Source organism: Tachypleus tridentatus, chromosome 12, assembly GCF_004210375.1.
Source record: "Tachypleus tridentatus isolate NWPU-2018 chromosome 12, ASM421037v1, whole genome shotgun sequence".
Taxonomy (NCBI): domain Eukaryota; kingdom Metazoa; phylum Arthropoda; class Merostomata; order Xiphosura; family Limulidae; genus Tachypleus; species Tachypleus tridentatus.
The window spans coordinates 37,218,121-37,459,344 of record NC_134836.1 but is presented as its reverse complement, the minus strand read 5'-3'; the positions used below and the strand labels follow the sequence as shown (position 1 = coordinate 37,459,344).

At 33.3% G+C, this 241,224-nt stretch overlaps 1 protein-coding gene across 1 annotated transcript; it reads left to right on the top strand.

Annotated features, from left to right (window-relative positions):
- Positions 1 to 43,490: 43,490 nt before the first annotated feature.
- On the top strand, positions 43,491 to 228,872 carry LOC143235863 (cell adhesion molecule Dscam1-like). Its single transcript, XM_076474104.1, is given in 36 exon segments — positions 43,491 to 43,808; positions 87,066 to 87,386; positions 90,209 to 90,370; positions 100,407 to 100,556; positions 116,293 to 116,410; positions 119,749 to 119,924; positions 123,263 to 123,526; positions 124,030 to 124,437; positions 124,990 to 125,151; positions 129,281 to 129,565; positions 130,599 to 130,718; positions 131,175 to 131,348; positions 137,841 to 137,988; positions 138,446 to 138,594; positions 139,366 to 139,497; positions 139,967 to 140,134; positions 155,066 to 155,136; positions 156,771 to 157,008; positions 158,164 to 158,310; positions 159,020 to 159,175; positions 159,642 to 159,781; positions 161,189 to 161,342; positions 164,465 to 164,579; positions 165,075 to 165,229; positions 166,927 to 166,995; positions 166,998 to 167,024; positions 167,350 to 167,532; positions 177,052 to 177,351; positions 196,018 to 196,185; positions 196,823 to 196,972; positions 203,670 to 203,764; positions 204,154 to 204,217; positions 214,884 to 214,985; positions 216,442 to 216,576; positions 218,134 to 218,280; positions 228,749 to 228,872. Coding segments are annotated over 35 exon segments (5,592 nt in total). The 5' UTR covers positions 43,491 to 43,729; the 3' UTR covers positions 218,241 to 218,280; positions 228,749 to 228,872.
- The last annotated feature ends 12,352 nt before the right edge of the window (positions 228,873 to 241,224 follow it).

Below are 241,224 nucleotides of genomic sequence, written 5' to 3'. Positions count from 1 at the left end.
AATTGGCCTCGGCTTATTCGGCGATTCGGCTTATTAACCGGAAAATACGGTAGATCAAATAAGGTTACTTCATCTTGTTAAACTATTATAATACAGGCAGTTTATTAAAAAAAAAGGAGACTAAACTTAAGTAGATTTCTGAACTTTATATCTTCAACTTATAGTGACAGGGACAGCTAGAAAATCTAGAAGTAGAGAGTTATGTAGGAAATAAAACAGTGTACAACATTTTCGCGTTACGCAATTGCAAAGGGCAAAACGATCACGTTATTCTCTGAATTTGTATAGCATCGTTATTGATCATCATTGTGTTTGTTTGTTTGTTTGTTTGTTTTGAATTTCGCTCAAAGCTACTCGAAGGCTATCTGTGCTAGTCGTCCCTAATTTAGCAGTGTAAGACTAGAGGGAAGGCAGCTAGTCATCACCACCCACCGCCAACTCTTGGGCTATTCTTTTACCAACGAATAGTGGAATTGACCGTCACATTATAACGCTCCAACATATGAAAGGGCGAGAATGTTTGGCGCGACGGGGATGGGAACGCGCGACCCTAAGATTACGAGCCGCATGCCTTAACACGCTTGGCCATACCGGGCGGACTCATCATTGTGAAACGTGGTCATTATTATTGTCATGAGTCAAATGACGCGTTATCCTTGTGAAGCGTGGTTATCATTATTGTCATGAGTCAAATGACGCGTTATCCTTGTGAAGCGTGGTTATCATTATTGTCATGAGTCAAATGACGCGTTATCCTTGTGAAGCGTGGTTATCATTATTGTCATGAGTCAAATGACGCGTTATCCTTGTGAAGCGTGGTTATAATTATTGTCATGAGTCAAATTATATGTTTTCCTTGTGAAGCGTGATTAATGAGTGGTTATCATTATGACAATGAACTAAACAGCGTATTGTCATTCTTGACCATCTTCACGTATAATTATTTTTCTTTTTTCGTGCGCGTGCAAGAGTAATGTAATATCGTCTTATTGCTTTCTATAAAGCAGCTAATGAAAACACGTAATTAGCATATTATCTGGTGCTAACTCTTGGGCTACTCTTTTACCAACGAATAGTGGGATTGACTATCACATTATAACGCCCTCACGGCGGAAAGGGCGAGCATATTTGGTGTGACGGGGATTCGAACCCGCGACCCTCGGATTACGAGTCGAGTGCCTCAACCACCTTCACATGCGGGGCCAAAAATAGAATATAACTGCTCGAAAATATACATGAGAATCACAATAGATCCACTGTCAACGATTATATATATAGTTTAGCCAATATAGTTTATATTCACTCACATTTGCTTGTTTTTTTTATTAATATCTGTGTTACTAATTAAATTCCATTATAATGCCACGAAACCACGTGCTTATCTTCAGCTTTTCAACAAAAGAAACTTATCCATATTGATCATAGATAAAAAGGAAACACAGTGCTTAACGTTACTAATTTAATATAATGTTGTTGTTTTGTGTTAAGCACAAAGCTACACAATGGGTTGTCTGTGCTCTGCCCACCACGGATATCGAAACCCGGTTTTTAGTGTTGTAAGTTCGCAGACATACCTCTGAGCAACTGGGGGGCTTAATATAATGTATGCTTCCAACAATCTCAAAACTCACTTAGCAGTTACGTTATCACCACACTTGAAGTAAAGCAAATCACTGACGTCCTCAAAAAACTACATTTACACTTTACCCAATTTTATTGGCTTTTGACATTCGATCATCACTTCATAAAATAATTATATGAAGCATTCCTGTTTAGAAGGTCACAAACTTACGCTTCATGTTAATGAGAAATGAATGTTTCCTGCTTTAATTTAATGCGTAAGCAAAGTATGTCTTTAGCTAAACAATTTATAAAGAAATGTTTAGAAAGTGAAGGTCTGAGCATTAACACACACTTGTTGGTGAGGTATTTGTAAGCCCTGTTTATTGAGCAAAATAATTACCACTATTCTCTGACTTCTTTCATTTTGGTACGTAGACTAGAAGATGGTCGTACGTATAGATATATTACACTTTCATTAGTTAATTTCAAAGTGAATCCGATTCTCAGGAAGAGTATTGGTCCACTAATGAGAGTTTCGTATTCACAGAAAAAGATGAAATGAACTAGAAAATATTGGGAACAAATGTGGGATGGATGGTGATAATACGGAGATGTACCACAGCTTGTGTTTAAAATATGAAATACAAATAATTATTTCATAATTGATGAAAGTTTGTAGAATGGACGGCAACTGCCTATTGTGGAGACATAAGTGTAAAGAATGACATTTCGAAAGTCGTCCGCCTTGAAAACTTGAAAACGAAAGATGGAAGACTTTCAAAACGTCGTTCTCTGCACTTGTGTCCCCACAACAGGCACTTGCCATCCATTCTTCGATGTTTCATTATGAATACTCTGCCGAAACAATCTATCAAAGAATATTTTGTAATTATTTATGTTTGAAACACAGTTAAAACATCAAAACAGCACAGTTCTTCTACAGTCACAGAAATGCTAGAAGATATGAATTATAGGTATAGACAATCGCGCTTTTTGAATTACTGATAGTCTTATATCGTCAAATAAATGTCACGCAATAATGAAAATTACAATATCTCCAATACTTTGAACATTCCATAAAAATTATAATTAGTTTAAAAGTCAACAAGAATTTTCATTTAACAAGAATACCTAAGTGTTTGCTTGTTCTGACAACATTATTATTTTAATATTACTTACTACGCTTTAAAATTAAATTAATTATATGGTTGGTGTGTTATCGTGCTTAAACTGCTAGCCCAAGGATCCGAAGTTCGAAGCCCTTTTAGCAGAAACTTATTTCAAACTTTGGAACTGTAGCTGCATTATACCAGTGATTGTCAAATTGAACTGTGGGTACGCTACACCAATGACTGTCAAATGCCATTATTTTGGCAGATACAAGCAGCTCATAAGATTGTCAAAGTTGTTTTTGACTATTTACCTTCCTTCTGCATCACTTCAAATTTAGAGATGACTGTGCACTCATATTTATAACAGTTTCTCTTTACATAAGCCTCCATAATTATTTCATACAAAATTAAATAGTTACTCACACTACGTTGAAAATAAACCTAAGTAGGTAAGCTACAGGTATGATAAATATAAACTCTGTAAATTCGCATATTTAATTACATATTCACTGAAAGTGGTGTAACATTTGCAAGGTACTTCTATATCTGTTTAAGTATTATTTTTTTACTAATTACTAGTAATCTAGGCAGAAATTATTTATGAGTTAATACTTTCCGACATTTTATTGGCTAAACTTTTAAACGTTTGTTATTATGTTATACATATATACTTACACTTATTAGTCAATTTCTTAGAGAGTGTCTGCACTCGGTCCACTTCGAGGAATCGAGAATCCCTGACATTTGCATTATAAATCTGTTAATTTACCGCTTATCCACTGGAGAACCTTCACTTAGTAAACAAAAATTTTACTACTGTTATGTATTTTCAAAGTAGAGGGAAATATTCTCTTGAATTTTAGCTGATTATTGTAGAGCAAAGTTACATCGAGTTGTCTGCTGTGAGCACCACGTGAATCGAGCCCTAGATTTCCAGTGTTGTAAATTCATAAACGTATCGCTGTTCCACCATCGATACTTCTACTGAATGAAAACAACTACCTTAATTTATTTTTGTTTCACATCGTCATTAGAACAAATATACGTGAAACTAGAAACTGGGAAGTCCGAAAACGAACTCCTATGTTTAAGAGCCTTCAAGGTAAAATCTTCAAACAAGTACCATAAGAATAAAGTGTATAAACAACGTGAACAAGAACACCACTTTATAATTAAAAAGATGTAAACATAAACTCACTTAATTGAAAACTTAATGAAAACAGCAATTAATAATTGAAAAACTGAATAAAAAGTTTTAAAATCATGTAAATGAAGAAAAAACAAATTATGTCACTTAATCAACATTCCTGGTTTGACACTTTCTTAAAGAAACTTTTATTATCTTAAAATACCAATGAGACCCTAATTAATAAGAAAAAAATATATACGGATGGCTCTACTTAATGAATTCATATAAATTAATATTCATCACTAAATAGATACCATAAAGGGGTGGGTAAGTATGTGAAAACAAACCCCGTAGTGACACCCCCCCATGGTAGGTTTGTTTGCGCTAACTTATAAATAAATATATAAACAAAATTTCAAAAATGACAGACTAGGATCTTAAAAGAATAAGAAACATTAACTTGAATGCTATATTCGGATTCAAGTGATGCCGAGAACCTAGTCCTGAATCCTATTATGCCTGGGTGACTCATTTTAACCCTTTTGGGTATGGGAGGAGGACATTATTTATAAGGACACGCCATGGCTTCACTTCCTTTTTTGCTCTTTTTTTAACTTGTATCGAATAGTTTGGTTAGAGTTTCGTGTAAAGCAACCCGAAGAATATCTTACTAGTCGTTACTAATTTATCACTGATAAACTAGAGGAAAAGCAGCTAATTAACCCCACCCACTCTTCTTCCCATTTTATCAACTAATAGTTGGATTGGCCGTAAAGTTATAATACGTCCCATGGCTAAAAGAACGAGTACGTTTAGTGACGGAGATTCGAACCTGCGAGTGAAGTACCCTAACCACAAAATTATGTCAGGCCTCAACTTGTATTGAAACTTGTAAAATAACTGAATAAAATCAAAACAATACTAATGGCTTGCAACCATGAAAAAATAAATCGCATGATTCTAATTATTTTTGTTCAAACATAAATTTTAAGTTTAATAATAGAAATAAGTTGTAAGATGTTCTTATCTTCTGAAGTCGCTTAAGATAAAATTTACTAGAAGTGTTTATGAACCACCATCTTCATTAACCTTAATCTACAAACCTTCGGTATTTTTTTATTTGAAATTGTAACTTAATTCACATTTTTAGAAATAAATTAAGGCTACACTTAAATATTTCGTCTTTATAATTTTAAAATCAGATCTAACCTTATTTCCTTTTTGACAGGCTCTACTATGGCCTAGTTGTAATTTTGAGGGCTTATATCTTTGAAAATTGACTGTTGACATCTGCAGTTGGCAGAGCACAAGTATCCAGTTGCGCACCTTTTATATGAATACAAAACAAACCATTCAAAACGAGTTTCTTTTTGGGAATATCGTAGTAAATACTTTTAATTATACCCAACTACTTTGGTCGAATACTAAAAAAAAGAGAATCAAAATATCTGTTGATTAAAAGGAATAAAGAGATTCATCAACAGTTTTATGATTAAAGGAATAAGGAGATTTATTAAAAGTTTTATGGTTGTGTCTTCGTTTAATTTTGAATGATTCTGGACATTTCTATCAACATATGTTTGTTTTGAATTTCGCGCAAAGCTACTCGAGGGTTATCTGTGCTAGCCGTCCCTAATTTAGCAGTGTAAGACTAGAGGGAAGCAGCTAGTCATCACCACCCACCACCAACTCTTGGGCTACTCTTTTACCAACGAATAGTGGGATTGACCGTCACATTATAACGCCCATACTGCTGAAAGGGCAAGCATGTTTGGTGCGACCGGGATTCGAACTCGCGACCCTCGGATTACGAGTCAAACGCCTTAACACACTTGGCCATACCGGACCCCTCTTGCTTTGATAATCGTGGTTTTGCAGAAATAATCACCGCTAGCTTTGTTTATATATAAAAAACAACTATTCTATATCTATATTTATAACTGTGAGCCTCGGAAACATATTTCGTAGAACAGTCACATAATGGTTACAGACTAAAAAAAATTATGCCTTTCGTATAAAAAAAGCCAATAAATAATACAGATTATTTAAAAAATATATTTTAATACTCTTAAAATACAATAATTAATAAATGTATAGAATGTTATTTGGTTTTGGACACCAGTGTAATAGCTAGAATATTTCACCATCTAATAACCTATAAGCATCAGATTTTATAAATATAAATATTATAAAACCTAACATACAATATTTTTAAAAATTCATATATAATGATTATAATGTTTTCGATTTTTTGTATTCAAAGTTTATTTTGAAATATTTTATCCATAAATGAAAAATGTTTATATGGTAGTATTTATACAAAGATTAATTACATAATCGCTTCCACCGCTTATGCAACATAGATTTTAAAAATGATAAACTAATCTACTTCTCATAATTCTTGTAAATCAACTTTTTTCCTAACTCTAATGAACATGGCTATATAACATTCCAAACAACAAGCATATATTCTGCATGTTCATACAATTTTCTCGACTTGTAATCCGAGGGTCGTGTGTTCGCATCCCGGTTACACCAAACATGTTCGCCCTGTCTGCCGTTGGTGCGTTATAATGTTACTATCAATCCCACTATTCGTTGGTAAAAGAGTAGCCCAAGAGTTGGCGGTGGGTGGTAATGACTAACTGCTTTCTCTCTAGTCTTAAACTGCTAAATTAGGAATGGCTAGCGCAGATAGTCCTCGTGTGGCTTTGCACGAAATTCAAAATAAACAAACAAACAAATTAGTTAAATCTTTTTCACAGAAACAAAACTTATTTTTTATTTTATTAATAATATCTCATACTTATTAAACTATGTGATATTGGAATAACAATCGTTGCTTCTCTTGAGTAGATTTATAAAAGTATGGAATATTTATTACGTTAAATTCACATGGTCAGTCCCAGAAATGAGTTATTGGATTATGGTTAGAAATTAATTGAAAAATCGAAAACATTCGTTGCACAAGAAAACCTCATGAGACGTTTACCGCGCCATCTCGTGTCTTTATTAAAATCTACGTATCAGGCTCCTATTCATTTACATCATAATTATATGTTTTATTCTTTATAAAATGCTCCAGTTAAAAACACGTCTGTCTTCAAAACTTTTCCGAGCTTACTAGAAACCACAGTTCCGACATAGCTATTGTTTAATTACGTTTGTCGTAGTATATGTTACAGCAGCACAGTATAATGCAACAGGAGATAAAATAAAACAAAAGATCTGTAAGTCACTTATATTAATTCACTCATATCTTTTTTACTCCTTAAAACACAGCGAAGCAAACTGCTATTAATTTTAATTTTTAACCAAAGCTGGTTTGTGTTCACCTTCTCTTTTAATTAGATGTCCCCAAACTTGTAAACCGTATTGTCTGTGCACCTTGTAAAGTGCACAACGCAATTTTTGATGAAAGAATTATCGTACATCCACGTGCCAAATAACTGGTTTGAAAGTGTGTGTGGAACACTTGTCGTATAAAACACAACTTTCATTTACACATTCATGTAATTGAACGTTAAAACATGATCCTGCTTATAAACAGAATCTGTTGTTGTTCTACTTTACATAACGAGCAAAAGCAAAACAAAAACAAAAAGATTATTCCTAGTTTGTCAATGTTCTAGGTTTTCACGAAAGTGTGAAATTTTAAATTTAAATTTTGTTTTCTTTATTATGTAAAGAATAAATGAATGACAAACCTCTTTAACCTTTTTTATGCATATATTTAACCGTAAATATTGTGTTTCAAAAATCAGTTTATTCCTGTTTTTTTTCTGAAGAAAACATATCCAGTCTGTTAAAATAAGATATATATTACCTTTCATTTGGGCATGTTTTCGTTACCTATATTTTCTGTCCCACAGAAACGTTTGACTATTTATCCCATATCTGTATGTGTTACACTAGTACTCGCCAACAGTAACATGAATGACCATCATCCAGGTTACAGTAAGTAAAATTACCAAAACAATAAAAGACAAACATTCGGTTTCATTTGAATTTCGTGGGAAACTACACGAGGGCTATCTGCGCTAGCCGTTCCTAATTTACCAGTGTAAGACTAGAGGGAAGGCACTTTCTCATCACTGACCACGGCCAACTCTCGCGTTACTCTTTTACCAACGAATAGTGGGACTAACTGTCGAATTATAATTCCCCACAACTGAAACTGCGAGCATATTTGGTTTGTGAGAGGGGGGGGGTGTTGATCCCATGACCCTCAGATTACGAGTCGAGTGCCTTAACCATCTAACCATCCTAACATTCAGCTTATTAAACATACCAGACGGAATACCCGTTCCTTGGACGAAAATTTGTTGTTAATGAAGTTTGTTTGATTATAGTCAAGTACAAAGCTTCACAATTGGCTATTTGTGCTCTGTCTACCACGCGTATCGAAACCTGGTTTCTAGTGGCGTGAGTCCGCAGATATACCGCTTTGCAACTAAGGGGTATTATAAATAAAAGGTTATTTTAGGATATAAAAAAATTACTTTCCTATCTCCCCGTGGAGCCATGTTTAGGGAAGATCCATCAACAAAGGGCTAAGTAGTACTACAAAATGTAAAAACGCGAAATAGAAAACCGAATTTTTTTACGTATCTCTGAATAGATGTAGTGAATCACCGTACCAATTTTATTGAAGATCCATTAATACTCTAAAACATAGTTACATGAGCATACAACAACAGTACTATTATATATCTATATGGATTTTTCGGAAATGGTTTTGTTAACTCATGCTTAAAATTCGAAACTCTCTTTGTTTGTCATTTTAGATTCATTTTGTTTAACATGTTTATTCAAAAATGGGCTTGTTAACAACTGCGCAACGCTGGTGTCATTTTGGCTGAATTTATAATTCTTAAACGGAGTGTTCGTTGGCACTTTAGAAAAAAATTGTTATTGTGATTCTTTAGTATCATGTGATGAGAGGAAGTTTTGAGAATATTTAGGCAAGAAAATTCAAGTAACATTGCCAATAATAAATTAGCACCTAAAGATGAAAGCGTAACAACTGTAGAAGATAAAATCGAAGAACGTAAGACAGGGTAAGAGATTTTGTAATGTTCATAGTTATGAACATTTCTTCTTCACAAAACAATAAAGAAATTATTTCACCAAAATGTTTATATGTAATAGAGCATAGTAGAATAAAGCAAGTGTAATGTTTCTCTTTCTAAAATAAGTTTTGTTTTTCATTATAAAGATTTATTACAAGTTAGCTGTAAGATTGTTTTGTGTTTTGAATTTTCGCGCAAAGCTACTCGAGGGTTATCTGTGCTAGCCGTCCCTAATTTAGCAGTGTAAGATTAGAGGGAAGGCAACTAGTCATCACCACCCACCGCCAACTCTTGGCTACTCTTTTACCAACGAATAGTGGGATTAACCGTCACATTATAAAGTCCTTACGGCTGAAAGGGCGAGCATGTTTGGTGCGACCGAGATTCGAACCCGCGATCCTCAGATTACGAGTAGAACGCCTTAACCCACCTGGCCATGCCGGGCTATACAATGACAATAACGTAGCTAATGTTTCGGTTTTATTAAAATACTAAACAATAAGAGTTGTTAAAATTATGTATCCATAACAAGTTGTTGGAATGTATTTAATATACAATTTAAGAAATAACAAGTTTCACAAAAATGTATTATAAGCAAAACGAAAGCAAAACTTTATATAAATAGAAACATTGTTTATCAACTATTGATATTAGCCGTTCTTACATTTAATCCTTTCTTGAAAGTTTTTCTTTACTTGTTTGCTTGTTTGTCTTTCAAATCCAATATTTTAACTGACAAAGAAAGTTGTATTTATAACGAAGTTCTAAATGCAGTGTACTCCAAACAATAACGTTTATTGTTTCTCTATTATTAGCTGGTAATTCCTGTTTCATCTTTTACTTAAGCTTTTCAAAGGAGCACCAAATTTCTAAACTAAAGAAATAAGGATGACATTGTTTACAATATAATTGAGATTTTTATTGAGCCACTGATAACTATTAGTAATACTTATAAAAACGGATACTCCGTTTAAAACTATGTCATCTCAGTACCATTGTTTTAAGTATTGTATTATCATGTAACAACAAAGAAGTAAAAGAAAGAAGGACAAGAAATTCAAACTTTTATGGTATGATATTTAAAAACATTGCCAGAACTTGTGACTCAGTCATTACATAGATATTGTTATAAAAGGAAACAGTACACAGTATTGTAAAGTTCTGATGACCTATTGAACAGATATTTGAAATACCATTTCGTGGAACAATCAGAATCATCCATACATAGACAGTGACAATACCTGTCTGATACAAGCTCCAAACATAATTATTCATAAATCCAACGAGAAGTCATTGCCTAATTAAAAAATAGTCTTGACTACTTTAACTTTCTTATCATAAAGTAAAAAAAATCATTTTACTGTTTTCTAGTATTGTGTTTACAATTAAAGTATTATATTGTAATATGTATGCTCGGTATGCTAGTGAAACTTTGATATGAATATCAATATGTTTCTGTTTTGTCTTGAGTTTGAATGCGTGAAATCTATCATATATCGTTCTTTTTCACGAAGTTATTTACTTTGTCAACGCTAGATGGAGACAGCTGACACATACTACGAACGCGGAGAATATTATAATATTGATTCTTTGTGTAGAATTTCGCGCAAAGCTACATAAAGGCTATCTGTGTTAATCATTCTTAGTTTATAAACTATATATTGGAGGGAAGGCTGCTAGTCCACACAACCCATTGCTAGTTCATGATCTGCTCTCTATATTAACGCAATCCCACAGCTAAAAGTGCTATCATGTTTGATAATTATAATAGTTAGTGAAGAAATTAACGTAATAATTGTGGGATTAAATCAACTGTTCCGTTAGTTTCACTATATATGAAACTTACCTTTCCCTGTTTTAGATATGTAATATAAACAAATCATAGAAATCACAACTTGTTACTTGTAATACAATTTTTAGAATGCCTTTTAAATATAGCAACGACAATGCATGAAACTACTGAATGTTGTCATTTTTAGTGACGGGATGTTAAATGTAAATCCTTCAAAAACTGTTATCATTGACTGTAGATTCGTACAAAATCTAGTTTTAAAGAAATTAATCTGAAAAACACATTACAACATTGATATAAAATATCAAAATAATAATATATGCATATTTTTTTTTAAATTATCTGATTAATTACACCTGGACACAAAATATCTTCTTAGTGTAAGCTATTCAAAGCAACAATATTAATAAAATGAAAGTATTCGCCAGCGACGTCCTCCGTCAGAAACTGTGATATTTCATTCAATTATTTTTTAATTCGGTCCAGAAAGTTCACAATTTTCAAATTTCATTTTACAAACTACTTATCTTGGCTTAATAAATATCAGTAAGCACTCTCAAATAACTATATCTCAGTGTAAACTATTCACACTCGATCTGATCAAATCATTAAAAAGACTTCAGTATCTTTCTTCTCCGGGTCCGACATAGTCAAACGTGTTAAGGCGTTCGACTCGTAATCCGAGGGTTGCGGGTTCGAATCCCAGTCGCACCAAACATGCTCGCCCTTTCAGCGAGGGGGCGTTAAATGTGACAGTCAATCCCACTATTGGTTGGTAAAAGAGTAGCCCAAGAGTTGGCGGTGGGTGATGATGACCAGTTGCCTTCCCTCTAGTCTCACACTGCGAAATTAGAGACGGCTAGCGCAGATAGCTCTCGTGTAGCTTTGCGCGAAATTCAAAACAAGCTCAAACTATGTAAAAATGGGCAAATTTTCATCTACATAAGGTCTGAATAAAACAACATATGAATCAAGATTTACATGTATTTATACTAAAGTTATACAAAAATAAACAAAAATGTTTAGAAGTGAGTAATTTTTCGAGACTTGTGACTGTAATGTAAGTCTCTTTCACGTATCAGACCCCAAATATAGTCTCCCCTCATGTTTTTGTTATACGTTTCTTGGTAACAGCGTTCAAAGTCCAGTATATCTTGGTGGAAACGCTCGCCTTGCTCCTCTGATTATGCTTCCATGTTCTCCTTGAATTTATCAAGATGAGCGTCAAGAATATGGACTTTCAGGGATATACTGCAGCCCATTTTGCCGTACTTCTTCACCAGAATCTCAACCAGTTCCACATAATTTTCTGCCTTGTGATTACCCAAGAAGCACCGAACCCCTGTGACAAAGCTGCCTTAAGTTTTTTTCCATCCTACTCAGCTTCTTGGGAAATTCTGTACACTCCTGGATCTTCTTCTATTTGTGGTCTAACGAATACCCCAGCTTTGATCTTTGCCTCAGACAGCTTAGGGAAGAAGTCTCGAAGGTACTTAAAGGCTGCAGACTCTTTATCAAGAGTTGTGACAAATTGTTTCATAAGACTTAATTTTATGTGCAATGGTGGGAACAACACCTTCTGAAGGTCCACTAGTGGCTCACACTTGTCATTGTGCCTCCCCCCAACAGAGAACTCGGTCCGTTGTGACCAGTGCTTCCTGTTGTAGTGCGGTGCGGTGTCCCTGCTGTCTTAAAGACAAAGATAACAGAGAAACTTGGTAAAGCCTCCTTGGAGACCCATCAGGAATGCCACCATTTTGAAGTCTCCAATAACCTCCCAGCTATACTCATCATACTTCAAGGCTTCTAGCAAGGTTTGACGTTGTTGTATTCCTCTTTGAGGTGCACCGAATGAGCCAGGGGAAGAGACGGATACTTATTCTCTTTATGGAGCAGCACAACATTCTAGAAAATTCGTAAGTAAAAGTTCTTGTAAGTTTTACAACATTCTAGAAAGTTCTTGAAAATTCTTGTAAGTTCGAGAAAATTCTTTATCAGCTACTCAGCACTAAATCTACCTGGAATGTTCTGGAAAATGAATAAATTTGTAAATTTCATTACTCAGGTCACAAAAGCAAAGTTTGAAGAGAAAAATAAGTCTTTTCCATTTACTTTAGTCATAAGCAATTGGGAAATAACACTTTCCGCCCAGGAACAACAAAAAATAATTTTTTTTAATAGTGTAATCTTTCAAAATCTGATATTACTTATTTTCTTTGGGTAATAGTCACACTGCTCTGGCTGAAAAGTGTTAAACCAATGGATTTAGAAGTCAACCCATCTCCCTCAGGGTTTGGTAGAACTTAATAAACACCTGTAAGAGTATAAGAGTAAGAGATTAAGTTACTGGTTGATATAAAAGAAGCAAAAATACCTTCAGATCTTACTACATACAAAACCCTGCAACTGAAGCCACTACTCTGGCCATCGGATAACAACTTTATTCTACCAAGTGGCAATATCCTCAACATAAGTGGGGTAGTAAATGAGATATGGATAACAAACTGTGTCTAGGAAATGTCAATCCTACAATGAAGTCATTTCTATGCGCAGGTCTTGCGCTGGCATTCTTAGGGTGGATTTGCTGCAGAAATTCGCTGTCAGTTTTACGTATATAAATGTGAACTGATGATATACAGAATAATTATTCAGTGTTCGTCAGATCAAGTCCAAGAACAGTAGATTACATAGATTAAACGCAGCAGAGGGAATAACAGCACATATTATAATTATGTACCATGGTTAACTAGGAATCAAGTACAATATATCGATATTCAATTACATGGTCATAAACGCCATCCATGAAATGAAGCGTCTCCTATCCAGAAAGCAGATAGAATTAGCTCAGAAAGTTGTCTGTATAAGTAGAGATGAAGTTCTTGTGTTTTTGCAATTATGAATAGTTCGCAATTCAACTTCATGTTCGAATAGTTATATTTGCGGTTAGTAAATTGGAAATAATTCGTGATTGAGATGATGCTATGTTAAATCCTCACACTCTGTCCAAAAACAAGTACATGGTTATAAACACATTAGATCATCGTTTTATGATCGTAAAAACAGTTTACACCAAACACCACAAAAGAAACACAGTGAATCGCTGTTTGAGTATGTCAATGTATTTACGAGGGCAAATGACTGATTAGATTTATCAAAAGTGATTCACCACAACATATATGTAGATAACACAGTCCAGCAAACCAACTCTTATATTGACTTTCTTGTAGCATTAAGAGGATAGTTAGCGTTGAAATTCACTGAGTGTTGAAGGATAATGTGTTGCACTCTTTAAAGAGCACTTGATCATTTCCATTATTGATTATCAGGGTTGAAGAATGTACAACAAGCCAAGACTGTGAGATGATTCTAACTGAATATACAAGGTAACTTATGTTAGCCCCTTTGTTTTACTACAAACAGAAATATGTTCGAATGTTTTGAAAGCTTCCTGTTGATTAGACATTTCAGATCTGTCATTCGCATACTGAAAAGTCAAGCTAAACGACATTAACTGCTCTAAGATTGCATTTAACATTAAAGATGAGTTTTATGAGTTCGATGTCATTAGGTCTGTATGACATGATCTCCTACTTTGAGAAGTTAATAAGTCTTACTCTGAAGGGAATAAGTATCCAGTCGATACTGACAATGTTTTGATGTTTGGTTACTACCTGAAAATGGTAGTCCAGCAGAAAAATATAATAGGATTATAAATGAAACTAGGAAAAAGTGTGGAAAGCGTTTTTCAGTCATATTGGTAAGGAACTGGCCACAACCTGATATTGGTAAGAAACTGGCTGCAACCTGAGATTGGTAAGAAACTGGCCGCAACCTGAGATTGGATAAAATATTTGCATTTTTTTGGTTTTACATCACATTTCTGATGATTTATACCCAAACTTTAAGTGAGTTATAAAATTTTCTATTTTTGCTAAAGCTTAAGGTGCACTTTAGGTGTAGGGAGAAATTTGACCATGCATTCTGTGCCCCAAATCTGGCTTTTCTGACAAATCTCCGACAAGTAAGCAACTTTCTACTGGATAAAGATAAATAAATTTAGTCAGTGCTATTTCTTTTACAATATGGAGTAGAACGTGTAATTGAAATGTTTGTTGTACACTCATAACTGCTGAAAGCGGATAATTCAAGCCAAAGAAAGAACTTCTTGCAATTAAAGTCCAGGTAAAACATTATCACCATTACTTTTATGGTAAAAGTCTCACAATAAGGGTCAGTCACGCTTTGATGAAGGGGTTTAATGAACTTTAAAATATTCAGAAGGGATGATAACATCTTAGATAATAATGTTACAAGAATATTACAGTGCATCACAACGTGAAAGTGAGATGAACTATCTTGTAGCATGGTGAGATCCTGTCTATTCATAGAATGTTCTAATTCTGGACACTGTATGGGAGATGGAATTTCAAGCCGGCAGAATTAGATGGCCTGGCACGGCTAGGTAGTTTGAGTTTTTTACTTACAACCTGAGAGCCGTAATTTCGAATCCACTTCCCACCAAACGTGAGAGTGTTATAATGTCGTTACCACTAAATTCGTTGGTAAAAGAGCAGCACAAGAGTTGACTGTAGGTGGTGGCGACTAGCTGCTAAATTAAGGACGGTTAACGCAGATAGTCTAGTTTAGCATTGCGCGAAATTCAAAAAGAAACAATGGTAGATTTTACTAGTAAATGAATATCACAGTTAACGCTTTGGGAGCTCCAGAAACAGAAACTTAATGACCAAAATCTAGTAAAGGTGTTCCTTCCAGTGCAGAGAGGTAAAACTCAGCACAAACAAAGGAACACGCCATGAGCGAGAACAGCCTGTGATATTCGTTTGGCAAGATTAAAGAGCAGTAAGGTGTGGTGACCTTCACTATAAACCACCAAACTGTGGTTTTTGGATTGCTCCACCTAGTGACTTCACACTGCATATTACGTTCAAGAAGTATGTAATAGAGAGAACAACAGTATGTCTATATTCACAAGTTGTGTTCAGTAGATTGCCACAGATCGTATCTAGTGCATCCGTATCATGTAACATCGTTAATATAAGTCGTACACGAAATGAACTATGTCTAGAAAGCAGGTAGTATTAGCTCAAACAGTTTAGCCTGAAAATACCACACATGTGTAATTATTAAAATATGTTTAGTCATTTATTTTGTATCTTTCCTATTCGCGATATTTTTGCTATTTAATTAGTTTAAAAGATTTAACTTAGTCCTTAATTCACGTTAGGTAACAAAACTGCAATTTTAGCTTAGTTCTTAATCCACGTTAGGTAACAAAACTGCTATTTTAGTTCACTACGTTTTAAGTTTTAGAATAAATGTTGAAAGAAAGTTACATGGCAGATATTTAGAGATTAAATATACACTTGGCTATAATACAACATTGGCAATTACTTATTAACACATTTCATGTGCGGGTGTGTATGTATATATAGAGACATATCTTAACATGTAATCCATAAACATGAAAGTAAGACATTTCGATAGAAAATGTGAAAACATATAGTTCACTAGCATTCAAATGGCATTCAAGATAGTATATATACTGCTCAAAATATTAAAGGAACAAGTACATATTTCACTGATGTCGAGAACCTTCGTGAACCTGACGATGACCGAAGAAGGTCGAAATGTTGTTCGCTCCTTTACGTAAAAAAAAATTCTCAACCCAAACGAGCCATTTTTACATATATATTTAAGTACATATTTCAGTATATTTTTATCATAACTAAATTTATGTATGAAAAACATATCCGTTCGTTTACAAGTGTATTTTCTAAGCTTGCGAGTGAAGTTTGAAACAATTCAAACGATACTCACCTCACTCAAAGAGAATACAACTCAAGGTACACTATATAAGGCTGTCACGTGAAACTATGCATTTCTCATTAAATCTCGAAGCAAACACCAACATGGATCTTTTACGGCTCGTTTTGTCAGTGTGTACCTTCATCTTGTGTACCCAAGCAGTCAAGTGCCATCTGACAGAGAATGAAGTGGCCAGGACGGTCCAGATGCTGGAGGATGGCCAGACCCAAAGAGGATGACACAGCGCGTCGAAGTGTCACCAAGCGACATCAATCGACTTTCGTGACGCTACCAGAAGACCAGGTTAAGGCTGTAATTGCTGCACAACAGCCAGAGAGGGCTGCTACATTGTAACTACCTCTCTGCGGGACAGGTTAGCTACGGCTCGGTCACTGAGAAATGACCTTCAACATTCCACTGGAGCCCGTGTGTCGACCCATACAGTTCGCAATCGACTGCGATAAGGGCGTCTTAGGGCCAGACGGCCTGCAAAAGGCGTTATTCTGACATTGCGACACCATGCAGTCAGGTTGGAGTTTGCTCTTCAGCACCTGGACTGAGAACTTCGTCAATGGGCCACCGTGCTGTAAACAGACGAGAGCAGGTTCACTGTGTCTCGTGATGATGGATGTGCGAGAAAGTAGAGACGTCGAGGAGAACGATTTTCATTCTGTAACATTGTGCAAGTCGACGCTTATGAAGGAGGTTTTATAATGGTCTACTCATACTCGACAGGGGTGCTCTGAACGCGCGACGATATAGAGACAAAATTCTGGAACCAATTGTGAGGCTTTTTGCCAGTGCTATAGGCGATGGGTTAATTTGTGTACTCCACTAGGACCTACATCATGTGAAAAAATTAGGACACCCTATGAAAGCCTGTGTATTTTTGTCACATTTTAATCTCAATTTCAACAATACTGAGAGATTATAGGAATATAACTAAACAATTAAAACTGAAGAAAAGACTTTTCAAAATCTTCTGTAAATGTAATTCTAAAAAATGCAGATAAGTCTGAGATAGTACTCTTCTAAGGAGAACTCAAATCTTAACTAGCTTAACTTTTGCAGTGATAAAAATCAAGTTACCTATAATTTAGAATTTAAAGTCATATCGAAAGTGTATTTAGATCATGGTGAAGACAAAGAATATATCTACAGTTACTGGTAGGAGAAATGTACGTAGAAAAAATAGTGAAGCCAAACATTCTGTGTGAGATTTGTAACCATTCTAGTTAATTAAAACTTTAGCTAAGGAAAGGAAACATCTGCTTCAGTGTTGGTGAGAGTAAAAGGTTTGTAGCAGTGGGCATGGTTGATTGGAAGTGAGAGGCTTGTAGTAGTGGGCATGGTTGGTTGTGAGTAGGAGTCTTGTAGCACTGAGTACGGATTATTGGAAATGGAAGTATTGTAGCACGGGCCATGGATGACTAACAATGGAAGTCTTGTAACACTGATCATGAATGACTAACAATGGAAAGCTTGTAGCACTAGCCATGGATGACTGACAATGGAAGTATTGTAGCACTGGCCATGGATGACTGACGATGGAAGTCTTGTAGCACTGGCCATGAACGACTAACAATGGGAAGCTTGTAGTACTGGCCATGGATTACTGACAATGGAAGTCTTGTTGAACTGGCCACAGGTGATTGACAATGGGAAGCTTGTAGCATTGGCCATGAACGACTAACAATGAGAGGCTTGTAGCACCGAGCATAAGTGGTTGGGAGTGGAAAGCTTGTAGCATTAAGAATGGATGTTACCTTTTCCAATAAGTTATTGTGAAGAACTAAAACTTGTGATAAAGTTTATTGTTTGTTTAGCCAATCTTTGAGCTTGTTGTATGAAACTAAAACAAATATCTGATTTCATACTGAGAAAAATAGACGAAAATCTGGTTTGTTTGAAAAACTTGAGGTTTCATATATTTGTTTCAAACTGTAGAAGTTCTAAATCCTTTTTAGTATTTGCCAATAAAGTCTACAAGAACCTCGACTAGTTTCAAGTAGTATTTAGGGTAACTTTTAATATACAAACCTTTTGATTTCATGACAAAGTTCTGTCATAAATTTAAGTATGGTTAATTTCCTGTTTTGAGTGGTAAGTTTCTTAATAAAAGAACTGGGATAATTATCGTTAATGAGCTTTCATTATTAAAAAACACAAACACATTGCTTTAATATTTTCAAAATTAATTCATCAAATGAAATGTGTAAGTTTCTAATAAACTGAAAGCTATTAATCTGTTTTACTTTACTTTGTTATTTATAGAGTGATACAAGATTATGCCTTTTGTTTTTACCACATTAAATCTGAAATAAAGAAAACAACAAGGTACAAACGGATATTGGTATCAAGGCTTATGGCTGGATAATCACTGATTCATTAGATTTTTTTTGTGAAATGAGTCTGCCTTTGTTATGTTTTTTTAATTGTAAGAACTGGTCAACGTCAACTGAAATGTGTATTTGGATACACATTGATCACCAAAATACAGAAGAAGAAAAAGAAAACAACTGATCATAGACTTTACGATGCTTTGACCCAAGCCATGGTTCTCAAACCTGAAGTTTATTATGCTTTCACCAGATAAGGACCTTTAAACCCATCCACGGTTAATCTAGAGTTAAAATCGGTGTTTGATGTGATATACGTTTTACAATAAGAAGAATATATAATAGGATTTCAGCTGCAAAGCTTATGTGACGCACACCTTTGCCAACGAGATCTTTCATTGAGTTCCAGAACTTATCGGCTAGGCATGCAATAAACAAAATTTTTACTGAAACGCGATATATATATATATCCATATGTTATATATATCGGGCAGGCAGTAGCACTGTCTATCTAGGGATGGCTCAGATTATTTATTGGAAATGGTATCTTGAATATTTTTTTCAACAGGTCATACAAAATTTAAAATACTATATTGTGTTTACTTTTATAACAATATCTTGTGATGGCTCAGTCGTAAGTTCTGAAAACGTCCGTAAGTATCATAAAAAAATTTTATGATTTGTTTGTTTTTCTTTCTTCTGGTTCTTTGTTATTGCACGACAACTCAAAAATCTAAACAAAGGTAGCAACCAGTTTCACTTAGATGGCATAGTTTGAACAGTGTATCTGCTTCTATAAATATTATTAATTTGCAGTAACTTAGAAAATGACAAATCTGGTGTAAAAGACGTGCTCATTGCCCTTTGAAGTAAGCTATCTTACAGAAATGTGGTGTTTCTTTAAAAAGATTAAATACAGTGTAAAACACGAATTTTCAGCCGATAATAATAAAAAAAATAAAATAAATGCTAGCTTGAGCACCAGTCTCCCATGCGGAAGTTATGTAATTCATGATTAATGAAAGGTTATCTTCGGACATGAAAAATTACTTCCCTTATATGTAATTGTAATAAAACGCAAAAACGGTCATAGAAAACTGTAAACCACAATATCTGAAACCGCAAGTTTTCAATTGTTAACCTGCTTATACACCATTAAAAATGGTTCCAATATCCCGTTTTCTTCAAATAAATTATACGATGTTACTAAAGCTAGGTAGTAATGTTCAAACTTGTTATTACGTACACTGATAAATATAAGTGCTTATTAATTCTAACAATATGAATTTACAATTTCACTTTAGTACTTAGCCAGATACAACTGAATAACTGTATTTGTCTGTAAATCTTATAGCACAACCAAAACCCCAAAATGTAAAATGCATTTTTGAAACAATTTGCATAAAATAGTCCACTTCCTCATGGAAACAGACAAAGAGAACAAACAGTCTACTATTTGTTGGTATACTCATCAGCAGACAAGAGAGAAAAATCCCCACAACTGTATACAGAAAACTTATCTACACGAACAGATACCTACACTTTCATTCCTATCATCCTAACCAGATGAAACTTGGTATAAACAAATATCTAAATAAGAGAGCAGAAAACATTTGCGATAAGATAACCAGCAAAACAAAACATCTAAAGATCTTAAAATACTTTAAACAGAATGGTAACAATCTCTCTTTCATCAAAAACTCTCTGGAGAAGACCACAACAGAAAGAAAAGATAAGAAAAATGCTATCACTACTACCATTTGCTTCCCCTATCTACAAAATGTCATTGAAAAACTCATACGCATAGTCAAGTCATTCAGCATAGATGTCCAATGGAAATCTTACAAACTATTATGATTCATTCTGGTGAAAAACAAACAAAAACCTATTAAACGTCATTTATGAAATTACTCGTTTCTCTAACAAAACATACTTCAGCGAAACGGGAAGAGGACACACGACATAAATAAGATAACATGAAGACAGTACATGAAACCACAAGTTTCAGACGTTACAGAACACATCACATCAACTGGAAACAAAATAAACTGAAGAAACACGAGAATCGTCGACACAGACAAAACCCTTGGAAGGCAAGAAAAATTAAAGTATCATTTTACATTAACACAATAAAACCCTCACTAAATAGACATTCCTGAATAGAAGAGGTGAGTAAACTGTGATTGTTATTGGTTAAATGTACAGAAAATCTCTCCACCAATCAGAAACCGGGATAAGTCAATCAAACGTGACACGCTCTCTATAATCCACCAGAATACTATAAAAACCAACAATGTTGTACACACACACACTCAACATAAACCAAAGACACATTTGTTTTGCCCAGAAACGCCATCTGGCGGTTTTCAAGTGCTTTGTTGCTTTTCGATGTCTCTTTTTTATTTTATTTTTTAAAAATAAGTATATCATCACCGTATCCAAAAACATTCACTGTGTAGTTAGTATCATCAGCTAGTCGAGCAATCCTAAGATCTTTATCGGGACGAAAATAAATATACCTTTCTGAACACCCCCGATTACATTTGGTTTTAAGCTATTTTTGAAGTTAAAGTCAAATGGTTTAAAATTCAAACGGTTGCCAGGTGTAGCATAGTACAACATACTTACCTGGAGACCGAAGGCGGGAGACTTTCAAAACGCCTATAAGACTACAATATTGAACATATTGGATTTTGTACGCTAAGAAACTTATGAAAATGTATAGGTGATGTCCATTATATGTTTAGAATACTGCAGTGTTCAAAAACTAAAATATTTATCCTTGAGTGATGTTTCTGGAACAGGCAATATTAAAAACTTAGGTATGACAAAAGAACTTCAAAAATTCTGATAACACTATTATTTGATTTTGTTTTGAATTTTGAACAAAGCTACAAGTTCATAGTTTAGCAGTGTAAGAGTAGAAAAAAGGTTTAACTTTTGAAACACTGTTAAAAAAAGTCACATGAAAAGTGTGACTAAACACTTCAGCATATGAACTAAACATATGCCTTAGTTAGTTTGCAGTTTAGCACAAAGTTACATTGTGGGTTATCCTTGTAGTTCCAACCACACGTATTGAAATTCTATTTCTAGCATAATAAGTATGTAGACTTACCGCTATGTCACCGGATGGGTGTCATATCTTAGTAAATAAAATAGCATAAATCAAATTTTCTTCCTTGAAACCTTATCTGGCGTAACATAGTAGTTAACCCTTCCGAAATAAAAATCAGATGATTCATGGTTACCGTCAACTTGCTTATAAGAAACGTTCAGCACTTTGGGCCTTGAGTACGCTGTAAAAGAGACGTTCGAATCTCTTCATTGGATCGACTTGGTCCAATAGTTGGCGATGGGTTTTGTTGAATAGCTGCCTTTCTTCTCATCCAGAATTCGTTGTTCGCGGAGCATCACATTTTCTACTTTTTATCTCTGAAACCATATTGAGCCTATACACTTCGTTTCATTTACAGTGGAACATTTTCAGATATGACCTGAAGAGTTCCAAGGACCACAGACTTTGAATCATTATTCTAATCTATAAGTTCAGAAACAGGAATAGCTACGTACAAATAATCCGTATAATATATAGTTTTGAACGAAATTTTGAAACACATTATTTTGAAGATTTATATTTGAATTCTTTGGACACAAGCAGCATGATGTTGGAAATGTTATTATAAATATACAGCTGCAAAATATATGTGTACATAAGTATATTATATATGTACTTAATCATATATAACAAAGTCGTCATTTATCAGTTTACGACTTTTCATTTAATTCAACGTGAGTGAACCTTAGAAATTACTTTACTACAGTTTAGAGCTTTTACAGTAAATAAGATTCATTCTCACAACATATACAACGTCTTGAACACTGATGCGAACGCACCAGTGAACGAAACGTCACACCTGTTCTGAACGCAAATCTTACTCACTATAACATCTATTGATTGTAATAATAAAATATATTTAATCAGTACGTAAACTTTAAACGAAACTTATAAATTACTGTAGTATAACGGTATTTATATAACAAAAATAACTGTCATGTAAACACGTGATATATATCCTTCAAACTTTGTACAAGGCAGCTTTTCCCAAACTATGGGTTTCGGACCCCTTATGGGAAGGGAGGGTATAAAATTCTGAATATTTTAAAACTCTTACAATAAATATGGGTTCGATTCCTCTCGGTGGACTCAGTAGATAGCCCGATGATGCTCTGCTATAAAAAAACGCACGCACACACATATACACTTACATCTTCATCGCTGTTTTTATACTTCAGCATCTTGTGTGATAAGTAATAGCATATAAATTTATTAAAGATATTTTCGGTGATAACTCCAGTAATATCTCACTTTCATGTGGTTTGGTCAGATTAAGAAAAATAATTTAATTCTAAATCCATAAATTAAGCCAACAATGAAAAGCAGCCTTCACAGCCGTAAAAACAAAGAGGCCAGTAAAAAGAAGAGTGTAACAAATCAAACTTTAGAAAACAACTCTGTATCAACAATAACAGATTTATTATATATGTTAGTGTACTCTACTGAATTTAATGTATAGCACTTCCTGAAAGGTGCATTCGGTCAATTTTTAGTGAAATAAATAGCATTAAAATATTTTAAAAAATATTTTTGAATATAATTTTCTATCATTACCATTTTCTGTTAAAATAGTGTTCACTATTATTACCACTTACAATTAGAATAACGTTAAATGAAGTAGAGACGTTGAACTTATCACGTTAATCATATAGACTGTACACGTATTTTTACTTTTTAACTACGACTAATCGAGAAACAACGAAGAATGTTTTCGGTATTTTAAATAACAGTCAAATATTGTAAATAAAAAAAAAAAACTTAAATGTTTTTATAACAAATGAAAAATTGTCTTCCATTCTAAGTATTTTGAAAAACATTTATATCAGATATTACCTTTTCGTGGTTTTTCGTGTTGTTCTAGAATGATTAATATATATTTTCAAAACATTGGTTTTGACAAGAGGTTAAACCGCTCCTATACCTAAGGGAAATCGCTGACTATATGCCAGTTGGAATGTATATTTTACTTATATGTCTATATTTCGTTTTATCTAATCTCTTATTTCGAAATGTTTATTATTTTCTTCTTTTCTCCACCTGGAATAAAGTTAAGAACGATAAAAATAAGAAAAAATAAATAAATTAAAACTAGGGACCAACCATTCAAGACCAAAATATAAAAATAAATTAATTAAAACTAGGGACCAGCCATTCAAAGACAAAAATAAAAAATTAATTAATTAAAACTAGGGACCAGCCATTCAAAGACTACTTACTTCGGTGTCCTACGCCACCATCCTTTGTGGGGCTGGTCCCAAGTTTAATAAATTTAATTTTGTAATTATTTTAACATTGTACACTTTTTAATTGTATATATATCCGTACAAGTATCGTTTTTATTTATCTATTTAAGTTACTTTATTATTAAACATTTTTAATTCACTGGTACCTTAAAACAGGTAACTGATTTTAATAAGTCCAATTTATAATTTTCGCTATGGCTTTTATGTGTGAGTTTAATATTTGTAGCCAGAACATAATGTTTCAAATATGTCATTTCGAAAGTCTTTGAAATTCTAAAAAAAATGTTAGTAAAACACGAAATGATCTTATTAATCATTTAACGATTTTAAGCTAAAATCATTTGGTAAAATAGGGAAATGTGTATCGCATAGCAAGTACACGCTCAATGACAGATATTAACTTGTCATGATTCTAGGTTACGTCTAAATACATACGTGTGTATAATTATTTGTGTAAGATATAAAATTTGTTAAAAACAATATAGTATAAAGATGGCGGGCTAAACTAATAGCAGAAGGTTTGATGTGGTATAGTAGTTCCTTAATATCTTGGTATTTCTGGTATTTAGAATGGTTAATTTAAGGACTATTGTACTGTCTTTCTCAATTATGTGTAGTGCTCTAATTATTAACTTTCTTGTTATTTTTATGGTTGTTTTGTTAGCGAACACCTTTCCACTTCTGACAGTTAAAAGTGATAAAAATGTGGGACGTTGTGGGCTCATACACTTTTCCTTTGTCAAGCATCTGAGGCCCTTATAAACCAGGACACATTATATTACAACCACTCTATTATTGTTTAATATTTGTATTTATTTTGTGGTTCAGGTTTTATTTTTAAACTAATTTAAGTATTTGCACATTTATTTATTTTTACTACGAAAAATATTCAAAGAAATACTTAAATTATAACCTCGTATTTCATTATTACATTTCTTTAATATATTAACTGTTATTCGTTTAACTAATATCACAATGCGTAACTCATTTGGTTAACTGTGTTTAGTTAATATAATATTCAATGCGCTATTAGCACTTAGAAGCATGAATAATTATAGGGTATTTTCCACATAACTAAACATTTTAAGATATTTTACGAGGGTGGGTGTACTTAGTCTGCAGGATTTGGTTACGGAAGGACCAACTTGAAGCTTCGACATGTAGCTCAACAAACGTCTCGGGGTATACAAATAGAAACAGTAGAAATTCAATTAGGAGTTGCTATGTAAACGGTGGGCGCCGTAGATTAGTTGCCTTCGTCCTACTCAGCAATTCAAAATTGAAGATGGTCATGCGTGAGCATTGTGGTCATCGATATCCAGTTTAGCCCTTGTGTCTTATAAAGCTGAAAATGCCAAATCTTCTACAAATTGATAAGTTCTCTATATGTAATCCAACACACTGAATTCGTAAAGTTTAAAGATTTAGACCATATAAGAAGCTAAACATGGAAATTAAAGGTAGTACTGGGCTAGATACTTTTCTCAAAACATTTAATATTTGAATCGATTTACAAGACAGTTTGTCCTAACGTTATCGTAACCCCCATCCGAATGGTACAGAGTTATGTCTGTAGAAACCCGTGGTGGGCAAAGCATATATAGCTCTCTGTGCCAATTTATACTTAACTAAAAACAAACCAAACTTAACTAATAATATAAAAACGTACGTTTTTCCTCGATCTGTTAGACATTATTCCCGTAAACAATAATGTAGACCAAAGACTTACAGTAGTACAGCTGTTTAAGTTCGTGTTGACGAGAAACCCACATGAAGTTAAAATGAATTCTCAAGACGGTTGGTATGGGTACTACAAGTTCGTGTTGACGAGAAACCCACATGAAGTTAAAATGTATTCTCAAGACGGTTGGTATGGGTACTACAACTTTAATTAAAATACAAACAACTTGAAGTTAAAATGTATTCTCAAGACGGTTGGTATGGGACTACAAGTTCGTGTTGACGAGAAACCCACATGAAGTTAAAATGTATTCTCAAGACGGTTGGTATTACCCGTACCAGTTCGTGTTTGAGAAACCCATCTGAAGTTAAAATGTATTCTCAAGACGGTTGGTATGGGTTCATATTAATTAAAGTGCTTTTACCCATACCAGTTGTTTTGAGAATACATCTGTTTTAAGCAGTTTACGCGATGTCAGAGTTTCTAACGTTTCATAAAACTTCCTTTATTCAATTATTCTTAAATCTTTTTTTTAAACTTATTTGTTAAATGTAATTATTTTAATTATTATTCTACATAGCTGTTTACTACATGGAGTTATAATTAACTTCGGTCTTCTTAGCTAGTCACGCTCCATGAGATATCATTGATTTTACAGCTGACAATACTCATAGCAACGTGAAGGCCAACTGAGAGATCAGTGAGTTCTGGCCATTATTAAGTTGGCCATGACGTCGAATCTGAAAATTCATTGTTCATGTCCCGTTGTCACAAAATCTTGCTCCACAATTTGGGTCGGTGAATGCGCTATAAGAGAAGCAGTTAAATCCTGCTACTGAAATATAAACAGCAGTAAAAGAGTTGTGATGGATGCTGTTAACTTGTCAGTTGTCATCCTCCGAGTTGTCATATCAGTTGGAAGTTACGAATGGCTATGTGCATCTATGCTCAAAATTCCGAGCTAACAAGCTACATTATTTATTGAGTTAATTTTTAGTTCCAACTTATGTGTGCAGCTTGCTCTGTTGAGAAGGCGTTAATAATAAAAAACAAATTGCCATCTGACTCCTTATTTAACGATGGAATTTTTGCATGTGAAAACACCCCAAATCGTAATCTACCCCCAAATTATTTTATTGTTTCGTTCTATATTTTCCTATTGCAATTAAAGTGAGTGTTCAAGAGTACGTACATCAGAACATTCAACGTGTTTTAGAGCTAATGTAACACTCGCTAATGTACACATTATAACTATCAAAGACCAAAATGAAATTTTATTTCCGTGTTTGTGTAAATTATTTTAATCGAAACATAAAATATCAAATAAGGAAATAACTAAAGGGAAGAATATGACGACTGAAAAGTCTTTGTGTAAAATAATTGAAACAAACTATGAAAACTAAAGTACGAACAGGAAAAGAACGAAACACGAAATAACGTTTTATTTCGGTTTATGCTATTACTAACACACCCAGATTAGGAATTCAGATTTTTTTAAAGAAACTGAATTCTAAGTTTGAACGTAGCATATATACACACACACGTATCTTGTTAGAAATTGGATTTCTCACCTAGAATCACCAGAATCAAGACACCAATTCTTCTTCGATATTGTCAAACACCTTTATATACATCTAAATATAAGAAAGCTTATTTATATATATTTATATATGTGTATATACATAGATATATAAGGTATTTGAATGAGCAAGAACTTGTATCATTAAATTAGAAGGCGTAGGTTTTCCTTGCATTTACTGGCTGGCTTAGCTTGAGGAATAATTAGAAACCGTTCAGACCGATCGATTAACACTTGAGAAGAACGGAACGTTTGCGACGTAATCTCTCGACACACATGCATATATGTGCAATATCTGTCGACTCTTCAGAGACTGTGCGTTGCTGAAAAGAACTGAGCAAGCATCCTTTTTCTTGATCTCTAAACATGAAACAGGCATTACCTTACTGTGCTTCATTTCACGGTTCGCTGGGTGTCCATCGACGTTGCGTTGTTTGACTGCCTCTCGCTCATGACGTCAATTCACGCTCAGAAGAAGCGGGTAAAAGCGTTTCTTAACACAGGAAAAGAAAATTACATACATTTTCACTCTTCTAGCGTTTAGTGAAAGATAGGTCAGTGGATTGAAGATAATCTATAGTAAATACTGACTCTGAATATTAATGTTTTTTTAAGTATTGAACTATAAAAGAAATGTTTCGTATAACCAGTCACCTTTCTCAGTTAACCTTAGGCCCGGCATGGCCAGGTGGGTTAAGGAGTTCGACTCGTAATTTGAGGGTCGCATCAATCACGCTTGCACTTTTTGAGAGCCGTGAGGGCGTTATAACGTGACGGTCAATCCCACTATTCGTTGGTAAAAGTGTAGCCCAAAAGTTGACGGTGAGTGGTGATGACTAGCTGCATTCCCTCTAGTCTTACACTGCTAAATTAGGAACGGTTAGCACAGATAGCCCTCGAGTAGCTCTGCGCGAAATTAAAAAAAAACCAACAAAAAACAGTTAACCTAACTATCACTTTTAGGGCAATCTCGTAATGGTTGTTTTTAACCGCCGCATCCCTACCCCTGAAAATTAATTGAAAATACGTGCAAAATGTTACATACGACAACAAAATGATTACATATATTTAAAGTTTCGAAACTTTCACTATTTGATAAATATAGAGGAAAGCGTAGAAAGGTAACATCATTCAAACTTTTTATGATAATTATATATTTATTATAATTTAAACATTATATACAATGTCATATACAATAGAACTATATTGCAGGGAAAGTAGCTAAGTATACGTTTATTTTACCATGAAAGAATTAGTTTTAACTGCACATACTGAACATACATGCTGAACATAAATGACGGAAACTATCACACACTTGCATTTATTTATGCACCAAACGAAAATATTATGTAATTGTATTGTTTGTTTGTTTTGTTGGAATTCATATAAAGTTACACGAGGTCTATGTAAAATAATCGTTTTAACTGCGAAGAGAAACCCCAGGAAAGTTTACTAGTCAAAGAAATGGCCGGCTCTTGTAAGGCCAAATAGTAGGATTTTACTGCCATTCGTATAACGCACTCATGGCCCGAAAGTGCGGAGGGCAGTTTTATGTGTGCGTGTGTGTGAGGTAACAGACCACGAACCACATAATCTCAGTCCAACAATCCGCCATGCTAAGCAAGTGATTATAAATGAAAAGAAATAGCCTTTATCAACAACCACAGTCGAAGCTAAATAGAGAATAACAATATTTCTTCCCTTCTTCAGTCAATTGGCAGTTTCATGTGTACTAATTTCTTTCACTTTCTTTTTAGGTTTATCTGTATTTTCATTGTGTTCGTAATGGAAAATAGAATAAATTTATTTTGATTTTTTTAACTCTTTTAATTGGTTTGTTTTGAATTTCGCGCAAAGCTTTACAAGGGCTATTTGCGTTAGCCGTCTCTAATTTAGCAATGTAAGGGTAGACGAAAGGCAGCTAATCATCACCTCCCACCGCTAACTGTTAGGCTACCCTTTTATTAACAAATAGTGGGATTGACCGTCACGTTATAACGGCCACACGGCTGAAAGGGCGAGCATTTTGATGTGACGGAGGTTCGAACCCGCAACCCTCGGATTACAAGTCAAGTACTTTAACCAACTGGCCATGCAGGCCAGACCCTTTTGAATAGATCTTTTATTATACTGTAATACTGTAAGTGAAAAATAATAGATTTAGCTGAGATTAGTTGTACTACTGTACTAATTTTTTATATTTAATTAACGTTATCAGAAACAATAATTACTATGTGAATCACTTTTTAATGATTCTGTCACACCATGATGCATGATTCTAAACGTTTTATTGCATCATGATGCGTGATTCTACATGTTTCATTACACCATGATGCATGATTCTACATGATTTATTACACCATGATGCATGATTCTACATGTTTTATTACACCATGATGCATGATTCTACATGTTTTGTTACACCATGATGCATTATTCTACATGTTTTATTACACCGTGATGCATTATTCTACATGTATTATTACGCCATGATGCACGATTCTACATGGTTTATTACACCATGATGCATGATTCTACATGTTTTATTACACCATGATGCATGATTCTACATGGTTTATTACACCATGATACATGATTCTACATGTTTTGTTACACCATGATGCATTATTCTACATGTTTTATTACACCGTGACGCATTATTCTACATGTATTATTACGCCATGATGCACGATTCTACATGGTTTATTACACCATGATGCATGATTCTACATGTTTTATTACACCATGATGCACGATTCTACATGGTTTATTACACCAGGATGCATGATTCTACATGTTTTATTACACCATGATGCATGATTCTACATGGTTTATTACACCATGATGCGTGATTCTACATGGTTTATTACACCATGATGCATGATTCTACATGTTTTATTACACCATGATATTCTACATGTTTTATTATGATATACCATAATGCATGATTCTACATGGTTTATTACACCAGGATGCATGATTCTACATGTTTTATTACATCATGATGCATGATTCTACATGGTTTATTACACCATGATGCATGATTCTACATGGTTTATTACACCATGATGCATGATTTCATGGTTTATTACATGGATTTATTACACCATGATGCATGATTCTACATGTTTTATTACACCATGATGCATGATTCTACATGTTTTGTTACACCATGATGCATTATTCTACATGTTTTATTACACCGTGATGCATTATTCTACATGTATTATTGCCATGATGCATGATTCTACATGTTTTATTACACCATGATGCATGATTCTACATGTTTTATTACACCATGATGCATGATTCTACATGGTTTATTACACCATGATGCATGATTCTACATGTTTTGTTACACCATGATGCATTATTCTACATGTTTTATTACACCGTGATGCATTATTCTACATGTATTATTACGCCATGATGCACGATTCTACATGGTTTATTACACCATGATGCATGATTCTACATGTTTTATTACACCATGATGCATGATTCTACATGGTTTATTACACCATGATGCATGATTCTACATGTTTTATTACACCATGATGCATGATTCTACATGGTTTATTACACCATGATGCATGATTCTACATGGATTCTACATGGTTTATTACACCATGATGCATGATTCTACATGTTTTATTACACCATACATGTATTATGCATGATTCTACATGGTTTATTACACCAGGATGCATGATTCTACATGTTTTATTACATCATGATGCATGATTCTACATGGTTTATTACACCATGATGCATGATTCTACATGGTTTATTACACCATGATGCATGATTCTACATGGTTTATTACACCATGATGCATGATTCTACATGGTTTATTACACCATGATGCATGATTCTACATGTTTTATTACATCATGATGCATGATTCTACATGTTTTGTTACACCATGATGCATTATTCTACATGTTTTATTACACCGTAATGCATTATTCTACATGTTTTATTACGCCTTGATGCATCACGCTACATACGGATTACTCTTTGATTACAGAGAGACAATTTAGTCCCTTCATTTATCAGGCCTGTTCAGATACCTATCTGTGCAAAGTTATATCTCATGCTTGATTTTTTAAGCCCAAAGTTGCAGAATGGGCTATAAGAGCTCTGTACACCACAAGGATCAAAAGTACTCAACCTTACTTTTCAGCCAGCAGAGTTTATGTTGTGTAACAAACGGTTATTGAAAAAATATAATCAAAATAAACTTTCTTGGATAGTAAATAGTACATTAGTGTCCAGTTTTTAATGTTTTCTTTCAAAGTGAGTGGTTTTGTTATTCAACTTACTTTTATTGTACAACATATAAAAACATTTGAACATATGTAAAATTGTGCTTGAATTATGATTAACTTATTTTGGCTTCTCAACATCCCCCTACGTCTATTTTTTGTCAGAAACCACTTAACAAGAACAGTTAAATCATCATTTCACAAATATATACTTGAATTTTTCTCTTTTACTCTTACAGATTTCATAAACTAACATTATTAAGTAACCTTTCGCTTGCAACGAAATTCCAATTTTGGAATATCCATTTGTTTGCATGTTGTATGATAATGACATCAGTGTAAAACCAACTTTACTAATAAATTATATGTTTGTATACGTTTGGTTATATCTCTCTTCGAAACATTTTACCAACATTTCTTTGTTTTAAATCATGATTACGTAAACCTGTCGACCATAACAACTAATTTCCATTTCCTTACAACCAAGTGAGTGTAACAAAATTATTTCGTATATAAAACCACAAAATCTACGTAAATAAAAGTCATTATGTATCTGTTCCTTATATATGTTCACATTTCTTGATCAATCAGCACCAGCTTGACACAGTGGTACAGGATGACATGAAAAAGGCCATGAATGGAAGTAGGGTCCTAATATTATTTTCATATTAATAGAACTATTGAAAACAGTATGTTTTGTTTTCCAGTATTGGTACTTTTATGTATGTTTATTGCAATTTTAGTGTTTATGATGTTAAAACAAAAAGTAGAAGTAGAATTTCCTCTCGTTTGTTACAAATAAATTGTTATTTTACTCGTCCATGATGCATGATTCTACATGTTTTATTACACCGTGATGTATGATTCCACATGTTTTATTACACCGTGATGTATGATTCCACATGTTTTATTACACCGTGATGCATGATTCTACATGTCTTATTACACCGTGATACATGATTCTTCATGTTTTATTACACCGTGATGCATGATTCCACATGTTTTATTACACCATGATGCATGATTCTACATGTCTTATTACACCATGATGCATGATTCTTCATGCTTTATTACACCGTGATGCATGATTCCACATGTTTTATTACACCATGATGCATGATTCTACATGTTTTATTACACCGTGATGCATGATTCTACAAAAATTGAAATTTAGCTGTTTGAAGACGTAAACAAATTAAAGTACTTCAGTTTTTCTTACGTTCATTAAGTGTAGGGTGTTTTTAGTTGTCACATTTATTTCAATATTCGATTTATGTTTGTTAAACTCTAAAATTTATAAATTATTGAAAAAATATTAATTCGAACAACAACCGTGAAGACCTACTAAGACTAGGTAATGACGTGTAACTATGTATAACTTATTCATTGACATAACTTACCAATGACAAATGGAGTAATATTCTCTCACAGATGAGTTTTGCTTCGCACTGCATCCAAATAAAAGACGACTATTTATACGAAGAAAACCTAGAAATGGATAAAAGCAAATTTTCATGGAGGAACATGACACATATAGTTGTTGTGGAAAGCATATAGTGAGCAGGAATGCATGTCAATGAATGAATGACCTTTATACCCTAAGGAAAGATACCATTAGTGTAGTACATTATAGAGTAAGAGCTACATCCTGGAACATAATTTGCTCTGACATATGCTTTCACAAATGGGCCTAAATTTAACTAAAAGGATAATAAAGTGGTCCCTCACCATGCAAAACTAGACAAATCAGTCTTTAAACAATAGCAGAATGATCAGTTTCATTGGTGTAAATGCTCACTGGATCATAAATGTAATGCTCGTGAGAAACAACTCACATCCTGCTAAGTGATTCCAGTTACTAAGATACCATGGGAACAGCTCTTTGAAAGGAAAAGTCGATAGCACCTGAAAACCTTATCAATACTTCGTTTTTAAAGCGTACAATATCACTTACAGACAAAGCCGTTCTTGCTGGTGTTATTATTCCATACTGTAATGAAATGTAATAAATTGTAATGATATAAAACCTACCTCTATGAAATGTTCATTTATCATCATGATCCTTTACAGACTGAGAGATGGAAATGTTTTAAAAATTCCTTAACGCTTTTCTTTGTCAGAGAAGAAATGTGTAAATAAATTGAATATTTATTAATACGAACTTATTAAATAGTATAAACCTTCAGATTAAAAATGTATAATTTGATTTATAGTATCAAGTATTTTTAACGTTGTGAAAATGTTAATACACATTACTTTGAACATATATGTATTAAAATTACCTTTATGTGTGTTTTCTTAGACGAAAGATGCATGGTGTTATCTACTGTATCCAACGAGAGGAACTGAACCTCTGATTTTAGTGTAATAAATCCGAAGACTTACCTTACCGCTACCTCTATCCAACTGGAGCACTAAATATGCCTTTTTCATTTTGTCTTGCTAATAATGTACAAGTTAACTTCAGAAACGTATACATATTTTATGATTCGGAATACTACAACTTATAATATATAGCAATATGGAAGTAATGAAAATTCCTTGATGCACATCAAACACATTAATGTGTGTGTATATGTGTACTAGATAGAGACCCATCTACTGGACGAATGGAATAAACACTGGTTTCTAACAAAGAATAAAAGATAGTAAATTGTGTTTCTAGATTTTTTCTTTATATAAAAAACATTAAAATTGCAATAAGAACACGTAAAGGTACCAAATTTGAAAATAAAGGCCAGTATTTTCAAGCATTCTAACAACAGTGGTTATATAAATGATTTCGATGCTGATGGATATACAACATTTGTTATTTTTTTCAGAAATTAGGTATGCAACTAGACGTTTCTCGTGTCAACTCGTGTCTCACTGTGTTAAGTTTGGTGCTGATTGATCAAAAAATGTGGAAATGTAAAAGGAACAGATAGACAAATGTATATTAAGTGTCCTAAACACACAAACTGAATGGTTTATGAATAGTTCAAGTTTTTTATAACTAAGAACTTCAATAAGATATATTTACTTAATATATTATAAACCTACAACAGTCTGTTTGTTTTTAAATTTCGCGCAAAGCTACTCGAGGGCTATCTGCGCTAGCCGTCCTTAATTTAGCAGTCTATGACTAGAGGGAAGGCAGCTAGTCATCACCTCCCACCACAAACTCTTGGGCTACTCTTTTACCAACGAATAGTGGGATTGACCGTAGCTTTATAACGCCCACACGGCTAAAAAGGTGATCGTGTTTGGTGCGGCGGGGATGCGACCCTCAGATTACAAGTCGCACGCCTTAACCCACCTGGCCATGCCGGGCCTCCTACAACAGTCACCGGTTTTTCTAGTGAAGATCCTGCTATTAATATTATGATAAAAATGATAATGAAGAATATTTAATATCAATTCTATATTTTTTTCTGAGAAAGGTCTTACCTCTATATTGCATGAATAAAACTATTTTCCTTTAAAATAAAAACTGTTTATGTGTTTTAAAAAATGGATCAGGAACAAGTAGGAAAATTTTTAGTTGTTATGTCCACATGCCACAGATATAGTTAAGAAAAAAGAAGAATTTTTTGATACCATCAGAGCGCAGCTATTCATAATATACGTAATTAATTCTGTAACCTAAGATGATATTTAAAAAGAAAAACAACAACAATAAAACACAAACTTTTACCTTGTAAGTAAATATCGAACTACTTTCAGCTTCTGATTCACTACAGTCACAATCTTCCTGTGTCTAACAAATGCCGATTCACTACAGTCACAATCTTCCTGTGTCTAACAAATGCTGATTCACTACAGTCACAATCTTCCTGTGTCTAACAAATGCTGATCCACCACAGTCACAATCTTCCTGTGTCTAAGAAATGCCGATTCACTACAGTCACAATCTTCCTGTGTCTAATAAATGCTGATCCTCCACAGTCACAATCTTCCTGTGTCTAACAAATGCTGATCCTCCACAGTCACAATCTTCCTGCGTCTAACAAATGCTGATCCTCCAAAGTCACAATCTGCCTGTGTCGATGATACCTGGACATGTCAGTATTCTAAAGAAGCACAGTGAAACCACAGCCAAGTCCGTCTGCTCCGGTGTTGTCACAGCTGTGCTTATACCGTATATGGACTATGGACCTGTGATCAAGGCCTCGCTTTGCCCTCGTTGCCAGACGATTTTGGTCAGAAGCTTCATAAGAAAATGTTAGAAATCAAACATACTGCTGTCGTTTGGCCGTCTGGTTTATGTAAGGATGGAATGAACGAAGTTGTATTGTCTAGGCCACGCATTGTTCACAGTTTTCTTATTCGTCGTTTCCTTTTAGTTGTGTTTGATCCACCAGTAGTTGGCCTTCTTGATACTCGAGTCACAATTCCCCATGTTTTACTTTCGTGCTGTCATTACGATAGTCAGCGGCGGCACCATTTTGGGTTTGTGTTTTTTTTCTCGTGGTTTACTCCTGATGTTGGACAGTGTAAGTGGTGATGATGGCAATTGTCCAAATTGATCGTGTTTTTAGCTTTTTACGGTAAATTGGGTTTTATCTTATTTAACTGTTTACCTAATTTTGGGTTTTGTTTTGCCTTTACCTTATTTTTATTACCTTCTCTAGTATTTTCACTTGATGTTTGGCGCAGATTGTCTAGTTGCTTTGCGCCAAAAACAACAAATAGCAATTTTACACAATTAATAAAAACTACCAAAACGAACCACTCAGTGGATTATGTATTTTGCTTCCTGAGATTTTTACAGACAAAACAATTGAATTTGATTTAAAAAAACACAACAGAGCCCAGTAACGTAAGTGACATTTTGTCATGTGTTTTACTTTTGTCTGAAATTTACGAAATAAGTATATCATACAATCATACATAACTAAAGTTACATGTATCTTACTGAGTTATGAATTAAAATTGACGTAATAATCAACGTGACGGTTTTTAATCGTGTATATATTTCCAATAATGTCAACTGAACATGCTCAAAGGGAATTATTTCTCTAAACTTTTCTTACAACTAAAAATTCCATTATATATGTATGTGTATGTTAGGCCTCTTTAACAATATATTGCAAACTACTACCTAACTTACACCAATGTATCCAATTATTCTCTTCAAAACAAATCTTTGACACTTTGTCAAGGTACTTAGAAATATAATATATATTACTGATGGAACATTTCTAATACCATTTATATAATTAATAAGCTTAGCTATACAATACAGCTTCTCATTTTTTTGTTCGTTAAAGGCAAAGGGATATCTCGATACAGTATCAAGGAGAATTGAGCTCCTGATTTTAGTGTTACAGCTTTTTAAGCTTATAATATTTCACAAGTGTAAAATATAATTAATATAAAAATGCTTATATTAAACTATTTAAGTTTCACAACAACGAACTCACCACCAGAAGTAAAAACTAGACACATATAATTTTTAATTTACAACCCAATGTACACCTTATGTAAGATGTGTATTTCAGTTCACAATTCATTCTGTGGTTCAATGAAAACTACTGAAAGTCTGTGCAGAGTAAAAAGAAAGAAGTTCGATAAATCCCCACCAGAGTCATTCTATACATAGTTTTTAATCATTTTAGTACAGTTTTGCTCAAAACGTTTGGATACTTTTTAACAAGTAAGATCATTATTACTAAGATGGAATGCAAAAACACTTAGTATTGTCAAACTGAGAAATGCTTCTTATGTTAAAATTCTACGTATGTAATTTGTATAATTAAATGGGTTTTGTAGCTTTATACCAGTTCATATTAAACGTTCAGTACTTTATTGGTCCTCCTCGTAATCTAATAACCTCTACAAGGTAACATGTATGCTGTCAATGAGGTTATAGATGTGATATACAGTAATTTCATCCGCTAATTTCTGCTCAATGTGATTACAAACTAGAAACTTTTTGGTCATGGCAGTCTTGCAATGTCTTTCTGGTCGACATAATCTGACTGTGTGCAGTGCCATTGTGATCCTGGAAACAAAATTATTGCCAAACCTTACTCTATAGTATATCACACATATATTTTATGCCTGTAGGCGGCACCACTGACGATGTTTACCTGGAGAATATAAAGATCAGTTTTTCCACCATGACGAATACCTGTCCTAACATGTACTCATCAACTCCTTCTGGGAAAAACAGTCTTCTCTCATCAATTCCCCAGTGAAACGACGAATAAAAATTATCTAACCGTTTGACAAGACAACTGAAAAGATGACACGTGGCCAATGTTCTAACTGTAAGCTGACATGATATCTTGTACAAGTAACTCGATGACATTACAAATTAATATTAATATCAGTTTGCAATAGTCCCTTTGCAAAACAACCTTGTTCGTTTAGTCTTTTATTCACTGGTTTTATGGATACCCTGGAATAAATGTATTCATATCGTTCCTGTTGTAAGATGTTGAAAGATTTACTTCGACCTTGACCTGTTATTCTGATCAAAACTTTCTCATTTTGGGCAGCTGTTTTTGAGTATCTACCAAGAAACTTACCCAGAACAATGTTTTCCATATTCCCATGAAGTGTCAGGATTTTTGATACAATGCACTGGTGGTACCATACTGTTATGCTAACGGCGGTTTGTTTCATACCATTTTTTGACAGTCGAACAAGTTGACGCCCTATAAGTACTGGCACGCAGCGAGGCTTGACTCCACACCAACTACAGAGAAATTATCTGAACAACGCTTTGATCTGTTTCTAAAAAAGATTATACCAAATTCTCCCTCTTTTATGCAAAACTGGTGTGTATGTGTGTTTTGACGAACAAACTCCTAAAATAATTCATAGAGATAAGAATAACACCTTGTACATGTTTTTCCGATCATAATCTACCTTCTCTTTTACTACTAAATAACTACTCCATGAATTTAGACAATAACATCAATATAGAACAGTATGTTAACATTTTGGCCAAGACTATATATCTTGTTATTAGAAAAATACGAAATCGAATCTCTGCGCACAAACACAACTTACTTAATATAAAATTGTAAAATGTTTATGATATCACTGTTTAAGGTAACTCTGTACTTTGTGGTGGTTTTATGTAGGTTAACTATGCATTTTGTGGCGGTTTTATATCGCAGGTGAGAAACTGTGTATATGATCATATTTTGCATTGTTGGCAGCAATTACACATTACTTTTCCTGCACTGTAAACTGTTCTTAGAAGAATTAAAATTATTTAGCAGAATTTACAGCATTTACGATTAGCAGACCACTGGAGAAGTTGACAGACAGAAAGATAGACATATAGGTAGAAAACGCCTGACTTACAATTTTGTAATACATCGATGTGAGTTCCACGTTTCACGCGGGAGAAGAACTTTCCTACAAATGCTTCGTGAGGCGTAAGAAAGTTTATAACCAGCTCAGTTGTTCTGGAGGACAAGTATACGGCCATGTGTCTGTTTTACTTGATTTCATGAATGTCTGTGTAAGAACACGCTCCAACTGTTGCTATAGTCGATAATGCCTCATTTCCCTGACACGAATTACTTTCAGCTAGTTAGCTACCTACATTAACATTGCTTGTTACGCAAGTGTTCTACCTAAACTATTGATGAAATAGTTTATGAATCTTTTTCTATATGTAACGAAACGTAAAAATAACTCAGCTGTATCAGCCGTTTAAGTGGTTCAAGTTTCAAAATATTTTCAATGTTAAGCCTTCTTGTTATTAATAATCTTACGCAGGAAAAGTAGTTTCCACAGTACAATAGTTACAATAAGTATACTAAATTGAAGAATGGGAGTTGAAAACAAAGAACCGTACTTTGTTAGTTTTTATTTAAAACATCTTACACCCAAGATGTTTTTTCTTTGTATTTATGTTATTTTCTCACAATAGTACAACAGACTACATTGGGCGCTTTCGTTGAAATCGTGTCTATAAACAAATGGTTTCTCAACCGACGTTATTGTTGTTACTTATAAAACACATTTGTCGCACATATTTATGTAATTTATTAATATTTTTTATTAAATTGATTCCTTCCAAGATTACCAAAGTTACTGAATACGTGTTGCTTAAAGTTTCTTTGATTTAAGTAACACAATTTTTTTTATAGTTAGCATCTTGTGTGTTTTTCTTATAGCAAAAGACCATCGGGCTATCTGCTGACCCCACCAAAGGGAATCGATCCGCTGATTTTAACATTGTAAGTCCGTAGACTTACCACTGTACAAGCAAGTTGGTAAAAACAACTAAATCTAATGTTGTACGAAATGATATAAACTATCATGGTGAAACCTCATTACTATAGAACGATATGGTAGAATATGCAGGATTTGAAAGTTATTTCTATCAGAACAAAGTTTAGTAAGTAGTGAGACAATTGAGCCCGATTAGTGCCTCAATTAACAATTTATTTTATCAGTAAATAAAATATCCCTAGAGTCTTATAATTGGGTTTCCAAAGAATTTTCGTCCTAGACTAAAACTGCAATGATTTCGTGAGGGAGGTGCGGGTAATTAAAACATGAAGCTACAACAAAAAATGGAAAGTGTGTTGCTACGCAACCATACCTCGAGATCTTTTGCCCTATAAGTTTTCTTCCTGTCTTCTAGGCTGTAAACAAAAACAAGATAATCAATAGCATATTTTATCAGATAATTAATCTTTGTGCAAAACTTTATGTGTGTAAAAAAAGAAAGTATTTTTTGACATTATAGTTAACTCTGTTCTTTAGAACAGAAAACGTTATCTATAATACTTCACAACATTTTCACACTGAATAAAAACAATATCCATTTTCCAATAATCTTTAATCTTTATCATTTTATATCAATGTTCAGAAACTCATGAAAAGAAATTAAGTTAAAAACTACTTATGAATTATTAAGGATGCTGGTATCTTGTATTACATTGTCTGATGAAACACAGGTACATCCCCCCTTTCCCAGTAGTAGCTACGTTATTCCAAAAGTTAAGATTTGTCAGCAATGTTTTTAATCCAAGAATTACACATTTAGTTAAATATATCAAAATTATAGTTTCCTACCTTTTACTTTTTGAGGGCTCGGCATAGCCAGGTGTGTTAAGGCGTTCGACTCACGACCCTCAGATGATCGCGGGTTCGAATCCCGATCGCACCGAACATGCTCGTCCTTTCAGCCGTGGGGGCGTTATAATGTGACGGTCAATCCCACTATTCGTTGGTAAAAGAGTAGTCCAAGAGTTGGCGGTGAGTGGTGATGACTAGCTGCCTTACCTCTAGTCTTACACTGCTAAATTAGAGACGGCTAGCGCAGGTAGCCCTCGTGTAGCTTTGCGCGAAATTCAAAAAACAAACAAAAAATACTTTACGGAAATGTGTTTATAACGTAACTTATTGCTTCATTTTGGTTTTCTTAGTTTCAAAGACTCAATAGAATTAGACATGTTCTGATGTGCTATTTTTGAATGTTTCGTTTTGCTTTGAATATATTTGTATTTTGTTGTTTGAAGAAATCATAAAACTCTTTTCTAATAAAATCACATTCTTTCTTTGATGAAATCAGCAGTGCGCCAGACATTATAAACATTCTTTTTCTGGTTAGTCTGTTTTTGGGACTAAACTTCCGTCTTATATTTTAAAACTTTCTATACTTTTCAAAAAATGCGTCTTGTTCAATGTAATTAAAGTTCCAAGTTTTTTTGGTTATAGACACTCGTAAAACAAACACAAATCGGAAGATAAAAGCTGTATATCCTTAGACACATAATCTCGTAGGTTTGATAAGAATCTGTAACGGAGTTAATATCCATGTTCAAAAAATATGTTATATATGTCTTTGTTTATCTGTCCGTTTGTTAGCAGGTTAAACATCACCGACAAGTATGTTTAAGCAGAATAGATTAGGAACTGTAAATCTCCAGTAATATGTATTGGTAATTTTGTCAGTTTGTTTTGTTATATACAAAGCTACATAAAAGGCTATCTGTGCTCTGCCCATCATGGGTATCGAAACGTGGTTTCTAGCTGTATAAGTCCACAGACATATCACTGAGAGGCTTTTAAGTAATATCTTGTTTTTTTCTTAGTGAAGTTATTAATGAATGACGTTTCTCATATTTCTTGCCAAAACAGATAATGTATTTACAACTATTCTAAATTGAAACATGAAATTCATATCAGATAATTTCATGAACAGAACCTCCTATCAGCCCTTAAATAAAAATATTGTTTCGTGCATCAGTGTAAGTACAATGCAGATGTCTTCTTGAATGTACAGACGAAAACGTAGGATCGTGCACGACATATTCATCTGATAACTACTAGTAGAGAATGTTTTCAAGGGAGCAGAATAGAGTTTTAGCTCCAGAAGAATTCGAAACTTGACGAACATAACTCCAAATATTCATACATATGAACTGACTATAACTGCAATTCCTTGTCAGGCTAGGAAGGTTAAATGCAAGGAATACCACTCACCAAACTTAATACGGTTTTGATGATTTTTTTTTTTCATAGACTTATCTGTATGGGCGTCACTGTGAAAGAGAGTCATGCTCTGAAACATGTTGTTATATCTTCATCTATCCTTCATGTCTCTGTGATTTTGTTTTTCTAGGGTAAGGTTTAGAAGTTAAAACTGAGTGAGTCGTTTCAAAGATGCCTTAAAGACGGATAAAAATGAGTGGCTTTTAAAATCTAACTAGAAAAATGACTATTTTCGTAATTGTTAAGAATAGTGGCATGCTGGAAGCTACGAAAATAATATATAGTAGATTTTACTTTTTTTCTTGAGATAGATTATCGCTTGACAAGACTAAATATTTTTTTTTCAAATCGATGTGCCTAAAAAAGCAATATTGTGAGCCAGAGGTTTAGTCTGAGAGTCAAATTAAAGGTTTCTCAAATCAAAGTATACTGGGCCTTTTCGGAAATTCGATAGGTCGAACCGTAATTTTTCAGTTAATGTAATAACTTCGTTTTCACTGGGCTTTTCGGTTATAGGTTATTGGTTGAAGTCCGGAAAAAAATCCACAAGTAATGTCTCCTCTAAAACATCAAACAGTATCACAAGTTATGTCTCACTAACGTAAACAGTAAAGTTTTACACCTTAAAAAAATCTTCTCTAGTGGGTTAGCCGTAAGTTTAAGAAGTTACAAAGCTAAAGTCCTAGGTTCGATTCCACGATGTGGACAGGGTTCAGATGGTCATTTATTTGTTGAACTAAATGAAATCGCACATATATACAAACAGTTTAACATATTTTTATAATAAAAGAGCCAAAATCCAGAACAGCATTGAGGTAACCACCGTTAAGGGTTCACTAACTTAAAAGTTTTGAATTATTTTACAATTTACCATATATTTGAACTTCAAACCAGATATTTAAGACAATTTAATACATTTTCGCAGCTCACTGCTCATAAGCTACTTGAATTATATTGTAAGCTCTTTCTGATGCACGTTAAATGTCCGATAATAATAATTTTGGCAGAATTTGATGTACTTATTACCCAAATAAACTGCTTGTATAAATAAACTAGGCTGTGAAATATTAAACGCAAGTGCAAAGGACTATAATGATAAAATGATAATTAAATACTAGGTATATTGCTTTCTTGCTTAGGCTAAAGAAATAAAGAACCACTTCTATTACAAAGTTGTTCAATGCTTCCAGTGTTATCGTCTGTGGCTTTACATGAATCCCGCCAATTGCGCTGATGAGAAAAAAAAACGCACCAATTTCTTGTGGCTCAGATCAATGCGACCGTATTTAGTTGCTGCGTTAGACGTGTACACTGTAGCTTATTCAGACACAGCATGAGTGTTGGTGAGTACAGAAGCAAGCATCCAAATACTCCGTATTTCAACCGTTCCAGAACAGATAAAGCTTAAAAGGCAAAAGCTGTGTTAATATAGAGACCAACTGATTTACGTATTACAGCTCTGATTTTTCCTATATCGAAAGAGGAAACTTAAAAGCATTTCTTACTTTTTACAAAATCTTAATAAATGTAATAAAGGTTAAAATCCTTTCTAATTATGAATCTTGCTCAGAAAAGAAAACCAAGTAGATTGCCAGCTGTTGTGCTCATAATTGTTTTAATGTCTGCAGAAGAAGGTAAGTGACGTTAATAATTACTCCTTTTTAACTCTTTACTTATATGGTTGTAAAATATACTTATACTAGATAACAGTTAGCAGTTATATACAGAAGAATTAGCATGTTATCAGCTAAGATACCATGAAGAAAAACTAGTGTAAAATTTTACCGATAAAGCTGTCTATCTGTTAGTACCATCTGCTGAAACATATATATCTTAAGCTCACCTAATTTTTATCGTTTCCTTCTACGTCAGTTAAAAAGCTCACAAAATGTCAGTTTTAAAGACAAAGTTACATTTCATTCAACAAAGATTGAAATTGTTAACTTCAGTCTACAGTGTATGTTCTATAAATTTTGAGAGTAGCTGCTCTTAGCTTTATTACATTTCGGTGTACTGTCATAGTGTTTTCAGAAAACGAAGGGAAAAGAACAGAAGGTTGTGGATTAATGTTTTATTTGTGCTCCGTTTTTAATTACATTTGTGGTTACTCTTTATATTCGTTCGAAAATTGCTTTTTTATAACTTTATTATTGCACTTTATTATTATAACCTGATTATTGCACTTTCTTTTATTTTGTTAGGATTTCTAGATGTTCTTTGTTCTTGCACCCCGTTATACCTATTTTTGTTGAAATACAATTGGTCCTTGCACCATGTTATGGGTATATCTTGTAGAGTTTTAGAGATGCACTTTGTCCTTGTATTACATTATAGGTATATTTTTTTAGTGTTTTAGTGAAGCACTTTGTCCTTGTATTATATTTTAGGTATATTAAGTCGCGTTTTAGAGATGCACTTTGTCCTTGTATTACATTATAGGTATATTTTGTAGTGTTTTAGAGATGCACTTTGTACTTGTATTACATTATAAGTGTATTAAGTTGTGTTTTAGAAATGCACTTTGTCCTTGTACCAATTATAGGTATATTTTGTAGTTTTTTAGAGATGCACTTTGTCCTTGTACCACATTATACTTATAGTTTATCGTGTTATTGATATGCAACGTGCATTGTACGAAATTATTAATATATTTCATTATGTTTTAAAGATGCATTTTGTCCTTGTGTCACATTAAAGTTATATTTTATTGTGTTATGAAATACAAAATATAATTATAATGTGTTACAAGGATAAAATTTGACCTGGTATCAAATTATAGGTATATTTTTGTTGTATTTTAGAAATATACTTTGTATTTTTACCACATTATACTTATATATTGCTGTGTTTTATAGCTGCACATTGTCCTTGTACCACATTATTACTATATTTTGTTTTCGGTTAAAATTTTGTACTTGTACTGTGTATTGTACTTTTACCTTTATTGAGCTGCTCTGATCTACTTGATAGTGATACTATTGTGTCTCAGGTCTCTGGCGCACAACATTTATTTTAAAGCTGTATTTTTATGAAGTGGATTAGCTATAATATGCCCTAATACTTTACGTGTATGAGTACTGTAAATTGTATGCCAAACTATCGGTGTATCATATTTACATGCCTCAGGTCTCTGGCGCATAACATTTATTTTAAAGCTGTATTTTTATGAAGTGGATTAGCTATAATATGCCCTAATACTTTACGTGTATGAGTACTGTAAATTGTATGCCAAACAGTATGTATCATATTTACATGCCTCAGGTCTCTGGCGCACAACATTTATTTTAAAGCTGTATTTTTATGAAGTGGATTAGCTATAATATGCCCTAATACTTTACGTGTATGAGTACTGTAAATTGTATGCCAAATTATCGGTGTATCATATTTACAGGTTTAAACTTTATACGTTGAACTTGTGCTTCACTGTAATGAAGTCTGTGAGTCGTTTATTATACTTTTGCTTGAACTGCAGTCTTCATTTTGAGCTTGAGGTGTACTGACTTTCTGAATGACAATTGGATGTGTTGTATTTATTAGCACGTGTTTCCGGGTTGTACTTTGTACTTACTGGTATTGATGAGTTTGTAGACTATAGTTGATATGTGTTATGTATTTTTATAAGGATTTAGTGTGCTCTGTGTACCTTCTTTGTATTTATAGCACACTGTAATGGAACTCTTGCTTATATGATACTGGAAAAAAAAACGTTTTATTACACGATATGCAACCTCCAACTTCGCGAAATGTTTATTCTTTGTGCATATAGATTTGTAATAGGAATCTCATGATTTTTCCGTTGCGTATCTGTTTCCTGTTACAAAGAAATTTACTTTTCTCCATTCTTCAAGATCATGAATACGTCACATGCGTATCTTATGCACTGGCGTTATCCTTAAACATATAACAGTGTTGTCTGTTGAATGTCCATGTATTCTTCATTAGGTCCATAGAGAAATACACAGAAATTTTCAATTTTTGGTTTGCTTTTACACCTACTTCGCCTCTTCTAATGTATTTTCACCTAATTTGGCATGAAGGTTTATTGGATCCATGAAGAGATACATGCAAATGTCTGGTTTCATATTTTGTGTTTTGTTGTTTTTATGGGCGTTTTAGAGTTCTCTAAAAGTATATATAAAGGAAACAAATTTTCATGTTTTAAGAAAACCTTTTATTAATCATGAATTTGCGCAACTTCCGTCCAGGGTTTGGTTACACCAGCTAGTTTGTAATAATTTACTCCTATTGAGATACTGTCAGTACGATCATAATGTATGCTATGGGGAGTTTTGGTTGGTCGTTTTATTACTGGTGTATATATGTGATTTGCTAGGTACACTTTAAAAATATGATATTATTCATTAGATTAATGGTTATCGCTTTTTGGTTTTGTTGTTTATGAATTATGTTTCGCCATGTGTTCTTAGGTTTTATCTTGTTTGTGGTATGAGGTTTGAATTTGAAGGTTGTACTTTGTGCTTGTGATGTTTATTTGTCAAATTGCTTGGTTATATGCTAGAGAGGATGACTTTATAAACTTTTGAACTTTCAGTTTGCAATATTGTAAACATTTTGCATTTATGAGCTTAAATTGGTAAGTATTTTTTGTTTAATTTGCACTTTGAACTTTGTAACTGTATTACACTTCATGCAGAAACAAATTTATGATTCCTTAGAAGGCTAATTTCATTTATATGGCTTTATTTGAATTTATAAGAATTAATGCAGGGTTACAGTTTTTAAGCCATATAGCTATGAGGTTTGCGTGCTATTCTCTTTGCTTATGTTATAGTTTAGAAGGTTTTGCTGAGATAACGTACAATCAAGCAGGGCTGGAATGACCTGTTGATTAGGAGCTCTACTCACAATGTGCAGTTTGTGAGATTGAATGCGCGACACTGAATATACTCGTCTTTTTAGCCGTGGGTGTGTTATAAAGTAACGGTCAATCCAATTATTCATTAATAAAAAAGCAGCCCACGATCTTGTGGTGGGTAGTGTTGATTAGTTGTCTATCACTGCTAACTTAGAAACAACTAGTGCAGATGGCCCTCGTGAGCTCTGCGCGAATTTCAAAACAAACCACATGTCTGTGAATTTCAACAAATACCGATTATTCTAGCTTACTATATAAGATTAACTAAATAGTTAATGCCACTGTTAAAAATAAAATGAAATATAGTGAATTCTCTAACAATTTATGGTATTTATTACGTAGATTAACCTATGTACTTAAACAATATTTTCATCTATATATTTTCTCTTCAATAGATTTTTTATAATTAAAAATACGTATATTTTATTTTTACGTTATTTCTTGTGATTTTCAACCGATTACTAATATAATAGCTAATTCTTTAAGTCTGTTATTTATTTAAGAAAAAGTCGATTTTGAAATAATCCATTGCATAGCCTTGCTTGTTTTTTGTTTTAATTTTGATATAACCCTATTTTCACGACAGAAAAATCACGTGCCTACTTCTTAAAATTCATGAGTCCACTACAAAACTGTATTAAAGAATTATTTCTATGTTGATGAGTCCTTTAGCTAAAAAGAGGGACAACTCTCTGTGCAAGAGTTAATCCTTTTAACACAGGAAATAGATTCCTTTTGAGACCATAAGATAATTCTTTGATCCCATGAGACTTGGATGAACCTTCTGTAAAAAGAAACAACTCTTTGAACGCAGAATAGAATCCTCTGAGTCTAAAAACAATGGTAAGTAACAGATTTTATAATCTCTTCAAGATAATACTTACATTTTACATGGGATAGTAAGTAACTTTTCAATAAATATATATTATTATCATAACTAAGAGATTCAAATTGAATTTTAAAGTAACACTATACCAATCACTACTTGATGAAACCACAACTTGAATATGCATACCGAGAGTAATATTGATAAAACTGAGTTGTATTGATTCCAAAATACAGTTAATATGCAAATAAAAACGTGACAAAAATTCTGCATTCGAAAGGTTGTCTCCAGGATTTCATGGTTATTTTTGGTCTTAAAGAATAATTTCTTGGCTCAAAGAGTTATGTGTTGAGCTTATTGAGTTAACTGGATTCAGTGGGACAGCACTTTACTTCAAAAAGTTATTCCTTTTGCTCAAGATGTTATCTTCAAAACTTAACGGTGGCTTTCAATCTCAAATGCGTGGTTTCACTTGTATTCTAGATTAAAATATTTTCTAGTCACAATGAGTTAGCTCTTTCATTCAGGAGATTATTTTCAATTTCAAAGAGCAGTTTATGGACTCAAAGTTTCTTTGAACTTTATAAGAATATTTCTTCATCACAAAAGTTGTTCTAAACTCCAGACACTGTCTCTAGGTCTTGTATATTTATTTGAACTTGAAAGTACACTTAGTCTGTGGTGTGGGGGATTTTCTGTTCTTAAAGGACTACTTTTTGGTCCCAAAAATTACCTGATATTAAAGAATTGTCTTTTGAGTTCAAGAATTGTTTCTGGAGTTCAAAGAGGTTAGCCATATACAGTTTCTGTCTCTTGGTCTCAAAGCATGTTTTCTGATTTTTTTCGCTAAAAAAGACTAGTATTTCTTGCGATCAAAAACGTACTGCCTTATTTCAAATGGTTATCTAGTCTTAAGAGGTTATCTCATAAGCTCAGATTAATTATTCATAAATTGAAAACATTAACTCATCTTAAAGAATTTATTTTGTTTTAAAATGTTAACTATATTTCCTGATTTCAAAGGATTATCTCGTGGATTCAAACGGTTAAATCTTAGGTTCAAATGGGTACGTTACTTCCAAAGATTATCTTGAAGGTAAAAGAGTTCTCTCCTCGATTTAAAGTATTCATTGATGCATAAATATTATTTATTAATCTAATTTCTGCTCGACCTCAAAGGTTTGTATTTGAGTTAAAATGACTTTTCCACCCTTTCTTGAAACAAAGCTTACCTACTAATCTCAAAAAAATTGTTTCTGGTGTTAATATATATTATCTCTAGGTTTCTAAGGGATAGCTGATCTATTAGAGTCAAATATCAAATGTATTCATATGACTGCTCTGGCCTCAAAGGATTATTTTTGGGCTAAAAGAGATACTATTAGATTTAGAGTATTCTCTTTTGGTCTCCAAATGTTAGCTGCTTTCAAAAGGATCACTGGTCTTAAAGGGATATTTTTAGTCACTAATGGTTGGTTAGTGTAAAATAGTTATCTTTGAGCTCGAATGTTAGCCATGTTATCTGGAACAAATTGGTTATTTCCAACGGCTGTTTCTGACCTGAAATATTCTATGGTCTCATGGCGTTACGTTCTGGTTTCTCCGGATTTGTTAGGTTCAAAGAAATAGTTATGTTTTGGGCTTAAGAAATTTTTCTGGGTTGACAGCCATAGGCGTCTGCAGAATTTTTTATCAATAGAGAGAAGTACAGTAAAAAATTAAAAATTAAACTGTGAACTGAATAAAAAAATATATTTTATGTTGTAAGAATAAAGATGTTTCTCATATTTCAGAGAAACAAATGCTTATCTTGTGTCCCCTCCTGCGAACGCTCACGTTGACAGAGCTTTCTCACAGGTTAAAATGTTAGTCTCACCCCCGTCCAAGAAGTACTATCAACTAAAAACCACACAGGATACTATTTATTTGTGTGATTTGTGTTAACAAAGTATAACTTTTATGTTATTAAAAAAAATCTCTTAGTTCAAGTTTTAGATTCATTCGGTCTAAACAACGAATAAAAATATTTAATCTATTGATGAAAGTAACATGGGACAAGGCAAGTTTATTTTTTGTAATGGCTCGCCATTATGGACGGCTAACGCAGATAGCTCTCGTGTAGCTTTGCCCAAAATCCAAAACAAACAAACAAACAAACAAAAAATAAACAATTTGTAAGCTGCCCATTACTTGGTTAGAGATAAGATGATTTATGAAAATTCTGCGTTTTTATATCGTGTGTACGTCATCTGACTTGTTAAAAACATCAACCAGCTAATTGATAGAATTTTCTTATAACAACAGATTTTGCCATGTCGTAGCTAAAGTATTATTAAATACAATTAACTATTAATTATTTTCGGCAGTGTGATTTAACAACATGTGAAACAATTCTGTTTAATACGCATAATCTTGACATCAAATCTGACATTCTGTTATTCTTGGTTTGTATTTAAGTCAAAAATCGGAAGCCTATTTCATTATTTCAAACCATTATTTTTGGAGTATAAAACATATCTAACTGCAAGCCAGTTTGATTTGTGTTCTCATTGGCTTCTTTTGTCTTGACGATTGTAAAGGTGAAGTTTTGAAGGCACTGGTTTGATATTTGCATAGGAAACCACAGCTTTTATCGATTTTACTAAATCCTTCTGTGTAAAAAGTCTATTTAGATCTTTAGCATGCTGTTTGGAATTCAGCACGAAACTACAAAATAGGTTATCTTAACTTTGCCCACCACAGGTATCAAAACCTGATTTTTAGTGCTGTGAGTCCACAGACATACAGTTGTGCCACTAACGGGAAGGAATTTAGATTAATATTATAGTGTTTTTATCATATAACATGCTTTTCCTATTAATTATCAGATTTGTAATAATTATAACATTTTAAGATAACAAAACTAATAAATAGAAATTAGAATTTTGGTGTTGAAAAGGTTTTTTTGCTGCCCAAAGAGGAAAAATATTTTCTCAAAAATCAATAGTTGTATCCTAAAATACTGAAGTCATTTTTAGATTTGTTTACATCATTAAAAAAAAAGGTTTGGTTTGTTTTTGAATTTCTCGCAAAGCTACACCAGGGTTATATGCGCTGGCCGTCCCTAATTTAGCAATGTAAGACTAGAGGGAAGGCAGCCAGTCATCACCACCTAACACCGACTCTTGGGCTACTCTTTTACCAACGAATAGTGCAAATGACCATCACATTATAACGTCCCCACGTTTGAAAGGGCAAGCATGTTTGGTGCGACCGAGATTTGAACCCGCGACCCTCAGATTACGAGTCGAACGCCTTAACCCACCTGGCCATTCCGGGTCCTATCCGGTGTAACTTTTTCAGGAAGAAAAATGGAATTTATTCAAAAGTTTGGACTTGACTCGCAATATACCGTTCTCAGGATCGAATCCCGACACTGAATATACTCACTCTTTCAACCGTGAGCAGTCGTAACTGTTTACTGATAAAAGAATAGCCCAAGATCTGGCGGCGGGTAGTGCCGAACAGCTTTTATTACTGCTAAATTAGAGACGGCTAACATAAACAAACCGTGAGAACTTAGCAAGAAATTCAAAACAAAACAGAAATCTGGGATTTTTTTTAGATTCCTTTAGTGTTTATTCCTACCGTGTATATAAATCTGTTATGCTCTTCTTTTTTCCAAGCGTGTATATAAGTCTTGTCATGTTGTTCTGCTATTCCAAGAGCGTAAATCTATACCTAAAGTTTATAGAGCTTCAGTATTATATATTCTATCAATATAATAAGGATCTTCAGTTCACGTAACTTGGTAGATGGTGTGTCATAGAACACAAAATATTCTTCACGTGTTTCAAGTTCTTTATCTTTTATTCCTCCTTGTTACTGCTTCAACATAACAAATCTACCATGAACTTTGAGGGAAGCTTTTATTACTCGTTTCCATCAGTTTTAGAGATAGATTACAGTTGATTATTGTAGAATAGAACTCACTGCAGTATCTTCTCAGAACCTGATTTCGATTTTCTAATTATAGAAAGCCTGTGGTATAATGAATTCAAACTTTCTGCTCTACAATTGACTGGCACCTCCAATTTTTGTTACTTTAGCAAAGCAATACTTAGAAAGCTTTCGCACGTGACCTTCACTCTAATTTTTTGTCACTCCTGATAAAGAAATTGAAATAGTATTCAAATACATTTGAAGGAGTTCCATAAGGAAATAGAACTTATTTATACCATAGAATAAAAATGCTTTTAATCTAGGATTTCTCTGGGCAAACTGTAATGATTTTTTTTTACTTTTAATTTTAGAGAAGGGGCTCCGTATAGAATGCCCTACTACTTAATCGTTTTCTTTAAAGGCAATAAACACCTGCATTCATTTTTATGGAAAATCGACGGCTTTCAATTTAGTGTTTAGAATGGTAGTTAATATACTACTTTCAGGAAAACTGTCGAAAACAAAACAAACAGAACGCCTTCGAAACAAAACCCTGGCTATATGCAATTGCAAGCACACGTATTTAAATAAATCAATACGGTGAGCTCTGATTTTCATTTTGAAATGCTTATTTGAATTTCTTCTTCGGCTTTAGGAAATACTCTCTAATTGTTGGTTGTATCTATCTTTGAAGCAATAAAGACAGATAAATAGATAGACAGGAGATTAATCAAGCAAATGTTAAGATAAATATCAGTAATAATAGTAATAATACACAAATTATAAATATTTCATGATTCGAAATACTGCCACATACAATATACGGCAATGTGGAACAAATTGAAATTTCTTGTTGACGCATATCATAATTTTAACGTGTATAAACTTGTATATCTATGTGTAAAGGACTAGATAAACGTTAATACACATTCTTTGATTGATAAAAAGCACATCTAAAGCCATACTTATAACAGTTACTGTATACAACTATATATCTGTTTCACATACATTTCAACCAAGTATTATGTCAAACATTCTAAGGGTAATGTCATGTGCAGGACAAGTCGTATTTCTAAGAAATATATTGTGGTAGATTTATCCTCCCCGGCATGGCGAGGTGTGTTGAGGCGTTCCACTCGTAATCTGAGGGTCGCGAGTTCGAATCCACGTCGCACCAAACATGTTCGCTCTTTCAGCCGTGAGGACCTTATAATATAACGGTAAATCCCACTATTCGTTGGTAAAAAAGTAGCCCAAGAGTTGGCGGTGGGTGGTGATGACTAGCTGCCTTCCCACTCGTCTTACAATACTAAATTAAAAACGGCTAGCGCAGATAGCCCTCGAGTAGCCTTGCGCAAAGTTTCTAAAGGAAAAGGAAGGATTTGTCCTATTATTTATCCTAAACAATACTTTTTAAACTTTACCGATATACTTTTATTATAATCGATTAAAATGCTCTCGTTTCTGTCGAAACCATAGTTCCTATTATCATGTGCACACATGCATGAGTAATATTGTAGGTGCACGTTTTTCTTCGTATTTTTTCTCACTTGGCTAAAGTAAGGGATACACTAATAAATAATAGATATCCTACAGAAACCAGAAATAATGTAAATAAAATCACAATAATTTAGTTTTGTTTACAACTGTTTTTGCTTTCCATCTTTTGTTCATTTTGATACATATAATATATTTCTTTTTTTAACAAATGTGCATGAATCCATTATACATAGGGAGTAACAAGACGTTCTTTTCATTCAATAGAATACGAAGAAATACATGCTAGGGATAGTTTGTTTGTTTGTTTTCCGCACAAAGCCACTCGAGGTCTATCTGCGCTAGCCGTCCCTAATTCAGCAGTGTAAGACTAGAGGGAAGGCAGCTAGTCATCACCACCCACCGCCAGCTCTTGGGCTACTCTTTTACCAATGAATAGTGGGATTGACCGTCACATTATAATGTTCCCACGGCTGGGCGGGCGAACATGTTTGGTGCGACCGGGATTCGAACACGTGATCCTCAGATTACGAGTCGAACGCCTTAACCCAACTGGCCATGTCGGGCCGCTATGGATAGAATTAGTAACTTTAAGAAAGTATTAGATGAATAAATAATTAGAACAGTGTTTAAACTTTTTGAATTTCTTTTGCTCAAAAAGTCTGTAGTATAGTAATTAATAACCAAAAAATCATTGAAATTAGATCAATATGAGAAGTAAGATATTGAGAATGTATTAAGAATTACTTTAAAATTTAATTTCTTTATTTTGATACAATTATTTAAAAAATATGAATTTTAAAATATGTACAGATAATTTCATTAATTACTAAAGGTCATTTACGTTGAACCGAGAAAGAAAGAAATTCAAACTCGATGGGGAATAACTGGCCTGCCAAGAGAGAAACCAGATGCAAATCAAATATATTATAAAAAACAAAACACTAAGAGCCATACAACTTCTAGGTTTAAATAGAATAAGCTAATCTAACGTTATAACAAGCAAATGCTGAATATTTAATTCACTCCCTTATCATGTGCTAAACGAAAATAGTCTTCACTTCAAAACGTGTTATACAATTTTGTTAGTAACATTAGTGTTCACAAAATTGAACGTTTTTCCTGAACAGTTCATAGTCAAAATATGAAAGAAAAAAAAAAGCATGTAAATAAGTAACACACTACTGTTAGGAGTGAACGAAATGTCATAGGTTAGGAGAATAACTGAGTGTTCCTTTTTCGTGTTAATTCGCAACTTGGGCAGAAACGGAGAAGGTTCGGTCATGAATAACATGTTTTTAAAATAAACATGAATACGAAAATAAAAGCTAACAGTAAAATAAAGAAAAACGTTTGTCCACAGATATTCACACAGTTGTCGACAAATTTTAACACGTTTGTCCACAGATATTTACATATTGTGAATTGTGAGGTGATATTTACAAACATTTCGATGAATGATCCGTGCTATCTCTGCGTCGTCAGTGCTACCATCAGCCTCGTTTCTAAATAGTATGATAAATCGTCTCTGTTTTTGTTTATGTATCAGCCTCGTTTCTAAATTCTATGATAAATCATCTCTGTTTTTGTTTATGTTTTCTGTTTTTGCCCTTTAACAAACACTTTCAGTGTCTTTAAAGAAAAGTCAAATAATTCGTGTCTAGGTCGAGTGTGTTTAAGTATTGAGGTTTCTTTAACTTCATCGAAGATAAAACACTATATTCCCTTTTTATCGAAATTCATTGTAGGTTTTTAATGATTGTTTTTTGCAAATAAATCAGAATACTGAATCACTTCATTTTTGTAACATATTCTGTCATTTTAAGCGTTTGCATATATGCTTGCGTTTCAATATTTTTTTTATATTTGATGATAAGTCACACCTGTGAATCTAACAGATGCGTATTATTTTTCTATTAAGCTAAATTATGAATTTCAAAAATGAATAAAAGTAATGACACGTAAACTAGTTGTGCATTGCATGTTTATTATTTTCCGTAACGGTGAAGAAAAACGTAAAAATATTCATTCATGAATTGGCCTGACTATAAACTTCAACATGGTTGACAATATACATTAAACATATATAATTTTGTTGTAGACAATGTACTTGGAATTTAACTGAACCTGGTTTGAAACTGCAACGAGATTGTTAAAGTGTTAAAGATATTTCATTCTGCTGTAAACAATGTACTTAAAACTTTATCGTACTAAAATTGAAAGTCTAACGTGTATGATAAAATACATTAGAGATGTTTCTTCTTACAATAAACTATATACTCTAAACTTATTCATACCTTATTTAAAACTACAACATGGCTGACAACATATGTCAAGTATGCTTATGTGGTTATAGGATTATAAGGGTATCTATTTCAGTTTTATCAAGACTTCTTGGACCTACATTTTTTTAGCACAACATGAATATGTTAAATATATTTCATCTTGCTCTAAGTTGTACACTCTGAACTAAATCGTACCTGATTTAAAACTCTTAGTATGGTTGATAAAATACGATAAAAAATGTTCATTTTGCTGTAAACAATAACACAAAATATTTAATCACAACACCTTAATTTCTATAAATATAGAGTTTCTTTGCGTTTTATCTTCTTGAAATGTAATGTTAAAAAGTATTCCAAACATGGTATTTTAAGAACTCGTATCCCTCAAGCGTACAAAGAGTTGTCTTGAATCATGTTCCTGAATTTAACATTAAAATTTTTAAACGTGTAGTTAATTCATTTCCATGCTTAATAAGTAAGAAATAGCTGTTCTTTTTTCTGTTTTTTTTTAAGATTTTCAAGTAGGAAGTATCTAGAGAAAAAAGTGATTATAGCTGGTTTCAATTAAGAATTATGTACTTCCAGTAAATAACATAATACACAATGTTGCTTTTTAGGTGGCATCAACAAATGAACCAGTATGTAACATGATTGTTTTACATACGAAATAAGTATATATGAGATTATACTCTATGTGGCTGTATTAGGTATAATAATTTCGTGAAACAATACGGTAAGCAGTTATATTAGATAGTATCAGTAGGTAAAACAATAAGCTAAGTGGTTGTATTAGGTAGCAACACTTGGTGAAACAACACGTTAAGTAGTTGTATTGGATATTGTCTGTTTTTTTTGTTTTTTTTTGAATTTCGTACAAAGCTACTCGAGGGCTATCTGTGCTAGCCGTCCCTAATTTAGCAGTGTAAGACTAGAGGGAAGGCAGCTACGCATCACCACCCACCGCCAACTCTCGGGCTACTCTTTTACCAACGAATAGTGGGATTGATTTATAACGCCCCACGGCTGAAAGGGCGAGCATGTTTGGTGCGACCAGGATTCGAACCCACAACCCTCAGATTACGAGTCGAACGCCTTAACCCACTTGGCCATGCCGGGCCTGGATAGTGTCATTCAGAGTCACTGGAAAGTATGGGTTTATAATAAACTATTGACTATAACACAAAGTTGAACGAAATACTTTGGTATTATACATGTTCCTACTTGAAAATTACTCACAGTATTGAACTGCAAATTTTTCTCAATATCCACAACTATGGATTTTAAATTTAGAAACAACTCCTTAAACAGAAAATAACTATTAAGTATTTCTTATTTCTTTTTAAATATTTTTAACAAAAAAAGGTTTACAATTTAGTTACGCTTATATCTCTTGTTTTTCTAAGCACTTGTTCATGTTATATGACAACGTGCTTTAGAAAAAGACATAAAGTAACTTTTTACTTAAATTTCTCAAGTTTCTTCCACTTTTCTTATTTTTCTGCAAACGTCAGGAATCTTAACTTCTCACAAAACGTTCTTAAATTGTGGCCTAATTATAAGTGAAAACAACATTTAGTATCATTATCTCAAACTTGTCACCGAATTTGGTATTCATGGAAATATGTAGGAAATATTTCACGTTAGTTTAATTCTTTTTTTTAAGTAAAACTACAAAATTACTGTCCAAAATATTCGTAGTTTCCATATAAAAGAATATTGATATATATATACAATTCTTTCGTAAAGTATATATATTAACATTATATGAAACGTATCTCAATAGACCGTAAGTTCTATAGCAGAAAGTTTGGTTGTATGCATATTTGTTTCGAAAATTCCTGAGAAACACCACAGGAGCTGCTGAGTTAGCCGTTCCTAATTGTGAACATCAGTGAAGGTGAAATCTTTCTATGGACTTCCTTCTTTCTAAGGCCCGGCACGGCCAGGTGGTTAAGACACTCGACTTGTAACCTGAGGATCAGGGGTTCACCATCCTAGCCCTGTGGTCATTATAATGTGACGGTCAATCTCGCTATTCGTTGGTGAAAGAGTAGCCCAAGAGTTCGTGGTGGGTGTAATAACTAGCTGCCTTCTCTATAGTCATACACTGTTAGAGCAGAGAGTTCTCTTGTAACTTTGTAACGAAATACAAAAACAACAAATCTATAGTCATAGTTGCACCTTTCATTAAGAAAGCGCCCCACAGTTTTCGCACACGGGATGAATGTAAAGGTAGCTAATCCAAAGCACCCACTGCCAAGTCTTAGGCTACTCTAATCAGATAGTGATTTCATCGGCACTCGTACAATGTACCCCAAAGTGTAGGGCGCGAACAATGAACTCTCGAATTCAGAGTCTGGTAGGCTGAGAATTGGGTAATTCCCTACAAGCACAGCAGAAATATATACATATATTTAATTTTAGTGCGATTAAAATGCTAAATCCCTATGATATGTGTCTGTTGTAAATTATCAGAAAGAAAGGATCGATATATGATGCTACATTAATATGTGAGCTGAAGTCCTAGAAACTTATTTGCTGATAAATTGCAGAGTTTTCTCTTTATATCTTTAATACGTCAGATTACTTAAATCTTCAATTATTTGCTAATAAATTGTAAGGTTCTTTCATTATACCTTTAAAGGCGAGATTACTTATATCATCAATTATTTGCTAATAAATTGTAAGATTCTGTGTGTTTGTGTTTGTGTTTTTCGTATAGCAAAGCCACAAAGGGCTATCTACTCAGCCCACCGAGGGGAACGTGTAAGATTCTCTCATTATACTTTCAATATCCAAGACTTATTTAAATCCTCAGAAGACAAGAAATCAAAAAGATTTAAACATCAACCTCCCAGTGGCTCAGCGGAATGTCTGCGGACTTACAACGCTAAAAACCGGGTTTCGTTACCCGTGGTGGGCAGAGCACGGATAGCCCATTGTGTAGCTTTCTGCTTAATTCAAAAAACAAACAAACATTTAAATATTTGCATTATGGTATTTCTTGCAAATACTTCATTATTCTTATACAATATAACAAGAATGTTCTTGTGAAAAAAAATGTTTAACTGATTATGATGTATTTTTATTTTGGAGAACATAAATATTTGTCTGTTATTGTTAAAAGAAATTATATAATTCAAATATATAAAAATGTAAAATAAAAATAATATAAATGTTGCTGCTAAAAATTTATATTATTCAAGTATATAAAAGTATAAAATACAAATAATATAAATGTCTGTTGCTGTTAAAAAAGCACTTATATAGGACTATTTCTTATATAATAATAATATTTTAAAAACTGATGTCAAGTAATGTCAAAAATAAAATGGTATTGATTCAGCCATCTATATATTGTGTATTACCGTATGATAAATGCTGCCTTTGGTAAGAGAGGTCAGTTTCAATGTTTACTCTGAAAAAGATTTTGCGTAGGATATAAAAATAAACGTTTGTGGTTAATATGTTGGCATTTACCTAAACATTGTGTTAGAAAAACCTACAGACACACATTATAATTAATGAATTTTAATGAAGATTTCTCACAAAATTAACACAAGTACAATTAACAACAGTCTAATTTGAAATCATTTACATGTGATGTATAGTTTTCGAAGGCACTTTTGGTTTTGATACCTGTAGTAGGTAGAGGACATAATGCCTATTGTGTTGCTTCGGTTTGTGCTTAATAGCAAACAATCAAACGAAACCTTTTAAAAAACTACAGTGCATGAGAAAATAATTACAGGTAGTGAGATTTTGAGTACCTTGTGTTATGTGTTCTTAGTCCCTGAACCAAAATGATAACTTTTATGGACTTAAAACCCAATCACTCTTCAAGAACACGTTTATTTGGTTGTACAAACTTCAAACTAAGAAATGAATTACTGTGGTTCTTAACTATGTGTTCTTCCAAGATTTCATGCACATTCAATAGATTCATATGTTATCCAAATCTTATTTCATCAAGTTAGCGCATATTTACTAAAGAAGAAGAAAAATATTCAATTATATGAATAATAGCTTCTAATTTTTGTTGTTCTTGCTTTTTTGCAAATTAATATTCAGATAAAGAAATATATAATAAAATTATTGTATTTCATTTTACCTTTTCAGTCACTTTTTTGCGATACATTAACTCTCAGATTACTGACTTGCTTTTATGCTGTTCAGTATCGCTGGTGTCTATATTACACAGCATACTGAGCAATTTTATGTTTTTCCCTGTCAAACACCACTCTAAAAAAACTAGCCAAACAAATTACACATACGTAAATTTAGAGGTCTCCACTATTGACTAATAGGGTTAATTGTAATATTTATTATTATTATAACTACTACTATCTCTTCCTTTATATGACTCTGTCTTCTTCTTTTATCATCATATGGTGTCGTTTAGTAAGAAGAATTATCGCCAAAGATTCCCAGTTATGAAAAATTGTGACTTATTTCGTCAAAACAAATTCAAATAACAATACAAAATTTGGCGAAGTTATAAATCTCTCAGCTTTATTAGATCGGTTGGAATGTTTACAATATTGTGTTTTATTGAATCAGTTGGGATGTTTACATTATTTTTTTAGTGAATCATTTGGAATATTTAACATATTGTTTTAATGAATCAGTTGGAATGTTCACAATATTGTTTTATTGAGTCAGTTGGAATGTTCACAATATTATTTTATTGAAACAGTTGAAATGTTCACAATATTGTTTTATTGGATCAGTTGAAACTTCTACCATACTACATTTTATTCCTGACCGTTTGTTTTTTGTTGTATTTGTTTTAACACAAAGCTTCTATCAACACAAAGTGTTCACCACGGGATTCAACCTGAATTTTATAGCTGTATGCCTTGAAGCTTACCGCTGAGCCACCAAGATGGCTGCCACAATGGTGTTTTTTTTTGTTATAAAAGTTGATGTTTGGTTTGTTTTGAAATTCGCACAAAGATATACGAGGGCTATCTACGCTAGCCCACCCTAATTTAGCAGTGTAAGACTAGACGAAAGGCAGCTACTCATCACCACCCATCGCCAACTCTTGAGCTACTCTTTTACCAACGAATAGTGGGATTGACCGTAACATTATATCGCTCTCACGGCTGAAAGGGCGAGCATATTTGGTGTGACAGGGATTTGAACCCGCGACCCTCGGATTACGAGTCAAGTTCTTTAACCACCTGGTCATGCCAAAAATTAATGCAATGGATAAAAATGAAACAAAATGTTACTTACGGTTGTACAAAATTTTGAGAAAGGTATTGAGTGAAATGTTTCGTATTAGAGCAAAACTGCAATATGTTAAATATATTTATTTATTTACAGCAATTATTCACATTGTTGTTTAAATACTCATTACTGGGTGTTTCAAACCTTATTTTTTCTCTAGGCAACGCAGATGAATTAACCATAATTTACAATAATAAATAGCTGAATAAACGCCATCTGAAGAACTCACTATACGTACAGGATTTTTTAAAATTTTAAATAACATTTCAGGCAGGAACACCCTTCTTCGAATGATCATAGATTAAAATTATTATAGATTTACGTTTACAAAATAGTTCATAGTTTGTTTTTTAAACGATATAGCAAGTGATTTTTCTAAGCATCTTTGCACTGTAGGATCACAAGATAATATCTAATTCTGGGCGGAAATTTAATTCATTTTGTTTATCATTAAATTAATCGCTTTGCAGAATTTTTAAAATAATGTGCAGTAGCAAGAAATTTTCAATATAAGTCGTAAACAAGTGCAACTTATTCTGCAGGTTTAAGACCTTATTGTGTTATATTTAATTATCATATAAGAGTAATTTCAAGCTTAAATAATTAATTATAAAATCATATCTTCACATTCTAGTAGTTTTTAAATGTATGTAAAGCCATTATAAGATTGGGTGTGTTTCTTTTTTCCTTTTCTTATAGCAAAGTTACATCAGGCTATTTGCAGAGTCCACCGAGGGAATATAAAAGTGGAGTCATTTTTCATATAAATTATTTGTTGATAAATCATAACAAGAACTAAGTTGTTATGTTTATTACTCACCGCACCTTGACTCATAAACAATAAGAGACTACGTTATGTAGAAAATTAAATAGCGTTTGCTTGCTATTAAGCATGGAAAAGAACAAAAGAACATTTTCATATATTTTGTAGAGAGTGAAGATAGCGATCTTTCTTACTGGTTTCTTTTCACTCAAGAGCTACCTGCAACAGCCCTCCACAATTATAATCTCATCGTTTCTTTATCTGTAGTAAAAGCACAAAGCTAAACAATGCTGTGCCCGCCACGAATACCGAAACCTGGTTTCGTTATAAGCTTGATCTGCTAGAAGAAAACTACAACAGAACCCACCATTGATCTATCACGCTGCTCTTCTCTCACCAGTTAATAGGATTTAAATATCACCATTATATCGTACTTATGATTACTATGGTAGCGGAATGCAAATGAAGAGCCACAGATACATGTTCCAGTACGATGAGTAAAGCTCGGCCATACAGGTTTGTAAAACTGCGTTTAGATTAATAAGATCTATGAAACAAATTGGTAAACTTATGTTGAAAAATATCAACAAACTATTTTCAGTAAGCTGTTACAGAAGATAACAAAAATTCTGGTTTTACAGAAATTACACGAGCTAGCACTTAATATTTGAGAGGCCCGGCCCAGCACGGCCATTTGGTTCTCGACTAGTACTCCGAGTATAGCGGGTTTGAATCCCTGTCATACCAAACATGCTCGCTCTTTCAGCCATGGGAGCGTTATAATGTGACGGTCAAACCCACTATTCGTTGGTAAAAGAGTAGCCAAAGAATTGGCATTGGGTGGTGATGACTAGCTGCCTTTCCTCTAGTCTTGCACTGCTAAATTAGGGACGGTTAAGGTAGATACCTCTTGTGTAGCTTTGCACGAAATTGAAAAAAACAAACAATATTTGAGATAGGGAACAAGCATAAATTTCCTTATAAACTGAAAAGTTATTGAAGATGTACTCGTAATTTGCATAATTTGAATTACAAATATTGTAGAAGTCTATTATTTTCATCATGAAATAAGATTATGTTGTTTTTTTCAGTAAAGATGTACAATTTCCACATACCAGCAAATACTTCCAATTTAGATAACACAAATAACAAAACTTTTAATATTACAAAATATCTATGATTTGAATTTAAAACACGTATTGTTTTTCATATTTTTCATATTTTACAGTAATCTGAGGGTCGCGGGTTCGCATCCCCGTCGCGCCAAACATGCTTGCCCTTTCAGCCGTGGGGGCGTTATAATGTGACTGTCAATCTCACTATTCGTGGTAAAAGAGTAGCCCAAGAGTTGGCGTTGGGTGTTGATGACTAGCTGCCTTCCCTCTAGTCTTACACTGATAAATTAGGGACGGCTAGCACAGATAGCCCTCGAGTAGCTTTGTGCGAAATTCAAAAACAAACAAACATATTTTACAGCCCCCCAGTGACTCAGCGGTATGTCTGCGGACTTACAACGCTAAAAACCGGGTTTCGATACCCGTGGTGGGAAGATCATAGATAGCCCATTGTGTAGTTTCGTGTTTAATTCAAAAACAACAACATCATATTTTACATATGTATTTTCGTTTAATTTCAATTGTCAAAAAAATTGGTTTGCACCCTTAACTCTTGGCAATATAGAGGTCGACCTTCGGAATTAATCCCTTTATGTACCTCTGAAGACCCCATATATTTGAACTGGTACGTCAACTAGTTTCCTTTCAACTTAACAGTAATAACAATGTTTGTATATTTATCAAACTGGCAATTAATATTATTTTCTTCATGCTATGCAAAACGTAGCATCGTGTAGTTAATGAAGTTCATCATAAAAACAATTAGATTTCCATGTATTTCCTGATTTTGTTTCCAGTTACCCAATGCTTTTCTTCAGTATTCTTGAAGAGCAGATTTCGGATTTCACAGAAGCAAATCTTGCATGAATAACATCAGCAAATATACCACACGTTACAAAAACTTTTATCAATACTGTAGGCTATATATTTATTTTCAATACATCACTTCCTTACCAAGTAGGTATTTTATTGCCGTTCTGCTTGCAACTGGAAAAAGTCATCTGTATTAGACCATTTCTATGTTATGTTCTACAACAACTACAGTTACTCATTGCATTTATTGCATTTTGTTTCACAGAAGTACTTATGACATTCACGCCTACCAAGCGACATGACAAGTAGTTTTATTTTATTACGCGCCATCATTCGTGAAATTGAACCTGCTGTTCGACAGTACTAGTCACATAAAAGAAATGCAGCCTTGTGTAACTACACCGTGTATTTTCTTGCTTCTGTGTGAGATATGCCATAAAATCATGAAAACACATATATTTACACCCTTTTGTAATATATGTTCCGTACTGTAACATAGATAAACGTGTACAGATGGCGAAACTGATGTCTAAACTAAGGAATAGAGTATATCGTTTTTTGTAATCTGAAAGACTGTTCTCTGTATCGTACTTTAGATGCAGTTTTACTTTGGATAGTGTTAACTTTAGATCCAGTTTTACTTTGGATAGTGTTAACTTCTATAATTCAAGAGCGTATTAAGAGGCTGGAAAATAAAATAGTTTCTGCAATTTTTCCTTTTTCCTCTAAATGATGAAAGAATACTTGAATAAACACAATCAATATTAGTAGGACGACTTCAGAAATTTACTGCAACCAGTGAGCTCTAGAAGAGTTCTCTATTTACTATACAAAGGACCGCATTGAACCAGTTGTTACTATTATAACGACATAAGCCTTCGTTCGGTACTACCTTTCTTCTTCCGCCTTGTATAGAGGTGATATTAAACTTCCGTAAGCTATGTATAACAAAGTGCAACCGCTGAAGAGAGAATAGCTAATACCTTGCTCACAAAAAGGAACTTCAATTTAAGCTCAAAAGAACAAAACTTGAAAAGAAACAGCGATACTGTTCGCCATACCCTTCGAATAAAGTAAAAAATATCGCTAGAGAATATTTCTTATTGAATCATATCGTTTAGTAATAATATAACATTAGCAAGTAGTTTATGTACCATCGGATATCTTGCCTTTAATATTATGTTATTAGGACGTTTTTGAATACTGAGTGTGGTTTGTTCTGAAGTGGAAAAAATATATCTTCATTTTCACACTGTTCTGAGTTCAATTAACCGACAACAGTGATGTGAAACGCTTGGAAAAATTTAAGTCAAATTATCAAGTACTGCTGTGAAATGTTATTGCATATTAATTAGTAAAACAACAATAAATGTTACTGTACTACTTACGCAATGCTGAAAGTAACATTTTTAAAATAATAATATAATGTGTTGAAAGAATTACTTCTTCGTATATAGAGTTGTAGTTATAGAAACACTTGTATTTATGAAATTATTACTATCATATATCGGCAAATGGTTGCTAGTCAACATCACACACTCTTGGACTATTATAATTAGATAGTGAATTTTATTGTCACTCTTATAAAGCTTCCATAGCTTGAAAGCGTAATTTCGATAGCCTTCAATTTGACAAGCTAGTGACAAATTATAAGTTATGTTAAGTTCACAAAAACAGAGCGATTTTGATGGCTTTTAGTAATCAGCTAGTCATCACCACCCACCGCCAACTCTTGGGCTACTTTTTTACCAACGAATAATGGGATTGACCGCAACATTATAATGCCCTCACGGCTGAAAGGGTGAACATGTTTGGTACGACCGGGATTCGAACACGCGACCCTCAGATTACGAGTCGAACGCCTTAACCCACCCGGCCGTGCCGTGCCCATAGTATTATCAAATTTATAATATTAGCCAACAAGATTGATACACATTGTTTTTCTTAACACAAATATATTTTAATATACAAATAACAATATAATTTATAAAAACGGTTATTACAAATAATGGTTTATATATAAGTCTTGGGCCCGGCATGGCCTAGCGCGTTAAGGAGTGCACTTTGTAATCTGAGGGTCGCGGGTTCGCGCCTGAGTCCCGCCAAACATGCTCGCCCTCCCAGCCGTGGGGGCGTTATAATGTGACTGTCAATCCCACTATTCGTTGGTAAAAGAGTAGCCCAAGAGTTAGCGGTGGGTGGTGATGACTAGCTGCCTTCCCTCTAGTCTTACACTACTAAATTAGGGACGGCTAGCACAGATAGCCCTCGAGTAGCTTTGTGCGAAATTCCAAAACAAACAAACAAATATAAGTCTTTTACAAGCTTACAAATAATACTCGGTCTTTTATCTGGTCTGGGACTGAATCTTTCATCGACACCTCACGGAGAGATAATTAATTCTATATTGATACACATGTACATTTTTGTTTAGGGAAAAGCTAGCTAGTTATATTATTAGCTGGCCTAATGTGTTTTATTAGCTCACTTTTTACCGAGGAAGATATTTAATGTCCTCGTAGAAATACTAACATTCGGAATTAATTCTTTGAAGTTGAACGATTTATAATGTTCGAAATTTATAAGCGTTCCTTGTTAAATATCCGTAGTTTTCCTATTAATAAGAGTTTATTACTGTTACAACTTCTCAGGCTTATAGATAACTGACTGTAGCGGACAAACAATATTCTGTCTCCTCTCTTGTTTTGGTGTTTACCTTTTATACTTATTAGGCAAGATTCGCGAAAATTCAGCTTACAATAATACAGACAATCACTAGTATTTTACACACACACAGACACACACATTGTACATTGTTGATTCTTACTCTCTAGAATTTTCTTCAAATTTAGAGAATGGCGGGATATTTGCAATACGCATTTAACAGTATACGTTAATTGTATTTCTAAATGCATATTAAACTGAACGAAACATAGATATTAAAATAAATGTATAACAGCAAATGTGTTACGTGGAACATAGATGTATACAGTTTTTATACGTACTTGTGGCATTCACACTTACCAAGTGGCATGACATGTAATTTTATTTTATTACGCGCAATCATTCGTGAAACTGAACTCACTCTTCGACAATACTATTAACATAAACGAAACGATTAAGCATAACTTATATTGTGTATTTTCTTCCCTCAGTGTGGAATATTTGGTGAATAATGATGGTTTGTATATTTGCATACAGGTGTCTGAGTTTTGAATAGTTTAGATTTAAAACGATTTCGGTTATGAAACAAGAAGTTGTTTCACAACCGTCGTGGTGGAACAGAATGAAACAGACGTTTGACATTTCTTGGCATTGCGTTTGTTGTGTAATGCCACCGAAAACTAATCATTTTCTGGAAGGGTATGTAGCAGCTCTTTCTGTTATAAAATATTCATACACTCAAATCATAAAATTGTTTTCAGATGGGAGATTTAGAATTTCTGAAACAGGGATATCCCTTGTACCTGATGGCTTTAGGAAATAAAGAAATAAGCATTAAAGAACCAAAACCATCCAGAAAGAGATGTGTAACAAGTCGTACCTCAGCCATGCCAAGTTTTCAAAAGAATATTCGGAGCGCTTTAAGATCATTGATCATTGTAACCAACTATCTCACCATCATGTAATTGTTTGTAATTTGGTTTCGACGTTTACAAGTGAGCTTAATTCTAAATATTAAGTGAGGAGAAGCACATAAAGAAGAAATTACAAAAAAATAAGTTCTCAAAGCAGGACTTGTATTAACGGTGGTTTAAAGTGGCCATGATGTTATTAGTATTTACAATTTTATCTTTACATATTTACAATGTACACACCACCCAGTGTCTCAACTGTAACTCTGAAAGATTACAACATTAAAAACTGTGGTTGGTACAGCACAAACAGTTCAATGTATAGTTTTCTGAATAACAGCAAACAAAAACACAACCAATAATGTATATAACACACAATATAAAAATAATAATTTTATTATTGCTTACAGTAGTCCTTTTATATGTATGTAACTTACATCAAAAGGTAATTATTAACAACTTAAACTTTATAACACCGACTTGCGCATCAAGCTCATGAATGAAGCTGTTTATCCAGCATACTTCTAAAAATAGTAAAAAAGTTCCATTATTAATAAACTTCTTTGCTCTCAATTATAGATGTCTCTTGTTGTATATGGCAAGAACAATTGGTTTTAGTAGTTACTTGCCTTGTCTTTGCTTCAAAAAAACCTATGAAGAATAGTAATATAAATATCCAAGGTTTTAAATGGAAATAGCATTCTTAACTAAATAAGCAATCACTCGATTTTACAATTTCAGTTTTAGTAACTGATAACTGAACTGCATTGACTGTTTATGTAATTTGTCATATATTTCATCAGTAGCTTCTCTATACGTGAATTCCCTTGATATAATTAAAAGAACTCATCAGTTTGCACGTAACATTATCTATATGATATTAAGATAAAATATTTAATATTTAAAAACAAGGTTAACTGCCAGAGATTTTCGCCAAAACTTTCTCAAGATAAGAATCTTTTATATATATATTTATATACAAAAGGCTGTGTTAGCATCTTGTCCAACTAATGTCCTTAATTTTCAGAAGTCTTAATAATGACCGTGTTGACTGTAAAATAAATATAACAAAAATACCAATAGCGTAGGATAACATGAATGTGATAATTTTAGGTTGTATACGGAAGACGGAAGGTCTGATGTGTATAAATTTGCAACTGACGCTCATAGTGATGGGGGGGGGAAGCGACTGTGGTAAAGAATTTTATTTAACACTTAACATTCAATAGTTAGTTTGAAAAGCAATAGGTTTACCAACGTTTCGGTGTTTACACAATCCCTTATTACCATAGGAACAAGAAATGCTCTTTCCGCATCACAAATCTAATTTTAAAGTATAAGTGTTAGCATTATTAGTATTCTTCCGATTTAAATTTTCGTTGTGGCTAGGCCTTATTTGTTAACAAATTCGTGTTTATGTACAGAAACTTACATCTGTCTTTTTTCTTGTTTTTTTTTTGATAAAAATTCATGTTCACTAATGATTAATTAGATGGACAACAGCCACTCAACCATAAGACTTTTTGTGGATAAAGAGTTTTAGATATGAGGTGAGTTTTGGTGAAACTGATATCGTAAGACTACAATATAATTGCATCAGACATAGAAATGTTTGAAAAGTTGAAATCATTTTAAAAACTAGACGTACATACACAGGAAGTAAGCGCCTATCTCCGCCACGCAGCGTTGGTCATATTTGGGCCTCAAAATATATCCATATGTCCATCGTTATCAAAGGATACGGATAATATTAGACAGAACAATGAGAAATAATATTTTACATTGGTCTTCCAAGTTTCATCAAACTCATATCATATTTATATGAGTTATAGAACAAAACTAGAAAAAAAAACAGTCACCATTTTGATACATAGATATATTTTTTTTAATTTTTGTGGACTTGATTTGACATTTAAGTTTGATTTTGATTTCTAGAAATCAATAACTTATACGGTTTGTTATAGTCAAACGGTATCCCAACTTTCCTCTAAATATATTTTGCCATTTTCGAGAAATTTTGCTGAAAAAAACACAAACACACAAGAAGGGACGAAAACATAACCTCCACACCCTGTTGACTACTAGTGGACAATAATCACCAAACTTCACTGATTTGTCCCTCTACAAAAGTATTCCATGACCTCTACTCCACGTGGACAACCATATTAATAAGTTAAGAACCATTCGAACAACTGCATTACCTGAGTTGTGGTCTATATTTCTGATGACTGTATTATGTGAGTTACTTGATATATTGTTTAGGCAGAGTATTCACGATGAAATTTTGTAGAATGGACGACAATTGCCTGTTGTAAAGACACAAGTGTAGAGGACGAAGTTTCGAAAGTCTTACGCCTTTCGTCTTCAAGTGAGTCAGTGTATGTGAAGGTGTTGTCGATCTTTTATATTGTCATGGTGGATTGTGGAGAGCGTGTTATGATTGGCTGGATTATCATAATTTTAGATTAGAGGAGAGATTTCCTGTATATTCAACCAATGACAGCCACAGGCTACTCACCTCTAATCCCGGATCTCTGTTTAGTGAAGGTTTAATAGTGTTAATATAAAATGATTCTTTTATATTTCTTGTCTTCAAAATTTGTCTGTTTCGATTATTTTAGTTTTATCCCAATTTATTTTGTGTCCAGTTTGACGTGGCCTGCTCTACAATGGCTGAATTTTGTGTTTTTATGAGTCTTTGTGTTCTTTTATTCTTGTCGCGAGTTTTCTTTTCATTTCTCCAATGCACGTATCGTTGCAGGAACACGAAATTAAATAGATGGTGTTTTTGAGATTCTCTTTGGTTGGCCACTATTTGTTTTTTACCATAATGGACCTTAAGGTATCTTAGGATTTCCACTGGACTTTTATGTTGAATTTTTTGGCTATGTGTTTGAGTTTTTTCACTAAAATATTGTAGGTATGGTAGGTAAATGGTGGTACTGGTGATGACTTTCTGATCTCTTCTTTTTGTCGTGGTCTTCTTCTAGGAGTTTTTGATGAAGGAAGAGGTCTAACCATTCTGTTTAAAACTCTCTACGATCTTTTGGCGTTTTGCTTCGAAGGATGTACTGTCGCAAATGTTTTCAGCTCTCTTGTTTAGGCATTGGATTGTACCATGTTTTATCGAGGTTGGATGATAGTTCTGGAAGTATAGGTATCTGTCCGTGTGGGTGGGTTTTCTGTATGCAGTTGTGATTATTTGTGTTGCTTTTTAGCTAATGAGTATGTCAAGAAACGATAGACTGTTTTGTTTCTCTATTTCCATACTGAAGTGGATTCTTTTGTCTACGAAACTGAGATGTTTTAAGAAGGTGCTGATTAGAGGTGAGTAACTTTGGCTGTCTTTGGTTGAATCTACAGGAAATTTCTCCTCCAATCAGAAACAATGATAATCCAACTAATCACAACACGCGTTTATATTCATGTTCATATTTACTTTGACATCTGCTTTTTGGGTTTTGGCCTGGCTTGTCTCTCCGGTGCTACCTTTGTCTCGCTCATCAGTATTATGACCAACCTCACTCCTTCACCTAAAGAGTCAAAATAAAAGAAAGTCAAAAACTCCATGCAAGTTTTAATAATTTCTCACGTAAGGGGACGAAGAGGAACCACAACGTTTCTGATCACCCCAGTTGGAGAGAGAATTCTTTAGATTTCTCTCTCTCTAAACTAAACCCTGCCACGTTAGTATGCGTTTACACACATTGAATTTGGCGCCCTGAAGGTGAAAGTGGGTTTTTCTCGGGATACTCACGTTTCCACCCACTGCAAATTTTTTTCAAGCCTTGAAAAGAGGTCTGTTATCCTGTGTCTCTGTTATTCTTACACTTCTCCTCATTTCTACAATTCTATAATTCATTTCCTACAGTAACTCGCTTCTTAACAATGCCCTCTTTGCTTCCCCTTGCAAGCGACGTCATGATTCTCTACTACAAGCATAGCCCGATCTTCCTATCCTCGCCCAGCTGCACTGGTCCTCGTGGCAGCTTGTTCTGACTAACCCCAAGATGACCATATTGTGTCCGCTCTTGCACAACAAAACCAATTTTCTGACTAAATACCTCCTTCAAGTTCTGTCAAACCAACATACACGAGCGGGGCTGAAGAGAAACAACAGTTTCTGAGCGCCCTTGGTTTGCCTTCGGGGCTCCCCTCCCCGAAGGTCTTTGAAACCAAAACGACTACCACGAAATAAATAATAATAAAATACACACATTGTCTTGAAGACGAAAGGCGGAAGACTCTTGAAACGTTGTCCTCTACACTTGTGTCTCCACAACAGGCAGTTGCCGTCCATTCTACAAGGTTTCATTATGTGAGTTGTTGCTTATACAAATAACTATATAAGATGATGTTAATTCACCCTTTAACTTTTTTACATGAATTTGAATACACTTGAATAAAAATGTTACAGAAGTTGTGATCTAGCTGTATAGCTATATTACAGGAGTTGTGATCCATGCACATGTATTGGGTGAGTTGTGGTTATCCATTTCTTTCTTATCAGTTCAGAGTGGGAAGCTATTGATCATATGTTGAATTTTTCATATACTTATAAACAGCTACCACCTCTTCCATTCGTATTCTTTTTGTCCTTTAAAATAATTAATTTTTATAGAAAAAACAATAAACGTATCAATCATTACATAAGGATATAGTTACATAAATTACAAAAAAATACACTTCTTGCCCAAGAGGTAACCATAAAATCCGTATTAATTGACCACAATAAATAAATAAAAATAGAAAACGAAAAAACGATTTAACACCGAAAAAATACTATTGGATCAATACATGAAATATGTAATTTCCAGATACTTTTAATCAGTGTCATAACTTCTGACAAATTCTTCGTCTTTCATTAAATTTTTGTAGCAAGATTTGTCATTCTAATATCTGTATATCCTGTAATGACTTTTTTCTTGGCTGAAAAACGGTGCTTAGGAAGGCGGGTACTTTTGTTGTGGTGTCTTTACTAACCTTAAATATCGAACTTAGCTAAAACACTGTAATGTTAACTATAACAAACTTATCTACTTATTCAGTCCACGAGGAAAGATAGGGACACACGAGTGTGACATACAAGTAACAAGATCCAAACGTCGGCCCCTCTATATCTGTTCTTGGGGAACTCTTAGGTACATGCCATATTTAATGGCTTCCACTCTGCTGGTTTGCCAGCTTCAAGCAGATTCACACAGATAATGTTATCAAATAATCGTTGTGTTTGTTTGTTTCTTTGTTTAAAATTAAACACAAAGCTACACAATGAGCTATCTATGCTATGCTTACCACGGGTATCGAAACCCGGTTTCTAACGGTTTGAGTTCGCAGACATTCCACTGTATTACCGGGGGATTCCAATAATGGTTTAGATATTAAAGCCATACAACAATGAAAATAAAATAAACTGGAAGATTTAAAACAACGTAAATATATCTAAAAACACTTAATGTCAGTTACGATTGGGATTGTTCATTCTTTATAGTGATTTACGTGAAGTGAACTTTGAACTTGTACTTGAAATGAAAAAATGGAAAAATTGTTTAAATATAAAAAGCTGAATACAGCTGAGAACTGTTTAAAAATGCGGTTGAAGTCGACAACCTGACTTATGAATTACTGATTAAATTAACTTTTAATATATTTCATTTTTCCTTATTTAGCAACCTGTTTTTTTTTTTTCAACAATAACGTTTAATTTTTCGCTACCTTCTAATTATACCTTTAAAAATATCATCTTATAATTTTCAAGGATGAAGCTTCAAAATTAAGATATCAGTGTGCATGGATCCTTTGTCTCCTTCTTTTCCTTCCTCGATGGTTCTCCCGACTCAAAATTTTAATGGTTAACCCAGAGGAAATGAATTATTCAATTATTGTCGAGATGCAATATATGAATCGTAGTCAACAGCACCCACGTGACAAACAGAAATAGATTTTATATCTATAGGACGACAAAATGTAGGCAAACGAAATGTTTACTGGGGGCCTGATATAGCGTAGTGATTAGGGATGGCCAGCCCATGAAAAGCTTTGCGCGAAATTTAAAACAAACCAAACAAACAAACACGTTAACTTTTTTCAATCACAGCTGACAAATGACTGAAGTCTTTTAATCACTTACATGGAAATTTGAATTAAATCTCATAGTAATCACCAGTTTTTATCACTAAAATACTAACAATATCTAAGCCTCAGTAGAAATGACGATGAAAATAATTACATGATAAAGGTATCAAGATGACCACCTTCTGCCCACCGCATTGCTTTGAAGTCAATATTTTACTAAATCTACTAGCAGATCCCATAGACTTTCCTTCGTGGCTGCTACAATATTAGCATATTCAACGTGCACGCATATGCAACAGCTTCATTTCCACATGGACTTACATAATATATGCTTAAATGCAACAGCAGCAGTGGCCTTATATATACATTTTAGTCTTATGATGTTTCTTTGTTACATGTCAACTCAACTCCGAGTAAACAACATTTTTCTGCTACGTATTTGCCAGTTTCAGCCTTCTTTAGTGACACAGACATGGTACGTAAATCTGAAATAAAACAAATGTTGTTTTCGGCTAAAATAACCTTTGAAGAGGAAAAAATAAATATTTCACTGGGATCTACACAGAAGAACATATGTATTTATTAAAGCACGAAAGCATGTTTATTCAAGAAATGGTTCACTAACAAAATAGCATCTACATACATGTGGAAAGTATATTATTATTTCCAAATACTTTTAATAAAATATAGAAAAATACATATTATAATTTACTAAAATCACACTACTTCATCGTAGATAAATGTATTTTACATCATTCTGGTTTGAAGAAGGCTATGTAATCAACACGAATAAACAACAAGAATATTCGTATAATAAGAATAAACAACAAGAATATTCATATAATAAAATAAACAACAAGGATATTCATATAACAAGAATAAACAACAAGGATATTCATATATTAAGAATAAACAACAAGGATATTCGTATAATAAGAATAAACAACAAGGATATTCATATAATAAGAATAAACAACAAGAATATTCATATATTAAGAATAAAAACAAGGATATTCATATATTAAGAATAAACAACATGAATATTCATGTATTAAGAATAAAAAACAAGGATTTTCATATATTAAGAATAGAAAAAAAGAACGTTATTTTTGGCACAATGAAAGATACAATCTTTATTTGATATTTCAGTCGACAAGTTTTGCTATCTAGTGACACTATTACTATTAGTAAAAGTGACTTTGTTACTAGTATTAGTAGGTTCACTTTATTAAATTTTATCTTTTACAAGGAAACAAAACTATATATTATTTTTCAGCAACATTGATTCGAAGGATTTCAATAAATTGCTGTCGATGAGCGATCGTGTTAATAGGTCAATGTTGCTCCTCTGATAACTGAAATACTCTCCTCCAACATGGTAGTGTCAGACCTCATAATAATTATACATATACAAACAAAAATTGGGATATGTCCAATTTTGGGCCATTTTGGGGGGATCAAAAATTAGATTAACCCATAATTTTAGGGATTTTGGTAAGTTACTTAGCCATATCTCGACCACTTTACGTGGGCTTTAGTACAAAATTACTTTGTTTGTTCGGAATTAGAAATAAGGCTACACAAGCGGCTATCTGTCTTCTGCCCACTTGTGGTATCGAAACTCGGTTTATAGCAGTGTAAGTCGACATACATATCGCTGTGCCATTGAGGGGCCTACGCGTTGCAGATCCCAAACAAAGATATAGACAGTTTTGAATTTTTTGTGTGTGTTTTTTTTTTGCTCAATTTTCCGTGACAAAAGTTTAATTTCAAAGTTTTTGTAATACAATCATATGTATGTCGTCCAACTTATGTAAGTTTTGATACAGAAATACTTTCTTAATGGACCAAAGTAGTGATATAAATAGTTTTATACTTTTCTGGTGTCAAAACTGACCATGTTGGAATTGCGTGGCAGATATTGGCCTTTTTAATTTTCACAGCGATATGTCTGTTGATTCACACTGCTAGAAACCAGGTTCCGATACTCGTAATGCGTACAACACAGATAGCCCATTGTGTAGCTTTGTGTTTAATTCCAAAAAACAAACAAAACAATAATATTCCATTTATAGGAACTTTTAGGAAATTTACCTAGCAGACGCTTGCTATTAATAATAACTATTCAGCAAGCAAATTCACAACAATGTGTCCCAAATCAACTAAACAATCAGGAGTTTAATCACCAAAAACTGACAGTATGTAACACTTATAACTTCAGTGTAATTCTATAAATTTCAGTACCAGAGGAAATAATTGCAGTTGATCAATAACATGTTTGTTTATAATTTCGCGCAAAGCTACTCGAGGGCTATCTGCGCTAGTCGTCTATAATTTTGCAGTGTAAGACGAGAGGAAAAGCAGCTAGTCTTCACCACCCACCGCCAACTCTTGTGCTATTGCCAACGAATAATGGGAGTGAACGTCACATTGTAATGCCCCCAAGGCTGAAAGGGCGAGCATGTTTGGTGTGACGTGGATTCAAACACGCAACCTTCAGATTATGAGTTGAGTGCCTTAACCACCTGGCCACGCCGGGCCTCTCCTGTTCAACATATCAAGGTTAGAGGAATTAAAGTATTTGAATAAAGTTTCAACAAGAAAATCTCGTAATACTTCTTTACACCTCCCAACACATGTGTGATATTCTTCCTGTTAATAAACTTTGTTACTTTATTCTCTTATACCAGGTTTGTGTTGTTTTATATTTTAAAACTTAAGCTTAGAAATATATCAATCAAACACTACTAATAATCACTATTCGTATGTCGCAAATACAACAAAAAATCTACAAACCAAACACAAAAATCTGTTTAGTTATTTCCTTATTAACTATAGATAACAGTTAGAAACTTTTCTGTCCTGAAATATTATTCGTAAACAATATTTTGTAATATATAAAAGTACCATTTAGAGTGGTTGTGTTTTTCTTATAGCAAAGCCACATCGGGCTATCTGCTGAGCCTACCGAGGGGAATAGAACCCCTGATTTTAGCGTTGTAAGTCCGTCGAATTGCCGCTGTACTAGCAGGGGCGTCCACTTCAGAAGATTATCCTGTTACACGTTATTTAGGCCCGGCATGCCCAGGTGGTTAAGACACTCGTCTCGTAATCTGAGGGTCGCGGGTTCGAATCTCCGTTGCACCAAATATGCCCGCTCTTTCAGCCGTGGGTGTGTTATAATGTGACGGTCAATTCAACTATTCATTGGTAAAAGAGTAGCCAAGGAGTTGGCGGTGGGCGGTGATGACTAGCCGCCTTCCCTCTAGTCTTACACTATTAAATTAGGGACGGCTAACGCAGATAGCCCTCGTGTAGCTTTGCGCTAAATTCACAACAAACCAGTCCTATTTATTTATTATTTTTTCTCTAGATTAAACACATAAATTGAAAGGCCTGCGCTAGTACCGCGGCAAGTTTACGGATTTACAATGCTGAATCAGGAGTTCGATTCTCCTCGGTGGGCTCAGCAGATAGCCCGATGTGGCTTTCATATAATAAAAACACATACATATAAATTAAAGAGAATCGTATTTTTTGAAAATCCTTTCAAGTACGTCGTTAATTACCTTTACTCGATTGTTGAGATTTTGTTATGATGTGCTTTATCATTTTTCATACCAAATTTTGGTTCCTCTGTTATTGCTGCCTGAACAGAACACTTTGATGTGTCTAAGACTGTGAGTGCTAAGATAATTAATCATACGGTTGGTGTGAACGTGCTTTGTTAACTGTGATAGGTAATGTGTTGACGTTATCGCAGGACACAGAAACAGATGATTTCGTGCGAACATGAAACTTGATTTACAGGGCCTTTCTTACTTGGATTTCATCATGACTGGTTCCAAACATTAATCTCAAATGAAAACAAGCTAAAAATCTTTTCTCTAATCCAACAGAGGTTATCGTCTTCTTGTCTATGCACATTTGTTATTTTTTTTGTGTTTAGGATAATGGTTGTTCCCGCTGTCTTTTGACCTTGTCCAATCTATTTTTCACGCAACTCAAAGACTCAATTGAGTTTTCAGATTTAGACAGCTCAAAAAAATTATTGTTAGGCCCTCCTGTTATTAGCAGACGTATTTTATACTTGCAGTAAAATCTGTTTACCTGAGAATATCACATTATTTTCAGTATTGAATGTGTGTGTGAACAGTATAACTCAAGACGTTTCATCAGATTGTGGTCAAAGTTTAGTACACATTGAGTTTTCCCGTTAGATCATTTGATTAAATGTTGGTGAATGAATATCGAAATTTAAAAATCACGTTGAAGCTATTTGATCACATTTGGAACATTTGGAAAAAGGTAAAATTTGAAAAAAAAATGGGATAGAAAGAGGATTATTAACAGCTAGGCTTACATTTTTTAGGGTGAAGAATTGTTTGTTACGTATCAAAGTTGGTTACTGTACAATCAAAAACATTAAGTGTTAGAACTTGTATTCTCTAAAACATTTCTATTTTATATATTGTGTCAATTCATGAATTTTTGTTGAGTATAGTTTATGCACGATGATATAATTAGTTTAAAAAGTCATTAACCGCACTTCAGGTTGGTAACTTGCGAGAAAGGAACTTTGATAACTAGCGAGTTATATTTCGAAAACAATGTAATAACACTTCACGTCGCGTACTGTTCTATGATTAATATACCTATTTTTCATTGCGCCGCCTCTTCCGTGTTATAATTTGGTTAACTGTTACCTACTTGTTTTTCTCTTTCGCTAAGAGATCTGCAGAAGCACGTGAAACATTACGAACACTTTACGGAATTGCAACATCGAGAAATGTGACACGCTACACGTGGACTAGCGCGATGGCATTTAACAAGCAAGAGAGCGAAACGTTAATGAACCGTGTGTCAATTTCAACAGACGCTCCAGACTTTGTTAAGACAAAATAATTTTCTTACTGAACCAGATATCTAAAAACACAGAACTAGTTCCTCTTCCAAAACCTATTTCTACTAAACAGCACCTTTAGTGATCACATGAAAAGGTAATGAAAAATTACTACTGCGCATGAAAAACATTGATGCGTGCTAGTGATACATATAAGACATGAAATGTTAAGCCTTATTTTGTCTCCCTACCCGTGCGTTGACTTAAAAAGTAAACATACGTGAGAAATTACAGTATACTGGTAATATTATTCATCCTACTTAACCGTGCCTTCTATTATGGCTTGCATATATATTAACATTCCCGAACGTTCATATTGATGCAGTATCCAAAAGTTTGCTTTACATCACTTTGGACTTTAAAACGCTTAACAAAATATGTTTTCATTTTTTTACCTGTTCAGTTTGGTTTAGTTTGTTCTGAATTTCGCGCAAATCTACACGACGGCTATCTGCGCTGGTCATCTCTTATTTAGCAGTGTAAGACTAGAGAGAAGGCAGTTAGTCATCACCACCCACCGACAACTCTTGGGCTACTCTTTTACCAACGAATAGTGGGATTGACCGTCACATTCTAACGCTCCCAAGGCTGAAAGGGCGAGCATGTTTGGTGTGACATGGACTCAAACACGCGACCTTCAGATTACGAGTCGAGTGCCTTAATCACCTAACCACGCCAGGCCTTTCCTGTTCAGCATATCGAGGATAGAGAAATCAAAGCCTTTGAATAAACTTTCCAAAAGAAAAGCCCCACGCTAGTACAGCGGTATGTCTTCGGATTTACAACGCTAAAATCAGGGGTTCGATTTCCTTCGGTGAGCCCAGCAGCTAGCCAGCTGTGGCTTTGTTGTAAGAAAACACACACACTCCAAAAAAAAATCTCGTAATACTTCTCTACACATTAGTGCATGTGGGATATTCTTCCTGTTAATAATTTGAAATATAGAAAATAATTTTAGTCGGAAAAGTTAACGCATGAGCTTCTTAAAACCATCCCTTTGTCGCAAATACAATTTTTGTTTACAAAATGTTCTTTTAAATATTTCAAGTTCATTGTATAAATAGTTGCCAAACTTTATCATCTCACGATTTAACTTAGTCCAATCAGTCAACGTTTTAGACTCACGTCAAGTTGAGAGAGGATAATTGTTCGATATATTTCAGAAACATACAGTAGTGCTCTTACAAATAATCTTAAAATACGAATAAGTTCATGCTTTAATTTGTATGAACAACAGTTTGATAAATGTTGCATAAAAGAAAATAATTCGTGTCTAATTACCAGCAATTCAAAATAATATAGTATTTTTACTTTATTTTTCATCTTAATTTATTGCAAACTACATTTAAGAGTAATAACTGATCACAGGAGTTTTTTGTATATAAAAGAACATAATTTTTTTCATATAGAATGTTAGAGTACACATAGGTTAAAATGAATATACACAAAAATTTACTCCCTCTTTAATCTTCAAAATACTTTAATTACTTTTTTACTGATTTGATGTTTAACAAGTTTCCTCCTCAAGAGCAAATGTAATAACATCAAATGAAGTTATATCTTTAAGACAATGCTCATGATGTTTGTGTCTGAACATATTTTTTGTATAATGAGATGTATGTCAGTATTGACAAAAAACAAAACCGGCCAAATCACAAGTAATTCGTACTATAGATATGGTTAATAAACTGGACATACATGATAATAACATAACTCTAAACCGAACACAAAGTCTACTTTTTTGACAAGCAGTTTTAAACTATGTACCCTATAGTATTGTCTTTACCGCATCCTGATATCAATCATTTTAGTCGCTGCTTCTGTAACAAATAAAGTTTATCTTTTACTCGCTTCTTTTTACAGCCGAGTTGTTTAGATATACGGTTTAGATATCGTACCTTTTGTTATTCGTGTACTTTTATTTCTTTTATTTCCCCAAATCTTTTCGAGCTTTGGTTTGAAATAAGCATTAACAAAATTGGAAGCAAATTAATAACTATTTAAGTTATCAAAAATAGAATAAAACACAGCAGTTTTTCTGTTAGACTAACCACCACAATAAAAACAAATGAAATATACATCAACCAGTCTTCTTTGTTTGTTTGTTTGTTTTTTAATTTCGCACAAAGCTACTCGAGGGCTATCTGTGCTAGCCGTCCCTAATTTAGCAGTGTAAAACTAGAGGGAAGGCAGCTAGTCATCACCACCAACCGCCAACTCTTGGGCTACTCTTTTACCAACGTTGAACGTTACATTATAATGCCCCCAAGGCTGAAAGGACGAACAGAATAGTGGGATTGAACGTTACATTACAATGCCCCCAAGGCTGAAAAGACGAACACCTTTGGGGTGATGCGGATTCGAACCCACGACCCTCAGATTACAAGTCGAACGCCACCTGGCCGTTCCGGGACAGTTATCTTGCTCATGTTTAACCCCTCTCATTTCAAAGCCAGCAAAAATATTCTGAAACGTTCTTATCATAAATCTAATGAATTTGATATTTCATTACCGTTCACTCCTTTCTTGAAGACATAAGTGCAACTCGAGTTTTCTTTATTTTCCCTTTCCACAATACTATCATCATAGAACACCAAAAATAATGTACGTCATTTTTTTTTTACATGCAGGTTTTTTGTCAGAAATTTTTGAAGTTGGAATGGTAATGTGGAAGACATTTTTATGTTAATATACACTAAACATTGATGATATCGCAATAGTAAAAGCTAGAATAAAACTTGTGAGAGAAGTTTGATTATATATATTGCATATATTTCTTACCCCTAAGATAATAAGGTCCCCAGTTGCTCAGCGGACTCACATCACTGAAATCCGGTTTTCGATACCTGTGTTGGGCAGAGCACAGATACCCAAATATAATTCTCAAAGCTATTTCAGTTATTATTTATTTACCATCTTTGTAAATGTTTGAGGTGTTGGTGAATTGTATCAATTAGGTTAGTAAGATGTCTTTGTTTATTTATGAATTTTGCGTAAAGCTAATCGCGAACAATCTGGGTTAGTAATCCCTAATTGTGAAGTAACAGACAAGAGATGATCTTCACCACCCACTGCCAACTCTTGGGCTATTCTTTACCAACGAAGAGTGGCATTGAATGTCACAAACAACGCCTCCATGGTTGAAATGACGAGCATATTCAGTCATGGGATTCGAACCCGCGACCCACACATTGTGAGTTGAGTAACAGGGTTAACGTGACAGGATAAGTACGGAAACTTATTGAAGGCATGTGTAGTCAACATGTGATTCACTAATTTCAATTTCAAAACGCAACAGTTTCATCACTGTTTGAAAATTTTCTGTCTCTGATGCTGTGCTGTACTTAGAGTCAGCCATGTTTCAAAAGCACCATGCTATTTTCAGTATTTCTCTGAAGTAAGGGATATAGTATTTATTTTTAATTACTACAAAAAGTGAGTTTGTTTCGGATATTCGCACAATGTTGCACAAGGATTAGATTAAATGCAAAAAGCTAGTCAGTATCATCTGCCACCAACTTTTGAGCTGCTTTAACCGAAAAGTGAGCTGTCACCGTCCGTCGTATAAAGTATCTACGACCCCAAGGTACGGATCACGATTTTGATACAAGGAGACGCAAACTAGGGACACTCGGATAGACGGACCAGCATACTAACCGCTAAGCCATGACAATCTATTTAACAAAAGTTAAAAAAAAAAGAACAGTCACCTAGCAACTTATTTTGCTTTTAATAACTAGTATTATTGAAAGTTAAATTTATTACTCAGAGTTCATATACAATTAGTACACATACCAATTGTTATCACTAAAAATATGTTTATATATATAAAGGTTTATAATTTTTACCTTTTACAGATTGCGTGTGTGTGTGTTTTCTTATAGCAAAATCACATCGCGCTATCTGCGGAGTCCACCGAGGGAAATCGAACCGCTAATTTTAGGGTTGTAAATGCGTAAATTTACCGCTGTACCAGCGCGTTCTTTTGCTCGTTACAGAGTTCGTGTCTGTTTCTATTGGGAATTCCTACTAGTGTTAAAAGGTATGTGTGTTTCTTAATCCCTATGAATCCCATACTTCCTACTATTTCTATTGATTTCTACCTATTACCGATACGCGTCTGTCTGTCAGCCACTGAATGCCACTTCGCTTTAGAAAGATAAAGTGGAATAGTATAGGGTGATTTGAGTGTCTAATTATTTTTTAAAACCTTTAAATATTGTGACAATTTTAATTTTGCCTATCGTTTAAGTATTCAATTACCATATGATTTTAAAGGAACCTTATCATTTTGGACTTTAAGTGACCATTATCAGTAAAGATGTGTTTTATGACTCGCCAAGAAGTTAGTTCTTCATCTACGTTACTTGACAAAGACGGCAAAAATGTATTCAGTGTTTCAAGAATAAATGTGCAAATTGGTAATGTAACGTGTGTGAAGGAAAGAATAGAGAAGCGCAATAGCCAAAACTCCACTTCAGAAACTTTTGACAGATATTCAATCCTCTTAAATGCTTAGCTCTTGCCGTATATGACTGCATTAAGCAGGTTCGTATAGTGCGCTGCAATCATTTATCATAGTTTTCATGTCGACAGCAGAAGATAATGACTTCTTTTCATGTATAGTTTCTATTTCAAAGTAGAAAGAAATATTCTAGAATGTTAGTGAACAAGCTGATTAAATCTAATGGTTATGTTTGAGAAACATGCTTAAAACGCCTGGCAGACATCAAACAACGTGCAATGGAAAAGATTATTTACTACTAGTTTTAAGGTTCATTCAGATTATAACTATCATTTACGAAAGGCGTAGAGATTAAGTGTTTTGTGTTTTTTTTACTTTTTCATCAAAAACATCGAAGCCTTCAAAGTTTTTATTATTTAAAATCAATACACAAAAAACATCCAACATTTTGCTCGTTAACAAAACTACTCGTGTTCAAACTGTTTTGAAACATAAAAATAAGAAAATATGTTGCAATGATTCAGGCAAATACTTTGAAATCAGTTTCACTGAAATGTAGTTATGTACAGATCAAATGTTTTCGTGGCCCGGCATGGCCAGGAAGGTTAAGGCGTTCGACTCATAATCTGAGGGTCGCGGATTCGAATCCCCCATGACACCAAACATGCTCGCCTTTTCAGCCGTGGGGGCGTTATAATGTGACGGTCAATCTTACTATTCGTTGGTAAAAGAGTAATCCAAGAGTCGGCAGTGGGTGGTGATGACTAGCTGCTTTCCCTCTAGCCTTACACTGCAAAATTAGGGACGGCTAGCGCAGATAGCCCTAGTGTAGCTTTGCGCGAAATTAAAAAAAAAATAGACAACTGTTTTCGTGGTAGTACTTGAAGAATTTGATCTATGTAGTGAGTTTTTTTTTGAGGGAGAAATAACAAGAAAGGTTTTTAAATATCATTAATAATGAATGTAAATTAATGTTCTGTATAAATATTTATTTTGTATTGAGTTATATAATAACCCAGAGGTGCACCTAGAATTCAGGTTCAACATGTGTCAAATTTCCTTTTCCTAAGGTTACTCCAAACATATTATACAAAAAAATTTTCAAGCTTCTTAAGTCCAAGTTATATACCATACATAAAACTGTTCAAGCTTTTACAAAGATGAATAAAATATAAAGTTAATTCATTTTGTTTAATAATTTACATCTCAAACTGCAAAATAATATGAATAAAATCAATACCAAAGGGTACGTTTAGATATGGTAAAAAAATGATTTTTTTTGCATATGAAATTCATTCCTAACGATGGTGTATCTGCTCAACCCTAAAGTTCATTTTCAATCTTCACAATTTCTCCGCCTTAATCGGTTTTTAACGAATAATATTGCCCTTTAATATATTTTTTTGCACAATTCAATTTTCCATTATTTCAAAACGCTTTTATAATTTATTCTGCCATTGACATATCATATTAAAATATAGGTTTTGTTTCTTTGTTTGAATTTCGCGCAAAGCTACTTGAGAGCAATCTGCGCCAGCCGTGCCTAATTTAGCAGTGTAAGACTAGAGGGAAGGCAGCTAGTCATCATCACCCACCGCCAATTCTTGGGTTACTCCTTCACCAACGAATAGCGGAGTTGACTGTATCATTATAATGTCCCCACGGCTGAAAGGGCGAGCATGTTTGGTGTGACAGGGACTCGAACCAGCGACCGTCAGATTACGAGTCGCACGTCTGAACTCACCTGGCCATGACGGGCCCATAGGTTTTGTTTTCTGTTTTTTATTATTAAACACAAAACTACAAAATGGGCTATCTACGTTATGCCCACCTCAGATGTCGAAATCTAACTTTTTTAACGTTGTAAGTTTATTCATACTTACCTCTGAACCACAATCACACCGTCTGTTGTAATTGAACAACTGAACTATCAGTGCTAGCCGACCCTAATTTTAGAAATGACAGACTAGAGGGAAAGCAGATAGCTAAAACCACCTGCCACCAATTCTTGGACTAATCTTTTACCAACATAAAATAGAATTGGCTTTCATACTATGACGCCTACATAGCTGAAAGGACGAGCAATTTTCCGTGAGGGGGGCTCGAACCAGCAGAAACTAGATAAAGAATGCAACATTAAAATGTAATAGGCCTAATACTAATGTCTGATGATAAGTACAATTAATTATAAACATGCTTCGCCAGCTTGCAAAAAGTATTCACAAAATAACTCAGAACCGGTTGACTCTATAAGTAATTAAGGGAGTGATTGAAAACACAAACACTTTCACATTACTTTCCATACATAACCGTAAAAAGAAAGGTTAATATGTGTATTAATACAAGTACACATGTGTTTTATTTTTGTTTTTTGAATTTCGCGCAAAGCTACTCGAAGGTTATTTGCGCTAGCCGTCCCTAATTTAGCAGTGTAAAACTAGAGGGAAGGCAGCTAGTCATCACCACCCACCGCCAACTCTTGAGCTACTCTTTTACCAACGAATAGTTGGGATTGACCAAACATTATAACGCCCCCACTGCTGAAAGGGCGATCATGTTTGGTGCGGCGGGGGATGCGAACCAGCGACCCTCATATTACGAGTCGAACACCTTAACAAGTACATGTAACATATACAAATCATATTCATACCATGCCTATGTACAAATTCACACGTAACAAATATATATAGATCGATTTTTCAAAGTGCATATTAGAAAGACAGATTTGACAACACAGAATGTAAGTTACTGAATTCGGTACTTCCAGTACAGCCATTGCTACTAATCTCTAGATTTAGTAGTTTTAGGCAACTATAATACACTGATCTTCAGGAAAAAGCGTCGTTGGTATGTTATCATATTTTGATACACTCTGTCAGTGTGTCTTAAATCCAGCCAAGAAAGCTTTCTCGGCGCATAAACCGAGTCACTGAGAAAGCCTTCAAAAGACAAATTACCTCTTTCTTTCTGTCTTCGACTGTCAACAATGAGTGGAATTGCCAATCAATAGCCTTTTATACCAGGCTGAAATGTGTTCATTTCCTCATCTATCTTACTTCCCTCTAGAATTCCACAGGGAGGATTAGATACAACGAAACGATAACTTTCTCGTCTCAATAATCAGAAGGAAGTTGTTTACAGAAGAAGTTGTTTTAAGGAAGCCTGGAAAGAATGTTACTTTCTATCGTAAAAAAAAAAAAGATGATTATCTCACGAGATAAGAGTTGTTGTGTTTTTTCCTTTTATTTGTTATTTTGTAGAACAAAATCGTTGTATATGTACCAAATTACCATTCTTAATACACGATCGGAACAACATATATATATAAGCATAATACTTAACATATATTTTCTGTACTAATTTATCTCTCTGCGTTCAATCATCTGAACATATTATGTAGAAAATATTATTCAATAGTCTTTAGAAATATTTGTTATACGATTTTTTTCATATCTTGTTAACGTTTTTAAGCTGTATATGTATTTTAAAAGGACATAAGATTAAAAATAATTTGAAGACAGCCTAATGAATATATTCACAATGTATTTCTCCATTTTCTTTCACTTTTCCGACGTGTTTAAGTAGTGTAGGTGAAACTTATTATTTTGGTTCAGTCTCACAAGTACTTTTCAAGACTTCTGTGAATACGATGGTGGATTATCAGCCCAAATGTAAGACATAAAGTAGTAAGTAATTAGTACGAGAAAATACGACTTTTGTTTGAAACCGAATTGGTGAACAAGTGTACGTCCTTTCCGACAGTTAAAAATTAGTTACTGAAGTAAACCTTAATTTTCAAATTATGAAACCAATTATATAGCGATTATTTGTTCCTTAATATTTTCCGAAAGGCTACACAAAGTTTTAAGCCAATATCATATCTATCTAACGCCATGAAACCCTTCTCAACCATCTGTTTTTTGATCATTTAAATTACTAGTCACCAGTTTTCTAATTTTACCAAAGAAGGATTAAACAGAAAATTAAAATAAACAGTATTTTCTCTGTTTCTTATTTGTTTTTCGTGCACAGACGTCGCTTTTATCACTAATAGTCATATAGTAAGAAATCAGAAAGCTAATACAAGAACTATTCTCTCTCCTTATGAAAAAAAATCAATGTTAGAAAATTTTTTTTTTACAGGTTTGATATTTCAATCTTAGTAAAAAGTTAAACTCAGTCCCACAGCCCTAAGCAACTTTAGAATGAAGAGAGATATTTCTAAGGAAAACGCTCTTGTTGAAGTGACACATTTTATATTTTCAAACAAAACATATATAGTTCTGTTAGCTTAATTTTGAAAAAGAATATTTTGCTCTGTATCTGTATTGCTTACGTTATTCTCCATTTAACTCATCAGTTTTCTTTACACTGTAAGAAATGTCCACATTTTGATGTAAAATTGTAGAAAAAAGTACGGTGTCATGTTTTATAATGTCTGATGAACGAATATTTTTGCTAATTTTCATAGTTATTGTTTCACAAGTCAATGCATTCTTACTGTGTGTGATATGTTTATATATTGTATTCATTTTATTTTAGGATTACTTACAACTATAGAAAAGCACGGGCCCAAGTTTCTTATGGAGCCTCGTCATTTGATAGAATTTTCGAACGACACAGGAGGTTCAACACATTGTACAGCTACAGGCTATCCATCTCCTCGTATATTGTGGAAAACAAACAATGGTAAAAAAGTAACTCACGTTCCGGGTCTCAGACATGTTCTCGCTAATGGTACTTTACATTTCCCGCCATTTCCATCAGAATCCTACAGAAAGGATATTCACGATACTTTATATCAGTGCACTGCAAGTAATGTCATTGGATCTATTCTTAGCGTATCAGTTCATGTAAGCGCTGGTAAGTTGTTAACGGGTAGATATTGTCCCATTTCACTTACTTTATGTCATTTATTTAGTTAATTAAGCTTACATAATTATAGCGTTCATAAGAAAGCAGCCGTCAAATATTTATTAAATAATTATGGTAGAAAAACATTTTTACAACCTTACAACAAATGTTTGTGCTTTTTTCTTTCTAAATTCATCTGCACGAAATCTTTTGAAAACCGATAAATTGTTTTACTGCTAAACAATTAATGTACAAGCAAGTAAATTATTTGTATTTCAATATCAAATACCAGTAAGGTCCACAAACTGACTTATGTGGAATACTCCTGTTTTTACTTGTTACAATGATAACATTCTGTGAAAAACTGGTCAAAGAATTGGATGAAATCATACATTCCTCTAGTGAAATAAATAAGAAATCTCGCCAGTGATTACCGGATTTAACCACTATTTTTTGCGTGTTTTTTTATTATTTTATGTTCTTTCCCAAATTCTAAAAAAATGATTTATTCTTCAAAACTAATAATAATGTCCAAATCAGTTTCAGTGCATAAATATATATATATAATGGAAATAGAAACATATGAAAATTAATTCATTCATTCAAATACCGCTTTAACGTCTCTCAACTTAAGGTTATTAACATTTGAAATAAAGGTAGTATTATTAATGTAAAATTAATTAAGATTATTAACGTTTGAAATAAAGATAGTATTATTAATGTGCAATTAAGATTATGAGCATTTGAAATAAAGATAGTATTATTAATGTAAAATTAAGATTATTAACATTTGTAATAAAGATAATATTATTGATGTAAAATTAAGATTATTAACATTTGTAATAAAGATAATATTATTGATGTAAAATTAAGATTATTAGCATTTGAAATAAAGATAATATTATTAATGTAAAATTAAGATTGTTAACATTTGTAATAAAGATAGTACTATTGATGTAAAATTAAGATTATTAACATTTGTAATAAAGATAGTATTATTGATGTAAAATTAAGATTATTAGGATTTGTAATAAAGATAGTATTATTAATGTAAAATTAAGATTATGAGCATTTGAAATAAAGATAGTATTATTGATGTAAAATTAAGATTATTAGCATTTGAAAGAAAGATAGTATTATTAAAGTAAAATTAAGATTATTAACACTTGTAATAAAGATAGTATTATTAATGTGCAATTAAGATTATGAGCATTTGAAATAAAGATAGTGTTATTAAAGTAAAATTAAGATTATTAACACTTGTAATAAAGATAGTATTATTAATGTGCAATTAAGATTATGAGCATTTGAAATAAAGATAGTATTATTGATGTAAAATTAAGATTATTAGGATTTGTAATAAAGATAGTATTATTAATGTAAAATTAAGATTATGAGCATTTGAAATAAAGATAGTATTATTGATGTAAAATTAAGATTATTAGCATTTGAAAGAAAGATAGTATTATTAAAGTAAAATTAAGATTATTAACACTTGTAATAAAGATAGTATTATTAATGTGCAATTAAGATTATGAGCATTTGAAATAAAGATAGTGTTATTAAAGTAAAATTAAGATTATTAACACTTGTAATAAAGATAGTATTATTAATGTGCAATTAAGATTATGAGCATTTGAAATAAAGATAGTATTATTAAAGTAAAATTAAGATTATTAACGTTTGAAATAAAGATAGTATTATTAATGTAAAATTAAGATTATTAACATTTGTAGTAAAGATAGTATTATTGATGTAAAATTAAGATTATTAGCATTTGAAAGAAATATAGTATTATTATTAAAGTAAAATTAAGATTATTAACATTTGTAATAAAGATAGTATTATTAATGTGCAATTAAGATTATGAGCATTTGAAATAAAGATAGTGTTATTAAAGTAAAATTAAGATTATTAACATTTGTAATAAAGATAGTATTATAAATGTAAAATTAAGATTATGAGCATTTGAAAGAAAGATAGTATTATTAAAGTAAAATTAAGATTATTAACATTTGTAATAAAGATAGTATTATTAATGTGCAATTAAGATTATGAGCATTTGTAATAAAGATAGTATTATTAATGTAAAATTAAGATTATTAACGTTTGAAATAAAGATAGTATTATTAATGTAAAATTAAGATTATTAACATTTGTAATAAAGATAGTATTATTGATGTAAAATTAAGATTATTAGCATTTGAAAGAAAGATAGTATTATTATTAAAGTAAAATTAAGATTATTAACATTTGTAATAAAGGTAGTATTATTAATGTAAAATTAAGATTTTGACATTTGAAAGAAAGATAGTATTATTAAAGTAAAATTAAGATTATTAACATTTGTAATAAAGATAGTATTATTAATGTAAAATTAAGATTATGAGCATTTGAAATAACGATAGTTTTATTAATGTAAAGAGGGTTTTATTTTATCCACACTTCATTTCTCAAGTTTCTAACTTGAGAAACATGTGTTACAACATCATGAATTTAAAATATGTCTCGTTGGTTAAAGTCAAATTTACTATATTGTTTTTCACTGCATCTACCAGTTTCTTACTTGTCAAACCTCTGTGGTAAAAGCGTGGCTTTATAATTGTCAACTGAATAAAAGAAAAGCTTACTATATTATTTCCTACTGCAGGTACACCTTTATTTATTCCAACAGCACGTTATCAGTGATCAAAATATAGGCACTAATCACACAAAAAACAAAATTACACTTAAACATATAAAATATTTGTGCTATGAAGTTAATGTACTTCATGTGTATGTGTTTCTGTTCGATTTATGAACAGGTTCTCATAAATGCTTGTCTCATGTAGTTGTCAAACAGCCCTATGAAGCACAAGTATACGACGAGTTCGTGATACGTGGAAATACTGGAGTGTTCAAATGTAACATACCTAGTTTTGTAAAGGACTATGTAGCTGTTACTGCGTGGATTAAGGACTCCATCACACGCATTACTTCAACAGCGAAACTTGGTAAGCGTTCTAAATTAAACGTTTTTGTTTTTTTGATTGTGACTGTACATTACCTGACTTTGAATGTTTTTCGAATTATTTATGTGATAATACGGGTTATTAAGAAACAGGTGTATTTTCTTTAACATAAAGTTAATGTGGTAGTTGACTCTGATAAATTGTAATGTGTATATGGCATAGAGTTGGATGAACAACGAAACGTTATGGTACGTTTCGTATGCAAAATATCTAAAACATATTGTGCATTAAAACAAAAAATAAAAAAAAATTATTCAGGGCAATCTCTTTTAAGGATGCCCAGCGTCGTCGGGTGGCTAAGGCCAGATTAGAGTCGCACGCCTCAACACGCTTGGCCATGTCGGGCCAGAAAGTGTCGTGTTTGGATAGTATTTCATCGATTCTTTGTTTGTTTTTAAATTTCGCCCAAAACTACACGAGGGCTATCTGCACTAGCCGTCCCTAATTTTGCAGTGTAAGACTAGAGGGAAGGCAGCTAGTCATCCCCACTCACCGCCAACTCTTGGGCTACTCTTTTACCAACGAATAGTGGGATTGACCGTCACATTGTAACGCCCCCACTGCTGAAAGGCAAGCATGTAGCATGTTTGGTGCGAGCGGGATTCGAACCCGCAATCCCCAGATTACGAGTCAAACTCCTTAACCCACCTGACCATGCCAGGCCATATATTTGGTCCAAAAATATATGGAGATAGTTTTTAATTTGCAATGGAATTTTGACGCTTTTTTTAAGATATATGGAGATAGTTTTTAATTTTGACGCTGTGTATAACGATTTAACATTAAAAACAATAAAATTAAATACTGTATATGTAAATACTTAAACGATTATCTCAAATATCGATATTGAATTTACTTGTTTATTTTATTTGCCATTATATAAAATTAAAAAAGGTTTTATTCCCAGAATATTTTAATAATAATTTTGCAACATTATCGTTATTTTATTCACCGATAAAATAAAATAAAGATTACAAAATTATATTAAGACTTAACCATTTTCACACCAGGAGATAAATCGATATTCTTTTGAATACATCTTTTCTTTAATCACTAAACTTAAGTCTTTTTGACAAATATTTTCTATAAACAGCGTATCATTATTGACTCGTAATTTATCACTCTTTCTTACTTTTTAACACTTATCACGTCTTGAGTATCCACCATATGCTAGTTAAACTAGTTTTTTTTTTCTAATAATCGTTTTCTTTACAGTTAGAATAAAAATTACTCCTTACTTTAATGGTTTGCTGTTTCTTTTCTTATTTGTTACATCCTGATTAAGCCATTTTAAAATGGTAGAGTACTAACTTCGTAGCACTGCGCCAAAATACAGTTAAGCTTCCAAAGCTACTAATTCCTACATGCCATTAGGTTCAAGTTTCACACGCTCATCAGCAATGAAGCTGGCATTAGAATTTATATTTCCTTAAAAATAGTAATCAATACACCATCAAGCTACAAAACTATAGTTGAATGAATATTTATGTTTTCTACTGTATTTTCTAAAACGTTTCCTTCAAGACTTGATCAGTTTAAGTTTCTTTAATCGCAAGTTGACTTGCAAATATATATATATAAAAGACTACTCTATATATGAATTAAAGGAAAAGGGTTGAGTGACTTAAAATAAATTAAACTAAGATGTAATCTACAAAACTCACATTAATCAAACTTAAAATCTATTAAACCCACATTAAACAATTTTTTTTTTGTTTGAAAATTTCGCACAAAGCTACTCGAGGGCTATCTGTGCTAGCCGTCCCTAATTTAGTAGTGTAAGACTAGAGGGAAGGCAGCTAGTCATCACCACCCACCGCCAACTCTTGGGCTACTCTTTACCAACGAATAGTGGGATTGACCGTCACATTATACACCCTTACAGCTGGGAGGGCGAGCATGTTTAGCGCGACGCGGGCCCGAACCCGCGACCCTCGGATTACGAGTCGCACGCCTTACGCGCTAGGCCATGCCGGGCCACACACATTAAACAAAGTTGTAATCAAGCAACCTAGATACCTCCATGCGACAAATTATCATCTATAAGAAATCAACATCAAATAAATTCTTAAATTACTACATTTCAATTAAGTAAAGCTATAATCTACGAAAACCAACATAAAAATTATAATCTAACATACTATTGGTGTAAATGTGCTTTGTAGTCACTATGAGAAAAAAAACAAACTATTCACTGAATAGATGAAGCGAAAGTACCATTACCCACTATGTCATTACATAGCCGCACAATATCAGACGTAATAAATGAATTTCATGTTCCTTAAATCATTTAATCTCGAAGCCTAAGTTCAAGGAAGATGCAGTTCAATCTATACTTAGATCATGCTTTTCACTATCATAGAGGTTCAGCTTATCTCTCTTTAATTAATTTGTGTTTAGGGTTACTAGAATATAATTCTCCGAAACTAGTATAACCTAATTGCACATGTTGATCAAAGTATAATTTAAATGAACTTTTTTTTTAACCTAGACTTCGACATTAAATAAGTTTCAGAATACTAACTTTATTTATTAGTTATTGAAATTGTAATCGACTGAATCTATCCATACACGGAGTCTAAAAGATAGCCAGACTAAAAAATGATGCTAGAAGTTAAAAACTAGATTAGCTTTTGAGAAATATTATGATGGAATAATTTTATAAGAAAGTTAATGATAGCACCGAACACAACTATTGTTATTACAGTTCTAACTTCTGCTTAAGTTTGAAAACTTCTCATTAAATCTAGAGCTATCTAAAGAAATACAGCTGATTTAAGAGAAGAATGAAAATTATTTTCATAAACATGTCTTGCATTTAATATGTTTCTCAAGATGGTGATTAAAAACATTGGCAAGACGATATTATTTTCCTTCATTTCAATTTTCTACCTGATGTTTAAACTAAAACATAACCACATTAGTGATTTAACTATACATATACTTTTATAATATGATTTCAAGTGTCGATGATGTTTATTCATTTCTAATTTCGAAAAAAATAACAAAATTAATGAACTCAAATTTATTCAGTTTTTTTTTTTACTTCTATATTAGTAAATTATATTAGAAAGAAATGTTCGATAATTAAATTAATTATTTTGCTGGAGTGAATAAAAAAGTATCTGTTTGATTCAATGTCACAGACAGCAGTCCTTTCCCTGATGGATCTCTTGTACAACTTGCGTTTATAAAGCTTAAGAAAAGTTAAGTCTGATTCGTATTGAACATTTAATTTTGGAAAATACATTAACACCTTGTTTTTTCACTAAGTTTTATTTATTATTATCTTACATGTGTTTATAAAGAAAAGAAACTTTTGTTTATTTAATACACCAAACACAGGAAGCGATTCTATCACGGTTTGTTCTATGTTTGTCATCTAGACCAAATGATCTTACAGCTAGCAGGCATATCCTTGGATGTAGAGTCTGTACCTTTTTTCCAATTTATCTTATATAAATTGTAAGTTTATCTTATTCTTGAGATTTGTACAGTTATTAATAGTAATGTGATATCCACTCTCTCACATACAATCCTTTTGGTCATATATGAATCTTTGTCATCTTCACTAGGTTGATAATTTAAAAAACTCTTCGAGTACATTTAAAAATTCAGTAAAACAATTGAAGGCTACAAGTATCTTATTTTGTATTATAACATTAATAAAGAACACGATTTAAAACTTAAACAAACTAGGATACACATTTTAACCAAATACATCTGTTACAGGCTTCATATTTATATCTGTTTTAACCGAAATATCAACAGACGGTATTGTTTCGTTCCTTTTTTATTTTACAATGTGACTTTTAAACGCTACAACCATTCAGTATTCTCTACAAAATTCTCCTGTAAATAATTTCAAATTACCTAAAAAATCTAATCACAGCTTTCAAAGTTACTCTTGGTCATATGACTCAGATATTAGATTATAGACGAAACCAGAATTCTGGTGAAACTAAAAAGAGAAATCAGAATTTATTACCTGATGGATATATATATGTTTGTGTGTGATAGGTTTGTTTGTTTAGAATTAAGTACAAGGCTACAAAATGGGATATCTCTATTCTGCCTATCACGGGTATCAAAACCCTGTTTTTAGCGGTGTGAGTCCCGCAGTCATACCATTGTGCCACTGGTGGACAGATAGAAAGTTGAAAACGAAATTAGCTTTTATGCGTTAACTTTTAATTTTAAAATATTTTGCAAAACCAGTCAAATATAAAATATAAATTCGCAAATATCAGTTCCAATATGTCTGGACTAAGTAAAATTCGGATAAATGCATAAAGTGTTTTTAATACCTCTGTTTTATCATATTAAAAATAACTATTGTTTAGATGAGAAAATGTAAACTGTGCATTGTCCAGATAAAACTATAAACGTTGTCTTTTTTTTAATATTGCACAGTTTAAATATCTACTTAAAATCAAAATGTGGACTAATGTCGAGATGTTATGTGGATTAATATCGAGATATCAGCTTTAAATAAACAGACTGTTTTGAGATATTTTTATTTGTGTGAATTTTCTCATGAAATAAATATTCCACGTCTACTTTTACAGGAAGTATTTTGACAATTAATAGTTAATCTTTAATTTGCGAGCAGCCTAAAACCGGTGCAGAAAAAAAACGAAACAGATTCTTCTCGACGCATAATTTGACTTTAAAGACCAGATCTCGATACCCGCAGTGAGCAAAGTACAGATAAATGATTGGACAGTATTGTATTTCTTAACAAACGAATGAAACTGATATATATATATATATATATAAGTGTGATGTATATACGAGTTGGAATAAAGCAGAGCAGATATACGATTCAGTAAAATAAATTGTGAATTTTAAATCCTTGTGCCTACATATTAATGGCCCAGCATGGCCAGATTGTTAAGGTACTGAATCTTTCAGCGAATACGAATACTGTGCCATTAAATTCGAATGTACAAATACTTTGATTTTCTTTACTAAAATGTACAAATACCCCCAAAGTTGTATTCAAATGCATTTAAATACGATTACCCCGTGTCAAAGTAGTAGAAAATTTTATTGTAATGAAAAGGTTCTGTCAAGTAACAGATGATGAATTTGAGGTGAGAAAGATAACAAAAGGAACAGATAGGGATGATAACGAAAAACATAAGGAGATTATTGCTGTGGGAAATTTTTTAGCACATCACATGTACGGAATTGTCTGTGGGGTTAATAAGTGGAAAAGAATTATAGTATCCAGAGGCAAATGTGAAGTATATAACTGACAGATTGAGTGATATAGTAGAGTGTTAGCAGTTAGTAGAGTATAAGGTTGTAAGGCTAATATTGTAAAGAAGAACAAGTTAGAGGAGCTTATTGTAAGTACAGAGCTTTAATAAAATCATTTAAATAAGATGGCCATATTAACTTAAATCTGTTAGGGATAGTGTCAAGAATTAACTAGAGGAAAAAGTTATAAGTAGGTCACTAAGTTTAAACGCTAGGTATAAATTAAGTTAGGCCGAACACACTGAATTGTTGAATTAGTAGGATGAATTTAATGATAAAATGGAGTTTTTTGGAGTGGATGGTTTTCAGTTAAATAGAGTAAGGACTGGATCTTTTGCACGGGCTACTAACTTAACTGTACGGGCAACTTTAAACTACGATTACATAGCAGAAAAGAACAGAAAAATGTAGAAAAAATAAGATATGGAGAGGTAAGAAGGTACGAAGATAATTTTAAATGGTATGTTAAACTGTTATTTTTGCAATGTTAGAAGTAGTAGAAATAAAACTGGTAACCTTAGATAACTGGTGAGAAAAGATGATTTTTATACATTGAAAATAACTGAAACTTGACTTAATGTAGATAATTTTGATGGCACAAATTTATTTGAAGTATAAGGCTATAAGTTGTTTGAAAGGGATATAGTACCAAAAAAACTACACAATGGACTATCCGTGCTCTGCCCACCACGGGAATCAAAACCCGGTTTTAAGTCCGCAGACATATCGCTGTGGCACTTGTTGGCATATGAAAATTGTGAGCATATGAAATCTAATAGCAACGACGTTTAATCTGATTGGCTTTCTGTTAATGACTATAAGGAGAGAAAGATTTTAACCGAAATCTAATCTGATTAAGCTGACAAAATTAAAGAGAAACTCTGGAGTGAGGTTAGTATTTAAGCTCTTAATGAGGTTATAAATATGACATACCTTCTTTGATAGATTGTTAAGGCAGAGTATTCATGATGAAACTTCGTAGAATGGACGGCAAGTGCCTCTTGTGAAGACACAAGTGCAGAGAACGACGTTTCGAAAGTCTTTCGCCTTTCGTCTTCAAGTCTTAATATGAGGCACATAGAATGAAAAATGTTAAAGCCAAACAATGAGTAAAACAGGTTCAAGATGGTTTTCTTAGACAACTCGTTATGGAACCTCTTGTGGCATTTTACATTTATTGTTATCTTCTAATACAGAAATGGTTAGTAGGATAGAAGTTCGGGAATATTTGAATACAAGTAGTCATTACTTAATTAGACTCGATGTTTTGTTGAATATGAAGATAAGGAGTAATGATTCCAATTATCAGAAACATAGTTTAAAGAGATGGTATAAGAAGTATCCGCTGTGAATTGAGAAACCGAGCGAGCTAGAGATACTAATGAAACATGGAAAACGTTTTTAAAATAATTTTTTAAATATTCATGAAAAATATTTTCCTTATATTTTAAAAATGTGACTGAAAGTTAAAAGTTAGGCTGGTTTACAAAGATTAGAAAGGATATAATTAAAGAAAAACATATAAATGTAAGTTTAAATTGACTGTAACGGTGAGAACTTGGGAGATTGTAGAAGACCAAGAGAGATGGTTATTTGGAAAATGAGGAAATAAATAAATATATATAGATTTTCTTATTTTTTATTTTCATTTTAATCTTTATCTTTCACTTGTTCTTATTTTAACTTAAGAAAGCAGTCACCTTCCTACAACTGTCTGCAGGCAGTGGAGGGTGATATAGATGTGGAACGTTATAGGCTTGAACACCCACATGTCACTCACCTAATTTCTAGTCTAACTGTGTCTATTTCTTATGTGAGACTAGCAAACTGAAGGTTAAGACTAATAGACGGTGTATCCTCACCTCAATGTAGATTCTACTTTCGTAGTCACCTCCGATACCAAGGATACATTTTATAATCCCACATTGTAGCTTGTACCCTAGGTTCTTTTTTAAAAGTACAGCTATTTTGCTTAATTTTTAATTTTAATGTGTTTTGTTTTGACTTTTAAAAATTACGGTTATATATATATATATATATATATAAAGAAAAAATGGAATGAAAATTTATAAACGAATAGTAAGACTTTCTTCAAAGATATTAAGGGTAGGTAAATTGTTAGGATAGGAATGAGCTATTGAAGTATGATACAAAAAGCTAATATCTGATAATTACTAGATGTCTGGGTTATCAAATCCTATTTTTGTAGTTTTATTACTGAAAATTTGAGCACCATTTCTCATCCTGCGCAATTGCACGTTTTTGTATAAACACGATCATTACATTAATTCTTAGTATGTTAAGAAAGAAATTTAAAGAATGACAACGCTTCTGGACCAGATAAGATTTGCCCAAGAGTTTTAAAAAAGGTAATGATTAGATATGGAAACCACTTACTATTATGTTTTCTAAGTTATTGAATAGTAGAGAAGTGTCAGAAGATTGGAAGTTGGCTGACGTTACCCTTCGCTTCAAGAAAGACAATAAAAAATTGTCCTAGTAATTATAGGCATATTGGTCTTATATCAGTAGTGAAAAACGTTTTTAAAAGTATTATAAAAGATGTTTTTGCAACGTCATTTAAAGTCATTAACATTTTTGTACATAATCAGTCTAGTTTCACTAATGGGAAGTCTTGCCTTACTCATATTTTGACATTATTTGAAGATGATTCTGCATATATAGATGAGGGAGTGCATCTAGTGTATCTGGATTTTCAGAAAGTATTTGACAAGGTATCACACAAAAACACATGTTTGAAAAAATATATCTAGCTGTAGGAGATATGTCGGTTCATTAAATATAAAACAAGGTAGATGGAAGAAAATAAAAACTATGGTGTTCAGTCAGACTAGACTAGTCACAAAAGTAGGGTCCTTCAGGGCTTAGTTTTAGGACCTTTGCTCTTTCTGATTTACAGCTATGAAATAGATGATGAACTGGTCAACACTTCTCTTGTATTTGCTGATGACATTTAAGTTTAAGTTGTTGCTCTCTGTGAAAAGGACGTTACTGCTTTGCAAAAGTGTTTGGATTATTTGGTGATTTTGGCAAGTGGCAGATGACTTTTAATTACAATAAATGCAATGCTATGGAAGAGGGAGAACTTGATGTTCTGTTTCATGAGTCTCTTAAGCCATCCCAGTAATGTACTGTTGCTAGTGGCAGGGCAAATAACAATTTTGGCTGTATCTGTAGAAGTATTGAATATAAGTTTAAAGAGATTTTATTGTATATATCTTTGATCAGGCCGCATTTGAGTATAGTGTTTAGTCTTGCGCTCTTGACCTTAAAAATACATAAAGTTGTTGGTTTAGAAAAGGACTACAAAAATGATACCTGGATTGAAAATGTTGTCATACAAGGATAGGTTAATAACTCTGAATTACATTATAAAGGTTGTCATACAAGGATAAGTTAATATCTCTGAATTACTTTGAAAATGTTGTCATACAAGGATAGGTTAATAACTCTGAATTACATTGAAAAGGTTGTCATACAAGGATAAGATAATATCTCTGAATTACCTTGAAAGGGTTGTCATACAAGGATAAGTTAATATCTCTGAATTACCTTGAAAAGGTTGTCATACTAGGAGAGGTTAATACATCTGAATTACCTTTAAAAGATTGTCATACAGGAAGAGATTGATACCTCTAAATTACGTTGTGATTTAGGCGTTTAAAATTCAGAATGTATTTGATAGTGCTGATCAATCATCTTAAATTTCGTGTTTATCGCTGAAATTGGTAAGACTATGGAACACAAATGTAAATTTTAACAGGATAGGAGTCATCTTGAGCTTAGATAATTTTATTTTTTATTAACAGGACGGTTGGCCAGTAATATGTGTTGCCTTCAAATCTTGTAGATATAGTTAATTTAAGAAAGAAAGTTTAGAGTTTAGTTTGATTTAGTAAATAGGACAGCCAAGATTGATAAAAAATGTCCTTAATGAATCTAACGTTATGTATACCCTGGCTACTGTTGCAACCAATAATAAGCCAAAACTTATTGTTTACTTTTATGAATAGCTCCTTCGAACTGTACTTCAAACCAACGTTAATTATTTCCTTCAAATCATCAGGTTGTTTAACGGAATAATTTAAATGTTTTAATAGCACTATTATGCGAATAGTGTGAATTTAAATATTCAAAATAATTTGTACGTGCCTGGCATGGCCAGGTGGGTGGGGCTCTCTACTCGCAGTCTAAGTGAGGGTCGCAAGTTCGAATTCCCATCCAATCAAACATGTTCGCCTTTTCAGTCGTAGAGTCATTATAATAGAACGTTCAATTCTACTAAGTGTTGGTAAAATATTAGCCCAAGAGTTTTCGTGGGTAGTTTTGACTTAACTGCCTTCCCTCTAGTTTTCCACTGCTAAATTAATGACGGCTAGCGCAGATAGTCCTCGTGTAGCTCTGCGCAAAATTCAAAAAAACAAACAAACTTTGCAAAGCTGTAATGATTTCATAAACATTTGAATAACTCTTAACGTAATGTGTTTCTGTGTGTCATGTATAATTTAGATGAGTCGTGTGTATGTTTCCACGCGTCTTCTTACGGTTGCTTTTTTTAAATCTTTGAAACTATATTTCCGTGGTTGAAACGTTAGTTTTTTGTCTTTGAAATTCTGAATTATAGTATTCTTCGTCTTGATCCATAGCCTCAGTCATAGAATGCTGTGCTCTATCCCATGCCGATACATGTTTCCATGGTAACATTTATCTGCATCATTTGATTATTTTCTAGCAGGAAGATACAGCACATTCTTCAACGGAGTCCTTCACATCCGTAATGTTCAAACTTCTGATGCTTACAGTAGTTATCAATGTGAGACCACGAACAGATTGACGGGAGAATCGAAGACCAGTAATTTGGCTGGCAGATTAATTCTTAAAGGTAAGTCTAAATGGATTTGATTAAAGTTGCAGAAAATCCTGTAGAGCGCATTTAATATTAGAGTAGTAGAATTCAAACTTTATTCAATTTCTTAATGACTTTCTATAGTTTGGACTGTCTTGTTAAAAAAAAAACATAAGTTTGGTTTATAATACAAAAATCCCATATCGAAATATTTTTCATTTATTAGGACTGTATGTTTTAAATCATTATATTGCTGAGAAATGCAAAGCCAGGGTCATTTAATTTTATTATGTAACAAACCAGAATGTTGTGATAATGTTTATTCTTTGTAATATCATCATTTTTCACACTTCATTCTTACTCATGCTGCAGAATACCATCTCCAGAGCATTGTTAATTCAAAATTGCATTTGATTTCTTGTTTATTCCTTTTGCTGAAACTTTTACAATCACGTTGCCACGCAGAATTCTTCCAAAACTAAGAAACAACAACAACAACTAGCGTTAAACATTTTGAATTTAAGGGTAAAAAATGTAGTTAGTTATGCAACCCTACTCTTAACGTAAAGTAGGGGTCCAAAGTAAAGTAGTGGTTAAAGCACTCGACTCGTAATCTGAGGGTCGCGAGTTTGAATCCCTGTCCCACCAAATATGCTCACCCTTTCAGCCAAGGGGGCGTTATAATTTTAATGTCAATTCCACCATTCGTTGGTAAAAGACTAGCCCAAGAGTTGGCGGTGGGTAATGATGACTAGCGGCCTTTCCTCTAGTCTTAAACTGCTAAATTAGGGACGGCTAGCGCAGATAGCCTTCATGTGGCTTTGCACGAAGTTCAAAAACAAACACACAAGTGTGTGTCGTGCGTATCGTTTAAAGTGTCGATTTCACACCAATTCTAACGGTTGTTTCGTTTTGTGAGCCGTTCTAACTGTAAAAACTGGAAATCTTAAAAATGGTTGAGCATGGCTAGTAATCGAAGCTAGAATTATCTAAAGTATTCATAATGTTAAGTAGACGTACCAAAACGGTTTGGAACTTAGCTCCTCCCTCTCCTCGTGATAATTTCGTGGCTGTGCCTTTGCAGTCATTTCAATCGTAGTACATGAAAACAGATTTTTTTAACAATATCGGAACTGTGTCACAACTGAATAAGTTATGCAAGCAACTAAGTTAACTTTATTATCACACGCACGCACATATATATATGTACAACTGAAAATTTTATACAGCTTCAACTATCAACTAAAGAGTACCCAGAAGCCACTGTGATAATTATAAATACGTCACTTACAACGCGATGTTTCGTTAGTTACAAATCTCATCACTTGACAAGAGCTTCAATGTATTTTAGCCCTAATCATCACCCCTCTAGTGGCCCAACAACAAGCCTGAGATTAACGTTAAAAGCCATATTTTGATATTCGCAATGGGCAAAGAGCAAAGTTCATTGTGTTGCATTGTACATAAAACTCATTTTTGCTTCTTTTAGCACATAGCCATACATTGTGCTGTTTGCGTTCTATCTATCGTGGGGAATCGAGCCATGAATTGTAAAGTTATAAGTCTGTAAGCTTACAACTAAGCCACTGGGCGCCACTTAACAACTTAATTACCAATGCAACATTGCTATAGTTTTGTTTGTAATATTTACCGGTAATTCTTACAGCGGTATAAAATGGTAAATTAATAATGTTTTCATATAATTTGATTATAAGCAAAAACATTACACACTTACATAATTAATACCGTTATATAACGAATATTAAAATTAACAAGAGTAGTTTTATACTAAGTTGTAAACTCAAACTACACTTTTATTCTGACATCTCCAACAATAGTCAAATCTCCATGGTTTAAAATGTATGTTGATATAGTGAAAGCACACATACACAGAATATACCAAACTTATATATTTTTTGGGTAAATGTTTCAGTGGTGACTAACTAAGCCCACAAACACAAACTCTATTTTTATGATCATATATAGTGCGGTATAGTAATTCACATTTGTAAGACATAGAAGGAATAGTTACTATATGTATGAAACCAAGCAACATTTAAAGTAAATATATGATAAACAACCCTTGCAACATATCGCAAGACAAGACTATATAGCAATTAAAATAAAATTATTCACTTAATGTGTACAAAAGTTATAACAATTTAGAACTGATGGTCATTGCTGTTTTAAAATGCATTCAGAATGCGTTAAAGAAAAACTCACAAGAACAGGTAAATTAATTTTTTTTTTTAGTTTAACTCGATAAACTGAATCATTCAGATTAACAAAATGGTTTGTAATCGATATAACAAGCATTATGAATTGCCGAGAGATGAGGACGTTATCCAAATAATGGCTCCTGATGCTCCAGAAATATAGCTAAAATTCGGAGCTTAATCTTTAAAGTGGGCACAGAGCAAATAGTTTGTTATTCAGTTTTGTAACCAAACAAACAAAAGGAAATAAATGAAATTGGTATAGACTCAGCAATGTGTTGTAGCACGGTGATTAAAAGCAAAGCGCAATGCAACGGTAACTTTCTGTCAGATAAGTATAAGTATTTTTTGTTTGTTTCTTTTTTAATTTCGCGCAAAACTGCACGAGGGCTATCTGCGTTAGCCTTCACTACTTTAGCAGTGTAAGGCTAGAGAGAAGGCAACTAATAATCACCACCCACTTCCAACTCTTGGACTACTATTTCACCAACGAATAATGGGATTGATCGTCACATTATAAGCTGTAAGAGCGAACATGTTTGGTGTGACGGGGATTCAAACCCGCGACCCTCAGATTACGACTCGAGCGCCTTAACCACCTGGTCTTGCCAGATAATAAACTTTCTGTGTCTAAACGCTCAATCAACTTGAACATGTTGAAAAACTCCACAAAGTTATTAATTTATTTAAACTAATAATTTTAAATTTTCTGTCCGTAATATATATTTTTGAGAATATTTCTTTCAAAAAAAATGATAAACATTAGGAGTTCGTTAAGATAGTGTTCTACTACAGTTCATGATTAATGTAACTTATTCTATACCACTTATAAAAAAAATATAATTTATGCTATATAATGGCATATAAAGATTTGTGTAACGTCGAACGCTTTTCAAGCTAATTTGGAATACATGTTTTTTATGTTAGCTTTTTTGACATGTGGACTTTAGGCATTAAACCATTTTTTTTTTCGCGTGGCACACATTTTGAATAGCTTCGGAAAGAATGACTTTCAGTGCATGTAAAGCACGTGTTCTCTCTCTAGTGTCCCCGCTAGTACAGCATTAACTCTACAGATTTACAACGCTAAAATCAGGGAGTTCGATTCCCCTCGGCGGACTTAGCAGACAATCAGATGTGGCTTTGCTATAAGAAAACACACTATCACTCTCCCAGGACTGTCACCTGAATTCATATTGTCCTTGTTAAATTTTATTCAACTAGTCTTTTTGTACATCCTATAGTTACAAAGCTATTAATTCTCCGAAAACTGAAAAGAAATAGAACTATTCTCTATGTAAAGAAGGTCATATAAATTACGCGCATCTTGACACTTCTCTTCTTTTTGAGTTTGGCCCGGCATGGCCAAGTGTGTTAAGGCGTTCGACTCGTAATCTGAGGGTCGCGAGTTCGAATCCCGCTCGCACCAACCATACTCGCCCTTTCAGCCGTGGGGGCGTTATAATGTGACGGTCAATCCCACTATTCGTTGGTAAAAGAGTAGCCCAAGAGTTTGCGGTGGGTGGTGATGACTAGATGCCTTTTTTTTAGTCTTACACTGCTAAATTAGGGACGGCTAGCACAGATAGCCCTCGAGTAGCTTTGTGCGAAATTCAAAAAGCAAAAACAAACTTTTTGAGTTGATGTCCGTAAACAAAGTATTTCGTGTAGTTTTCCTATTATGACTTTTTACAGTGTTGTCATAATGTGTATAACAGTGTACTAAAGAGAGGGTACGACTTTACATAATGCTTGAACTACTTTAAGTTCTTATATCTTGTTTGAAATCTTGGTACAGTTAAAAATAATAAATGATAAAGAGCTTGTTTGGTGTGCTTTGAATTTCCTGCAAGCTACACCAGGGCTGTCTGCACTACTGTCCCCAATTTAGCAACGATAGATTAGGGGGAAAGCACCTTGTCAATACCGCCCACTGCGGACTCTTGGAATACTGTTTTATCACCTAATAAGTGGATTGCCCGTCACATTATAACGTCTCATGGCTGAAAGGAGATAGTATGGTTGAAGACAGGATTAAGAGTCGAGCGCGCCCTAACAGCTAAGTCATGTAGAAGAAAGAGAAATCGAAAATCTATACATTTTCTGTGATTTGTAATAAAAATTCCTTCGGTTATTCTCATATAACTTGGGTGAATTGCGCTGTAAATAGTGCAAGTTAAACAATAACTGTCATAAGTAAACTTAATAAGAAACGTTTGTTTTTGGAAGGTGTATGATTATGACGTAACCTATTGAAACTAATATCAGTACACATGAGTGGGGCGAAAATGATAATATACAATGTTTCAGATGAGACATCGGTGAATTCATACATCTCTATTACTCTTAAACAACTAATTATTAAATTGGTTTAAATCGTCTCAACAATATGTTCAGTACTAGATGTATCGAGTGTATATTAACTTTTACCTCACCCTGTATGGAAACAAAACATGAATTTTATCCAGAGTACAAACTACAAAGTTAAAGAGAAAACATAAATCTAATTCAGTATATATAACTTCGCACAAAAACGTCACTCTAGTCAAATAACATGAAAAATGTCCGGTCGTCTAAAAACGTATTATGTCGAGGCGTAGTGTTTACGCAAGAATGATTCCAGTCAAAATGATTTAACAGTGAATTCGCAAAGAATAATGAATAATAATTATAGCAATGAATCATTGTAAGGAATAAGTTAGAACGTGTTTTTTTTATAGCTACCTTTGAAACTGTGACACTGGATCGTACTTAAAACTATATGAAAATATGGCATTCTGCCAAATGTGTATATCAGGTATCTTTTATACACTATTCGCAGACTCGAGTGTGATTTGACGGAAGGATTTAATACACTTTCTAGTAAATACATATTAATTTGTTCTTAAAACGAATACCATTCGATAATAGACAATTGTTATTAAAACAACCAAACCAGTTTTTAGGAGGAAACAAAAACATGCATTCATTAAATTAATTACATGAACAATTTATCACTATCATCGGTAGATATCTAAAACTATTATGCAATTATTGCAATCTTTTTATAAGCGCATAAATACCAATAATCATATAATTCACATCACATGTTCTTCCGAAAACTATTGAACATAATTTAAAGATCATGTCTAATTTTCTTTTTTAAAATATAAACAAAAGTTATGTTGCTAGTGTAAAAAAAGATCCAATTATTAGATCTCCTTGTCTTACACCTCTCTTAAAAGGAACAGCTGAGGTTGAAACGACCCATGAACTACATAAACTATGGTATTTTTATACATTGCGTCAACCGCTTTCATAATATTCTACCAAAAACAAGTTTTCTAAGTACCTTTTTGAAATAATTATGATGTATGTGGTTAAATATTGTTTTTAAGATCTAAATTTACGATAGCTAAACGTTAATTATTTTAATTTCCTAGATTCATTACATCATGCATCATATGTATATTATCAAAAGTACATCGATCTGGAACAGAGTAAATCTAACTCTAGTGACTCAACTGATTCGTAATGGGTTTCATTCTGTTTGCTATAGCTTTGGAAAATACGTTACAATCAGCACATAGAAATGATATTAGTCGCCATTTTTTAGTCCTGTCAAATCTCCCTCTTTAGGTATTAACATTATTACCGTTGTTTCACACATCTAGAGCATTCACCTGTCCTTACAGATTCGTTAAAAACCTCAAGTAGAGAAATACCAATCTCAGGCCACAGTTTTACTAACCACTTAACTTTTATGCTTTCAGCTCTAGGGAACTTATCTTTTGCTAATGGTTGACAAACGGGGGTTATTTCTTTAAGAATCCAGAGACTGGTTTTATACTGTTTTTGTCACCCCAGTGGATCAGCGGTATGTCTGCGGATTTACAACGCTAAAAACTGGGTTTCGATACCCGTGGTGGGCAGAGCACAGATAGCCCATTGTGTACCTTTGTGCTTAATTCAAAACAACAACAACAACTATACTGTTTTTGTAGCTTCGGTAAGGCTTCAAAGAAAGAGTCATTAGTTTTCTTTCATAGATTGTTTGGCAGAGTTTTCATGATGAAACTTTGTAGAATGGATGGCAACTGCCTGTTGTGGATACACAAGTGTGGAAGAGGACGTTTTGAAATTCTTCCGCCTGAAGACGAAAGGCAAAAGACTTTCGAAACGTCGCCCTCTACACTTGTCTCCACAACAGGCAGTTGCCGTCCATTCTACAAAATTTCATCAGTCGTTAGTTTTATTTACTGTTTTTTATGAATATATTTTTTTACAAAAATCGATAATTATAGCATTTATCTCATTTGAATTTCAAACTACCCTAACATTTTTATGTGCACTACATGTTTATCTTGACCTTAAAAAAAAAACAGATTAATGGGTATCAATTTCTCTATTTCTTTAAATTTTTCATAAATTGCACAGTCTATGGCTCGATTTACACGAAGCTCTTTCAAATCTTTTTCGTACATGTAATATATATTGTTAGTCTGAAATGATAGATATAACGATATTTCTAGACATACTAACTGTCGTTATTTTTTTAAATAATTTAGTTGGTCCTTTAATACTCATTTCAAATTATCCTATCTCGATCTATCGTTTTAAATTGTTCTATTCTTCTTTGTGTCTGAAAATCTGTTATAATTTGATAATTTTCACTTATATATTTGGTACTTTCCAATAATTTACTACTAAAATGGCAATCAGGGCAACCCTTCTAATTTAGACTGGAAACCTCTGTATATTGTACAATGAATGCTTCGTGATCAGAAAGGAACGTATTTACATGTGGAAGCTCGAAAATGCTTATCAATCAATATAGTAAAATGAACATATATCTTATCCAATCTAGCTTTTAATATAATGCCTTCTCTTTAGCCAGTTCAAATATATATATATATATTTCTTTTTTAGGACAAAGACATCGAAAAACATCGAAGAAAAGATAATTCAAACTTATTTAACAAATTCTCAATCTATCAACTATGTTAAATTTATATTTTCCCGAAGGTATACGATCTAGTTCTGTATATAATGTTACACTAAAATCTCCAGCTAAACGTACCAAATCATTGTTTTGTATTTCATTCAACCGTTTTATAATAGATTCTAAACATTCATGTGTTTTTGTCACATCGTGTTAAATAAACGTTAAATTAAAAATTTAAATCTTTGGATTTTATAATACATTCAAAGATAAATGTCGTTTCTCTTCTAGATAACCTATGTAAAATGAATTATTCCATAATAAAGACTGTATTTCTACAGTAACATTAGATTCTTGTAATACAATAATATCTGTATTATGACGCATAGTATCATTTTTAACCACTCGGTTATTCATATCTATAAAACAATGTCCATAAAAAGAAAGAAGAAGGAAATGAAAAACTTAGAATGTAAATTAGCCACCAATAATATACACACATATGAAGTTAAATTCGCAAATTTTCCACTTCATTTTTTTAAATAAATAATAATTATTATTATTTTATTTATTTACGTTATTCTGATATTTTTTGTTAGCATAATGTTCTCTCCGTTTTTCTAGTTGGAGTATCAACCCTGTTATGTTGTATATATATTTCAGAACCACTTGCAATTTTTAAACTATAATTTAACTTTCTTTCCAAAATTTAAAATATGATTTTGGTAATGGTGGTTGAAAAATCTCTTCGTCACTCTCTAAATCGAGATATTTTAAATCATCATTTTAATTTAAATCATTACACTGACTTGCTTGACTTTTTATCAGCCCCCCAGTGGCTCAGCGGTATGCCTGCGAACTTACAACGCTAAAATCCGGGTTTCGATACACGTGGTGGGCAGAGCTTCGTGTTTAACTAAAAAAACAACAACAACGACTCTTATCATTATGTTATAAATTAATCTGTGAAAACGATTTGGTTAACAAACCTTTCGTATTGATCTAATTTCGTTCACCAGTCTCTATTCCTTCCTCCAAGTTGGTCGTACCAATTAATGTTTCACGATATTCTTAGTCTGTATTGTTTCTCACCTTCTTCGTAACAGTTCGTTATTCATTTAAATCAGTTAATTTTGTTTGTTTATTTTGTCTTAACTGAATGTCTATCGTTTTGTTCATAATACTATAATCTACAATTATTTCATTTGATTCTTTGTTACATTTGTTTAAGATAATATTAACCATTGTTTTTTTTTTTTCTGACAGTCTCATACTGGTATATGTGCTGTCCCTAGATGACAATAATTTTGTTTTGTTTGTTTAGAATTAAGCACAAAGTTACACAACTGGCTATCTGAGCTCTGCCCACCACGGGTATTGAAATCCGATTTTTAACGGTATGAGTCCGCAAACATACTGCTGTGCCACTGAGTAGGAGATCAAGGAGATCAACATGGCGCTGACCAACTTTATTGTTATCAAGTATTATCAACTGAGCATGTCTTAATTATTTAAAGCAACAACTACTGGTTCTGCATGTTCCTTTAACTGAGACAATATTTTTAGATGCCCATAAGCCTTACATTGAAACACTGCATCGACAAGCTTACATGAAATGAGTAATTATGACTTTCTGAAAAATAATGCAATTATCTTGGGATTTTTTAAAAATCATTATCTTCAATCTTTTCAATATACATTTGTCTTCTAAACCTTTTAGCGTGTTTTTACTGAATAACGTGTTGACACAGGCAATGTGCAAAATGGACAGACTACCCTTGCAAAATTTGAACACAATATTTTTATAACTCCATAAATTATTTCAAGTGGTAGAATACAAATAACAACTTTTGTTGGAGTTAAAGCTTTCGGTTTATTTCAAAATGACAATATCCATACTTGTTTCAATTAGCTCTATTGTCCAAGAACAGTCGTGAAATACACTTGAAACCTACCAAATACTCTTGAGATTGACATCACATGTTCTCGTGGAATACCTAATTTTTTAATAGCCTCAATACACCATCTTGTACAATTTATTTCGTTATAAAAATTACAATGTCGAGACCTATTGTTAGATAATTTTCTCTGCCAACTTGTTTTGTTTGTAAAGTTTCATTTTGACACGTCTTTTTCTTTTATTGTTGTATTGTTCTTAACCATAAACCAGGATGTTCAGCCATTTATGCTAAACTTTGCAAAATAAGCACTCAGTGTATACTATTAAATAACTTAGAATGAAAACAAAACTTAAAACTAGTTTGAAGGTTAGTAAACATACTCACAAATGTTAAAAATGCCCAACTCAATCAGTTTCTTTAAGACAAAATTTACGTAGTTTCTATGTTCGCCCGCTATAACCGCAAGATAGATACATAAATCAAACAATTTGTTAAAACGCGAAGTTACATAAAGGATTGTTTGAGTTGTCTAAACTAACAGAGGGATAAAGCTACTAATGCTATTGTATTAAGTCTTCAAGCAAAACAAAGAAGAAATGGAGTGAAAACCTCGTAGAAAGTTTTTCTCATCTAGCATACACTGAACGAGAAACTGTTGTCAATAGATAATTACAACATCATTAGTCTAATATGTATATTAAGTGTACGAATAAGTAATGGGTTAAGCTTTCATATCTATGAAAAACAATCATATAGATTATTCTTGTTACTCCTGCTAGGCCTGGCATGGCCTAGCGCGTTAAGACGTGCGCTTCGTAATCCGAGAGTCGCGGTTCGCATCTCCATCGCGCCAAACATGCTCGCCCTCCCAGCCGTGGGGGCGTTATAATGTGACAGTCAATCCCACTATTCGTTGGTAAAAGAGTAGCCCAAGAGTTGGCGGTGGGTGATGATGACTAGCTGCCTTCCCTCTAGTCTTACACTGCTAAATTAGGGACGGCTAGCACAGATAGCCCTCGAGTAGCTTTGTGCGAAATTCCAACAAAACAAAATACTCCTGCTAAGTTAATGTCAAAGATGTGAAATTAGTTTCAGCATATAGCTGTGCTGATGTTTTAAAAAGTTATTACAGTATATAACGCTCCATGTGTAATGATTTATGTGTTGATTGTCTTCAAAATCCCCATAAGTCAATGTATGTGAAGAAGAGAAGTAACTAGTGACAAGCGTGATTCTTAGGTAGTCAAGCAGCTCGTTTTTAATGATAATACTTAACTTTGTACACGCTGTTATTTCTCTTTAATGGATATACGTTGAAGGAGAAAGTTTGCTTGCCGCAATGTGTTTTGGTTTTGGTTTTGGTTTTTTCTCGAGTGGGAAGTGTGTTTTCAGACAAAATTATAATATGTAAAATATGTTGCTGGCCAAAGTTTTCGTTGCACTCTTTTAGATTGGAGACTAGTTTGTTTTGGAGACATTATGTTCATCATAACGCATTCTACGAAGGTTTTACTGGGATACATAGAATAACAAGCGAAATGGTAGCCATCATATGGTCCTTTGTCCAAGTAATCTTTGAGAGTGCCATACAAATGGCTGAACCTGAGACTGGCTGACTCTTGCAATTTCTTCCAGCTTATCCCTATCAAAGGAGTAAGATCTCTTGTTACGCCATCTTTTATGAGTCACAGACATCTTGAAACATCCAAATGGAATATTTTGGATGGTCAGAGGTTTAAATTTAGGGGATTTTTGCCATTATATCTGCTGGTCCTGCAAACAAATGTGTTTCGAAAATCGTGTTAATTATTTCACTCGTTAGAAAGCAATAATAAAGACATGTGTTGTTGTTTTTTCTCTCTCTCTCAATGTGGACGGGGACGATACATTATAATCTAAAGCAGTGAGAGAAAGAACAAACCAACATTACAGAAAGGTTCCGTGTGAACAATAAGTAGCTTCTATTGGTGATAATTAAATTAGCATAATTATTAGTTTATACACTCTTAATCTTCGTCAATCATTATTAGTTGTACTTTCTACAGTCCATCTGAAAAAGAATTTCCAGTTATAACTGCCGTAAGCGTCAGATATATAATAAAATGTATAAGAATCGTTTCCATGTGAATTATTTAAAAAGCTGGTGTCACGGCGAGCCGATCCTCTGAAAGAAAGCCAGTAAGCGAAAATATAAGATAAGAAAGGGTGACTTATTTTTGTTGAATTTCGCGTAACGATGGTTGTCCAGTCACAACCAACCGCCAACTCTTGGATTTTTCTTGTCAGGTCAAATAGTAAGATTTGACTGAAACAGTCACAAATTAAGGCAACGTGTGAAGCGTGAAAGTTATTGTTTATTCTTTATTAATGGAATACGAACCACGGATCTTCACATTTATAATCCAACATACTAATCACTGGGCCACACTAGAAGAAAATTAGACTTGTAAAAAAAGAAGCATAACATGAAAGTAGCACGTGAGTGGTAGTAAAATGTACAATGAAAGTAGCACGTGAGTGGTAGTAAAAGTGTACATTGAAGTAGCACATGAATGGCAGTAAAAGTGTACAATGAGGTCTTTGACATATAAAATACATGCTTAAATCTACGAAATAAAAAGATATTTTCAAGGTTAGATACCGTTTAAGTAAATATAAAAAGTTATATATTTGTCAAAAACAACGGAAGTTATAGAAACACACAAGCAATAAACATATAGGAGTCATGAACAATGAGTAATGGCGAATTTATTAACAGTAGAAAACATTATCACAGAAAATACAAATGAAAAATGAATAAATTTGTTATTTAGTATTTTCTATGTAAGCCCCTTGCTTTACATAGTATTACATCAAGTTTACATGCTGAGAAACATTTTGTCAATATAATTGTGGAAATATATTTCAAATGTGTTGCATTATTTATTCCTCGCAATCACATTTTCTGTCCACCTTACAGCCTCGCAAATGTTGTTCCTATCGTGATTCTTTCCACACCACGTCATGGCTGTAAGTGATTTATCACCATCTTTACCGTTGACGTATTATTATGCTGAATTTTGTATTAATCAAAGTCACACTGAAAAATCAATTTACACATTTTGAGGCTTGTTCTTTAGAAAATGATGTAGTGGATCAGGATTTGACTGCACATCTCATCAGTCAAGGTAACATCAACTTTGTGTACATCATTATCACAGTAGCTCCAAACTTGTACTTATTTCCTACGATGCTTCACCGCATATTGACCGTAACATCGTTTTTTTTTCGTCGTCAAACAAACTGTGATTGATTACTGCAGAACAATTTGATCACGGATTAATCTCTAACAATCAAAGCCTTTAGCTTTGATCATTTCACTTTTTGTGGTCTGATGCTAATTTCAACTGTTTGGTTTGGTTGCCTCTTGTCAGCAAGTTTTCGAGAAGCCAAACGTCCCTTGAAACCACTCTTTAATAATGTATATATTATCGTTCATTCACACCTATATTTACATCAAGATCTCTACTTGTCTGTCCTCCATCTCTTGAAGAACATACTCTGAGATACTTAACATTATACTGAAGAACTTAGGGGTTTTAAAAAAGAAAACCTCGTTAGATCCCAGCATACCCAAGTGGTTAGGGCACTCAACGCCTAATCTGAGGGTTGCGGGTTCGAATCTTTGTCACACCAAATACACTCGCCCCTTCCAGCCATGAGGGTGTTAGAATGTGACGATTAATCCCACTCTTTGTTGGTAAAAGGTATCCCCAGAGCTGGAAGTGAGTGGTTATGACAATCTACCTTCTCTCCAGACTTACACTGCAAAATTAGGGACGACTAGCGCGAATAGCCCTCTTGTAACTTCGGACAAAAATTCAAAACAAGCAAAACCCTTACATTACAAACACTGCTAGTATCACAAATTCTTTTTAAATTATTGTATATAGATGCTACAAGAAGCCAAAACTTTGATTTCCACACGATTTTTATGCGGTGCGAAGTCAATACTGGATATACAACACCAATGCTAAGCAAACCATCACTGCCTGTAGTTTTGCATGCCCTATGACTAACTGAATAACATCAATCACATTGTAAATTACCAACTTGTGACTGTAGTCTTATGCAGGTTATTTTCACGCTATAAATGAACTGTATTCCTGTAGCATTTGTTTCTTTGTGTGTTTTTATGCACCATTTTCATGGTTATTTCTCATTTTGTATATTAATTCATTTGATGATAAGTAGACATTTACGTCATCATAATTCATTGTGATGGCTAGAACAGTCAGGTGAATTACACGATACCCATTTGAAACTATCTTTTGTTTGTACAACTATCCACCTCTCGAATGAATCTACAGTATTGACATTCAGTCAGTTGAATCACATGTACCGCTGTTCTCGGGATATCAGACCTGATTAGTTGCATCAAGTTCGTGATGTGACGTTGTTGATCTATTTACCATAATTCAGGTGAATATAACCCAAGCATACCGTTGTTATTGGCTCTGAGCATTACTTGCAACACTAGTCACATACTGGGTGATCAACAGACACTGTTGTAAGGTAATCAATGGGAAGCATAGACATTTATTGCAACATGGGACAATTGTAACTGATCTGTATCAAATTATTGTCACGCTTGTGACACAATAACTGTTCCTGAGTACACAGCTTTGTCTGTTTGAGCTAGTCCCCTGCTGGGGCAGTGTTAATTAAGTCTACGGATTTACAATGCTAAAATCAGGAATTCGATTCCCCTTGGTGGACAAAGTCCGACGTGGCTTTGTTATGAGAAAACAAACTCTGCTTGAGGTAATAAGTACCAACAGAAAGTATGGCATTGCGATATAGAAGTCATATGGACAGAACACTGTGAGGATATCCTAATTTCTTCAACTCGCTTCTACATCTTCCTTAGTTCAAACAGAAACGACAGCATTTTTATCCAAGTCTTAAGTTTGTCTTCTATTGTTGTTAGTTACTTTATGGGCTAAAATATATTGTACCTACGAGTAAACGATATTTACGTTGTTATAGATTTGTATATCATGTTCCTGATACCTCTCAGCACATTATCCACAATAGAGACACGTACAATATTAACATTCTTTGTCATCCTTCACACCTTGTCATTTAAACACACCCTTTTTTCTTCAATTTCGAATTTTCTCTACTTTGCACTCAAGTATAATTTCGTAACTAACACACGACAATTCTAAATCTTTTTTTTTATACATATCATGTTAAAATACAGTTTTGAGACTATAACCAACACAACATCTTTTTATATCTCATTAAGATATAACACATTCAAATCTGCTTACAGCCATTGAAATCATATTTCTATCCATCGTAGTTATTTGATAGTGTAGTCAGTCGCTTTAGGCCATAGAACTTCTTACTACTTTGAGATTGTAACAAAAATCAGTTTATTTTAAAAAGATATTTTAAAATATAATCACCGCAATTTCTAAACGGTGTTAACGATTGTTTAAAAGTGTTACTTAATAGGAAACATAAAAAAAAAAAATGATGATCAAAACACACTATTTGATTTGGAAAGAGTAACACCAAATTTAGCTATGGATGATGTTAACTACAAGGGTGAATATGTAATATTATACAAATCATTAAGTCGCGTGATATATAACAGCCCTTCCAACGCAAAACATTTATATACTTACATCCTAAAGATGTGTTTATATTGGAAATTTAGAATTTTCAAGACAGAGATATCCCTTGTACTTAATGGCATTAGGAAAGAAAGGAATATGTATCAACGTAAGATCCAGGACCATCAAGAAAGTGGCCTGAAACACGTCATACCCCAGCTGTAGTTAGCAAAGTTCGGCACTTTGTAACAGACTTTGTAACCCAAGAAGAAAGATCAGTTTACAGAACCACAGGCAACAGCATGCAACATACTCAAGAAGCTGCCTCGAAACGAGGCCGTCAGGATATGAATTTAATAAGATGAAAGTTCTAGTCACCAACTCAGTTGTCACAAACTTCAAACAGCTGAAGAACGAAAAGATATTCATTCTATTCCATAAGAATAATACATATATCACTTAGTAATTAGACCTACTGCTTATAGATTTCTATGCAATCGGACTATTGAAGCATGCACTGAAAAGCCGTAACCCTTATAAACTAGCTTATGGAAAACCAACAGGAAGAAGTGATACAGTAGACGTAGTAGCCTGACAACGGAACTTTTTGCATGGCTGTAGTCAAGGTAACCAGACATGACGCCATTGACTGGTTTAATAATAATATAATGGATAATATAATGTATTCAACCTCTGTAGCTGTCTTCCCTCTTCAAAATAAGAAACGAATATGCGGGAAATTTTGTGAGAAAATTCTCTAAATATGTATATATATATTGAGGGGTCAAAGCAATGAAAGAAGTTTTAAGAACATACACCAACAACTGAGTTATGGCAAATTTCATGCTCTTCCGCTAAAACTTTACGATATATTTCTTTTATTTGCCGTTAAGTACAGAACTTAGGAAACTTCAAACAAATTCAAAATGTAGTTTTGATAAATGCCGTTCCACTGCTAGTTTCTATTAACTGTGGTTGTCACCTAGCTTTCTGAGTTAAATTTTCAAAATAGTTTGAACACAATGTTCTCAATCTTCTGCAATATAAGTAGGCACAATTTTAATTTGATAATAGAAATTAACAAGTAGTTCTTATTAACACTTTTATATTTTTCTCACTGTATATTTTCAGAACCCCAGGCTAGTATTGCTCCCAGAATTACAGACAGCACCCATCTAGTTACTGCTAAGGAAGGAGAATTTGTAGAGCTTCCTTGTGCTGCACAGGGTTTCCCTATCCCAGAATACAAGTATGGTAGCTTTTTGTTGGTTTTTATTATGTAACTAATATTAACGTAAAAAATATCATATTCGTACTGAAATTAAAATGTTACGACTTTCACTAATGAAGACACAAACAGTTGTTAAAATTTTATTATGTGAAATTTCCAGATAAAGCAGTGATTTTTAAACGTGTTTCTTGGCGGACCACGTAATTTTTTTAGGAAAGTAGTGGTTTGGTTTGTTTGGAATTTTGTGCAACGCTGCACGAGGATTACCTTCCCTTTAGTCTTACAATGCTAAATTAGGTACGTGTTAGACTAAAGGGAAAGTAGCTAGTCATCACCACCCACTGCCAACTTTTGGGATATTTTTTGCCAACGAAGACTGGGGTTGACTGTTACATTATGGCGCTCCTGTGGCTGAAAGAGAGAACAAGTTTAGTGTAATAGAGATTCGAACCCGCGACCCTCAGATTGCGAATCGAGCGCCCTAACCAGCTGGTCATGACGGCCACAGGAAGGTAGTGTCCATATTATGTACCACATAATAATCGTATAATTAACAAAACAAAGTAAGCCCATAGAAATCATTATAATATTGATGTTTATTCCCTCTCCTATGGGTACTAATAGAAAATGGAAACAGAAAACGTAACTACTTTGTTCACAAAACCTATACAACATAGAGTTTTAGATTCTGACATCTAATTTTTACATATTCTTTCCACTTGTTTAGCTGAATTGAGCAGGATATCGAGTGTCGTAATTACTCTGATTTACAAATTCTTACTTTCCGTGATAATGAAATCACCTAAGAGATCTCTCGAACCACCAGTGTTCTGTAGACAATAGTTTGAAACACTCTGTATACGAGAAATATAGCGTTCACATGTATTAACGAGCATTGCACCTAATAAGAAAAAAGGTTGTAAAGTCTATGGCACTCTATGCTGATTTTTATCGATGAAATACAATTTCATTAACCACTTTTAGTCTGATGTACCTTTTGCATATCTGTCATTGCATAGAACATTACATCAATGGATGTTACACAGTTTCTTAAAACTCCATTTTTATAAACTGAAATTAGTTTGAAATTTAAATCATCTAAAGAAACACGAACAAGATAGTGTAAATTATTACTATTTCGTTTATTATTTTATGTTTAACCCATTAAAGTTATAACAACAGAAACTGCCATAGTGTTTGAAACTAAGAAAGGAAAAGAGTCTTAGCTTAAGATTCTTATAGTAAGTAGGTAGTGGTATTTGTTTCTGTTTAACTAATTACGATAAATAGGCCCGGCATGGCCAGGTGAGTTAAGGGCGTTCGATTCGAATTCCGGTCACACCAAACATGCTCGCCCTTTCGGCCGTGGGGGCGTTATAATGTGACGATCAATCCCCACTATTCGTTGGTAAAAGAGTAGTCCAAGAGTTGGCTGTGGGTGGTGATGACTAGCTGTCTTCCCTCTAGTCTTACACTCCTAAATTAGGGACGGCTAGCGCAGATAACCCTCGAGTAGCGCGGAATTAAAAAAAAACAAACAATTACGACAAACGATTTAGCGACTGTGCTGCTATCTCGTGATGAATTTATTTTCAAAACATTGAAAGATAGTAACTCTTAAGCACCGACTTTCTTTGGTTAAATAGTAAACTGCTCGAACACAGATTAATTACTTTTCATATTAATCTTCAGAAGCTATTTATAACTTCTCATGTGAAAACGTAAAAGTATAACCACTCAATGAAAGTTATATCAACTTTCAAGAGACAGTCATTCATTCACTAAAAAAATTCGAAAATTATTAATTTTCTTTTATTAACAAAATAACATATATTTCTCTCTAATTCGAGGGGCGAATCACTCTCTCCCATTTCCGAAAGACTGCCAAACAAATATCTTCAGTTAACAGTTTATTGTGTTTGATTGACTCCAATAAAAAAGTTACTGACCCTGCTGATAAATACAGTTTTTTCAAAGTCTAATGTGACTGAAACCAGAATATATTAAAAGTTTTTCAAGAATTGATGGAATACAAACCTTCACCCTCATCTTTTCAGCTAAAATCTGAATCCGCTCTCCAACCTAATACATTGACCCCTGTTAGTACAGCGGTAAGTCAACACACACACACCCAATACATAATTACCGCACCAGTTGACTGTTGATTTAAATACTTGAACGTACTTTACTGCAGAAACACGTGTAACTGATCGTACCATTAATTGAAACGTGTGTGTTTTTTTCTTATAACAAAGCCACAATGGGCTATCTGCTAAATCCACCGAGGGTAATGGAACATCATGAATTTAATGTTTTAACGCCGTAGACCTACCGCTGTATCAGCGGAGACCTAATTGAAACGTCATCTCTGTTCCAAAACCTAATTTTACACACTGTAAAATACAAACAAAATTACATTTAGATTCCATGTGTTTATACAGATCTAAAGCGAATATTGATTTTCAGCTGTTGATCCAAGACCAATGAATTTAATCTCCAAATTTCAAAAACTTATAATGTTATTTTTATAGAATCGAAGTAACAGGGAGATGTTGATGTATAAATATTTCACCAAAAGCTCGCAACATTTAGATATAATTGCATTCTTAATTCAACATAAATGTAAGTTGTGTCAAAAAACGCAAAGACGCTGAAAAATTACAAAATTCTTAATATATTTCACCAAGGATTTTTCAAAGTCACAATGTTTGTCCTGCATATTAACTAACCCGTATAACAACACCTCGGCGAATAATCTCAAATCTTCATCTTAACGAAGAGCTAAATAATAATGCAGAAAAAAAAAAGAATCTAGAATCAAATAGAGATTTGAGGTTGTTTACATTTGGGGAAAATAATAAACGCTGTAGCTAAGGTTACTGACTTCAAGTTCTGTTCATTTATAAGGTTTGGTTTATTTTGAATTTCGCGCAAAGCTACACAAGGGCCATCTGCGCTAGCTGTTCCTAATTTAGCAGTGTAAGACGAGAGGGAAGGCTAATCATCACTACCCACCGCCAACTCTTGGGCTACCTTTTTACCAACTAATAGTGGAATTGACTGTTACATTATAACGTCCCCACGGCTGAAAGGGCAAGCAGGTTTGATGTGATTATTTATAAGGACAAGGGTGATTCTGGCATGAAAGGAAAAATAATATGCATCGTTGGTTAATGTCATCATTTTTATTATTTAATAATTTTTGTTTGTTTCTTTTCCTAAGTGAAAAAAATGTACAAGATACAAAGTAATTTGTATTCTTGAAAGTATAATATTTGGCGCTTCGAGCTGAAGTAATGTTTTAACCGAATATAATATATGACACGCTAATAATATATTCTATTATTTGCATGCAGATGGTTTAAAAACTACAGAGGAACGTATATCCCTGTAATAGTTGGAAATCACATACGACAATTAAGTGGATCCCTGATTATTGATAGAGTGAGTCGTGTTGATGCTGGAAAGTTTTTGTGTTCAGTGACCAGTGATGTGGGTAAAGCAAAAAGTGAAACAACACTTGCTGTCATTGGTAAATAACATTTAAATTGATGCTCAACCTTTAGAGTACAGATTGATCAAAGTGTTTAGAAAGAAACAAAACTTAATTACAAGAGTAAAGTGCAGAAAACTAAAGACAGACCTAGGATAAACTTGTTAAAATGTAATTGACAAAAAACAGATTAAAAGAAACAGGTAATAATGTTGGTCATTTATTTCAACATTTAAAGTCGTTCTGTTCTTTTGCGATATGACAAAGTCTTAGACCTAAAACGTTGAGATAAGTAAGAATCTCTATTCTCTATAGTTTAGATTTTTATCAGTTACTTTTCATTATTTTTATTGTATATGTGTGTAATCTTCGTGGTTTGGTACCATAATAGTGTATACCGTGAAAAACAATATCATCCCAATATTAGCTAGCATCAGAGGATACTTAAAAGATATTTAGTGGTTGGAAAGAGACAGTTGTATCTAAAACGTAACTGCGTTAAACTGTTTGTGAGGTAGGTCACAGAATCTAATTGATAAAAGTCAAGCGTTCGAAACAAGAAGCTTGTATGAATTCTTTGACTAACTTATAATTTACAGTGATAAAACTTTGTTATTAGTGTTCACACGTTTTCCATGCGAGCCAGTAGACTTAATCTGTACTGGAGAGTAGTGCAATAGCTACTATGCAGTTTAGCATATATATACATATATATATATACAAAATATATATACATATATATACACACATACTACTTTCCTATTCTGATTAGTATTGTGATGTACCAATGACTAATGTTTAATATGGCTGACTTGTGTGACGAATTCGACACGACCAGACAAAGATTTTGAAGCAACAGAACATCAATAGGCTGAGTACCAAATTTAAAATGTAAATGAAATATTTGATCTTAAGAGTAACGAAAAGGGCTGGTCCAGGAATGGCATTAAATGTATATGTATTTTCCTTTTGTCAAAGCCAGATTGAGCTATCTGCTGTGTCAACCAAGGGGAAACGAACCCGTGATTTTAGCATTATAAATCCGTAGACTTGCCACTGTCCCACTGGGAAATGACATTAAGTGAAGGCGAACAGTTTCCATAAATACATGCTTTTAGAACGATGTGACTGAGTTAAGAAGTAATCTTGACTAGACTTGGAGCACTGATAGACTGAGGTTCAATACCAAAAAGTCTTGAAGACTGATTCTCAAGAATGGAAGCTGTTGACCATATGTTGTAGATAAAGTGATTTTATCTATAGTGAACTATAAAAGTCTTTGATGTTGGTATACAAAAAAGCTGCAAGACACCAGGAGAGCTTAGGAGGTGGTGAAGCAGGCAATAAATGTTTTTCAATTAATTGACAGATATGGTCTACCAGACAAGCAGAAACTCTGTTATTTGCAATATTGTCTATCACCAACGGTATTTAGCTGCTTATCATGTATGAGATAGCCACTAACCATGTAAACGTAATGGAGTATCAGTTGAACAAGTATATTAAGAGATAGTTTGGAGTTCCAAATAATTAATGTTCCCATGTACAGTTGTTGTGCAAAGTTAATTCTATTAGTGAGATGTTTCATGGACTATTTCAAGATGGCAAGAGAAAGATCATTCATGATCTTAAAGAATTATGAAAATCCAATGGTTAGAAACAGCCAATCTGATGTTAGATCCAGTAGAAAGCTAACAGCTGAAACAAAGCAGTCAGTGAAACAGAATTAAGTCTCAAACAAAAGGATGTTGTTGGACCATTTTGGGGAACAAGGAGAGGGATGGTGATCATCTTCCAACAACAGAGAACAAATAAATATGGTTTCATTGGAACTTCGAGATATTAAAGAGGAAAAGAGACTAAATACAGCCAAGTCAGTAAAGCAAGGTGCATAGATGAGATATGACAGAATAAAACAATGGAATGTGTTATGGAAGATACAGCCTTCTAGGATTTCACTTCTGTGAAGATCTACTTATAATTTGCTCCCCACACCATCCAACAATAGCATCTCGTATGATAGTAAAGTATACTGTCACCATATTTGTGGTGGAAAGAGATATTTGCAACAAATTTTAGTTCATACCCAACTGCATGTACATCTGATGGTACAATAATAAACTTAAAGTGATAGCTTAGACAGTTAAAGAGAGAATACAGAATATTAATTTTGTGGAGATGCGAACTACTAAGAAAAAAATCAAAATTCATCATCTTTATTAAAGAGAGATTTTGGTCAGATAATTTTGATAGTAATTTCTTGAAGAAGCATACACTCCGTTGCAAATGATTCAAAGGTAATAGTAGACCTCAAAGTGAAAGGAAACTTCCCAAATGAGAGAGTGATCACAAGTCTTAGACTTGATATTGTCATCTGGTCAGCTATTAGAAAGCAGGTAATTATTACAGAGCTGATAGTATCCTGGGAGGACAACATTCAAGAAGCACGTAAAAGGGAAGGTTAATAAGCATGAGGAGCTTAAATCTGATTATGAAAATAGAGAGTAGAAAGCTGAATACTATCAACTGGAGTTCAGAAGTGAAATGAAATAAAGCTGTATAAATGTAGCTATGCATTTGCATCATGGTCGTCAAGGGCATGGGTCAAGAGCTTTGGAGGTTTTCCATACATCAGGCCTTTGTATATTGTAATATTACCTTTAGAAGTTAAATTATCCAAGCTTACTCACATGTTAGTATTGTTATTGAAGTCAGAAATGCATATACTTTTCATTTTAATTTCTCAAACTTGTCATTACATCAAATTTAAAATTGAGGATGACCCAATAAATTCTTCTAGTAATGAAAACAATTTTGTGTATAAAATAATATGGGTTTGCATTTCTTCCCTGGCTTTTGTGTTAAATTCATATGATTTCTTTTATATAATTTTCTTTATCTTCTGGAATTATTTTCGAGTACACATCATTAACATTGGTAATTTATTTCTGCAATGTAAGGTTAAAGAGGTTAATTGAACTTTTGGTTGAATTTGATGATATTTAAGCAAACCTGTTAGACTACTGAACTCTCTCTCACTGCTATAGGCACATACAAAGAATACGTTATATGATTTTGTTGCAATATTTAAAAGTGTAACATTAACCATATGTGAATTTGGAATTTTTTAACACCACAATGTTAAAAGATTTTTTTTCAAACCTCCTGAAGTTTCAACTTTTATACAAGTAATTAGATATTAAGATGTGCTTTTTATTTTTTTATTACGTATCCAAAAATAAAACTTATGCCAGAAGAACTGTTTATTTCTAAAATTATCAGTGATAGATTTAATATATGATATTATTTATGTTAAAAAATGTTGGACTTTTTGATTTTATCATAATTTTGATGTGATTTACAATACTGTATTTTAGCACCACTGGATGTTACAATTTCACCAGAAAGTCAAACTGTTGATGTTGGAGCCAAAGCAGCCTTTAATTGTTCAGTCTCAGGTTACCCAGTTGCTAACATTACCTGGTTGAAAGATGGAGTAGTTAATCAGAAATGGTTTATAAGTTCTTCAAAGTTTGTACTCACAGTTCAGAATATCAGTAAAGATGACCAAGGAATGTACCAATGCTTTGCAGAAAACAGCTTAGAAAGTGTGCAGTCCTCTTCAGAACTTAAATTGGGATGTAAGTTATGTATAGGGATAGCCTGTTTTATAAACTAGATCACAGAGATCAAAAGTTAAAACTCAATTAATTTTACAACTTGAGTTTATTTTTATTACAAATATTTCTAATGAATGTAATTTCTATGTCATTTAACAGGCATTTTTTTCATAAGTCTTCATTTTCTATTGTAACTGATCAGTCTTCTGTTACATGAGAAAGTTTGTTTTTTTATGAAAGGTATATGTATATTCTGAAAACATATAATACACGTGCATTTGTATACCATTATTTAGGACTGGAAGTAACACTATCTCTACAGTTTGCACAGAAGACTAACATGTTCTTGAAAATTAAAATAATGAAAATAAAAAATTGAATCACTTTAGTTTCAATACATTTATAAGGTTGATCACTGTTTCATAAAAAAATGATTTATCTGTGTTCTCTTTGCACAAATGTTGATTAAAGTTAAAAATCATTTTGCTTATTATGTGCTTTAGTTATATTCTTAATTTTTGTAGATGTTGTTCCAGAACTTGTTGAAACATTTTCCAAGAAACTTTTAGAACCAGGACACTTTGTACATTTGAAATGTGTAGCAAAAGGAACACCTAAACCCCAAATATATTGGTATCTAGATGAAACAGCAGTCATTCAAACTGGAAGAGTAACTGTTGCAGATTTTGTTAACTTAAATGGTGAAATTGTGAGTTTTGTTAACATTTCAAGTGTCCAAGTTGAAGATGGAGGCGTTTATAAATGTTTAGGACAAAATGTAGCAGGAACAGCAACTCACAGCAATAGAATTGATGTTTATGGCTTGCCATTTGTTCGTCCATTTAAAAATATTACAGTTATTGCTAAAGAAACAATGACAATTCACTGCTATGTTACTGGATATCCTATAGATTCCATTCACTGGGAAAAAGGTACTTGTAGAAGAAAATTTAACATGTTTATTCAGTGATGTTTATATCTTCTGTATTATGTGTATGACATTCTTGTTTCAACCTTAGCTTACATAATATAAAAACATTTCTATTTGTTAAATAGCTTAATATTTCTGTGAGCATCGCAATTTGATGTTATAATGCCTTTAGTATAGAAATATTTTAATAGTAATATATGTTTCTGTAGTATTTTTCATTCACTTATATCTGTAGATCAGAAAACTTGTGTATCTGAAAAACACACACATAAAAAGATTCCTGTAAATATTTAATGTATCTTTTAATTTAGTCTTCCAGAACTACTATTTTGGAACTATTCAAGATAAAGTTTTAACTTTATTAGCCTTGGAGATGTGGCTTTATTTTTGTACTTCATGAAATGTTGAAACTTCTTTACATATAAGGTGCAGAAATCTGCATTAATGTGAAGATATAAAACCCAACAGGATTTACATAAAATCACATTCATGGAAAATGATAAGAATACATTTAAAATACAGAAACTTTTACCTTATTTTTAAATGTTACCAGACAGCCAGCGTTTACCTTTCAACCACAGACAAAAAGTACATAATAATGGAACCTTGGAAATTGAAAACCTTGATGATAAAGAAGATGAAGGCATGTATACGTGTGTTGCTAGGAGTAACCAAAGTCAAAGTGCAAGAGCTCACTTTTATGTAGATGTCAAAGGTGAGGTGAGATTATTATGTATTTGAAATTATATTAAGCATGTTAAGTTCTTTTTATGTTGTATACAGTTTTAATAACATTATTTTACTTGAATATAAATACGTAAATATTAAGAATAACAGCAATAATCTTCTATCCTATGCACTATGCATGTGTGTATGTATATATATACATACATAGAGAGAGAGAGAGACACTGATAGATAGATATGCACATGTGTATGTTTATATTTCTGTGTTACTGTTTAAGTTTATGTATTGGTGATAGATATTTTTAATAAGTTATGGCTTTTACATTTTTTTGTTTAGACATGACATTTTTTATCAATAATGCAATCATATTTAAGCACACAGGTTATAATGATATACAATTTTTTAAATCAATAACGTAACAGTGAGTAAGCTGGGTATTTAAATTAAATATACACTAGTAATTACTTACTGTGTGGTTACTTATTAATAAGGATTTTGTTATTTTTCTTATGTTAATATTAGATTTGTATTTTAGCATTGCTACTTTCGGTTTGGAAATACTGGTTATATTTGTTCACATATTCAACTTAGTGTAAAACTAGATAATTGCTAGTCCATATTTTACTCATGTCTGCAAGAAGAGTAAAGGCTCAGATGCACAGTATACTTTTCTTGTGTTGTTTTTTATTCCAGGGATAAAATATGAATCTGGTTGTTACAATAAAGTTTTCTTTATGTGCTAATCATAGAAGTCTTTTTAATAAAATCAAACAATCCGATTATCAACAAACATCCAACAAAACTGTCTATTTGTTTCATCATTATTGTTCCAGACATTCCTAATCTTACACAATTTTTCTTGTAGCATATTTTGCATATTTAAATTCATCTAGTTTATTTTTTTAATATATAAAATAAAAAATATATCAATTCATCTGAATTGCTATGTACATACATAGCATACATGGTTCCACCAGCAATATTACACCTGTCTAAATGTAACTTTTTCCTCATAACTATATTGTAAAAGTTACATGTTATAAAAATATTCTTGTTTTATTTGAATTTCAAGTGCAATGTAAGAGATAAGATAAATGGTGGTTTGACACCCAAGTAACTCAGACTTTTAGAGCACTTACTTTGTAAACCACATATACAAATTATAAGTTGGAGGTCACTTCTGATATGTTGACACCCTCTCTCATACAGAGCTACCTCAATCTTCTTTCTGCTCTTTAAGCATTGCTAAAAAGTATTTCATGCTCAGTACACCAGTCTACATATCCTACCAATTTCATGCCATGATTTAAAATGTACATAGCATGTGATTACTTTTCAGCAATAGTATTGTACCACCTCTATCGATGCAGCAAGCTTTCTCTGTAATTCCTGCTCAATCTGCACTTTCTCAATTGGCACTATATCATTTAGAAGTAGTTTTTTTGTGCTTGTGGCTACCATTTCTAATTGTGTTTCTTTGCCATTTAGAAACATTTATCCAACAGTTTCAGTTTCTATGTTTACATCCAGTTGTTTTAACAATTTCTGGCATTTGTTTTTGTGTTCTCAAGTTTTAAGTGAATCTAGTATGAATTTCAGGTTCAATATTTTGAATGCAGAATAAGTTAGAGTTGCCAAAGCTACTGGTACCACTTCCCAGGACTCAGGTGTGATTTTATCTGCACAGGAAGTATAGACTTTAATTTGCAGGAAGCTAGATTATGTTTAACCAGTGGTTTCTTCTTTTCAGCTTGATGATGTTTCTGAGAAAGAATACGGTTAAGGAGAAAACAGTTTAGCATCTGTGTACAGCTCACTCCTTACATGTGATATGTACTGTTCCCCTTTGGGGTTCACATTTCTGACTATTTCCTCTATGGAATTCATCTGTTTCCAATGATTTATCTTCTGTCGCACTAACTCTTCGGGTCCACCAATTCTTTAGTCTGACCTGGTTTATTCTTACTTGCCCATGGGAGTTGTGATCTCCATAGTGTTCCTTCTAATCAAATTCATCTTATTGCTATGACTTTCACTTCTTGCCTTTGCTATTCTTTGCAGGAGATCATTGAAGCCAGAATATGGACTACTCCCAATACTTACATTGCCCATACTCTGCACAATCTTGTTATTATCTACTTCCCATGGGGATTCTACATGTGTCCATTTGTCTTTGACTAGGGTAAGTCATATCATATGATTTAATATTTTTTTCCAAAACATTACTTTCTACCACTGCTTATGAGATCCCACTCTGTAATGGGTGTTGCCTTCTCATGTTTTGTTTTAAACCTGCTCTACTTACTGGCAGACTTTTTATATATCAACTTTTTTCAAAGAGAGTAAAGCTGGTTTCCTTCCTTTAATTTCGTCTCAATGCTTATTCCAAGGTAAACGGTTTTCCAAGTTATGTTGCATCCTCCTTGCAAGACTTAATTTAGAATGATGTATGTTTGTTTCTTCAGTTATATCCAATATAGGCTTTATGTCTCATTAATTCTGGTTGCATATGGCTCCTTCTCTGCTCATATGTTTGAGTTTTGAGACTGTATCTGCCTCCTAATATAGGCAACAGTATGTATGTACACTATTCCTATTATTCAGCAAATGTTCCATATCCTCCTCATAATTATAGATGCAGGATGCATCTTCCCTGCATTTACAGTTGGGTAAGTTAAGATTTCTGCTATTAATACTAATTATAGATATTGCTCTGTTTTTATGTTTGCATTGAAGCAATGATAATCCTATAATGCCTAGTTAAGTTTATTGTACCTCTTGCTTTTGTGATGGATTTGGGAGTTTGTTCAGTTTTTACTGCATGCCAACATCTTCTTTATAATTCATGGTTCTTGACGTATGACACTTTGTTTACTTACAGTTGGCATTCATGTGTATATTATAATATGGTCCACATGCCCTATCCATAATGTTTTTATTACTCTATGTTCATACTTGATTGATCCCCAACTTCCTAATGCAGAGGCTGAAATGTTGAATCATGCCTGTATGGTTAAGGTTAGGTATCTCCATAGCTAAGTCAGGTGTTGTTGTTGTTGTTGTTTTACCATAGATTGCACTTCAGAATGAATTACGCTTGGGCAATGGGCAACATCCTTATTTTCTCTGCCTGTATTACATTCATTTCCTTCTTTTAGAATGAAGAATATGCCTGTTTCATAAGTAGTGTGATACCCTATGTGTATGCTTCAGTTCATCTCGAAGCACACCCAATCATTCTGGACAGTCATATTTTACTTGGTTTCCTCCACTTTTGCAATGTGCTATACTAACTTCGTGTGTAAAGAGATAAGACTATATCAGAAGTTAACATTTTCTTACACTGAACATGTATTTCTGATAGATACTTAACTTCTCTGACACACTCTCAATTTTTTTCTTTCCACTACACATGTTTTTTTCGTTAGGTTTTTTTTCAATTCTTAAACGTGAGGATGGAGCAGGAAAACTAGAGGGAGCTAGTGTACCAGTATATAGAGGTGCAATACTTTCAGTGGAGAGTAGTCACATGGTAACAAATGTTCAGTAGTGGTGCATAACTGTTGTGTTGTACAGATTGATGTGCTGAGCATGAAGATTTTTGTACCATTGGCTAGAGAGCAGAAAATGATTGAAACAGATTTTTGTGAGATTAGTGCTTATCAGAAATACATTTTCAGTGTAAGAAACTTTATTAACTTTTCACACATTGTGGAATTTCTCAGGCACACAAACCTTTATCATAGATGATGGTAACGCTTTCATTGAGAACACAAATATATATTTTGGCAGGGTTGGGTCATCTTCAGCTAAGACAGTTTCATTTATTAAACAGGATGATTGACCTTTGGAATGAGTTGTGTTTGGATATGGTGGAGGCAGTAAATTTAAGTGAGTTTAACAAAAAGCTTTTTAACTATATAAATGATAAGGACTGGCTTTAAAACGTTTTATTTATTTTGTTTAATCATTTTATTTTATAGGATGGAACAGCCAAGATGGACCAATAGGTCTCATGTTGTTTCAAAACGTTATTTTATGTTAATGTATGTAATACTCATTTATCAAGGGTATCTTGTTCATTAAACGTGACTTAAGTTTTAAGAAAAGCTCGTATGATTGAAATGCTATTTATACTTAATAATATTTACTTTCAGTTCCACCTCTCATTGGACGGTTTGAGTTTGACAAGGATTTGCATGAAGGAATGAGAACTCGAGTTTATTGCAACATAGCACAAGGAGATCAGCCAATCTCTATTTACTGGACTAAAGATGGGCATCCTATCTTAACTGATTTAGGAATATCTGTTCGAGTGATTGATAACTTTTCTGTTGCTCTTGTTATTGATAAGCTTAAACCAACTCATAATGGTAACTATACCTGTTTAGCAACCAACGAAGCAGCAACTGTCCAATATACTGCTCAACTAGTAGTTAATGGTAAAGTATTAATTAAAAAGGTTTACTCACTCTACCAACATGGTAGAATCTAGAATTTATATCTTTTTTTCGTAGTAACGTATTGTTTAATAGATAATTCGATAATTTTTTAATAACTGTATTTAATTTTCTCATCCTTTCACTTTTTTCACAAGTTATTGAGCAGTGTCTAAGGCTTTGTTGTACCACTTTAATTTTTCTTTTGTTTGTGACAACCTACTTAACAACTTAATTATAATTGTGCAGTTGTGCACTACTTATTGATTTTTTACGTACTTTGTCTTATATTGTTTCTTTACCAACTCAAAAGTTGTTTGAGCATTTTGTTATGAAGAAACGTATTAGGATAGGTGTGGCTTAAGGGTTAGATGTTGAGCTGCAAAACAGAAGGTCAAAGGTTAGAACAAAAATATGTTATTGAATGTACTCCACACATTCACTTGTGTAGTTGTTGTAACTGAAGCCCTCAGTCTCACTATTCTGTATATAAATAAGTTTATAGTTGTTTATATTTACACTAAAAACTAAGAATATTTAAATCCAGTTATTCACCAATTAAGTCATACTAGCGTACTTAACTCTATCAAGCTCTTAAAATGGTCTTTTAAAAACTTGACTGTTTTGTTTCATCGAGTGAATAGTTGTATGCAACTATCAAATGCTTTTGCAGTTGTAATGTGTTATTGATTTCTATGTTGTACTTGTCAGGTTAAGAGATATTTTGGTAATATTCAACATAACTCGTCAGTAGCTCACAAATGTATGCTGCTTGTTAATACTAGTTAGCTTTTTGTCACTATCTAGTTTAAAACATACAAATGCTCAACTTAGCATTTTGTAAACAAAGTAATTTATATATAATCCTTTTGAGTAACCTGCTACATATACATTGAAACAAAAGTACTGGTGCTGTATATGACAATATAAAAGGCAAACATCCACTTGTTATGGCTTGTAACTCATTTTGTTCAAACTGTGTATTTTATGTCAGTATGGGATAAACTGATCCCCAATACTGTTGTTTGGTTTATAGTACCTCCTTATTGGATGATTGAACCAACTAATAAATATGTTATACTAAATGAGCATGGAACTTTAGACTGTTTTGCCATGGGATATCCAGCTCCTCAGATTACCTGGAAAAGAGATAAAGGTAGTTAATTTTAATGAGAAATATCATATAATATTTTTGCAAAACAAAACACACAAAGCAAATAGTTACTTTATTATTATGTCTTATTTGTGGTAACTGGCATTCTTAGACTTGCTTGATTAGCAAGAAGTTAGCAGTTTACTGTACTTAAAAGTTGGAAAGTGTGATTCTAATATGGGAATACTGCATTGACCATTGTTCTTATTAATTTATATTAACTTTATTAAAGTTATTATAGGATACTGCATTCCTGTTTTGCTGTTAAATATTAATGCTGCTTTTAAAATATTTTAATGGTTAAATTCAAGTGTCTACTGTAACAACTTTCTTTTTGTAATATATTTTCAATGAAAGAAATATAAGTGGATTAAGCACCTTGACAAAATATGTCTGTGACTCTGTAGATATGAGTGTTTGTTTTAGTTGGCAGTGGAACTGATTACGTGTTTGTTTTAGTTGGCAGCGGAACTGATTACAAACAAATTCTGAGTGGACCAGACTACCAGATATTTGAGAATGGTACTTTGCGAATTGCCAGAACAAAACTACAGGATAGGGGAAATTACCTCTGTCAAGCTAACAATGGAATTGGACCTGGACTAAGCAAGGTTGTTCACGTTACAGTCCATGGTAAGTTAATCTTATATGTGGAAATATTAAATAAAATAGGCATCATTAGTTATTCATAGAATTTCTGTAAGAAAATATCTAAAACAAAATAAATGTTGTAATACGAATCACACAAATAAGTAAAGTTGTACGAGTAGATAGATTTTCAAACGATTTTGAATCCCTACAATTGGATAGATTTTAAAACGATTTTGAATCCCTACAATTAGATAGATTTTAAACGATTTTCAATCCCTACAATTAGATATATTTTAAAACGATTTTCAATCCCTACAATTAGATATATTTTAAAACGATTTTCAATCCCTACAATTAGATATATTTTAAAACGATTTTCAATCCCTATAATTAGATAGATTTTAAAACGATTTTCAATCCCTACAATTAGATAGATTTTCAAACGATTTTCAATCCCTACAATTAGATAGATTTTTAAATGATTTTCAATCCCTACAATTAGATAGATTTTCAAACGATTTTCAATTCCTACAATTAAATAAATTTTCAAACGATTTTTAATCCCGATTTCGGTTGGCACTGTGATCTGTACAGCTAAATAAAACAGTCCAAAGTTGGCAAATTTCAATGTTGGATCACAATGTCAACAAAAATACAGATTGAAAATAGGTTTCGAAAACTATCCTTCTCTATCACTGTTTGTGTATGTTTTATTGTAGCATTTATTTTATTTTGGATACTTACAGCAATTCTATGAATAACCAATAATTCCTACTTTCTATTAAAATTTTAATTTTATGACAGTTTATTTGTTGAATTTTCATGTGTTCATTTCATGAGCATAACACCTGTAATCTTAGTATAGTTACAACTTTTACAAGAATTAAAACCACAATCACAAATTTATAATATGCGATCCTTAGTTTGGGCAACAAACAAGTAAGTGTATAAAACTGCCAAAGGAGGGATAACATTTATAAATTTATGATGTGGTATTAATATTTGTTTCATTGCTGTTTATAACAGGATTCCTACTTCAGTTTAAAATTCATATTAATAATCCTGTTTTATTACTTTTAATGTTATACCTGTGTAAAATACATACTTTTACCTTTAAAAACTGTCTATCCATTAGCATGCAACGACATTTGTTGGGTGAAAATACATTTACGTAGTGCATGATATGTTTATCATTTATCAAAAACCTGCCTATATTTATTGGAATATCAAAAGCAAATACCCAGAAACCTATCAGTTAAGCTTGAGAATTCTTGCAGCAACAGCCCGAGCTATTTAGAGCTAACTTCATTGACGTGATTAGGTAGACAGCAGACGAAAAAGTTGTTATTTTATAAATTTTTGAATTGTTATGCTGGAAATGTTAGCAACTTTTTTAATTTATTATTAATATATATGCTCATAATATAGTGTAACCAATAATTTTGAATGTTTGGGGTTTTGCTTAGAAATTCAACAGGATGTTTTTTTGGAACGTGAATTATTTATGAAACTTGTCAATCTCTACCATAAAGTACTACCATTTTTAATAATAACTATTAATAATGTCTCTATGAAGTCCCATTAAATATATTTTCTAATCTGTTTATGTACCTGATTTCTTGTAGCAAGTCCTTGACCTTTTCAGCTACAAGATCATGAATGACATATGAGTCAGGGGAAAAAGAGAAAAAAAATTAAAAATTATTTCAAAATTAATCCACTTAGTTATCTGAGGCATTAAGTTTAACATAACAATTTAAATTAAACAGTTTGCAATTTAGGTTAGTTATAAGTAAAATTTATAAACATTGCATAGTTCAGTCTTTTCATTTCTTTTACTCTGGAAAATTATTAACTTCCTTATTCATGAATGTTAGTATTATTTCAAATTGATAAGTTTTCTGAGAAACACACCCAGTAATTTATTAAATATACATGATAATTTATCATCTTCATTTTATAAAATTAATTATCTATCTATTAAAGCTAAATGTTGATTTATGAAACCTGTATCACAGTTTACTAATACAAAGATTGTTTTGATAAACTACATGTCAATTCTTACATTTACGCAACAATTTATAAATTTAAAAAGTGGTTTAATAAACTGATGAAACTGTTAATTATGTACATTTTGTAAATCAACAAATACTTTTCTTAGTTGACTTGTAAACTTGTAAATAATAATGCTATTTACAAATTGAATATGCAATATATAATATGCATATATATAATTTAAGTTCAGTGTAAAAGCTACATCTAGTACCACATAATCATAGCTGGAGTTTCCTACCTACTTTATTTACAAGATGAGTGATTTTATCACAATTTGTAATTTACTTAATAAAAAGATCACCAACACAGTGACCAGTTCCATCACTTAAAATTCATGACTGTAATACAAATAAAAGTAGTTGGATAATTTAAATCTTATAGAAAAAAAGAGTTCACAATAATAAAAACAATACTTTTAGAACATCATTTATATGAACTTTTACTTTGCAGCAGGTACGTATGATAACATTTGCTTATTTTTCCCTAATTCAGTGTATTAATTTTATTAATTTATTATTTGTATTTGAAGTAACTTATGTAAGTGCTAATTTTACTTCTTTGGATGTATTCATTCTTGTATTGTATTTTATTCAGTGCTTTCTTATATTGTAAGTCTGTAAATCTCAGTAGATTTATACCAAAGTGCCACAGTTTTATTTTGGTTCGTTTTTTATTTTTTTGCTTATCACTATAAGATTAAGTTAATAATCTAGAACTATCTACATGTGTTCAAAGTTATCACAAATTTTGGCAACTACGTCTTGAAAACATTTGTCTAAGGCATCAACGTTTAACGTTGCTTTGCACAATGTAGTTTTGCAATATAAACTTCCACCAGAAAATTGTTTTGTTACAAGCACTTCTTTCAAATCATTAGTTTTTACTTACCTTACGTTGGAATCTTTTAAATTTAAATCATTACAATATTTGATTGTGTTTATTATTTAATTTTCACTTGTTTACTTATCAATATTGCCCCAAATATCCTGTGAAAGTGTGTTGTATTTGTGATGTGGGTATATCTTTAGCTAATAGATAATTTTTTGAAGTTTTAAAGTTTATTTTTAGCACAATACTTCAATGAAAGAAACTAATATATCTATCTCACTTTAGCTATTCACAGAACTATATGAGTTACTAAGGTTAATCAAATGTACTTTCCTTTGGAGAAGGTTACTGTGGTGTGAACAATGCTGTGAAAAAAAGAAATGGTTTCTTCTGATGATAGATCATATGATTGCCTGGGATTATGACATCCCTTACTAACATGAAAGTGGTCATCAGTTACTTAGGTAATGCATGCACCAGGGAAGAGAGAACTTTATATATATAACGTAATGTTTTTGTTTCCCATATTGATATAAAGAGCATATAGGGATTTACATATAATTTTGGGAAATTCATTATACATTGCTCTTGAAAAAAGAAATTCTTTTTCAGAGATGCAAGTTCTTTGTGATTATTTGTTTGCCAAAGTGCTATTATAGAGACTTGAAATTGCAATCAACACAACTTCAGCTTCAGCCTAATAGAGGCTAGAAGTGCAATGGTGAGAAAGTAAAGCTTTCTGTCTTTCTCCAGCTGATTTCCTTAAGTACATTATATTAAAAAGTTTGATTGTTTACAACTATATGTCCAATTTTTATTCTGTGATAAATTATCTGATGAATTTTCATGTTTTATGAAGTTCTTGCACACTACTCTGAAGGAATTCAGGGCAAACTGAGAATACCATACATTTATCAAATTTACTCCTCTGCAAGGTTTGATAAACTGCAGGTAATTGTTCATTTGTAAGTTTCATTCCTTTCTAACCAAAATCATCAGTAAGACTTAGGGGCCTTTCTTATCTTTTAAAATAATTTATAACTGAGATTGTGATAAAAGTCTTTACAACAAGTTCAAAAAAGACCATGTATAACTATGACAGTGTTGACCACTTTTAAAAGAGTAACAGGTAACATTTATCCACAGTATAACTATGACAAAACCATATTTTTAAAATGTTATTTCCCCTTTATGAAGTGTAGTTCTCCAAATCCACAAGCTGACTTTAAGGTATTCAGTGAATTCATTTTTATATATGTCTCAGTTAATTTGGGATTACTTTGGGATAATTTTAATAATGGTTTATAGGGTATTAAATGGAGATTTATTTTTAAGTTCCTGATTTGTATAAACTGTTCATATTTGCAAAATTACTATAAATTATCATTATATTTTCACTCCCATGTTTGCCAATTTTGGGAAAAAACAAAGTATGGTTAGGTGGTTTCTTTTGTTAAAATAAACATATTTTTGTACTATGAGTTGTAATGTTACAACATCAGTGTGAATTATTTATCACTATTGTTTACGACTTCTTGCATAATTACACTGGCAGATGGGTAGGTGTGAATAATCAAGACAAAACTTCAATTTTTTATGTACTATATTAATCTGAGGTAAACACTTTGGATTCTGTATGGTTAAGAAGCTGATATTTTGGGAAATTTCATTTTATTGATTTCAAACAGTGGAATATGTCACAATAGGAAGACAGTTAATTTTTACTGATTTTTGTTTTTATAATGTACGATCACATTCCAATGAATAGATGAACCCCAACCCCACCCTCAGGCAGCAGCCTTACTCTACATCAGTAATGAATATCTCTGTCAGACTTTTATCTCAATCTGTGATATTACCTCAAACTAGTACCCATATTCATTTGCACAGCTTGAGTAGATAATGTGCAACTTGTGTATGGTGCACAAACCTCCTGATCCTTTACAGGAACATTTAAATGATTACTTATTTTATTTCAGTGTAATTACTGAATGTAGCATTTATTTTAAATTCCACCTGTTATCAGTTAGATGGGGGCAGAGTTATCCAACTTTATTGATAAAATTGTTCCAATTACAAAAAGTTCATGTTTCATTTCAGTATCTCAGAATGGTTAATGTCCAATCTTTGTTTTAACTAGGTATGATGGCCCGGCATGGCCAATTGTGTTAAGGCACTCAACTTGTAATCTGAAGGTCACAGGTTCGAATCCCTGTCCCACCAAACATGTTTGCCATTTCAGTCGTGAGGGCATTATAATGTGAAGGTCAATCCCACTATTTGTTGGTAAAAGAGTAGCCCAAGAGTTGGTGGTGGTTGGTGATGACTAGTTGCCTTCCCTCTAGTCTTACACTGCTAAATTAGGGATGTCTTGTGCAGATAGCCCTCCTGTAGCTTTGCACAAAATTCCAAACAAACCAAACTAGGCATGATACTTGTAATAAAATTATTTATTTTAAAACATCTTGCTTTTTAAGGACATTTTTTTAAATTATTGTAAACTACATTAAAAATTATGGTTGTGATATATCCAGGTGAAACTCAAATAATATTAAATATGTATCAGCTAGATCTGCTAAATAACAGTAAATTCACACAAATAACAATTATGGATAAATACTAAATCCCTTACTGACTGAGTACGGGTTCAGAATATTGAAATAAAATTACATTCACTTGAGGGGAAGCTATCAGAAAAATTGTATTCACTCATATGAAGTTGCATTTGCTCCTGAATTGTTTTATTATATTTAATCCATACAATACATTAACATTCGTTGGTCATAACTAAAGGAATACAAATGGATCATGCATTCACATCCGGGAAAGCCAACTAAAACAATGAAATTTCTCAAAAGTAAAATTCTTCGGGAATATGGAAGTTTAATATTTTTATCTCTATGAATTGATGTACAGTGAAGTAAAGAGACAATAAAAGCTGTAATAAAAAGTTGAATAACTTTTATTACATGCTAAACAAACATCATACACACACAGCATATGTATGTGTGTGTACTTTCTGTTACTTACACAGGATTATCTTACCAGTTGGATCAAACCAGAATGTCTAAAGGCTACATTATATACCATCCAACATACCTCACATTTTTTCAGGGTGATTAATGCTACCAAAATGTCTGGCTTTTCTCATTACATCATTTTTGGGGTAATAGTCTCTAAATATCATTTGAATAGCCACTGAAGGATATTGGTGTTGACATCCTTGCACCATGTGTCATATTGATCAATATCATCCTAGGCAGTAATAGATATTATTAATTTTGAAGACACCAAAGAAACTAAGATAACTTAGAAGTAAATCAACCAAACAGCTTTCTTAATTGCATGTTATGTAGAAAAGTGCACATGTGCAGAACAAATAAAAACTGTAATATCACAAGAAGAGAGAATTGCATCACATATTAAATTACTACATTGTAGTTATCTTACAACATTTTACCCTAGAAATGAACAGATTTACAGTATTTTTGTAAATTTTTAACTCTGCTATTTCTTCATTCCGATTATATTCTTAAGTCCTTTAAATAATTTCCTTTCCAAACTGATGTTTAAATAATTATTATGAAGTATTAGTATTTCCAAAGCCTAGTTTATTATACATGTTAGAAATTCTGTTATTATTCTTTATAGTTCCAGCTCATTTTGAGACGAAAAAGAAGACAGTAACTGTGATAAGAGGAGAGAGAGCTGTACTGTTATGTAAAGCTATTGGAGATAAACCTATGGCCACTGTTTGGAAACAAAATGATTATCTTCTTAGCCCAACATTAAAAGATAGGTAAATTATCTACTTTGTCATTCTACATCAAAACTACTTGTGTAATAATAAACCAATTTTGATAATCATTTATACCTAAGATATAATTCATTAAACATTTCCATATTTTATACATAATTCTATATGATATAGATCATTTCATTTACTGTAAAGTTGCTGCCATTTTACTTTTACTGGTATGAGAACATCAAATGTAAAAGGTGTTATTTGAAATCTAATTGAATTCATTTCAAGCAATTAATTAATAAATGTGAAACAATTTTAATATTAAATACCATTTTGACTTCTCTATTGAAAATCTACTATATGTTCTTTCTGTACATTTTTCATAGAAGGTTAGTATTGTACTATTACAATCTCTAACTTACCAATTTAATAACTTTAAAACATGTTTTAATCTTATTTATTAAAGTAAATCCTTATTAGAACAACTGTCACGAATTTTCTAATCTTTAAGGTATGCTCTGAATGAGAAATTAACAAGAAATGGAATGATATCTGAAATTACCATTACTAATGTGCAGAGAAGTGACACTGGAAGCTTTGTCTGCCTTGTAACAAATGTTTTTGGCCAAGATTATATGGAACTGCAGCTTATTGTACAAGGTATGACTTTCAACTAATAGTACAAGAATAATACAGTTTGCTGTATATGTTTGATTTTTGTTTACTTCATTAGAAAATATAGTGATTTTATGAAATACAGGATATGAGTTATGTAATAAACAGTATTTTGAAAGGTTGTGTTTTTACTGGTATCTAAAAGGACATAAGTCTTTTATTAGTAAAGCTTTTAATGTTGTAAATTTTACATGTACTATAAAATAATTAAAAGTAACTTAGAAGATACTAAAGTGCTTTGTTTCATATATTTGTAGTTTGAAAAGCATGTAAATTGAGTAATTTTCACAGTTATACTCTGGTTGCTGTATTTTTAGTATTGTCTTCTTGGCTCTTACAACCCACTTGTTCTGAGGTCTAACAGTGATGAAAAACTACTGAGCTAATACTGATGTATCATATCTTAATGCACATTGTTAGATAATTTAATTAATATTTCTGGAAACTTCTAGTCATGTTCTTTTATACAATCGCATTTATGGTGCTTAATACATCACTCATATTTGATACATTTATATTAATATACCACAAGTAACTTTACTACATTAAATAGATCCATTAGCACCAATTGAGGTAGAAATATTGTTCCTGAGGATAACAAATCTTTAAATGTAAAAAAGTTTTTAATTAATATGATTTCAAAATATTGATAAAAATTTTTAGACATAGCATTAAGAAAAAGTTACTCTTTTCAGTAAATGTTGTTGTATTTAAGTCTAGTTAAGTTTTTACATTTTGTTTACTTACCTAAACAAGAGTTTCCTAGTCCTCCCCAGGAGGTCAAAGTTCTAGAAACAAGAAGTAGGTCAATAACAATACAGTGGGACGCACCTTATGATGGAAATAGTCCTCTCCTGTGCTACATCATTATGATAAAAAATGAATCAGGTAATTGAGCTTCAATTTAAATCCATGAACCAATTTTGTACCTGGAATAATAATCCTGGATATACATTTCAGTAGAGAGTTGTTTGAATAATTCTGTGTCTGAAGTTCTTTTGATTTAAGGCTTAAGGTGTTATCTAAGATTTATAAACTGTTGTGATATGAGTGAGATTATCATATATATTACTTGTAGGAGACTTACATTTATTCAAAATTTCAATAATATTAATATATTTACATATATTAGGTTAGAAAATATTGTAGTTTGTTTATGTTTTATTTTTGTATTTTTTGGGCAAGGGAATGAACAGTGGTCAAATATAATTGTTCATTCCCTTATCTAAAAATACAAAAATAGAACATAAACAAAAATTATAAAACAAAGAGACTACAACAATTTCCAACCTAATATATCTAAATATATTAATATTTGTTTTATAATTTTTGTTTGTTTTGTTTTTTGTATTTTTAGGGCAAGGAATTGAACAGTTGTCAAATATAACAGTAAAAGCCACTGAGAACAAAAGAGTAATAACAGGTCTACATCCCTCATTTACTTACAATATTTATGTTTTATCACAAAATGCACTTGGAAGCAGTGAACCATCAAAGGCCATTATTATTACAACAGATGAAGAAGGTAGGGTTTTAGTTTTGTTTTTGTTCAGTCTTAACAGCAGTTTTTTTCTCAAATACACTGTAGTATAGAACTTTTTTTTCAACTTAATATAGATGCTTTAAGAAATAACAATTAGTTTTATTTTAAGCTGTGGTTTTATTTATTATCCATGTATTTCTTCTTCATGTCCTTTCTTTCAGTTGTATCGTTACATGCCTTACTTTTAAAATGCAAGCTCTTCTGCCTGCTAGTGTATGTTGTATATTAAATGAAGTGTTTTTATAAGAAGTTCCCAGCATGAGGCTCCCCTAGCAAAGGTTTGGGGATACTAATGTTCATATGTAATTATGTAAAGCAAATGCTAACTCTTAATCTTGTTGGATGTATCCTTGTGGTCTGAAAAGGAAATAAGTGATTTCTGCTTGGTAGTTAAGCAGTGCTGATGAGAACAAAGTGCTGTATAAATATATCACTCATTTCCTTTCTTCTTTTTGCAATATTACAGTGTTTATTTTGAACTTATTATTTATATATTATGTGCACATATTTCATACAATGTGTGGTCAAGTAAACCATTAAGAGTATTTCTTTCTAAGCTACCTTTGTTCCTTATTCTTCTCCAAATGGATGATAACTGTTATGCCCATGGAAGATATTGCTACAATACTGCATATCCTGCAAAGATGTCAACATTAGTGCCCTTCAGTAGTAATTTAGGTGATGTCTCTAGGTTACAGATGCACTTGTGTTTCTGTGAGAATGACCACTCGTATAGGCAGCATAGTTGCTCTGGGCTAACGTGAATCAAAATAAGGAATGATGAATTTATGCAGGGTGGTATATGGATTTAGCTTGAGTAGTTGAACACATAGAAGATCCAGTAGGAATGAGTAAAAAGACAATAAAACTAGTACACACATTGTGTGTGTTTTATGTGTGATATAATAGATATTTCTCATTTCCTGTTTCACTTGGTGTCCCTATTTCTTTATTTTACCTGTTTTCAAAATCAGTTATTCAGAGAGATTGCATTTCTTCATAACTAGTGTTTTGAATAAATTTCCTGCCATTAAACAGACATATCTCATTCCTCTAAGGTTACTACAGTTTATCGGGATACACTGCAGACAGGATAGAAGAAGAAAGTTTGGTACTGTGACTGCAGGATATCATATTGTAGGGTTTGCTATTTCTGTTTAACAGTGTAATGTCCTTTATTTGAACCCTTGTGCCTTAAATTTAAAGGATGTAGCATTTTCCACAACAAGAAGGACTTATAATCAAGAGGGAGCATTCACTGCTGAGGGGAGTTAGTTGTCTAAGAGAATTATCTGGTTTTCAAGAAGTCATGTACTGAACATACAGTAAGAAGAGCTGTCAATGTCTTATGTACCCAGAAAGGTTGTCTGTCTTTTCATCCAATGATAATTCTCAGCACGAGGAAAATACAGACAGCTGTATGGTACATAAGATATATTTGTTGATTATTAAAGGTGATAAAGTTTATTACAAGTAGTTGCTTCATTATTATTTACTATTTGATGTCATTTTTCTTTTGTTAATATTACAGAATTAGTTTATCTCACTCATTGTTATTATACCAGGAGATTTGTTATTGACAACATTGCTGTTTTCCAATTTAATATTTCTGTGTTTGAGAATAAAACAATATGTAAAACATACACAAATAAAACCATTTACAAAATACATGAAATGACCAGCAAATACATATGCTATAAGCTTATAATAAAAACGAAAATGCAATGAAGTAGAAATACTCAATAAGCCCTCACACATTGAAAAAAAAAAAATAGTTACCCTATAAGACAAACCCTTATACACTAATCTATCATAATATTAAAAAACTACAATGGTCCTTTTAGTCCATTTTGGCAGTCCTATCCATGAAAATAAATAAAAAGCCTGAAGCCAGCCCTTATCACTATAATATTTACCAAGCTTTCCCTTAAACTTCCTCAAGTTAACAGCATCAACCATGTCCGAAGACAACCGATTCCAGTGGCTAACTATTCTGTTAGAAAAATAAAGCTGTCTTAGTTGAAGATGAGTCCTACCCTGTCAAAATTTATATTTGTATTCCCTAGTCTTATCATTCTCACCATTAAATACAAAAAATATGAGGCATCAACACTATCAGTTCTGTCAACAATCTTAACACCTCAGTCAACTCCCCTCTAAATCTTTACTTTTACAAGATAAAACAAGTTTGGAAATCTTGACATATTTTTGTATGATGATTCACCCCAGGTATCAACCTAGTACCCATTCTTTGAACCCTTTTCAATACTTCAATGTTCTTTCTAAGGTAAGAAGCCCACACTTCTAATGTAGTATAACCAATGGGCTATACAGTGATATCATAACTTCTTTAGACCAGTATTCAATGTTTCTTTAGGTGCAACCTAAAATTTTATTTTTTTACTACTAGTAACACCACATTGTTTGGATGGCTTAAGAGACTGATCAACCAAGATGACAAAACCTTTTTTTCCATAACACTGTCAAAATCATTGTTATCAAAAGTATACTCATAGTTGAAATTGTGATATCCTACATGCATTAACATACATCAAAAGCCATCTGCTATTTACTTGCCCAACTTACCAAATAAGTGAACTCCTCTTGTACATAGATAACATCATTTTCACAGCCAGCAAAACCCAAAACTTTAGTTTCATGAACAAATTTAAATAAACTGTTGATTATCCTTTCATCATTCTCATTGATATTAATCAAAAACAGCAAAAGTCCTAACATTGAGCTTTTAGGTAACCCACTTATAACATTAATCTAGCTTAACTGAACTCCAAAAATAACCATTTTAAAGTGTCTACAAACCTCAGTCACAAGATAAAACCTTTTGGTAATTAAACAACATGAACATAAGTTATAACCATTTAATGTCAATAAATATGCATGTACATCACAGAAAAATACTATGAGCTGATGAAAGCATGAGATGTCATAGAATCTTGGAGGTTCAGGCACACAAGAATGAGATAACATTATTAGTTAAGAGAAGAAAAACATAACCAAAAGAATCTAGAAACTGCTTTAAATAACAAAAGTCTGGATTGAAAATATAAGGTCAGATGAATTCTAGTTGATCAGAAAATCAGTCAGATGAGCAAGTTGTTAAAAACGTTATAACTGCCCATTTACAACCAAACCTTTTTTCCTAAATATTCCTTTGAATCTTTATAGATAGAAACATTAAGCAATATCTTGGTCACATGACATTTATCTCGATTTCAGATGTGCTTAAACCCTTCTTGCTCGTAAAAGGTTCATCCAATAACATATTTGACCTTTTTGGTCCCTAGACTTCATTGGATTTTTAGTTGACTAATGCCTGTTGTTATACTGTCTCCTTCTGTCATTTCCATTAAAATGGACATCACATCTTACCTTTCACCAGTGAAGGTTCTCACCACTTCCATATGCTTGTTACATAACAGCTCCTAATTTCAGTATGAAAGGAATGAGGATTGAGGTGAGGCTACAAAATTGGTTCCTATACACATGAGTCAGCTAATTTTAACAGTTGCCAACCTATAATTCTGACCATTATAATCCACTACAGTGTACTTTACCTCTTCCTTTCAACTTTCAAAGTTTCACCATATGGTATTGCTTTCTGCCCCAACACTCATAATACTTAGAGTATATTACAGTATTATTACATTTTTTAACTGTACCTTGTATTGAAGCTACATTGATAATATATTTAAAAATTGTTTGCTTACAAAATATTTTAATCAGCATGATTGAAAATATTTAGACATAACCACATGAAGTACTTGGTACGTCAAATTTATATACGTTATGAAAACATACTATGATTTCCTAATTTATTGGGTTGAGGAATAATTCGTGAGCGTTTTTCAAGTTACAAAAATATATTCATAAATGAAACGCTTTCGCAAAATATTTCATGTCATTTGGTAAATAATTTTTTGCTCTAATAGATGGTGTGTTTGATTTTCATATGTCTTTAATTTTTGCTTTCATTTTCAGCTCATTAAATGGAATGTCAAGTGGACAAAATCGAGCATTTTCGATACCATCTGCTTTTCGCATTTAATATCTTGCAATTTCGTTTAAAACAATGCATACTATATACCTAGGTATTACATGAAATAAAGTATCAAAATAAATGTTTTGGGTGTAATGTGTTCATGCATTGAAGTATTGTATAGTCTTGCATGTAATGCTTGAATGAAATTATTTAAAAACGCTCACGAATTATTCCTCAACCTAATAAATCATTTTTGTTAATATCACCCATACTTAATTATTTCAGTTTAACCCATTCAAAATACACTGCTGGCCAAAATCTTAAGGCCAATGAACATAAAGAAAAATATCCATTTAGCGTTGTTAAACTCAAATACTTATTTGAGTAGAGCTTCGAAAGATGACAATATGAAAAGGAAAAATAAAAATAAAAAAACTTTTTTAGCATTTAATAAGGAAAAATGTGAACACTATGAAATTAGCCTAAATACTAGCTGGTCAAAAGTTTAAGACCATACTGAAATGAAACATTAATCAGTTAACACGTAACGAAATGTAGTCATTTGTGTTCGAGCATTAGCGTTGTCAACATCTCCCACTGACATCTCCTGTGTTACATTGGATAAAAACATGGCAAAGGCTAAAAAGTTGACAAAGTTTGAACATGGCAGAATTGTCAAGCTGCAAAAGCATGGTCTCTCTCAATGTGCCAATGGTGAGATTGGGCTTAGTAAAACTGCTGTTACAAATTTCTTAAAAGACCCTGAGGGATACGGAACGAAAATTTCAAGTGGTCGGCCCAAGAAAATTTCGCCAGCGTTGAGCAGGAAGATTAGATAGGTTGTCTGGCAAGACACCAGCCAATCGTCGAACCAGATTAAGGCCCTCATGGACGCAGAATGTAGCTCAAGAACAATAAAACAGCATCTATGAGAGAAAGGCTTTAAAAACCGTAAACGTCTTCAAAGGCCAGCCTCCTTTCACACCACGAAACAGTTCGGTTAAACTTTGCTGAGAAGCACCAAATATGGGACGTGGAAAAGTGGAAGAAAATTTTGTTCTCTGATGAGGAAAAAATTAACCTGGATGGTCCAGATAGCTTCTAACGTTACTGGCACAATAAGGATATCCCACCGGAGACATTTTTTACACGACAGAGTGGAGGAGGTTTCATCATTATCTGGGGTGCTTTCTCCTTCCATGGAACAATGAAGCTTCAGGTTATACAGAGGCGTCAAACAGTGGCTGGCTACATTGGCATGTTGGAGAGATCATCCTTATTGACTGAAGGCCCTCGCTTGTGTGGAAATGACTGGATCTTTCAGCAAAACAACGCTGCAATCCACAATGCTCTCAGGACAAAGGACTTCTTCATGGTGAATAACATGATTCTTGTAGACCATCCAGCATGTTTGCTCGAACTGAACCCCATTAAAAATGTTTGGGGGTGGATAGCAAGGGAAGTCTATAGAAATGGACGTCAATTCTAAACAGTGCATGATGTTCATGAAGCCATTTTACCACTTGGAATAACATTCCAGCCAGAGCCTTCTGCAAATGCTTATATCGACCATGCCAAAGTGAATGTTTGCAGTTATTCGCAATGATGGCTGTGCAACACACTACTCTTATTTGGTATTTCCTACCCTGTTGAGGACTTCTTTTTGGTGTGGTATTAAACTTTTGACAAGCTAGTATTTAGGTTAATTTTACAGTGTTCACATTTTTCCTATCATTTTTCCATAGTGTCTGTCGCTGCTGAGTCTCTTTTCTTCATTAGTTACCAAATATTTTCCTGTAGAAATTAAAGTATTTTCTCAAACGTATTGTATCTTCAAAAAATACCTTACACATCAGTAAACACAATTAATATTATATAACAGTCGCAATTGTTAGATCAAATCCATTATTTCCCTTTTCACGTTGTTTAACCCTATAGCTTTCGACACCACTTTTTAAATCCTTTGAGCATGTGGTACTGTTACGTTCTAAAGTTTGTTTGTTTTGGAATTTCGCACAAAGCAACTCGAGGGCTATCTGTGATAGCCGTCCCTAATTTAACAGTGTAAGACTAGAGGGAAAACAGCTAGTCATCACCACCCACCGCCAACTCTTGGGCTACTCTTTTATCAACGAATAGTGGTATTGACCGTCACATTATAACGCCCCCACGACTTGGAGGGCGAGCATGTTTTGGCGCGACTCGGGCGCGAACCCGCGACCCTCAGATTACGAAGCGCACGCCTTAACGCGCTAGGCCATGCACGTTCTGAAGTTAATAAAACAATTTTACTATTAACCCTTTCTTCATGGGTGTGGTATAATATACATGACTTGAGTATTTATGCTATAACTTTTGATGCAATAGGTGTACCTTCACAAAATTTGTTTGACTTATAGTAAAGGTTTCAAGTTTTTGGACAAAAGAAATCATAATTAAATATTAATTATTTTTTCTAAAGATTTGTTTGTGAAAACATTGAGCCTGTTTTGTTATTAGTCTGAGTGTGAAGCAATTTTCGTGTCATGATTAAAAACTATTCTTTATCTCAAAAGTCTTAAGTATTATTTGTGTAATCTCTAAAACGTCCTATATACATTTCAAACGTTTGTTTTCAGTAAAGCTTTATATTTTTGTTTGTTATTTTCAGGAACCTAACTACGTAGGTGTCTGTAAATATGCATGACCTCATAACCAACATAAAAAAATTAGGAAATAAATGTAAATTATCCTTTTTTTCATTTTAGAATGTTTATAAATTATAACAAAAAACACAAATATTTAGTCTAAATATCTTAAATCTCATAATATTATACATTTATTTATATTTATTATTTTTATTATTTTGAGTTTCTTATCATATTTCATGCAGTGCAACCCTGATCAGTATCTCTTAAAAGTAAAGATTTATGGAGCTGATTTGGTTCAGCTGATCTTATGATCAACAAATTATTCTGATTTTGGTATTAAATATATAGTATATTAAGTACTGGGCATATAGTACATGCATATTACCATACAATATCACCCAGATGCCAGAACTCTCTTTCAGTTGCACTTTCAAATTTCTAGCTATCACTTTCAATTGTGAAAATTGTATGTGTATTTAGCAGTACATTTACTAGCACCATCCATAGCATAATCTTAAAGGACAGCAAGGACCTTTTGATTCATCTAGGCAGTCATATTTACTAAATTAAACAAAACTTTAAAACTACCTCAAAATAACCCCTTATCATTCTAATATTTAGGAAGAATTTTCTTAAATACTTTAACTGTATCTACCACATCTGAAGGCGACCCATTCTAGAGTCCAATCATACTGTTAGAAAAATAATGCTGTATTAGCTAAAGACGAGTCTTACCCTGTCCAAATTTATTTGTGTTTCCTAGTTTTATCATTCACACCATTAAATATAAAGAAAGATTATGCATCAACACTATTAATTCCTTTAACAATCTTAAACATCTCAATGATGTTTGAGCTCTTCTTTTTTTAAAAGAGAAAAAAATTTCAAAAAACTTACCCTATCTTAACATGATAATATTTGCATTCTAGTTATAAACCTAGTAGCCATCCTCTGAACTCTTACCAACATTTTAATGTTCTCTCTAAAGTTAGGAGCCCAAGACATGAACACAATACTTCAAAAATGGCCTAACAAATGACCTACACATTGACATTAGAAGCTTTTGAGAATTGTATTCAATATTTATGTACTTAATTCTAAAATTCTATTTACCTTGCCATTTGTATCAGCTTAGATGTCCTAAGAGACTGATCAACATGAATACCTTGACCTTTTTCTTCCATAGCACTATAATGGTTATTTCTATCAAAATTAAACTAATAATTAAAATTGTTTTTCCTTGCATTTATTATATTTAAAATTAAAATTCCATTTATTTATCTAACACAAAAAACACTCAAAATCATTTTGAAAAACAGTAGCATACACTTCACAGCCAGCAACACCTAAGACTTTAATACTGTGAATAAGTTTTTGACTGTTATCTCAACTATGTTTTTGAGGTAAGTGTAAAAGAACAATAATCCTAAAACTGAACCCTGAGGTATCCAAATCCTGAGACTACTCCCGTTTGACTGCACTCCATTTGCAGCAACCTTCTGTTTATTTCCACCTAGCCAATTTTCTATTGAATGAATCAACCTATTCTTACACTTACAGAAGTAATCTTATAAAATGCCTTTTATGTACGAATATTTCAAATGATTTCTGAAAATCTAAATACACCAAATCTACACGTTCCTTCATCTACATAAGCAAAAAACTCTTTAAAGAATGACATTAATAATACAAGATTTTCCCTCTAGTAAAACCATCCTGACAATCCAACAAAATTTTATAATCTTTCTTTATTAAATTATTTTTCAAAGACTCTTTTATCAGAAGAGCAAACATGTTTTTTACCACTGATTTAAGACTAATATGTCTATAATTTCTGTGACAATTTTTATCACTTCCTTTGAAAACAGGAATAACATTAGCTAACTCTCAATCTCCTGACACCTGTATGTTATTCAAGGCTTCCATATTGAATCTTTAACCTATTTCAAAACCCATAGGTAGATATCATTTGGGGTAGAAGAATTATGTTTTTTTATCTGTCATCTTTTTCAATCTTCTTTCCATCTAGTATCAGTTCAGGATGAGGAATATTTCTTAAATCTTTATTAATAAAAACTGAAGAAAAAATTATAAGTTATCAACTCAGCCATCCTATAACATCAAATATTAGTCTTTGTGTATAACCCCTCAAAGCTCTACTCCCATCCTATCATTTTCTTACATATTATGTAGTTAAAGAAATCCTTACTTTTAAGTTTTACATTTTTAGTCATCCTTTTTTCACGTACTTTTTAATTTCTTAACTTCCCATTTTACTAAGTTTGTTTATCTTCTATAACTCTTCAAAACTCACATAACTGCAGTAATTGAAATTTCTTATATCTGTAATGATTTTCTCTAATTTTATATCATTTTTGAGCCAACCTAGTTGTTTTCACTTTGAGCTACCCTTTTTAATCTACAAGGACCATGCCTATCTTGAATATTTATCAGTTTCTTCAACAAATTGAGCTATTTTCTTAGAAGGAAAAATAAATCTAAAATATAATTGTTCTAAGCAGGTTTCTTAACCAATTGTTGAAGTAAACCATCCTGAATAGTCTCTAAAACTTGTCTCCATCATAGTTGAATCTAAAATTTCCTAACATGTATGCCTAAAATGAAAATCTCACATAATTATAGCCTCATTAAATTTTGAGTTACTTATCTCATTGTACGGATACTCATTAATTTTCATCAGTTTCATCTGGTGGTCTGTAACAAATTCCTATTAAAAGTCTTCTACTCTTGTAACCTCTAAACGAAACATAAATAAATTAAATCTCATTGCTGTCATATTTGATATCCAGAACTTGAACACACTGTAACTATCATTTTACATATAATATCATGCCTTCCCCTTTTTCCATCCTATATCTCTACAGACAAAACATATAGCCTTGAATTTCAAATAATTTTTTTTTAAAATTCCTTTCATCATAAGACTCACAGTTTTAGGATTACCTCTAGTATTAAAACCTGCAAATGTCATATCCCAACTAAATTAACTACAATAACATTTCTAAACTTTAAAAACATTTAAATATTACTTATCTCATCCAGAAGTGCAATATATATATATAACCTACAACTTCAATTACTTCTTTGCTTGGAGTTTGCATCTTCCATCAGATATACTCTTAAGCTCTTTCTATTTCCCCTAAATTATTATTGAAAACCATTACAATGTAGGGGAAATTGTCAGCTTTTTTACCAACTTCAGATATCTTCATTACTTCTAGATCTGTTTCTTTCCAATCTATCTTGTCATGGATGATTACATTATGTAACACAAATTTTGTTCCTGGGTAGTACGTGTTATTTCTTAATTGCTTATGTTGTGAAAGTATACAAAATGGCCATTATTCCCTTCAAACTTTGCCTTTGTGACCTGGATAATGAAATTTACAAATTAACCTATTTTCTATGTAAAAACGGGTAAATTTGCACATTTTCATATACATGAGGTCTGAATAAAACAACATATGAATCAAAATTTACATGTATTTATACACTTCTAAACAAATATGTAATGGGAGTAATAAGATGAAGTGTGTGCATTTTCACCACACCCAAAGCTTTACATAACGTATAGAATATTTGTCTGTGAAGTTAATTCTCTGATCCATGTGGATCTATTCAGATGCTTTGAACATGGTTCTTTAGTGTTTCACCAGTGCACCAGCCATAGTCTGTGCTAACTTATTTCCCATAGATAAGCTTTGGCCCACTTCATGAAGCTGTCGGTTGGCAAGAGTAACTACAGATAACCTCATTTTTTTCAGGAGTAAATCTAGTGCCCTTCTTTTTTTTTTTTTTGGAAATGTGGAAGAATCTCAAGCCTCAAAGTACTGGAGATCATTAGTTATGATACAGGCTAAGAACCACAACTTGGTGGTTAATGGTAAGGGTAAAGCATGTGTTCCTGAACTCACAACTGTTCACACCAGTACCATAGGTTAAATGCATCTGTGCTATAATCCTCAATTTGATCCAGTTGTGCTAAACCTTATCATACAGCAAGAAACTCCTACACTAGACCTTGTTCATTCCTTGTTTCTTCTAGAACTCCTGAAGCATTAGTCAATGCACCTAACCATTATTAGGATCTTGTACTGGATGGCTTGTCACCACTATGGCAGAAATAGTTTCAATTTTCACAGTGTGTTCAAGGGTTGTACATTCAGCAAATGGACAATGTTTCCACATGTGGTAAATCAGCTCATCTGTTTTCATGTTGTGGGCTTGAATGATACCATGTGACTAAATCATGTTCCTATAGTACTTTTATTCAGCATACTATTACCCCATTTGTACATATCATCATGGCCCACTTGAATAGTGAACTTTCTACCATATAAATAATGTTGACACTGTTTAATGAAGATTATAACTTAAGTTGTTCTTTCTTCATTACTTTGTATCTGTACTCAGGAGTCATAAGCATGTGACTAACTTATAGGATTATGTGCTCTACTTGGTCTGCAACTACAATAACACTGCTCCAGTTCCATATTCACAGGTCTTGTCAAGAGATCACAGTCATGTCATATATACATACATTAACACTGGGGATTCTGATAAAGCATGATCTAGGAACTGGAATGCTTCCTCACACTCCTTATTCCATCTGAAGTACATTTAAACTTCGGTAAGGGCTCATCGTAGTGTATCCATCTTGAAAGAGTTGACCATAAACTTTCAATAGTAAGTCTCAAAACCCAAAGTACTGAAGGTTTCTCACTTAATCACAAGTTGAGACCAACTTCACATTGCTACAGGTTCCATCTTTTCCAGTAACATTACCAATAAATTCCCCTTCCATGCACAGAAATGCAGATTTTACTGGTTTAAGTTTTAACCCAACTATTTTATCCACTGGGATTCCATGTACGTCAAGGATAACCAAACACTAATATACTGGCAACATAGAACAGATACTTTTCACATTTTAACCTCCTAAAGGTGGCAGACCCATTACACAGTTCGAATGACATTTTTGAAACACGTATAAGCCATCTCTTGTACTGAAAGCAGTCTTAGATCTGATCTTGTTAAAAGGATTGACTTTTCAACATCCAAATATCAGATTCTTTATAAATGAACCATTGGATCCTTCTAATATGTCCAGATATTAATTTCTTCGTGGTAACATGAAGATGATAGCACGAATCAGTCATCATGTTTACCCATCTAAAATTAATGCAAATCGTGGGTGTACCTTTGATATTTCTGACAAACACACTAAAGGCAAACAAGCATCCTCAGAAAGCTAGATGATCCCATTTTTTAACATATGTTGTACCTTAGCAGTAGTTACATTCCTAGTGGTCCAGGGAATACTGTGTGCCATTTATTTATTGAAAGTAGATTACCTATATTTATGTGTTATTGTGTGTCTATTATTTGATCTTATCAGATATCTTGTCCCACAGATGCATCAACATATTTAGCTAAAAGGTCAATAAGTTGTTAATGTTGCATTCAATCTTTATTATCTGCACAATCCTTAGCTAACGATCTCAGATGTGTTGGTAATCAAGTGTTCATATTTATGTGTAGTGCAGTAAAGACAACACTAACTAATTTGTTATTTACACCTCTTAGCTTGCCAAAGACTATTTCAACATGAAGCATGATAATTGATGATCCATAATTGCTGAATATAAAACCGAAGATTTACCTCTCATCTGAGTTAATATTCTTGGTTTCTAAACAGAAAACTTATTTGTATCTCAGAATGGCTGGTATGGGTATTAACACTTTTATCGATAAGGAGAGAACAATGTTTTGACCTTCCTAGATGATCTTCAGGTTAATAAAGAAACTTTCCTGGTATTTTGGTTCATACAAAATGGTTTATTGCTTAGTTATGTAAATAAACAAATATGCCTTGTCCACCACGTTTCTTAGAATAATATGCTTTAGCCTGTCACTTCCAGGCATAAGCATATTTAGAATAAATCTACCCTTGGAAATGTGGTGTTCTAGAATGGAGTCTATGGTCAACATAAATAAATCACAATTTTCTAGGATCCATATGACTGTTATTTAACTCCTATGTAACCAATCAGATCCCAATAGTTTTTTTTTATGTCCAGCTATTGGAGGTCTTAGACAAAAGCCTTCTATTCATTTATAGCCCTTCAGTTTTCTGGCACTTATCCCCGGTTATCTTGGCAGGATGTATAGGAATATTGTACCATATTGCTTATTCTGGGCTGTCTTATAATTTCAAACACAGAGTGGTCCTTCCCATAATTCCAGAGGCAAGTGGTATTTACCTTGTCCACATGGTTGGGGAGTGAGATTGTATGTTTATAATTCCAGACAAGATAAGTTTTATTTCCTAAGATTGAGAATAGCACATAGGATCCCATCATTCTGATTTTTGAGTGTTGCCTTTCAGACTTCTTCAGGTTGGGGAGAGGGTTTGGCCACTTCATTGTTGCTTACATCCTTGTCTTGATTCCAGGAGGTTTGGAACGCATGTGTGTGTGTGTGATATAAATACTCCACCCACCAACATGGGATTTATGAGATATGATCTTAAAATTCCATCTAACAGTAGGACCTCAGCTAACTGACTAGGGCCTGACAAGGGCAGATCACATAAATTCCACCTGCAATGCATGATTTAGGTTTCAGGTAAAGAGCATACCTGTTTTGGGTGTAGTGGAGTTTTCCCACTATGGTACTAATCTTCTATTTATTTTTGCTTATTTGTGGTTAATGCCTGTCTTTTCAAATAATTGTATTCTTATGCAATTTTATAATAGTAAAGCACAAAATCTAGATTCAAAGTTAAATTGTGGATAACATTTATTGAATAAAATTATAATTAAAGAAACAAAAATTCAACTAATTTATTAGGCTTTCATACATCGTGATAATAAGCCAGATTTTTGTAAAATGTATAAGCATGATGACTTCCATTGACAATGTAACAATTATGTGATACCTTGCCCAAACAAATTGTAGTTTTTCCTGTAATTCCATTATTATTATGTTATATAAAACACCTAATTTGGATAAAGCAGGATATAAGAACACCTACTATCAAATTAAAATAATACTTAACAGGAATAGGTGCCACCCACTTAGAATAATACTTAATAACAATAGTTGTTACCAACTAAACTTATACTTAACATTAAGCTTGAATTTTTCAACATGCTATGCTAATTAGTCAGGCTGTTTTGTGACAAAAAATGCAATATTTTCATTAACTGTTCTGCAAAGAAAACTTATCATTATTATGTTTATCTGTTTCTTAAGTATGTCGTTCGCTTTTTCTGAAAATTATCTAGGCATACACATTACAGTGACGTTAAATGCTACATCTTTAATTTACACTTGTGTGAATAATACAGGTTGTAGAACCTACAGGATCAATTTGGCACTGAGTGTGTAAAGACGTATATGCATTATTGAATGTGATATACAGTATCCAGTTGTTTTATTTCCAAATCTGTTTAGCCCCTAGTTGCTCACTGATATGTCTGCAGGCTTACAATGCTAAAAAATCCAACTTTGAAACCAGCTCAGCTTTAGGCATAGTAATTATACCTCATAGTGTAGCTTTGTGCTTAACAAAATCTGTACCTACTTCAGTTTATTTATCTCAAAAATGCCTAATAGTTTTTGATTAGTCTTGTCATGATATCATTAGCATGCAGCTAGGGAAGTGAAACCATTATATTTAAATTTTATACTTTGTTATTGCTGTTTGTAGTTAAGTGCAAAGCTACACAATTACCTCTTTGTGATCTGCTCCCAATGGGTATCAAAACATGGTTTCTAGTATTTTAATTCTGTAGATGTACCACTGTGCCAGTGGATGGCATCTGTGCTTGAAAAAAACAATTGTATGCACAGATATTCATAGGTTTAAGGTACATTATTGCTATTCATCTCTGAAGCAGGACAAGACGTATGAGAGATATTATGATCAAGTTGATTAGCTTACTAAACTACGAGTACAAGGAGTCGAGGTCATGTCCCATCAGTTCAAAAGTATGATCTGAACTTTATGGCTGTAGACGTGCTACATGTTTTAAAGTCAAAATCTCATTAATTGATCAGATAAAACCATCCCAAAAGTTGGTAGTAAGCAAATATAAGCAATTGATACTCATGCAGATATGAATAAAAATTTTGAACAAAAATATTATAATGCTCTCTTTCTTTGATGTAAATATTATTAACTAGTTCCTGCTAATGTTTATCATATAACACTGCATATTTTGAGTATTTCTTACTTAAATTGTTTGTTTGTTTTAGTGCCAGGTGGACCACCAACATCAGTCAAAGCCAAAGCACTTAATTCATCATCTGTTAAAGTGACCTGGGAGGTAGGTCATTGCTTGTATCAACACTTATTAAACATTGAGAATTATGTTTAAAGTAGATAATGCTTTTTTAGATCTTTTGTTAAATAACAATAGGAATCCCAACATGAAGGACAGTAAAAAATAAAAATAAAAATAATTTATAATGGTTTGCATAGGTGCCTTTATATTGACATAGGTACAGAAAACATCTGTGTTTTAACTGGTGTTTCACAGTCACAGTGTTACAACCTTGAAACTAGCAATATCAAAACACATCATTTTTGGGTTCTGAGTCATTAGACCTACAATTGTGAGCTAGTATAAGAGACATACAAAATAGAATTAGAGTAATAAAAAATTTTAAAATAAGATAAGATTTTGAATATGTGTTGTCATGATGATAATTTTACTTATAGATATTGTGCTTTGAATAAGTTTATATACTGATCTTTTATGTGTAACATATCAAACAGCCACATCATTCTTTATTAATTTATGCTTCGTGTCTGTGAGTGTGTTTATTTGCCTGCAAACTCCTCCCATGGTTTTGTAACTAACAGGACCAAACTTAGTAAAAGACTTCAAGTGACTTGACAGTTGTCTTTATCTATGTGGCATAGCACTTTCCTTATGAAAGAAAAGTTAAAACATACCTATATAGTCACCCAGATATAAAGAGTATCTAATAGTAAGTTTTCATGGCTGCAGAATCCTGAATCAGATGTTGTGTTTCTAATCATTTTGGGATCCCAGGAATGCCATGTGTGAAAGTGTTTGTACTCTCGCGAATAAGGTAGTGAGATCAAATGCTTAGATTCTCATGTATCATTGGTTGGTGGATTAATGGGATTTGTTTAGAAATACAGACCTTACTCTGGGGTAGCTGTTTAAGTAATTGTGCATATTAGAACTAGCATTTCAATCTATATATTGGTATCTTTGTAAATCATAAAGGCCTTTGAACAGTTTGTAAAGTATACACTGGCTAGTCAATATGAATTTGTAGTTTTCAACTAATACAAGCTATCCAAAAGTGGCCAGTTGTATTTTGTACTTCATATTTACTTATTCCATTTCCATATGAACTGACATGTATGCTAATAGTATTTTAAGTTAGAAAGTTAGTTTCTTTGAACTGCTCTTGATTTTGGCTAGCTTAGAAATGTTTCAGGCTCTGTACTGAATCATCCATCAGGCTCTATGATCTGCCAGGAAAGGTTCTGTATAGAACAACGTAAGATGGAATTGAGAAACAGTGTACTAAAAATGGTTACTCATGATTGATTGTATGGAAGATGCATTTTTTAATATAAGAAGATGCTTACAAACCAGACAGATGATAATAGAAGTTATTAAGAAACTTTATAAATTAACATAATGCCCAAAATTTTACCTAAAAGAAGATATAATTTATTTTATTTTTAAGAAACTAAATTTGCCAAGACTTTGTGCCTCTTAAGGCTTATGAAGAAGTTCGAATAAGAAGAAGATATAATTTATTTTATTTTTAAGAAACTAAATTTGCCAAGACTTTGTGCCTCTTAAGGCTTATGAAGAAGTTCGAATAAAGTACAGTAAAAATGTATTTTGAAAAATATTGTTAGTTTAACTTTAAAATTTTAAGATTTCTGTATTTTTCCTTCTGCTGCATCTAGCCTCCTCCTAAGAATGTTCAGAATGGTAAAATTAAGGGATACTACATTGGATACAAAGTCCATAATTCCACAGAATTGTACCACTACAAAAACCTTGAGGTTCATTCAGAAGATACAACAGTTTGTATATTATCAAACCTACAGAAGTTTACAAGATACAATGTACTTGTTCAAGCATACAATTCTATGGGGGCAAGCCCTCGATCAGATGAAGTTTTAGTATTAACTGAAGAAGATGGTAATGTTTTCTCAATAATTAGAATTTGAGATTAGTGTTCAAGTGCTAAAGTAATTAAACATTTCCTTTGTTGTGACATATAACTTGAACAAGATGCTAAGTTAAGTAAGGAATTTTTAGTACTGATACATCTTTTATATATTCATTACAAATTATTTTTCTCTGTAAGTTTGTACTGTTTCTGAGTACAAAATTACGAAAATTTTATATTCTGAAAATTAAAAGGCATATTTGAAATGAGTTACTGTATAACTGTTATATGTATATATAAAATATCAAAGGCCAATGTTAATAATGTATGGTGTGTAAATAACTTGTTGTGATAGTGACTTATTTAAATTATTGTCATAGTGTGCTAGTTTTTTTCCACCCTAATTACTGTTGCTATAATATACAAACCTTGTAAAACTTTATTCACAATGCATGCATACGTTTCCTTTCTTAGCATTCTAACGTAATTTGTAGCTCTGAACTATGTGATAATTACCCTTTTTATCTCTTTTTATTGTTTTTGTGTGTTATTCCTTACTACATTAGAGTTGAATATTTAAAATGCAAAGTATAAACTTTTGAACTGTCATACAGTTTTGTTGATATCTGAGTAAAAGAAAAATGTTTTGCTCAAGTTCATATTTTCATTCACAGTTGTACTGCCAGATTTTCAAGTTATTTTTACACTCTCAATGTGAAAAGTTTTCTACAAATATGTAGATAAAATCCTATTTACCCTAAGGAAGTGCAACTTTTGGACAGGAAACAGGTGTAATGTTTTTTGAAGTTATGGATATTTTACTTGAAGAAGCTGCATACAATATTAATATTTTATTACTTGTCTTTTAATTGTTACATGAATTATGTTCAGTAATGAATAATAAACTAGAAATAACAGCTCAAGAACTTAACTTATTTCATGTCAGAACATTTGATGTTCAAATAATAAATGATATAAATAGCATCTTGACCACTACTGTGTCTGTTATATCTCAGCCAACCTAATGAGGTTCTGTATTGGGCCAAAAGGTCTTGTTAACCCTGGATATAACAGATATGGTGCAGTTGGCATATTATTTACTTTCACTTATAAGTTCTTGTAATTTATAATATGTCATTTAAGGTGAATATTTTTATAACTCATATGGATCTAAATATTTTTAGTTCCAGATCAACCTCCACATGGTGTTACATGTTCTGCATTATCTTCTCAGACTTTACATGTAGAATGGAGAACTCCCCCAGTAAGATCAATTAATGGAGTTTTGATTGGTTTCTGTGTCATGTACAAGCCAATCATCAAATGGGCAGGTAATTAATACTAAAAAAGTACTGTAACAAACAAACTGTTGTTCACAGGTACAAGTAAAATGGAGTATACAGGATATTACTAAAGGTACTGAAGAAAATATTACAGAGGTGATTGAAACCAGTCTAATTATTTTCTGTTTTAGAAATTACACGTTGTTATAAGTAGAAAAACTGTTGAAACATTATGAATATGAACTATTATGTTGGTGTAATAGTTTTACATCATATTAATGGCATTGCACATGAATTGGCTAAATATATTAGTAATTTTATTAGATACTTCTTTTTATTTAATATACATATTGAAGTAAGATAACCAAGATTTAAAAACAACTAAAATTGTTTAACAGCATATGCAATGAATTTATTGTTTTACATAAAATAATGTAACATTTCAATTTTTCACCTAGTTTCAGTTGTATGTTCTAAAAAAGGCATGTTTAATATGAAATAATGTATGTTTAATATATGAGTGTGTATGTATGCCATACATACTTTATGTAAGTGTAATACAAAAATTATAACACTGATCTGTTACTTTTATTCTACAGCAGTGGAAGTTGTACTCTGTCAACCTATGAAGAATAATACTTTTGTGCTGTTTGTTTTATTTGTGTTATTTAGTTGAATATTTTAAAAACTGTTTTGCAAATTCATGTCATTGTTGTTTTAATTGTTTATGTGATTGATATAGGAAATATTTTTTCAGAGAATTTAGGAAGTCTTCAAGTTGAAACTGAAGATTTATTCATAAATCTTATTGGATTAGAAACGTTTACAAATTATACCATTCAAGTGGCAGCATACACCAGAACTGGAAATGGTGTTTTTAGTGACCCTGTGTATTGTAATACACATGAAGGAGGTATGTTGTAACCAGTTCATTTCTTTTTGTCCCCTGTTAGAACAGTGGTAAATCTACAGATTTACAATGCTAAAATCAGGGGTTCAATTCCCCTTGGTGGACTCAGCAGACAGCCAGAGGTGGCTTTGCTAAATAGAAACACACATACTCCTTTCTTTTTACCTGTGGTTTCATAGTTCAAGAACTAGAGAGTTAGCTCAGTTAACTTAGAATTAGATCTAGAAAAAAAGCACTAGATCTTTTCAAGTTATTTGTTTTATTGACTTTTTCTATTTATAATGCACCTGCATTTGTAGAGAGAGTTTTTAAAAATGTTCATTTTGTTTTTGACTAGTCCATAGTTTATTAATCATAAATAATTTACACAGTTGCTCACTATTTTCTTTATTAAAGAATAAACATATGAATAAATAACAACTTACAAATAGAGTAAGTAAGTAAGTAATTTGTTTTTTTACATTTTCAGTTCCAGGAGAACCAGAAAACATTAAGGTATTCATTATGGGTCAAAATGCTATTATGGTAAGCTGGAAACCACCTTTAAAACCAAATGGTGAAATTGTAAAGTACACAGTTTACTTGAGCACAGCAAATGAAGGAAGGAAGGTAATACTTTTTAATATTATATATAACTTGTGCAGTTCGTATTTATAACTGTTTATTTTTTCTTTAGAGTGTTGAATCATGGTTTCTATCCTGTAGTAATATTAAATTAGCTTATCCTGAAGATAATATCTGCAGCTTAAGAAGGTTGACGTTACTTTTCAATTGAAAAATTGTACGAATTTTGATTAATACTTTTTATCAATCATTATATAAAACCTCACAGATAAGTAAAATCAGTACAGTTTTCATTCTGTACAACTTTGACCATCACTGATTATCTTACAGTAATTTTATTAGTTTGTCCAGAAATAAATGTCGGAACTCTCATGATAGCATTTAGAAACTGAATATTGAGTAACTTATTATTGGTTAGTTGGTTTAATCCAACGTTTGTTGCTTACAAGGTATCTTAATTGTCTGTTGTTTAAACTCTACTCATAGTGAGCTTTTCAACTCCCAAAGCAGCATGGACAAGAAGGACTTTCATCTGATTTTCCTCTACAACTTGGACGAAAAGCTACCAAAACTACACAAAACATCAACCAGGCATTCAGCCATGGATCTATTACTGAACATAGAGTTCTGCATTGGTTCCTAAGGTTTCAACATGGAGATGAAAGTCTGGAAGACCATGAAGGCCATGGAAGAAAACCATCCTTAGATGTAAACACATTAAGGGAAGCAGTTGAAACAGACCTTTGCACAACAATACATGAGCTTGCAGAAATGCTAGGCACAAGCAAATCAACCATTGCCAACCATCTGAGTTTTATTCAAAAGACAAAAAGTTAGATAATTGGGTTCTGATTGAGCTAACTGAAGATCAACAAAATTGGCATTATAAGACCTGTCAAGGATGACACTTCAAAATAGAACAAATTAGAAATCGAGGTTCTGCTTCGTCCACCTTATTCCCCAGCCCTTTTCCCTACAGGTTTTCATTCTTTCAAGCACTTTGACAACTTTTTAAACAATAAACGCTTTCAAAACCAGACAGCTGCAGAAGAATCTTTTAGAGAGTTCATTGACCATAGAAACTCTGATTTCTTCACCAAAGGCATATACAGCATCGTTACATGTTGGTAAAAGTGTATTGAATAAAATGGTGCTTACTTTGATTTAATTAAGCACGTTTTACAACACTGGTTTATACTTTTTCTAAACTTTGCAGTTCAAAAATGACATTTATTTTTGGACAACCTAACAGTTCCTTTTAACACCTATCTAGTAAAAATCAATATAAGAATATGAATATTGAATTAGATGAACTAAGATTTAGAGTATGCATTTCTTCACTGTTGCTTCAGTGAACTTAATCATGTTTTTATAATTGCAATAGACAGATTTGATATTGTTGAGCTTGCACATAATTAGACTTTCACATAGCTTATTTATTGATATTTATAGAATATATCTAAAATTGTTGTGCCTTCAAATCAACTAATATTTGAAGCAAGAAACCTTATTCGTGGACAGTGTTATGAATTCTGGGTAACTGCTTCAACAAGCAAGGGAGAAGGGAATTCTAGTGAGATTATTGAACAAATTCCAGATAATAAAGGTAAAGTTAGATATCTTCATTATCAATAGTTAATATAAGGACCTTTTCACAAAACAGTCTTACTTATAATGGAAAATTCAGAAAACAGTAGTTTAAGGTTAAGTTAGTATTTTATAAATTTAAACTTGATCAAATTTTTTAACCACATAATTTGCATTTTTTTGTCATTATGACATTAATCTGATCTAGTTTGGGGTCATATGGTATCTTTTCTGCTTGTTCTTCTCTTTTGTTCACATGACTAAACCACCTGAGCCTCACTTCAGTTGCTTTCTCCTTGGTTCCACAAACTAATGCCATTGTCTTATTTGTTTTCTTCTCTTTCAGTAACACTCAACAGTCCCGATTTATGTTCTTATCAACAAGACTTTCTTCTTCAGGGTTCACTTCTCAGCTCCATAGAGCAACACCAGTTTAATCATGGTCTCATACTCTGTGGCTTTCAATGCTTTTGATAATCTTATTTCACAGATGATTGTGACTATTTCCTTTCATTTCTTCCAACCACCCTGGATTCTATCACTAACAGCTTTCTTACTTCCTCCTTCACTTTGGATTGTACTTTCCAAATACCTACAGTCTTCCACCTACTCCATTGGTTTTTTTGTTTACATCTGTAATTTTGACCTTCTTCTTACAACTCTTTTTACTCGCTATAACTTCCATTTTACTGGAATTTACTTTCAAAACAACTTCTTTCAAAACATTTCTGCCACACTTTATCTTGTATATGTAACTTCTGCTCACAGTCAGCTGTTAGGATAAGGTAATTCATGATTAAAAGCTCCCACAGGCACTCCTTACTCAAAACATCAGTTATGGTGATGAATAGTTGGAGGTTAGTGACTGACCTTTAGTGTGCAGCACAACATTTGCTCATACTTTTCCACTTCTTCGTATATTGTCTTCAAGATTGTTGTTGCTCCTTTATAAGTGGCTCTCTCTAGTCCAACCAATTCTTTGTGCACTTCTCACTTTTGGAGGAACTGTTATACTACTTCCTGTGGCACCCTGTCATATGCTTTCTCCAAATAAATGCATGGCATAACATCTTGTTTCATTTATGATATTTTTTCCTGCAACTATTACATCTGTTATTTATCTTACCGGTTAAAACACCAACTGTATTTCTTGAATGTCTGTGATTTCCCTTGTTCTCTTTTTTCTGTACCCTTTCCTTCAACTTCTACAGATGCTCTACTAGTTTTATTTCTCTATAGTTTTCACACTTTAGAGCATATCCTTTCTAGTTTTATAGTATGGATCCATGGATGTTTATTGCAGATGTTTACACCTAATTCAATTACGTTCTAATACTTTGGTTATCACAATGAAATACTTGATGGGCCCTCCAACTTGCATCTCTTTGTTTTCCTTATTTTTTTTTCTTTGACCTCTACTCTACTAATATCCAATACTGGGGCTAATATTGGTGGTATCTCCTCTAATTTGTCTGCTTCATGTTTGGTGTTGAATTGTTTCTCATAGTTCTATTTCCATCTCTGTTTTACTGCCTTTTCATTCATCATTGATCATGCGATGTATCATTGCCATTTCTCTTTGCTTGGCTTTTCAATATATCTTCTACTATTCTGGTGTCTCCATATTGTCATACTAATTTTTAATTGCCTCATTTTTCATCACTGTTGCTGCTCTCTTTGTCTTTTTTTGTTGCTTTTTTATGTACCATTCGTGAGTAGTTGTCCAGTAATTTCTGCCATTTTTTCATGGCTTCTTTCTTTTCCTTGATACTTTGTTACACTTTTTCGTTTCGTGACTGTGTTCTTTTACGTTTGAGGCCATTTCCTTTTATTTTTCCTAGTCATCATGCTGACATTTTACTTTATTTAATATATTTGTGTTTTTAGTGTAATTTTATAATAAAGAAATAGTATAATGAAATATTGTACAAGTAATGAAATGACTTAAGAAAATAGCATTTAAAATGTGTCTCTGTTTTTTAATTTGACATAATTGAAGATGTAGAAATTAATATTATGGCTGTAAAAATCTTTATGTGCTGTTTGTGTGTTATCTCCAAAAATTCAAATTATTTTTTGTTTGTTTTTCATCCACATTTATCATTGTTTAATTATACAAAACTAAGATAAAATTTTCATTTTTGATGTATCATTAGTTAGATTGTATTTGCACACACGTGATAAATTCATACAAACTAGAAAGATGATTGTTCTTAATTTAAGAGTATTTTCTACCTTTGATTTAAGTCAGGCTATCATTCAAACAAACTCAACTTGAATTAAACTTGACTAACATGAGAAGTTAATTATTTTTCCTTTAACTTTTTCTCCAGTTATTGGGGTACTATATTGTCACTAAATACCACATTATTGAAGCTGTTATAATAAATAGTAAGTGATAATGACTTCATAATGTCTGTGAAATCTCATCCAATTTTATGTAGTGTTGAAAAACGTTCGAGTTACTTTAAGTAAAACATATACCATCAAACTGTTAGTTGGAACTGTATAGCATGTTTTTACAATGATAGTGATTATTTTTAGTGCATATAATGTAAGTATTTCCAAATGGTGATGCATTACATTGGCGTCAAGAAATATACTTTGCTATGATTTTAAACTTAAAAAACAATTGATTTGTTGTTTGTTGAATTTTGCACAAAGCTACATGAGGACAACCTGCTCTAGCAATCCCTAAATTAGCAGTGTAAGATAAGAGGGAAGGTAGCTTGTCATTGCCACCCACTGCAAACTCTTGAGCTACTCTTTTACCAATGTATAGTAAGATTTACCACCACATAATAATATCCATATGGCTGAAAGGGCAAGCATGTATGGTGTGACGAGGATTCAAACCTGCAACCCTCAGATTATGAGTTGAGCGCCCTAACTACCTGACCATACCAGGCCGAAAGAATTAATAATTACAATGACAATTTAAGTAATACAGACATGAGAAAACAATATTCTGTGGCCACTTAGCTACTGAGATGTAACCTCAAATGTTTTTCATCTTCGTTTATAAGAAATGTGAATTTTTACTCTGTCAACTAAATACTTTTAAAATTTTATAAAATTACATTCACTTATAATGAAAGAAAAGCTGTAATAAATTATTTATTTCAAATACATTCTTTACAGCCCCAGCAAAAATATCTTCTTTTGGTGACCATATTGTATTCCAACAACAACAAGATATAGAATTAGCATGCAGAGCAGTTGGTCTTCCAACCCCCTCTAGAAAGTGGAAATTTTGGTAAATGTATAGTTTAACTTATTATCAGTTGACATTTATTTAACGTTCTAAGAGGGAATGTTTTAAACAAATTATACTTTTTTTGAATAAAGTTATTTTAATTCAAAAATTAAGTTTTCAGATGTAATACCTCCTGTTTGTAAAATTTTAAAATCATCTTCCCAACTTATAAGTCTTTGCCAGATTGATTTCACCTTCCAGTTAGTGTTACAAGATTCTGTAAATTTAGGCCCAGAACTGTATTCAGTAAAGTAATTTGATGAAATTTAACAAGCATTGAGATCAGTATTAAGAACTTTAGGATTAACAAACAAGGAAAATCTTAGAAGATCAGTTTTTATTTTTGAATAATCTAGAAATGGCTTACCTCAATAAAAAAAAATATATACATATATTTAGGTGTGTATGTGTGTGTGTGTATATACATATATAATTTGATATAATATTTTGATTGTAGAACTATTCAAATCATATAACATATTGTGTATCAAACAGGGGGAAGCTTCTAAACCAAACTAAAAGAGTGAAGATTCTTCCTACTGGAACTCTGAGGATTGAGAAGGCTCAGCCAGAGGATAGTGGAAATTATTCTTGTATAGTGTGGAACATGAATGGATCTGATGAGATAGTGTATTTTGTAAATGTAGAAGGTGAATTGATACAGTTTTTTTAAGCTCTTGATTTTATGAAATATAAGACTATTCCCAATTCTTTTTGCATATAAAGGTTTATCATTGAAAGAATGTATTATGGATCATTATAACTACTGTGTTGAATTATATATTAAGATTATATCAAAGTTTTTTTTATATTTATTAAGCTTTGTTGCAAGTAATAGTTAAAAAGAAATTGAATGTTACCAATATTATCTAAATGAAATATTTTTCTGTAAGAAATTTTATGTAACTGTTCAATTTATGCTGCTTAATGTTTTCTTGTTGCCCCCCGCTAGTACAGCAGTATGTCTCCAGATTTACAACGCTAAAATCAGGGGTTCGATTCCCCTCGGTGGGCTGACCAGATAGCCCTTTCTGGCTCTGCTATACGAAAAAAACACACACACAGTTTTCTTATTTTCTCCTCTCTTTCTCTTGGAAATTGTAGTTTAATTGTTTGATCAGAATATAACCATGTTTAATTGTGATGTATAACTATTTTATAAATTTTGCTTCAAATGCAAAACAGGTTATTGCTTGGTTAATAGAAACATCTTATTTTGTTTAATAATCCAATAATAAACTTCTAATTTTAACTTGTTAAATTCATATAACATTTAGATTAACAAAAGGCAGCATGTTACAGACAAAGCTTTTCAAACGAAAGAACACATCACATGGATGCTACATAAATCAGCTTTTACTTTTAAAAGCATAGTTATTTGTGTTTATATTAATTTCTTGGTTAGAAAATTTCATAAACAATACCTAACATGTTTTAGGGCAATTTCATCATACATTTCCTTAAAGGTTTCAGAACAAAACAAATCTGAATTTAATGGTATATAAATATTTTTACCCCTTTAAAACCTCTGTATAACTATCATATATACAAAAAATGGATCAAAGGCTTTTATAATTTAAATATAGTAATGTGTGCATACTATGCAGTCACTTTGCTTAACATAATGCTTTTTGTTTTTAATTATATTTGTATGCTCTCAGTGAACCAGAAACTACCATGTAAGTATATCTTTTTATATTATTTTTAAAATAATAGGAGATATTTTTTCTTCCTGGAAAATGTGTGAGTCTAAAGTTTATATGAGTAAGTATATTGTTGTTAATTGGGCCAGTTTGTCTCATCATATTTCTGAATTAGGTCTGCAAATTAAAAGCCAATTTCTTTACAATGCTAACAAATTGTCTTTCTTTATATTATTTACTTTCCCATCGTTTCTGTATACACAACAATGCTTTAACTCTTACATCAGTACAGTTCACTAATTCATTATAATATTTACTTCTATTGTATAAAGTATAAATATCTTCTTATGTATCTTTCTAATCAACTGACGTGTTTTTCTTATCCATGCAGATTACTCTTTATTTTTTTTCTAAATTATACTATATGATACATTTTATATGTAATTTTATATTCTTCTAGTTTGCAATAGTACATACTATTCATTTCAAGTATGTATTGATCAATAACTAGTACACCAAACTTCTGTTATCTCAGTAATTATTCATTTATGGAAAGTTAAGTACTTCACTTGCTTTTGGTTAGTAACCACATATATTCTAAGTGTCATATTGTACCTTACTTAAGAGTTGTCAAAATTAGCATCTTTTAGATTCATGGTGTTGGTTATATTGATCAGAGATCTTTTCCTTCTCACTTTATATAGTCTTGCCCCCTCCACCAGTTCTTTATATTGGCTCCACTACTACCAAATCAGTTACAGTTACTTGGAAAAAAGCAATATGAAAGAAAACCCAATTATTGGTAAGTTACATGATTACTTGATTGGATCAGCTTTCTTGCCACAAGTTTAAACACATACTCAGAAATCTCTATCTGTTCTGAAGTAAACCCTTTTTCGTTTTCAAATGCCCAACAGAAGTGGATTAAAAGTTACTTTAAATGAGTTTTTCATATTTTAAATTTAGTTTTATTGTACACCAATAACCCATTGAGTTTTTATCTTTTTTGTGTCAATGTCAGTTGATGGATTTTTCATTTAGCTCCATTTTGAAAAATTGCATGTCTGAAAAAAATTATTACTCATTAAAAACTTCTTATCAAATAATTATTTATTTTTTGCATGTAGGATACACACTATATTACAAAAAGAATGGAAATTGGCTGCATGACAATATCCCAGGAAATAAAACCAGTTTTACTGTAAGTGGACTGGACTGTGGCTCACAGTATGAGATTTACATGGTCAGCTTCAACAAAGTTGGTCAAAGTGAAGCTGGCAACATTCTTCCAGTTGGGACAAAAGGTGGAGGTAAGTTGTAAATGGTAATTATGACCTACCCGATTCTCTGTGATACCTTGGATGTTTTAATTAAAATATTTAAGCTATAAAATAACATAATTTTTATCTATATAGAAAAACAAACTATTTGGTAGACATATTCATTAATAGTTGTGATTCCTGAAGTTGGTGAGAATTATTAAATAATGCTTATACTGCATATGTAATGGTTTCTATATTGCTGACTATGTAACAAACCAATGGGCTATATATAATTGTACTTCTTTGAATAAAATCATGAATAGCTTTTAATTAATATTAAGCATTTCTTAGTAAGCCATTATAAATATATCTATAGTTCTGAAGTGACTCACAATAAAAATACATTTCTTTTGTTTGGGAATTGGGACAACTGGTGTAATAGACCATCTACCCAAATTGCCACATTTCTCATGATACTGTTTTGCTAGGAGGCCAGTATATGAATTCTTCAGAGTAAATGTTTATAAAGCTTTAACTATCGTTTTAGTTAATATTTGTCTCAAAACTGTATCTTTTTCACACCAAAAATTCAGATAAATTATGTATTGATATTTGTGGTAGCTGATAGTAACTATAGTGCCCTTGACTGAAAATTATTTGTATTTCAACAATATAACATTGAAACTATTGTTTTATTCACATAGGTGACAGAAAAATACAGAGAAAATGTAATAGTAATTACTGGGTTTTTAACTTTCTGATTTCTCACTTTTGAGGATTTTTTATGGTAAATGTTTAAGACATAAACAATATAGATGATGAAGAACCCACTTTGAGACCAATGAAACTTGTACATGGCATAAAAGGACAATGAAAAAAACCTTTATTCCAAAACATACTTATCATCCACTGTTCTTCAACTTTCATTTTTTCCCATCTATACATTGGTCTTGCTTTCTCCAGTCTCTTTTACTCCATTTAAATTTTCTTGATGTTTTTTTGTCTTGTGACACTTTCCATCTACGACAGTGTGCCCTTTAACCTGGTACTATGTATAAACACCTCACTCAAATAATGCAACCACCTCTTCTTGATAAAGCATTTCTTTTCAGTTTTCTCTCACAAATACTATGATTCATTACATTCTGCATTGCAATTTTGGCATTTTCTTGTGGATTTCCGTGCATGTGTCGTTTCTTTTAAAAAATTAACATGCTGTTTTCTGACATCAATTCTTGTGATACTGTTGTTAGTGTGTGTGGAAGTTAATCAAACCTCTCCTGTTCCTCATTTGTTATCTAGCATCTCTTTACAGTTGAGAAGGGAGTCACACTTGGTTGGGCTTTCCATGATTTGTCTTAGTGGTGTGTTTCCTGACGACTCAGGACATTTTTCTTTACTAAGTTCGCTTTTCACAATATCAATTTGAATCAACCATTTTCTTTTCTTTAGTTAAACACTCAGGTTTGTGAGAACATAGGACTTTCCTTAGTTTTCTTTGAGTCTAATGCTTTATGGATGGCAGAAAGAGCAGGAGGATTACATAGTTTTTCATCCTTCATCTGATGTTGTTGTTTTACGATAAGATATTTACTGTATCGTTGTGGGATGAGATAGATAGAACATTTACCTCATTTGTCTGTTTGCATGTTTTTGCTTACCACCACTGCGTGGATGTATATTTCGATTCCACAGACCAAATCTGTTCTTAGATATACAGGGTTCCAGACTGGACCCTGTATTAATTTGAACACTTTCTTTCTATGTTTTGAATTTTTACAAAAGCTACATGAGGGATGTCTGTGTTAGCCATCCTTAATTTAGCAGTGTGAGATTAGAGGTAAGGCAACTAGTCATCACCACCCACTGCTAACTCTTGAGCTACTCTTTTACTAATGATTAGTGGAACTGACTATTACATTATAGTGACCCCATAGCTGAAAGAGCGAGCACATTTGGTGTGATATGGATTCAAAATCATGACCCTCAGAGCACCCTAACCACCTAGCCATGCCATGCCCATGCTTTGTTTAACCCTCCCTCTTGATCTGATAAATTTCTCTTTCCAAAATTCTTTTAGGATACCTATCAAGGGTCCCACTTCAATTTAAAGACGAATTGAATCTTTTAAAGACTTCTACCTTGGTAATATTGCCATATTCTGTTCTTTCTTTGGTACAGTAGCTTGTATGTTGTTGTGATTTATGTCATAGAAATACCTTGTTTAAGGAAGTTCTTCTACTTGCTGTAGCCCTCTGTGAGTTACATAAGTTTCCTTTTTCTTCATCCCTTGATGTCCACAGACATCCCAGAGGTGTTGAAATAATGAATTGTTATTTTTTTCATTGCTGTTGTTGGCTTCTAAACTTTCTTTGGCTTTTGCTATTAGTCAGGCACTACTAAACCTCCTGTACCCCAACCCCTGGCTTCTGTTCCTTGCTTTATGTATTCTCTGAATAGATTCCATCCTTAGTTTCAAGGTTTTCTACTTGGGCTTACTGGCACTGACTGTGGCGATGTCTACCCTAGGAAAGTTCTATCCATCCTTCTCCAGTTGTTTAGAGCTCTTCTTCACAAATGGCCTTTTCAGTTACTTAATTAATTGCGATATTAGGGTGGTATTACATGCTCTAACTTAACATCCATTTAAAACTCTAACCTAATCTACCATGTATCACATTTTTCTTAAAGAGTATTTTTGTTGTTTATGGCATGTGACTGTCATAGGTTGGAATTATTTACACAGGACATTTTCTCATTCCACTTTGATCCTGCTATACCTTTATAGGTCCTTTCTTTCTAAATTTCTAGCAACAAGGGAAAGGAATAAATCCTTCTCCTAAATTCTTTGTCAGCTATTTCTCACCTCATTGATCATTTGTTATGCCCAATCAGAGTCGTGAGGTAGCATATGGCTCACATTACTCCTTTCAGAATGATAATACTCGACTCTGTATTCATTGGGAGTTTTTGGTTTCCAGAGATTTAACTCTAATTACTCTGATAAGCTGTATTTGCAGATATGCCTGTTGCTTATTCTGGACACTTTTTATAGGTGGAGAACCTTTAGAGAGTCACATCTCATCTGATTTTTTCACACTTCTATGTCTTTTACTGCTAGTTTCAATAACCTGTTGGAGAACATAATATGGGCTGATATGCAGCTTTTTCTCGAATAATTTTCTCTCACATTTTTTTACATAATCTGCCACTTTCTTCTTTGAATGGTTTATGACTATTCCTTATAGCTACACCTGCTAGATTATACCAGGGAGTGAGTATTTTTGTCCTCCTCTTGTCTCTTTCCTTTCCATGATCCATTACCTCTTGTTCATTGAATTCCCCTCTATGGTGAGTCTGCTTTTATCAATCTAGTTCCACACTAGCACCAAATTAACTTTCTGGTCTACTGGCTGCAACAGGCTATGTAGAAATGAGATAGTTCATATAATCATCTAGGAATTCACCAGGTGCAGGACTGCCATTCATGGACTAACATAAGTAAATGTAAAGGGGATCCTGCCCAACTATGCCAATCATAGGATTGAATAAACTGTGATCAGTTTGTTTTCAAAATTTGGGAAACTTGGTTCACCTGTTGCACTGTTTTTAGGATTACCCCATCCAGCTTCTACCAGTGAAGCTAGGAACTCCTAATTATACCCATTTGGGGTGAACATAGGCTTCTCCTCCAGAGTTTTTGAGTGTTTTCCTCCATCCTTGAAAAAAGGGTGATATTGAGTCTCCCCCCCCACCAGGATCTCTGGATGTTTTTGTAGGAGAGCCTACTTGTAATACTAGTTTCGATTTGATGCTTAGTTATCTGGCTGAGGGTGTATCTGACCTTTCCTTTTGATCAATGTTGATTTAGTATTTTTATTGGAATGAAGTCCACTATTCCTTCATAATTCCAAATGAAACATGGTTCCATTCTAGGTTCTTGGTTGCCAACATTGTTCCACATCCTCTTCATAATTTTGAGGGGCATGTGGAATCCTCCTTCTTACTCGGTTAGGAAGTGAAGATAAATATTCAGACTTCCAGACTGGATGAGTTCTGTTCCTTTGGGTGAGTATGACATACACAGTTGCATCATTCTGAGCCTAGAGTGTTGCCTTTCAGACTTCTTCAGGTGGAGAAGAATATGTGCCCACTTCAATGTTGCTTACTTTCCAAGCATGCTTCAGACAACACATTTTATGGCTACTGGTTGGGATCCAATCATAAGTATACCTATATATAAATATGATATGTATTTATAGCCTTGCAGTCTAATTTCCCTAGTCACCAATGTGGGATATAGGAAGCAAGACCCATTAATTCCAACTACAAGCTGTGTGACATTAACTATCTGGGGCTGGCCTTTAATGAACTCTTCAACCCTTGATATATGAACTAAGGTCCAAAATTGCCAAAGGCATTTAAGTGTGGTATAAAAGACTGGAGCAAGTGACACAATTGTTTAGATAAACAAAGTGAAGGCTGAGGAATAGCTATATGTTAGTGGAGGTAAGTATTACTGGAAATACATCCTCAGCTTAGCTTACCATTATAAATGTACAATATTTTTACAAGCTTATTTCACCCACAAGTTACAAGTTGTTTACATAAGCACAGGAATATATATATATGTATGTACGTGTAATCCTTTTAAATATCTCCATAAGTGTTTAAAATCAGCATGGTAGAACAGTTATGAACTTAAGAGAAAACAAAAACAACGTTATAATGAGACCAGAAATAAAAATTCTTCCATTACCAGTTTGTGTTGTAATCCTTATTTTATAGTGGATAATATCTGTGGCCATAGCACCCAAATGCACTAGGAATATTCTATCTATCAGACAAGATTTCAATGTCATTGCCAAACTCATGAGGAACTAAGGAGCATCAGTTAATGTTTGGGACTTAAATACTTGAACCCACAATGTATCAACTCCTACTGTCTTTTGCTGTCTGTAACCAGTTGTGAGAAGACAGTTAACCTTAATAACTGGATTTAATGTAAAATAGAATTATTACAAAACAAAAACAGCATTATAATGAGATCAAAATTGAAAATTATTCTTCCTTAATCATTCTTTGTCGTCATGTTAAAGTCATAATGGAAAATGTCAGTGGCAGTAACATCTAAACACATTGGAAATATTCCATCTATCAAACAAGACCTTAACACCGTTTTATATATAGTATGGGAGAAAGAGATCACACGACTAGAGAGTACTTAAACAGTATGTATTGTTCAGTTAAGATGGCTTTGGTTTTGAATTTGTTGATGTTTGTTTTTTGTTTAAAATTACAGTGTTTTTAATAGTTATACGATTGTTTTTTTTTTTCAGTTGTGATTGTAGTAAACGTGAAGGTGGGGTATTATTATTATGTGTAGCAACTCTGGTTTCCAGTTTATTTTGTATAGAATTTTTAGCAGTTATTACAGGTTATTTTGTAAATGAGTTGGTACTGTGCAATTCTATGTAATTTCATAAGTAACAATTTTAGTTTGTAGCTTGGCAGTAACATGTAGTAACTTCCCAAGATTCTACATTGGAGAAACCTGGCAAAATTGGAAACCACTTTCACCAAACGTAATAGAGAACGATCTCATGTTTACTATCATTTCAACTCATACAGTGTACGAGTTCATGTATGTGCATAAACTACTTGTATCTGATGATGTTAAACTCATAATAAAGATATTACTTCTTATCAGGAATTTACTACTATTGGGACACACTAGAACATTGGTTTGGTACCTGAAAATGGGGCTGAGCCATGACACAACTAAAAGACTAAAAATATAATATGAATATAAAAATAAGCTGTTTAGTTCACACCCAATATTAAATGTTTTTTCTAAACCAAACTCTCAGAACGTCAGAGAGCATGACAGTTTGTGATCCCCCTGTGTACAATGGCAGAGCCTTTTTCAGAATATCCAGCATCCACATTGTCACTCTTCCTTATGACTTGGTGTCAGGTTTGTGTAGCTACTGAAGAAGAGATGTCAAAGCATTAAAATGGCGAAATGTTTTTGTCTTATGATATGTGACTATTAAAATACATAAACAATAATACGATAATTATACAAGGTGTTCAGAAAGTCACTGTGCAGTTTTGTTATCATATTTCATTCAGTCTATTTCAAGCCAGCAACCGATAGCAGTGTTTAGAAACAAGATAAGAAGGATCCAGGCCTGTATTGATGCCAACGTGGGTTACTTTCAACATTGTTTATAATTGTCATTCATATTTACCTCCTATATTCTATATTGAAACATGTCTGTTAATAAATATATAAGTGCACAGTGACTTTCCGAACACCCTGTAGTAAGTGCTTAAAATATACAGATTTTTAAAATACTTAGCATATATGTAATCTATATGGAAGTAGTTTTTTATTTTAAATATATTTATGTTGGCAAGAGAGGAAGTGTGCAAAGCAGTGTAAATGTCAAAATTGTTAATGCGATAATGCCACTACAAATACCATAAATTAATGGTATGTATGTTCTAGTAATTTTTATTATTGTATGGGAACAGGTGAAATCTATTTATATTAAGAAGAAGCAAACTTACTGAATGATAAGAAAACTTGAGGATATTTCCAATGAACTCTCTACCTACCAGGACCAGGGTGTCCATGAGAATGGTAGAAATTGCATACAGAACATTTAAACAAGCATTAATCGTACCCTCAATCACTTATTGTTTTTTGATTACTGCTTAACATATACATATTAAAATTCTTACTAACATAAGTAATCTGAAATAATTAGTTCTGCATGAATTTTCTTTGTTTAAAATGGTCTCACAGATGTTAAAATTAGATTTTGAATACAAGATATTTACTTTCATAATAATACCATACATGCAATAAATGTATCAGGCTTTCAGAAGTATTACACAACTTCTGCTAATACATTATATGTAATATGTCTTTAAAACATCTGTGAACAAAATTGAATGTACATATCCTAAAATACTTGACCAGGATTTGTAACAATGATAAAGGTAATTTCCTCTACTAGTGTTGTATATATAGATATGCAGTTTTATTTAAAAAAAAAGTGTAGTTTTGCATACTGTGAACCCTATAAAAACTAGTGCTATAAATAAAAATAAGTATTTATTCATTGCTTTTTGCTGAATAATATGAACTAATGCAACGTTTACCAAGATATTGCAGTGCTTTATGTTTGAGTTGTTTAGCAATAAGAGTTTATAGAATTTACTGCCTGAATACAATAAATTGTCTGTTAAATTTTTAATGCAACTCTGATTTATGAAGTAATTTTATGTTTATCAAGAAGTATTAAAAATTATTTTAGATCTGAACATTTTGCATCTTAGACTTAAATATAATGAACAAATGCGTGAAGCATACAGTAAGTCTAAACATAGCAACAGCATGATTTGCTTAAAATTAAAATAAAATGTAAGAAGGAGCTGTCTCATAACAGTGGTGTGTATATGGTTGAATAAATATGCTTAAAAATTACCAACAAATAAGTGAGATAGAACTATTTCCTATGTGATGTATATATACTGTAGCATGTTATGTCTAAAAAGTATGCAAAAATAATATATGAGATATGGTGATCTCAAACATTTGGTGTTTATACAAGAGCATGTTAGGCTTAGACATTATGCCTCTTACAAGTGGCAGGGCAATCTCTAACATTGCTAGTATACAATAGCACATGCTATATTTTTATAACGAACCTATGGAAACACAGAAGTCTAAATGTAAGCTGCACTGAAGAGAGTAATAAAACATTAAAAATATATTATGACTGCTTAAGTACTTTATTAGCTTATATAGAAGAGTTTTGTAATTAAAATTTAGGATAGATCTGAATAGTAATAAATATGATGGTTGTTTCTGCTCTTTTAACACAAAGACATCTTCCATTTTACTGAGATAAAAATAAAGCGTGTAAGAAACTTTAACTTATCAAATTTTGTTTCAGGAAGAAAATCTGCTCCATTGAGTAATTACCCAATTTGGTACTTTAACTTATCAAATATTGTTTCAGGAAGAAAATCTGCTCCATTGAGTAATTACCCAATTTGGTAAATGTACTCATTATGTCAGAGTTTTATAAAGTTGAGCTTCATAAATGTTGTAGCTTATTCAGTACTAACTTCAACAAGTTTTGTAATATGGCTTTTGGCTCCATTTGTGTTTCATTCAGTTTCATTTAGGTGTGTAAGGGATTGACGTATTTACCTCCAATTAAATCCAGTTTCTGATACATCAGTATTCAATAAAATTATTGTTAGTGAGCAGAAACCCTTACATTCTGAGTTTGGAGTTTTTCTAGTTGTAAAACTTAAATGGGAAAGATAATTCTGTAACAATATTCTAAGAAAATGTATACTGGATGTGTTATATTAAGTTTGTTTTAGATGAATAACTGATGATATTTTAGTGTTATAATAGGTTATTATCAATGGGCACATCTAACATTTTCATAATACAAAATAAGCCTTAACCAAAACTTTGCACAATAGGACACAAGCTCTAATGTAGGTCTTGGTGACTTTATTTTTTAAGATAACTGCAGGAAAAGGAAAATACATTGTCTATAAGTCTCAAGTTCTGTTCCCAAAGCCTCATATGTAGTAAAAAATAATAATAACAGGGAGCAAAATGTGAAAAAATAAAATAAGATAAAAAGAGCATGGAGTGGGTAAGAAAGCCCTTAATGTCCCATATCTATAAAATGTCAATGCTTGCAAGCATTTATGGGGAGGAGATTGCTTTCAGAAAAAAAAAAAAAAACAAGAGAAAGAAAGAAAGTCCTGTTTTTTGAAGATGGTGGATAAGAAAATCCTACCTTCTCTATGTATATATTCATAGATAAATACTAATTCAGAAAATACTTGATTTTATCACAGTGTTGAAACTCTCATACTTCCAGTTTTTTAACGTTTTGATTTTAAAATTTTGTTGAAGCTTTCTTACTTTCAGTTTTTAACCTTGCTTGGTTTTATAATAGTGTTAAAACTTGCTTGTTTTCAAACTTAAATGTATTTCTACTAACTTATTACACTGTCAGTTATAATGTTTACTTGATGATTTCTTTCATTTCAAGTGAAGAGAAAATAAAATATGTATACATCTGTATTATAAATATACAACTAAACAATTTTTTGGAAGTTTTAAAATTTTCATATCTCTCTTAGTCTTCAAATTAAGTAATGGACATTTTTGGTTTTTTATTCTAAATATTCTTGACTTGTAGAATAGACTTTTTTATAGATTCTTGCTTATTTTTCTAGAAACTACAAGTTTGAAGTTTTAGTATTTTAAATGCATCATTTTAAAGGTATTATAACAACAGTAGTGAAAAAAATATTTTGTATATTTCTGTACATCCATGTTTTACCTTAAGGAATTTATTGTTATGTCAAGGGTAAATCCACAGTTGATGAAAAAGTGTAAGTAAAAATAAGTTTTATTTTCATATAAAACATGAGTTACACTTACATCAAGTTATGTTGTTGTTTTTGGAACAAAAATTCAATAGTTATCTGTATACTTTTATAACAATATTTTTTTAGAACCTGTGCCACCTAGGATGGAATCTTTTATCACTCCAAATTCAACATCCATTACCTTGCACCTAAATAAATGGGATGACAAAGGATGCCCTATTTCTAAAATGTCACTTAAGTACAAAATTCAGTTCTCATCAGAGTGGACAATTGTAGCCACAAGACTGACACCCCAAGATGGGGCTATGACTCTTCATGATTTGAAACCAAAGACTTGGTATAGTGTCCAAGTAACTGCACACAACAGTGCAGGCACAACAGTGGCTGAATACAATGTTCTGACACCACCATTTCATGGGACTAGAGGTATTTGTCTAATAAAGTCTATTTACTATTATATATGTTTGATTGAAATGTAAAGATACAACTGAAATAACTTTTTTATAATTTTGAACTGTTACATAAAATGTTTATGGTGATTCTTATGTGAAAGTTTCGATTAACAAAGAATCAGATCAAATATGCTAGTTACATTTTGTTCTGATATGAAGCTTATCGAATAATAATAATAAGTTTTTTGACTTGTTCTGCTCTTTATTTGTGCAATTTTCACTGTCCACTAACCTTGATGCTCTCACTTAGCATGAATTGATTTTACATTGTATAGTTGTGCTGTCATATGCAAATGAGCATGTGACAACCCACCTCTAACAAGAGTATGATTCACCCTCCTAGCACAGTTGACTCCCTCTACATTGTATATAGTGCTCTCATTACTGCTTGATTTGACATTCCACACTATCAGTGAAGGAAGTCCTGTCCTTGATATATTGTGAGTTAAAGTCTGTCATTCAGCCAACTCTATCAGTGAACTGTGGTTGAATCTCTCTTTACCTGGAGAATCTGTCCATGTAAATGAAGGTTTGGAAGAGTCTTTTTCTACCTCCTACCTATGCTGTTCCTTCCTGTTCAAAACCTCTTGATCTGTCTCGTCCTTCATCTCCATTTTTGAACTTGTTTTCTCATGTATTTTACCTCTTGTTTTTTTTCCCTTTATCTTATGATTCCTCCTCCTCTCTTCTTTATTCTGCTCTGACATCAGATTATTTAGTTTTCCTCCTACACTAATATTCTAGTCTGTGTTAAACAATTTCTTACCCAATTAATTTCACATTCCAACATGTCTTGGCCCCAGGTTTGGCTTATTCCCATGTTTTGACAAATCATAGGTCAGAATTTCCATAACTTTTCTACTATCTAGATTAATTTTCCAGCAACTTCAGTCCTCTTTGTTTATTCCAACATAACTACAGTCAGTCTTCGTGTGTGGATTTTGTCTGGTCTCTTGTGAAACAGTCCAGACTCTACTAGGTGACCTTCATTCTTTCTTACTTGATCTCCTTGTTTTCTTTATTAGTTTAAATACTGTCTTTTCCATCACTGTTTATTGCACCATAATCACTGACCTTCTCTTCCAGGTGTTCCTCACATCTGTGAGTTTTAACTTGACATTTTGGTTTGGTTTGAATATCTTCCAAAACTACCCAGGGGCTATCTGTGCTTGCTAGCCATCCTTAATTTAGCAGTGTAAGACAGCTAATCATCACCACCCACTGCCAACTCTTTTACCAACAAAGAGTGAATTGACCATCACATTATAATGCCCCCATGGCTGAAAGGGCAAGCATGTTTGGTGTGACGAGGATTCAAAGCTGCAACCCTCAGATTATGAGTCGAGTGCCTTGACCACCTGGCTGACTTTTTGACAGTAATTTTTCTGTTTCTGCCATTGAGGGTTATACAATGGCTTTGTCCATTACCTTTCATTTTCCTGTTTCCATAAAAATTTTTCCAATTATACTTCTTTTTTTTATAATATTCATTCCCTTCTGCCTAGTTCTCTTACCATATTGAAGTCTGAGTGTTTTGCCTTTGAACTTTTAGCCTCCTGCTTCTTATACCATCTCTTCCTCAAACATATTTCTTACCCTACTTCACTTGTGGATGCTGTAGGTTCAATACTTTTGTTCTTAACATCTACCATATTTCTATCACCATACTTATGTTCTCCTCAATCCACACTGTTTTCTTTTCCAAAGATGTTAGTGCCGAGTGAAGGAAACTTTTCCTTTACTCCTATTTCCTTCCACTTTGCCTTTCATTTGTATTCCACATCTTGTCTGGATTGTCATCTCTGTTGGTAAGGGTTCTGCACTGTAATATCACCCATATAGCTTCTTTCCATTGTTTTCGTTCTCATCATTTTATAGCCAATAATTTCTTCTATACACGTCATTTTCTGCTGTCCTTATCATATGGATTTACCAGTTTATTTGTCTCTGTTATGCATTGTTATCTGAGGATTATCTTTGTATTTTCATGCTTTCTCCCACCAGATCCATCACTGCATCTTTTCCCTGGTTGCCCACTTCTGTTATCCAGAGGAACAGATTCTGAAGGCTTGAATGTGGACTACTTCTCCAACTACTAGCATCATTTGTCCATCTCCTCCTTATCTTGGTGTTGTTTGTTGCTTCTTGCTACTCTTAAAACCTTATTTAGACTCTGAAATGGGGAGTTCTGGTTTACTTTTTTCCTATGTAGTGACCTTTTCTCTTTCTTCAGATCTCACTCTGTGGTGAGAGGTGCCTGTTCAAGTTTACTTTAATATAAATCCACAGTATACAGCCATAGAGTTTTTGTGGCCACCCTTTGCACTGTCTTATAGTGCTGCATTCCTTCATACTTCCCCACTATGTTGTTACTCTCCATCTCCCACTGAAGTATGGAAGTCCTTACCACTTACCAGTTCCTAGCTGTTGTGGTGATGGGTCATGGAAGCTTCCTCTTGAATTTGATCAAATTCACTCAATCGAGAGTAGGGCAGTGGTATTTTATAGGTGAGCATGGTAAGTAATATCTTCCTACCACATACCAGAAAACAAATACCCAGTGCTGCATGGTTTTGGATTGGAGAAACTCATCACAAGCAGTTCATCCCTCCATCTTTTTACCCTATCCTATATTGCCTGGATATCTGTTTCTGGGTAGTATGGTGTTGGATTGGCATAGTACCGGCCAACATAAGTCCTCACACGCGTGGTTGGTAAGGATTCTCCTTCTACTGTGGAATAAACTAAAAATTCTCAACATCACCTGGTTTTGGACTGGAGTTGGCTCACCACATTTGCCCCTCGGTGTGGATACCTGTACGTGGTGAGGGGACCTCCCAGGGAAGGTTCTGTTCTGTCTGGTTACCTTCTCTGGGATCTAAACATCCACCCACATGTTTGCCGTGCGTGGCGACCCGTGAAGGAGAGGAGAGGATCCTGGTGGTTGAAGGGTCCAACCCTAACACACCACTTTGGCCTTGAATTCCTGTAGACTTGAATTCCCTTGGGTCAATCGGCTGGTCCACTTGGGCTAGAGTCAACCAAGTACCAGTGTTGGAAGTTCTCAACGGGTGTTGTAGACATTGTGCCTGATGCTGGTGTTTGGGTATAGTGCTCACGAAACCCTGGCGTTGCTGCATTGTCCTTGCATGACATTGTAGTGCGTCACCTCGTAGGGCTCCATGGTGGGTGGGGTCAGTGGGTACCGAAATTTTTCCTTTTCCCATGGATCCTCCTTCAAAAACATTAAATAAAATAGTGAAAAAACGGTCAATAGGTAAGCGACAACGTCTTGAATACTCTGAGCAGCAATCTTCGACATCTGTAACACACGTACCTCATTTTCTTATATTACATTCTCTTTCAGAAAAACCTTTAAGGCAATTATCCCCCTTTTTTATTCAGAAGGGACTAGAGGGTCTTGCTGGCTCTCAAAGTCAGTAAAGAAGCTTCGATCTGAAGACATATTAGTTGAAACATCCACAACCCACCACAATGAACTCCTCTTGAATTCAACGGCAATTGGGGATATACCTATTGAGGTTACCCCTCATGCTACCTTGAATTCATCACGAGGAGTTATTGTTGAGAGGGATTTGAAGAATGTCCCCGAGTCAGAGATTCTTGCTTGTCTCTCCACTCAAGGAGTTTCTGCAGTGAGGCGCATCTCCACTCGCAAAGATGGAGTTACACTGCCAACAAATACCCTCGTTTTGACATTTACATCATCACGTGCATCTGCTACCATCAAGGCAGGTTATCTAATTAGCAGGGTACGGCCATACATTCCAAACCCTCTCCGATGTTTCCAATGTCAGAAGTTCGGCCACTCAAAGACATTATGTCGTGGTTCCCTGACATGTGCTCGTTGCGGTGGCAAAAACCACAATTCCTATGAATGTGACATGGACCCACATTGCGTCAACTGCAATGGTTCTCACCCTTCCTACTTTCGTTCTTGCCCAAAATGGTTGGAGGAAAAAGAGGTGCAGCATTTAAAAACGACTCATACATAACATTAGTTATCCCGAGGCTCGAAAATTGCTGCCCGCCACTCCATCTTGGACATATGCTGCTGCACTTCATTCCACAACTACAGTGGGAGTGCAGACAGATCTCTCTGTGTCTCCAAGAGAATCGTTTTCAAAACAAATGAAAAGCCTTTTGACCTCCATGGTTTAAAGGTTGATGAATCGACTTCCACACCCATCTCTGTTCCTCCCATACATTCCAAAACACCTCAAGATACACATCCTTCAGTTTCAAATACAGGCATTTCTTCTGATACATCTTTTTCTCCCACCCCAAGAGGCAAAACAATCATTCGTTCGCGTCCTCAGTCACTGGAATCCCCTTCCAATAACAAAGATCTGCTCAATCGACCCAGGGCAGGATCCATGGAGGTTGATAGACCTCTTCCGACTAAGGACAGTAAGGAAAAAAGACGTGGTCGTACACAAAAGGGTTCTCCAGCCACTTCACCTACCCATCATTAAAAATGGCCACCTTGATACAATGGAACTGTCGAGGTTTACGTTCTAATCTGGATGATATCAACACACTGATTGCTTCCTACCATCCCATGTGTCTTTCCTTACAAGAAACATTTCTAAAACCTGCTGATGCAGTCACCATTTGGCAGTTTTCTCTGTACAGAAATGACAGGCTGTGTGATGGACGAGTACATGGAGGGGTGGCACTATTGGTTGATCAGCATGTGCCTACCCTGTCTTTGTCACTCAGCACACCCTTGGAGGCCGTAGCCATTCGTGTTTCCTTGGGTCATACCATCACTGTTTGTTCTCTCTACCTGTCGCTTGGAGAGACATATAATCAATCAGACCTTGATGCTCTCGTTGACAGTTGCCGTCTCCCTTTCTACTCCTGGGGGACTTTAATGAACATCATCCCCTCTGGGGAAGTGCTGTTATTGATGGGAGGGGTCGCTCTGTAGAGCGTATGCTCTCTGATCACAATCTTTCTCTTTTCAATATTGGTTCTTCCACTTATTTTCATGCACCTAGTCAGTCCTTTACCGCTATTGATCTTTCAGTTTGCTTCCCTTCATTATTCTCCCATTTTTCATGGAGGGTTGACAATTATCCGCTCGGCAGTGATCATTTTCCTATACTTTTGAGAGAGACTGGCCGTGGTCGTTGCCACCCTACCCGCGTGCCCCGGTGGAAGCTGGATCAGGCAGACTGATCTACTTTCACTACTCTCGCACAACTTGATCCTGCCATCGTGAATCAGCCATTAATAGACGACTGTGTGGCAGCGGTAACTGGCTGTATTATACAAGCAGCTGCTCAGTGTATTCCTAAAATCTCGACACGTTTTCCACGATATCCTCGTCCGTGGTGGAATCCTGCTTGCCACTTAGCACGGAAGGCTCAAAAACGGGCCTGGGATACTTTTCGTAGATATCCCACACTTTCGAACCGTGTCGCTTTCCAACGGGCCCGGGCACATGCCAGGTGGGTAAGACGTCAAAGCCAGGAGGAATCTTGGATTAAGTTCACAACCAGCATATCTTCTACCACCAGTTCCAAGGTCATATGGGACAGAATTCGAAAGGTCAGTGGACACTACAATTCTGTCCCCCTCTCGATCTTACTCACTGATGGTCAGGAGGTGGCTGATGTCCAGAGCATCGCTGATACTCTAGGTGAAAGCTTTTGCCTGATATCTAGCACTTCTGCTTGTTCCTCCACCTTCTTGGCCATCAAGACTCAGGCAGAGCGTTCACCTCTTTCCTTTCAAACTGACTGTCTCTTTGACTATAATTATCCCTTTACACTGGTGGAACTGAAAATGGCCCTTCTTCGGTCTGGCAGTACATCTGTTGGACCTGATGATGTACACTATGACATGCTTCACCATCTATCTCCTGCTTCTCTTGATGTTCTTCTAATTGTCTTTAACCAGATCTGGCAGGAGAATGTTTTTCCTGATGCCTGGCGTTAGGCTTGTATTTTACCTTTCTCTAAGCCAGGGAAAGATCCCAAGATTCCTTTAAACTATCGTCCAATTGCTTTGACGAGCTGTCTCTGTAAGACCTTAGAAAGGATGGTTAATGCTCGTCTTGTTTGGTTTCTCGAATCAAACAATCTCCTCTCGCCCACCCAGTGTGGGTTCCGACGACAGCACTCCACCACAGACCACCTAATTCGACTTGAAACGTCAATCATAGAAACCTATCTCAAACGCCAACATCTTGTATCAATATTCTTTGACATTGAGAAGGCTTATGACACAACATGGAGGTATGGTGTTTTGCGAGACCTCCATACATATGGGTTATGTGGCCAAAAAAACCCATGTTTATTACAAAAATTTTAATGGACAGGAGATTCCAAGTTCGTGTGGGTTCGACACTTTCGCGTTCTTTTGTACAGGGACTTGGAGACCCTCAGGGCTGTGTTTTGAGTGTCACACTTTTCAGTATAAAGATAAATGCTATCACTGAACAACTCCCTTTCTATTGCGAATGGGCTGTATGTCGACGACTTTCACATCTCATGTCAGTCGTCGAACATGAGATATATTGAGCGGCAACTACAAACTGCCCTCAATCGTGTACTGAAGTGGACTATGGCGAATGGCTTTAATTTCTCTCTCTCTAAAACCGTTTGCATGCACTTTTGCCGCCAACGGGGTTTTCACCCTGATCCTGAACTTCATATCAGTGAAGTTTCGCTGCCAGTGGTCCCTAAGACCAAGTTCTTAGGGCTTATCTTTGACCGTAAGCTGACCTTTATACCACATTTAAAGCAGCTACGGGTCAAATGCACAAGAGCACAGAACATCCTCAGTGTCTTCTCTACTACCAGTTGGGGAGCAGATCGATGTTCTATGTTAAAGGTATATCGTGCTCTTATTCGATCAAAACTCGACTATGGATCAATGGTCTATGGCTCTGCCAGACCCTCGGCCTTAAAGATGCTAAACCTTATTCATCACCAAAGACTTCGACTCTGCACTGGGGCTTTCCGCACCTCTCCAGTTCAAAGCTTATACGTTGAATCTCATGAACCTTCTCTGCATTTTCGCCGTTTGCAACTATCTTTACTATATTCTTCAAAACTGCGTTCCTTACCAAAGCATCCCACCTGGGGATGTGTTTTCCTTCCTCGGTGGGCTGTACTTTTTCAGAACAGACAATCTGCCATTGCTCCATTTGGCCTTCACATCCAGGCCCAAGTTGATGACTTGGGTCTGTCCTTGGATAACATTGCAGATTGTACAGGTCAGCCCATCCCACCATGGCTTATTACAGCCCCCAAATGTGACCTTTCTTTCAGTCATCTGAAAAAGGCAGATACTCCAGATTGGAAGTACCGTCATTTATTTAATAAACATCTTTCAAACAATCATTCCATTCCCATTTATACAGATGGTTCCAAATCAGGTAATTCAGTGGCCTCTGCCATGGTTTGTGATGGTTTGGTGGTTGCACACAGAATCCCCTCTACAGCTTCTGTGTTCACTGCTGAACTGTATGCCATATCTCTTGCCCTGGATCATATTAAAGCTGAGCAGTACTCCAACTGCACTATTTATACTGACTCGCTTAGTTCTATACTGGCCCTGGAATCGCTACACGTTGGCTCACACCCTGTTCTCGCTGATATTCAAAATCTACTGACCCATTTCTCAATATCTGCTACTTCTATCCAGTTTTTCTGGATACCAGGCCATGTTGGTATTCGCGGAAACGAGCTTGCAGACACGGCAGCTAAATCTATCTGCTCCGGCACTATCACCACTGTGCCTGTTCCGTACATGGACTATGGTCTTGTATTCAAGGCTTTGCTCCGTGCCAGCTGGCAGTCCACTTGGAGTGAGCAACGCGACAACAAGCATTTTCAAATAAAACCCTATATTGGCCTTTGGCCATCTAGCTTCCGTAAGGTTCAGAAGGAGGAAGTTGTTCTAACTAGATTACGCATTGGTCACAGTTTTATAACTCATCGTTTTCTTTTACCTGGAACTGATGCACCAGTGTGCAGTTTGTGTAACACTCAAATCACTATCAGCCACATTTTACTTTCTTGCCATCGTTACGATTCTCAACGACGGCAATATTTTAAACATGTATTTTTTGTTTGTTTGTTTTTTGAATTTCGCACAAAGTTACTCGAGGGCTATCTGTGCTAGCCGTCCCTAATTTAGCAGTGTAAGACTAGAGGGAAGGCAGCTAGTCATCCCCACCCACCGCCAACTCTTGGGCTACTCTTTTACCAACGAATATTTTGATTGACCGTCACATTATAACGCCCCCACGGCTGAAAGGGCGAGCATGTTTGACGCGACGGGGATGCGAACCCGCGACCCTCAGATCACGAGTCGCACGCCTTAACACGCTTGGCCATGCCGGGCCCAACATGTTTTTTCCCAGGGTTAATCTGTAACATTGGACAGTGTTTTTGGTGATGGTGACTCTGTCCACCTTGATAAAGTTTTTAGTTTTTAATGGCCATTAATCTTTTTTAATTTCATTTAAGTGTTGGATATTTATTCATTACACCATTTTAGTTGTGGTTCCCTTTTCACAGTTTCATTCTCTCTAGTTCAATTTGACATTGAAAAATGGCCAGAACATTAAATAACTCGACACCAGGACTGGAAAGGCCAACTTCAGGTGACTAACGCTTCTGTTTGAACTATCCGTTTGAACTACCCGTTAGTCGTCCTGGCGAGTTGTTATTCCAATTTTGCTGCATGTCTTTTAAACTTTTATTACTTTACCCTTTGGTACTGGCCATAATGACACATAACCTGGGACCAGGACTGGAAAGACCAACTTCAGGTGACTGACGATGGTTCCGGTACTTGCCTGTTAGTCTTCCTGGCGGGTTATGATCATTACCATTAGGCTGCAGGACATCCTTTACAACTTTATAGACTGGATGTCAACATCAGTTTTATGCAATTTTCTGTTTTTAATTGCTGTTTTGTTTTTACCTTCGTTTACTTTTACAAATTTTACTCCATTTACTTGACTTTTACCTTTTTACTGGACATTTGGCTACTCATTATTACGATTTTGTTATATGTCTTTTAAAACTTCTATTATTTTACATTTTGATAGTGGCTGCTATGACACATAACCCAGAACCAGGACTGGAAAGGCCAACTTCAGGTGACTGACGGTGGTTCTTGAACTTACCTGTTAGTCTTCCTGGCAGATTATGATCATTACCATTATGCTACAGAAAGTACTTTACAACTTCTTTTTCTCTGCTTTCTCTCTTAACATTGTAAACTAGGTGTCAACATTGGTTTTATGCTTTTTCTGTTTTTCAATGATGTTTTGTTTCACCTTCATTTCCTTTTATGTATTTTATTACATTTACTTTACCGGACGTTTGGCGCAGATAGCCTAGCTGCTTTGTACAATGAAACACTAAATCAATCAATCAATTAATCAATCAACTCACCACATTTGCATTCCTCATTCCAAATGTCAAGTTCCAGGGTGGCCTGGTGTTGATTCTGAACAGAGTCTGCTGCATGTGTTCTCTGACTGAGTTGTCAGGACAAAAGTTGTTTTTGTTTCTCTTTCTGCTTTGGAGGTTTGAACTCTCCTCCTACCATGGTCCATACGCCTAACACTACTTTTTTTGGCCTAATATGATCTGATATTCTCCAGTTGCTCTACACAATTATAATTTGAGTTGTCTGATTACTGGCTAGATATGCATCTTTTTTGTCCTGTTTTGTAACACATATCTTGACAATGGGCAAAAACTATACCTGGTACAGAAATAGTATGGTCTTCCATGATTGTGATCCTATACATTATAGTGTCAAACTACATGGAATATCTTCAAATATCTTCCAAAGAGTGCTCTCCATGGTAGTTTTTACATCAGTGCATCTACTATTTTAATGTGGAATACAGTTATTATGAGAGAAAAGTTATTGTGTATGAAGTTAACATTTTCTTGCATTGAAAATTTACTTCCAATAGATATTTGTCTTCTCGCATTTCCAATACATCCTCCCCTCTTTAGCATGTTTTTTTTAGTTGAATCTCAAAATGATAAGAGTGTTCTACAGCACAGAGGGAGTCAGCTGTACTAGGAGTGAATCTCACATGAGGTTAGTGGCTGAATGAACATTGCACAAATAGTGGCAGTGGGTGGTGATGACTAACTGCCTTCCTTCTAGTCTTACACTGCACAATTAGAGACAGCTAGTGCAAATAGCTCTTGTGTAGCTTTGCGTAAGATTCAAAACAAACCAAACCTTTTCTTTAGGCCATAGATAAAAACCTATGGTGCATGAGTCAATCTTATATTAGTTGACGTGTTATAAGACTGTAAGAGGAAAACAACGCAAGTCATATATGTTAGATGAAATGAAAATAAAGTTGTTTGTTTATTGTTCAAAGCTATGTTAAGTGTAGCTGCCATTAGTCATAGAAATTCTATTAAAGCATATATGAAGCTAGACCTCTGACTAAGCATGGCTATGAAAAATGCATATTGAATACATAAATTCATTCTTTATTGTTACATCAAATGTACTTGACATTACGTTTACAGTGAAAAAGTTAAAATAAAGAAGCAATAGCAGATATATTATTTTAAAAGAAATTATTTAAGTTTAATATGTGAGATTTTTCTGTATTTCATCCATTGTGTTAGTTTTATACACTAGTGTGCTATATATTAACGAAAGGTTACTTAAAGGCCCAGCCATATTGAATTTTGCTTTTGCTTTCTATAAATAATGTTACTCGAAATAATTCAGTAACTGCAAACGTCTTGGAATAAACCTGTGTACTATATTTCTGATGATAAAATGGTATTGTTTTGTAAATCTATTGAGATCTATAATAGCTATGTGTATTAAATGAGTTATAATTGTTTTCAGTACAGTACTAGCATCTCTGAATATTCTCTTTTAGGGCTGCCCTCTATATGCAAAAATACTTTCATATGTCCCATATCTGGAACTCACATGTACCACACAACCAGTATTGTTCAATTGTGTATCACGTGTAAATCAACATGCCACATATTCTTCTGATGGATGTGATACCTTCTCTTTGATTCTACCAAACTTCAACTTCTAGTGCAGACATTGTTCGATTGTGCTTTCTTTGCATGTTTTTCTTAATACACATTTCTTAATTTTCCACCATTTATGATGAATTATGAAGTTCATGCTACCTTTTCTGATTTTCTTCTACTTACTGCCAGAACAGTTACACAGATTTCAATCAGGAGAACTTTAGATTAGGAAGTTTGGCTTTAATTCATGAGAGATTAATCATTACACGTTTGGCCTTCTTCTCTGATATTGCTCAACTTCCTTGTGAATCTACAAAAACCTGTTTATGATGAAGACGTTTTTGACAGCCTTTTTCCCTCCACATACTATGCCATGCCTTCCCAATACTCTCCTTTAGAATCTACTAGGGATAACTCAGCCTTTTAAAATGATTTTTCAGGTATATTACATTTCGTGTTTTTTTTTTCTGAGGTCTTATAATCCTGCTCCTTTCTTATTGCAACACCTTTTCCTCAGAGTATTTGGTTTTCTGTCCTTCTTCTGACATCAGGGTTTATGTTGAGCATTTTGTTTCTCAGAGTGGGTGCTAAAATGTCTTGCCCTCCATAGGCCTTGAATAATTTTTTTGCCTTGGCTGATCAACGTTTTCTTGACTCCCAACAGTTGGAATTACCTTTGCTGTTATGAGGAACTGACCCTAAAAATCCTATCATATTATCCCATGTACAGTTTCTCCACCTTTGACTTATCCTTACAACTGTCCTGCAGCAAGTACCTCTTTTTTTGGAGAAATACCATTTCCCTAATTACTTACACAATACCATAATTTTTCGCTTTGGGTATATCCTTTCACACATATATATGTAAAAATGTATCGTTTGAGTTGAGAAAATATTTTACGTAAAGGAGCGAACAATGTTTCTACCTTCTTCGGTCATCGTCAGGTTCACAAAGAAAAAAAGAGATAACTGATCGGAAGCTGACCACATGTTTGAAAGGGGTTGAGTAACTGAGTATCGGAATGTAGAAGGCGTGCTTAGATGTTTGAATATATAATTTTATATTATTTATTTTATTATTTTTAATATATGTATAAAGGTGTTCCTTTGTATTGGTTTATTTTGGGGTTAAGTTGTTGTATAAGTAAGGCTTCTTTAATTTTGCGTTTATGTTTGTTTCTTTATTTAGTATTTGAGTGTTTTCTATGGTTATATTGTGTTTATTTGACTTCTAGTGTTCGAAAACGTGTGAAGGTGACTTTTTGTGTTCTTTGAATCTGGTTTCCATTTTTCTACTTGTTTCTCCAATATAGAAGTCGTGGCAGTTATCACATTGTATTTTATAAATAATGTTGGTGTGGTGTTTGTCAGTGTAGGTTTTACATAGTATAGACCTCAGGTTTGTGCCTGGTTTTTGAATAAATTTGGTATTGACTGGAATGTCATATTTTGTTACTAGTTTTTGCAAATGTTGGTTTTTTTGTTGATGTTGGTAATATATGATACGCAGCAGTATATAGTTTCATGATTTTTTGATTCGTGAGATATATTTACTTTTGTTGGTTGATTTTGCTTTCTGTCCAGGTGTGTGTGTATAATGTTTTCTACGGTTTGTGGAGGAAACTTATTGATGTTGATGAAGTATTGTTTTATTATGTCTAATTCATCGTTAATTTTATTTGGTGTGCATAGTTTTATGGCTGTGTTTATTTGGTTTCTTAGTATGTTGAGTTTTTGTTTTGTTCCATGTGCTGAGTCCCAAGGAATGTATAGTCCAGTATGGGTGATTTTACGGTGGATTTCTGTTTTGAATTGTGAATCGGTTCTTGTAATTTTGAGGTTAAAAAATGATATTTGATTGCTTTCTTCCCTGTGTTAATTGCTTGTGTTTCAACTTGTGTCATAAAAATATTGGCTAGTACTGGTGGTACTGGGTTGCTCATGCTTAGGCCACTTGTTTGTATATAGTTGTGGTTGTTGAACATTTTTTGACAGTTTTACCTTTACAAAATTAGGGGTTAGTTGATCCTTTCTACATTGTTGAATGAAATAGATATCATTTCTTCTATTGATAATTCTTTGGTTTAAATTTCTTAGTTTCTTAATAAATACACAAACACTATCCAAAATTTACAGAAAAAACTACTTAAATCCATGCTGAACATGAAACCCAAAGAACTACATGACTTACAAAAACAAAAAATGAACCTAGATCGTCAACTGGCATGCTGCATTAAACCAGAGATTTACGGACTTATACAACAAAACATAAACCAAATCAACACGAAGAATGATAGAGAGAAAAAGATCTACCACAATAAAAAACTTGAAAAACTATGATGCAAACAACAGAAAAGGCATCACCACAAACCGTTGACTAACTTCATAATTAACAGATCCGACCGACAATTAAACACAGACGAGATACATCTACTTAACAAAGGATTCAACTTCACAATAGCACCTAGGTACATTCCAACCTCAAAAATCAAAACATGTTTAGAAGATCTAGCCAGGAGACTTGTGATACTTTCTACAGAAAACAAAAACAAGAAAACAACCAACAGAAAGAAGACAACTTAGACAATTTTATTGACATCCAACAGACAAACATCCCTGAAAAAATTAAAAATTTATATTTTCCAGAAACACCTAAAAACAACATCTTAAACAATTTTTTAAAGAATTTTCTCACAAAGCCATCAACGTAATTTCACAAAACAGAAAGATAAAAAACAATCATACAAAAAGAGACATTAATTCCATTAAAAACCTAAAACAAAATAAAATCATAAAAATTCTAATATATATGCAAAAACGAGACGTTTATACATATATATTTCTCTACAAGTGGGTTTTCTCGACATCAATGATAAAAATTCGAAAAGTAGATAAATGTAATGCTATAGTCATAATAAACACGAATGAATACATCCAAACAATGAAGAACATCCTATCAGACACGAACAAATTTAAACCAATACACACAAATTTAACAAAGACACACGAGACGCAACTAAACAAAATACTAGTAAAAATGAGAAAAGCCAACACAATTTCAAACACTTTATTCCTACCTATGTAAAACCGACTCACACACACCACAAATATACGGCATCCCCAAACCTCATAAACCAGATTGTCCATTACGACCAATAATGTCCACATATGAATTGTTTAATTACAAACTTGGTAAATACATAGCATGGGCATTCTCCAAATATGTAACATCAGCCAGCTCATTCATCAAAGACTCTTTTAATTTCAAGTCTAATCTAAATCAACTTAATTATAAAGCCTTAATGGCCAGTCGATGTTATATCCCTCTTTACAGAAGTTCCAACCACTGAAGCCTGCAAGATAGACTTAGAACTGTATATCCGAGACCCAAACCCGTCTATAGACATTCCCAAAAACCAATTAGCAACCCTCATAAATTCACCACAATGAAGACAAACTTCATGTTCAACAACCACAACTATATACAAACAAATGGTCTAAGCATGGGCAACCTAGTATCACCAGTTCTAGCCAATATTTTTATGACACAGTTTGAAACACAAGCAATTAACACAGCATTACATCCACCACTATACTGGTACAGATATGTAGATGACACGGTTGCGGGATTCAGATCTACAGAACAGACACTTAATTTTTTTCAATTACATTAATTCTATACATCCCAACATTAACTTCGCATGTGAACAGGAAGAAAGCAATCAAATATCATTTTTTAACCTCAAAATTATAAGAACCGATACACAATTTATAACAGAAATCCACCGTAAAATCACCCATACTGGACTATACATTCTTTGGGACTTGGCACATGGAACAAAACAAAACCTCAACATACTAAGGAACCAAATAAACACAGCCATAAAACTATGCACACCAAATAAAATTAACGATGAATTAGACATAATAAAACAATACTTCATCAACATCAATAAGTTTTCTCCATAAACCGTAGAAAACATTATACACACACACCTAGACAGAAAGCAAAATCAACCAACAAAAGTAAATATATCTCACGAATCAAGAAATCATGAAACTATATACTGCTGCGTATCGTATATTACCAACATCAACAAAAAAAAACCAACATTTGCAAAAACTAGTAACAAAATATGACATTCCAGTTAATACCAAATTTATTCAAAAACCAGGCACAAACCTGAGGTCTATACTATGTAAAACCTACACTGACAAACACCACACCAACATTATTTATAAAATACAATGTGATAACTGCCACGACTTCTATATTGGAGAAACAAGTAGAAAAATGGAAACCAGATTTAAAGAATATAAAAAGTCACCTTCACACGTTTTCGAACGCTGGAAAGTCAAATAAACACAATATAACCACAGAAAACACTCAAATACTAAATAAAGAAACAAACATAAACAAACGCAAAATTAAAGAAGCCTTACTTATACAACAACTTAACCCCAAAATAAACCAATACAAAGGAACACCTTTATACCTATATTAAAAATAATAAAATAAATAATATAAAATTATATATTCAAACATCTAAGCACGTCCTCTACATTCCGACACTCAGTTACACAACCCCTTTCGAATATGTGGTCAGCTTCCGTGCAGTTACCTCTTTTTTCTTTGTGAACCTGACGATGACCAAAGAAGGTCGAAACGTTGTTCGCTCCTTTACGTAAAATATTTTCTCAACCCAAACGAACTGTTTTTACATATATATTTCTCTCCAAGTGGGGTTTCTCGACATCACTAATTATCCTTTCACACATAGTTTCTTTGCCGTTGATAACTTCTGGAGAAAGATGCTGTTTAGTCTTTGGTTTATCAGCTGTCTACTTATCTTTGGAACTTACAGATGGTTCCTTTTCTTAATCAGTCCATTTTAGGTCATACTCTCAAGTCTTTGCAATCACATGTGGAATCTATTGGGCAGAATTTGATCCTTTTATCTTTGGTTGCACATTTGTCTTATTCTGAGCCTATACAATCTTCTGTTTCTTTTGCCTATCCTGCACCTACCTACCCTCTACCTGTTTCTACCAATAGGAGTTCAGCTATTTGTCCTATTTCTTGACATAGGTTTCATCATCACCAACAGTACCAGTGATTATTCAGTAAAGAAATGTTTGGATGGTTTTACTTTCCTATTGCAGTAATTGGCTATTAATCCTTGGATTATCCGGGTTTTGTCAGAAGAACTTTTATCTGTTCCCTTTCCTCATCTACTCTTTTCTTCTGTACCAGCATCTCTTCCATCACGTCGGGATCCTACTACCAGTCAGCATTTGTCTAAGGATGTTGTTTACTCTTCTATTACAGAATCTGTCCGCCAACCTTCACCAGGTTTTACTCCTAGCTTTTTGTGATTCTCACAAAACCAGAGACTAACATTCTGTGATCAATCTGTACTGCCTCAATCACCTTTTGAATTTTTCTCTAGGACTGTGAATAACCAAGTTAAAGATATCAAATGCCTATCTCTGTGTTCCATTTTTGCATTGGTCACAATGCTATCCTCAATTAAGCCACCACAGGATTGTGTGTCAGTTTTCTGCTTTGCCATTTGAGCCTGCATTAGTTCTGTTTGTCTTTTGTTGGGCGATCAAAGCCTTTGTCTGACTTTTTATTGTTTGGGGATAAATTTCTACCACTACAAGTAGTTTATGTGGGTTGGAGTATCAAGTTGGAGAAGTCTTTTTCAATAACCCCCTCAGTCAGACACATCTTTCTCCATTTTGAAAATATTCAATGGAGTTTTCAGTTCTCCAATTTCTTGCTGTTCCCTTCCTTTTTACTCATAAGGTACGATTGCTTTTGGGGACTTTTGATTCTATGGAGGCACTTGTACCCTTGTTTTAGGCACACTGCATGACCAATGGGCTTTGATTGTTTTATTCTTATTGTACAGAAACGACTTTTCATGATCCATTCAAACAGTTCTCCAGTGGTGGCCTATATCAGTCACCAGAAGAACACCCATTCTATTTGTAATTGAACCTTAGATCTCCTTTTGGGGGTAATTACCTTTCCAGACCATAAACAGTTTGTTCCCTCAGGTCTCTTGACCCTCAGGTTTTTCCATCATTATGCAATCAGCAAAGTACACCTCATCTGGATGCATTTGCCACTTTTTAGAATAACAAGTTACCATTTTCTTGGACTCTGCTTCCTCATTTTCAGGCCCTAGCTATAAATACTCTCAGCTATGATGGAACCAACTTGTACCTTTATATTTATTTTTCCTAGGGTGATTTTCATAATCCATCTCACTCCAGAATTTATCTTTTTTATGTATATATAATTTTTCTTTCAGTGGCAGTTCCTTTTTTCATTTTGAATCCCACTCTAACAAATGTTGCCTGTTCAGGTATACTTGCTATTTCTTAAATCTGAACATACTTTTGAGATGGGATGTTCCAGAAGATTGCTAGTAGGTTGCCTTAGAATATTTTTCTTACATAATATTGCCCATTTCAGACTGAACTCACCTGTGGACTAATACAGGTAAAGTAGAAAGAGATAGCTTCCCTTCAATTGAATAAATCAGGGTGTTCTGAATTTTAAAATAGGAATTTTCATGGTCATACATTGCATTTTCTTAAGTGTCATTGGTCCTCCAGACTGTCCCCTGTATTATATCCCTCACACTTGTTTTTCTAGTGGAATATGTGAGTCTTTACCATTTTCTAGTTCTGAGCCACTGGAGTAATGGACCATGGAGGAGTCCTTTTGAATATGTTTGCTTCCATTCAGTTGAGAATAGGGTGGCGTTGTTGTGCTGGTGTAGATGGTATTCAGTCCTCCAATCATGCACTACACTTATGTGAGGTTGATTGCAGAGTTTGATGTTGCATGCAGCTTTCATACAAAATCTATCTATCTCTCATGCTCCACCTCAGGGTTTTTCACTCTTCTATTTCTTATGCTAGTTCTTCCACTTGTTCAATGTTGGATTCTAGCTATAAACTACAGGGAAGAGAAAATACCATATTGGAAATTATCTTCCTATACTGAAGATGTATTTACAATAGGAACTTAACTACACTCATATTTCCTACCATTTCTCCCCACTAAAAACTGATGCTCTCTTTCCTGCTTAATCTTCAAGTGGTAGTTCAGTAGAATCAAATAAAGAGAGTCACATGCAACAAGATAGTGTGTCAAACTCCTGTTGGTGAAAGATTTTCAGATGGTGATTTATGTATGAGATGCAGTTGGACCACATTGATTGTGTGGTACATGGGAATTAAGGCTTGCAGCATGTGAAATAAAATGTATGCATATAGAGGGCAGCTATAGATGTTATATGATGTAATCTCCTATTAGAAATATATTTTTAAGATAGGAAACTAATAATTTTTCTAGCACTGTCAACTTGCATCTTTTTACTTAGCTCTATGTAAGTTCAAGAACTCACTAAAAATATTCATATTATATGTTTATAAAGATGTATAAAGTATATCTTTGCTTGATAGATGTTTGGGTATTTTTTGTTCTAAAATATTATATTTACTAAAAATATACCTTTTTCTATTTATCTAAGGATTTTTGTTGCACACACACAAATGCTCCAGATTTTTAATTACCACTTCTAATTTCTCTCTAGTAACACTGATTCCAGAGTTAATCGTTCACACAGAAGGACCCCTAGCATTTTATGAAGATGCTGCTGTAATTGTTCCTGTGGTAACATCAGTTGTAGTCATCATAGCAGTTGTTGTTTTAGCCTTAGTTGTGTGCCACAGAAAACAGTCCCCTGATATTAAATATGGAGGTATGTGTCCTCATGTGTGATTAGTTGCATACTTTGTTTGCTTTTCTCTGAAAATGTTTAATTTATAATTGTATTCATTTGCTAAGATTTGCACATGATATTTAAGGTAAATTTATATTTTAGCATGTAAAATATTAATGGCTTACAATGTTAAAACTGTTAAAAAGGTAGATAATACCTTGTATTGTAAACAGCTTCTTTTGTATGTGCATTAAAGTCTGGATATCTTTTGTTTATTCAGTGATGTATATATATATATAATCTACTGTATATTATCTAAATAACATACACATAAAAGTCATCAAGTTATTGTGTTTATTCATTTTAGTTGTTAATAAACTAGTAATTGACAGGTAATAATACACCTAACTTTACATTCAACACCAAGGCTAAAACTTTTTATTAAATTTTAAGGATAAATTTGTTTTTTATAAGAAAATATTTGAACATATTAATAGTTTTTATTCAAATTGTGTATATTTAACCAGAAGCATGTAAAAAAAGTGTTAAAACCTAAGTTTCGTAAAAGTGAAAGTAATTATTTTTTATTGTTTTTAAGGTCAGCTATCATAAATGATTTAACAATAGATTTATTGAAAAGTACTGAGAAAAATTATCATAATTTCTTTCTCTTCAGGTCAACCAGCAAAAGATGATTTAACTTCAGGTTTATCCTTTCTGACCAGTGCAGAGAAAAAACTAAACTTTGATTCAAGCAACCAACTTTCTAGCTGTATCACTCATCCAAACAAGATGGTTCCATCAGAAACTCAGATGACTTGCTTAAGTATGTATTAAAGCCCTTTCAATTGACCCTGTGATCATGAAAGTAGTTTCCTATTTATTCTTCAAAAACATAACTTATCCTAATGGATGCATGAGTTATCACTCCTGTTTGCTTTGTTCTCACTTTAAGTACTTAGTTATTACATACAAATTGATAAAAACTTTATAGGTATTATTTAGTTTGTGATGGAAAAAAATTTATATTTTTTTGGTAGTTGCATTCTATTTTAGATCGTGAATCTTCTGAAATTTGGTTTTGAAGAGATATTTATAAAAACATTAAAACATTTCCTGCCCCTTAGAGTTATTGTTTTTTTATTATGTACCTAAAGTCACCTAATTCTACCCAAAAAAGTTATATTTTAAATAAAACTAAATTTTTTGTGTTGGTTATTCTAAGAACAGCTTACTAATTTTCTGTTCATATAAGCTCTTACACAAAAAAACTATTTTAAATATGAAGGAAAGAATTAAAACTGAAATTGTTTTTGATATTACTGATTAGAATGTTCCATTTTATATACCCAGTTAGGCTAAATTGTTTTATTTGAGTCAATTATTTATAATTGTTATTTGTAGACACAGTTGCATAGGTGCAAAAATAACAAAAACACTGATAAATAGTAAAGTGTAGTATAAGTGCAACTTGTACCCAAGGTTAACATTGATGTATACAGTATTTTACCAAGAATATTTTTTATCTCAGTCTCTACTGAATAATTATAGTTATTATTATTGCTTTCAATAACTGAGGAGTTCTTGTATATGTTATGTGTTATTAGATTAATAATAGTTTACAAATACACAAATAAGTAAGCTTTTCTACTATTTGAATAGTTTGCTGTCAAAGAACTGTTACCATACTGTACTGGCTGACCTTAACTATCCTTACCTTATGTCTTCTCCTGGAAGAATGTACCTATGGTTTTAAAACAAGGATAACAAAAAAGATTATATATATCAGGGACAAAATCATTCTCACAAGAAATTGTAAATAAATCCTACATCTGTGGTTGTTGTTTTTTTTATTTTGTAATCATTGTATTACAATCCTTTGTCACCAGCCATGAAAATTTTTTAAAATTACTTCAGGATAAATTATACATTAAGGCTTCAGTAAGCTTATCCAGTGTTATTTAGTTTAAAATTATGTTTTCTATTCAGTCATGCTTAGTCTTTGGTTCTACCTGGTTTGTAGCTTAATATTTATTACTTACTAACCAATTCACTTGCTTTAGCATAATAAAAGCTCCTCAAGATAGTATATGTGAATTTATTGTTTAGTTTAAGTGACTTTTACAAAACAAACAAAATTTTAGAGAAGTCTGTTCATAAAGAATGTTGAGGTCTGGATAAATGTGAACCTATACTTTGGGATTGGTAGAAAAACTCCAAAGAAATATTTAAAGGTTTTTGTTTATAAGCAAAACCCCTTGGAAATGCACAGAAATCAAAGTTCAGACTCTTTTTCTTTTAAGTTTTCTTTGCAATTTTCACAAATAAGTATAATTAAGTTACAAAATATCAACTTGTAGACAATTTGAAGTAAATAAGTTGTTGGAATAAAATTAAGAATTACTATTTTTATTTAGTTGTAAAATTTCATATGCAAGCTTGTTTTTGGTGCCATCTCTAATATGAGAGCTGTCAGCTAGCCATACTAGAGTTAATTATCTACAAAGATTTTGCAAAATTGGTATATATATATATATATCTTGCAAATTATGATTCCTTTGTATTTTTCCATTGTTTTGCTCAGATTTCCTCATATATCATGTGTTCTGGTGCTGTGTCTATAAGAATTGTTTGTTTGTTTTTTAATTTCATGCAAAGCTACACGAGGGCTATGTGCACTAGCCATCCCTATTTAGCAGTGTCAGACAAGAGAGAAAGCAGCTAGTCATCACCACCCACTGCCAACTCTTGGGCTACTATTTTACCAATGAATAGTGGGATTGATAGTCACATTATAACATCCCCACAGTTGAAATGGCAAGCATGTTTGGTGCAACAGAGATTCGAACCCACAACCCTCAGATTACGAGTGCAATGCATAACCCACCTGGCCATGCCGGGCCTAGTCTATTAGGAACTCTAAACTCTTTTCAATATATACCAGCAAAAACATACCAAGGCCCAACTAGCTTTAAAACTTCTTAGCCAAACATCACACTTTTAAGTGAAAATTTTTCAGTGGCAAAATCGATTTGGATTCCTATAGTTTCTCAAAGTTACAACTGCAGAATTAACCAGTTGCTGTTTACCTTGGAAAACCTTCTTTCTCATTACTCAAAACCTATAACCAGCTCTGTCTTGCTGCACAAAAAGGTAAAAGCATTTTACTCAAAAGTGACTCAGTTGCCCAAACCCCAAAGGAGCCATGTGCTTTAACCTTCCCAACTAGGATGATGTTCAGATGAAGATACCAGCAGAACTTGTGGCATGTACACCGTAAGGGTTAGCTGGGATAACTCCCATGGTGTGCATTCACTGAGAACATGTGTGACTCCATTGCAACTACAGTATACATAAGTGGTTGGCTAAACCATTTTTGACATTAGCTTTGACATGACACGGGAGTCCAGAGAGGGACAGTCTGTTGGAGTCAAGCCCATTGAAGCTGCTGTTACAGTTCTTCTTCCACTCCTGCAGGTCATTTGAATTAACTACTTGGTATCTTATTCTAACGAAAACTACCCCCATTAAGAAAGTAACATCTCTGTCACTTTGGTATTGTCGAATCCTTTCACTCAGCAATGGCAGCCTTTCACTAATTTGTACAAAAACAAACAAAAAAAGCAATGTCCATAAAATATACTAAGACCATCACAGGAAAGTTTATCATTTATATGATAAAGTTCATTTATGTAAGTAGTTAAGTTTTCTGTAAACCACATTGTTTGAGCCTTCAAGTTGACTTAGTGAATTATTGTTTTCCACCTGATAAAACCTTTGAACTAACTTGGTAATGACTCTCATAGTCTTGTAAATGCTATTTGCCCACATGCTTGTTCAAGTTCAAATTTGGATCATAGACTCTCAACACTATACATTGAACAGTCCACTCTAAAGTCCATCTGTTTTGTATAGATAAATTCCTGAAACAGTTCATATACTCCTTTGCAAGCTTTTAAACATCAGAATAGTGATTTTTTTTTAACTTCATCCATGGGAACAAGTGAGTATAACTAAACAGTTTCCTTGCTGACCTCTCAATATCACCTGATTACAAAGTTTATTACATTGTCACCTTCACACTGTAAGAGTATTCAGTTGTCCTGACACTTCATTTGGAAGTGGGGTTCTGAATTTGGAGTACAGAGCACTGACATGCATTTTGCAGCTAATTTCCAGCTTCTATCAAATGCCAATCTCATCTGTAGGTTGCTTTTATTTTAACAATTACAACCAAAAAGTTCAAGCTAAGGGCATACACACTCCAGCATCAACCACTAAAGTCTGCAGTAGCCAATATCCTGTGTACATGACATCAAAGTTTCTTTATCCACTATATCATATTCTCAGGTAAACTTAAAATGCTTTATAGCATATCAGATAGATTCACCAAACAGGAGACTCAATCATGATAAAGTTTTGTAAAACAGTGCTGAACATATACTGGCTGAGTTAATACCAATGAGTAAGCATAATGGAAATGTAAAACACAGTGAAAATAATCTTTATTGTACATTTAAACAAGTAAATAGTATGTGCTTGCTTGATATTGGATGGCTGTTTTTCTACCAAGTCAAAAACCAGGCTTAGGCTTGGTTCATACTTGAAATAATACTAACTAAATGAGGGGTTTTTCTTCACAAAACCTCGTGTACCTAGTATGAATGCTGTACCATGGTACTGGTTTTTTTTTCGTTCTACAAAATTGAAGTTATAACCTCTAGATGGTATCTATTAAACCATCAAAATACGTTGCTGTAAATTTCTGAAATAAAGTTGCTGTAAGTAATGCTTTCAACAGACAGTAAAATGTTTTACCAACTGTGAATTTTACAAGGGAATAAAGGAAACTTTATCATTACCTTTAAAGGTAACATGATCAGCTTAAGAGTTTTCTTATGTGAAAACCTAAACATATATCTAAAAAATAATAACTTTGGAATAAGCATTATTATCACAGAAAGAAGATACTTATGGTAATATATACTATATTACATACACTTACAGTATTTTAGATAATTATGGATATGATTAATAAAATGCAAATGTTATGTGATTGTTATCCCTCCATTCTATGAAAATTAACTGTGCCAGATTATGTTGATACTTTATACTATGATTGGCTGTCATCTACTGAATCAGACAGTGTCATACCAGTATAATACCTATAAAAGTACAGGCAGTCATACCTTTCCCAAATATAGTGTGAGAATGTACTACCAGGACAGATATGCTTCTTGATAAATGACTGAAATAAAAGTTACAGCTGGTGAGGATACTAAATGTGACAAAGTGAAATATTTCATCTTTCTGTAAGAGCTGTACAGAAACCATTACTATTCATAATAAAATAAGTTGAGATATAATGCCCATATTCTTAAAACATTATTTTAAGTTAACTTTAAATGATAAATGGAAGTCCTGTAAAGATCTTTTCAATTACCTAGTTGTAGGAAAAATGTGAAGGCTACCTCCAGTACAGTAAGATACACAAAAACAAAGTGACTTCAGTTAATGTTAAACTGCTAAAAAACCATTGCTTAGGATAGGTAGCCAAACCAAATGGAGAGTATTGGCCTCTAACTTCAACCAGTGCAGTGAAAAAAGGTGTAAAAAAGTTCATTTTTTAAGCCAGAATCCAAAGTCAGATTATTTGGCAAAAATAAATGATATTTTGTTTGATGATAGAAAGTAGAATAGTATCACAGTTACTGTATAACATCTTCAAACGAGTCAGTTCTGGTATGGACTGTATCTTAGCAGTGATGTTGGATATCTTATAAGTTCAAGCAGGTTCGTATATGTCTCTTTAATAATCCTGTGCTGCATTCTCTAGTAACTATGTATTTACCAGTATATTATATATCTTAAAGTTACCAATGTGTTGTATTTTTAAAGAATCCAAGAGTTATTTTATATTGAATTTCCTAATAACTCTTGAGTTGGTAGAGTATTTATTTCCTAATAACCTTGGAGTTGTTAGTGTACTACAGAAATGTACAATGCATTAGCTTTCTCCTTATTTAATGTCCTTTTCTTTAATTATTGAGTTTTTCCTTAGTTTGCAGATGGTATTGCAGATATTATAGTATGAGTTGGTTCATGTTTATCTTCCCATTTTGTTTAATAATCTTGTGTTTTATTTCCAAGTAATTATGTAATAACCCTGGAGTTGCTACTCGGTGCAGAATAGTATCATATATTAGCTTACCCATTATTTAATTTTTCTTGATTAATTGAATTTTCATATTTTTTAGATTAAATATCCAGGGAGGTGCTCAAGTAAGTTACACAACCAACCATTTTTCCAAGGTTTATGGCACGTGAAGTCATTCACACATTTGGATGTTTTCTGTGTTCTTTCATTGGAAAAGTAATTTGTAGTATTGTGAGATTTAATTAGTATCCTTGTTAGCAGATCTGATATTAACTAGGGACTGTAATGCTATTTGCACTCAGAACACTGTGAATACATAGAGATACTTGTAAATTGTGGAATCATGTGTAAGTCTGGCTTTGTTTAATGATATGTTTCTGTATGTAAAATCAAGTTTACTCAGTATAAGTATATTTTAACAGATGTCTCCTTTTTGGTTTAGCCTCCAATATGGAAAGCTTTTGAACAGTTTAAAAAATTTACTTTCATAAAATTTGTTTCAGTAAAATTTTGGACTTTCAGAAGAGCTAGGATTTGGATTTGTTTTATTTTTTTATTTCAATTTGTTTATTGCAGTTGGTTTATGTCTACTTTACTTACAAGGTGGAGCATTATGAACTGAGAAGTTATTGAAGGTTTATCACATATCCATTGCTATTACACATCCACTGAATATTGTACTTTTTGTTTCAGTGCACAATAACTGTTTCCTTTGAACTGTGCACTTCTGTACAATCTCTTTCTGTGCAACAAATTTCGACAGAGTTCATAGGGAAACATACTCCACGACTCGAGTTCCATGAACCTCCATTTAACAGACACTAACTGAATATTCTAAGGTTAATCTTTGAGCTGGAAAAAATAAAAAAGCCATGTGTGTATTTTTAACAGCACTGAAGTTGCTAAGTATGCTGTATTTTTATCTAGTTAATAATATATTACTTATTAATCATTGAATATGTTATTTTACAATACATTTATTTAATAGTATATTAAGCTGCTCTATAGTAAACAGTAAATGTATCTTCTGTGTCTGTGGTTCCCAATCACCAGTACACAAACTTCTGTTGGTCCACAGGGATGTTTCAGCCAGTCCACGAGGTGGTTGAAAATGTTTGAAATTGTAGTTACAGAAGACATTGTTTTATGCTGTAATTTAAAAGTTTTTGAAAAGTTAATATTATATTAAGTAGTCCATAAAATTTAATGATTGGAACTAGTTGGTCTTCAGTTGGAAAAAAGGTTTGAAATTACTAATCTGTATTATTAAGGTAAAAAGGTGAAACATTATTTTAAGGCAGGAAAAATAAATCAGGATTAATTTATTCATTTGGTTTTAACATTTATGTACAATTTTTTTATGTAGGTCCCAGTGAAGATATTTCACCTTATGCAACATTTCACACTGAGACAAGATATGATACACAGATCGAGGAAGCTCCTAAACCATCTGATACTAAGGTATACAATTTTAGTTTAGCCTAAATAGTAGTTAATGCTTTTATAATAAGTTTTATGAAATTCAGAAATCGAGTTATAACTTTAAGAAATTTATTTATTAATACTTTATAAAATGTTATGTCAAAAGTTATGATTATTATCTAAGTACTAATTATGTTATTTTGTTTATTTGAAAGAACATGCAGACTAGCTAGCATACTGATCATATAACTCAGTTTTGATGGTTAGACATAGATCTTATAACTAATGGTTACCAATATTTAATCTTTTAAAATTAGAAGCAAAAGAGAATTAAAATTTCAGTTTGGTTAATGTGTTTTGCATTGATTTTTGTTTATTCTTTGTGAAAGAAATGTAATATGTAAAGAATATCATAATTTTTTTTCTAGAACTCTAGAGGAATTTTTCAGAACAGGCAACAGTTTCCAAAAAGCTCAAGTGCTTGGTCTGTAGGTAGGTAGTTTTGTATATGTATACTAATAAGTACAAATAGTGTTGTTATTGTACTTAGGATTATTTGTAAACAGACTTTATACAAAATATGTGAATTAATTGGTAGTGAAATGTTAAATTACATATAGATTCTTAGCTTTCTAGATGCATTTTTTACAGTGTCTACTTGTATGTTTGTTCCAATCCACTTTGATAAAATTTTTAATTATCCTATTGTATACTAAAATTATTTTTTTCATACCACACCTTGGGGCAAGTTAGGCCTGAATAGTGCTCACACGTGTCTGAAAAAAAAAATCTGCAATGCACTTTGAGTAGAATAAATTATTTTCAGAGCTGTATGCTCTTGCTAACAGTTGTTTTATTTTTCCTACAAACAAACAGACATTTTGAGTGTTATGAATTATTTAATTTACTTTAATAAGTATTATTTATTTTAACTTTAAGCTTGCAACCATAATTAACTTTATCCCTGTCATCTGTGTCACATGCATGATTCAAGGGACATAGTGCTAAAATGTCCAATTTTCATATATGATATATGCATTGACTTGAGATGCAGCTGCTACTCATGAACATAACAATAACAACTGGTTGTTTTTGTTCAGCTGATGAGATTATAATATAACATAATATGAGAGTAACACCTGGTACTCAAATTGCATATAAAGATAATTGGTTAATTCATTTACTTTCACTCCAGAGAAAGTGTAAAGCTAGGATTTTTAGTTCCTAAAACTCTGAAATCCACTCTCTTTCAATAACACTAGAAAGATATTCTTTACTCATATCTACTTGGGGTAGTAATTAAATGAAATTTACAATAGAGTATTTACCTTTCTCACAAAATTAACTATTCCCATTCACTACTGCCCTCCATATGCAAACGTTTTCTTTATGCATGCCACAAGCCTTCTGCTTGCCCTTATAGGAATTGTAAGATTTCATCATGTCTTTCATGTAAATCATCATGTATCACATCCTCACCAATAACACATGTGACTTCCTCTACACTCCTTCACCAAACTATCACTTCTCATTTAGCATTGTTTGAGTCTGGACATGCTCTTTTATATGCTTAATGTTTTGTGTTTGACTTTATTCTCTTCAAGAAGTGGTTATTTTACAAGTTAATTTGATTTCATTCAACCTAATTTCTATATCAGTATTTATCACTTTATTCTAGTTGCTTTATTTCAACAATCAACTGTGGTGAACCTTTTTCTATGCAATGAATTCCAAAATTAACGTTTTGTTACTCTGAGATGGGCATTTGGTACATGTTTGTAGATGACAAAAATGGATGCCTCCAATATTTACCTACATATACCGATAACACTTCAGTCTCGTTCTTATTTTCAATTTGTCCATCTTGGGGTGATTCACCAGTATGCTGTGGGGCTGCAAGTTCATTATTACATGGACAATTTCTTTCTTCTGGTTCATTTCAAAGAGGAATTGGCCAAGCATATTCAGCAGATACTTTCTATTATGGCTTGGGTGGGTTGATTGATCAAATTGGATAATTTCTTTCTGAGACCCACTTAAAATCTTGTTCATTGAGGGGTCTTTCTCAACATGAATATCAGCTGAGCACTGCCCTCTCTTCAACTTCATTGAACGAAACTTTAGGTCCACCATGCTCTGTCAGCTCAACCACTTACTGTTTGTGAGAGTCAAGCACTTTTGGGGATGTGGTTCCTCTCAGTCATGCCCATGTGAAATATCTTCAGTGAGCACTTTACTACACCTTTTCATGAATGCATCCCTTCAAGGATGAGGAAAATGAGTCAATCACCATGAAGCTTTGGGCCATTGGTCTGCAGATGAAAGTGCTTTTCATATTAATGTTTTCAAATTTAAAGCCATGTGTCAGGTGTTGCATCATCTTCTCACCAAACATTGTCTGACAATGGTTAATTTGGGCAGTTCTATGATAGTGGCACGTATCAACCATCAAGAGGGCAATTGATCCAAAGATCTATGTTTTGAACATTGGATCTCTTACATCAATTCAAAGTACATCACATTTGCATTATTGCATATCATGTGCTAGGTACTTTCGATCTGGTCACAGACTGTCTTTCATGTCTGGACCAAATACATCTCACATAATAGGCATTAAATCCCCTTATATTTATGAATCTTTCCCATCACTGGGATTTCTTCCCACATGAATGCCTTTGCTATAGGCTTCAACATCAAGTTACATCTCTTTTGTTTGCCTGTACCTTATCCTCAAGCTCTGGCACTAGACACCTTTAGGCAGGATTGGTCACACAAGTATCTTTATGTTTACCCACCCATCTAATTATTTCATCAGGTGATTTCTCTTGTCCACTCCACTCCTTATCAAGTCCTCCTGATTACTCCCTCTTGGTCAGCTCAGCATTAATTTTCAAGGTTAAAGCAATTGTCTCTCTACCCCTTGTCCCTCTTCCACTTTCCTTCTTCATCATCCTTGATCACATGTTCTGAATCCTCACGTCATGGGTCTTCATGTCTGGCTTTTCTCTTGTCCTTTGTGAGATGATGTGGGTTAATAAAGTGAGTCACTTTGTTGTTAGCTAGTTCCATCTGTTCATCTTCCATGCAGGCATACCACTGCAAGTGAAAGGTATTCCATAGTAGGTCTAATGCTAGGGAGTTTCCTGCTGACACACCTGCTGTAGCTCATGTGGCAGAATTTCTCATCTAGTTCTTCAACCATAGGTCTTTGGTCTCCTTTCTTTCTAGCTATTGGGTTGCCTTATTCCATACCTTTTGATTTTACAGATACTGTAAAGTTATTTTACTTCCACTATTCTTACCATGCCCATGCTTTTCTTCTAGATACACTGCCCTCCCAGGCATCCTGCTGTTCCAGAATGGGACATTATTGTGGTCCTACATTTAGTTACTGTACCTCCATTTGAACCACTTTCCTCCTGTTTCATGGATGTTGAAGGTCAGATTTGTTTGCCATTCACCCTTTATCACCCTACCTATCTTCTCCTTTATCTTAATTGTTTCTTTCTCCCAAAAACCTCAGCATCTCATAATAGTTGTTTCTCCTTTTCTCCTATTTCCAAAATTTCAGAGTACCTTTGTCTACTTTTTATCACATGGATTTTGCTTTGTAGTGTGTGGTGCCTGACCAGATATTCTTCACCCTAAATATGTATTATTCACTCATTTTTATCTTCTACTGCTTCACACACTCACCATGGAGATGAAGTGTTCCACAATATTGCTTCACACTAAATAACCTCGTGATATTTTGTTTTATAGAGATGCTCATCCCAGACTATACTACCCATGAACTGCATGGGTAAAGCAGAAGGGGATTGCTGCCTATTCCTGCCATGCCTAGAGTGAATAACTCAGAATGGTCTGCTTTTCAAAATAAGGTTTCATGATCACCAATTGCACTGGCTCTGGTAATCAAGTTCCTCTGGGCTCTCCACCTCATTGCCACCCTCCTTTCTTCAAGTGAAGTATGGGAGTTTTTGCTGCTGTCCAGTTCCAAGCTGTTAAGGTGATTCACTATGCAGGTACCCTGCAGAATGTGTTCCACCCAGTAACCATTCAATTACAGAGTGGGATACTGGTGTTCTGGGATGTATATAAAGTAATATCCTTCTGTTTGTAATAACCAATACAATGCAATGAGATGTCAGAATGCAGTTCAACTCTTTGATTTCGAGCCCTCATTGTATATTAATGCCCCAAGAGGAAGTTTTAGATTAGAGTGAATAAATCATCACGAGTCCTCACACGGATTTGGATTGTCTCTCTTCCTCTCTCAGTTTAGTCCATCAGTAATACGTGGAATTATTACAGTTTTGTTTTGACTGTTATTGCCATTTGCATAGACCCAGCCTGTATCATGGTTGGGGGAGAATTGATTTTATGCAATAGACACTCTTTTTAATACTGGACGTCTAGCTTCCATATTGATAGCTTAGAGCTAATCCTCTCGTCAGACACAGGCATCAAAGTGATTCTTGATTCCCATTTCTTGGGTTTGAGATGAAAACAGTATGATCCTCATCCTATCTTCATGTGGATGTCGGTACCCCTTGATCAGGTTTTGGATGTAGTTTACTTACTGAGTATGATCTGCCATGACCTAGCCACTCTATATCCAAGATGGCATCTTTGTTTACCCGCCTTTATCATTGTGGGATTGAGGTACAATATTTTTTTTCATTCAGGATCATTTTCCTTCCACATGAAATCACACTTAGATGAATTCCTATCATTTTATGCCCCTATATCTGATACATTCCACAAATGATTGACAAGTATACTTGGCTTAGAAGTTGTGTGCAGTACACCTTCTTCTGGTCTTCTAAATCTAAATATCTTACTTTCAGGGATATCCTTCTAGCATTTTTGGATGATACTTCTGTTATTCCTTCGCACCTGTCCCTCCTCCTCCTCACTGTGGGATTTTAGGTAGTTTTCTAAGACAAAGAAAAATTGTATTGGAAGTTTAAATTTTCTTATACTGAAAATGTATTTCCAATAGATACCTATAGCCTTCTCACATTTCCCTCCCTTCCTCCACACTTTTCTCCAGTGCTGTCATCTTTTGCCAAACTTCAAAGTGATAATTTGGTAGAGGAGAGTAGAGGGAGTCACATGCATCATGTGAGTGTGTTATGCTCCTGTTGGTGAGGATGTGATGCATGCATGATGATTCGCAATTCCAGTGGAGGTGGGGGTGAGAATGAAGGATTGTGGAAAGTGTAAAGAAAAATTTAGCATATAGAGTGGAGTGCTGAAGGGGAATAGCTAATCTTGTGAGAGGAAGAAGTACCTATCAGAAATACATTTTCAGTGTTAAACAAAGCAGAATTTATGAGTGAAATGAGTTGGGGTATCTAATAATTATGTATTGTTAGTTTTATAAGTCAACATGAAGATACATTTAAATTTCTTGTTAATTCCAATTGGCTAATTTGAATATTTTTCTTTTTTGTCTTCCATATTAATACCAGGATAAGATGAAACATTAAAAATATTTATTAACCAAGTATCAGTTTAAATACAAATCTCCAAAATTAATAATTAACAAGTTTGTGCTTGGCCAGGACTATACTTAACCATCTAAAATATAAATATTCAAAAAACAAATTACATAATAGTAATAATAGCAATATTAATAATAAATTACAAAAAAATAAGATAGATGATTGTAGCTCAAACTATGCAAAATAACAATGTCAACCACTGACAAAAACAGTAATTGAAATAATTAGTTTATTTTAGTTTAACTCCTAAAGCCTTGACTTGACTTGATTTGAGATTATTAAGATTTTATTTCCTTAACAGGTAACAAAAATACAGTTCACATGTTTAACAACTTAGTATTTGCTTCAAATAATAATACGTGAACCTATTAATATATATATCATCACTAGGGAAACCTCTTTTTTGGTTTGTTAATATAAAAACTAGGTGGAGTACCCATACTCTAAACAGATGTTATGTAAATTCATGATTCATGAAAGGTTGTTCTTTACCTCTAAAGGAGTATAGAAGTTTTCATTACCTTTATATATAATTTTTTAAAGAAATTACCGATACAAACAGCAAAACACAAAATGTTAAACTTTAAATTTCGATGTACCTCCACATGGATCCAATAAACCTTCATGCCAAATTTCAACAGAAGTGAAGTAATGGTAAAAAAATAATAATAATAAAACTGCAAGATGCAAAACTGAATATTTGTATGTATTTCTCCATGGACTTCATGAACCTCCATACCAATTCTGGTGAAGATACATCCACACACTACAAAGTATTTACATGGACATACAACAGACAGTACTATTATATTTATATAGATGGCGTCAGTGCATTAGATCAGCATATGACGGATTCATGACATCATATCTGCACCCTAAGAATGAAGAAAAATAAAGTTCTCTGTGATGGGAAATGGAGTCAAAACAGGAGAATCATGGCTCCTATTGCAAATTTACATACACACAGGATAAAATTTTCGGGAAATGGGGGATTGCACATCAGGTAATAAAAAGGTTTTTCTAGTATCATATAAGCAAGAGTTACATTATGGTATGATGACTGATTCATTATACTCTAAGAGAGATATGAGCTAATGTTTTTAAGACAAATAAAAAAGTAACTGAAATTAGTGATAAAAAATACACACACGCTGTAAATAAAATAATAATTAAATAACCTGATTTTTTTTCACTTTGAAAAAAAAAGAAGTGATAGCATTAGTCACGTTGTATAGAAATCCCAGTTTTCAGCATTAAAATTCCTGTAAAGTTTAAATACACATACCAGAAAGAATCTTGTCTTTGAAGGTATAATTTGTCCGATTTTTTCTTCATTCCATCTCTATTTCAGCTTATTTGAACAGTTCAATATTAGTTCTTTCCAGTATGTAAGAAACCTACTAGCCAATTTTTAGATAACTCAGAGATATGGTTGTAAGGTCCTCCAGTTTATTTGAACAGAAACTACCATACATTATGACTACCAGTATCTAACTATCATCTGCATATTTAGCAGAAAGTAGGATCATTTCATAAGTTAAAAGAATCTTCTATCTCACTGGTGGAATCCAGTCAATTATTCTCTATTCAAAATGACAAGTTGGCCTTAAATGTCAAAAGTACTGATAATTTTCAGGAGACCTAAAATTGTGAAAGGAATAAAACTTACTTCTTCATATTAGCAACATGAAATCATCCTAGAGTTGCACCAGATCTTGGACCTTTTACTTCATACAGCTTAAAGGAATTAAACACTTGATAATTTCAACAGACTCTTTCAGCCTTGGAGAAAAGTTTGTAAAGATGTTAATTACTGGAGAAAATACAGAATGATTTTTTGCTAATACTGTATCAGCTACTTTACAAATCACTGTATGCCACTTATGGTCCTATGCTCATCATTGTTGTTTCTGAGCTGTTTCAACATTATACTTTACCTTTTGCAGAACTTGTTGTAATGCATTTGTTTGATCTTTTATGATAAGACCAAGTATATTACTAAAAATGTTGGCATAATTCAATAATGTTTCTTAATTTTTCACATTCATTGCCATTTAGATGCAAGCACTGCACTTTATTGATTAATATGTTTTTTAATGTTAGTTTGAGAAAAGCACATTTATTTCAATGATGTTTGTTAGAATGTCCATATGACCAATCTATTTCTGCTGGATAAATTTTAAGCCAATGAAACAGCATATTGCCCAGTTTTTTATAACAGCAGTTAATTGGTCCAAAATACTATTTGCTGCTGTACAGCTTAGCTATAAAGTATCCTGAAGGTTGACAGTTAGTCATACGAGGGCTGTTCAAAAAATACGCGGACTGTTTGAATTGCGCGGCTCCAGTTGGTTCCAAAGGAATCCGCTTGGTGTCGCTAGGTTTGCACAGATCAGCTGTTTACGACGCCATTTCCCGATTGCAGATATCTTCATTTGTGTATTAGCTACGCGGTTGTAAGTGAAGTGCGATTTTTTCGTTTGGCGGATTTCAGAATGAATGACCTGAAGGAGCAACGACTTGCTGTGAAATTTTGTGTTAAACTTGGAAAATTTGCGACTGAAACTTTTGCTATACTTAACACGGCTTACGGTGATGTTGCTATGAAGCGTACGGCATGTTTCAAGTGGCATGAACGTTTTAAAAATGGCCGACAGTCCATTGAAGATGATGAGCGTCCTGGACGTCCTTCCACGTCAACTGACGACCCACACGTCGACAAAATCAACACCCTGGTGCGGGCAAATCGACGTCTGACTGTCAGGGAGCTTGCTGAAGAGTGTGGGATATCAGTTGGATCTTGTTATGAGATTTTGACCGAAAAATTGAAGATGCACCGCGTTGCTGCGAAATTCAGCCCTCAGAACTCGTGAGTTTTTGGCCAAACACTCGATCACTGTTTTTCCCCACCCTGACCTTGCTTCTTGCGATTTTTTCTTGTTCCCCAAACTCAAAAGACCCTTGAAAGGAAGAAGATTTGAAACGATTCCCGAGATTAAGGCAAATGCGACGAAGGAGCTGGAGGACATTACAAAAGAAGCGTACCAGGACTGTTTCAACAAGTGGAAACACCGTTGGGATAAGTGTGTGCGTTGGGGAGGAGAGTAATTTGAAGGGGTCACAGACCTGTAACTTCTAAATAAAGTACATTTTGTTTTATGACGTCAATCCGCGTACTTTTTGAAGAGACCTCGTATTCTGTTGACAAAACACATTTCTCACTCCTCACATGTTAGTAATAGAGGGTTTGTGTAGTTTTTCTTAATTCGTTAGATTTGACAAATCAGTTTTTATTTAGTTATACAATTTAAGGAGGATTTTACTTTAGTGGAAATAAAAACCTCCTCATTTAACTCCTACCCACTTTACCAACTGTTACCAGTTATCTCTGGATTTCCTTTTTACATGTACACATTTACTGGGACTATTCATGAATAGGTGGCCTCTTTGATTACATTTATAATATTTTACAATGTTTGATGATTGTCACATTGTTTAGGTATCAAAAATTACTATTTCTCTGTGTTCATTTCTGTATTTGAAATATACTTTTTATGAACTGTTCTTGAACAAACTGTTTTATTCAACATAGCTAGGTGTGGGATAAATAGGCTAACCTTAAATTATCGCTAAGTTTTCAAAAACATTTCCAAGCCTGGTAATTTTTCCCATTCTAATGGTCCCAGTGATGTATTTAGGTAGGGTCTAAAGGGGGTATCAACCTCACGGCTCATAGTCTTAATGGGAACTCATTGATAATTTTATTCTATGTAAAATTACATGGAATGCAAGACCCACAAACATTACTAGCCCCTTGGCTCACACCACCTTAAATCTTCCACTGAGTGGCTCTCTCCTTAAACAAGATGATGTCGTTCTACCCATCTACTCTCAATTATTTCACATCTGTAAAAAGAGGTTTCCAAACTTTTAGTAAGTTCATTAACACTAAGATCCAATGTACTATTGGAGGTGGAGATTTATTGCATTAACCTAAAGTGGTTTTCTCATGAATTCCCATTGTTGACAGATAGTTCCTAGATGGAAATAATGTCAATGTTTGAGGTAGTATAAGGAAGAAAGAAAATATCTATTTCTTGCTCTCAGACCTGTTACCCAGTGTGTTAATATCTATAACTACTTAGTCAAAACTGTAATAGACTGTTTCAGATTTGAGACAAAAACTTTTTTTAATCACCATGCTACTCTGAATAATACCTTTCACTACTTTTTACTGTTATTAAACTTATTATTATAATACTCATTTGAGAAAAATTCAAGATCAACCATTCAAATGTCTCAAAAGTTCCTCAGTCTGTAAGAAAAATGTCTCCTGTTTGGATAGCAAAGTAACGTATAAAACAACCACATTATCAATATTATGGATTAGTAAACCATATTAACAAGTTAAAAGTAACGAAATGCAAATTAACTTTTTGCAAGTCTCAGAAATCAATAATTAATAAATTAGTGTCTTGCCAGGACTTTGTAACTAAAGACCTCTAACACAAATATAAATATTCAAATAAACAGCATTGTTAATATACATAATCACAAAATAATAATAATAATAACAAATTAGAAGAGATCCAGAAGAGAAAACCTAATTTGTAAGATTATACATGGAAATAGTGTTAACTAATTCTGAAAAATACCATAAATAATGATTGAGTGAGTATGTGCAATAATAAGTTTCCTTTTATCATCAACAAATGCATCTTATATACATCTGTTTTTAATTGTCTTTCGTTTGTTATACTGTTAAAATAGTGTTTAATAACTAATTTGTTATACAAACCTGTAAAATAATGTTTGGTTACTATTTAATTATGCTAACCAGTAGAACAGAATCTGATTGCTATTTTGTTCTACTGTTAATACATAAGATAACATCATTTAACTCTGTTTCTCTTATGTAAATTTTGAGTTGTTGAATGTGTGAAAATGATACTGATTGCATTTCTTGGTATCTTAAATAATTATTAATTGTAATGAGTAGGTGTTCTATGATAGTGCCCGTGGTATTTAAACATCGGTTTGTTTATGTAGCTAATCAGAAAAGATTTTATAATTAATTAATATAAGTAATATGTCATTGTTAATATAGCTATATAGTTGGTAATGTAACTATACCAGCCTAATAGAAATAAAATTAATAATCTTAGCACAGTAGTACAACAATAATTGTATTCTGTACATTGTTGGAGGCATGTTAGAGCAGAGTTGAGAAACAGAACATCAGGAAGAGTTTTATAAGTCAACAAACATTGTATTATCAAAATGTTTTATGCACTAACTCTGTTATTTAAAATAAAAATTATCTTATAATTATCTGAAGTGTAAAGATTGTTCTTCTTCCTAAATTAATTATCAAAATTATGTACCTCTGGTTAAACTTTCCTTACTAGACTCTGTTACCTTCATATTGTTGTTTTTTCATTTTCTTTCCAGACCACATGACTAATCACTTAGTATTTGTTTTACATAACAATATGTGAACTTTATCACACAAAAACTTAATTTTATAACTTCTAAATATGTGTTAAATAATTAATGATAGTCTTGTTTTCTACATTTCCAAATTGACTGTTTTTTAAATAATGTTTAGATTTTAATTATCGTTAAAATTGTTATTTTCTAACAATCAGATGTGCCACATACAGTTCACTATGCCAGCACTCAAGATCTTGAACTAGAAATACAGCACAGACAAGTTGGAAATTCTGTGAACAACAGGAGAGAACGGGAAGGTAAGAAACATTGGACTGAGTTCGAACACTTAACTAATTATTTCCTTCAGTCATCATTAAAATCCTTTTGAACAATTGAAGTATAATTACCCAAAACAGGCAATGAAAAATAAGTAATTTTTGAGGATACATTGCTACTGACTGATACCTTAGTCTTTATTAAAAATAAGTCTCTGCAAAATATCAAAATGTAACCAGCATGTTACTCTTCATTTTGTCACAAATAAATTTACTAATGTAGTGTATAAATACTCCATATCTTACTCTCCCAAAGTATGTATTTCATAGCAACAAAATTTTTAAATTTTCAAAGTTTTAATATTCAAACACATATTGAAATTGGTTAAAATCATGTGCAAAAATTGAATCCAAGGTGTTACTTATTTGTAGCTTAATCATTTAAGAAACTTATTTGCTATTTTGTAAAACATTGTATAATGTTTGACCTTATGAATCAGGATGCCTTTATGACTATCACTTGGAATGTGTATCTCCCACACTTCGCTGCCTGTATGTTTGTTTTTAGTGGTCATCTGAAGAGTATATGTGCTTAGTGATTGAAGTATTGGCACTTCTTTGAAAGAGATTCAGTTTGGCCTATTTCTGCTCTGAAGTTTGTTTATGTCTTGGTATTTTTTGTCCCTTCTGCTTATCATATGGATTAGTTTTATTTAGCCATTAAATACAATTTACTATAATTTTCTCCTTTTTTTTTTTCATTTGTATGCATTAGAGCACCACGATAATCATAACACACTTAGTTTTCTTCATAAAATAAAGCATTTTTGCTATTCAAAGTTCAAAACCATGGCTTACCTCATTCAACTGAAGTGCAACAAATCATGACACTTTTCATCTAATGCATTAAGTCTACAAAACTCTTTTGTAGAAATTAGATAACTGTGCACCAGTAAATTCTTGAATTATTATACTGAGTTATTTTTTCGTTAAAAGTTTTACCATTGCTTTTCTCTGGATATGATAAACATAGAGCATTTGTATTGCAACTTCCATAAAGCAATATCACTGTTAAGTATTATGACTGTTTAGTATATTATTCAATTGTGATTCTTAAGTAAACTGTGTCAATGCAGTAATTTTGCATTTTTGTTAAATTTTAACAATAGTCATAAAGTAACAAGTGAAGAAACTCATTCAGTCACCAGTTTAATTAGCTCTGTTTAATGTAACTGAAAAAAATTCAATTGACATTTATAAAGCTAAGTGTGAAGCTTCAGATATATTTATATGTTGTAACAACTGTAATTTATGCATACATCACAGCTTTTAGCAGTATTGAGAAAAGAAAGGTTTAACTTATTGAACTCTTGAATATATTGTAACAGACAGTTAGAAATAAATCATCTTAAAATCAAGTTGAGAATGCTTCTTAAGAAATGGAAAATTAAATTTCTTAATTATGTCAAAAAAGTTTTATTTAAAAATTCTCTTTTAGGATCATGGAGATACCCTTCTAGTACTTCTAACTGTTCTATCCACCATCAGCCTAGGTTTGAAACTATCTCAAAGTGTGACCATCCTGACTCTGAAAGACAAAATCTGGTTCTCAATGTCAGGCATAAACTTCCAGGTACAGTTGAATTTGAGAAATTTGGCAAATACAAGTTTCTATACTTATTGAAAGAATTAGTAGTCCTTTTATCCCTAAAAAATATACCTATTTTACATTATTGCTTTATAATATTGTTCATAACATTAATAAATTACAACTAAATATATTTGGTTTTTCTTTTTTGATAAAGCATCAATATTTCACTAGTATTAACAGAAAAATCTGACAATAAAATATATTGTACAATAAAGAGTAACCCTTTAGCAATATCTAGGTCATGCTTGAAAATCAAAAATAGCATCCTGAAAAATAATTTCTGTAATTAATAATGAAGCATTAATTAGAGAGGATATTTTTCAATATTTTTTGTATTTAAGCAAAAAAAGGATAAAAAGACATTACTAAAGATATGAATTTTATGTGTTTTTGTTAGTTTTTTTTGTGTGGAATGTGTTTATTGCAGTACTTATTAAAGTATGAACTAAATAATCACAAACTCAGTAAACCTTACTGCAAGTAACTTATTTTGTCTCATGACAGAATAAGTATTTCATTGTTGATATTAAAATATAAACATTATGTTGAAATTTATTGAGTACTTATATAAGTTGTTAGCTGTGTTGTAAACAAAGAGATTGTATATTAAATAAGTATTCATTCACTGAGGAAGCTTTAATGAGTTATCTGTCACTATTCCAACATGTTTATTTCCTTTTGTTCTTTATTTTAAGTTTATTTGTCTTAGCAACAAAATTGTGCTGCATCTACTATTGGAATAAACCTGAAATTTATGTCTTAAAGCCCTCAAAGTTATTGCTAAGCACTAGAGAACTGTTTACTTTCTATTGCTTGGCAGAATTATGAATTTTATTAACTTTCTGTTAGTGTACAGTTTAACCAGAGGAATTTCTAAGTAAAATATACTAAATTATTATGCAGTATGATTACAAATCTCAGTATAATTAATCATTTTAAAACACCTTTACACATTACAGTGCTTTATTTTCTGGCATTTTTCTTTTATGTGTGATTTATACTTGTAGCTATTCACTTTCTTCAACAACAAATGCATATGATTGTAAAAACAAAACTGAAACTTTCCTGTAACTGAATTGTAAATTTGAAGACATCTTGCTCAAAATCATGTTTTGATATCCATGGTGGGCAGAACACAGATAGCTTTTTTTTTCTCCTTTTTTTTGATAAACAACAAACACAAAAGTGAGTTTCAGTTTTTCTGTTGTTTGGTTATGGAAGTATTTTTTTTTATTCAAAACAATGCTTTTCTTAAAAATGTATTCACTGTTTCCACTGTTTGTAGGTGTAAAATATATTCCTACAGCTTATGTCTGACAAAACAAACAAGCTTTCTTCCTTTCCATAAAACATGATATTCAATATTTATTTGTATCTAATTTAATGTAAGATAACTGTTTATTAGAACTTCTAAGAAAGGAGCTTCACATAGTATATTCTGATTGCTTGTATAACCTTCTTATGAATTATTGAAATATTTAAGTTTTTCTTTAAAGTTCTTCCATGTTCATAATATATATATATTGTTTTTCACTTTAGCACTTACAGAGATAGAACAAAATCGTCACATTAAACCTGCTGCAAGTATGATGTATCAAGGATTTTTAATGAGCAAAATGCATGTCCACGTGGATGGTGATGAATGATTTAAATACAGATGTATTTTGATTTGTTTCTTCAATACAGGTATGCTTTTAATAATAACTAAATGTGATTTCCTTGTCTATTTTCAAAGCATGTCTTTGTGAGTTTTTATCTCTCTTAAATTACCTGTTTTCCTTTAAACTGCTTATATATTTGTGTATTTAAAATAACATTTGTATCATCAAAGTATTTATTCCATTTTGATGAAAAGCAAATACAGGAATGCATGCTACATTTGCAAACTATAGAAATTGCGAAAAGAATATCTTAGAACTTGAGACCTCACCAAATTAAGTATCATTTCCAGCCATGCAGTTATCCAAGTGAAGACGAGAAGCAATTTATCATTTTGGAAAGTTTGTCAGATTCATAGCTGAAACTAACATTAAACTACCAGAAATTGAGGATACCTTGTGAGCTGTTTATATGTACTTCTCATGCCAGTGCATGCTTATATTTGATAACTAGATTTAATATTTCACTTTAAGTCGTTTATAGGTGACATAAACTGTATTGCACCTTTCATGTTTAAAATAATTATATGAGCATGTTACAAAGTTTATGGAAAAATACATTTTATAACTTGTGAAAGTTTAACAGCAACACTAATTTTTTGTATAATTAAATACAATTATTTCTCTTTCACAGATTTCAGAACATATCTACTTCATGGAGTTCACACTTTTTTGATTAATTGTTTTCATTATAAACGTGATGACCACATCATGAGTGTAAAATGTAATATTTTCACGAAAATAGCCAGATAAAATAATGATGCTGAGCAAACTAAGCAAAATAAATTTAGAAACCTGCCCATTCGTACTGGTTTAGTCATTCATGTAAAAATTAGTATAGCCGTTGTAGTCTTCATTTAAATACACAAAATATAAGATATATATACGTACATATATTTTGGGCTGGCAAAGAGGAAGGAACATTATTCATAAAATTATTTTATTTTAACTTCACATTTGATTTCAAAATTGTCAGTATTTTGTTTGTCATATATAATTTAAATTCATATTTGACAAAATTAACTGTCATATATAATAAAATATTGACAATGCAAAAATGTTTTCCCCCAAAACATATATTGATGCTCCTTGTCACTCCAGGGTTGACTTCCTTGATATATATATCTATTATTGTAATGGTCAATTTTTGTCTGTCCTGAAAATATATATACACACACACACACACACGCACATCTTCAGGTGTACTTCATTTAAGCAGATCTAAACAAAAGGCAGATGTAGTATCTTGTAGTATCTACAAGGTTATAAAAAATAATATTTTTACAAGAATAAATGTAGTAAGAAAAACAACCACAAAGTTACAAAAATATAAAGTTAATTACTTATCTAATTCTGACGTAAGAGGAGCGTCGTTTTCAAAAGTATACAATATACATGGAATCTAGTCAGGTAATTAACTTCATATTTTAGTAAATTTGTGTTTGTTTTCCCACGCATAATTGTGCATATAACGCTTTTCTCATGTATATAGCTTTTCTCGTTCAGTGCTGCCCTATATATGTAAAATGTTTTCGCATATCACAAGCCTTGTACTCCCACATACCCACGATTATTAAGATTCGGCCGCATCTCGCACCGAAATCATCAGTCATCATGCGAAAACCTTTAGCAATAAGGGTGTGACACATCTTGATACACGAGACTCCCTCTATTTTATGTTGTACTCAAGACGTGTTCATATTGTGCTCTTGTCACGTGTTTTTCTTTTAATTTTCTCATACTAAGTGGAGGGATCATTTGTATCTTTTACTACTGTTTTTTTAGACCTTTCGATATGTATAGGTAGGATTCAGAGGGAATGTCATCATGATTCCAGACTTTCATTCAGAATTTTATTCAAGTACTATTTTATGAATGTATGTCAATAAACTTAGTATCAAACTGTAAATTTCATTTCAACTTTTTAGTATTAAAAGTTAGTTAATTTTTAATTTGAAGTAAATATAAAAAATTAGCTAACTATCGATTGTTTTATGTCACATTGGTGTGTCATCTTCTGGGTTTGGTCAGATTACATTTAATGATGGCCACAATACAACGTCTATAGTTTTATAGGAATTACAAATTCAAATGACCGATATTTGCAAGCTAGAATATAAAAAATAACCTTTTATATTTGCTGATATATTATAATATTTATAGAATCCACCATTTTGGCTCCACCCATTAACTCATCATATGATAATACTTGTTTATTTATGTATAATTTTGTATACCTGTAAATAGCGCTTTTTCATATTTAAGTATATATAAAAAAATGAAGAAAAGAAGCTTTTTCATGAAAAGTTCCAAAATTTCACCGTGTTCTCACCTGACGCAATATCTAGACTTTGTTTCTTGCTTTTGGTGTCTACTGCTGAGTGACGTTTTTGAAGCAACCATTATTACGTACTTTTGTAGGTCAAAACATGGAAGGGACTGTCCAGCAAGTTTAACAACAACAAAAAGCGCTCAAATGGTTTTTATCGTCAACAAAGCTATGGTTGGGGTGACAATAAAATTTATCTCCGAAAACCCTTGTTCACATTCGTTGGAAGAAATGAAAATAGTATATAGAGCGGGATTCAGATGTTGCAGTTATCTGGAACCATCTTTTTGATGAAATACTGACAAATTCAACGAATCGTATCTGTTTCATTCAGCTGGAATCTTATTGATAAGTTTCTGACCTTCAACTTGCTGAATGTTAAATGAGCATCAATGTTTTTATCAAGCACACATGCACATTGTGCTATATCGCCATCTTCAATATCATGGAATATTTTTTGATCGTTTTTTTCAAGATTCTGTAAAAAGCTTCCAAGTTAATTTGAGAATGCTTTTTGCAATCTCTGTTGTGATTGGCTCGGCATGGCCAGGTGAGTTAAGGCGTTCGACTCGTAATCTGAGGGTCGCGGGTTCGAATCCCCGTCGCACCAAACATGCTCGGCCTTTCAGCCGTGGAGGCGTATAAAGTAACGATCAATCCCACTATTCGTTGATAAAAGAGTAGCCCAAGATTTGGCGATGGGTGGTGATGACTAGCTGCCTTCCCTGTAGTTTTACACTGCTAAATGAGGGACGGCTAGCGCAGATAGTCCTCGAGTAGCTTTGGGCGAAATTCCAAAAAATAAAATAAACAAAAAACAAACTTCGTTGTGAAGTGAAACTCTAGTGGAGATTTTCTGCAACTTTTGTGGCATTTTGGTACTATGGATCAGGAATCAGTTGTTCTTCTTTAAAAATCTATACAACAGATTTAATATTTTGATCTGCATTGTACAAGTCCAAATCATGCTGTTGTAAGTCCAAACTCTATTCAAATTATTCTTGGAGAAACTTACACATCAATCCTAGATCAAATATAAATTCTGTGCTTGTAATTTTTTGCTGTAAGCCCTCGTATGTATATTGCTCTTCTCTTTATCTCTTATTGATTCATTATTTGCTTCTTTCATATGTCACGCCAATGCTTTATAGTTTTACCAAACAGTTTGAGAGTTTGCAACAGTTTGGTATATAAATAGTTATATGTAATAACCGTTAATATAAATTGTATTTTTTGTATATTAAAATATATTTTTGTTAAGAATGAAAACTGTGTGTATCAATTTTGTTAGCATATATCATAAATTTAATACACGTTGACATTAAATTAATTTCTAAAATAAAATTAAAACTTCCGGCTGTTTGAAATTTTAATACATGCTGTACGTAACACAATAAATAGAAGACTCGTCTGAGATAAATTATAATACGTTACATCAAGATGTAATAAAAACGATATAAACTCCCAGTCACAGTAAAAGCAAAATATAGCAGAAGAGAAACACACATCTGGTCAAACTGGTATCACTTGACTGGGCATGTCAGATCAAAACAACTTATATCTGAGACCTACATGCATGTATATACATGTATATGCATATAACTTAGCTGAAAAGCTTCTGTGCCATTAACGATATCACTCCTCTTCATCCATTATGTGATATTATATGTTTTACAAATGTACAGTCTTGTTCTGCATACTGGTCAACTCGGCTTATGGCCACCTGTTTTCCAGTTCCAAGCAGTCTTTGAACTCAGTATTACATCCACCGCGGCATGCTCTCGCCTCCCACTGCTCAGGTGAAATCTATCAATCAGTGTGGTCACTACCGTACATCAACTGATAGCAATCATGTCTTGTAAGTGTTAGATTCAGTTACCATATATGCTTCCTATTAATGGCATGCCGTCCTAACAGATGCCTCTCGCCTCATACTCCACTTATGATGACATAATCACGTATACACAATCAAACAAACAGTACTTTTTCACACTTCTTTAAATTTTGTCATTTGTAACTGTTCTAGTTCCACTTCTCTTTGGTCTTTTTATGAAGAAAAGGTTTGTTCAAAGGGTAAAATTAATATATTTGTTTACTTAACTCTTTCAAGTTTGGTCATCTTTCCCTCCATTTTGCAGTATGAAAAATGGTGCCTTTAAGCTATAACGGTGCTTACTGTCGTAAGAAGAAGCTCTGTTTATAAGTTTATAATCAATCAAAGGCTCTACATTTTCTCTACGTAATTATGTTAGGCTTTCTAATTTATTTTTCAGAGAAATGCTCTTATATTAATGGAAAGATCGAAACATTATGATAAGTGATATTTTCCGAAGAGAAATTAGATTTTTTAGACCCAAATACAGCATAGTTAGGAAGCCTGTTAAACTGTGATATATTTTAGTGGTATCGGTATAATAATTCATAATTTTTGGCATCGAAAATGCATATATAAACTCCACAGAAAAATAAGTTGACTACATCGACATGTAAGCCCCCAGTGGCACAGCGTTATGTCTCTAGTCTTACAGTGCTAGAAACGAGGTTTTCATACCGGTGGTGAAACGTTGTGTTTAACTTCAAACAAACTTTGTAAGAAGTGGAAATCATTGTTTTCCAAATAGTTTTCATTTACTGTTTTATGTTTCAAGAAAAATGACTGAAATTTAAATATTTATTTGTAAATAATGTTAGTATATTGATGACTATATACGCTATTCCATACATAACAGAAGTTCCAAATACACTGTATAACTTTTATCTTGTTTCAGAGTATTTACAGTGAAACAGTGTTCAAAGGTCAATAAAACAAAAATTAATAAATATAAATGGTGTATACTGTTACGAGATTCGGAATAAATATTCGTGTTTTCCTGTTACAAGTTGCAGTTATCCTAAAAAAAAAAAAAAAAAAGTGATTTGCATTTATTTCCTGCGAGGTCAGTGAAATCGTCAAACACCATATAGTGTTAGCAAGGTAAACTAACAGAATAAATATAAAGTTTTACACTAAAAACTTTGATGATTACCTAGAAGGACATAGAAATATGCAAATTAAACTTGACAATTTTCAAATAATGAAAAGTATTTTAATCTTACAATCAAAAGTAGTTTGAGTGTTAAGTAGTCAAAATTCTGAACGAAAATATTCTGGGGAAAATCTTCAATGAAAACTCTCAATTTAAAAACTTGAAATTTTGTGTATGAAAGCCTTGTAATGTTTACTAATAATCTGCCAGAAGATATGCAGACATTATCAGAAAGTATAGTATTATTACTCTTATGGCTAATTTCATGGTATATTTCAAGCTGATTGGATGGCATCTTGCACTTATTCGTGGGTTTTCAATTATAACTTTCCTTCGTTATTTTTATTTCAATAATTTTTCAAATTCTCATTTTTATGATGGACACAGGTTTTAGCTATCGGGTGCTTGACTGAAGTTTTTTAGCTTTTATTCGTAAAGAGATTGAACATACTTTGAATCAATCTTCTTTTCAGCCATGGTGGTGTTATTTATATGGCGGTCAATCCCACTATTCGTTGATAAAAGAGTAGCCCAAGAGTTGATGGTGGCTGTTGATGACTAGCTGCTTTTCCTCTAGTTTTACACTGCTAAATTAGTAACGGCTACCGCAGATAGCCTTTGAGTAGCTTTGCGCGAAACTCAAAACAAACCAAACCAAACCTTGCCTCGTCTGCAAAATCTATTAGGCCTAATTTATTTTTTTTATACACGATTTCTGAGGATTTATCCATTTCCTTGATTTCTTACAATACTGTTTCTTTCTTATTACATGTCCCTCGCTGATACACTGGCAAGTATACAGATTTATAATGCTAAAATCAGGTGTTCGATTCATCTTGTTGGGCTCAGCAGATAGTCTAATGTTGCTTTGCTATAAGAAACACACACACACACACACCTTAATACATGATACCCCTTCCTTCCACTATTTTGTTTTTCCTCCTGTTACTTAGTTGTGAGCTGGTGCAAGCATGCCTCACCCTCCTCAATACCAATTTGTATTGACTTACTATCACGCAGATTATCTATTACTTGATCCTTAGGGAGGACTGACCCTGGCAATTCTATCTGTTTATCCAAGACCCAGTTTTCCCACCTTCTACTTGTATGGAGAGATTGAGCTAAGGAGAACAAATGCACCAATGCATAAGTAGGGGAGAGAATATATCCTCCTCAAAATCTCTCGGTAGATTGATGGATTGCCTCAGAAAGAAGATGCATGGTTTCTTTTCTGTTAGGATATCATGGAAGGGGATGCTGTCTTGTCCCAGGCTAGTTTATGGTCCACTTAACTTGAGGACTTATGGATGTCTCCTTTTTTCCAATGATCTGTCTTTGGGAATATTCCTAAAACTTTGGAATCAGTGAGGCAGTATTCAACCCTATTATCCTTAGTTGCTTGTTTTTCTTACCCTTGGCCCTTACAATCCTCCTACTCCTATTCCACCTCTGACACTCTCCCATTCTTGTCCTGTTCCTCCCATTAGGAGGTTTGAGTGTTTTTGCCTCAGCAGAGTGACTAGCTTGTAAGGTATGGTCCACATGGAACTTGTTTGACTAATTTTGTTCTTGTTCCCCTCTAGCGGGAAGTTTATACCAATCAGACTTGTCATACAATTCCTTTTTCAATCCCTGTTGTCTTCTATATCCATATCTTTTTTTTATTATCTCAGAATTCCACTACCAGTTAATGTCTGTTAGAGACAGTACAGACTTTTCTATTACGGTGAGTTATCAAGTCTATCAGTCATTCTTTCACAGGCTGTTTTTATTCTCCCATAAAAACATGGGACTGATAGCCTGTGATAGATCTATCCCACTTCAATCAGCTTCTGTATTTCCCTGTTTTACAGTATAATCTTTTTTCACTCTAAGGCGAGCTTTCTCTCCGGGATTTTGATCGCCTATCTACACATTTCTATATTTCCTCAGTGCAGACACTCTTTTTCTTTTGTCCATCATGGGGTTTTGTATAAGTTTTGCATCTTACCCTTGCAGCTTGCTTCAGTTTTTATGTCTCTTGTCAGATGGTCAAAGCTTTTGCTTAACTTATGTATGCTTGGGGGTTATTTTTCCATCTCTAAATGGATGACTGGTTTCTATTAGCTCATTCCAAATTGAAGTATTCTTGTCGCACTCATCTTATTCTGTCAGAACATGCTCATGTAGGTTGTATTATAAAGTTGAAGAAGTTTTTCCTGTCCCCTACCCAATATCTGGTCCACTTGAGGGTCTTTTTGAACTTCCATCTTAGTTGAGCTAAACCCTCTCTTCGACTCCATTCAGTGACGTTTTCAGTTCTCCACACGCTTGATGCTCTCTCTCTTACTACTTTCGAGATCCTTTCATATTTTGTAATATGGGCTTCTCTGGAAGCACTTGTCCTTTTGGAATAGGCACATGCACAGTTTTTTCAGTGGACCCGACATGACAAATGAAATCTTACTCGATACATCCCTTGAATTTTCCATCACCCTTCTTCTTTCTTTCGTTGACGATCTGCATTGGTCGTTGAACTAGGTTTACACATTGTATGGTGCACCATTTCCTCCTCCCAACCTGGATTTGCATTTTTTCACAGATTCTTTCCTACATAGCTGGGGCAAGAGCAATAAACAGAAGCATTTTATATAATAGTCTACACCTGAACAATCTTACCATATCAAACCTTTGGAGCTTCTAGCAGTACGACAGACTTTGGATAACTTACTTTCTATAGTCAGGAATCAATTTGACACAATGTATTTCAACAATTCCACAGTAATAGCTTATATCAACCCTCAAGGTGGGACCTATTCTTGTTCCCTTTGAAGTTTGTGGATATGTTATTTTGAGCCCATACACTTAAGATAAGTCATGTGGTGCCTCATGTTCTGGATGCTTTTATTTTAACCTTATAACAGATCATCTTTCTTCCTTTCACTTCATCTTATCTAGATCAACCTTAGTTACCAGTATTCGATTCACACACTTCTACATTCAGTCTTCATGCCTGGCATTTATCAGATACTTGATAAGGAGATCCACATAGTAACAGCAGCAACTTCCTTTTCAGCGTGTTCCATTTGCCATTTCTCAGTGGCAGTTTATCAGTGTTAGCAGAATGTCTTCTGCTATTAGTCTTCTAGTTGGAAGTTTTTAACATCTCGATCTACCATACATCTTATTACAAGTTTCGTCATTTGGCTGTTCAATCATTAGACTTCTGTCTCGTCCATATCTGGATATTTAGCAACTTTATTCCACAACTTCTGCTTTTCCTGGCTTTTAAGACCTACTAGTTGAATGGTCCTTCCAGATTTGGATGTCAATACGGTCTTCCATTGCCTTACTCTTTCTATGTTTAAACCTTTTTCTTCCATTTCTTTGTTTAACTTGTTTCTTAGGACCTATTTTCTACTCCTAATAATCTATGGAGATCATCAGACTTGTATAATTGCCATCAATGTCTCATGCACTTTATACCATTCCTCATATATTATCCATCATCTGGATTGATCTTTCCATCCCAATCCTTCGACAGCTTGTAAAGTTAATTCTTCATTCTCGCCGATTTACCTTCCTTCCATCTTTCACTTTTATTCCCGATCTAGTCCCAATAGGCTCCTATGTTCTGTACATGCTCTTTATTGGTACACATTGCTTGCATATCTTCCTTCCGTGATTCTTTTTTCTGCCTTTTCATTCCCTGGCAAACTTTCTCCTGCAACACTTACAACTTTGGTTCAGCGTTTGATTCAATTTAATTCTTTCTTGTCCTCTTCTGGACAAAGAGTTTACCTGGTACAGAAGTGGTGCAGCTTCTCACGTGTTATTCTTTTACTAAGGAGATCATCAGTATAAGGTGCTCTTTGGATGCTTCATTTTTATCTCTTGCACAGATCCCTTCATCTTTTCAATGTAAGATTGTAGCTGTATATAAGATGGGAAGTATTGTATCATATCGGAAGTCATGATTTTTCTCCACGGAAGGTATATTTCTATATAGCACACTTCCCACCCATTCTCCCCACTGAAAATTACTGCTTACTTTTTTGCTTGGACTCGAAATGATAGCGCGGTATAATCGAATAGAGGGAGTCACATGCATTAGGAAGGTGTGTCGCTCTCCTATTGGTGGATGGTTTTCGCATAATGGTTTGCGTAGGAGATGCAGTTGAATCACGATAATCGTGGGAGAATGAGAAAACAAGGTTTGTGGCACGTGAAAAAATATTTGGCATATAGAGAGCAGCACTGAACGAGAATAGCAAAATAAGTGAAAGGAAGTGGTACCTGTCGTAAACGTATTTTCAGTATAACTTAGTGAACGTTTTGTACAATGATATATTAAATGCGTATAAAAAGTGTTAAAAAGGTCTAATGTTATGCTTTAAAATAACATTACAAGTGTATTTATTGATTGTATTAAGTATGGTCAATTTTAGCTCTCACTAAACTACAGTAAAAACATACACAAGTTTGCAGCATTAAATTATCTTTTTTATGTATAATGTAAACCATTCTTGATATAGACTTACCTAATATTAGGCCTAAGATAAATGGACTTGAATATTTCGGTGTTTGCGTTTATAATTCTTTCGCATTATTCTATAAATCCTGTATTTAAATAAGTATACTGAAATAAAGATACCAATTTCACAGAAAATGTTTTTCAGGGCTCTACTTGTATACGCATATATAATAGTAAACTTACTACCTACCAATGTTGTCCCTGTTTTGAGCTGAAACATTTTATCCATTTGTTCCATGCAAAGTATGAATGCTAAGTATTGCATTTACTGTTATTTTATTTGGTTTAGCTTTATATATTTTGCTACTGATCTTCCTGCTTAGTTTAGCATCATTTACAGCACTAGGGAGTTAGACTGAAGTGTTTATCCATTTGCTTATCTTATCTTAACTGCAATAATTCATATCGAAGTTAAGTAATTGTATAATTTCATTCAGTGTAATAGTAACATATGATTAAACATTTTTGTCTTTGCCTAATGTTTAGTCATATACTAACATGTTATTATTTTTAAACATCTTTTTAACTGAATATTCATCACTATATTTTCTTTCACAGTTGTTTCTGTATTATACAGACGTTGGATACGATAATTTTCATGTATTTTTGCTTTGATCTTTCCTCTTAGGGGAGCAGGAGAGGAATGTACCTACACTCTCGAGCCATGTTTATGATAAACCTTTTACTTTTTAAATTATTGTTATTCAAATTTGAAATATGTAGATAAATAAATGTGAATATTTCGAAATCCTGAAGAATTGTGGATTTGAAATTCAAAGTGTGTGGACGTTCTTTACAACTTTATAACAAAACTAGATCGATTACAATAATTCCATGTTATAAATGTTCTTGGTATTACCAGATATGTTTCAAGGCTAAAATACAATTAACATTTGTACACAACAATGGGTTTTCAGAAAGTATCATGATATTAATATAAATTACTTTAGTTTTTGGAATACGGCCTCTTCATTTTCAATATTGACATATCGTACGATTCAGAAGTACAGAAGATGTGCACTCTGTATTGGCATAATATTAATTTGTTCGCAGTGGCGGATGTAAGGTTGTGTGGGCTCTACGTCCCACGTAATTTTACATAGAATAAAATTATCAATTCAAACCATGAATCCTGGGGCTTAGCCTCCTCTAGTCCCTATCCAAATACGCCATTCGTAATATAGATATATTAAAAACCAATTCAGATACATTTATACTGTTCACTAGAAAATCATTTTTGGTTAATTTTCATGATGGTGACACATTAATGTGATGAAAATTATTCATATTTTGTGTTCTCGTTTTCTTTTCTTGTTAAACCTTATTTTTAGGCTTGTTTGTGGTTTCGTGCAAAATATATCTCTAGAGATCTTGAGTGTACTATACTAAAACGATGTTTTATAGTCCATATCAGTAATTCGTGTCAGATTAAATCTCACGACTGTGTATATCTTGGTAAGAGCCCTACGTGTTGTGTAAGGCGCTTCATAAAGCTGTGATGTCTAAGACACACCACTCCTTACATGATTTCTATAATCCACTAATGTCTCAATACAACTGTTTCTCAGCACCCATTTCAAGAATCTGATCATACAGAAATCCATAGGCTCTTCTTGCAGTGACTTGACCAGCTTGTGTCTTTCTGTGGGAAAGTATGAATACCCATTTCTTTCATCAGCTTCTTGAAACTCGTGATGTTTCAATAAAAGATGTGAATGGAAATATATATCTCAGTAAGTCCCTATGTTGGCCTCACATCCAGATGGTGGTTATTTTCCATTGTAATAAGTAATATTGTATGACACGTGGAAGGAATACCTGATCAGAACACCTATACTCGTATATAATCTGAATGTGTGAATATTTTACTTATGTAAGAGCTGTTACACACCTTTCCCAAAAGCGTTCAATTTTCTGTAGTATCACACTGCCTATGTAAAGCACACTAGTATCGTAATGTAGTTCTGATACATACAGTTTCACCAGCTCATTATATCAGCTGTGGTTGTCACTTGACTTGTTAGTTTGGGAATTTAAAATCGTTTTAATGTAACTTATTTAACTCTCTCTATTTGGTTTATTTACCTCACAGAAATAGACTCGGCATGGCCAGGTGGGTTAAGGCGTGAGACTCGTAATCTGTTGGTATTCGTTGGTAAAAGAGTAGCCCAAGAGTTGGTGGTGGGTGGTGATGACCAGCCGCCTTCCCTCTAGTCTTACACTGTTAAATTAGGAACGACTAGCGCAGATAGCCTTTGAATAGCTTTGCGCGAAATTCAAAACAAACCAAGCAAAACAGAAAAAAGGAATATTTATCTCGAACGAAATGATGTACATCTTTCTCTCGCACGGTAATAGAAATCATTTTTATAATAAATGCTACCTGATTTACTTAGATCAATGCTTAGTAAATATATAATTTTTTTAATTTAATGTATACTTGTTTCTATCTTTGAATGAAGTGCACACATTTGAAGATAAATTCGTTTACTTAAAACATTTTAAGTATTTCGAAGTGGTTTATAAACATTAGAGGTCGCTTTATTTAATTAACACTTGTTAATTTTATTCGATTATCATATCTTTGTCTTTAATAGTATTTGTTTATTTACTAATGATTTGATGCAATATTTTTCATTTAATTTAAATGTTTAAATAAGTGACACAAAAACAAATTATTATCGTTTACATTTATTTCAGAATCGGCCTGGCATGGCTAGGTTGGCTAAGGTGTTCGACTCGTAATCCGAGGGTCATTATTTCCAATCCCCGTCGCACCAAATATGCTCGCCCTTTAAGCTGTGGGGGCGTTATAATGTGACGGTCAATCCCACTATTCGTTGATAAAAAAGTATCCCAAGAGTTGGCAGTTGGTGGTGATGACCAGCTGTCTTCCCTCTAATCTCACACCTCTAAATTAGGGACGGCTAGCGCTGATAGCTCTCGTGTGGCTATGAGCGAAATTAAAAAGAAACAACAAATATTTTAGAATCATGTTTCTTGAAATCCTCGCGAAAGGTTTGTGTATATGATACAATTTTACGTTTTGAATAACAGTTTAAATATCTATGTTCTGTTTTCTTCGAGAAATAGGGTTTATTTGTAATTGTTTTTTAAACTATTCTTCTCTAAAATATTTGTTCTAATTGGATATTCATATTCTTCTGAAATTGATCGTTATTACTGGCGTTTATTACCTTTTGTTTTTGTTCCGGAATTAATATACTTATGTTCATGTTTAGAGGCCTAAAGTCAAAACAACAATCACTGGATCATACCAGGCCTAGCAAATAGGAAGTAACGTTATTTGTGTTTGAAACCATATTTCTGTAATACCAGTTTGTCGATTTATATTAGTAGCAATCGCATATCGTAAAACCCCTTGTAAAAAGGTTAGATGCATCGTTTCCTACACCAGGGGTATTTGGTTGTTTGTTTTTGAATTTCGCACAAAGCTACTCGAGAACTATCTGTGCTCGCCGTCCCTACTTTAGCAGTGTAAGACTAGAGGGAAGGCAGCTAGTCATCACTACCCACCGCCAACTCTTGGGCTACTCTTTTACCAACGAATAGTGGGATTGACCATAACATAATAGACGCCCCCACGGCTGAAAGGGCGAGCATGTTTGGCGCGAAGGGGATGCGAACCCGCAAGCCACAGATTACGAGTCGCACGCATTAACACGCTTGGCCATGCCGAGCCTATCTGCTCTAGCCGTCCCTAATTTAACAGTGTAAGACTAGAGGGAAGACAGCTAGTCATCATCATCCATTGCTAACTCTTGGGCTACTCTTTTACTAACGAATAGTGGGATTGACTGTCACATTCTAACGCCCCCACAGCTGAAAGGGCGAGTATGTTTGGGGCGACTCTCAAATTACGAGCCGAACGCCTTAACCCATCTGGCCATGCAGGGCGTCCCTATTCCCCAGAAATAGAGTAGTTTTTAACATAGTTAATGCACCAACAAGAACTATGCATTTTTGTTTTGAGCGTTTTGAGGATTTATATGTTTAACAAAGTTATTTTGTAGGATTAATATGAATTAAATCGAATAAAATCTATTTCTCAACTTTTATATGACAACACTGCTTACACTCAATGAGTTTTCTCTTGGCCTTTTCTTTTTGAATTGCCAATCGTGAGTCTAGTAATTTAATCTGAAAGTCCACACAAACATTCTGTTGAACTTCTCCGTTCCGTCAAAGAACAGTAAGGTCCTCGCCTCCAGCCAAGAATGATAAGTGGCAATATGTGACCAGCCTCCCAACAATATACACATTATTACTACTGCATAGAGTTATGGTGGTCGCTTTATCATGTGTAAGAAAGTAAGTGCTCTTTCTATGTGTGCTGAGTTTATATTGCTACATTAGGACCTTTCCTTTGCTTGTTTATCGTTAACATAAACTCAACGTATAAACTAAATATTGTTTATTCTTATAAATTCCATATGTCGTGAAATCGTATTTCGTATTTGCCCGTAATGTTACAAAGTATCTCTTTTTAGTGCTTCGTAACAGCAAGTTATGTTACTCATACACTACACCTCTCTCCGTTACGAAGAAGTGTCAGCAGATAATTTAAACAGCTACGCCATTATACTCCAGGTAGGCCCTGCATGGCCAGGTGGGTTAAGGCGTTCGACTCGTAATCTGAGGGTCGTGGGTTGGAATCCCGGTCGCACCAAACATTCTCGCCTTTTCAGTCGTGGGAGTGTTATAATGTGACGATCAATCCCACTATTCGTTGGTAAAAGAGTAGCCCAAGAGTTGGCGGTGGGTAGTGATGACTAGCTGCCTTCCCTCTAGTCTTACACTGCTAAAGTAGGGACGGCGAGCACAGATAGTTCTCGAGTAGCTTTGTGCGAAATTCAAAAACAAACAAATAAATACCCCTGGTGTACGAAACGATGCATCTGACATTTTTACAAGGGGTTGTACAATATGCGATTGCTACTAATATAAATCGATTCTACATTTGCCATTTTGTTACGTTTGTTACACTTTATAAGAATAAGCAATTTGCAATTGACAAAAAAGCTATTATTAAGGCTTACAGAAGAAAACTGTAAAATTATATCCCGAAGAGTAACTTTCGAAGTCACGAAACCGCTAGAAGAAATTAATAAAGGAGAGGAAAACATACTGTAATATTCCAGTATTTTTATATATTAATAACAAGTTCGACCTGTAATTCAAATATGTTATCTAAGTTTTGAAAAAAAATATATTTAAATTTTGAAATCTGTAAAGAACTTTAACATAGAGAAACCGTGTTGGTTCTTCAATAATTTATTATAGAAATATCAAAACATAATTTAAAATGGAATCAGTTTCATAGAGCGATCTTTGTAATGTGAGTCACTCGCCACACAGTAACCACAAGCGTTACTATCCGTACAGTTTCAGAAAACTGCCTTTAAATGGAGAGTTTCACGCATCGTTCAATGTAGCGTGCATTAAGCTGTACAGTTCCACAAAACTGCTGTGAAATATGCACGGTTTCACAGAGCAGTCAGAATCGTGTGTCTATTCTTAAGCTGTTATGAAAAGAAAAAGCCATATTTCGAGTTCGGATTGCAAAAAACACATTCAATATAAGCACTTTTGTAATCCTCTTTCAAGATAAATCTTGTAGTATTTATATTAATACTGGTTAAATTATGTGTATTACTGATAATGTATGTTTGAATAAAAATATAGGCCTGGCATCGCCAAGCGTGTTAAGGCGTGCGCTTCGTAATCTGTGGGTCGCGGGTTCGTGCCCGAGTCGCGCCAAACATGCTCGCCCTCCCAGCCGTGGGGGCGTTATAATGTGACGGTCAATCCAGCTATTCGTTGGTAAAAGAGTAGCCCAAGAGTTGGCGGTGGGTGGTGATGACTAGCTGCCTTCCCTCTAGTCTTACACTGCTAAATTAGGGACGGCCTGCACAGATAGCCCTCGTGTAGGTTTGTGCGAAATTCAAAAACAAACAAAATAAAAACATTCGTTTCGAAATTACTTTAATATATTATACTCTTCTCAAGTTTTAGACTACTATAGTTTGTAAGTCGTTCTTCCGCAGCTGTATAGCTTACTATATTTAAAAATTATTCCAAAAATATATATATATTTATATATTCAATTGTTTGAGGCTCCCCGCTAGTACAGCGGTATGTCTCCGGATTTACAACGCTAAAATCAGGGTTTCGATTCCCCTCGGTGGGCTGAGCAGATAGTCCTTTGTGGCTTTGCTATACGAAAAAACACTTATTTGAGCTTGTCCAAAACTGAATTTCTAAAATTTTGCATGTACCAGTGTATCTAATTGGTGCCGTCCGTAAAGAAGGTATACCAGAGCAAAATTGATGAAAACAACAGATTTATCTCAAAGTAAATAATTAATTATTCAGCTCGTTATGTTTTTGTTTTGAGTGATTATGTATGTATGTGTTGTGTATTGCGTATTTTAATTTTAGTTATTTTGGCAACAAAACCAGAGATGACGTTGTTGCTTTAGTGTAAAGCTACAAAATGGCTTTTTTGCGCTCTGTTCATTGCAGGGAATCGAACCATGAATCTTAGAATTTTAATTCTATTGACTTACGGCTGACTCACCAGACAAAAAAGGCAATAACATTAATCTACCAGGTCACAGACAATTTTCAAATCAGTCCATTTTGCGTTATACTAGTTACATTAAGTATTTTTCACATAAATTATGGGTTTTGTTTTTTATACTCAGACCCTAATGCTAGAAAACCTATCCATGCATTGAAGATAGCTTGTTCTCTCTACAATACTTCCATAAAATACTTATCTAAGTTTTAAAATGCAAACGTCAAGGTTAATAAATGTTGTAGAGTTACGTATACAAGCCTATAACGCTATAAAAGAAGTCAAAGTATGATTTGTCTAATTTTGAAATGGTTTACCATAGGCTGTGTCAGATTAAGTATGTTTTGTAAATTAGTGTATATATTGATATATTATTGTTTAAGTTTTGGGTTCTCTACTAAATGTTCCTGAGATCAAACTCAATGTAGAAGCAATAACCTCATCCCACTTCTAAAATTGACAGAAACGAAAACTGAACCATATTTACACTGACCAAAATACCCTCAATATAACAATATATTGACCATTATAATATATACTCTAATTTACAAAATTTATTTAATCTGACACAGTCTATCGTAAACTACTTCAAAACCAAACTGTGATTTACGAGAAAAAGAAAATTATGTTTCAGTTGTTAATGAATCCACTATAATGCATTTACTATGAGAGGTCTTTTGATGAAAGTAATTTTCATGTAATGCAATAATATTGTCAGTAGATGGCACTATCACAACCTTTCAGGCTATTCGTCATATTTTATAAAATGTTGATGTAATCGCAGGAATGCACGTCCATTTTGTTAATTGGATGGTTTACATCTGGCGATAAACATTACACACAAAACAGATACGTTTAATTGTATAAATGTTAAAATTTTCACTATTTTTTAAAATAAATTTTTGTGCTGTAATCATGTTTCACTTTCTGAAATTGTTTTCATATTTCTCGCAAAGCTATATGAAGGTTACCCGCGCTAGTCGTCCCTACTTAGCAGTGTAAAGCTAGAGAGAAGGCAGCTAGTCATCACCACCCACCGCCAACTCTTGGGCTACTATTTTACCACAGATAATGGGATTGAACGTCACATTATAACGCCTTCATGTCTGAAAGGGCGAGCATGTTTAGTTTAAAATTATATAGAGTCAAAGAAATAAAACAATATTTTGGAAAAGGGAATCTTCAATGCTGTCCACTACAGCAAACAATTCGCATAGTTTAATGTTTAGGGCAGCAATGAGCTCATAAACTACATTTTAAATTAATCATTCGCAAAGTGAAGGCAACAGTTTACGAAAGACCTGAATTCAAAAAACACACTCCAATGAAGTTGAGCACATCCATTTTGTACCATTAACAAAATTAATAAACAAGAATCTTCTGTTGAAGATGGCTCGCAAGTCAAAAGTAAACAAACTGTCAACATTGGTTTTCAATAGAAGGGTGAAAAAAATAAACAAACCGGAATAACAAATATTGTGTTCCGTGATATACCTTTTAAATTCTGTCATGTAATACAGTGGATTTTGGTTCGCTTGAGATCGGGTTTGGAAGTTGTAAACATTAACACTAACCCATTTAAAGAAAGATTCGCAAGATAAATTGGAAAACGTTGAAGTGGCTTTCATACACAGAAGTTGATTCATAAGAAGATCTCTTTAAGTCCACTGCGAAAAAACCGGAGAAGTAAATACAGCAAGAGAACTAATTAATTAGTAGTTTCAAACCTAATCGCCGTTTCTAGAAAAAGCAAAAAAAAAAAAGAGTAAAATTATCTTTCATATAATATTATTGAACATAAGCAGAGAATGGGTAAATAGGATCCCATAAGGAATTATCATTTTAATTCGAGTCTCGCAATGTTTATTCTAAAGTGGCTAAAGAGCGCATCAATACCCATAACACGTGTACATTGCTGATATTGTGCTTTCACATTTCTAAGCAGGAGTGGCTTCACTGTTTCTTTTTGTTTCAACCATAACTGCAATTATACCTTCATATTTATAGGTCATTATATATTGCTAATTTTATAACACACGTGTGATATCTGGATTTTGGGCTATTCTCAGTCAGTATGTGTGCGCGTTCGTCTTCAAAGAATTGTACTTCACAGGTTGAGGTATTTTGTTATATATTGGGTCGTATCTATTCGTGATCTTATCTGCAAAAACAAAGCTGAAGAGTAACCAAAAGGAAATTTTAATCAATATTTTCAAAATACGTTAGTCAGAAATATTGAACCCGGCATGACCTGGTGGCTAAGGCGCTCGCAATCTGAGGGTCGCGAGCTTGAATTCCCGTCACACAAAACATGATCGTTTTTTCAGCCGTGGGGGCTTTATAATTAATGGTCAATCCCACTATTCGTTGGTTAAAGAGTAGCCCAACAGTTGGTGGTGAGTAGTGATGACTAGCTGCCTTCCCTCTAGTCTTACACTGCTAAATTAGGGGCGGCTAGCGGAGATAACCCTCGTGTAGCTTTGCGCGAAATTCAAAACAAACCAAACCCTCTAATCTCACACTGTTTACTTATAGTCAGCTAGCATAAATAGCCCTTGAGTAACTTTACGCGAAATTCTTAACAAACAAAGCAAAAATATTTTATCTCTACACATATATATAAATATATATTACATAGGAATACTGGTAACATAAAACATGCACCGATATATATATTAAAACCTCTATTGAAAAGCATGGACTAGTTTGGGATTTTTATGGATCAGCTTTTTGCTTATGGGACGTTTATGTTTTCGTCCCTCAAGTTTACTGATAATGAGACGAGCGAAAATATATTTATATATTATACACATTTAACGCAATAAGTTAAGAACAAAACTGAATACTCATATCTTTTGAAAATAACCATATCAAGATAGCTTTCTCTTTAGTACTACCTGCACGCTCACATAGTTTATACAAAATACACATTTTGTACACCAAAAGAAAGCCGAAGTGTAAACTAACGATACGACATAGGAAATTACTTCTGAAAGCGATTCTAAACATATCTTATTAATTATGTGTATATATTATGTGTCTTAATCTGAATGGACACAGGATCTTTTGGTACACACTCTGAAGAGACACTTTTATTCTTATTTAGGTAGCTTGTTGTAGATTTCCTCATAATTTATATGTAATTATTTGATACCATTCTCAGCTGGTAAATCGTTGGGCTTTGAAATAGTAGTATAGATAGATAGAGCTGATCAACTGGTTGTAGTTGGACAAGTAACAACTCATGTATCCAGGTGTATTAAACGACACGCTAGCAGAAAACCTGTATATAAGGTCGCGATACATCACCTACTACTATATGAACATGAACCTTCAATCCACTACCCATGAAGTCAATATGAACTAAAACATTTGTAACGGTCGTCAATATGCCAACAGTGAGACACAGAACTGATGAGTTCAGATTAAGAACATCCTACTTAATTCTTCAGTTCAATGTTCTACACAATTCATTTAAATTTTCCGAAAAATAAGCATCATCAATACTGTACTCCAGTCGAGTCAAGGTTTCTTTGCTTCTATTATTCACCGACGGTGTCAGAGAATCATTGACATAAAATGAGTTCAGTTCATATTTTGTGAATATAACTGTTTCGATGTTTTATTTATTTATGACGTCATATGAAAGGCAATGGATCTTAATGTGCTTCTTTTTGATTTACAAACTTGCTAATTAACTAATAACTTGATATTGAACCTAGTTGTATTACATTTACGGGTATAATCGGATTGAGCTTTAACCTGGTACAAGGTAATGCCTGGTTGTATAATGCATGGATTATTATAGAATGTTTGTAATGATAAACAAAGAACTGACTTGGAACTTTCTCGAATACGGTCTTTAGCATTAACTTAATCTGCAGTGCAGTATTAAAGAGTTTAGAATTTATCACAAAATTCAAGTATATAGAACAGGTTCCTCCATAGCCTTCACCTGCCAGTTGTTTATCACTATGACATATCATTTGTTCCAACGTCATCAGTTTATCAACAGTCCACTCATGTGAACCTTTCGGAAAGAATTATTGCACTCAGTGAACGTGATATAAGTTCATGAACGCATTACGAAGTTGATAGCCTTTTAAAAACATTTTCATGTCTTTGACCAATTTACGTTGAGATTCGTCCTCTTAAAGACTGTGTAAAATGACTGTTCAATCTATTTTCAGCATTGAAAATTGTTAGGGGTGAATGTTTAAGATTCACAGACTTGAGCTCAATTAATTACACGACAAAAACATTATTGTAAGGTCTATTATATTATTTAACACTAAAAACACTAGTGTTTTAGTGTTAAAAGCAAGACGAGAAAACCCACTTGTAGAGAAAAATATATATGTAAAAACGGCTGGTATGGGTAGAGACAGCAATATAGAGGAGCGAACAACGTTTTAACCTTCTGCGGTCATCGTCAGGTTCACGACCGAAGAAAATCGAAACGTTGTTCGCACCTCTACATAGAGTTTTCTCTATCCATACCAGCCGTTTTTACATATATATTTTACTGTACTATTTTTAGTATCACAACCCTATTATTAGGAACAGAACATTACTTTACAGAATCAAAGACATTCTTTAAAATATATGGTGGTAGTTTTTCTTCAAAAGAACAGCTCCTTGTGCAGTAACGCCACGGAATTTAGATCAAAGGTGTTTTGCTATCACCACCATGCAGTCAGTACAGCAATATCAAACATCATTATTTATACTAATTGCCCAAGCAAACATCACGTGACACTAAACGCTCGTTAATTGGGATAATTTTATGAAGTTTAATACATTTGTGTCGAAAAATTGGAAGTGAATAATAATCGTCAGCCTGTATGACTTTTTTGAAAAACATGAGTTAGAAACAGCTAATTTAGTTTGCTTGGCCTAACCAATACATATGTATTTTAACATCCTTTCATTTTATAATATTTCTGTTATACATGAGCCGTCTTTAATCCGTACGCGAAATTTTCGTTAAATTTGAGTCTTTTTTTTTCTTGAATAACATTGTAAATATGTCTCAGATTTATATCAAATGAGACTTCTAAATATATGTTAATTATATATACAGTCATGTGAAAACGTTAGGACACCCTATGAAAGCCTGTGTATTTGTGTAACATTTTTGGATATACAGGTATGTAATCTCAATTTCAACAATACTGAAAGAATATAGGAATATAACTAAACAATTAAAACAGAAGAAAATACTTTTCAAGATCTTTTGTAAATGTAATTCTACAAAAATGTATATTCTAACTGAAGAAAAAGTTAGGACACCATACTCCCTAATAGCTAGTGTTAACCCCTTTGGCTGAAATAACTGCAGTGAGACGCTTCTTGTAGCCATCTACCAGTCTGTGACATCGGTCTGAAAAAACGTTTGCCCCAATCCTCAATGCAGAATTTTGTCAGCTGAGAGATGTTTGAGGGGTTTCTTGCATGTACAGCCCGTTTCAAGTCACCCCACAGCATCTCAATGGGATTAAGATCTGGGCTTTAACTCGGCCATTCCAGGACCCTCCATTTCTTAGTTTTTAGCCAGTTCTTGGGGGATTTACTGGTATGTTTTGGGTCATTGTCATGTTGCAGGCTCCAGTTCCGCTTCAGCTTTAATTTTCTTACAGATGGTCTCACATGATCGTCAAGCACCCTCTGATACACAGTAGAATTCATGGTGGATTCTATGATTGTGAGCTGTCCAGGTCCTGCTGCAGCAAAGCAGCCCCAAACCATGACACTTCCACCTCCATACTTCACAGTTGGTATGAGGTTCTTTTCCTGGAATGCTGTATTTGGTTTACGCCAAACATGTCCTCTGTTCTGGTGTCCAAATAATTCAATTTAGGACTCATCTGTCCAAAGAACATTATTCCAGAAGTTCTGGTATTAGTCTACATTCTCTCTAGCAAACTTCAGTCTGGCCTCGATGTTTCTCTTAGAGAGCAAAGGTTTCCTCCTTGCACACCTCCCATGCAAATTAAACTTGTGCAGTCTCTTTCTGATTGTAGAGGCATGTGCTTTTGCATCAACAGTAGACAGAGCCTAGTGTAGGTCTCGTGATGACATGTTAGGGTGTTTGGAGACCTCTTTTAGCATCTTGCGGTCTGCTCTCGGAATGAACTTGGATGGACGACTAGACCTGGGCATATTGGCAGTTGTTTTGAAAGTCCTCCATTTGTTGACTATTTTCCGGATAGTGGAATGGCTGATTTCAAAATCTTTTGGGATCTTTTTAAATCCCTTACCAGACTCATAAGCTGCTACAATTTTCTTTCTGAAGGTCTCAGACAAATATTTTGCTCTCACCATGGTGCTCACTCTCACTTCAACAGTCAGGAGCACACCAAACTAAAAGTCTGAGGTTTAAATAGGGCAAGCCTCATTCAACATGCTGAGTAATGATCTCCTAATCACATGCATCTGGTGTGATACACCTTTGTGTGAGTTGAGTCATTTTATGTGGGTATAAATGTGGGTGTGTCCTAACT